Source organism: Ictidomys tridecemlineatus, chromosome 14 (assembly GCF_052094955.1).
Source record: "Ictidomys tridecemlineatus isolate mIctTri1 chromosome 14, mIctTri1.hap1, whole genome shotgun sequence".
Taxonomy (NCBI): Eukaryota; Metazoa; Chordata; class Mammalia; order Rodentia; family Sciuridae; genus Ictidomys; species Ictidomys tridecemlineatus.
This window is the reverse complement of record NC_135490.1, coordinates 55,855,256-56,076,406: the sequence shown is the minus strand read 5'-3', so window position 1 is coordinate 56,076,406 and position 221,151 is coordinate 55,855,256. Positions and strand designations below refer to the sequence as shown.

General features: G+C 36.5%; 4 protein-coding genes, 1 long non-coding RNA gene and 1 pseudogene across 12 annotated transcripts; 5 read left to right on the top strand and 1 right to left on the bottom strand.

The window, feature by feature from the left end:
- The first annotated feature begins 47,885 nt into the window (after positions 1 to 47,885).
- On the top strand, positions 47,886 to 137,965 carry Tex15 (testis expressed 15, meiosis and synapsis associated). Its single transcript, XM_005340382.5, has 11 exons — positions 47,886 to 47,987; positions 64,195 to 64,270; positions 77,353 to 77,503; positions 91,698 to 91,863; positions 99,149 to 99,386; positions 110,074 to 110,220; positions 111,124 to 111,286; positions 118,302 to 125,035; positions 129,231 to 129,289; positions 132,392 to 133,623; positions 136,186 to 137,965. The coding sequence occupies exons 3-11, from the start codon at positions 77,365 to 77,367 to the stop codon at positions 136,221 to 136,223; spliced, it is 8,916 nt and encodes a 2,971-aa protein (XP_005340439.3). The 5' UTR covers positions 47,886 to 47,987; positions 64,195 to 64,270; positions 77,353 to 77,364; the 3' UTR covers positions 136,224 to 137,965.
- On the top strand, positions 84,703 to 87,394 carry LOC101958832 (solute carrier family 2, facilitated glucose transporter member 3). Its single transcript, XM_005340380.5, has one exon. The coding sequence runs from the start codon at positions 84,881 to 84,883 to the stop codon at positions 85,898 to 85,900; it is 1,020 nt and encodes a 339-aa protein (XP_005340437.2). The 5' UTR covers positions 84,703 to 84,880; the 3' UTR covers positions 85,901 to 87,394.
- Positions 137,966 to 149,876: 11,911 nt separating the features above from the next.
- Ppp2cb (protein phosphatase 2 catalytic subunit beta) lies at positions 149,877 to 183,203 on the top strand. Of its 2 annotated transcripts, XM_078031154.1 has the most exons (8): positions 150,243 to 150,374; positions 170,737 to 170,852; positions 171,195 to 171,404; positions 173,225 to 173,398; positions 176,125 to 176,214; positions 176,769 to 176,930; positions 178,843 to 178,961; positions 182,447 to 183,203. In XM_078031154.1, exons 2-8 carry the CDS (start codon positions 170,847 to 170,849, stop codon positions 182,517 to 182,519), a joined length of 834 nt encoding a protein of 277 aa, XP_077887280.1. In that variant the 5' UTR covers positions 150,243 to 150,374; positions 170,737 to 170,846; the 3' UTR covers positions 182,520 to 183,203. The 2 variants fall into 2 exon arrangements, with proteins under 2 accessions (XP_077887279.1, XP_077887280.1); XM_078031153.1 differs by lacking the exon at positions 170,737 to 170,852 and having other exon boundaries at positions 149,877 to 150,374.
- LOC144370433 (mitochondrial import inner membrane translocase subunit Tim8 B pseudogene) lies at positions 150,381 to 170,730 on the top strand (annotated as a pseudogene).
- Positions 183,204 to 186,639: 3,436 nt separating the features above from the next.
- Positions 186,640 to 219,715, bottom strand: Ubxn8 (UBX domain protein 8). 7 transcript variants are annotated; one of them, XM_013365220.3, is made up of 9 exons: positions 219,212 to 219,300; positions 218,042 to 218,102; positions 215,371 to 215,493; positions 211,470 to 211,540; positions 202,862 to 202,984; positions 199,619 to 199,762; positions 198,225 to 198,266; positions 193,694 to 193,768; positions 186,640 to 192,308 (listed from the first exon to the last, which is right to left on the bottom strand). In XM_013365220.3, the coding sequence occupies exons 2-9, from the start codon at positions 218,046 to 218,048 to the stop codon at positions 192,141 to 192,143; spliced, it is 753 nt and encodes a 250-aa protein (XP_013220674.1). In that variant the 5' UTR covers positions 218,049 to 218,102; positions 219,212 to 219,300; the 3' UTR covers positions 186,640 to 192,140. The 7 variants fall into 7 exon arrangements, with proteins under 7 accessions (XP_013220674.1, XP_005340435.1, XP_013220675.1 ...); XM_005340378.5 differs by lacking the exon at positions 218,042 to 218,102 and having other exon boundaries at positions 219,212 to 219,363; XM_013365221.3 differs by lacking the exons at positions 202,862 to 202,984; positions 218,042 to 218,102 and having other exon boundaries at positions 199,619 to 199,765; positions 219,212 to 219,707.
- LOC144370434 (uncharacterized) lies at positions 211,536 to 212,448 on the top strand. Its single transcript, XR_013430402.1, has 2 exons — positions 211,536 to 211,959; positions 212,299 to 212,448. It is a non-coding gene; the product is annotated as an uncharacterized LOC144370434 (long non-coding RNA).
- Positions 219,716 to 221,151: the final 1,436 nt, after the last annotated feature.

The following is a 221,151-nucleotide window of genomic DNA, read 5'->3' as shown; positions in this document are numbered from 1 at the left end:
TTCCCAAAGAAAAGTGCAGTTGGATCCTGGCGATTCCTGAGAAAACTAGCTAACAGTTTCATTGTTCCACTTCTTTTCCCCAAGAGAGAATGAAAAAACATCACTAAATGCATGATGCATATCAGTAAGCTCTGGGGCCATAAAAAGGAATTTTACCAAGAATCTTTTAGACTAGAACCCTAAAAAGTATAAATATAAAATTTTTTTAAATATTTACTTTTTAGTTGTAGGTGGTCACACAATACCTTTATTTCATTTTTATGTGGTGCTGAGGATCAAACCCAGTGCCTCACACATGCTAGGCAAACACTCTACCACTGAGTCACAATCTCAGCCCTAAGTATAAATTTTTTACATTATAAAAAGCATATAGCCAGGTGCAGGGCACATGCCTGTAATACCAGTGACTTGGGAGGCTGAGCAGGAGGATCACAAGTTCAAAGCCAACCTCAGAAACTTAGCAAGGCACTCAGCAACTAAATGAGATCCTGTCTCAAAATAAAAAATGAAAAAGGGTTGGAATGTGGCTCAGTTGTTAAGTGCCCCTGAGTTTAATCCCCAGTACCAAATAAATTAATTAAAAATTGAAAAAGCATAAACTGGGCTGGGGATGTAGTTCAGTGGTAGAGCACTTGTCTGGAATGTACAAAGCCATAGGTTCTATCCTCATTGTTGGCAAATAAAGAAGGAAAGAAAAAAAAATGTGAATCTACTTTCTGTAAATAAATCTATAATTTAAGTGCTGCTAGAATTATTCCTAGTTAAAGATAGGGCCTTAGGGAGAAAAACTTTAAATTGAAGAATACTTTTGTAATATGAATAATATCCTCCTAACTTAATAGTTTGACAAATTTATGAATTGCATATTGAATTTTCTTACAAGAAGATTCATCAATGGATAAATACATTTCAGTTTATTATGGAATGGTATATTATGCTATATTTATTTTATTCAGAAATAAAAAGGACCAAACTACTGTGTGAGAAACTGCCTGCCACAGCAACCATCCCACCAAAGGACAATTATAACAGTCTGACCACAAAAAAAGCAACACAAAATAGCACTCCATTTGACCTCCACTTATTTCAGGAAATGGCTGACTCCAGAAAACTCTCTGTTCCTTACATTGAACACTCCTTCCTCTATTGAAATTTTCTCAAAATCCTTGCTTGCCTCATTGCAGTCAACTAAGGGCTGCCAAATGCACCTCAACAACAATCAGTCTCCCTTACTTCCAAACTCCCATTTTAACAGAAAACTAACCAATCAAAACCTGTCAAGATTTCTGCCTTGGGGCTGGGGTTGTGGCTCAGTGGTAGAGCGCTTGCCTAGCATGTGCCAGGCCCTGGGTTCCTCAGTACCATAAAAAATAAATAAAATAAAAGTGTTGTGTCCAACTGCAACTAAAAAATAAATATTAAAAAAAAAAGATTTCTGCCTTTAGTTCTATAAACTTGCTTTCCTTTTTAACGCCTACAAAACCCTGTTGACACAACTGGGCAACTAGATAGTTTCCCTTGCCACACGTTTATTAATAAACAGCCTTTGTTAATTTTGTCTCATACTTAGTTTTGTTTTTGACAGGGTACACAATAGTGTGGATGAATGTCAGAACATTAAATTGAGTGGGAAAAAAAAAGCCAGACACTGTATGATTCCATTTATATAAAATTCTGGAACAGTCAAACTAAGTTACGATGATAGAAATTCGGATTATAGTTGCCACTGGGAATTAAATTTACTGTAAAGGCGATAAAGGCCCTTTCTGGGATGATGGAAATGTTCAATAGCTTGACTGGGGTGCTGTTTATGATAGGTATATGTTGTTAAAAGCTCGTTGATCTACATGCCTAAGATTTGTGCCTTTTAATGCATATAGGCAGTCCACTTTCTATAAGCCCAAATCTTTGTACCCCAAAGTTGGTAATGGAGGAGGGATTCTTAGAATAAACATTGTAATCACAACTGTTTCTTAAACATTTACAATAACCTGCTGACAAAGTGTTACCTGCAAAAGAGCCCAGAGAGATTAAGATGCACAGTTTACTTGTAAATTTGAACCAGTAAATGGAAAAATCAGGGTTCAAATCCAGGTTGTTTGACCCCAATGCCTATGATTTTATTTTATTTATTTATTTGTGTGTATGTGTGGTAATGGGTATTTAACTTAGGGGCACTCTATACTGAGTTACATCCCAACTTGTTTTTTTATTTTGAGACAGTCTTGCTAATCTGCCAAGGCTGGCCTTGAACTTCCAATCTTCCTGACTCAGCCTCCTGAATCGCTGGGATTACAGACATACACCATCAAACCCAGCCTAATGGTGACGATTGTAATCAACACACTGAAATGGAGAAAGAACCAATTAGACCTCATGGTTCTGATTTGGACCTCCAAGATACTCTTTTGAGGTATCTCTCATTAGTCTGTTGTTACCAGACATCAAGAAATAATGTAGCATTTTTCCTGCCCAGCACAAGAAACAATGAGAATTGTGAAGAGAGAATCTACAGAATGGGAAAACTCTTCACTGGCTGCTTTTCTGACAGAAGATTAATATCTAGAATATATAAAGAACTTTAAAAAAAACTTCACACCAACAAAGCAAATAACTCACTTAATAATTGAGCAAATGAATACAACAGATACTTCTTAGAAGAAGAAATGCAAATAGCCAACAAGTATATGAAAAAAAGTTTCAATGTCATTAGCAATTAGAGAAATGCAAACCTAAACTACACAGAGATTTCATCTCACACCAATCAGAAGGGCAGTCATCAAGAATGCAAATAATAATAAATGCTGGAAAATATGCAGAGGAAAAGGAACACTTATACTGCCGACAGGGTTGTAAATTAGTACAACCCACATGGAAATCAGTACGGAGGTTCCCCAAAAGACAAGTCATGAAACAACCATGCAACCCAGCTATACTCCTCAGGATTTATCCTAAAGAATTAAGGTCATCTTACAATAGTGATACATGCACACCCATGTTTACAGCAGCACAATTCACAATAGCCAAACCATGCAACTGGCCTAGGTATCAACAGATGAATGGATAAAGAAAATGTGGTATATAAACACAATGGGGTTTAATCAGTCATAAAGAAAAATGAATTATGTCATTCACAGGAAAAAGGGATGGAACTAGAGACCATTATGTTAAGCAAAATAAGTCAACCTCAGAAGGTTAAGGGTCTTGTGTTTTCTTATATATTCAGAAGCTAGAGAGGAAAAAGGAAAGGAAAGGGCAATTCGATCTCATGAAAAGCAAAGGGAGATTAGTAGAGGAAAGTGACTAAAGCAGAGGAGAGAGGAGAAAGAAGGGAAGTGCTAGGGAATGATATTAGCCAAGTTATTGTTATATTGTGCATGATGTACATGTACAAATATGTAACAATAGAGCCCATCATTATATACAACTATAATGTACCAATAAAAAATGTGGGGAAAAATAATAATTTTTAAAAATAAAAAATATATAGCATTTTTAAGTTTATTTCTGTCGCTCATGATAGTACAGAATGTTATTCCAGGTTAGTGGGGAAAATCTATATACAGGATTCCTCAGGGTCTCAAACTGAGAGCTGACCTGTGGTCTCCTTGTGTGGCTTCTGTTTTATCATTTCCAGGCAACTGGTAGGAAAAAAAAGGATTACTCAACCTGGGGTTACCCTTAGAAATAAATGAGGAGAAAGCTGCACAGACCATTTTTGCTCTTTCCACTGGGAACACATTAGTTACATGGTCATACTTAACTGAAAGGGAAGCTGGGAAATGTAGAGCTATGGAAGACCATGATTCTATTATTACAGAAGGAGAGAATAGATTTTGTTGGACAGTTAGTAGTCTCTGTCATATTACCCCAAATTTAAAAACAATTTTTTTTAGTTGTAGATGGACACAATTATTTTATTTATTTATTTATTTTTATGTGGTGCTGAGGTTCAAACCCAGTACTTCACACATGCTAGGTGAGCACTCTACCACTGAGCCCCATTACTCCAAATTTATATACATCACTCTTAATATTAGTAAATAAACCTAACACATGGCTGGAATACTGTAACAAAACAGAAAGGAATGCCCAATATGCTGTAAAATCATCCTATGAGATAATGTTAATTTGATGAAGCCTTCAGGCCATTCTCCTCCCACCTCCTAGAGTCTATTTCATGAGGCAGATACTATCTCAATTCAGGGTTTTTATAGTTGTCAGAAGGAAAAATAAAAGAACCACAGTAGAATTAGCTCACGTAAAAAGACATATTTGGGAAGGATACAAGCAACCAAAAACATTTACATAAAGGCTAGGGATATACCTCAGTGGTAGAGTGCTTGCCTGGCATGCACAAGGCCCTGAGTGTGATCCCACGCTCCACAAAACAACAAGAAGAAGCCCCACTTTCACAGACAGGAAACAAAGCAGAGATGATTGAACTGCATAGGAATGGGGGGAAAAAAGTTCTGAGTGTTATTCATTCATTCAGTAAATATTTACTGAATGTCTATTATGCTATATTCTAAATAATACAGCCCCTTTTAAAATATATATTTTATTTTGAGACAGGGTCTCACTAACTTGCCAAGACTGATGTCAAATTTGCAATCCCCCTGCCTCAGCCTCTCAAATAGCTAGGATTACAACAAATCCCATTAGTATGGTACCACTATGCCAGGCTGAATAACCTTTTTTTTTTTAATCAAAGAATTTACATTTGTGAGGAACAGAGTCTCAGGCAAGTGGTACATTTCTGGTGTTGTAACTAATAATTTTATTAAGTCAATATTTGTGGTTATATGATTGAGGTTTTATATATTTGATAAATATTTTTAAGAATAACTTCAGGGCTGAGGTTGTGGCTCAGCGGCAGAGTGCTTGCCTAGCATGTGTGAGGCACTGGGTTTGATTCTCAGCACCACATATCAATAATTAAAATAAAGGTCCATTGACAAAAAAAAAGAATTTACATTATAGTAGTAGAAATAGGCAATAAAATAAATAAGTGAAGTACATTTTACAGTCTTGGGTGTTATACAAGAAAAATAAAGAAAATGAAGTAGAAAATATCATAGTGGTTTTGTGATAAAGATCACCCAGTTGTTCCCAAGCCCATCTTCCTCTACCTCCTGGGGAGACAGCTAAACTATGTTCCTCAGTCTCTCCTTGTAGTTAGCTGGGGCTGAAAGACTGAGATTAGGGGTTTAGGGGATGGTGGGCAGTACCAGGGATTGAACTAAGGGGCACTCAACCACTGAGCCACATCCCCAGCCTTATTTTGTATTTTATTGAGAGGCAGAGTCTCACTGAGTTGCTTAGTGCCTTCCTTTTGCTGAGGCTGACTTTGAACTTGCAATCATCTGGTCTCTAACTGCCTCCTGAGCCACTGAGATTACAGTCAAGTGCCACCACACCAGCCAGACTGAACTCTTAACAGTGGAATGTAAGTAGACATGACATTCCCTTTTGTAAATTTAATCCGTAAAAGCACCTATACATGGGCTGGGGACAGTAGAGAACTCCATGGTAGAGGGTTTGCCTAATGTTTGCAAGGTTCTGGGTTCAATCCCTATCACCACAAAAACAAACAAAACAAGAAAACACCTATACATAATCCTCTTCTCTTTTCCCTTTTGGTCACTTAATGGTAGCATTCTATTCCAAATCCTTGATGGGAGGGGACAGTGGAGCCACAGATAGAAGGATGCGAGTCCCAGAATGATCACATGGATGACTTTTCTCCAACTAAATCTCGAATTTCTTTATGTGAGCAGTAGTAAATGATTATCTTGTCAAGACTATTTTGGGCTTGCCAGTTTATCTGTTACAGAGCACTATTTAACTAATATAGTAAATGGTATAAAAAACATAATTATGAACCCCTAGAGGAGGCCAGAGCAAGAGGAAAGGACCATAGGACATTGGATGATTAAGTACAATACCACCCAGCAGTGTAAAGGACTCAATTAATGCACATTATACAGCACAGAGCATCTTATATATAGCTACAAATAAACTATTATGTAACTGATACATTAACAGGTATCAGTTAAGCCACTGGATTTTGTCTATTCTAACAGCTAGCATTACTTCTCCTCACCAGTAAGGGGTAATATATGATCTCTAATCTCTTTTTGCCTGAATTGCTATGCCATTCTCCCCTTTGTCTTTGAAGACCAGCTTTATAGGTTTTTATAATTTTGGTGTAACATGAACTTGCCCTTCCCTGAAGTCAACTCCAGTTCTGACTGTAAATCACCTTTTAGTTAAGTACACATAATCATCTAACTCTAGTTGTTGCAATTCCAATTTACCTAAAGTAAAAAGCAAATTGATCCATCTAGTATTAGTTATCTACAATTTGTCCTGTGAGCTGTGCTGGGAAAGGATGGATCACATGATATTTTCTGGGACAGAACATGGTATTCTGTGAGCAGAACAATCTCTGGAAAAAAGCATCCTAGATAGGAAAGTAACTAATGTCAAATTTCCTGCAGAAGTGACCTTCATATCTCTTTCCGAGTTGTCTACACTCAGACATTTGTCTCCCTAAAAACCCTTTAAAATCTTTTCCTGAAAAGAAAGAATCCCCAAAGGGACACAAGCAAGCATCCTGTTAGATTTTCTAAGGTTGGATGTACGGAATTAAGGCCAGCTGGATAAATGACACCAGGAATAATTAATCCCATTAGAAAAAAACTTCAGTCTTCTCACAGGCAAGTAGTAATCCCCAACAAGTACAACATATTAGTAAATCAAAATTCAACACAATAAGCTCAAGATCACAAGTTATATGAAGAGAAGCAAGCAGGATAATGTTATAACCATTGTAAATTTCTCTGAATTACCTTTGATCAGCAGTTCCTCATATAAGACTTGAAAAAATTATACTTACATCATACTTGCTCTTGATAAGAACTCTTGGCTAGAACCATTATAATTTCTTGTGCATTTTCCATTGGAGGATGTTTGAGAACTTGAAGTCTCAGAACTCTTAAAATCACAATAACCCAACAACTACAAAACAATTTCATGCACATAAGAAGAAATGTGACTTCTAAAATCCCTCATGGTTAGCCAAGAGAACAGGGCAAGTGGAGTTTTCTTTGGGAAATCAAGGTGATTCCTGACCAGAAATGGATTCACTCTGGAGTTCTAAAGATATTTTGGGACATGTTTAAGTGGTGTCTGCTGCTGTCTGTGGGACTGAGTGCAGGACTGAGGCAAAGAAAAGGAAGAGAGAAAAAGGGGGACATATGAGAAGGAAAACCTGTTAAGAAATACAAGGAGAGGAACAAAAGAAGAAGAAAATAATAATAAATATTGAATATTAAATAATAAATATTAAATAAATAATAAATATTAGGAAGCTAAAGACAACACCTCCAGGGCTGGGGTTGTGGCTCAGTGGTAGAGCACTTGCCTAGCATATGTGAATCACTGAGTTCGATTCTCAGCACCACATATAAATAAATAAAATGAAGGTCCATTGACAGCTAAAAAATATTTTTTAAAAAATACCACCTCCAGTAATTCCCTTAGGATTCTAAATGGAAACCTCCACTCGTGTCTCCAGTGTAAGCTGAGCTAGCACCCTTACCAGCTTTCTCTGAATGCTATCCAGCCCTTCCACCAGACACACACATTCTCCAAGAGGCCATCTTACTGCATTCTATTATGTGTGTCCTACCAACAATTCACTTAACTGTCTTGTTTTAAAATGCTTTCAAAATAGTTTTTAAAAACTATGAAGGTTGAAAGTGCTGCAAATCATAGTGAGAGAAAACAAGATTTTTCAGCCTTTTCTATCAAACCAGAGAAACTCCATTTTTAAAAAATATTTATGTTTTAGTTGTAGTTGGACACAATTCCTTTATTTTACTTATTTTTATGCGGTGCTGAGGACCAAACCCTGGGCCTCACACCTGCTAGGCCAGCATTCTACTGCAGACTCACAAACTCCATTTTAACCCCCTCACCGCCTGATTGCGATTTTCCTGCAATGGCTGCTTGCCTTTCTAAATCTGTACTTCCTCAGTCTCCACTTCTCAGTACCTGTGCACATGCCAAAATGCACTCAACCCAAGGGGACTTTCCCACCAGAAGAGAACAAAGGGAGATGAAGACAACTAAAGGTATATTACTTTAAACATCCCAATAGTAGACACTAAAACTTAGATGATATTCAGGAAGGTTGTGTACCCCCACAGTACCCAGCCAAAGAGGAACTGGGGGAGGGATCTTGCATCAGGGATGAAAAAGCCCAGCAAACTCCCTGCTCCAGGTGCCTGTTTTCAGTTTTGATTGCAGTGCATCCTTTTGTGTGTAGAAGTAATATTCTTACCTTCCTGGGAGAGCTGACTAGTCTCTGAGTGTTTATTTTGACTCCTGGGGTTCCCAGGATTCCTGATATTTTCAACAATAGGGAGCAGGACTTGGAGTGATTTATTTGACTTGCCAAGGGGGGATCCAGTGGTGTTTGTACATCCATTTGTGTCTCTAATTTTGAGTCTTAAACTAGTTTCATTACTTAATAAGACATTCCTTGTACTGGGCCCTTCTATAAAACTAATATTAAACTAAAAGGTATTCAGGGTACAACAAGATTGTGTCTATTCAATATGTATCTGGGAGAAATAGCTCCTTTGTGACCTGTGGATGGATTATGTCTTTGCCCTTACCAGAATTGCTTTTGTAGGTTAATTTCATGTAATGGTTTTGATCCAGCATTACTGTAATTGACTAGACCTCTTAGGAAGCAGATTATAAAAAAGAAAATTTAACTTGAGATATTGCTCTTTCAGAAAGGCTGAGCTAAATGGATGATGGTGGTAGTTGTACAACATTGTGAGTGTACTTAATGCCACTAGATTGTACACTTAAAAAGTGCTAGGATGATGAATTTTATGTTATGTATATTTTATCACAATAAAAAAGGTTGAGCTTATATAAAAAACACAGAGACAAGTCAAACAAATGAATGGAAAGAGAAAGCCATTAATCAATAAAAAGTAATATTTGGTTCTCAGGCACAAGAAATACAACTCAAATTTGTTTATACAAAAAAAAAAGAATGTACTGGCTCATATAACAGAAAAGTCAAGGAATAAATATTTTATTTTGACAAGACTGGAGTTAAATATTCAATTTAATTGTAACTTCTATCTATATTGGTTATACTTTCCTCTATGTTAATTTCATTCTTATGCAGGTTCTCCCCCAGAGGATGGTAAAAATGACTACCTGCAGCTCTAGCTAATCTAAGGTAACCTCCTATCACCTTAGCAACCACATCAGAAAGATAGCAACTCTCTTCCAATAGTTCCCATACAAATTCTGAAGCTGATTTCATTGGCTTGGCTTGGATCAGGTCAATTCCTGAGCCAATTACTGGGACTAGGGGTAATACTCTGCTTACCTTAGCATGGGATATATTCTCACTTCTACAGTAGAGGGACAGGCTCAGCCCCATTAATCCACTTGGACTGAGGGTGTGATACAGTATAGAGACTGTGATATTTTTGCCAATAATTGGAAATTAAAGGAAATATTTAGAAACTGAAGACAGAAACAAAATATCCTAACTTTATTTGGTAAAATGTCAGTAGGATGGGGTGAGGGCTGTGCTTGCTTGCTTGCTAGTTTTTTGACTCTGCATTCCTTTATAGCTACCACTCTTTTTCCTTTCTTATTTTGCTAAGATTTTTGAAAGAGTAATATACCCTTGTAATTTCCACTTATTTTCTGAAATAATAATTTCTATTCTTTTCTGAAGTGATAAAAAGACCTCATCTCCATTCCCTCTTCCTTGCCCCAGGCCCAACAGCTAACATAATGGGCTAACAAATACTGCCAAAATGAGAATATTCAGCACGAGTTATAGGTCAAGTCTATGTCTTTGACTCCATACTTCATCACCTCCTCAGACTGTTTCCATAGGTGAAAGAGCAAGTTGTCTCTCGCTGGTTAAAATCACACCATCATACCTCCTGTCTTTGTTGATGCCCTCTGTTACCTTAGAGGAAGATCACCAAGCCAAATTCAGCATGAACTCTTGGAATTTGGAGTTCCTAAACATAGCAATAGCAATAATAATGCAAGATGGCTAACACACTTCAAAGAAAAACTGTTAGCACAAAATGACTGAGCTGGGTGCAAACTTCATAGATCAACAAAGCCTTTATTCAACAGTGGAGTCATGTATCTGGTGGATACACTGTCCTGGTGGAAAATGAGCAATCTGTGCTTTTATATGCTACACTGGGAGGTGACTTGATTATTGACAGAGCATGTCAGTTCGGGCACTCAGGAAAAAGGTTGTGAAGATTTGAAATTTGTTTTTACTGGGCAGTGTTTTTATTTGGGGAAGACTGGAGGGCCTGGGGTCAGCGTTCAGTGCATATCTCTTTCCCTTCAGGGTTCCATTGTACTGTCACTGGGAAGGGATTTATTTGGGGAAGGGTCAATGCTTTGGCTTCCTCCTAGAGACTGCCATTTTAGGTTTGGTGGATATCTCTTTCTCACGGATTGTCCTCTCACTGGGAAAGGATGTATTGGGAAAGAATCAATGTTATCAATAAGTTGCCTTTTTCCTTACTCCCTCTTCCCAGGCCACACTATCTTGGGGTTTGTCATTTTCTATATCTTATACAAATATAACTGAAACACACACACACACCACACACATACACTTCTTAATGTCTGGCCCTGATCAGAAAGCATGTGCATGCCCAACAGAATTATGTAAGAGTGACCAGACACTAATCACATAGTTAACGGAGGTATGACTTGAATTCTCCTTGCTACCCCAAATTACTTTACTCCCCAACTTTATAAATGTCCATGTGATTTAATTGCCACACTAAAATATGCTCTGTCTTGAAGAAAATCCTCATTGCCTCCATGTTCAAATAAGAATCTTCTCATCATTATTCCATTAGGGCCCAACAATGGTCAGGAACAAAAAGACTGGCTTCTGTGAGTTGTGTCTGAAATACATAAATATTTCCGGGGATGCATTTATAAGATATAATAGGCAAAGACTAGTCTTTTCCCATGAAAGACCTGTTAACCCAAGGAAAACTTCACCTCACTTCACCTCAGAAGTCAGAAAAGAGCATAAAATTCCAGGACTATAGAGCAATATTGGTAAATCATAAATGAGACCAGAAATTGTCAGGGTTGGACAGTCATTATGAGGGCACTGGATTTAGGGAAATAAAACCCCATATAAGCTCACGGTCATTGGAAAGATTTTTGCAAAGGAAAATCAAATTAAAAAGAAAAAAAACAGGCAAAGTAGTTAATAAGAGACAAGAAAGTATATTGGTAAGTCAATTTAAGAGAGAAGAGGAAAACGGAAGCCACGCAGACAGGCTTCTCAAATAGCCCCATTATAGGAAGAAAAAAAAAAAAAAAGGAAACATAGTTAAAGAGATTACCCAGGCTGGATCAAATGATCATCCTGTCCCAGCCTCACACATAGCTGGGACTAGAGACAGGTGTGTGTCATTGTGGTTGGCCCAAATTTTTATTTTAAAGTTGGCTATTGGGGAGTTTAAAAACCAAAACAAGGACTGAGGCTGTGGCTCAGTGGCAAAGCACTCACCTAGCATGTGCAAGGCCCTGGGTCGGATCCTTAGCACCACATAAAAATAAATAAATAAAATAAAGGTATTGTGTCCAACTACAACTAAAAAATTTTTTAAAAATTTAAAAACAAAACAAAATGAAAACCAAATTGCTAATAACCTATTTAATAATTCTCTTATTATTACCCTCTTCCTGAAATTTCTTTCATAGAGTTTATGATTCCTGGGCTCTAAAGTTATTAGTCAGGGAGGTATGTGACTTGAAATCTCATGAGACAAATTTTGTTCTTCATCCTTCAGGGTGAATAAAACCTGAATAATAATCAGATTCTGTTGGTTATAAAGCCAAAGTAAGATATTTATATACTAAAAATTTTTGAGGAATCTGAACACCAAACTCTGTTGAGCAGATCATTTATAACTCATTTCCAGGAAACTTGAATTAATACTAGCATTAATTCTCTACATAGACTCAACCTATTCTCACCCAAATCACTTACCCTCTCAGTGGTTCCATTTTTCTTATTGGTGAAAGGGGGATAATCATGCTGGCCAGCTCCTTCACAAGGACATTGTGAGAATTAATGAGTTAATGCTAGGGAAGCACATTTCTGCTTTAGATGAATGTTGCTATATAAATGCAAATTATTGCATTACAGCTGGGCTTACATGTAAAAATGCAATGACTTTTAGATCCTAGATTCTTTCATAACACTGAGAAGTAATTTTAATTTGAACACTGGCTTCCTCAATCTTTTGTCCAGGAGAAAAAGCAATCAGTATGGAGGGTAGCCATGAAGGAGAAAGTTGCTCCAGCTGCTTTTCCATAACCTTTCCTCCCTCCCTCCCAATTGTTCAATGGTTGTGCATATGCTGTCTCCTTAGCTTCTGATCAAGTCGGCCCTCCATTTCTTCTTGATAACCTCCCTTATCCCTTCCAACCTGTGAGGATATAGCAACAAAGTGCCATCTTGGAAAAAGAGAGCCCTCAACTAGACACAAAATCTGTTGGCTAATCTGCTTCCCCTTAATGTTGTACATCCCAGCCTCCTGAACTATGAAATAGATTTCTGTTGTTTATAAATTACCCAGTCTGTGGTATTTGTTATAGTAGCTCAAACAGACTAAGACACCTCACTTTTCTAATTCACCCCTTTGAAGTATGACTAAATGGATGGTCTGGTCAAAAAGGAGTAGGCCTCAAAAAAAAAAATAGAATAATAAGAATAATGCCCTCACTATTATTTCCCACTACATAAAACTTGGGCAACTTTCCCTGCTTTACAGAACAGCATCCACCCTGCTTAGCCAACATTGTACCTCGTACATTCCTCTTCTGACCATAATGCTCTTTTCATCCCCCTCTCTTACTATCCTGCACAAAGAGAAACCCCCTTCTCTTATGAACTTCCATGGCATCAATGAAAAAAAGCATTCAGCTATGGTTCAGATCTGGACTTGATCTCTCTTTTATGCTGTATCTGTTTGATCTAGTATAAATTCTTTTCTAGTCTAATTTTTTCATCTACATATATGCACCTGGCATAAAATTCAAAATTTATAAAAGCAGGTCTCTCCCCAGATGCCCTGCCCCTCACTCCAGAGTCAATCCCTGTGAGTAGTTTATAATGATATTTCTAAATGAAGTCTACATGAATGGAAAAGCATTATCTGTATATCCATAAAATAACTTGCTAGGATTTGACTGGGATCATTTTGAGTCTGTAAATCAATGATAAATTAACAGTTGGAAATTGATTCAGTTGAGAAAGAAGTGGCATCTTGACAATACTGAGACAATCTTCCTACCTATGTACATAGGACATTTGCATCTCTGGTTTCTCTCAGGAATTTTGTAATTTTTCTCATATAGACCTTGTACATATTTTGTTAGATTTATACCTGAGTGCTTCACTTTTTAGTGCCAATGTAAACACATTGTAATTTAGATTTCAAATTCTAATTATTCATTGCTGGTATATAAGAAAGAAATGAACTTTTGTATATTAACCTTATATCCTGAAACCTTGTCATAGCCACTTATTAGCTCCAGGAGGATTGCCGGGGTGGGGGTGGGGGTTGTTGTTGATTATTTGGAATTTTCTCTATATATATAATTCTGTCACCTGCAAGCAAAGACAGTTTTTTTTATTCCTTCCATATCTGTATATACTTTGTTCCTTTTCTTGGCTTACTGAATTTGCTAGGACTTTTGGTGAGATGTTGAATAGGCATGGTGAGGGGGACATCCTTGCCTTGGCCCTGATCTTAGCAGAAAGCACTTAGTTTCTCACTGTATTAGCTTATAGACATGCTATAACAAAGCGCCAGAGACTGGAGGCTTAAATAACAGAAATCCACCGTCTCACAAGCTGGAGCCCGGAAGTCCGACCTCCAGGTGTCAGCGGTGTGGGTTTCTTCTGCGGCTTCTTTCCTTCACTTACAGGTGGCCGCCTTCTCCTTTTGCCTTCATATGTCCTCCCTCTCTTGCCATCTGTGTCCTAAGTTCTTCTCCTCATGACACCAATCATATTGAATTAGAGTCCACTCTAATGACCTTGTTTTAACTTAATTATCTCTTTAAAGAATCCATCCCACACATAGTTACATTCAGAACTATCAGCCATTAAACTTCAATACATGAATTTGGTAGGGGGAACACAATTCAGCCTATAACACTTAGCATTAAATAGGATGTTAGCTAGTTTGTTTTATAAATTTATTTATTTATTTTGGTACTGAGGATGGAACCCATGGGTGTACTACACTGAACTACATTCCCAGCTCCTTTTATTTTTTGAGACAGGATCTCACTAAACTGCTGGAGTTGGCCTCAAACTTGTGATCCTCCTACCTCAGCCTCCAAGTTGCTGGGATTACAGGTGTGTACTACCAGGTACAATTGTTCTATATCAAGAACATCAAGGAAGCTCCCCTCTATTTCTAGTTTGTTGAGAGCATATATGTATTTTTTATTTAAAGTAACAGAGATCAAGTTATCTTTTAAAAACAGAAATCTGATCTCACAACTTTCTAGTGTAAAACTATTCAATATTTTCCATTTTTGTTACAAAAAATATGGCATCCCGATTACATCCTTCATAGCCTTGCATGATCCGGCCTTTCCTTAACTCTTCATTCTCATCAACCTGCCTCTTCCACCTCTGCTCTGAGTATCCTGATTGGCTTTGTTTCCTTGAAAGGAAAATCTTCTGTATCACCCAGATAGATCACAGCCTCACTACTGTATGCCCTGCATGTCTACTGGTTATCATAATTTATCATAGTTATAGTTACATATCTGTATAATTTTTAAAATATTTTTAGTTGTAGTTGGACATAATATCTTTATTTTATTTATTTATTTTTATTTGGTGCTGAGGATCCAAACCCAGGGCCTTGCACATGCTAGGCGAGTGCTCTACTGTCTCTCCTTGAAAATCCCTCCATCTCTTTTCAGCCCTGCTCTCCATTAAACCCTTCCTTCCTCCTCCCATCTTCTCACAATATCCCATCCACAAATGCCTGGAGGTATTAGACACGATTTTACCCTGCCCTACTACCATTTCTAGGGACCCCTGCCCTCTTTGGACCTCGTCTGGTTCTCAGATGGTAGCTCCTTTATACACGAAGGGGTTAAAGTGGCGGGGTATGCTGTCATTTCCCTCTCATCCATCATAGAGGCAAACCTCTCCCACCCAATACCACCAACCAACAAGCTGAACTCAGAGCTGCCACAAGGGTATGTGAGCTAGCGGAGGGAAAAGCCTTCTCCCTATATACAGATTCCAAATACATCTTCATATCCTGATCTCCCACGCAGCCATTTGGAAAGAAAGGGGGCTATTGACCACCAAAGGGATGGCAGTCATACATTCCACACTTATTTCTGGCCTACTACGAGCCTTCAGGCTGCCTTCCCAACTGGGAATAATCCATCGCAAGGTCCACCAAACGGACTCCTCCCTTACCAATGAAAACGGCTTGATCAGCCGTCCTACAGAGCTTTACCACCGGGGATCGGCCCAAAGATCCCCAGAAACTCTCCCAGTTTCTTCAGTCTCTATTCCATTCTAGTCCATAGAGTCTCACTCCTTTCCTTCACTCCATTTTCACCCTTTCCCCATGTGATAAGACCCTCCTACAACAGATCACTTCCACTTGTCAGATCTGCCGGAGAACCAATACCAAAACTCCATTAAAACCTAAACCTTTCCCTTCTCATCAGGCTCGCGGTCATACCCTGGCTGCAGACTGATTTCACCAACATGCCCTGAGTAAAAAACAAGCCTTTCCCACTTCTCACAAGCAGGCCTCTGCGGTAGTTGACTCACATAATCCCCTGTTTCGGGATGCTCACTCTATCCAATCCGACAATGGTCCAGAATTCACCTCGCAGGTAATTCAGGGACTGGCTCACGCGCTATCACTCCCTTGGCATTTCCATTGCCCTTACCGCCCCCAGGCTTCTGGAAAGGTTGAAAGGGGCAATAGGTCCCTTAAGGGGACCCTCACCAAGCTCATCATGGAATTAAGCCTGGACTGGGTCAAGGTGCTCCCCTTGGCTTTATTGCCTTGCCAAAGAAGCCTTCTAATCTCTCACCTTTTGAAGTCATGAATGGCCGTCTCCTCATTCCTCCCGGATTGCCTACAGAACCCCTACCCATCTCTGAAACCTATGCCCTGCTCCTCCCCTTCCATCTACGCTCTGAACTCTGGCGCTATCAAGGCTGGCTCCTTCCTGACCCCAGTCTCTCTCAAATCTACCTCCTTAACACCTGGTCAACTTGGTTACTATTGCCCATTAGGGGAAAAGCCCCCTCTAAAGCCAAAATGGAAGGGCCCTGTTCAGGTGATTATGTGCACTCCCTCAGTGGCCAAACTCAAACTACCTAATAACCAACTCACCCCGTGGATTCATATTTCCAAGCTTAAGCCCGGCACTCCTACACCGTCATCAGAAGAGCCAACGATTGTCACCTGTCATTAAGTACTCTTGTCAATGCTCCCCCTTATTTCTGGCCCCTCTTGGGTCCTCTCTTTGCCCTGTATTCAAGGCAAGTGACCCTAAAGGCCCCCTTCAGCCAGATCCCCTTCTCCTCCTTACAGACCCCCTACTTGCTTGGATCTGGCTGGTAGTGGGACTGTTGTGTGTTGTCCTTCGGACAAACCACTTAGGTGTCCAGAGCATGGTGACCCCTGAATACATGTGATCATAAGAGAGCACTTTACCAGTTGCCTTTTGAGCCTAAGGAGGAACATGTGTGTGTTATGTTTACCCTCCCAGTTTCATAAGAATTTCAAGTATCAGTATTAAAGTTGAGGTGTTTTACATTAAACCTGGAGAGAGCTGACTGCTCTCAAAGGGAAATATGGTAACAATGGGCCACTGTCCTCCCTTGGCCACCTTCGAGAAAGGCAAAGAGAGAAGCAAGCTGGTACACCCAGTTAGGAGGAGAAAGTTTGAAGAGCAGCCTCAGTAGAGAGGGGAGGGAGCTAGATTGGACTAGGAATGAAGAGTGGAATTGAAGGTGTTAGGTGCAGGACAGGCTGGTCTGCAGGTCATGCCAAACAAAGTTAGCTGCAGGATGACCGGCTTCTCAAACCCTCTGTCTGGTTCTTTATCACCTATTTGCTTCAAGCCCAAACGCTCAAGCCCCCACTCAAGGCTGAACACTTAACCCCCCTTGTGCCAACAAGGCAGCTTGCAGACCCAGAGACCCCTTAGATTTGGGCTATAAAAACTCCCTGTGCCTGTTCCTTCCCTTTATCATAAAGTTCATTCAGATTCAAGTGGGTAAAAAATTTCTAATCAAGCTTTTACCAGCTTCTCCTCAGGAATTACCAACTCCTGGCTACTGATGATACCTCCAGTGGAGACCTATGCCGAATGGACTGACATCATCATGGATCTGTGGTGGCCAGGAACCTTCATTGATCTGGTTCCTGAAGTTATACCGGTCTTCTCTGCCTTCCTGTGGGGGCTCCTTACTTCCCTCCTCTCTTTCTCCCACACTGCCCCATTTCAGCAGGAAGCAGCCAGAATGAGTCGATGCCCACTCTCATTTAATAACAAAGAGGGGGGAATGTTGGGAGTTGCCCCAGCTCCAAAGACTAACTTCCCCATCCCCCAAGAAGAGCCGTCCAATGGTGAGCCCTGCTGGCTCACATGATCCTACTATCCAATGGTGAGCCCTGCTGGCTCACATGATCCTGCTATCCAATGGTGAGCCCTGCTGGCTCACATGATCCTTACCCACCAATCAGACTAGCCCTGCTGGATCACCTGATCCTTACCCACCAATCAAAAAGCACCCCATGCCAACTGTCAAACCACCCCCCCCCGGCTCTACAAATATGCAGAGCTGTTCCTCAATAAACGGGCATTTTCTCCAATGGCAAGCCTTGATCACCCTTTCAGTATAACTTTATTTTTTCCTTTGGGATCATTTTGTTTCCCTAGAGAAGTGCCCTCTCAGGGTTTGGGGATATAGCTCAGTGTACAGTGCTTGCTTAGTATGCATGAGGCCCTGGGTTCAATATCCAGCATGACAAAAAGAGGCAGGGGTCAGGGCAGAAGTACCCTTCATCATTGACTGGAAGATATAAGCTTGGTTGCTACCATTCTGAGAAGCAAACAGGAAAAGGTAACCATCTAGGTGAGGGCCTCTGCCTTTCAGAATGAAGATTCTTACCTACTCTGCCTTCTATATGTCCTGACTGACTCCCCTTCACTCTGTCTGATGTCCTCAATGTACCACTTCCTTAATTCAATTTCTCCTGAGTGTAAACCTCTGGTGTCCTTCAGGCGCTAGAGGAAAGATTGTGTCTAGCTATGAAACACAAAGAATGGGACCTAGGAATCTGTTTTATATACAGATTTCTGGCTAATCATCTCATTCGGCCCCAACACTTACTCTTAGCTTCCAGTGCTCCTGGGAAATGAGTTTTCTGCTTCTTATAATACTCCAGTATAAGAATGTAGGTTTCAACTTTTTCTGCTCTATTAAATTTAATTAAAACTCCTCCCCCTGCTTACTAGTTTCCAAAAATGTGTGGCCTCACTAATCCTTTATTATCTCTGTGGTTTTTTGTTTTCTTCTCTTTTCTTTTCCTCTTTTGCCTTTGTGAATCTATACATTTCAAGTTCATTTAAAGTAAGAGCTTGGTAAGAAGTTATAAATGTACCTGTTCAGTGTTCTCCAAGATGGAAGTCCTTCTTTTGATTTCTTGAATAAAAGTTTTGTGTTCTTTCTACAGCAGGGCCTTCAGACTTGCTGTTTCCTCTCTTGGAAGGGTTGAACTGTGCAGGCTGCTCTCCTCGGAGGGACAGCCTTGTCAGTTTGCCTCATGCTGCAAACTCTTGCATGAGATTCCAGTGTGTGCTGTGGTCTTTGGACTTGGCGTGGACTCTGAGAGTGTCCTTTCACAGTCAGTTTGGGGATTCAGCTGTAACTGCATGAGCCTGGGCTGGGGGTTCCCCCGACCTCAGAGATCCTTGGGGGTGCTGGATATCTCATCAGTCACTCTCCAGGCCTTATCAGCCATTTAACTGTGGGGAAAGGGAATGGGGTTTAGGGAGATGGGGAGGGCAAATTTTACCTTACACCCATTTCCTGGTCAGGGAACCAAGATGTAAGTGTAAAATTATGGGTACAGACCTCAACAGATTCATGGAAGCTATTTATTGTTCTTCTCAAACTCAGGCAGTGTGAGGACTCATTTCTGGATGCAAAAATGGTGATTGATTACAGAGAGGATTTTTGGTTTTATAGGATACAATTAGGGTGATTTCATCATTGGAACTTGTAGGTGTGCCGTTTGGAGTGTCAGGGGTTAGTTATAAAGATTAAAACTTTTAACTCAAGAGAGTAGATGTAAAAAGTTGAGACTTACTGTTACTTGGAGAGATAGGAGTCCAGATTGTATGGGATGGGTACTTCTTTTTCTGGAACTTATTGTCTCCCAGAGTTTTGGCATTCATCTACTTTCTTCAGGGCCCATTGTTACCAGGAAAAGGTTTACTGGAATTTTAATGCTTGACTAGTTTCTCCTCCTTCACCTCCATTGTGTCTCTGCTTTTCTTTGAGGGCTATTTTGTAGTAAAACTATTTTCCATAACTCTTCAGTCCAGAGCCCATTATGTACCTTCTCCCCCTGGGTCCCATTGTCCTCCTTTCTCCTTGGGGGTTGTTGATCCCCAAGGATATTTTTCATATCCTTCAACATTCTTAACCAAAAGCAACAAATTCAATTGCAAGTGCCTCCCAGGAAAAGAAAATAGAGCCTACTCTGCTAGAGATCTACTAAAATGAGTAGGGCCCTTTAGGAAAGAGAGACCCTGAGAAAGGTTATCTTAATCAAGATTGCACAATGAGGTTGTATATAAGGTGTGCTCATGAGGAAGTAATAACCAGAGTTATCTTAACCAAGATTGTGTTTAGGGAAAAAAAATTACCTACCCCACAAGTGGAAATAATCCCTTAAGATAGAGGCAGCAGGGGCTGGGGCTGGGGCTGTAGTTCAGTGGTCGAATGCTTGCCAGCATGTGTGAGGCACTGGGTTTGATCCTCAGCACACATAAAAATAAACAAATAAAATAAAGGCATTCTGTTCATCTACAACTTCAAAAAAAAAGAAAAGAAAAAAAAGAGCATCAATGGATAGCTCCATTCTCTTCTGGACAAATACTTAAGACACAAATTGAGTCAGCTTTGCCAGATACCCTACAATATGCCTATTCTGCCTGTTAAAAAACCTCACACTGAACCAGAAGGCCAAAGCAAGAGGATGACAAAAAAAAATGCATCCAAGTTCTTAACTCTCAGTACTTGTGACATGTGATCTTATTTGGAAGAAATCTTTGCAGATGTCATTAAGGATCTTGAGATTATCCAGACTGGTATTCTTCTAAGAGAAAGGAGAGGGAGATTTGAGACACACAAACAAAAAGGAGAAGACCTGAAGGAGAAGAAGCCCATATGAAGATAGAGGCAGAGATGCAAGCAATGCTGCCCCAAGCCAAGGAACTCCAGGAGCCACCAAAAGCTGGAAAAGACCAGGAAAGATTTCCCCCTTGTGTATTCAGAGAAAATATGTCTTTGTCAACATCTTGATTTTTGGACTTCCAGGTTCCAAAACTATTAGAGAAAAAATTTATGTTGTTTCAAGCCACCAATTTGTGGCAATTTATTGTGATAACACTAGAAGTTAATTCAACTGGATATCTTTAATTCACTCTGGAAGTCCCTGGCTAAATATCACACTAATATAGATCCCCTCACTTATATCACCTTATATACAACCTCATTGTACACTGTATTTTCCTTTGTAATAATGCAACAATTTTCTCCATGTAATTACTGTAAACAAGGGGCAGGACTGTTGATATTGTTCACTCTTATACTTTCAGGCCCTGATGTGATATCTTGTACATTGTAGATGCTAAATTCATTCATTCATTTATTATTCTGAAATGTCTTCCTTAATTTTTTTTACTTCTATGCATCCTTGATGGTAGAGCTACAAAATATTTATTTTCCCAACTATGTTATCAGTAACCTGAATTTGTAATATTGTAATTACTACCTCATGGGCACACAATTTATCAATCCAATACTACTGCAAGATCTTGGCAATTCAGTTACTTATTCACTCATTTATGCACAAATATTTATTTATTTATTTATTTTTATGTGTTCTCATTGGTTATACCTGACAGCAGAATGCATTTTGCTTCATTGTACATAAATGGAGCACAGCTTTTTATTTCTCTGGTAGTATACGATGTAGAGTCACACCATATGTTCAGTCATACATGTACCTAGGGTAATGACATCCATCTCATTTCACCATCTTTCCCACCCCCATGTCCCCTCCCCACCTCTCCCTCCTCTTTGGCCAATCAAAGTTCTTCCATTCTTCCCATTCTCCTCCCCATTGTGGATCAGCATCCATTTATCATGGAGACTATTTGGTCTTTGTTTTTTTCAGATTGGCTTACTTCACTTAGCATGATATTCTCCAACTCCATCCATTTACCTGCAATTGCCATAATTTTTATTCTCTTTTAAAGCTGAGTAATATTCCATTGAGTGTATATACCACAGTTTCTTTATCCATTCATCTCTTGAAGGGCATCTAGGTTGCTTCCACAGTTTAGCTATTGTGAATTGAGCTGCTATAAACATTGGTGTGGCTGTGTCATTATAGTATGCTGATTATAAGTCCTTTGAGTATAGACCAAGGAGTGGGATAGCTGGGTCAAATGGTGGTTCCATTCTAAGTTGTTTTTTTTAAGGAATTTCCATACTTCTTTCCAGAGTGGTTGCACCCAAATATTTATTAAAAGCTATCCACAGGTAAACTATAGTACCAACTACTTATAGCCCAGGTTAAATGAGACATTACCGCTAAATCAAAAGATCTGTCATTTCAATTACAGAGAGCACAAGTTGCAATATAATACACAATGTGATAAATGACAAAGGAAAGGTAGAATGTGCAGGAAAAAACTTAGCTGGAGAAAACAGGAAAGACTTTGTAAAGGATTCAGCCTGTAGGCTTCCTATCTCCCCACAGGATCTCATGACGGGAGTAAATAAACATTCCTTAGTGGTTATTGTGACAGCCCTTTCAAGAGTTAACAAAATACTAATTAAAAGAAAATATTTAGCCAAAAATTAGTAAGGTGCTGTAATTAAGCTGCCTTCTCCTCTGCCATAAAGCTCTATCAGAAGCAGATGTGGCATAATGTTCCCACCTCATCTATGGTGGGACAAAGATCAGAGCCTTTGAGTCTTCTGTGTCAGTAATTTGTAACCAGCTTTACCAAGTACTCCTAAGACATCTCTAAGCAGTATCATTTTCTATGTCTTTTGAACCTGTATATACTCCTATTTTGTTCATAGCACAACTATATATCATATAAGTGTATGTTCTTACTTTATGACTATCTATGTGTGCTTCCTCCACTAATTTGTAACCTCAAGGAGAAGGACTGTGTGTTATTCATCACTGTATGTTTCTCGCCTAACAAAATGCCTGGCCTGTAACAGGTGTGCAGCATATGCTTGCTGAATAAGTGGATCTCCTTTAACTTTATCCCATTACCAAAAGTTAATTCTTTGTTCTTCTTTTTTTCAGTACTGGGGATTGAACTTAGGGATACTCAAAAACTGAGCCACATCCCCAGAACTTTTTGTATTTTATGTAGAGACAGGGTCTTGCTGAGTTGCTTAGGGCCTCGCAAAGTTGCTGAAGTTGGTTTTGAACTTGCAATCCTACCGCCTCAGCCTCCTGAGCTGCTGGGATTACGGACATGCACCACCATACACCACCAGAAGTTAATTCTTATTCTGGATTTACACACACACACACACACACACACACCAGGGATTGAATTCAGGGACACTTTATCACTGAGCCACATCCCCAGCCCTTTTTATTTTGAGACAGGGTCTTATTCTGGATAATATCTAAGAGTTGGTCTTTGGTTTGTTTTTGCTTTTAATTATGATTGTATGTGCACCATCTGAAGTGCCTGTAAGTCATCTTTTAAGCTAGTTGAGTGCTCATTAATAATCAGATCTACTTCCATTACTGGCATCTCTTTCCTTTGTATTTCTGTAAATAAGCATGGTGCAGCAAAGCATCCACCATGAAGCAAAGGACAGGATTAGCCACATCCTTCCTTATATAGATAATGTTAGATTGTGGACACATTGATACCAATAAAAATGAAATGATGGGGAATATAAGGATGGGCCTGCCCACACTGAGGAATTGCCAATTTCACACACACACACACACACACACACACACACACACACGCACACACACACAGGAATGCATTCACAAGAAACAATCCTCATCACCTTGATTCAGTAGACACAATGCAAAAGACCTACTGGGCTGGCCTTACTGTTGTCTATAAGCCTTTGATATGCACCCCTCTGCCCCACCCAGAGATCCACCTACTCAGTTATTTTAGAAAGTCCTTTGGACAAGATGACAAATGTGCCACTGTGATAATCACCCTCTTTGATCAGGGTAGCAGTGTTTGAGAAGATTACTTCAGATGCCTTTACCATTTCTTTTATTTCTTTAGGCACCCTCCTCCCTTGCCCATTTTTTTTGCTTTAACATCTCATACCACTCCCCTTCAGAGCACTGACCAAGGACTACCCATGCTGATGCCCACACTGGCAGAGAGGCAGATGTGCCTGGACATCTACCTCTCCCTGGAGAGTTCCACCTTAGTCAATGACTAATGTGTGTGTGAGCATGCATGCACATATAGGAAAAGCTCCCTTATCTTTTATGAGTCTACCTTCAGGCTGATTTATACTCCAGAATTCCCAATACAGCCATGCCAAAGCAGAGCCTTTGTCCCAGAATTGCACACTCACTTCGCTTCCTGCCCTTCCCTGTCTTGTGTGCATCCCCACTTCCTATGGATTTCTCCTGGAAGTGCCTCATCATTAAATCATTGGATCAAAAATCCTTGTCTCAGAGTTTAGTTTCTGGGCAGTGAGTTCTGAAAGGAATCCTGGGAAGCTGACCCTAAGCATGGAGTTCGTATGTTGGTTCATTTGCCAGCCAGATGGCACGAGGATTCCCTCACTGGTGTAGCACGTGCAGGATTGATAGTCCCTGTCACATGGTAGAATTATAATCACTAAGACTGTCACTGTGGCAATTTAGGATGGGACACAGAAGGAATCTCTCCTGGCTCCTGTAATTTTTTTGTTGTTTGGGTAGTATGAAGGAAATGGTAATTATAAGAACTGTGAAATTGGTTGTTGTTTCTTAGCATTACTGACAAACTAAAGAAAAAATGACAAGCTCAGGTGTAAAAGTCAGAAGGCTGAGCATTATTAAGACACTTTTCATTTCCAAAAAACAGGGGACATAGAATGTTAAAGACCAGGCTGCGCCTAATTGTAAGCAGAACTTTACGAAAGGATGAATTTGCAGCCTCATCAAGTATCCTAGGCCAGTGTCAGGGCCTTGTCCAGGAGGGTATGGGCCTGAGACTTGGAATAGCAACATCTGGTAGATGCATTTGAGAACCTCAAAGACTCTGGGTCTGCAGAAGGGACTACTTGCCCTTTCTAAAGAAGCACTCACTCCTCACCTGAAGACCATGTAGAGTTTTCAAGTGAGGCATCCCCATTTTGCTCCTCAAGACAATTCTTGTACACCTAAAGTTCAACAGCCTCCTTTCCTTCTGGCCAGTAGTCCAATAACAAGGAACAAGTCTCACTGTGATCTATCTGAAAAGGTGTTGTTTCTGCCAAGGATGGTGTGTACTGAAGGAGCTACAAGTCCTGGCCAATCAGTTCAGGAGTAGATCGAGTGGCTGCTAGAAGAAAAGGGAACAGTCTGCTTAACCGGATAGAGGAGAGGTTTTTAATATAAGGGCACTACCCTGTGACTTGGAATTTGTGCTCTAGTGGAACCCATCCTAATGTGAAAATTTGTGAAGGAAATTGGCCCACATTAAAAGAGGCAGAGATGACAAAAATACCTTGGCAGAGCGTTAAGAATGGTATTAAAAGGCTTAGAAATAAGAATGTGTCAGAATGAAGCTATTCTTTAACTTGTGGAACTGTCGGCTGTCTGTGTTCTTTGTATGGGCCCAGAAGACACTCTTTTCACTTACGTGATGTGGAATGTGCTGAGGAGAGGGGCACAGCACTCTCAAGACACCCAAGAGTGTCCTCTTGTGGGGCCTTTCATTGTCCAGGTTTAACAGCCTGAGGTTCCATCACAGAACTGTTCTCCTTAGTGACAATGAGGATGAGAGGATTCTGGAACACTGGAGGCCAGACAGTGGCTCTTAACCACAAGAGAGAGTGAACTTAATCACCGCAGTGACTCATGGATGGGCCATATCATTGGAGGAAGCCACAAACAGGCTTGGTTGCTCTAGGGTCCCATGCAGGAATGGTCTTGAAAGATAGTAGTGAGGGAAAACCTCTCCATATGGCCAATTTTCACATCTCTTTGTGTGAAAAGAGAAGTGGCTTGGAATAAGGTTGTCATGAACTCTTGGGCCAAGAAACACCAAGTTGGAAGAAGAACAGCAGGAACAGTCCTCTCCAGCAACATGGAAGAATAGTTTAACACTAGAATTTTTTAGAACTTCTACTGTACAGTGATAATTTAAAAAAAATTTGTAGGCATTTTTATGTTGTTTTTAAATTCTGTACAGATAATGCATACTCTTCTTGCCTGCACAGGAATGAACCACTTCTACCACTGCTCCATGGTTTCATCACAGTTCATAAGCTATGGTGAAGAGTTCCTTCCATGGGTTGGTCAGAGGTCTGGAAGAAGTAATACCAAAAACATGACAGCTTGGAGGCCTATAGAAATAAGTTCAAAGTATGAAGTTTTTCGTATCCATTGCAAAATGGAGTGGATCCAGCGTAGAAGAGGCAAAATTAAACAACTAAGGGCTTGCCCCACCAGTTTCTAGGCCAGGTCATCTGTGGCTGAACAAAGATGGCCAAGGATGAGGCTATGATTTGGATATGGTTTGAGCATGTCCCCCAAAGAGTTGTGTACTGGAAGTTTGGTCCCAGTGTGGTAACATTAAGAGGTGATGGAACCTTTAAAAGATGGGCTTCAGTGGGGGATCATTAGGTCACTGGAGGTGCTGCCCTCAGAAGGGATTAATGTGCTCTTCATAGGGACCATGATTAACTCTTGAAAGGTTTGTTATAAAAGAGAAACAATAGTCCCTCTTCAGTCTCCCTCTGGCTTTATGTCTTTTCATGTGATATCTTATTTTCACATATACTTCTGCTCTAATGTCATACACCATAATGTGATGTAGGTAAAGGGACCCTTTCCAGAGCCAGTGCCTTACTTTTTAGACTTTTAGATTCCAAAATTGTGAGTAAATGATCTCAGTTTTTTTTGTCATAGTGACAGAAAATGGAGTAATACAGAGGCTATATAGGGTTCACAGCATAGACTCCCTTTCATCAGTGCTGATTTAGCTATTGTTACTGCTAAATGTCTTGTCTCCCAATAGTGGAGACTGACACTGTGCTTTCAATATGGTACTTTTCTTCAAGGAGACCAGTGAACCCCGTGGTAGCTGATTGAAACAGATCCCTTCCAACCTGGAAAGAACTGTGACTGATTCTAGTTGAAATTGACAGATTTCATAGGTCTGACTTCCTTGCGGGGACAATCCCTTGAACAAAATTATAGACCAAGGGATTCGCCTAAGAAAAGGTGTCACAAAATGGGCCTCTTACAAGATCCATTGGTCATTCCATAGACTATATCACCAATGTACAGCCGGCTTGAGGGGGCACTGGAATACCCTTAAAGATGCAGCTACTGCACCAGCTTAGAGATGACACCCTGCAAAGTTAGAATACTGTTCATCCGGAGGTTGTATATGCCTTAATCTAATGAGCTCTGCTCTACATAGTGCTCTGCCCACCATGGGTAGAGGGCAGGGGCACAGAAACCAAGGAACAGAAATCGAAATGATACTGTTGACACTTCCAGTGATCCACTTAGAGGAATTTATCCTTTCTGTTGCTGCAAGTGTCGGTTCCATGTATCTATCTATCTGGGTTGCCAGAATGACACTGTTTCCACCCAAGAATCCTAATAAATGTAAATCTAGAACTTCCACCTGGGTATATCGGTTCCTCTTGCCAGTAGAATAAAAGGCAAAGAGAGGAGTTATATCCTGGAAGGGGCAAATTTACCCTGTTCATCATGAGGAGATAGAGCTGTTACTACAGAAGAGTGATGTATTTAGGACTCAAATGACCCACTTGGGCAAACACCTTCTTGAAGGAGCTGTGGCAGGATGGAGTGGACTCACAGTGGGACTCAAGTAGATCTGAGTATTATAATGACCATTATTGGTGCTTTGTCAGGATCCCTCATGATCCCTCATTCTTTCTGTGCTCCCCTTTCATCTCCTATGTTCTTTGTTTCTAATGGCTTATACCTGTAACTTTCTTTGTATAATTGTGCACACTTGTGGAGAGGCCAATGTGCCTGGAAGTTTGTGTCCTCTGGAGAGGCTTTTAATAAGCGATGGTGAGAGCAAATGGAAGTCAAGTTTCCACAAATTCTAAAGTGTAAATCTATTCCAGACCTCCCTATGAGATGATGCTGAGTCTTGTAATATAACTGTGGTGAGCAGAATTCCAAGACGACTGACACTGGCCCATACTCTGGGATCACCAATTCCCCTTGAGTATATCCAGGACCTGTAAATGTGATAGACTACTACTCCTATGATTATGTTACATTACTTGGGAAAATCTGAGAGGATTTTTCAATTATAATTAAGACCCCCTAATCAGATAACTTCAATTCACAAGAAAGGAGATTAACTGGGATGGGCTTGACCTAATCTGATGAATCTCTAAAAGAGAGTTTAGGCCCTTTCAGAAATCAAAGAGGTACTCTCCTGCCTCCCTTGCAGAAGAAAGACAACTTGAATCCTACAACTATAAGGAAATGAATTCTACCAACAGCTATGTGAGCTTAGAAGAGCACCCTGAGCTTGAGATGAGAATGTAACTCCAAAGGACAACTTGTTTGCATCCCTTGTGAGAACCTGAACAGAGGACCCAGTTACACTGTGCATGGACTTCTGACTTAAATATCTATGAGGGAATAAATCCTTGTGTAAGCCACCATGTTTGTGGTACACAGCAATAACCATTTAACAAAATACCTGAATTTTCACCTTGGCTCAGCTTCTTTCCTCTTCCTGTCCTAAATCCCCTAATCCCTTGCCAGACTGTCCTGGAAGTATTTCTCTAATAAATCACTTGCACATGAATCCTTGACCCGGGGTCTGCTTCTGGAAACTCAAACCTATGACAGTCACCTCCCTTCTCAAGAACATCTTCAAACACTGCTCAAAAATAACCTCATCTCATTTTTCTTTCTCCATTCCTTTAATTTTTGTCCTCAAATGTTCCCTTCTTGAAAAGTGTAGTTTCAAAAGTACGGTTAGCTCAGGTTACTTTCTACCTCATTTATTCTGCACAAAAGAAAGACATGATAATGGTGAATGTCCAATTTCCCTGTCTTGGCAGCAGGCCCATCTAGTATGCTCCATGGGGCATAAACAGAGCCCCATTAGATAATAATATAAGATGTAGGAGATTACTATCAAAATTTTTCAGAGAGATTTTCAGCTTTGATTATATTTTATATCTAAAATGGGATAATAATAAATCAGTGATTTATGCAAAAATCAGAATTCAAGGAATTAAAAAAAGAGAGAAAGAAATCACTGAAGGTGAGCCAGAGGAATAAGAAGCCAAAATTGGCCAAACAAAAAAGTAATATGTGTTAGTAGAGGCCAATACCAGAAGCTTTCTTTAAAAAAAAAAAAATAGTTGTAGAGGGACACAATATCTTTTATTTATTTATTTTTATGTGGTGCTGAGAATCAAACCCAATATCTCATATGTATCAGGGAAGCACTCTAACACTGAGCCACAACCCCAGCCCCAGAAGCTTTTTTTAACCTACTTCTGGTACATTCTAGGTAAGTTAGCTTGATTCACTAAAAAGAACCAGAATGGAATTTAAAAGTAAGTTGACCTTCCTCTTTGTGATTTTTTAGTTCAGTTTCCAACTCAACAGAGTAATATCCTCAATGGCATCCCTCATAGATCTTCAGATAACTTAAATTCAACACTTAAATGATGAAGAATTAACTTTGTACAATTCTATTCAATTATTCTTTAGTGAGTCAAGTCCTCCTCCTATGACCACCTATGGCCTCCTGAATAGTCCTTGTTCTAATCTCTGAAATGAACCTGAAGAAGTCTGTTCCCTCTTCTGCTGGCCAAGTTGTGGTCAGTGCTTGCTTATTATTACCTTTTGTGGTTCAGCCCTGCCCATTTCTGAAATCCATGAAAAATCCAGTCTGACAAGAAATGAGAAGCTCTCCCTATTCATGAGTGGACTATGGAAATAACTGATATGCCAAAGGTGAAAAGAGCCCTGGATAACTGTGGGAACACTAAGAAGCATTAAGCAATAGAATGTCTATGTTCCTCACCTTTAGCAAACCAACAGATGCATGCCATCCTGGCTTCCAGGGATAGCCAGTCTATCTGATTGATCCACCAATATTCTTGGCCCCTATGCATCATCACCTCTGGAAACAAAACATGGCCATGAATCCCAGTTTGGGAGACTATAATCCAGAATCCCTTCCCTCCAGGTTTTTGGTATTCTTGAAATGACTCTATACTGTCAGTACTTCACGATTTATGGTCCCAGAAATCCGTGAGATTGTGAGGCTCACTGTTGTCCAGAAATTCTGTATCCAGTACTGTGTCCATTGCTATTAGAATCAAGTTTCTTTCTTAGAGCATACTGTTGACCTATTCTGATCTAGATTCACCTGGAGTTTCCCACATCCCTATGAATTTGGTATACACACTGCTGATTTGTCTGCACAGCTTTTTTTTCCCCCCCTCAGGGGAAGTTAAGGGACCCACAGGTTTTTCCATGGCACTGCCACTCTCTGACTCTGGCTCATGGAACCTATTACTTAGAATGTCCCAGTATGCCATGCAGCTCAAATTGTGAATTATGACATACAAGTGAGAGAATCTTAGAACTTGAAGGAATCATACAGATCATTTGATCCAGTGATTCCCAACTTTTTCTCTGAACCACATGTCTGAGGTAAAAGTACAAGCAATAGCAAGGTATACTTTCTTCTTACAGACAAGATCTCATTTAACCTTAATTACCTCCTGAAAGGCCTCTCTCCAAATATAGTCACAATTGGGGATTAGGGCTTCAACATGAATGAGAGGGATGAGGGTCAGTCCACAGTAGGCACTCAGTTTTCTTTTTCAATATAATACACTAGCTTCACTTCTTTCCTTGAAAGTTATCTTGTGTGCTCACAGAAGACAGACAAAAAAGAATTAGTGTTTGTCAGGGTAACAATGGTGCCGCTGTGATGCAATGTGCACTGTGCGACTAATAGGCTTATCGGTCTTCAGGGAGCATGTAATACCTGAATTCACCTCCTATTCTATATAAAATGCAATACAGAGGAAGGACTTAGACACTCTTCATCTTCTCATGACAACAGACTCTGCATTGAACAAATCAATTATTAACAACTTCCAGCCTACTCATAATTTTGTTCAGGCCTTGCTGTCAGTGGATAGATGGGTTTTATTCTCCTCTTTGGCAATTTTGCAACTTTCTTACATATGGTTACGTTGAGACATGTATATCAAATCTAGATCAATAATTATTGATATCTGACACAAAAGAAAAGTGAAAATGTTATGAAGGTCATATGTAAATGCTAGATTAAATATCTCCTTTGGATATTGAAGCTATTAACTATGTTAATTTAGCTAAACTCTTTACATGTTTTCTTTCTTTTTCATTAAAATTTTTAGTTCTGAAAAGTGGCAGAATAGCCCACCCTAAAATATCCCACTCTAGCATAAGAATTATTTTGAGCTAAAGGCACTTGAAAAACAGTACATACATAAATGACACTCTGACCTCTACTTTTCTCCATGTACCTGGAAAAAAGAAACATTCTTATCACCAGAGGCCAAGAAGTCCAGGCCAAGAAAGCTCTGTACAGTCAGACTTTGTTAATATAAACCTTTCTTCACCTCTCCATATGTTTTAGTTAACTTTTACTCTGTTCCACTTTTTGTTCAACTACTATATAAGCATTTGGGTTATGCCACTTCTTTGGGTCTTCATTTTCTTTGTAGGAATTTTTTCACATAAAATAAAACCTGTATGCTTTTCTCCTGTTAATCTGTCATGTCAGCTTAATTCTCAGACCCAAAGATCCTAAGAATGTAGTTTTGCCTTTCCTGCAATGGCAAAAGGTTATATAATATTGTTTTAAAAAATAACTGAGCAATATAAAATTAAAAGGTTAAAATCTTACCTAACCTAGCCTTACCTGCCTTACTCCCACACACTATACGTAATTATTATTAATGGTCTGATGTGTTTTCTTCCAGATCTTTCACTAAGTACACACTATCATAAGCACATAGGTACACACAGGCTTTGTTATTTTTTAAAATTGAATGGTACTGGCCAGCCTCAGCAACTTTGTGAGACCTTAAGCATTCCTGGATTCAATTCCTGGTACAAACAAAAAGTTGGGTTATACTATGTTTATGCATGTAATTTACTTCTCAAACATATCATGAGAAAAGAAGCAGATATATGAAATAATAACTGCAACATGTTAATAACTGTTAAAGCTGGATAATGGATAGATATATGGAGATTAAAATATTTTTTAATTAAAAGATTAAAGATGAGTTTTCCAGATTCTCCCATTTCTTGATTTTAAAGTATCACAAACATAGGACTGGGGTTTTAGCTCAGTCAGTGGCAGAGTGCTTGACTAGCATGTATAAGCCCCTGGGTTCGATCCTCAGCACCACATAAAATTTAATAAATAAAGGTATTGTATCCGTCCTCAACTACAAAAAAAATATTTTTAAAAAATCAGAAACACCATTCAAAGTGAGAGAGTACAAGATTTAGATTTTTTTCTGTGATCATATAGCACTTCAGAGTAAGAATATGCTATACTTTCTATTCCCCTATTAATGAATGTTTTGTCCCACTTTATTTTTTTCTCATTTACAAATTATGCTGCAATTCATTCTTCATTTACCTATTAATTCACTCAAAAATATTTTTTGACCATAGATAGATGAGGGGTTACCATAGCTCGATGAGGGTTTATACTATGTTAGGCACTGGGATTTCATTCATTGTTTTCCCTATGTGTACATAGAAATTATCTAGATTTTACTCTGTAAAGTGGGAACTATATTAATATTTACTTTATTTTCTGGTGCCATAATAAGTTAATCAGTTCTAGTAATTTCAATGTATGAATTAAACACATCAGGTGTTTTTTGTTGTTCTTGGTGGGTTTTTTGTTGTTGTTGTTGTTGTTGTTGTTTTTTAAAGTGGAGAGTCACTACATTGCCCAGACTGACTTCAAACTCCTGGCTCAAGAGATTCTTCTGCCTCAGACTCCCCAGTAACTTTGACTATAGATCACTTCACAGGGCCCTGCTAAACATGTAATTATTTTTAATAGAAATGATGTCCTATTGTACAATACAATTTACTGGGATAACTGAGTTTTCCATATGTTATGTAAGATTATGCCTACCATGCCTCCTTTTTGCCACCAAATCCCAACTCTAAATCAAGAGACAGTGGACCACTAGGGTCAATTCTAATCTAGGAAAAAGGCATTGAAGAGATTTATAAACCAAGAATATTGGACTTGATATCACCACATCTACTAATTCATGCCTCTGAGATTTTACCTAAATTTAGTGATTTTTCTATTTTGTTCATTCTCCTGATTCTAATCTTGATCACTTTTCCAGGTGGAGAATCTTTTTATCAAATTTATTGTTGATTCTAGTGGTTGGTCTCTATGGCTGCCTACCTTTTGAATTTGCTATCCAATGTATTTCAGAATTCAATTTTAATTATTCCACAAACCTCTTAAAGCACTGGTTTGCCTGCTTTTCAACTATTCCTGAAATTAATCCTGTTGGATTTTCCAGATCTCTTAAATGTCTTTAAAATGTTGTTCTGCCTACTGCTCTGGACTTCTTCCCATCCTCCTGGTGATGCCATTGCATGTGTTATTTGATACTATTTGATACAGATTTGATACTATCTTGCAAATCTGATTCTAGGTTTGTGTAACCTCTCATCTAGCTAAAGTCTAGATCCATAATCAAACAACTGCTCAAAAGACCATTCTCTTTACAACTCAAAAAGTTTCATAACATGTTTCTAGAAATGAAATGAAAGTATAAAGAAAGAGCTGTTTTGAAGAAAGTTCAGATGAAGTTGGGAAAAAAATCTGATCTATAAAAAGAGGTGACAGGTGTAAGTAATCTCCTAAGAATGGTTAAAGATGAATTTTCCAGAATAATTGCAACTGCATAGAGATTAAAAGATCATATTGTTAGTAAATAATAAGTTCTACAAAGTCAAAATCCTTGACCAAATAAATTTTTTTAATATTTATTTTTTAGTTATCGGTGGACACAACATCTTTGTTGATATGTGGTGCTGAGGATCGAACCTGGGCCACACGCATGCCAGACGAGCGCACTACCGCTTGAGCCACATCCCCAGCCCCCAAATAAATTTTTTAAAGGAGCTATCAAAACATGATAACTTTAAAAGAAGCAATTGTGTGGAAATATTAAGTGACTCCTCTAAATAACTCCTACATAATAGAGAGATTAGAACTGGAATTACACATTATTTTAAATAGTAATGTTACTCTACATATCAAAATTTTTGGTATATAGCTATAAAGCCATATTCAGAGCAAAATTCAAACCTATAAATATTTACATTAATAAACAAGAAAAATCAAAAATTGATCAATTAAGCATTTATCTCAAGAAATTTTTTAAAATATTTTTAGTTGCTTATGGACACAATATATTTATTTATTTATTTATTTATATGTGGTGCTGAGGTTTGAACCCAGTGCCTCATATGTTCTAGGCAAGCACTCTACCACTGAGCCCAACCCCAGCCTCTCAAGAAATTTTTTAAAAAGAAAGTAGCATAAAGAAAAGTATTATACTATAATCAGAAATCAGAAGTCATAAAGGAGGTACTGACAGGTTTAACTACAAAATTTATTTTTAAACTCTAAAGTAAAATAAGACATAAATAAAAATAAAACACAACAGACAAGCTGGGGGAAAACATGCAACATAAGGCAGAAATATAATTATACACTTAGCACACACAAATAACTTTCAAGACAATAAAAATGAACAAACACTTAAGTAGAAAAACCAATGGGGAGCAAACAGAATGCACAGGACCAGAAACCAAGAAGCTTATAAGGATAAAAAAGATTCTTAACTTCAGTAACAATCAAAGAAATGCAATAAAAATTAAAAGAACATATTTTTTAACCTGTGAGACTAAGAAAGATTTAAAGGACAGATTTCTCCCAGAGCTGGCATGGGAAAAGGCAAATTTGCATTCTCATCTGCTGTTGATAGAAGTGCAAATTTTATTTTGGAGAATTGATTTTTGACAATATGTTTTAAAATTTAAAACTTGTATACTTATTTGTTGAAAGTGATACCCAAGCAAATTCATTTATCCTTCATACCTGCCAAAATTTCATTGAAGTAATAGAAAATACATAGAAGGAAGCTCTTTGCCTGATGGGGAAAGCATAAATAAGAAATCTGCAGCTCAAACTAAAGCCTGTGGCACCCCTGAGCACCACTCTCCCAGTGGATTGTAGGGGAATCCAAGTTCACAGTTAGCTAGAGTTGGAGCAAATCATGAAATAAGATAATTAATTATACTGTTTATATACAGAATACCTGGTTGAGACATTTGCACTCAAGTTAGGTATGATGGATTTCCAAATAAACTGGAAGACCAATAGGGAAGGCACTATAGAGACCAAGAGGAAAGAGAAACAAAGCCCAATGCAGCTTTGCAACTCCACAACAAACACAAAGTTAAAAAGAAAGTGAACCAATATGCAGGGTGAAATATACTACCCACTCTGTGTCCACATTAAGTCTGTTTTGCAGCAAACGAGGAGCCTGCGCTTGGCTGGCCTTTTTCCATCTGGGCAGTTGGCACATAGTTGGAAAAGAATCCTGTTAGCACATCCCTGCCCACTCTCCTATAGAACCCTGTCTCACCTCCTGGTCATCAGAAAAGGTATTATGGAAGAGATCTTCAGAACTGTGGAGGGACCCTAGGCCTACCTAGGATCTGCAGTCCAGTCTGTCATTGAGATGTATGCATGAACAACCATGAGTCCCAAGACGCTCAGACCAAGAGCATGAAGATGAGCTTTAAGAGAAACAACTCCCTCTAGAAGAAAGAGATGTTTCAGGAAGAGACTCTCTAAAAACTTCTAATTAATGTCTTCAGAAAGATTGGAAAATGCAAAGAATCTGAAAAAAAATACAAGCTGCTACCAAAAAAAGTCAGTTAAAAAAAGAAACTGTTCTTGGAAATTTAAAAAAATGTTTATTACATAAGACTTATCTGAGGATTAAAAGAATGATTTGACATTAGCAAATCTCTTTGTGGTATACATGATTAATAGATTAAAAGAAATGCACTTATTTCACTAGAAAATGTTTAGATAAAATTCAGAAGTGATTTCTCATTAAAAATTATTGACCTAAGAATATAAAGAAAAAAGGTAAAACTCTAAGCACTGACATGAGAAAATGCCTAAGATATAGTGTTAAGTAGAGTTAGGAATCAGAATGTAAAGTATGATCCTGCAGATCAGAGTTTCTCAACCTCAGCACCATTTGCATTCTAGCCAGATAATTATTTGCTGTGGGGATTGTCTTATGTCTTGCAGGATGTTTATCATCATCCTGGCCCTAACATATTAGATGCCACTTGTACTGCACTCCGAGTAGCTCTCCTCCCATCCAAGGCTGTAACAATCAAAATTATCTCCAGACATCACCACATGCCCAGTAGAGGCAAAATTGCCCTGGGCTGGAAATCACCAATATAGATTTCGAGATTAATATGAACCTATTTCCATAATATACCACAATATCACTGTGGTGTGGTGTTACAGAGTTTGAATCCATATATTATTTGGAAAAAAATAATATATATACTTATATTCATAACCGCACACAAACAAAATCACTAATATTTAGATGGATTTTTAACAATTGAGATATGATTCATATCACTGTCATTTTAAACAGGTTTACTAAACAGGAAACTCAGGGAACCATATCATTACAGGGGATCTGAATTTTATCAAATCTCTACCTTACATACAATCTCATGGAAGATTCAAAAACTCTAGGAAGAATGACAATTATATGGACCTTTTAAAATACTGGATAATTATCACCCAAGTAAATTATTTATATTTTCTTTTTCTTCTATGTAAAATCTGCATTTCTTAAAATGTAAGGAAGGAAGACATACACAGATTTAGATACAGTCAACCCTCTGTATCCATGGGTTACATCTGCATAGATTCCACCAGCCAAAGGTTGAAAGTATTCTGGAAAAAACATTACATCTATACTGAACATGTACAAACTTCTTTCTTGTCATTATTCCCTAAACAATACATTAAAACAACTATTTACATAGCATTTGCATTGTGTTAGTTATTATAAATAATCTAGGAATGATATAAAGTGAATGAAAGGATATGCACAGCTTATATGCAAATACTGTGCCATTTTATATAAGGGACTTGAGTATATTCACCGATTTTGGTACTTGCAGGAATCCTGAAATCAAACTTGTGTGGATATGAGGAACAATTGTATTTCATAGCAATTATTAACAATATCACCAAAAAAAAAATCTGAGGGGATAAAAGAATGAAGCATACTCATTGTACCCATTGTAAGAACTGGTTGTAAATAAAATCAGAATGTTATTCTGAGTTTAAAGGTAAGAATTCAAACTCTGGGTGATAGAAACCAGCTTGGGCAAACAGAATTGCTTTTCAGAGAAGGAATAGAAATAACTGCCAAGAAAACATGCTTACAGCATTTTGTGTGAGACTTGTATTCTGAAAGGTTTCAATATGAGATATACGTTCCTACGAGTTTCACCTTTAATTTGAAGAATACCCACTACAGTGAAAGCAAGACAATGCTTGTTGAAAAGCTAATCAGAAGATACATTATTGAGTTATCTCTTACCTTCTCCTTAAATTTCCATTTATTGTTCAGGTCTCTTTTTCTTCTTAGGTGTTTGGTCTGCACATTTTTTTCAGTAATTTGTGAGTTGTACTATGAAGAATCAATCAATAAATCAAAATATCTATTGAGTACCATATGTACTCCCGTGGGACAAAAAAAAAATTTAATTCAGCTCACCACAATAGTTCAAGTAAGCCTCTTACCAAATAGGTTAAAAAAAACAACCTATTTGTACATTTTACATATAAAGAAATTTTGTGCTAAAACTTTAGTAGATCTTTTGTATTATTTTATCTTAGTTTTATAGGTAAGAGGATAACATGCTTCTAAAATTAATAAATTTATATTTTAACCTATTTTTTGACATACAATTCACATACCATAAAATACACTTGGTAACTTCTGATATATTCAGTATGTGGTGCAACTACCAATACTAATCCCAGATCATTTTTTCACCACCCACAAAGAAACCTATATCTACTAGCAATCATTCACCACCTTCTTCTTATACAGCCTCTGACAACCACTAACTTACTTTGCCTCTGTACATTTGTTCATTCTGGACATTTCATATAAATGGAATCACATAACATATAGTCTTTGGTGTCTGGCTTTTCACTTGGCATGTTTTCCAGGTCCATTCATATTGTAGCAATGGATCAGAACTTAATTTCTTTTTATGACCATATAGTATTCCATATACTACATTCTGTTCATTCATTTGTCAGATGATAGACCTTTGGATTGTTTCCACTTCTGAATAATAGTGCACTTTTTAACTCTTTTGAGGAACTGCCAGAGTACTTTCAACAGCACCTACATAATTTTACATTATAACCAGGAAATTTTATCATTAACATGATATTTCCCCAACTGCCTGATACACTTCTGACATATTTTTCCTCTGTGTTTAGGTTGCATTTTCTCTGAATGCCTACAAGCACAAGAATTCTGATAAATATTGGTCTGGTTACAACAACTAAATCATACTACAACTTCTCAACATGTATACCATAAACAGAAGTGACTGCAAAACATAAAAGTGTATCCTTTAAACTAAAATAAATTTATCCTTAATTCAAGAACCCACAGCCACATCTTATGATTGCCCACAATCATTTCAACAATATGCATTACATGTTGGGATGTGAAAGGGGGAGAACTGAAGTTGATTCAATAGTCTTAGCCAACTGCATTTAAAACACGTGACTGTTGCATATTTCAATCAAAACATATGGCCATGTGAGCACATTGCTATGGCCTCTTTCAGAATCTTGGAAGAGGTTATTGAAATTAGGACCCTAAGACAAGCTTCATTAGCTTTACAGTAAACCTGCCTCTATGGATTTCATAGGCCAATTGTAATGGTTTATGAAGCAACATGTTAACTATCAACTTTTGCAATGTATTCATAGAGGTCCAACACATCAGAACACCTCCTTTTTATTATCATAAAAGTGATTACATCTCAGTGACTGTATCTTTTTTAATGGAAAAAATTATAACACTCATATTGGAGTAATCTTGATGTTTTTCCCTCCCATAAAATGTATATGAACATGATTATTTCAATTTTTTCTTTCATAAGAAGCTTAGTATATGATATGATGTGCAGGATGTCCTGTGTTCAATCCCCAGTACAGAAAAAAAAGGAAGGGGGGAAGAGCAGCGGCAATTTTTATTAATAGAATATATTAAAGTGTTATGACAGTACTTTAAATATTTAGAATTCTGTGTAAAAATATCAAATTATCTACTACTGGCCCAAAAAAGAGATCCTTCTTGATGGATCTATTTCTTTCAAATGTTTTTAGGTAAGAAAATTCTTCATTCTAAAGAAAAGAGAATGAGTTGAGATTTTATTGAGCTTTTCTTTTATACTGATTTGTCTTAATTCTGTATATATTGGCACAGGTAGGTTAGGAGTGGGTACAGCTCTACTCTCAAGTAGAAAGCTGGAGGTATGGATTTTTTTTTTTTTTCCAAGTTAAAAAGCTTGCTTTCTTCACCTCTTCTTTACGAATGCTCTCTAGAGTATTGTGTGCACAGGTGCCCTCTACTGGATGGAATAACAATTTGCGGGAGTTCATTGGAATTAATTTACTCATTCTCTTAACTTTCAATAAATATTTTTACTATATTGGGCACTGTGCTTAGCTTCAGGGATACAGAGATGGTGAAAACACATTGTTTGCCCTCAAATAGCTCACAGAAAAGTTGGGGAAGTAAGAAAATCAGTAATTGCCATACAGAGTGTTAAATGCTATAATAATGGTAAGCACAGATACTATAAGATACAGAGAAAATGTACCTATGGTGTCTACTCATTAACTGGTATGAGCCTTTTTTAAGACCTCATCTGACAAAATGATCAAGGAATTCAGTAATTTTATGTTTGGGATGAGGTCAGCTGGACAAAATACAAGGGATTCAGTTTAATTTGAATTTCTGATAAGTATTGCATAAAACATACTTAAAGTAAAATATTATTTGTTTTGTATTTATTTATTTATTGCTAAATCTGTCATCCCTACTTGAAGTCCACCTCCCCAGCTTTGAATTGTTCAAGAACTGCAGGTGGGCTTTGTAAGTATCATTGGTCCATTTTTTGAATTTTATCTTCTAAAGGCTCTGTGGATACAGAACAGGGGAGGATTAATCCACTAGTCGGGTGTTAATGCATCTGCCACTGCCACGTCTGTCACTCTGTTTTACCTTTGGAACAGCAATTCCTTCGTTCTGTCTTTACCCCTGCTTATGTTTGTGGCAGAGCCACTGATCATCCAGCTTCTTGCAGACTCTACAGCAGTTCTTCAAGGAAGAAGAGTCTTTTCCCTGCCTTGTGTTCCAAGCTTGTGGATTACAGGATTACTTCATTGTGTGCTAACTCTTGGATCATTCATGAAAATATTTTGCCAGCATATACCAGTGGAGACTTTCTTAGTTCATCAGAGAAGTTTTAATTACGTTGCCCTGAAAGTTGGCCAAGGTCTCTTTCCTCTGAGAGAAGTTCATTGTTTCTGGAGTGAATTTGCATATTTTCTCCCAAATGTCAAGATTTTCACATCAAGTGGGTTTGGGGAGATGCAGTCATTTTCAAGTCACAGAAAAATTACAATGACACCCTTTCCCTAAGGAACTGGGCATATATTTGTTATTATGTATCTACTCAAGTGATTCTTCTATATCACTCACCATACAAAGATGCTGCTAGAAAGTTTTAAATGTCAGCTTTCTTGCCAGTAAAGTAACACCCACTCAAAGATACCAGTTATCTAGAACATGCTAGGTAAGTGCTTTTACCTCTAAGCTGCATCCCCAGCCCCAGACCAATATTTCTTGATACAAGGCCATTTTGGGTTAAAACCCACTTAGATAGACAGGTGTCTGCTTCTAGACATATTTCACAATTTGTTTTTCTATCTATCTGTGTATATTATAGCTAAATAGAGAAATATACACTTATCTTTCTGTATATCTCTATATATTATGTCTATCTATATATCTTTCTATATATCCATATAGGTATATTTCTATATATCTATATAGCCCTTTATTTCTCAAATCATTTCAAATGGAGTACATTGTGTGGAGAATAAAATGTCTCAATAGGAAAAAATAAATACAATTTAATTAAGTAATAGCTATGTGACTTTGGGCAAGTTACTTAACATCTCTGGACCTTGATTTCCAGAATCTCTAAGGTCCTTTCAAATCCAAACACAAAACTTTTAATGGCTGGTCTATATAATTCATTGTTACCTTGCTAAAACTCTGCTGTACTGCTAACTCTACAAACTTTTGATTAAAAATTTATTCATACTGATGACACTTGGGGACTAGTCACACTGAGGGAAAGAAATCAGAGTTAACCTCGGAAATTATTATTATTTTTTATTTTTAAACATTCATTTTTGAGAGAGAGAGAGAGAGAGGAAGAGAGAGAGAGAGAGAGAATTTTTAATATTTATTTTTTAGTTTTGGGCGGACACAACATCTTTGTATGTGGTGCTGAGGATCGAACCTGGGCTGTATGCATACCCAGCGAGCGCACTGCCGCTTGAGCCACATCCCCAGCCCCAAGGAAATTATTTTTAAGGTACCATATTTAAGGTTAGAATAGAATTTTATAATAGAAGAAGATTTTTCTATTAAGATTAAAGGTATGGAATGAATAAAAATCGTCATCTCAATAACATAGGAAGAAAAATGTGTTGACAAGTTTTGATGAGTCTCCAACTAGAGCAGGTGTTGTTTCATCAGCATACCAATTCTTCCTGCATTAACTAGGACTGCCAATGTGATGTTGAAAAGCAGTGACAATGAGAACTGACACATCTTTGCCTTTTTCCTGATCTTAGAAAGCTTCCAGTTTCTCACCATTAAGTAATGTATTAGCTGTAGGGTTTTTGTAAATATTAAAAAACGTGGGCTGGGGTTGTGGCTCAGTAGTAGAGTGCTCACCTAGCACATGCGAGGCCCTGGGTTCAATCCTCAGCTCCACATTAAATAAATAAATAAATAAATAAATAAATAAATAAATAAATAAATGTATAGTGTCCAACTACAACTAAAAAAATAAACATTAAAAAAATTTAAAAATGTGGCTCTAACATTGAAAAAATGTTTTACTTGAGAATTACTGGAACAACTGGTGAACTGTGATTATGACTATAAGGCATTGTAGTATGGTTATGTAAGGGAAAAACCATTGCTTTCAGGAGATAAAAGCTGAAGTGAAAAAGAGTCATATTGACTCTTTTTATGTAATTTAATCTCATGTTTCCACAGTAGTAATAACAATGTGTAGTATGTATGTATCAAGAGACGAATAGGGGATAAGAATGTATAGATACTCTGTTAAAGCACACATGTCAAAATGTTAACAACTGGTGAGTCCAGATGAAAATACATAGAAGTTCAAGACATTCTTGAGAATTTGGAGGCTTTGAAAAATGTCTTTCAAAATGGAAGGTTCAAAATGAAATAAAACTGAATTGGAGGCATTTGGAACAAACTTGAAAAGATCTCAGATTGCAGAGAAAAAACAAACAAAGAGAAAATGATAAATAGAAAACATATTAAATAAATAAATAAAATAGAAAACATAAAAAATGAAAGAGAACAAAATATTTATGTAGCTGTTTTACTGAAGAAGAACAAACAACATACGTGTTATGATGAACAGGCATAGAATAAAACTTCATGATTGCAGGAAAGTTCTTAGCTTGCAGGCAAAAGGGTCCACCAGTTATCAGGCAAAATTAATTTTAAAAAGAGGTCAATACTGTATTTGATAATTTTAAAAGAAGTAAAAATATAGAATTAATTCTGAACAACATCCTTAACTATAATTAAAAATAGAAGGAAACAATAGCTATTGACAAAGGAAAAAATAAATAATTTAATATAAAGTTTTGATCTGAAATTTCAGGTGGTATCAATAACTGGAATGAAAATTATGCTAATTTTATTAAGAATTAGGGAATCAATAGATGCTGATTTCATTTGGGTTACTATGTTTTATTTAGTTCATAAAAATATTTATACTTGACAAAGCACTAAAAGAAAACAAAAGAAAATATACCCCCATATCAAAAGATATGAAAAAAAAGAAACAGCAGATGCATGAAAAGCAGCATAAAACAAAATGAGTAATGTCAATTATACCTATGCAGGTTTTGCATTTCTTTTAAATAATGAAATAACATCTAATTATACATTGTTTAACATAAACACATATAAACTAAATGAGAAAAAAGTTAAAAAGCAAAAGTTTGGTCAAAGAAACAATGCAAACTCTAGAGAAGGGGATAGCATTAGTAATACTGGTTAAAGTACATTTTGATGGAGGGTAAAAAACATTAAAATGTGATAGAGATTTAATAAAAGATCCAACATACACAAAAAATGATTTAGCCTCAGGTATATCAAAAAAGTGGTTACAAATTCAAGAAGAAATGGATTGAAACATTTCAAAATGTTTGAAATTGGAAAGATCAAAAGACAAAAGATGAAGTAGGCAAACAATAAAACAGATAAAATATGTATATGCTAGATTTCATATGCTACACAAAACAATGGGACTATTAACACAATTAAATTAACCCCTGTCTATTATTCAAAGAAAAATTGAAAGATCACAGTTTCTGACCACCTCATAATTAATCTGGAAGATGAGAACAGGAAAAAATACCTTTCTATAACACTTGAAAATTTAAAAGTCTTTTCCAAAATGACACTTGACACAAAAAAAGAAATTAATGCAAATACTAATTATTTTAAATAACAATAATGAAAACACTATTCATAAAAACTCATAGGCTGAAGCCATTGTATGACCTTAGAGGCAAAGTCATGTCTTAAAATTTAAGTTTTTTTTTTTTGAGAAATTAAATGAAAATAAACTAAGCAACCAATTCAAGAATATAATTAAAGAATAAAGTTTTAAGAAAATAAGAACAGAAAATTAATGTTTTAAAAAATAAAAATGGCAGGTCATTATGTTTCTTTCAGAATTTTAAAAAATAGGAATAAAATAAATAGTGGGCACAGTGTTTTCTCAGTGACTCTGGAGGCTGAGACAGAGAATTACAAGTTTGAGGCCAGCCTCAGCAACTTAGTGAGGCTCTAAGCAACTTAGTGAGACCCTGTCTCAAAATTGCCGCAGTCTGGCTGGGCACAAATAACCGGGGTCATGAGCCACTTGTAGGTTCAAATAGGAACTACTTTATTGCCAGAACTCCATGGAAACTCCGTGAGAACCAATGGGAACTCCACGAGAACTCAAAAGTAGCGGGCACCCAAGGTAGCAGGAGCCGCCTTATTGCCAGACAGCAGAGGTTATATACACAACTGAATACACAGCTTACCCCAATCCAGCATCATCCAGTTACAGCAATCAGTCATTATCTTAATAATTATACACAGCTTAACTTAATTATCATCATCTTAACGGCTCCTTCTCAACCACTCTTTCTGGCAAAATGCCAGGTGCCATCTTGACTTGGTTGTGGCTCTCAATACAAAATAAAAATGAAAAGGGCTGGGGATGTGGCTCAGTGGTTTGGTACAGTTTTATAGTATTGTTCATGAAATAACTTTTTTTTTTTCAGTTTCCTTTTGGCACTTGATCTTGGTCCTTTTATTTACAATACTCTCCACTTTCTACAGGGGATACAATCCAAGCCCTCCAATGAATTCCTGAAACCACAGATAGAACTGAAATCCACATATGCTATGTTTTTTCCTATACATACTGTTATGGGTTGGACATGAGTTGTCCCCCAAAGCTCCTGTGTTAATGCAGGAATATTCAGAGGTAAAAAAATCATTGGACTGTGAGAGCTGTAACTTAATCAGTCCTTCCTAGTTTGAATGGAGTGACTAGGTGTTAACTGTATGCAGGTGGAGAGTGGCTGGAGAAGGTGGCTCATTGGGGGTGGGGGGCATCCCTTGAAGAGGTCATCTTCCCTAAAGCCCTTCTTTCTGTTTCCTGGGTGCCATGTTCTTCTACCATGCCCTTCTGCCATGGTGTTCTGCCTCTACTTGAGCCTAGAGCAATGGAGTTGGTAGACCGAAAACTAAACCTCAGGAACTGTGAGCCAAAATAAACCTTCCCTCCTCTAAGTTCTCAAGTATTTTGGTCACAGCAATGAAAAGCTAACGCCCATATGTACCTATGATAAAGTTTAACTTTATAATTTAAGCACAATAAGAGATCAACAATGATAATGATGAAATAGAACAATTATAACATACTATAATAAGCTTTATGTAAATGTTATCTCTCTCCCAAAATATCTTATTGTGCTGTACTTAACCCTCTTCTTATGATGTGAGATGAAGCACTTCTTTCTTATATGATGAGATGAACTGAAGTGAATAATAGGCATTTTGACACAGCTTTAGGCTTTTATTGATGTTTGGATGATCCACCAACATCAATCCATGATGATGTCATGTGGTTAACATATAGTGTGTATATGTTGGACAAATAAATAATCATGACTCAGGCAGGAGGTAGGACAGTCCTAGATTTTATCATGCTACTCAGAATGGTGGGCAATTTAAAACTTACAAATTGTTCATTTCTGGAATTTTCCATATCATGTTTTCAGACCAATGTTGACTGTGGGTGACTGAAACTGAGAAAAGTGAAACCTTGGACAAGATGGGATGGCTATATTTTTTTAAATAACATCTGGTTTTTCCCTGCTAGAAACAAATGACTCATATTCATTGTGGAAAGTTTAGAAGTTACAGAAAAACACAAAAAAGAAAACAAAAATGATCTAAAATCTTATAAAAACACTGATGACAATTTCCTCCCTCTTAAAGGTAACCACAATCCTAACTTTCATAGAAATAACTCCACTTTTCTCTACACTTTAACCTTATAAATGTGCATTCCCTAAATATAAGTTTAAGTTTGCTAGGGTTTTTGTTGTTGTATGTTTGTCTTGCTGCTCCAGGGAACAAACCCAGAGCCTCACACATGCTGTGTGTTCTATCACTGAGCTATATTCCGGGTCATAGGTTTTCCTATCTTTTAAACTTTATGTAAATGGAAACTCCCAACATGTGTTCCTTTCTTTCTGACTCCTTACCTTCAATATTGCTTTTGAAATCCATTCTCTCTCTCTTTCTCTCTCGAGCGCCATTAACTGTAGTTTATTCTATTTACATTGCTTATAATATTCCAGTGGATGAATAAACTACAATTTTTGTTGATGGATATTCAAGTTGTTCCCAATATCTGGCTATTATGAATAGTGTTGCTATGAAATTCTTATAATGTAACTTTGGGGTAAAATCTTTGGAGTACCATTACTAGATACCCTGATTCTTAGGTTTAAAAGAGGAATAATGGTCAATGAAGAAAAAAACGAGAAATCTTGACTTTTTATTTATTGACAAAATAGATTATTAACAGGAATAATAAAAGCCATATAGAGGAAAACTGGATATGAAGTTTTTTAAAATTATCAACAGTTTATTGGATTAAAAAAATGAATTAGTTCTTAGTGAATTCTCTCGTAGGTGGTGGGGGAATGTTAAAACCTGATGAAAGTTATGTATTCTCTTCCCACTAACTGAACTTGAGAGTGAAAGAACATTTCCATTTTCATACCCTTTTATGATATTCACAGATCCCTGTAACTGTCCCTTTCAATCCAGGTAAAAACAGAATAAAACTTTGCTATGGAGTGAATTTTTAAAACAGTATCTCATGACATGCTACATTCAAGTGGTAAAATAGTGTTAAAACTTGCCTTATTAAAAATAATTATTGAAAAGTGTAATTGTGCATCTTCTGGGCTTCTTGCCCTAACCACTCCCCCCCCCCCACCGGCCCCACACACAAAAGAGAAAGAAGACTCTCAGGTCAGCAATTGTGAAATTAAGTCTAACTGACTGCATCTGGATTCAATGATCTACATTGGTCCTCAAAGTAGGCTGTATTGGGCTGTGCTACTAAGTAGAATTAGTTTGCTGAATGCAAAAGAGTCTTTTACAGTGTCATAGTCAAATCGATGTTTACAAGCAGCTCAATTCACAATAGCCAAAGTATGGAACCAACCCAGATGCTCTCCAACAGATGAATGGATAAAGAAAATGGGTTACATATACACAATAGAATATTACTCAGCCTTAAAGAAGAATGAACTTATGGCATTTGCCGATAAATGGATGGAGCTGGAGAATATCATGCCAAGCGAAATAAGCCAATCCCCAAAACCAAAACCTAATGTTTTCTGATACATGATGCTAATTCACATTAAGGGGAAGGGGTGGCTAGAGAAAAATAGAGGTACTTTGGGTTAGCAGAGAGGATTGAGAGGGGGTATAGGGGTAGGAAGGATAATAAAATGAATCAGACATTACCCTGTTTATATTATTAGGTGTAATTCTACATCGTGTACAACTAGAAGAATGAGAAGTTATACTCCATTTATGTATGATGTGTCAAAATTCATCCTACTGTCATGTATAACTAATTAGAAAAAAAAATGGTGCTTTGGATCTCTGAAACTACTGGTTGCTAGCTCCAACCTGAAACCTAAACTAAGGGAGTTGGCCACTAAGAGTGGAATATAAAAGACCTCCCCAAACTTCCAAGTCCTTTGGAATTAAATTATAAAAATGTCTCAAAATGTAGCAGAATAGCTGCTTCCTAAAAATTCAAAAGGCTGGGAGGCCTATTTAAGCAAGGCATGCCCTCTTCTGACTAGGGTAGACAACCCAGGCCTCCCTTTGAGTTGAAAGCGTATGTCATTCATTTTAGACATTCGACAAAATGTTCCCTGAAGGTCTACTTTATCCACATGGAGTACGCCCTCAACACCCAGTTCACTTAGGGACACTGAAAAGGAGTATGCAGATGATTCCTACCCAGCCCCCAACTCCAGGTTTCCAGGCCGCCCCTGGTAGACATTCTGCTGCAGGTGGCGCGGCGCATGCGCAAATGAAACGCCTCTTGGCTCCGCCTACTTCATAGGCACACGAGGCCTGGGGAGGCAGCTTTGTTCCTGAAGTTTCCAGAGAAGTCGGAGGGCGTCGTGCTGCTCGCTGGGAACCATTAGATTCAGAGGCCCTGAAAGGGTAAAGACCACTACTCAAGGTTTGTGGGGAATATGGTGACTATGGGGAAAAAATTTACAAGCTATCAAAGTTTCTCATAAATCAGAGGGAATAACAGAAGAACGCGAATCATAATCAAGTTCAGAGATTCTTCTTCTGCGCTCCCATCCCCCTATAATTTCAGACCGGATCTCTTCTGGCGTCGAACTCCTGGGATACTCCCGCTTCAGCCCCGTGTGCTCCCTCAGGCGTTCGGCTTCAGGGCTTCGTCAGCTAGTCCTAAGGCGGCCTAGGAGCCAGCCCCGCACCCCGACACTGAAGTGAAATACCGCCCGGTTCCCGCGCACACACCCCGCCACCTGCAGGGCCTCCCCCCAAGAGCCACTGCGGGACGTCACTTTCCCATTGGCCGCTGGAGGGTGCAGTCCTTTGAAGTGGCCTGGACCCCGTGTCTCCGCGCTTCGGCGCTTGGTGGGCGGGGACAGCGGGGCGCCCTCGGAACCCTCGGGGCTGGCTGCTCGCGGTCTGGCACCCGGGGCGTTCCAGCTGCTCTCGCTGGGTGCCGCCCCCGCCAGGCTGCCGGCGGGCGCTGGGCGTGGCTTCCCCTCGTAGCGGCCCACACCCCGGGGCAACTCCGGGCTCTGAGATTCTGAGCGCGGAGGCTGGGAACGCTGCTGGGGTGACCGCGGCTTCCCGCGCTGCGAGGTGCTGAGCCGCCCGGGCCACCCGGGCTGCCCGCGCACCGCGTCCTCGCTGAGCAGAGCTCGCGCTTAGAGGATGCCCTCCGGTGTTGGCCGCCCGCCGTCTCGCTGCAGGAGCCGGTGGACGTGGGGAAGCTCCGGTAGGTCAGGGCGAATTGGGGGGCGCGGAGGGTCGTCGGGCCCCGATCCGGGTGCCTGAGGTCAGCCTGCCGGGACCGGCCACCAGGTGGGCGGGAAACTTGGCATCCAGGGATGCGGTCTCCGGGTGCCCCCAGCGCTGTGGCGGTTGTCAAGACTAAATGGAGGTTTTGAGAGAGTGGCTTCGCCTTGTAGTTCTTGAGTCACCCTTTTCAGTAATATATTGAAATTTACCGGATTCTGGAATGGTGTGGGTGCACAGACCTACTACTGTCCATCAGGTAGTTTAACGTCAGTCAGTCCTAAATTCATCCCTACCCAGATCTTCTGAAGCAGTTTCTTTCCTTTCCATGCTTTTGGTCGACTTTTCCCCTCTTGAATGCTTATTTGAGGAACTTTCCCTTGATGTGAGTGTATGGAAAACAACTCTTACTAATGATGCTACAGTAGAAAGTGGAGAAGTTGAGGTTATTAGTAACCCCAAGGCTTCCAAAGATGCCACGCTTTGCCTCAAGTTGTAAAAATGTGGGCACCAAGTGCACTGTTTGCTTTTGGGAAGTGACAGATAGGACTGCCTCCAAGTGTAAAGTAGAAATGCCACAAAATTGCAATTTGCATACATGAATTTCGGGGTTTCCTTTTTGACACCTGTGTGTATGTGTAAAGTGAATAAAGGTGGTACAAACTTTAAGTTGAGTTAACGTTTAGAAAATAATTTATTGGGTATTTTTTAAAGGCTTTGGTTCCATTCAGAATATGTCATTGTTACTTGGAAAGGAGTGTATTCAACAATTGAGGCTAAGGGACCTGAAGGTGTAAAATCAGTATTTAGAGTTGTTTTCAATGCTCTTGTCATTGTTCACCTTAAAAGCCTTTGAGTTAAAATCAACAAAAGCAAAAGCCTGTCTTTACCTATTCGACCAGGTATTTTAAAAATCTGATCTCACCTAATTATAAGGATCTCAAACTTGGAGGGAAAGTTTCTAAACATTTTGAATAGCCATGAACATTTTTTTTTTGTTAAAAATTTGATTAAAGAATTTGTTGAGCTACACAGAAATAAGGAAATATTTGTAGAGGTCCTGTTGATCTATAAGACTACATGATAACTCTGAACTTTTTGTGAAATTTTAATTCTAGCAGCTAGTGATATCTCGCCATATTTTTATTTTTATATCTTAATATATCAAAATTGTTTTGCACAAGGCTACGGCTGTAGCTCAGTGGTAAAGCCTAGCACATATGAAGCACTGGGTTCAATCCTTAGCAGCACCACATAAAAACAAATAAGAGTATTCTTTCCATCTACAACAAAAACAAAAGTTTTAAGAAATGTTTTGCACAACCAGTAAAATATAATACTTTTACTCAATTTCTACAGCCCCAAGGAACACTTTTTTCTGTAGATGTACCAACTAGTCTACTGGGGTATTTTTAGCTATAGAGTTATGTTTTACTAAGGAATGACATACTGTACCTGAATTGCAAAAATTTTATATTAGAGGAAAAATATCCTTTCACAATACTCAAAGATTAACTTTAGAAAATTGGCACTTGTGATTTTTGGTAAATATATTACTGAGGTCTGCTTTTGCTGTGTTCCTGTTTCCTTTCTCCTCTATTTCAGAGTATCTTTACCTTCATGAAGGATGATGTAGAGTACTTGAAGTGCTGGTGTGCTATCCCATTAGGTGTGATGAAATCAGAGTAACTATCTAGTTAACGTATTCTGCAGTTGAGATTAGTTTTTCTCTAAGTCTATAAAATATTGTTACCAACGTGAAAAATAGCCTTACCTTTTTTTTCCATTTGTATTTTGTGACTTGTCTTTATCAAAGAGGAACATTATGTTGTTTAATTCAACAGGTTTTCCTGAAACCAAATATTTTATTCATTGATTTGATATGTTTAAAAGTGGCATGGTAAGGTGATTTGTTTTTGCTTTGTGAAACAATTTTAAGTTTTATAAAATTAGTTCAACAATAGGGTAAGATTCTCAGAAATTAACTTTTTAGAAATAGCTCTATTTTACCAGGTAAGGTAAAGTTGTATAATAAACTAAGTTCAGAAAATTTGAAACTCATATGCTTATGAGTAAATTTGATGATTGCTCTAATGAGCAACATCATGTTATGATAGTCCTTGAAGTCTGGTGGCAATTCTATATCCTTGGAATGTACAATGCAAAAGCCTTTGTAATTACTGTCTTTGAAAAGGAGAACAGCTGCTGCTAACTGATCTGCCTTTAATTACTACAGCTGAGACTTTGGCAAAGGTGAAACTAGTGCAGTGTTAATGTGAATATATGTAGACAAGTAAATATACAAACCTAATTTTCATTTTGTATAGCTTTGTTAGTGCCTTTTAGATCCTAGATAGGCATAAAAATATTTTAGGTTTAATCTGTGATTCACCTTGATGGTGCTGCAGATTGAACCCAGGGTCTGTCACCAGATAGGCAAGCACTCTACCTCTGAGCTGCATCCCCACCCAACTTGAAGATATTTGAGGACGGTGGTCCAACAGAGAAAATGACTGATTTGTGTAGCTTGTTAGGGTACAAATCTAAAACTAGAAACACACTTATTCACTCATACATGGGGAAGTGGGGTACTTTCTTTTTAGTCATCAAGGATAAAATTTCATTTATACTTTGAAAAGCATAAGCTTGTTAGCACTGGTACATTTATAGATTGAACAGCAAGACTAAGGTGTGAGAGAATATGAGTAAGTAACATTTTTATATTAAATCAATAGGATTTAATATAAAAAATGTTATATTGTTCTTAACTTGATGTACATGTGTAGGGGTGGAGACTGGTGATGTCTTTCCTCCCATATCATGAGGGTCATGGTCCACACTGTAAAGACAGGTTAGTAAGAGAAAAGCATAACAATTTAATCAAAAGTTTTAGATGACAGGGAAAACTGTTTTCTTGCTTCGGTTCAATGAAGAATGGACAGCTGTGTAGAAATGTAATTGGACAAAGGGTATGGGTGATAGTAATAGACTGAGGGAGGAAACCCCATCAGGGCCTGCCTGTTGAGATTCTTGGCTTGCCTGTTTAGCATTCCTTCCTCCCAGGGATGAAGCCGTGCTTCTCTTGAATAAGTTTTCAAGGAGAAGACAGTGAAACTAGTGCTTTTTATCATTCTAGGTTTTATGGCTTGCTCTAGGGGGAAAGGTGTTCTAGTTTATATAACCCACCTTGTGGAAGAGAAACTGGTTTCTGTGACTTAAGTGGGAGAGAAAGAGGAGTAGGAGACCAGGGTGTGGGGAGGGAGAATCAGAGACTGCTTCTGAGGCCTTTCAGTCTTCTTAAATTCGAAGTACTCAGCATGCCAAAGTGCTATACTTTGGGGTATTATTTTCTGAGTCTCAACACATGAAAGGACTCTAATTATGAAAATGCATAAATTGTGTTACTTTTTGTAGGAGAAAATTTTTATGGTTTCATTCAGATCCATTAAGGGATGTGAGATCTTCCCGCTTCACCACCTAAATCAAATTTAGCAGTAGTAAAATTGAGAGACGTTGTTTGTAGAGGAACGCATTTCAGTTTTGGGGGTTTTACTGTGTTTTGGGGGAGGGAGTACTAGGGATAGAGCTCAGGAGCACTAGATCACTGAGTTACATCCCCAGCCCTATTTTGTATTTAGAGACAGGGTTTCACTGAGTTGCTTAGCACCTCGATTTTACTAAGGCTGGCTTTGGACTTGCAGTCCTCCTGTCTCAGCCTCCTGAGCCGCTAGAATTACAAGCATGGGCCACCATGCCCAGCACATTTCAGTTTTATAAACTCTGCTATGTATGTAATAGCAAGTCTAGGACTCAGGCCTTGGTTTTTGACAGTCAGTCCTTTGTTCTCCCACTCATCCTCATTTTTTTTTTTTTTTGCACTCTGTAGTGACCCTTTTTTTGATGGGGCCACGTTCTCTTCTCTGTGGTTGACAAGTAAAGTTTAGAGAGACATAAAGCCCACATAAACATTTTAATCTAAGATCTTAGAAAGATCAAATGAATTATCTATAAAGGAGAGGTATAGAGTAAGACTTTGTCAATATATATGAATGAAAACATTACTATTGGCTAGAGTTGTGGCTCAGTGGTAGAGCACTTGCCTGATACATGTGAGGCACTAGGTTCAAAATAAAAGAGTATTGTGTCCATCTATAATTTATACACACACACACACACACACACAGAGAGAGAGAGAAAATGTTACTATGATTTTTGGCTATTCATAGCAAATAAAAAAGGGACAAAGCCTTTATAAAATCAACAATATTTTTGTAGCCTAATTATGTATGGTGGTAGTAGTCTGGGAGTTCAGAATGACACTTTTTACAAAGCTTGATATATCCCTTTATGTTCTGAGTAGCATGTTACATATGAAGTCATATTTGGCTAAGGAATAGGAAACAAAAGAAAAGAACAAATTTTAGAGAAAATTTCACATATCCATCTTTCTAACTCCCCCACTATCTTCCTCTCTCTCCCTCATCCCCATTTTGGTTCTTTCATGTCCATTGAAATCAATTAAACCTAGGATCTTTGTATGATTTGATTTCTTCATATATAAACTGAGAAAATTAAGAGTATTCCAATAGATTTAATTGACACTCTCCCCTTATATTGGTTAACTATCTTCCATGTCTTTTGAGCCGATTTCAATAAATTAAACATTGTATTTTAGTTTTCCCAAATGTATTTTTGCTCTGCTCTCTGAGGTTTTTAGCTCATATAAATGGAAAGCCCTTTATATATCCTTGTAGGTTCACTTGAGGCTAAACTAGAGAAGGGAACTTCACAGGCCAATTAATAAATCTATTTGAAAAAGAATGCTGAATGGTGTGTCTTGCACTCTAAGGATTAAAAAACAATACTTCTTTATTTGATTAAACATACACTAAGACTAGCTAGCACTTACACAGGACTTCATTATAAATCATTGTTTTCTACGTGTGGCATATGTTAATTTGTTTAACTAATATATTGGGAGACTGTCAATTCAGTTAATTAACTTATTCAGTATATGCTGTCATTTTTTCCCCATTTTATGAGGAAACCAAGGGACAGAGAGATGAGGTAACTCATTTAAAATTGTAGACAGGATTTGGAACTAGATGGTTAGGTTTCACCACACTGCTACCCCAAATACTACTTTTTATCTATGGCAAGAATAAGTCAAATAATTTTATTTTAAAAACAGTCCATTTGAACTATTTATACTACTTATTTTGTATGTTTGTTGTACCAGGGATTAAACCCAGAGGCACTTAACCACTGAGCCACATCCCCAGCCCTTTTTATGTTTTATTTTGAGATGGAGTCTCACTAAATTGTTTAGGGCCTTGCTGAGTTGCTGAGGCTGACTTTGAACTTGTGATCTTCCTGTGTCAGCTTACCAGGGCACTGGGGTCATAGGGATGTACCACCACACCTGGCTATATTATGTTTTTTAAAATGAAAATTATTTGCTAGTTAGTTGCTGAGTCTGAAAACTATTCTATTTTGGTCACCAATATCACAAACTAAAAGTAAGAAAACTTTTTAGTTATCCAGATACTTTACTTTTCTTTCTAGGTACTGGGTGCTTAACCACTGAACTACATACATCCCCAGGATTGTTTTATTATTATTATTTTTTTAATCTTGCTAAATTGCTTAAGAGCCTTTCTAAATTGCTGAGGCTGGCTTTGAACTTGACCACTGGGATTATAGACATGCCACCATGCCTGGCTCTGGTTACTTTTCTTCTGGAGACTCTAATTCCAAGATTTGTCCCTGGATTTCTTTGAATTTGTAAGTCTCCAGTCGGTTTACTTGTTGTAATTTCTACCAGGTGTACTTATTTCAGTATTTTAGACATTGCATGATGAAACTGCTTGAAAGAATTTTTTTAGATGTAGATGGACATAACTTTATTTTTATGTGGTACTGAGAATCAAACCCAGTGCCTCACATGTGCTAGGCAAGTGTTCTATCACTAAGCCACAGCCCCAACCCCTGCTTCAAAGAATTTTTGAGCCCTTTGTTATTAGTCAGATAGAATTTTAAAACGTGATTTTAGAAATATACATCCACATTAAAATTTTTTCTTTATAATTTGTTTTAATTAGTTACACATGACAGTACAATGATCTTAACATACATTTGAATCAGATGGGATATAATTTCTCATTTTAAAATTTTTTCTTAATAGTAACATTAGTAACAACGCACATTATTAGCTGGGCTGGGTGGCACATGCCTGTAATCTTGGCTACTCCAGAAACAAAAGCAGGAGTATCACAAATTTGAGGTCAGCCTGAGCAATTTAACAATTTAAAAACTTAAATAAAAAAATAGAACTGGGCATAAAGCTCAGTGAGTGGTAAAACACCCCGGGTTCAATTCCCAATACCTCCCCCACCTCTCCATTGACACACATTATTGACTTGTTGCCGATATGAAAGAAGATTAGTTAAATTTATTTTATATTTATGTATTTTAAATTTATTAAAAACATTAATTTTAAAATGAACATGTCTGCTTCTTTCATGAGAACAATATATAATTCAATAAATTTATTTTAGAAATTATGTATGGGTTATTGACACTGTTACAAAATTAAATAGTTACTTTTTAAAAATTTTCATCTTGCGATCTTACTATTTTAAAATGAGGAACATTTTAAATGGCAAGAATGCCAGCCGCCGGGAAGACTGAGACAGGAGGATGGAGAGTTCAAAGCCAGCTTCAGCAAAAGCGAGATGGCTAAGCAACTCAGTAAGACCCTGTCTTTAAATAAAATACAAAATAGGGCTAGAAATGTGGCTCAGTGGTCAGGTGCCCCTGAGTTCGATCCCTGGTATCCCCATCTCCTAAAAAAGAATGATTCATTGCACAGTTTATTAGCATTAAAGAGGAATTTGTTTTTTAATCAGAAAACAAGCCAACAGGGGACAAGTTGACTTAATGTTGGTCAGTCCTACTTACACACTTATCACCTGTACAATTTCCTACATTAATCAAAATTAATTGTGTGGAGTTTTTACATAGGATTAATTTGTTATTGAGGAAAGTAACTGGTATGTTTTCTACAAGGATTAAATGAGGGCCTTTTATTATTCTCTTCCAAGTGCTTTATGTTTTTTAATTCCCTTGAAAATTATGTCATTATCTTTAATCATCTGGTTATTCCTTTGTATTTTCCTAATGCCCTTTAAAAAGTCTCATAACCATAATAGATTAGTGACTAATTTTATCCCTGTGCTTTTACAATTCCCAACTCCTTTTTGCATATAATTCCATCTGTCAAGCAGAGAATGTACTCAGTTTGGGGCTACATTGATTGATCTATTCCTCACTTTTCATAGCCCACTAGCATAGTAAACTTTCACATTTTATACCTTTCTAGCCACACATCTAATTTCTACCTTGATCAGGTAACCACCTCTGTGTTTATATATGCATGAGATAGACAAGTGACTTTACCCTTTTTTATTGTGTTCTTAATACAGTAACTTAAGGAAATCATTGTTGTAATTAATACTTGGCCTCAAAAGGGAAACAGTGCTGATAAGTAGAAGGGTAGATAATCCAGGTTCTTGTCCTTGTTGTGCAATAGATTGCAAGTTGTCCCCATAGTAGAGTGGTGGTAGTTTAGTGAAGCCAGACAACTCATCCATTTGAGAAGGTAGAAGAAAAGACTAGGAGTGGAGGATGGTTTGAAGACTTAATGTTTCCTCACCTTTCTCAGTAACCTGGATGACCTCTGCCTCTCTGTGGAACTTGATCTATTTTTATTACAGCTTCTGGACTCCAAAGGGAGTCTAGACTCCAAGGGAGTCCTAATCCTTAGGGACCCCTTAACTTTAATTATTCCCCTGATGAAAAGCAGCAGGATTGGAAACACTCTTACCTCCACTCCTACCCCAGAGCCTAGGCTCTTGGGATAGTCTTTTAAGCTGTAAATTATTTTTAACTTTACTCTCATTTGACATATAGGATTCTCCTTGGACCTGGAGAAGAGCTTGCCTCGAATTTTTAGAGAAATCCATCCATACAGTATAAATCATTAAAACAAAATTGGATCTTTTTTTTAACACGAACTTTTGAGTCACAACAAAATTATGGAAATCTTTAAGTACACATTTTTGCTTTTAGTTTGGGAAACTCTTTGTATTGAAGTTTGGTTGGTTGGTTGAACATAGACCATTTAGCATGGATTGTTGAAATAAAATAAATAGACCACACGTGTTTGTAATCCCAGTCAGTCTGGAGGCTGAGGCAGGAAAGTTTCAAGTTCAAGGTCAGCCTCAACAACTTAGAGATGCTCTAAGCAATTTAGTGAGCCCTGTCTCAAAAATGAAAAAGGGCTGGGGATGTAGCTCAGTGGTAAAGTGCCCCTGGGTTCAATCCCCAGTTCCAAAAAACAATTTTTAAAAAAAGCATACTCCATTCCTCTTTCATAATGTTTTTGCCCTCAGAGCAACACACTCCCCTCTATATCTGTCTGTATGTATATGTGTATGTATCAGTCTGTCTATCTGCCTTGAAAAAAAATATTGGTAATCCTAAAACCTTTCCTTGCTCGTTTATCAAAATTTTACTAAGTCTAATGTAGAAGTCAGTCATCTACATTGATGATTCTCAAATGTAATCCCTTTCTTATCAATATCGTATGGAAATTTATTAGAAATAAAAATTCTTAGATCTCATCTCAGAAATAATGAGTTGGAAACTCTATAGAGATAGGATCCAGTAATGTGTTTTAGTAAGCCCTTCAGGTGATTCTGATTACAACCTTAAGTTTGAGAAACCACTAATTCTCATTTCATTATGTAGAATTATATAAGATACTTCTGGGCCTGGAGGAGAGGAATCCATTCATACAGTATAGGTCATTAAAACAAAATTGGAACTTTTGAGTCAACATAAAATCATGGAAATGATACAAGATGAACAATGTATTTTTGCTTTGCTAGTCTGTTGATTTGGTATAAATGTTTTATTACACACATAGTTTTAACTGTATATGTGTATTCCAGGAAAAGGCAACCTGTGTTATTAGTACTAGTTTAATATGGTACTTAAGGTAAAATGGTTGGCCTTCATAAATCTTTTCTTATCTTTCCTTCTTGCAGAATGCTTGGAACAAAGTAGCAGCTTGGTAAATGTTTGTTAAATGAACTGAAGGCCTCTTTCCTTCCTCCTCTAAACCCTCTTAACACTCACTCTCCGACCCACCCCCAAAAAGCAAAACCATGTTTTATTTTTTCTCTTGGATTTTTCCTTAGTTGGAGCATTAAGCCTCAAGTAAGAATCCCTGTTAAGAACATTTCTTTTTCCTAATAGTGACACTGGCTAAAAGACTGCTGATAAAGGGAAAAAGTGGGGAGGAAAGAACGGTTTTTATGTAGCTGGTTGGATGCTTTTCTCAAAATTATTTTAGACCAGTAGATTCCAAACTTAGAGTAGAATACTAGGAGAACTTATAAGAACACAGATTGCTGGACATTCAGATTTTGTGTGGGACTAGAAGATATGCTTTGCCAGCAAGTTCTTAGGTGATGCTGCTGCTCCTAGTCTAGGGACAACTGTTGCCTGCAGTTCCCTAGACCAGAGATACAGGCGACTTCACTAATGTGCTTGTTAGTTCCCACCACTGTTTGCATAGCCAGTGACATTGTTAGGAAATCTAGTGCATACCTAGACAACAAACTTAACAAAGAACAATAATTTTTCCAACTTTTTGCCTTTCCATCTTCCAGAGTTGTCTGTTAAGATCTTCTCTTTCAGCACAACTTTTTCTTAGACTTTTTAAAAAACTGATTCAAAATTCACCAACCTAAATAGGTGAATTTGAAATGGATTTCTTCCCCTGCCCTTGCCACACTGATCATTTCATTTCTGTGTGCCTCTCCATCTCAGGCTTACTTAATTTTTCCAGTATAATTTTACTCCCAAACATATGCCGTTTATCAGAAGTTGATACTGTTTCTCTGTATTCTTTTCTCTGCCCATGCCCCAAAATGGGAAATTTAGGGTTTTTTATTGATTTAAAAAAAAAATGACAGTAGAATGCATTACAATTCTTATTACACATGTATACCACAATTTTTCATATCTCTGTTTGTATATAAAGTATGTTGACACCCAGTTCAAGTCTTCATACATGTACTTTGGATAATGATGTCTATCACAATCCACCATCCTTGCTAATCCCCTGCCCCCTCTCTTTCCCTCCACCCCTCTTCCCTATCTAGAATTCATCCATTCCTCCCATGCTCCCCCTACTTACCCCACTATGTGTCAGCCTCCTTATATCAGAGAAAACATTCAGCATTTGTTTTTGGGGGGAGGATTGGCTAACTTCACTTAGCATTATCTTCTCTAGAGCCATCTATTTACCTGCAAGTGCCATGATTTTATTCTCCTTTATTGCTGAGTAAAATTCCATTGTGTGTGTATGCCACATTTTTTTACCCATTCATCCACTTAAAGGGCATCTAGGTTGGCTCCACAGTTTAGCTATTATGAATTGTGCTGCTATAAACATTGATGTGGCTGTATCCCTGTAGTATGCTGTTTTTAAGTCCTTTAGGTATAGTCCAAGTCAAATGGTGGTTCCAGTCCCAGATTTCCAAGGAATCTCCATACTGTTTTCCACATTGGCTGCACCAATTTGCAGTCCCACCAGCAATGTATGAGTGTATCTTTTTCCCTACATCCTTGCCAACATTTATTGTTGTTTGTCTTCATAATAGCTGCCACTCTGACTGGAGTGAGATGATATCTTAGAGGGGTTTTGATTTGCATTTCTCTAATTGCTAGAGATGATGAGCATTTTATATATATAAAATTTGTTGATTGATTATATATCCTCTTCTGAGAAGTGTCTGTTCAGGTCCTTGGCCCATTTGTTGATTGGGTTATTTTATTTTGGGGGGTGGGGGTGTTTAGCTTTTTGAGTTCTTTATATACCCTAGAGATTAATGCTCTATCTGATGTGTGAAGGGTAAAAATTTGCTCCCAGGATGTAGGTTCTCTATTCACCTCACAGATTGTTTCTTTTGCTGAGAAGAATTTTTTAGTTTGATTCCATCCCGTTTATTGATTCTTGGCTTTAATTCTTGTGCCATAGGAGTCTTATTAAAGAAATTGGGGCCTAATACCACATGATGAAAATTAGGGCCTACTTCTTCTATTAGATGCAGAGACTCTGGTTTAATTACTAAGTCCTTGATCCATTTTGAGTTAAGTTTTGTACATGGTGAGAGAGAGGGATTTAATTTCATTTTGTTGCATATGGATTTCCAGGTTTCCCAGCACCATTTGTTGAAGATGTTTTTGGCACCTTTGTCTAATATAATTGTAATTTTGTGAGTTAGTCCTTTATTCTGTACCATTGGTCTACGAGTCTGTTTTGGTGCCAATACCATGCTGTTTTTGTTACTGTTGCTCTGTAGTATATTTTAAGGTCTGGTATAGTGATGCCACCTGCTTCATTCTTCCTGCTAAGTATTGCTTTAGCTATTCTGGGTTTCTAATTTTTCCAGATGAATTTCATGATTGCTTTTTCTATTTCTATGAGGAATGCCATTGGGATTTTGATAGGAATTGCATTAAAATCTGTATAGTGCTTTTGGTAGTATAGTCATTTTGATAATATTAATTCTGCCTATCCAAGAGAAAGGTAGATCTTTCCATCTTCTAAGGTCTTCTTTGATTTCTCTCTTTAGGGGTTCTATAGTTTTCATTGTGTAGAGCTTTCACCTCTTTCGTTAAGTTGATTCCCAAATATCTTTTTTTTTTTTTTTGAGATTATTGTGAATAGGGTAGTTTTCCTCATTTCCTTCTCAGAGGATTTGTCACTGATATACAGAAATGCCTTTGATTTATGGGTGTTGATTTTATATCTGCTACTTTGCTGAATTCATTTACTAGTTTTAGAAGTTTTCTGGTGGAGTTTTTTGGGTCTTCTAGGTATAGAATTATATCGTCAACAAATAGTGCTAATTTAAGTTCTTCTTTTCCTATACATATCCCTTCAGTTTCTTTCATCTAATTGCTCTGGCCAGTGTTTCAAGAAATTATGTTGAATAGAAGTGGTGAACGAGGGCATCCCTGTCGTGTTCCAGTTTTTAGAGGGAATGCCTTCAAATTTTCTCCATTTAGAATGATGTTGACCTGAGGCTTAGCATAGATAGCCTTGGGAAATTGACTTTTTTGTGCCATAATTAAAAGTTTTGTAGATTCGTCTTTTTGTCATTTGAATTATTATTACATAACAGTCCTTATCTCCTAAAACTGGTCTAGGAGGGAGGCAAAAACTTTTCCAAATGCTTTTAAGCACCATTATGTTTTCTTACTAAGTGAGTATTAAAAATTTTTTTTTCTTAGTTGTTGATAGATCTTTATTTTATTTATTTATACATGGTGCTGAGAATCAAACTCAGTGCCTCACACATGCCAGGCAAGTGCGCTACCACAGAGCCATAGTCCCAGCCCTTAAGTGAGTATTTTTAATGATGAAAAATTGAAATATTTCAATCAATACAGAATTCTTACATTTAATAGAAACTAAATATTTTCAACCATACCCTTACAACCATATCCTTACCTCTGCAGGTTAAATACCCTGCATGTTAAGTTCATAATTACTCTACTAGCTCACTTCTAGGAGGGAAAAAAATGACAAGTTTTTTGTTGTTGTTTTTTAATAAACTTTTCCATGAATTTGTTGATGGGCTTACCAAACCACCACCTTCTTTGATGAAACCTATAGTTGGTGTTGCTCTTGTAATTTTAGTATCCCCACAGATGACACTTCTTTTTTGCTATTCCAGGAGTTTTGTCATTTTCTTTAACATTCCTGAAAGTGTGGACCAGCTCCAGGTAGGTTTCTTTGTGTTGGCATCCTTCCTTGAGCAACTTTCAGTTTTGCTTACAAGGATTCTTATTAATGTACTAATTTTAAAATTATCCTTTAACTTACTCTAATCACAGGAGACATACTATAGTCATTTATTTTTTGAAGTTTTATAACTTTATTTGGTAATCAGTGGTTAGTTCTCATCAATATTGACTATAGATTTTTGCAAGTAGCATCAGGTACATAAGTAAGTTACCTAAGTTTGGGGCTTATTTTTGCAAGTAGCATCAGGTACATAAGTAAGTTACCTAAGTTTGGGGCTTATTTGGTGAATCCTCATTTTCTACACACAGGTACAATATGGGACATTCCTTCTTCTGTTTTTAAATTTTTTTTAAATTGTAGATGGACACAATACTTTTATTTTGTTTATTTTTACATGGTGAGGATTGAACCAGTGCCTCACATATACCAGGCAAGTCCTCTACTACTAAGCCCCAGCCCCAGCCCAATTCCTTATTCTTTTGGCTCAGACAGTCTTGTTATGTGTAATGTCATTGTGCATATCTGTAGTACCATTTCTTTTGTGGCAGATTTCCAGATCTCATATTTCTTTGAGTGCCTGAGGGGCACACGTTTCATAAAACCACTCCTTGAATACACTGGTGAATGTTTTGATAATATATTCTCAGTTTACCACCTCACTGATGGCAGAATGGTCATCCTTCTTTGCAAGAACCATTCTTCCAGGCCCTGGTTGGAAAGGAAGAGTGCAAGGGATAGTAAGAGAGGGCAAAGTGTGCGTATCACCTGTATAAATATTACTAAATACTTCATACCATTACTGATATCCTTATGCAAATATGAGTAAGACATGAACCATCACTGCCAAATTGCTCTGAATTTCTAGATCCCAAATTATTTGGCATTTTTATATGCTAGTCTGTCATCCTTATTCTCATATTACAAGGCTATACTTGCCCCTGATTGTTTCTTTATATTCTCTATCATTGCTTCTTTGGGTCTCTTGGGCAATGACACATCATTAAAGCACTTGAGTGAAACAGGAAAAATAATAAATTAGAGGATAAAATGTTCTTTTATTTATATAGTAGTAATATTTTCCTTTCAAAAATAGATCTGCAGTGCCTACTTTTAAATACCTTTTGATTTTTTCAATGCTTAACTTGGAGAAAACTACCTAGAATTTGGAGTAAGTCTCAAATTTTGCTGGATGTTACTCTATTAAAAATTTCAGGCTTGGGATAGCTCAGTTGGTAGAGAGTTTGCCTAGCATGCACAAGGCCCTTGGTTCAAACCCCAGCACCACAAAAATAAAATTCTTCTCTTGCCAGCCATGGTGGCACATGCCTGCAATCCTAGCAGCTCAGGAGGCTGAGGCAGGAGAATCTCAAATTCAAAGCTAGCCTCAGCAGCTTAGTGAGCCCTCGAGTAAATTAGCAAGACCCTGTCTCAAAAAATAATAATAAAACAAAACAGGCTGAGAATGTTGCTCAGTGGCTAAGCACCCCTGGGTTCAGTCCCTGGTACCAGGAAAAAAATTCTTCTTTTGAAGAATGCATAGCATTTTAGTAATGAATTGTTTAAATTTTCTAGTTTCACAAGAGCATGCAGCTAATGAAGGTTATTAAGATTTGGACTAATCAGTGTTTTCATGACGCACATAATTGGATTTAAAGTTCTTCTAGAAAAAAACTTAAGACATGGGTTGGAATGGTGTCATGGTTTAGAATCCAGACTTAGGCTTCAAGCCCAGACTTGAAAACCATCTTAATAGTTGGGTAACCATAGGCAAGTTTCTCAGACTTTCTGAGTCTGTGTTTTCTCACCTGAAAATAAGACTAATATTCCCAGTCTGTGAAGATAAAATGAGATAGTATATATAAAGTACATACATAGCATGTAGCATTTATCATAATTATTTACAGTGATTGTTAATTAAAATTTTGGTATAAAAGTATCATTGTTAGTGATTAGTATTTTTTTTTTGCTGTACATAAAAACATTCAAGCAGTTTCATCTCCTGTGTTTTTCCTACTAGAGTCTGCTTAAGATTGGTAAGCTGACAGTGGGACTTTGAATAGCAGATGGGAATGTTCTAAAAGGAAGAGAATGATTTGGGGTAAAAATGGGAGTTCATAACCCACTTGAATCTAATGTATGAAATATGATATGTCAAGAGCTTTGTAATATTTTGAACAACCAATAAAAAAAGGGAAGAGAATGAGAAAAGAGAAATTAAAGAAGGAAAAATGGAAAGGGTACGAGAAGAAAGGAACTGAGATGTGCAGAATTCTTCCTTTCCACCAAAAGAAACAAAAGAGTAGGGATCGAGATGTGGCTTGTTGGTAGAGTGCTTGCCTGCTATGCACAAAACCCTATATTTCATCTCTAGCAGCACAAAAAGGAAAGAAAGAATAAAGGGGAGGCAGAAATCAAGGGGGAATAATCAGTGGAGAAGACAGTAAAGAGATAATTCTGAGGAAATCTCTTACCATAATTTTCTATGTTTCCTTTTTTATAGATATTCCTTTATCATTTTTCATATATGGACAGAGTCCTGATGATAATTGTATGATGCTAGATATCATTGAAGAGTGGTAAGTATTTCAAGTAATGGCAAGATTGATGAAGAATGTTTTTTCAAACATTGAAATGCTTTTAAAATAAGTAAAACTTATCCTTAATAGTAAGTATTTATTGAATACTATCTTAGTCCATTTGGGCCACTGTAATAATAAATATCATCACCTGGGTAACTTATGTACAACAAATTTTTGTTTTTCACAACTCTGGAGGCTGGAAAGTCTAAGATTTAGGCCCCAGCAGATTTGGTGTCTGATTAAGTTTCTGCCTTCTCATAGATGGCCTTTTCTCATTGTGTCCTCACATGGTTGGAGAGGCTGGATAGCTTCCTTGGTCCTCTTTAATAAGTGCATTAATCCCACATACGAGGTCTCTTCCCTTAAGACCTAATCACTGAAGTCCCTACCTTTCAATACTATCATATTAATGGTTGTGATTTAACATAGCATTCAGACCATTTGAAGCTAGTTAAGTTTGTAAGGAACTGGGCTTTGTGCTAGAGATTGAAACTGGGTAAAGAAAGGTCAGTGGAGAGCATTTTTCATGTACTTATTGATTGGCAGCCATTAGGAAGTCCAACAACAAGTGCTGGCGAGGATGTGGGGAAAAGGGTACACTTGTTCATTGTTGGTGGGACTGCAAATTGGTGCAGCCAATTTGGAAAGCAGTATGGAGATTTCTTGGAAAGGTGGGAATGGAACCACCATTTGACCCAGCTATTCCCCTTCTCGGTCTATTCCCTAAAGACCTAATAAGAGCATGTTACAGGGACACTGCTACATCAATGTTCATAGCAGCACAATTCACGATAGCAAGATTGTGGAACCAACCTAGATGCCCTTCAATAGATGAATGGATAACAAAAATGTGGCATTTATACACAATGGAGTATTACTCTGCATTAAGAAACGACAAAATCATAGAATTTGGAGGGAAATGGATGGCATTAGAGCAGATTATGCTAAGTGAAGCTAGCCAATCCTTAAAAAACAAATGCCAAATGACTTTATTGATATAAGGGGAATAACTAAGGACAGGGTAGGGACGAAGAGCTAGAGAAGAAGATTAACATTAAACAGGGATGAGAGGTGGGAGGGAAAGGGAGAGAGAAGGGAAATTGCATGAAAAGGGAAGTTGATCCTCAGGGTTATACAAAATTACATATAAGAGGAAAGGAGGGGTAAGAGAAGAACAATACAAGTGGAAGAAATGATTTACAGTAGAGGGGGTAGAGAGAAGAGGGGAGGGGAGGGGAGGTGAGGGGGGATAGTAGAGAATAGGACTGACAGCAGAATACATCAGACACTAGAATGGCAATATGTAAATCAATGGAAGTGTAACTGATGTGATACAGCAATCTGTATACGGGGTAAAAATGGGAGTTCATAACCCACTTGAATCAAACTGTGAAATATGATATATTAAAAACTGTGTGATGTTTTGAACTACCAACAATAAGAAAAAAGAAATGTCAGTGGAGAAGATTGTCCTATAGATAATTGACCTTAATTTAGCATAAGTATTGAACCTTTCAGTAACTATTTAGAAAGTCAGGCCAGTATGCAAATATTGCTTAGAACATTTATGGCATTCAAGGTTTGAAATTGCTCTTTGACACAATACATAAACATAAGACAAGAAAATTAGTTGCTTTTGTAGCCCAATTTTTTTTCATTTTTCCATTTTTAATCAAAGAGATATGACCATATTTGATAATATTAATTAGATGAGTTTTAAATATTTTTTTGATTCTAAAAATGAAATTTGCTATCAGAGGATAAAAATTAGACTCATTATTAACATAAAAAAACAAAAGCTCCATAGTCATGGAGGAAAACTTTAGACAAGTAAGATTTCTCAGAAATTTGAAAGTTAGGAGAGAATCTGGGCCACTTAGGAAACTATCAAACTATTAAGGCAACAACTTACAATGTGCAATTTCTTGCATATGCCTCTCTGTAGAACCACAGAGAAAACTGTGAATTAAGAGAGTCTAAGTACTAGAAAGAGACAGGTATAGAAGAAATAAACAGTTTACACTAACATTAAGCCATTCTGAAACACATGTGAAGAGAGTGAAGCTGTGGAGTAGATAAACATTTAGTGAGTGGCTAGTAAACCTGTTTTTGCTAACTTCTTGTTATCATAAATCCTTTCAAAACTTTTTCAATCTAATTTTATAAAGACAATTTAGAAGGAAAGTGAAAGGTTGGATTAATTAACAAGAATGAACTCTCTAGCTAGATTACCCTTAGTTACTTCTCACTGGGTGGGGCTGGGGATTTAGGTTTTCCCCCTATATTTTAAATGGTACCTGTAGCCAGTTCTTGATTTTCTTGCACTGGGGGACAATTGCTTTTTCAGTCTATTTTTTTATATTTATTTTTTGGTGTAGATGGATACGACACAATGCATTTTATTTTTATGTGGTGCTGAAGATCGAACCCGGGTCCCTCCCATGCTAGGCGAGCTCTCTACTGCTGAGCCACAATCCCAGCCCATCAATCTATCTTTAGTAGAGTCTTTGAAACAAATTTGGTAGCTCTCCATTTGTTAAATTCACACCAATATACTAAGATTTCTTCCTTCCCAAGTAGTTAAATTAATACAGTTTTACTATAGTATAATCATATAGTGCATTCCAATGTATGTGTAGCTTTCTTTTGATACAACCTATTTTTTTAGGAAGTAGTTGACACGAATTCTGATTTTTAGAAACATACAGGTTCTGCTTCTCTAAATCTTATTTAAATGTAGATAAAATAATATAAGTGCAGGGCTGTTCTCTCAGGAGTTATGTTGACTCTTTTTAAAATATTCCTTATTTCATGGTGGTGAGTTCAGGTTAACTACTGAAATTACTGTGTAGTTGTTTTAAGCCTTTTATCTGTATCATAGTAATGCCCTCCAAGGAATTAGAATTCAGTAGATGGGTAATCTTCTCCAGAAGTGTTTGGTAGCCTCTACAGGGTATTCTTTATAAAAAAAATTCTGAAATTTGGCAGTGGCCAAATATAAAGATAAAATTGCTAAGAATTTCACATAATTTTGGGAAAATACCAAACTTTTAGGTATAAGAAGTCCATCACCTACTTAACCAAAAACATCATGATGAAAATACAGAACACCTGATATAATGAGATTTTAAGAGCCACCAGAGAAAAAACATTATCCACAAATGAATGAGAATTAAATTGGAGGTGATTTTTTAAAAGGAGTAGTGAATGGCAGTGAATGAAATAATATCTTCAGAGTGCTAAGAGAAAATAGCAGTCAATCTAGAATTTTATACCCAGGAAAATTTAACCTGATAAATCATGTCTATTAAAATAAAAAGCATTTATAAAAGATTCAAGATATTCTTTTTAAAAATCCACAGCAAAATTAAGATACTTGCCATTGTCCGTTGTAGTCAGCACAATCCTAAGCAGAAGAAAGAAATTGCTCAAGAGTCAGAAAGGGCCAGGCATGGTAGCACACAAATGTAGGCAGAGCTGCTTGGAGGTCTGAGGCAGGAGAATCACTGGATCCCAGGAATTCAAGACCATCTTAGGCAACTTTGTGACATTCCCAGTTCAAAAAAAGAAAAAGAAAATTCTTAAATCAGTATTATGCATTTGTTACTCACTATTCATGAAATATTGATTTCAGAAACCCCAGAGATATCAAAAAGATATGGATGCTCAAGTTCCTTAAGTAAAATGGCATAATACTTGCATATAATTTTCACACAGCTGTCTGTAAACTTTAAATCATCTCCATATTACTTATAATGCCTAATATAACTTCTATGCAAGTAGTTCTTTTACTGTATTGTTTAGGGAATAATGACAAAGTGTTCATTACACTACACATGCAATCATGATGGGCCTAACTACATTTTGATCTGTAGTTGGTTGAATCCACAAATCTGGAACCCACCAACATAAAGGGTGAACAAATATTCTGTCCCTCATTATTCATAGAAGATATGTTTGTTTATGAAAACAAATGAGTTTATAATAGAAACTAATAGGGTTGCTGGATAGTCAATATATAGAAACTATTTTTGTGCACCTATCGAGGGCATTCGTTCTGGCATTGTACAGGCTGACTTTGAATTCCATATTCAGCATTCCTTGCTGTGTATCCAAGGCACATTTTTCCCTGCACATCTGTTTTCTAATTTAAAGTTTAAGGTTTTCTCATACAGACATTGTGAGGATTAAATGGATCAATATATGTTTAAAGCACTTAGAAAAGTGTCCAATATCTGGGGTTGTATACGTGTTAGCCTTTTTTGTATTGTCAACATAATTTAATAAATGTGAATAATATGTAGCTTTTAAAGAGGCATACAGGTTTAAAGAAACACAGGTTAATATGAAAGTTATAAAGTACCTTAAAATAAATACTTTAAAAGATACATTATATGCTTATGGAAAAAATGATAAAACTTATTGGTGGAAAACATACTGACAGGAATAAGTGGAGAAATATACTGTGTTCACAGATGGAAAAACTAATACAACAGTATCTTATCTCCCAAATTGATCACTAGGTTTGGTGAAATTAAAGCTTAAGCATGATTTATTACTAGACATGGCTAATTTTAAATGTGTATATAAGTGCAAAGATGCTGTTTCTTTGACTTTGCCCCAATATAGATCAAGATTTATTAGAACTTGGTGTTGAAGAAGGGATGCAGAAAGATACCACTGAAACAGAGGAAAGCCAAAAATTCATGCATGTATCAAAAGTTGATTTATGTCAGAGATGGTGTTATAAAAAGGAACAGAAGAGGTTGTTGAAATGAATGCTAGCACAGTTAATATTCATATGGAAAGGGTGAACCTGAATTTCTTACCTTAGACAAAAATGAATTTTAGAAAGTAAAAAACGTAAAAATAGTAGGCTAAAAATTATACAAGTTTTTAAAGAGAAGATTGGGTTTATTTTTATAACCTTGTGCAGAATTATTTCTTTTTTTTTACTGCACTGTATAATTTATTTAATAAATTCTATGAGGTATGTAGATCATAAATCATCATAATGACTTAACTTCTGTAATGTTTTCCCTTGGTAGGCTGTGAGCCCCTGAGACTGGGGAATCTGTGTGCCAGCCAGCACTTGGCACTGTGTATAGCCAAATGCTCTCCATCAAGCTTGCTTGGAGTTGCATTCAGTCATGACTTCAATCTGCACTTGAATCTATTATATATATATATTTTTTATTGTTGGTCGTTCAAAACATTACACAGTTCTTAATACATCATATTTCACAGTTTGATTCAAGCGGGTTATGAACTCCCAACTTTACCCCGTATACAGATTGCTGTAACACATCAGTTACCCTTCCATTGATTGACATATTGCCTTTCTAGTGTCTGATGTATTCTGCTGTCAGTCCTATTCTCTACTATCCCCCCTCCCCTCCCCTCCCCTTTTCTCTCTCTACCCCTTCTACTGTAAATCATTTCTTCCATTTGTATTATCTTGTCTTACCCCTCCTTTCCTCTTATATATCATTTTGTATAACCCTGTGGATTGCCTTCCATTTCCATGCTATTTCCCTTCTCACTCCCTTTCCCTCCCACCTCTCATCCCTGTTTAATGTAAATCTTCTTCTCAAGCACTTCGTCCCTACCCTGTCCTTGTTTACTCCCCTTATATCAAAGGGGTCATTTGGTATTTGTTTTTTAACGATTGACTAGCTTCACTTAGCATAATCTGCTCTAATGCCATCCATTTCCCTCCAAATTCTATGATTTTGTCATTTTTTAATGCAGAGTAATACTCCATTGTGTATAAATGCCACATTTTTGTTATCCATTCATCTATTGAAGGGCATCTAGGTTGGTTCCACAATCTTGCTATCATGAATTGTGCTGCTATGAACATCGATGTAGCAGTGTCCCTGTAGCATGCTCTTATTAAGTCTTTGGGGAATAGACCGAGAAGGGGAATAGCTGGGTCAAATGGTGGTTCCATTCCCAGCTTTCCAAGAAATCTCCATACTGCTTTCCAAATTGGCTGCACCAATTTGCAGTCCCACCAGCAATGAACAAGAGTGCCCTTTTCCCCGCATCCTCTCCAGCACTTATTGTTGTTTGACTTCCTAATGGCTGCCAATCTTACTGGAATGAGATGGTATCTTAGGGTAGTTTTGATTTGCATTTCTCTGACTGCTAGCGATGGTGAGCATTTTTTCATGTACTTATTGATTGATTGTATGTCCTCCTCTGAGAAGTGTCTGTTTAGGTCCTTGGCCCATTTCAGAATTATTTCTTAAAGTTGACCAGAAGCAAACAAAAAAAGGAAAGAAAACAAAAGATAAAGAAAAATATTCATAATTTTGACTACATTAAAATTAAAATTTCTGTTCCCAAAGAATGAAAACACAAGGGGAAAAATTATTTGTCACAAATATAACTGGCAAAGGGATAGTATCTCTTATAAAGCCTTCTTGCATATGAAAAACATGATAGAAGAATGATTTTAAAACTTAACTGTGTAGCAAGGCCCTAAGCAACTTAGTGAGAAACTATCTCAAAAAAAAAAAATTAAAAGGGCTGATGATATGGCTCAGTGGTTAAGCACCTCTGGATTCAATTACTAGTACCAAAACAGCAACAAAACACTTTTTAATATGCAGTTCACAGATTTGAAAATACAAATGACCAATAGTATCCTCAGTAAATAATCAGCCACACCAAAGATTTGGTGAATGCAAACTAACTACAATGAGAAACTAGTATCTATAAGGTTGACAAAAAGTAAAGTGTACTGCCATAAATGTTAGTAGGAATAGGGAGCAACTGGAACTCTTACACACTCATAGTAAAAGATTAAGAAATTAGACTCATAGGCTGGAGTTGTGGCTCAATGGTAAGAGCACTTGCCTAGCATGTGTGAGGCCCTGTGTTTGATTCTCAGCACTACATAAATGAATAAAATAAAGGTCCGTCAACATCTAAAAAAATATTTTTTTAAAAAAAGAAATGACTCATGAAAATTGAATTTTTTCTATGGGAAGAAGACACTACAAACAAAATTAAAAGAAAAAATACTGTAATATATATGACAGACAAACTAATCTTTATGTATAATCCTTACAGATTATTAACTGAAGAAGTGTGCTTCTGTTTTTAAAAAACAGAGGAAAAGGTAGGAATAGATGATTTATAGAAAGTAAAAAACAAGTAATAGTTTTAACTTCATTGATAACAAAAGTAAGTGAAAGTAAAAGCATTGTTTTTGTTCTATTTTGTTTTAATTTTACATGGTCTTGGGAATGGAGCCCAGGGCCTCACACATGCTAGGCACATATTCTGCACTGAGCTCTACTCCAGCCCAATGCAAGGTTCTATTTTTATTTTATCAAGATTGTAAAGTTTCAAATTTGATTCATGAATTTTAAAAAAATATTTAAATAGAAAATTTTCTTTTTTCTCTTAATAAAAAGTAATTGAAGCAATTATAAAGGCCAGATAGACAGATGAGTTATTCAGAGAGTCAGATTGTAGCTCCTGAAGGATAGCTATGAAATCAGGATTATGAAGTCATAGAAGTCTGGTGATGACTGTATTATTTCAAGAACAGGTTGGCCAAAGAGTGTCAAACACAGGCCAGGTAAGTTATGAGCCAGAAGCATACTTTGGGAGTAAGAGACTGATACGGAAGTCATTGGCAATTTAGGTAGAGTAATAGAGGTGGAAATCAAATTATGTTCAAGAGAAGGTGAGAAGTAAGACAGACAAGGGTAAACATGACCCTGGTAAATTTTGTTTTGTTTTTTAAATGATCATGGTTGATCCTGTTTAAATGCTGTTGAGAAGAATACAGAGAATCAAAGTCCATAGGGAAGATAATGAGAATACAGTAGAGAGATGATTAGAGACAATGCAGTATAAGAGAAAGAGCTCTAAAATGGAAATCATGAGGCTTAGTTTTTCTTTAGTTCCAACTCCTTGATATTTAAGTTGGTTCATCCACAACAGGGTTGGCAAACTTTTTCCATAAAGGGTTAGGTGGTGAATATTTCACTATTTTACTTTGTGTCTATGCTACACTTAACCATACTCATCTATAACAGGAAATCAGCCCCAGACAATAAGTAAATAAAGAGGCATGGCTATGTTTCAGTAAAACTTATTATGGAATTTGAACTTCATACAGTTTTTCTTGTGACATGAAACATTCTTAAATTTTTTTCAGTCACTTAAAAATATAAAAAGCATTAGCTTGAAGTTCCTACAAAAGCAGGTCGTAGTCTTGACTTAGCCCACGGGTTATAGTTTGCCAACTCCTGATCTATAAAGGGAAACATTGGACTAAAGTGTATTTAATATCTACATTGTGTAGTCTTAATTGAGGAATTCCTGACTTAAATCTTAGTATTTATGTAATTTGTCACCAATATGACCTGATTTAACCCAGTTTTACTAGAAGTAATTACGTATCCCTACCATTTAGAACTCAGAAAAAGAATTCAGAACTTGTGTGTCTAAAGTCTAAACTAATATTTATTCAACATGAACTGTCTCCCAAGATTACTTAAAGAGGGATAATTTTGCCATTATTACAATAATTTCTTGACTAATATTTTAAAGTAGACTTTTTTTATTAAAAGTGTATTGGGGCAGACAGTAAATAAGAAATCAGTATTATTTGGCACAAATAAAAGAAAATGGTAAAAATAGAACATTGTTTGCCCAAAGAGCTTGATGCTGATGCATTTGTTTTAGGAAATATGGACATTAGTAAACTTTTAGAGATGTTAAATTAACAGGAAGTTGATTTATGGACAAGTTTCAATGAACTGAAAATTTCCTCATTAATGCTTTGTATATATCCAAATTTTTCATGAGTTGTCCCATTTGAAAACTTTTCCACAACTGATAGCTGTGGATTATTTCTTTATTTATTTTAGTTACAGATGGACACAATACCTTTATGTATTTATTTTTACGTGGTGCTAGGAATCGAACCCAGTGCCTCATACATGCTAGGTAAGCACTTTACCACTGAGCCACAACCCAGCCCTGATGTTGGTTCTTTAAGAGAACTCTGGCTTGCTCAGTTGTCCAGTTGAAACAATTGTTCTGTGAAGACTTTCTGATACTGATTATGTAAAAGATTTTTGCAAGTTTTTATCTCAAATCTCTGATCTGTAATTGCTAATCTGAAAAACTTGAGTTTCATAAATTTTAAGGATTGTCTTAGGAAACTGTACAAATGTCTTCTTAAAATAGACCATGAGAAAATTAAGTGTTCAGATTGGTTATTTGACATTAAAAGGATTTATTTTTTTGCCACTAATTTGTCTCTGAAAAATGTGTTACCATGCATAGTGCACATAGAAAAAAGTTAGAACTTTCCCAAAGTCCCATCATTAGTTAATTGCAGTGATAGAAATAGAAACAACATCCCTTGACTTCTAATTTGTATATCTTTACAATACTATACTTTTAAAAAAATTTATTCAGGGTCGGGGAGGGGGTTGCTTTACAACTGAGCTACATTCCCAGCCTGTTTTTTATTTTTTGAGACAGGTCTTTCTAAGTTGCTGAGGCTGCCCTTGAATTTGTGATCCTCCTGCCTCAGCCTCTAGATTGCTGGGATTATAGTAGTGCAACACCATGCCAGAAGTATAGCAGCATTATACTTCTTTGTGTGGGGAGTATGGGGGCAATAAATTTTTTTTCTGCTTTTTTAAATACCAGGGGTTGAACTCGGAGGCACTTAACCACAGAGCCACATTCCTAGCCCTTTTTAATATGTTATTTAGAGACAGGGTCTCTGAGTTGCTTAGGGCTCTCCCTAAGTTGCTTAGGGCCTCCCTAAATTGCTGAGGCTGGCATTGAACTTGTGATCCTCCTTCCTCAGCCTTAGAGCCACTGGGATTATAGACATGTGCCACTGAACCCAGGTCTGCATATTTGTTATTGGTGCATTATAGTTGTACAGAAGGGTAAGAGTGGGATTTATTGTTACATATTTATACATGTGTACAATATAACAACGATTTGGCCAGCATCATTCCCCAGTATTTCCCCTTGTACTGTACTTCTTAACAACTCCATAATTTGGATCTATAGCACAGGATCAAGATTACATTTAAGTTACTTGTGTGTGATTATTATGTACCAGATTCTGCAACCATATGACATAATAGATACTATTATTGGCCTTAGAGAAATTAGGCAGTTTGCCCAACATTCTTAATTCATGGTAGAACTAAAATTTGAACCATTATAACATTTCACCTTTATTATTTGGGTCTGGAGTTCCTCTTAGCTTCTGAGACTCTTACATTTACAGAAATTCCCTTGTCTACAGAACCAAGTTTCACTTTTCTCCTTTATTTTTTTAAAGTTTTTTAAATAACTTTTATTTCTTTGACTTGTGAGCTCCTCCAGTACTATTAAGAGGTAACAGTGATAGTAAGCATCCTTATTATATTCTGAGTGTTAGGGCACTTCTGATACTTACCCATTTGCTACCAATATTCAATAATCATCTAAAATCTAGGTATAACTGTTTCTATTTCCATTTGCTAAGACTATTTTTTAAGAATCATAAATGAGTTTTGAGTTTGACTAGGTGTTTTCTCCTGCATCTATTGAGAGAATCACTTCATTTTCTGTAATTGGCTTACATAAGTAAATAAAATGTATGTATTTCCTATTGTTAAATCACTCCTGAGATAAACTCAGTTTTTATGATGTATTAATATTTTCTTTATTTACTTTTAGAATCAATTGTAGCTACTACATTTTATTAATAATAGGGTTGTCCATTCTTTTTATTTCTTAAGTCAGTTTTAATGTTACATTTTCCAAGAATTTGTTTATCTGATCTTTAAGTGTATTGAATTAAATTTGTTTATAATAAACACACACTTTTGGGAAGGGAGTTACCGAGAATTGAGCGTGGGTACTCAACCACATCCCTAGCCCTATTTTGTATTTTATTTAGAGACAGGATCTCACTGAGATGCTTAGAGCCTCGCTGAGGCTGGCTTTGAACTCGTGCTCCTCCTTCCTCCTCCCTCAGCCGTGTTGCTAGAATTACAGGTGTGCTCCACCATGCCTGGTGTGCTCCACCGCGCCTAGCAATAAAAACATTCTTACAATCTATGAGTAGATGTTTTATTTGTTGGGGAACCTATTTTTGGCTCCTCTGTTCTTTAGTTCATTCATTTATTTGAATATCTATTAAGGACCTGTGCATTTACTGTTGCTGAAGTTTTTAGAATTGTTTTTTCTTCTCCTGTCTCATGCTCACCAAGAATATCCCAGAGGACAGCCTGCTCAGCACAAACCCTTAGGATTCAAACTTCCTAATTTAATTTTTGCATATATAAAAATAAATATTAAAAATATATGTAGTGTTTCTAGGACTATTATATATTTTATTATATTTAATGTTTTAACCACTTCATTTACATTATAGAAGAAGTGGTTATAGGCATGTGATACGTGAGTGTAAAGAACTGTGTGCATTTATTACCACTTAATTGTGGCTGATTTGTTTAGGCTGAAATAAAAAGGGTATTATTCCCAATCAAAAGGGTAATAATTGAAAATTTCATGATGTGACTTACTTGAGAATATTGAATACTTTTGTGCTCTGAATACTCATCTTTCATCAGTATGAAATGCAGCTTTTTTGACCCTTAGCACTGAAGAACAAAAACAGTTACTCTCAGAAGGCTCTTTTATAGGAGTAAATTCTACTTGAGGAACATTTTGTAAGAAAATGTGTGACTGAAATCAATCATACAGCTTCTCTGAGTATATAATTTCACTCTAAAGAGAATATCAAGGATTGTCCAGCATTAATAAAGTACATTTCACTGATTTTCCTATACCTATATGTGCTGTTAATATAGATTACAACTAATCAAAGAGTATTTTGTCATAAATCGACAAGTTGTTTTTCCTTCTTCCCTTTAATAAACTTCCAGGTGAACATGGCAGTCTTGAAAACTCTCTCTGAAGCTGGTATATCTTAAGTGCAGGCAACACCCCCCACTAGAGTTTGTCAGCATAGCAAGATGAAAGGGATAATTTTCTTCTCTACCTTCTAGTAATCTCTTGTCTGTTCCCTATTCTGATCTATAACTGTAAAAGTACAAGATTACCTTTTACAAAGGGCACATGAAGGATGGGGACTAGGGGGATCCTTTGTGAACCTCATATAGAATGCTATCCTTTGTGATCCTTCTGTAGAATTTTGACATCTTAATTTGCATTGTGAGCTAATGTTTGAACTAAGCAACTGACAGGTATCAGAAAGCCCATGAACCATATTATGAAATAGTATGAAAAATGACTGCTTATATATATTTCTTTGTGTATGAGCTTGATAGCTTCCGTTTTATATCCAGTTTGAATTTTGCTTGAGAGGTTAGGAATCAGCATTTGTATACATATGTATATGTGTGAAAGAGGGGGTGAGGGATGAAGAGAAGAAGGAAGAGGGAGAAAAACAGGAGAAATATTTTACCACTAATATGCCAATATATGATGCTGTCTTAAACATTTGCAGAATGATATTATGGATTAGTAGTCAATAAGCAATTGACTGTTGTTAGCATCGACTAGTTGTAAGGATAGTCATGCAGTAATTGGTTTACAACTTCCATAAGTTTCTTCAAAGCCAGAGATTCTAATTTAAAGAGGATATCATTTTAGTAACAGAAGTTTATAGGAAAGATAATTTAAAAATAAGAGTATTTAGCAAGAATTTTACCATATGTTAATTTCTTCCTGAAAAGCTTGAACTTACAGATATAAGGGTCCAGTGGAAGAAAACTGCAAGTTTTCTTATACCTGCAAGTTCAAGCTTTTCAGGAAGAAATTCGTTTTGTGAATTACAAGGAAAAGGTATGTTAGAAACAGAAAGAATAAATATCTTGAAATTATATGAAACCAAAATTATTTAATTTTCTATTTTGTGTAACCTGGCAAATTGAGGTTGAAATGTGTTTGCAGTGTGACTAAGAATGTATCATTATTCGATTCCATTTAAGAACTCTTAAATGATTTTTTTGCTATTGTCTTTTATGTATTTATTGACCTTTTGTTTAATAACTTTGGGTTGTTTTTAGGCCACCAACAAAATGGAAATGAAAGAGATTGCTAAACACAAGACATTATGGAAAATGAGTTCAACCAGTGAACCTTTATTCATTACTGGTATAGAAGTCAGTCCTTTGAAGAAATTCACTATTCCAAAGATTAAGAGAAGAGCAGGGAAAGGTAAAATTTCTATGGAATGTGTATTTTTAAAAATAACTATTACTGTATTCCTGATTCTTATGTTCATTTCCTGTTTTCACTCTATGAAATTAAGTTAAGTCAGAACTTTAATTTATTAAATGCACATATACCTCTGTTTCTGCCCAAAGCAGAAAAACACATGTACTCTTACAGTAAATACACTAAAACCCTGGGTATTGTGTGTAAAACAAATGTAAGAAGATTAGCAAAGATAAAGAGAAGTCTATGGACCATATAAGGGACTGAGACTCTGGGTATGATATAATTTCCCTGGATTGATTGTTTCTTCAGTATCTCAGACTGGGTGCCTGCCTCCTAGAAATGCCAACTGGCCTAGACTCCCCACCAAAACAAAAAAACAAACAGACAAAAAATATTGTTCTCTCTTGCCCAAGAACTGAAACAGGCAGCCTAGAAAGACAAAACCCATTTGGATGTGAGGTATCACTCCAAAGCTCCTGTGTTTCTATAGGAATATTCAGAGGTGAAGTGATTGAACTGTGAGAGCCTGTAACCTAATCAATCCATCCTGGCTTTAATGAACTGGGTGGTAACTTTAAACAGATGGGGTATGGCTGGAAAAGGTGGGTCATTGGGGACATGCCCTGGAAGGATATGTCTTCCTGTGGTCCATTTCCTTGTCTTTCTCTGCTTCCTGACCACTATAAGCTGAGAAGTTTTCTTCCACTGGACCCTTCCCCCATGATATGCTCTCTTATGTTGGGCCTAATACCTCTGAAACCTGGAGCCCCATATAAACTTTTCCTCCTTTAAGTTGTTCTTATCCTTTATTTTTGTCACGGTGATGAAAATAGAAGTATAATCTCAAGAATGAAAACACAGCTGGGATCTTTGGCACATGGCTATAGTCCCAGCTACTTGGGAGGCTGAGGCAGGAGGACCATAATTTCAAGGTCAGCCTGGGCAATTTAGCAGACCCTGTCTCAATATAAAAAAAAATGAAATGGCTGGGGATGTAGCTCAGAGGTAGAGCACTCTTTGGTTCAATCCCCAGTACCATATGAATATATAGTAAAGACAAGCCACATACTTACACGTGTATTTGCAAAAGACAGATAAAGGACTGTTAATTAAAATATTACAAAAACTCTTACACTACAACAATAAGGAAACAAAACAGCCCAATTGAAAAATGGGTCAAGGGACTAGGGTTGTTGCTCAGTGCTCACCTAGCATGCATGAGGCACTGGGTTTGATCCTCAGCATCACATAAAAATAAAGATATTGTGTCCACCTCTAACTAAAAAATAAATATTTTTTAAAAAAATGGGTCAAATACAGTAACAGATATTTCAACAAAGAAGACACACATATGGCAAATAAGCATTTGAAAAGATGCTCTACATCATATATCATCAGGGAAATGCAAATTAAAACAATGAGGTACCACCACATACCTACTAGAATAGCCAAAATCGAGAACATTCATGACACCAAATGTTGGTTGGCGTGTGAGCAACAAGAACTCTGATTGCTGGTGGGGATACAAAATGGTACTGCTATTTTAGAAGATGGTTTGGCAGTTTAATACATAACTAAACATACTCTTAGCATGTGCTGTAGCCATTGTGCTTCTTGGTATTTACCCACATGGCTGTTTACAACAGCTTTAGTTGTCACTCCTAAAACTTAGAAAATGTCCTTCAGTAAATGAGAAGATAAATAAAGTAGCATATCCAGTCAATAGAATGTTATTTAGTGCTTAGAAAGAAATGAGTTACCAATTTTATAGGAAAAAAAATGGAGGAACCCTAAATGAACATTGCCGAGTTAAAGCAGCGAATCTGAAGAGCATCCATACTATGTGATTCCAACTGTTGTAACATTCTTGAAAAAGCAAAATGATGGAGGTAGTAAAAATTACCAGTGGTTGCAGGGTTTAGGACAAGGAGAGGAATGAATAAATGGAACACAGAAGACTTTTAGGGCAATGTAACTACTCTGCAGGACACTGTCACACTCTGTATTTAGTGATACTTGGTATCATACATTTTTCAAAAACCCAGAGAAAGTACACCAACAGTGAACCCTAATGTAAACTACAGATCCAGTGATAATTATGTATTAGTGTAAGTTCACGAGTTTTGTACCATTCTCTTAGAGGAGGTTGGAAATAGAGGAGGCTATTTATATGTGAGAATGTGGAGTGATGGGAAATCTATACCTTTCTTTCAAATTTGCTATGGACATGAAACTTCTCTAAAAATTAAAGTCCATGAAGAAGGAAAAACACTGACTGGATAGGTCAAAGAGAGGAATAGTCAAGACAGTGTAAAGAGTGAACCTGGCTAGGGGTGTTGGCATACCCCTGTAATCCAGCTACTCTGGAGGCTGAGAATCAACCAAGTTCTAGGCCAACCTGGACAACTTAGTGACACTCTGTATCAGATAAAAAATAAAGTGCCGGAGATGCCTCTTGGTTCAGTCTACTACAAAAAGAAAAAAATCAGTGAACCTGGATATAGAAAAATAGAAATTATTCAACATACGAACAACATGGGAAAAAGTGAATTTTGAACCCTAGGGGTTTGTGGAACAATAACAAAAATATCTAACATCTTTGTCATTATAGTACTAAAAGGAAAGGAGAAAGACTAAGGTTGAGAAAAACATTTGAAGAAGTGCTGTCTGGAAATTTTCCACATTTGGCAAAAGTTACTAATCTGTATAATAAAGAAGCTGCACAGACATGACAAGCCCAAAGAAATCTTGAAAGCAGCTTGAAAAAACCATACATTATGTATAGGGAAAATTTTTTTTGAATTACAGATTTTCTGTTAGAAATCATGAAAGCCCAAGGAAGAGAGAAAGTTTTCAAATGCAGAAAGAGAACTAAGGATTTAGAGATCTATGCACAGTGCAATGATCCTTTATGATTAGAGATGAAATGGACATTCTTGGATGAACTAAAATTGAAGAATTTTTTCATCACCAGACCTAACATAAAAAAAAATGGGTAAAGTTCTTCGAACAGAAGTTGATAAAAGAAGGAAACAGAGCATCAAGAATGAAGGGAAAATAGTGGAAATAGTAAAATATACATAAATATAAGCCATCTTCTCTTGAATTTTTCTCATATTTGATCATTGTAGCACAAATTACAACATCTGCTGTGAGTTTTTGTGTGTGTGTGTGTATATATGGGGGGGGAAGTATTTTAAGACTGTTTTAAAGTGAGATTGCCATTGGAGGAAAGTGGGAGAATGGTATGTATTCTGGAAGAATTTTACAAGTGTGTTTATGAGACAACAAAGCTTCATTGTACGTGAAGCAAACTAATAGAACTGCCAGGATACAAACCAGAACTGATGTTGGAGACTATGTATTTTTTCTCAGCAATTGATAGACCTACTAGACAAAATCAGCAAGGATATAGAAAAATTTAATATTGTCAACCAATAGATCAGTGTATAAGACAAAAAGTAAAATAGACTTACCTTCCACACACCCATCTCATCAAGGTACACAATATATATTGAGCCATGAGATATATCTCAACATGTTTAAAATAATTAAAATAAAGAGTGTATTTTCTGGGTACATGCAAAGTAGAAATTAATAACAGAAAAAGAAGGCTAGGGTGGAGCTTAGTAGCAGATCTGTGAGGCCCTGGTTCAATTCCTAGCGCCATGAAAAAAAGTGGGGGGGTAATTTCCCCGCCACTTGGGTTTCAAAGAAAATAAATGCATGAATTGAATGAAAATGCACCATATCAAAATTTGAGGAACATAGCCATTAACAAAGACATGTATAATGATAAATAGTTACATTTGAAAAGAAAAGGAGGACTTCAGTGATATAAGTGTCCTTGAAAAAACAAAATATGAGTAAGGTAAGCCTCAGACTAGCCAATGAAAGGAAAATCAGTGAAACAACAACAAAAAAAAATCAGTATTGACAAGCCACTAACAAGCCCCACAAAGGAAAAAGATAAACTACTAATTGCCACTATCAAGAACAAAACGTGTGCCATGGTGGCACACACCTATAATCCCAACACTCCCAGAAGTTTGGGAGATTAAGGCAGGAGTTCGAGGATAGCCTCAGCAATTTAGCAAGGCCTGAAGCACTTAGTGAGACCCTGTCTCAAAATAAAAAATGAGAAAGGGTTGGGGTTGTGGCTCAGTGTTTAAGCATCCCTAGATTCAGTCGTTGGTACAAAAAAAAAAATGTGTTATCACTACCAACCCACAGGCATTGAAAGGATTTTTAGTGAGTACTATGAATAAATCTACACATGTAAATTTAACAACTTAGGTGAAATGGACTAGTTTGTTGAAAAGTACTACTGAAACTCAGTACTAAAAAGATAATTTAAGTAGCCTCGTAACCATTTATGGAAACCATTAAAAAAATTTAACACACTATTGGAAGATAGATCTCCAAGTCCAGATGGCTTCAGTGGAGTAGTTTAATAATGAAAAAATACAAATTCTTCCAGAAAATATAAGTAGAGATAATAATTTTATGAGTGTCAGTATTATACTAGTTCCAAAAATCAGATAAATATTAAAAGAAAATTACAGACCAATGTATAGCATAATTTTGATTCAGATACCCTAACAACATATAGGTAAACCAAATTCAGCAATATTATAAGATGAATTACACACCAAAGCTAAAACAATAAGTGTTTTATTTTCCAACTTTTTTCTTCTTTTTGAGACAGGGTTTTGCTGTCTTGAATTCCTTGGACTTAAACAGTCCTCCTGCCTTAGCCTCCCATGTAGCTGGGACTACATGCACATACCACTGTGCCTAGACTTTGTTTCATGAACACTTTTGTTCAACATAATTCTGGAAATTTCACCCAGAACAGAAAGTCAAGGAAAGAAATTAACAGGCACACACATTTTTAAAAGAAAAAAGAAAACTGACACTATTTAAGGGGCTGGGAATGTGGCTTAAGCGGTAGCGCGCTTGCCTGGCATGCGTGCGGCCCAGGTTCAATCCTCAGCACCACATACAAAGATGTTGTGTCCACCGAAAACTAAAAAAATAAATATTAAAAAATTCTCTCTCTCTCTCTTAAAAAAAAACTGACACTATTTAAGTCTATGGTCTGCCTAGACAATCCCAAGTGATCTGCAAAACAAGGAAAAGAGGGGTGGGGCAAAGAGAGGAGGTGAAGAGAGAGACCTAGAACAATTAATTCAGCAAAGTCACTGGATACAAGACCAAAATAGAAATATTTCATTGTATTTCTGTGTACTAGCAAAGAACACAGAAATCAAAATTAAAAATAGTGCCATCTACAATAGCTCAAAAAGTGAAACCATATAAATTTAACAAGACATAAGAATTTTATGCTTAAAACTATAAAACTCTGATTTAACAAACAAAATTTGAATGAATTGAGAGAGGTAGTATTTCAGGAATTAAAAAACAGCATAATGAAGATGTCAGTTCACCACAAATTTAAAAGTAGCTTTATTACTTTTCCTAGTAAAAGCCCTACAAGATTTTTCATAAATAAACAAGCTGACTGACATTTACAAAGGAAGGCAAACTAGAATAGCTGAAACAGTTTTGTAATAGAAATGTGGGATTATTCTATTAAATGAAGTCTTACTATATAATACAGTAATTAGAATGTGATATTGGCAGAGACTGACATAGAGCAGTGGAATAGATTCCGGACATAGACCCACACAAATATACCAAACTGATTTTCTTTCTGGTTATTTTCAATATTTATTGATTTTTGTTGTTTCATTGATTTTCCTTTTATTGGCTAGTCTGAGGCTTATCTTACTCATATTTTTCAAGGACACTTAGATCACTGAACTGAAATCCTCCTTTTCAAATGTAACCATTATCTTAAAAAATGTATTTTCTATGCAAGGCACATTATAACCTTCCTGAGCTTAAAAACACTAAGCTTCACTTCAGCATTACATCTGGGGACCAGTTTAAACAACAAAATCACCAATAACAACAAGAAAAAAGTAAAACTAAAACTGCAAAAAGGACACTTAATGCTGTCTGAGAAAGAAACAAGATGGCAGAGCATTACCCTTATCTGACCTTACCTGGGAACATGTGCACTGGGCAACTCAAATTTTGGGCTGCTATCCACACATCCGTGGAAGCATTGTTTATCAATTTTGGCTTACAAATAAAAAAGCACAGGCACTGTGCTGGAGTTGTGGCTGAGTGGTAGAGCACTTGCCTAGCACATGTGAGGCACTGGGTTCAATCCTTGGAACCACATAAAAATAAATAAAGCCCACAAGAGTACCTTAAAAAGAAAAAAGAAAAAAAGAAAGTACTACTGAGTACTGATTATAAATTTTACCAAGTAGAAAAATTAAAAATACAGAATATTCAAATTGTAAGGACTGACTATACAGAAGAAAAACAATTTCTATGTATATAAACTTAATGCTACCATACACTAATCAATGGAATAAGTTAAAACAATGGAAAAACTAGTATCAATATTATAAGTAGCTGATTTTCAAAATCAACTTATCATTGACTCAAATAAAACTAATTTTCAGTTGAGGAAAGGTAAATCAGATGTTGCTAGAGCAAGTGCACATCCATAGGCTAAAAAAAAAATTTACCCTAACCTTACATAAATAATTTGAAATGATTCCTGAGTTTAAAATGTAAAACTTAAAACGTGGGAGAACATTTTCAGAATCTTGGCCTAGATGGAAGAGTTCTTAGATACTAAAAGCATAATCCATTTTAAAAAGTCAATAAGTTGACTTTATCAAAATTGGAAATTTTTGTTCTATGAAAGACCTTGTTAGCAAGCTAAGAATGGTGGGAAACATTTCTAAATCATGATTCTGATAAATGACTCATAGCTAGAGCATATAAAGCACTAATAAAACCTCTAATAACCTATCTATAACAGCTGAAGAACTTGAGCTCAGGAAAAAGAGGTCATTAACCATAAACCAAAAAAAAAATGCAGCTACTAATAGGGGTAGGATTTAAGTCCTGCAAGATTTTGACCAGAGTCCTTTGTTGCTTCTGTGATTTAGTAGTGCCTCTCCCCTTCACCATCCCCCCCCAAAAAAAAGAAAAAGTCAACAAAAAAGGAAACCAATTAGAAAACAAGAAAAAGACATGAACAGACTTTGAACAAAGGGAATATACTGATGGCAAATAGGCAAATACAAAGGTGTTCAACCTCCTAGCCATTAAGAAAATGCATATGGAGAGATGCTGTATTGGTGAGAGTGGGTACCGATCGCAGCTGAAGACCTGAAGAGAACTTGCTGCCGAGGACATTTTGAAGGTTTTGTTGGCTGGAAGAGGCGTCTCTGGAATTCCATCCCAGATCTTTCTTCAGGATTTGAAGAAAATTAAATTAGGACCATGGGGACACAGAAGGTGACCCCATCTCTGATCTTTGCTGTCTCTGTTGCTACAATTGGCTCTTTCCAGTTTGGCTACAACACTGGAGTCATCAATGCTCCTGAGACTATCATAAAAGACTTTCTCAACTATACTTTGGAAGAGAGATTGGAAGACATTCCTAGTAAAACATTGCTTACAACCCTCTGGTCCTTGTCTGTGGCCATCTTCTCTGTTGGTGGCATGATGGGCTCCTTTTCTGTTGGACTCTTTGTCAACCGCTTTGGCAGGCACAATTCAATACTTATAGTCAACCTGTTGGCTATTGCTGGTGGCTGCCTCATGGGGTTCTGCAAGATTGCTGAGTCCGTTGAGATGTTAATCCTGGGCCGCTTGATTATTGGACTTTTCTGTGGACTCTGTACAGGTTTTGTGCCCATGTACATTGGAGAAGTATCTCCTACTGCTCTGAGAGGTGCCTTTGGCACTCTCAACCAGCTGGGGATCGTCATTGGGATTCTGGTGGCTCAGATATTTGGTCTGGGATTTATCCTGGGATCTGAAGATCTGTGGCCTGTGCTGTTGGGCTTAACAATTATTCCAGCTATCCTACAAAGTATAGCCCTTCCATTTTGCCCTGAAAGTCCTAGATTCTTGCTCATTAATAGAAAAGAAGAGGAGAATGCTAAGAGGATCCTCCAACGGTTATGGGGCACACCAGATGTGAACCAGGATATCCTGGAACTGAAAGAAGAGAGTGTTAGAATGTCACAAGAAAAGCAAGTCTCTGTGCTGCAGCTCTTTAAGTCACCCAACTACCAACAACCCCTCCTCATTTCCATTGTGCTTCAGCTCTCCCAGCAGCTCTCTGGGATCAATGCTGTGTTCTATTACTCAACAGGAATCTTTAAGGAAGCAGGTGTTGATGAGCCAATATATGCTACCATTGGAGCCGGTGTTGTTAATACTATTTTCACTGTAGTTTCTCTGTTTCTGGTGGAAAGGGCAGGAAGAAGGACTTTACATATGATAGGCCTTTGAGGAATGGCTATATGTTCCATCATCATGACTATTTCTTTGTTATTGAAGGATAACTATAATGCAATGAGCTTTGTCTGTATCACAGCTATCTTGATCTATGTGGCCTTCTTTGAGATTGGACCAGGCCCTATTCCATGGTTTATTGTGGCTGAACTCTTTGAACAGGGACCACGCCCAGCAGCCATGGCAGTAGCTGGTTGTTCTAACTGGACCTCCAACTTTTTGGTTGGACTGCTCTTTCTCTCAGCTGCAGCCTATTTGGGAGCCTATGTTTTTCTTATCTTCGCCACTTTCCTCATTATCTTCCTGGTCTTCACCTTCTTCAAAGTCCCTGAGACCCGAGGCAGGACTTTTGAGGATATCACACGGGCCTTTGAAGGGCATGGTAATGAGTCCAATAATAGAGCTGGGAAAGGCTCTGTGGGGGAGATGAACAGCAGCCAGCCTGCTAAGGAGAATACCACCAATGTCTAGTCAGACCTCCTTCCACCTCTCTCCCAACATGGAAAGCAACCTCTCCCTGAATAGAGAGAGAAACTTCATCAGGATGAACCCAGGACTGCTTCCGAATGCTGCTACTTGATTCCCTTCTCATCCCTCATACTTCTGAACACTCAGATGAGCCCAGTGTTGGGGTTAGTCAGATCTTCAATGCTTTTTAAATATTTCATTTCTTGGACATTCTCTCCTGTTTAGGAGAGACCAAGTGAACCGACCTTCTTCATTTCAGGAGGGATTGGCTGGTTGGCATATGACAACATTGCCAGCTCTTCTTCCCTTAGGTTCTAATGCCTCACTGGGGCACATAGGGGAGTAAAGAGTTAGGGTGCAGTTCCCCCAACCTCAGACTTGTCAGGAAGCAGATATACATAGTGTGGAGGGTTATGGGGAATTAAATAAGAGCACCTTCCTCACTTTCACACAGCTCTGCACAGCAAAGTAACTTGAGTTTTATTTATTTTATCTTCTGGTTTTATTGCATAAATATTTATTTTTTTAAGTGTAAAGTAATTTTACCAAATAATGAAAATATAAGGAAATAAAGGTTAGAGAGAGGTGTTTAAAGAGGTTCTAGGGCAAAGACGATTTGATACTGGAGAGGTACAACAAGAAGGAAGAATTGAGGAAGAAATATCTGTTGGTGGAGGGTATGTGATATGGTGCCTGAAATCTGCATGTTGCCTAATGACAATGTGTTCCAGACAGAAATTTAGTTTGATTTCTCAGTCATGTGCCTGTATAAAAAAGCTACTGGTTTCCTTTGGGATTTTTCTTTAAGATTATAGTTTATAGTATTACTTGAAATCTAATGTTTATTAAGATGGGTGTTATAGTTAATGGCGGTTGATGGGTTTTAATTTTGGATGGAGTCCAGAGAAGGGAAGGATGTTTATTTGCAGAAAGCCTTCCTAGTCCAAACAACTCCTTCCCCTGATAGTGGACTCATATGCTTTAAGTAATTCCATCACCTATCTGGTGGCAGAGCCCTCCAAATGAGAAACAAACAAACAAAAAAATTGGTTACCTCTTAGGTGTTCGGTATTTCTTCACTTTGTTCTTTAAGATTTTATGTTTTAACTTGTTTTAAAGGGATTCAAAGGAAAATGTTTATAGCTAAATTGGAATTTGTAACCTCAGCTCTGGGAGAGGGTTTTTTATTAATTTTTTTTAAACAATTATCTAGTTTTAGTATTTTTGCTCTAAGGTCATGGCATGCCTGTCTGTGTCTGTTACGTGTCAAAATTATTCTATTACCATGTTACTCTGATACTATATCAGGTACCCTTAGGGGACTTGAATCTTTCTGATAGACACATTTGAAATAGTATGAGTAAATGTACAGTGTAGCCCACACTTGAGAGAATACGAATGTATGTGCACTGTCACTTTGCTCTGGTTGAAAGTAGTTTATTGTTCCTTTGTTCCTATAGTCTTCTTTTGGATCGACTGTATTAAAACTCATCCCTATGTACATACGTAACACTGCCTCTGCTGGGTGGAACTTTAGATTTCTGGTTCATCTGGCTACCTTTCTCTATTGGAGTGGAGGAGAGCTTCTACATCTTGAGGTTGAGGGTGGAGGAGGGTTCAGCCTTACTACAGATGGGAGAGACAATGGGAATAGGAAAGAGTGTAAGATCAGGGCATGTGGCTCTTGGGGATGTTGGATATGGGAAGAAGGAGGCATTCTCTTAAGAGAAACAAAGGAAGACTGGAGTGTTTCAGAGGGTTAGAGATGGTGAGATTTACTCCTGCCCTATAGAGGTCCTGGACACCTCCACAATCATCTCCAAATTCCCCAGTACATTTGTAAGTGGAGATTGGCCCTGATGACACTCAGCCTCTTCCCTTTTTCATAGATTGCCTGATCTCCCTTCCCTCTTTGGTGCTTACTCATGTCAGACCCTTTAGCCAAACCTTTGCATATAACAGTATTTTACTCTTCAGTTCTCATCATTCCCTCTGGTCATTGAGCCTTTAGAAGAAAACTCGCATAGCTATGGAGCAATGCTTTGTTGGAAAAGGGGACTTACCTGACTTTACCTCTTCTGGCTCCTCAGTGCGTTGGCAGTTAAGCAGCGTAGAACTTCTCCCACTTTTCAATGACCAGGTTGTGAATATTTCCATATGAATTTTCTATTAATGTTATTGTGGTTCTTTGTTTTGAAATAAAAATTCTGAATGTACAAAAAAAAAGAAAATGCATATGAAAACCACCAATATAACTATACAACTAAAACAAGGATAATGATGCTGAGTGCTGGAGAGGATGTGGAGGAACCAAATCACTGGTATATTGCCAGTGGGGATATTAAGATAGCACAGGCACTCTGTAAATTTTGGTGTTTCTCCAGAAGCTAAACATTGCACCTAAGATATGAACCAGCAATATGAACATTTATCCTTGGGAAATAAAAACTTAGGTACACACAAATACCTGGGCAGGAATGGTGGTAGCAACTTTATTTGTAATCACCAAAAATTGACAACCACCCAAATTTCCAATGAGTGAATGGTTAAAATATGGCACATTTGTACGGTAGAATACTATTCAACAATAAAAAAAAATGATCTGATACAACAACTTGGCTGGATCCTCAGGGCAATGAGTGGGAAAAAACAAATTTTCTACACTTTGCATACTACAAAATTTCATTTAGAAACCAATATTGAAATGATAAAAGTATGGAAATGGACGGATTATAATTTCCAAGGACATAGGGACAGGCAAGAGAAATGGGGAAGGGTATTCCTAGTTTGACTATGTATACATATTATAGATGTTATATGTACTTTACATGTAATGCATATATGGTGAATATGATTCATCTATTGCATAATTTATATTATACTTTATATATTGTTACATATACAAAGGAATTACACAAAGGAAATCTTTTTGGTAATGGAACAATTCTGCATCTTGTAGTGGTTGCATATAACTATACACATATGCATATGTGCATATGAAACTGGTAAAATCTTAAGAAGGTATGTGGATTGTACCAAGGTCAATTAAAATGTATTTATAGTCAAATAAAATGTGAGGAAACTGGGTTAGGGGATATAGGGCTTGTTTCTACTGTTTTGCAACTTCCTGTGAATCAATTATCATTTTAAAATAGTTAAAAACTTACCCATCCACAAAAGCATTTGTTATAAAATTATCAAAATTTGTAATAATTGTTACAAATATTAAAATGAAAATTAGTTTTATTTGAGTCAATAATGAGATGATTTTGAAAATCAGCTACTTATAATATTGATACTAGTTTTTCCATTGTTTTAACTTATTCCATTGATTAGATTAATGTTAGGTATGGTATCATTAAGTTTTGATACATAGAAATTGCTTTTCTTCTGTATAGTCAGTCCTTACTATTTGAATATTCTGTATTTTTAATTTTTCTACTTGGTAAAATTCATAATCAGTACTCAGTAGTGCTTTCTTTTTTTTCTTTTTCTTTAAGGTAGACTCTTGTGGGCTTTATTTTATTTATTTTTATGTGGTTCTAAGGATTGAACCCAGTGCCTCACATGTGCTAGGCAAGTGCTCTACCACTCAGCCACAACTCCAGCACAGTGCCTGTGCTTTTTTATTTGTAAGCCAAAATTGATAAACAATGCTTCCACGGATGTGTGGATAGCAGCCCAAAATTTGAGTTGCCCAGTGCACATGTTCTCAGGTAAGGTCAGATAAGGGTAATGCTCTGCCATCTTGTTTCTTTCTCAGACAGCATTAAGTGTCCTTTTTGCAGTTTTAGTTTTACTTTTTTCTTGTTGTTATTGGTGATTTTGTTGTTTAAACTGGTCCCCAGATGTAATGCTGAAGTGAAGCTTAGTGTTTTTAAGCTCAGGAAGGTTATGATGTGCCTTGCATAGAAAATACATTTTTTAAGATAATATTCATTCAAGCTCAAGTTCATTGTCAACGAATCAATAATGTAGCACATATAGAAAAAGGGAGAAATTTTTATGTCCATACATCAGTCCTTACCAAAAAGTGCTAAAGCAATAACATCTGTATTGCCTGGTGAAGCTATGGAGAAGTAGCTAACTTTCATAGACTCATGACAGCTTATAAGCACAGTGGGTAGCATTGTTGTGAGGCTAAAAGCTGATGGAACTTAAAGTCACATTATCCAGTATCAGAAAGGTATATCATTACCCTTCTGGGCTAGTGCTGGCTATCTGATGTATTCCCAAAAGTGATGTGACATGAAAGATGTTAAACTTGTAGGCATGTCTGTTCTTCAGATCAGGAGGTTTGAAGAGGAATTTTTAAACCACCTGCTGAGTGTTATATAGGAAAAAAAGGGGTAGCTATATGGAAGAGCAAATTTTCAATGCTGATAGACTTATTTGTTTTACAGGGATATTGACAACATAGCTATGTAATGCTAATGGCATTTGAATCGTCAAATATTTAAGGACTGGGATGAAGCTCATGAAAGAACAATTGCTTAGCATGCAGGAGGCACTGGGTTTGATTCCCAGCACTGAAAAAAATTGAAAAAATTTTACTATATTCACAGAAACCTAAGCCTTTTCCGCAAGAGTAATAGTGCAGTATTCAGTAATTGAGTATTTATGGTGACATTGTGAAACTTAACTATCACAAATAACAAGAAACAACCATATTTTCTCCCTGCTTTCCTTTTGAGTACACTTTTTAAAGGTTTTTATCCTTTTATTCATGTGCCTTGCTCATTGTCTCCTGAAAAAGTTGTTTCTTCTTATTCATGCCACAGTATCAGCCAGCAACTTGCAGCAATGTTCGGATACTTGTGCAAATCAAAATAAGTAGATAGTTTTCTAGTATGTGGGTTGCCTTAACTTTGCTTGGGAATGACAAGAAACATGCATGTGTTAACATTAGCTGCCAAGTTTAAACTGAAAATTAGTAATCTGGGCTGGGGTTGTGGCTCAGTAGCTGAGTGCTTGCCTGGCATGTGTGAGGCACTGGATTTGATCCTCAGCACCACATATAAATAAATAAAAGTCCATTGACAACTAAAAAAATATTTTAAAAAAAAGAAAATTAGTATTCTGAATTTCAGGACAGTCTTCGAATGTGTAGTCAACTTTGAAGAACTACTGTAGGCATGTGAAGAAAAAGCAAGGTTTGTGTATTGTTTTACCTCATATAGGAGGTCCAATTTACTGTGGTGGAACTTAAACTGTTGTTAATGAATTTCCAAGTACTTGAATATTTGTCTTACAATAGATATACAGTTTTCATTGTCATTTTAAAAACAAATAACAACTCTTCCCCTTTCTTTTTCTTTATCTGTAGTTTACTTGTCACCTTGTTGTACCAATACTAGGGAGTATAGTTTCATACATGACACTCTTAACCAGTGCAGGCTTGATGTAAGCTGTGATCTGCAGTCCTCATGGCAGTTTGGTGATACAAAACTGATTCACAATGAAGATCTGGAAAAAAATTTTACTGCAAAGAGGTAAGTTACTATGACCTAAACAAGTTTGAAATTTTTGTTTTTACTCTGAAGTTTTATGATAATTTATTTCTACCACTTGAGATATAATAAAAATTACTAGAAAAGAAGTACAGAAATTATTAATAAGCATTACTAAGGAATTAAGTACAGAATATTATTTTGATACCTTTGTTTAGATTTTGTAATATTAAAAAGTTAAATGTGAGATTTGGCTAGCAAGTTTTATTTACTAATGGAATCAGATTTTCAGACACCCTCTTCTAGTTTTTTAATCTTTATGAATTTTTCAGAAGCATGCATCAGCATATTTATTAAGCAGCTGTTTTGTAGATCCCCATATATCCTGGATAATGTAAAAGAATGAGTAATCATAAAGTAACTTTTTTCTTTGACTGAACTCTTAAAGAGACTGAGTTGATGCTTTAATTAAGAAAAAGGATTATTTGACTATTACCATCCTCCCACTAAAACTGTTCCTTCTGCATTGTTGCTGTTGTTTCTGACAATTTTTAAAATGCCTTTTCAGCTTTTTGGGAAAGCACATTACATTATTTTTTTAATACTAAATAATATGAAAATTCTCACATTAAATATATTATAGGTATGGTATGAATGTTGTGTGAAGACAATTTAGATTAGCATTTTAATTTTCTGAACTTGTCTGTTTTACTATTTAGTACTTTTAAACTATAGCTTAATAGACCCTGAGTTGAATTTTTATGTTTTGTTTTCTCTTTTTGTTTTATAATTAGTTCTGCCCCACTTTGTATGAATTTGGAGATTTGGAATTTGTGGGTATGACAAGAGTTAGTTGTGATATCTATTCTCCCCTCTAAAAACTACAGCTTTGCGTTTTGGTGGAAAGGACAATATATATTCTACCACTTTCATATTAAAGTAGCAGTTTGATCAAAGAGTTTTTGGCACTCTTCTTTGATTAGGTATTTACAATGTTAGTATTCTGAATTTCAGGACAGTCTTTGAATTGATTAGGTATTTACAATGTTGTCCTTTCAATCAGTGACTTTTTTGTAATTAGTGTTACAGAAAATTTAGAACAACTACCTGATGATATGGGAAACTCCTTTGTTTCCCATACATAGTACTTTATAGAATTTACCACAATATATTGGTTTGTATCCTACTATGTTGTGGGAGTATTGTCATAGTACAAAACAATGTGTGGTTAAATGTTAAGTTACATTTCTATGAATAACCTTAAGGCATATAAAAAATAAAAGGTAAAATATCCAAAATAATTAGCAGCAGAGACTAACAAACAGAATGGAGAGATGAAAAGAATAACTATTAATAATATTGACTACCTCTGGCTTTTCTTTTCATTTCTCATCTTAGAGGAGGAAATCAGTATATAAGTCTGAAATCTCAAGAAAAGCAAGTAACTTCAAGAACATAGTAGTCTCCACTTCTTATCAACATTTTGTCTGCTAATTCTTAAATTTTAAAATCAGCAAAACATTCATTTAAACTTGTGTATTTGAGTATTTACTGAATCAGACATTATATTTGATAACTTCAGTTTTCTCTTCAAGTCTAAAATGTTCCCATTCTACTAGTGAAGATATACAGATAAATTTAAGATAATATGATGTTGCACATGCCTATAATTCCAGCAGCTCCAAACGCTGAGGCAGGAGGATCACAAGTTCAAAGCTAGCTTCAGCAATTTATCAAGACCCCAAGAAACTTAGCCAGACCCTGTCTCAAAATAAAAAATGAAAAGGTAGTTAAAAAAAAAAAGGTAAAAAGATTTTAAAAATAGACTATATCTTATTAAAAACAAATAAATAAATAAAAAGGGCTGGGGATATGACTCAGTGGTTAAGCCCTTCTGAGTTCAATCCCAGGTACCAAAAAATAAAACTTAAAAAAATATATAATGTTATATTTAATATAATATTTATATGTAAGGAATTAATTGTTCCCCTAAGATCCTTGGAAGAGCCAGACATGGTGGCACATACCTGTAATCCCAGTAACTCGGGAGGCTGAGGCAGAATTGTGAGTACAAGCCAGCTTTAGCAATTTAGCTTGGCCCTAAGGCAACTCAGTGAGACCCTTTATCTAAATAAAATGTAAAAGTAAAAATATATATAAATAAATATATATATATACACAAATATATGTCATTGAGAGAAGTTTTGTTTTGAATAGTTAAGAAACTTGAGTTAGTTTTACTAGATGAGAGAGAAATGAATTTAGCTCTCCTTAAGTCCATTAACTTGTTTGAATCAGGTTTGTTTTTGTTTTGAGATAAATTTTAAATATTTTATTAATGTGAAAAATATAATTTTAAACATTAATACTCTGCCTCATTGAATTTTTATTTAAATGTCTGAGTTTACGTTTTATCCCATATGCATAGTTTGAGCCATTCATAGTTAATATCATCAACTTTATCAATTATTGGTTCCAAGGGTATACGTACTAAACCAGCTTGAACCAATACCATACTGAGAAAAGACTGTCTTGTAGTCTCTGGGAAAATTGAAACCAATTTGATATGAACAAATTTTTCCAGCTACTGATAGCAGCATTCTTGGAATAATAGAAGCTAGTGTTAGGATGATCCCAAAGCTAAGGACAGCAGAGCAGAGATGGGAAAGACCTGGATCTCTGATAACATATACACTTCTGGAGTCACAAAATCATTTAATCCTGTAAGGGCAGCCTGATTTCTGAACTTCATGTTATGAGAAAGTTAACTTATTTCTAATCCAGTTTGAATGGATTTCTGTACTTGAAGTCAATGGCATCCCAACCAGAACTGACTTTAATACCTGCAGAAGGCTATTTGCTCATAATAGATTATAAAGTATGGATTTAATTCAGGGGAAAAAGAGCAGTAAGGACCCTGCTATTCCAGTTGGGAGGATGACATCTCTTTTGTGGGCCACAGACTGTGTTTCATGAGGCTGTAGTCTTTGGAGAAATTGCACAAAAAATGATCTTTCTTAGACCCAAGAAAGATCACTTTGTTGTTGTTTCTTTTATTACTTTCTCTCTGTTATTTCTCTAACAGACAAATTACCTTGTTCTCTGTTTTGTAGGTAGTTATCTTTTTCTCCGTTATACCTGTATCTTGCTGCCACTCTTCTTCTTTCCTTCTGTTCACTTTTTTAAATAATCATTGGTGCCACTGTTGAAAAACCTTGCTCTAGGGTTTACCTTGTCTTTATCACAGTGTATTTTCAAATAATGTTATATTCATGTATTGTTTAAGAACCTTACAACAATACACTCTCTCTTCCCTCCCTTTCCCCCATCATTTGTGGCATTATTAGCTTTTGCACATAAGAATTCCCTCTAGGCAGTGCTCAGAAAGTTCATGTATTTCCAAATACCAAGAAAAAACAATTGAATAATTTAAAATTTTTTTTTAAAGTAGAAGGGCTGGGCATGGTGATGCATGCCTGTCATCCCAGTGGCTTGGCAAGCTGAGGCAGGAGGATTACCAGTTCAAACCCAGCCTCAGCAACAGTGAGGAGCTAAGCACTCAGTGAGACCCTGTCTCTAAATAAAATACAAAATAGGGCTGAGGATGTGGCTCAGTGGTCGAATGCCCTTGAGTTTAATCCCCAGTAATAAAAAAAAGGTTTTATAATTCCTCTGTGAGAATTTACCCTTAAGGGTCAGCATAGAGATCTTAGTGGTTAACATAATCTAGTGATAGCAGGAAATGCTGACATATGGAGTTCTAAGTGAAGGGTAATATTTCTGGGAACTAAGAATTAGGTATGTGGTTCTGCAACCTAGATGCCCTTCAACAGATGAATGGATAAAGAAAAAATGTGGTATATAGAATGAAATTATGACATTTGCCAGTAAATAGATGGAACTGGAGACTATCATGCTAACTTTTAAATAAGTCAATCCTAAAAAATTGAAAGCCAAATATTCTGATACTGACTCATGATGGGGGCAAGAGGCAGTAGTGAAGGTTTACCAGACTGGGGGGACGCCAGGAGAAGTGGGGAACGGGGACGGTGTGGGAATGGGAAAGACAGTAGAATGAATAGATAGAACTTTCCTATGTTCATCTATGAATACACAACCAGTATAATTTTACATCAAATACAATCATAAAAATGAGAAATTACACTTCATATATGTATGATATGTCAAAATGCATTCTAATGTTATATATAACTAAAAAGAATAAATTTAAAAAAATTTAAAGTGGTTATGATCTAGTCAGCAATGTTACCATGTCATATGACCACATTTTGTCATGTCTACCATTAACAGTTGGTGGTTCTTGAAAATTTTAATATGCTTTTGTACATATTACACTTCATACAAATTCTGTGAGAATCTACATACATTTTAAAGGCATGTAGTTTTCAAGAACAACTTTTCTTTTTGCGTGCCTTTGCTGTGTTCTATAGTGTGTCTATTGCAAATAATCACTTGGAGTCACATTTCTGTCATGTTGTACCACCTGGTATGGCAGATGCTTTTGCTACTGTTCCTGAGCAGGTCTTATAGAACACTCCAATCTGCCAGTTTGAGGGGAGAGTTTTATGTTTTACATGCTTAAAGTGGGTCTTGTTATAGTAGTAAATCAAAAGTATCTGGACTTTAGATTATAATCTTTTCTGAAAATGATTCATAATTTTATTACTATTAAGCTAGCAGTCAAAAATTAAACATTAGCTTGTTTCTCCCAGTTGTAATCTAGATCCCTGAAGAATGAAGAATGCCCCTGATGGTCAACTATGTGTGTCTGTTTGTGTAGGTATAAAGATACATATGGTAAAATAATAGAAAGATATTTCATTTATTTCATTTATTAAATGCACATTTTTTCCTCAATAATACAATTAGCAAGAACTTGAGTTCTGGAACCTGAAAGAATTATCATGTGCATGCATATCTCAGGGATGTTGCAGGTTCATTTACAGACTAGAACAAATATGTGGTTTCTCAGTACATAAAAATGTTATGTCTACATGGTTCTATAGTCTTTCAAGTGTATGATACTATCATGTAATGTAAAAGTATTTTATGGCTGAAAAATGTTAGCAATCAGGGCCAGGGGTATAGTTCAGCATAAGAGCATTAGACCTAGTATGCTTAAAGCACTGGTTCAATTCTCAGCACTGGAGGAAATTTTTTTAAACAATTATCTAAGCCTTCCATGAGTCTTCACTAGGAGTAGATTCTATTTCAAACCACTTTCTTTTCTTACAAGATGCAATTCTCATTCATTAGAGTTTTATCATGAGATTGCAGCAGTTCTGTGGCTCTACTGCTGCTGTGCTTCAGTTCTCTTGCTGCTCCCACCACATCTGTAGTTACCTCCTCCATTAAATTCTTGAACCCCTCAAAGTCATCTATGAGAGTTGAAAGCAGTTTCTTCCAAACTCCTGTTAATAATGGTATGACCTCTTCCCATGAATCACAAATGTTCTTAATGGTTTCTAGAAGGGTAAATCCTTTCTGGATTTTCAGTTTAGTTTGTCCAAATCCATCAGGCAGAATCACTATCTGTGGCATCTACAGCATTACAAAATTATTTATTAAATAATAAGACTTGAAAGTCAAAATTACTCCTTGATCCACAAGCTGCAGAACACACATGAAAACAACATTAGTTTCATTATACATCTCCATCAGCTCTTTGGTGACCGATGCATTGTCAGCAGTAATATTTGAAAAAACTTTTTTCATGAGCATTAAATCTCAACATGGCCTTAAAATATCCAGTAAATGATGTTGTAAGCAGATGAGCTGTGCTCAGACTTTGTTAATCTATTTACATAGCACAGGCAGAGTAAGTTTACTATAATTCTTAAAGGTTCTAGGATTTTCACAATGCTAAATGAGCATTGGCTTCAGCTTGAACAGCCTCATTCACTTGTAACAAGAATCACCCTGTTGTTTTATCTCTGTTATGTGTCAAAGACCTAGACGACATCTTCTTCCAATGTAAGGCTGTTTCATCTCTGACTTACAAGAATGTGGTAGCTGTTGATCTATCCAAACTACTGAAACTTCATATTAGCAGTAATATTATTTGCTTATTCATGTGTTCACAGGATTAGAATTCTTAACTTTCTTCTTTAAGACCTTTTCCTTTATGATTAGAACTTGCCTATTTGGCACAAGAGGCACAGCTTTTAGCCTATCTCAGCTTTCAATATACCTAATCATTTCAAGTTTTTTATTTAAAATAAAAGGTGTTCCAACTCTTTTTTTTTTTCACTTAAACACTTAGTCTACTGTAGGGTATTTGAAGATTTAATTCAATATTGTTGTGTCACAGGAAATAGGCTCTAGGAGAGAGAGAGACTAAGGAACAGTCAGTTGGCAGAACACATTTATCAGTTAAGTTCACGATCTCATATGGGTGTAGTTCATGACACCCAAAACATTTTTATAATATTAACATTCTAGATCACTAATCACATATCACTGTAACAGATATAATAAAAGGTTTGCAATATTGAGAGAGCTACCAAAATGTGACACAGATGCAATGTAAGCACATGCCTTTTGGAAAAAAATGACACTGATATACTTGCTTGACACTGGATTGCCACAGACCTTTAATTTGTTAAAAAGAGAAAGTACACATACCCGTGTGTCTACCAAGGCATAATAAAATGAAACATGCCTGTGTAATTCCAACCCTGTCACCCATCACCTTGCTACTTTGGCAACTTCTAAGTTTTTGAACCTTATTTTTCTCATTTAAAAAAACCAATGTATAAAAATAACAGTAGTAATAACTTCTTGGGGAGTTGAAAACAGATTGATAAATGCACATAAAGCTCAAGACTTTTAATAGGTATATCAGCAGTATTCAAAAAATGTTCATTCTTATTAACAGCCTATATAAAATGTGGTCCCTATAAATCCTAAACATGTAATTTGAATTTGATCTTTTGGTGGTGGGTGGTAGCAGGGATTGAACTCAAGGGCGCTCACTCAACTTCTGAGCCACATCCCCAGATCCTCAGCCCTATTTTGGATTTTTTTTTTTTTAAGACAGGGTCTTGCCCCGTTGCTTAGTGCCTCCCTTTTGCTGAGGCCTGCTTTGAATTTGCGATCCTCCCGCCTCAGCCTGCAGAGCCACTGTGATAGGCATGCGCTATTGTGCCTGGCTTGAATTCTATCTTTAGATGACTTTCATTGTAACTTCTTATTATACAGTAGTGACACCTCTGAATATTATCAACACTTTTCTTGCTTTCTAACTGTGGCAAGATGAAATATTTATTTTCCCATTTAACTATAACCATTATTTGTTTTGATTTAGGTCAGAGATGCGTGAGAGAAGAAAACATGGCAGAGAGCTTGAAGAACATTTCTGCTTTTTAGCGCTTCCTCAGAGTGATGTTTTAGAGATATATCAGAATGGGATAAGTACCAAAGCATCTACATTGAAGATATTAGGAAATCCTCACCTTGGAATTTATATATTTAGACATGTTGATGTTGCCTTGAATTATGCTCATAGTCGAAACATTATGGTAGAGAACATTATAATTTTTAAGGTAAGTAACATAAAAATATTAAACAATGGATAGTTTGCTTCAAATTGCCCTAAACACACTTTCTTTTTAGTATAAATTCTTAGTATTTTTCATTGAATTATATATCATAATAATTCTTTTTGTCATCATGATCATTTGGTATTTACCTCTATTTCTGATTCTTTGCTCGATTGTGGAGCACAAAGTAAAACTCCAAGGAGGCAAAGGAAACCATCATCTTGGTCTTCCCAGTGTATTTCTTTTTCTAGACTGATTATCCCTCCTATTTGTCTCTTTTTATTCATACCGTAAGTAATACCACAGTGGTTTAAGTGTCTTCTTTTGAAACACTGTAGTATAATAATTTTAGTGTAAACTAAAGTTATTTAACTTTTACAGTCATTTTAGATAGTAATATTATACCATTATAAATTTCTTCAATAGTTAAACTCTCCAACTGACAGAAAGAGAAGGAAGGCTGGGGATGTGGCTCACTTGTAGAGTACTTTCCCAGGCTGTATGAGGCCCTGGGTTAAATGGATCCCTATCACTGGGGGTGTGGGGTGGGGGGAAGAGACTGGCAGAATTAATAAAAAACAAGATTCACTATATGCTGCCTATAAGAGATTTACTTTAAATTGAAAAACATTAAGATATTAATTTTAGGGAAAACCGGGCATGGGTTATAAAGGACTATCCAAATTATCTCTGTCTGTGTGTGTGAAAATAGTGGTTTTTTTGTTTTGTTTTGTTTTGTTGTAGTTGGACACAATACCTTTGTTTTTATTTATTTATTTTTATGTGGTGCTGAGGATTGAACCCAGGGCCTCGAACGCACTAGGCGAGCGCTGTACCGCTGTTGTTGTTGTTATTGTTGTTAAATCTCTTAATGTCAAATCATTTTGGTCAGAGAATATATTTACATGTAATCTATCTTTATAATTTGTTAACACTCAGTTGGTAGATCTGGAAAAACATCGTGTGTATATGCTGTTGTTACTAGAGAATAGAATTCTGTATATGCCTGTTAGATTTGGTTGGTTTATTTTTTGTTCAAGTTCTTTTTCCTTTCTAATCTCGGTTAGGTGGTTCTAGCCATTATTGAGACTGAGACATTGACATCGCCAGTTGTCATTGTAGAATTATTTCTTCCATCAGTTCTGTCAATTTTTGCTTCAGATATTTTGATGATTTATTACTAGATATGTAAATGCTTTTAATTGGAATATTTTCTTGCAATTTTGAACTATTTAATGTTCATGGGTGGGAATGTAGCTTAGTGGTAGAGAGCTTGCCTAACATGTGCTGCAAGGCCTTGGGATTGATCCTTAGTACTGCAAAAATGAAAAAAAAAAATGTCTTCCTTTGCTCTCGTTTCTTTTCTTTCTTTCTCTCCTTTTTTCACCCATTACTGGAGATTAGATCTATGGTCTTTTGCATGCTAGGCAAATATTCTATTACTGAACTCATCCTCAGTCCCTCTTTTTAAATTTTTACAATTATTTTTTTCGATACTGGGGACAGATTCCAGGGGTTCTCTAACTCTGAGCTATATCCCCAGTCCCACTTTTTCTAATTTTTAATTTTGCAACAGGGTTTCACTGAGTTGCAGAAGTTGGCCTTAAGTTTGTGAGCCTCTTACCTGGGCCTTCTGAGTCTTTGGAACTATGGGCATGCATCCCTGTGCCCAGACCTCTTTTTTATTTGAAGTCTATTTTGTCTGATAGTATAGCCATCCTTCTCTTTTTTTGTTACTATTTATATGGAATATCCCTTTCCATCCTTTCATCTTCAAGTTATTTGTGTCTTTCAATTTAAAGTAAATCTCTTATAGGCAGCATATAGTGAATCTTGTTTTTTTATTAATTCTGCCAGTCTCTTCCCCCCACCCCACACCCCCAGTGATAGGGATCCATTTAACCCAGGGCCTCATATAGCCTGGGAAAGTACTCTACAAGTTAGCCACATCCCTAGCCTTCCTTCTCTTTCTGTCAGTTGGAGAGTTTAATATATTTCTACTGAAAATAGAAAGAATTTCTGTCATTTTGCTGTTTGTTATTTTCTATATTATTATTTCTTCTTCTTCCTTCTTCCTTCTTCTTCCTCCTCCTTTCTTCTTTCTTCCTCCTCCCCCTCCTCCACCTCCTCCTCCCCTCCTCCTCCTCTCCCTCCTCCTCCCCTCCCCTTCTCCACCTCCTCCTCCTCCCCTCTCCCTCCTCCTCCCCTCCCCTTCTCCACCTCCTCCTCCTCCCCTCCCCCTCCTCCTCCCCTCCCCCTCCTCCTCCCCTCCCCCTCCTCCTCCCCTCCCCCTCCCCTCCCCTTCCCCTCCCCCTCCTCCTCCCCTCCCCCTCCCCTCCCCTTCCCCTCCCCCTCCTCCTCCTCCTCCACTAAGGATTCAACTCAGGGGCACTTGACCACTATTTTGTATTTTATTTAGAGACAGGGTCTCACTGAGTTGCTTAGCACCTTGTTTTTGCTGAGACTGGCTTTGAACTCATGATCCTCCTGAGGCCTCAGCCTCTGGAGCTGCTGGGATTACAGGCATGCACCACCATGCCTGGCCCTCATTTCTCATATAGGTTGAATATCCTTTGTCTGAAATGCATGCAGTCAAACGTATTTCCAATATTTTAGTTATTTTCTTTGTGGTTACCTTAGGAATTACATTTAAAATTCTAAAATTAGAAATTCTAATTTGAATTTATACTAGTTTAACTTAACATGCAAAAACTCTGCCCCTTTAAAACTTTTTTCTCACTTTCAGTTGTAGATGTCACAAAGTTATATCTTTGTACATAATATGTTCAGAAACATAAACTCATAATTTAAATACATCAGTCCCTTATATTATGTAAAAAGCAAAACTGTGAAATTACAAGCTAGAAGTACAATAGTACTAGCTTTTATACCAATAGCTGTTTAAGTGTATTAATATCTTAAATCATGTAGAAAACAAAAAATGGAGTCATGTACCATTGTCAACAGTGATACTGGTTTCCATAAATTGCTCCTGTGTATGCCTTTTCTGAGATCTTTATTTCTTCATATGTCTACAAATTACTGTCTAACATCCTTCCATTTTGACCAACTAGACTTACTTTCACAGAGCAGAATAGTGGTAACAAACTCTTCCAGGTTTTGTATATCTGGGAATGTCTTAATCCTCACTTTGGAAGCACAATTTTGTTAGATACAGCATTTATATATATATATATATATATATAAAATATTCATTTTAGATGGTCACAATATCTATTTTTATGTGGTGCTCAGGATTAATTAAGCACAGTGTCTCACTCGTACTAGGCAAGTGCTCCATCACTGAGCTATAGCCTCAGCCCCAGTTACAGGATTCTTGATTGATATCTATCAGTCTACTGCCTTCTAGCTTCCCAAATTTCTGGTGAGAAACCTAATTATTTTTATTAAGGATCCCTTGTATATAATGAAATATTTTTTTATACTTTCACAGTTTTCTCTTTGGGCTTTCAACAGTTTGTTAATCTGCATGGAAAACCCATTGAACTTCTTGAATGTCTATATTCATGTATTTTCATCAAGTTTGGAAAGTTTCCAGCCCTTATTTCTTTAAATACTCTCTTCCCTTATTTCTCTCACTCTCCTTTTTTGGAGTATTGCAATGTGTATGTCAGACCCCTTGATGGTGATTTACCGAATTCTGCCTGTTTAAAACTGCTTTTAAATCTTTTTTAATTTCAGTTGTTTATTTCAGTTTTCATCTATTCTAGTTTCTTTTGGGTTTTCCATCACTTTATTGATATTTCTATTTTTTTATACATCATGTTCTTGACATTCTCCACATTTTTAAAAAATTACTTATTCTAATTAGGTATATATAACAACAGAATGAATTTTGATTCATTGTACACACTTGCCACATAACTTTTCATTTCTCTGTACACAATGTAGCATCTTACCATATGTGCAGTCATACATGTACCTAGGGTAATCATGTCCATCTCATTCCACCATCTTTCCTGCCCCCATTCTGCTTCACCTCCCCTCCCTCCCCTTTGCCCAAAGTGCCTCCATTTTTCCCATGCCCCTCCCCATTATGGATCAGCATCCACTTTTCAGAGAGAACTTTTGGCCTTTCTTTTTTGGGGATTGGCTTACTTCACTTAGCATGATATTCTCCAACTCTATCCATTTACCTGCAAATGCCATAATGTTATTCTCTCTTAATGCTGAGTAATTTTGTATATATAACACAGTTTCTTTATCCATTCATCTATTAAAGGGCATCTAAGTTTCTTCCACAGTTTAGCTATTATGAGTTAAGCTGCTATAAACATTGATGTGACTGTGTTACTATAGTATGCTGATTTTAAGTCCTTTGGGTATAGACCAAGGAATGAGATAGCTGGGTCAAATGGGGTTCCATTCCAAGTTTTCTAAGGAATCTCCAAACTGCTTTCCAGATTGCTTGCACCAATTTGCAGTGTCACCAGCAATGTATGAGAGTATGCTTTCCCCTGCACATCCTCACCAACACTTATTGTTGTTTGTATTCTTGATAACTGCCATTCTGACTGGTGTGAGATGAAATCTTACAGTAGTTTTGATTTGCATTTCTCTAATTGCCAGAAGTGTGTGTTCAGCTCTTTAGCTCATTTACTGATTGGGTTATTTGGGGGTTTTTTTTTGTTTTTTGTTTTTTTTGTTGTTAAGTTTTTTGAGTATTTTATGTACCCTAGAGATTAGTGCTCTATCTGATGTGCATGTGGCAAAAATTTGCTCCCAAAATATAGGCTTTCTCTTCACCTTCATTGATTGTTTCTTTTGCTGAGAAGAACCTTTTTAGTTTGAATCCATCCCATTTATTAATTCTTGATTTTATTTCTTATGTTTCGGGAGTCTTGTGCTCTTGGATAGGCAAAATTAATATTGTCAAAATGGCGATACTACACAAAGTGCTATACAGATTCATTGTGATTCCAATTAAAATCCCAACGTCGTTCCTTATAGAAATAGAAAAAGCAATCATGAAATTTATTTGGAAAAATAAAAGACCCAGAATAGCTAAAGAAATCCCTAGCAAGAAGAGTGAAGCAAGAGGGATCACAATACTGGACCTTAAACTGTACTACAAAGCCATAGTAACAAAAATGGCATGTATTGGCACCAAAATAGACATGTTGACCAGTGGTACAGAATAAAAGACATGGAGACAAATCCATATAAATACAGTTATCTCATACTAGACAAAGGCTCCAAAAACATACATTGGAGAAAAGATAGCCTCATCAACATATGGTGCTGGGAAAACTGGAAATCCATATGCAGCAAAATGAAACTAAACCCCTCTCTCACCATGCACAAAAATCAACTCAAAAGTGGATCAAGGACCTAGGAATTAGACCAGATACCCTGCAGGGTGCCTCATAGAGGAAAAAGTAGGCCCAAATCTTCATCAGGTCAGATGAGGCCTGACTTCCTTAATATCTTTAGTTCTTTAAGCATCTCTAACATAGTTGTGCCATTGTCTGGTAAATTTACCTTCAGGTCTTTTTCAAGGACAGTTTTTGGTATATATATATTTTTTTCCTTTCAATGGGCCATGATTTACTCTTTCTTTATATGCCTTATGATTTTTGTCATTGAGCACTAGACATTTTAGTCTAATAATATGGTAACTCTAGCAATCAGACCTCCCCCTTTCCAGTGTATGCTGAATTTGTTCTGTTGTACCAAAGATGAACCTCAAGTATAAACTTAAGTTCTTCTCAGGTCTTTATCTAACTCTGCATCTTTCTCTCTGCATGGTGACTCTCTGATTTCCTGTATATTTGTGGGGGTTTTTTGTTTCTGCTTTTGATTTTTGCAGGGCTGACAATCAAAACCTTTGAAGAACTATTGCAAATTTTCTTAAAATCTAGAGCTATTCAAAATTGGGGGAAACAGTTCCATAGAAGAATCTCAAACTAATCAATAGATAACTTGGTAAAGATTTACTCTTTGGTTAATTGTAACTTTGCGAAGACTACTAAAATTCCCCTGTGGTTGCTTTTAAATGTTATAGTCTTCAGGGTCTTCCATCCAGAAGGGGCAGCGTCATGGGGCCTGGAGCTTTAAATCCCCTGGAAATCTCTTGAATTCAGAAGGGCAGGGACTTGCAACAAACAGTGGGGAAGAAATACAACAATGACTGTTGCCTTAGTCTGCACCTCTCTTACTAGAAGTAGAGCACATATCCCTGATTTTTATTATTGTAAACTCTGGCTCCTGTAAGTAGTGTATGAGCTGCCACAGGAACACATGCACTACTGCCTACCATGGAGCCCCAGAGGTGGGGAAAGCATAGCTGCTACTGTGTGAAGAACTGAAATTAACTGTAATATACTATCCTCACCTTCCCCTAGAAGTTGCAAGCCTTGAATAGATTCCGGAGTTCCAGAATTCTAGAACCAGACAGATTCTTTCAGTGCATTTATTGCCTACATGAAGAGAGAAATTTCTGATGCTTACTATTCCACCATATTCCCAGAATCAGCCTTTGAGCTATTTTTGCAATTTTTCTAGTTCTAGAGCTCCTATTAAAAAAAACAAGTCTTATAGAAGAATATTAAGTATCAACAGGTGAATTAGTTAAGATTTACTTTTTGATTTATTTCTGCTTTGCCAGAACTACTAAAATCACAATATGCAAACAGTATCCTCATTTCTGTAAGGGCAACTTAGGATATGTATATCTACATCAAATCAATGGTTCATATGACATGTTTTTTTACCTCAAATATTGTCTTCCATTAAGCATGATTTATTTATTTATTTATTTTTAGTTGTTGATGGACCTTTATTTTGTTTGTTTGTATGTGGTGCTGAGAATTGAACCCAGTGCCTCATGCGTGCTAGGCAAGCGCGCTACCACTCAGCCCCATAGTTTATTTTTATATTAAAAAACAATAAGCCTGGCGTGGTGGCACATGCCTGTAATCCTAGCAGCTTGAGAGGCTGAGACAGCAGAATTTCAAGTTCAAAGCCAGCCTCAGGAATGGCCAGACGAGGAGCTAAGCAACTCAGTGAGAACCCAGTCTCTAAATAAAATACAAAATAGGGCTGGGGATGTGAGTCATAGGCCAAGTTTCCCCGATTTCAATCTCCAGTACCAAAAAAAATAGATACCAATTTTAGAAAATTTGGGTCATACTAAAAATTTCCAAAAGCTCAATAATAATCAAGCCAGATTTTTAAATATCTATACTTAGTTTTCTATTTATTTTTTTAAGTTTTTCTTTTTTTTTAATCTATTTATTTTTATGTGGTGCTGAGGATTGAACCCAGCACCTCGCACCTTTGAGGTGAGCACTTTACTGCTGAAGCCATAACCCCAGCCCCGAAGTTTTTTCTTTTTAATTGTAGTTGGACACAATACCTTTATTTTACTTGTTTTTGTTTTTATGTGGTGCCGGGGATCAAACCCAGTGTCTCATGCATGCTAGGCAAGCACCCTTCCACTGAACCACAACCCCAGCCCCTTAGTCTTCTATTCATATAAACAGATATGCAAGTAAAATTGTAATTATTTTCTTGCTTTTTATAATGTATAACTTGCTTTCTCCACTGGTTAGACAATGAACATTTTCCATGCCATTAAATAAATATTCTCCTGTAATATCCTTTAGTTTTTGGTTTTTGTTTGTTTGTTTGTTTGTTTGTTTTTTTAAGGGATGGGGTCTCTATGTTGCCCAGAGTCCTGGGCTCAAGCAGTCCTCCTGCCTTAGCCTCCAGAATAGCTAGGACTACAAGCCCAAATTGTAAAATCCTTTTGGATGATTGCTTAGTTATTCACTATACACCTGTACAATGAATTTGTCTAACAAATTTATGGGGCAGGGTACCAGGGATTGAACTCAGGGGCACTTGGCCACTGAGCCACATCTCCAGCCCTATTTTGAGTTTTATTTAGAGATCAGGTCTCAGAGTTGCTTAGCACCTCACTGTAGCTGAGGCTGGCTTTGAACTTTTGATCCTCCTGCCTCAGCCTCCTGAGCTACTGGGATTACAGTGGTGCTGGGCATGGTGATGCCCATCCAAAATTTCTTAATGTTGGGATATAAGTTGGTTTCTGGTTTATTTTGGTTTTGCACTTTGATTATCCCTGTAAATATGTTTTCACACACATGTATGATTTTGTGCAAAGTTGTTTGGTTCTGGGGATTGAACTCAATGTCTTATATATGCTAAGCATGTACCCCGGCACCTATATGCTAAGAATTTATTTCAAGATGTCAAAGATATGTACATTTTTATAGCTTTTAATAATGTGGTTGTCCAGGGAAAGATTGTATTATGATATTTCATTCACAGTTTGTGAGAATGCCTCCTATCTCACACTATAACTAAACCTGTATGTTATACTTTTTAAAAAAATTCTTGCTAGCCTATTGTGTAACAAGCAGTTCATCAATATTGGTTCAATTTTTGTTTTTATTGTGATTATTACTGAATTAAATTTTTGTTATATATATTTGTTAGCTGTTTATATTTGGAGAGTTGCTTGTACATATCTTCTGCCACTTGGATTTTTTTCTTTTTGTTTGATTTGTGAATATATCAATTGACTAAAGGATAACTTGATAGCTAGACTTTTGTCTGTATGTTTTTAATTTTTAATATACTTTTTATTTTTTAATAATTTTAGATTTTCAAGGCTGGGGTTGTGGCTCAGTGGCAGAGCACTTGCCTTGTATATGTGAGACACTGGGTTTGATCCACAGCCCCATATAAAAATAAACAAAATAAATATATTGTGAAAAAAAATAATAATTTTAGATTTTTAGAAAAGTTAGAAAAAATAAGAGTTTGTATGTACAATTCACCCAGCTTCCCCTAGTGTTAACATTTATTTACATAACTATACTACATTGGTCAAAACTGAGATCTAAACATTAGTTAACCCTGTAACTAAACTACAGACCCTTTTTCCCCCCCTGTACTGGGAATCAAGCCCAGGCATGCACACATACCTATGAGACAAGTGCTCTATTGCTGAGCTTCACCCCCAACACCAAGCTATGGTTTTTATTGGCTTTTGCCAGTTTTTCTATGCATGTTTCTTTTTCAGGATCCAGGGTTTAGTCTGGGATACCACATTACATTCAGTATTGTTTTGATTTTGGAACAACTGTTTTCACATCAGTAGGAGAATTGCTGAATTTATACAAAATGTATATCTTTTGTAATATTGTTTGTGCTTTCTTCCATTTGCCAATTACATTTATGATTTGAGTTTTAAAAAGTTTTTTAATATTCATTTGTTTTTGAAGTACAGAAGTTTTAGGGTATTAGTAAAGTCTACATTTTGGGTTCATGGTTTCTTGGCATATATTCTTAGAAAAGACATCTTTGATTTTAGATAATTGCTTGTATTTTGCAATGCTTTCTTTTTAATATTTAAATATTTAACATGTTTGGTAATTATTTTGTTTACAAATTAAGAAAGGAACTTAAAAACAAGAAGAAAAATAAGAAACATAACCTAAAAAGAAGGGATTTAATTTTTCAGTTATCCCCTACTATTTATTGAATAATCTATTTCAAACAGCATCTTTAATAATGTATTTTGATGTATATGTGAACCTACTGCGGGCTAGCTTTGTTTCATTGTTTATTTTAGAAAGTACTTCTTTTTTCCTCTGCCTTTCTTTCTTTCTTTCTTTCTTTTGTATATTCATGACAATAGTGGAATGCATTACACTCATTATTACCCATTTTCAGCACAATGTTTCGTAACTTTGTATACAAAGTGTGTTTATGCCAAATTATGCCATTTTACATGTACTTTTTTTGCATTACAATTCTTAATACACATATATACCACAATTTATTATATCTCTGTATATAGAATATGTTGACACCAAATTCAAATCTTCATACATGTATTTTGTATAATGATGACCATCACATTCCACCATCCTTGCTATTCCCCTTCTCCCTCCCTTTCCCTCCCACCCCTCTTCCCTATCTAGAAATAATCTTCCTCCTTTCTTGTATTAAAAGAGTGTTCTGGGGCTGAGGTTGTGGCTCAGTGCTCTAGCAGTTGCCTGGCATGTGTGAGGCACTGAGTTCAATCCTCAGCACCATATAAAAATAAACAAAATAAAAGTATTATGTCCATCTACAACTAAAAAAAAATTAAACAAAAAAGAAGGTTCTTTTATCTGAACTTACAACTTACCTATTCTGTTTCTAACCTAAATTTTCTGGGCTTCTTTTTGTTTTTTGTGTTGTCTTCTAGATAGGTTTTTAGTCTAAAACTCATTTCTTTTTTTTAACTTTTTTTTTTTTAGTTGTAAATGGACACAATACTTTTATTTTTATGTGGTGCTGAGGTTCGAACCCAGTGCCTCACGTGTGCTAGGTAAGCACTCTACCACTGAGGCACAACCCAGCCCCTGACTAAAACTCATTTCTGAAAGTGGATTATCTGCGAATTTTATTGGAATAAATTTAATCTCAGTTTAATTTGGAGGGAAAGTAGAATTACCGTATTAAATCATCCAATTCATCTGGAGCATGGATTATGCTTTCATTCATACTTCTATTTCATTTTTTTAAAAAAAGTATTAGCCTGCCTTGCTGTTTGAAGTGAGTTTAAAAGGTTTTTTTTTTTTTGGTGTGTGTATTTATACTTATATTTATATTTTTGGTGTGTGTATTTATACCTATATTTATATTTTTTAAGGTTCTTTTTGGGAGAGTGAAGAAAATTCAGCCTTCTATGGATAAAAACAAAGTTTCTTTGGATCCTTCTCCCAATTTTGATTGCCACATGTCAAGAAATTTACCTTCTCTGAAAGACACCATTGAACTACAAGCCTACAGTTCAGCAGTATGTTAACATTATGGTTTATTTGATGACTTGAAAGTCACATGCTTAATTCAGTACATTTATTTAGATGTTCTGTAGTTTAACTCCTAACTTGGGAAACATCAACTTCCCTTTGAAACAAGACTTCACAACAAGGTGACCATAGTTGTTAATAATGTATATTTCAAAATTACTGAGAAGCAATTTTCAAATGTGTCACCATAAAAAAATGATGAGTAAGGTGGCAGATATGTTAATTGGCTTGATTCATTCTTAATTATTTATAATTATTGAAACATGATATTGTACTCTATAAAAGTATACAGTTATGATTTGTCACTTAATATTGATTTTTAAAATAAGACTATTTTGAAACAATCTTGCTCATTTTTGTATTCTGGAAAAGAAGAAACCTAACCATTAGGTAAAACAGCAATTTTATATCGTCTTTTGCTTACTAGTGGACCTTTAATTTTCTATAGAAGATTATGTACATGTTATATGTAATAAGATATAAATAAATCTTCTGTATAGAAGTATGTGTATATTCTCACATGTAAAAATATTAACTTTTGTTATTTTCCTAATTAATTATTCCTACCCAATAAAATATAATGGTTTAGAACACACATAAAACATTTAAATTTTAGTGGAAAACTACTTATTATTTTAAAAAGTACTTCTTATTTATATCTGTTTCTGTTACCATAAATAGCCTACCAAGAAAAAAAAAACATGTAGTAGGATAAATGAATAGTCATCTTCCAAAAAACTAGGATTGAAAAGGCAGGGAAAGGTGGAGGCACATGGAAATAGATACATTTGTAACATCATGTTGTTATATAGGCTTTTTTAAAAAATGAGCTTAGTCAAATCTAGCTGCCAGAGTTAATCAGCATAAATTCATTTTTCTCTGTATTTCAGGTATACTTCTATGAATACAATATCTTTTCAAAGCCAGTAGATAAACCTAGGCAGTGCCTTCCATATGCAATAGTGACAGTAAAATTTATTGGTCACAAAGTAGATAGTGGACACTTCGTGACATCTTTGAGATTTCTCTCAGCAGGATTTCCTAAGAGGGCTGGTAAGATGCATATATTATTTACTTTAATAGCATTTGTGTTGATCTCAAATTTTTTGAATATTATTTTTCTAATACATTATTAATCTCTAAGCAAAATCATTGAATTTTGCCTGTTTTCCATTTTGCTCTTCTAGGATAATATGCATAGTATTTTGTGGCTTCTTAATATAAATAACATTTATTCATTTTAATGGGTGATGGATGAAGAGTACTGCATTGTACAACTGTACACTATTCTACTGGGGATATTTGGACACTTTTGCATCCCTTCTCATTCCAAACATTGCTATTTTAAACATATATATAAGGATTTCAGTGCATATTTGCAAGAATTTTTCTGTAGAATATGGGTTTATACCAGGAATGTACAACTTAAGCCAAAAATGATATCAAATGGTTTGCCAAAGTGGTTGCATCAATTTACAAAATCATTCTACATCCTTGACAACACATATCATAGCTTTTAAAAAAATTTATTTCTGCCAGTCTAATGAGTATGATATGTTATTAGATCATTTTTTAATTTGAATTTTCTTAATTTTTAATGAAGTTGAGAATCTTTACCTGCATTTATTTCTGTTACACTTTTATGTTTTGTGCTGCTGTAGGTGTAGCATTTCATGGCTTTTGTATTTGGCTTTGCTTAAATACTAAAGAGATTAGGATCTCTTTACAGGTGTATTGACCATTGTATTTCAACTTTTCTGAAATTCCTAGTCAAAGTTTGTACCTGCCTTTTCTAATTGAGCTATTTTATCATTGATCGTAGAAGTTCTTTTTGTGTATTTAATTTTGGGTTTGGGGTCAGTTATGTGTTAGAGGCATTTTCTCTGACTTTGTGATCTTGTCTTTGTATAAGTTAGTGTGTTTTGATAGTTAAATGTGTTTTTTTAAAGAGATTCTTATTATAAGATAACTCTTTTAAGAAAAATTGCTGTTTGTTATGGTCTAGAAATGAAGTATCCCCTAAAAGCTCATGTGTGAGACAATGCAAGAAAATTTAGAGGTGAAATGATTGGGTTATGAGAGCCTTAACATAATCAGTGCAGTAATCCCCTGGTGGTAACTATAGGTAGGTAGGGTGTGATTAGAGGAGGTGGGGTCACTGAGGGTGGGGGGTGCCTTTTAGGGTTTATGTTTTGTGCATGATGAGAGGAGCGTGCACATGTACGTGCTTTCCTTCTCTCTCTTTCTCTCTCTTTCTCTCTCTTTTTCTCTTTCTCTTTCTCTGTCTCTCCTTCCTGATAGCCATGTCCTAAACCACTTTCCTCTACCACACTTTTCTACTATAATGTTCTGCCACACCTTGGGCACAGAGTAATGGAGGCAGCCATCTATGGACTGAGACCTCTGAAACCATAAGACCCAAATAAACTTTTTCTTCTCTAAAATTTTTCTTGTCAGTTCTTTGGTCACAGTGCCAATAAAGCTGACTAAAACACTATTATATTTGTCTTAGTTAAGAATGCTTTCCCAAGAAAATGAAGATATTTCCTTATGTTATCTTTTAAAAAATTTATAGGTTTATTTTACCATTTTGGTCTTACCTACCTGGAAATGACTTTGGTATATCATAATGATAACATTTCATTTTATTTTCCATATGCATGCCAAGTTGTCTCAGTACAGTTTATCAGAGAAAACATTTCCCACACCAGTCTGCAGTATCCTTTCTATAATATATCATTTGACTCTAGGCTCTGCAAAAATCTCTTACTGGATTCCATTCAGTTCTGTTTCTCTCTGCTTATCCTTTTGACATTAGCACAGCACCTTGACTTAATTACTACAATTTCATTAAAACTGCTATTATCTATGTGAATGGTACTCCATCTTTTTTTAATGTTTTATTGTTTTTAGTACACATGAGTTTTAGAATCAGTTTATCAAGTTCTGCTAACTAAATGTGTTAGAATTTTGAGATTTCATCTGTAGATTAAATGGTGAAAAATAATGTTTTCATTATATTTAGTTTACTATTAACTTGTATACATGGTCCATTTCAGTTCTAATGTATTTTTTAAAATATTTTTTTAGTTATTGGTGGACCTTTATATGCGGTGCTAAGAATCTAACCCAGTGCCTCACACATACTAGGCAATCATTGTACCATTGAACTACAACCCAGCCTTCTGTAAGGTCTTATATGTCATTTATTTTTAAGTATTTTTTATTTTATGCTATTTTAAGTATCTTTTTGTTTTATTCTCTGTTTTGTTGTTGTTATTGTTATTGTTGTTTTGTAGTATGTGTCAGTTCAGTTGATTTAAAAGTATAAAATTGGGCTGGGAATGTAGTTTCAGTGGTAGAGTGCTTCCCTAGCATGCATAAGGCCTTGGTTTCAATCCCCAGTACTGGAAAAAAAAGAAACTGTAAAATTGTCAGGAAGCTAAGGCAGGAGGATTGCAAGTTTGAGGGCAGTCTTGTCTCAAAATAAAAAATGGGATGGGGGGACTGGAGTTGTGGCTCAGTGGTGGAGTGCTCGCCTTGCACATGCGAGACCCTGGGTTCGATCCTCAGCACCACATAAAAATAAATAAGTGAACTACAACTAAAAAATAAAAATTAAAAAAAAAATAAGCTGGGGATGTAGCTCAGTGGTACAGTGCACCTGGGTTCAGTCCCCAGTATTGGAGGAAAGGAGTGTAAAATCAAATAATTGTATATTCAATTGTGTGTTCTCAGTACATACACCCATCACTGCAGTTAAACTTGGGAGGAGTTTTAAAGAAACTATACCCTTTAAAAACCTATCACATCACTTTCCTCTCATGGCTCTTAGCCTTGTGCAACCACTAATCTATTTATTCACCTCTTCTGGGCATTTCATATAAAATGGAATCATATAATTTGTGGCTTTTTGTACCTAGTGTTTTTCACTTAATAGTGTTTTCAAGATTCATCCATCTATTTTTTTTTTTTTTTTTTTTTTTTAGTATTTGGACATAGTATCTTTATTTATTTTTATGTGTGAGGCGGGCTATCCACCACTGAGCTACAGCCCCAGCCCTCCTTTTTTTTAAATATTTATTTTTTAGCTGTAGATTGACACAACACCTTTATTTCATTTATTTTTATGTGGTGCTGAGGATCGAACCCAGGGTCTCGGACATGATAGGCGAGCACTCTACCTCTGAGCCACAACCCCAGCCCTACTCTATTCCTTTTATGGACTAGTATTCTGTTGTACACGTACACCCACATTGTATTTAGCCGCTTATCTATTGATGAACATTTGACTTCTTTTCATTCTACTATGGACATTTGTACACAAACATGTTTTCTCATTTCTTTTGGATAAAGTATACATAAGAGTGGGAATTGCTGAATCATACAGTAACTGTGTGTAAATTGAATGAGGAACTGCCAGGCTGTTTTCCTTAGTGGCTTGTGTTGTTTACCTTTATGGCAAGCCCCCCCCCCCACTTCAGACATGACACTCAGAGTAATAGGCATGAGTTTATTAGAAGATATAGGAGAGGGGGCTGGGGTTGTGACTCAGTGGTAGAGCACTCACCTAGCATGTGCAAGGCACTGGGTTTGATCCTCAACACCACATAAAAATAAATAAATAAATAAAGATATTGTGTCCAAATACAACTAAAAAAATATTTTAAAAAAAGAAGATATAGGAAAGGGGAAAAGAGGGCATTCTTTTATGGCGGGGAGGGTACCAGGGATTGAACTTGGGGCATTCAATCACTGAGCCATATCCCCAGCCTTTTTTTATATTTTATTTATTATAGAGACAGGGTCTCACTGAGTTGCTTAGCACCTCACTTTTGCTGAGACTTGCTTTAAGGGAGAGTTTGGGTCCTCTCAGAGAGGAGAAGAGACAGCATGCATCTCCTACCCTCCAATTTTTTTTTGAATATTTTTAGTTGTAGATGGACACAATACTTTTATTTTACTTATTTATTTATTTTTATGTAGTACTGAGGATTGAACCCAGGGCACACACATGCTAAGCAAGCTCAACCGCTAAGCTACAACCCCAGTCTTACCCTCCAGTTTTATAGGGGTCCCAGAGAAGTATCCAGAGAGTCCTGCCCTGGTTCCCCAGCCCCCCCCTTTTTTTTTGGTATTGGAGATTGAACTCGGTTCACACAGCAACATCCTTAGCCCTATTTTGTATTTTGTTTAGAGACAGGGTCTTACTGAGTTACTTAGTGCCTCACTTAGTTGCTGAGGCTGGCCTTGAACTCATCCTCTTGCTTTGCCTCCTGAGCCACTGGGATTATAGCTGTGCCTGTAAATCATACCAAAGCCTGGCTCCCCACTGACTTTTGACTGACAGGAGATTTCATCACTCTAGGTCATTTTGGTCCATGGCAACTAATTCTAAGTGGAACCTCTTCTTAGAGATTTTTTAGTTCAAGGGAGTGATATTTATGTCTGAGTTCTGGGATCTGGTCTTTATATAAGAATCATAGAGTACTCTCTTCCGGATAATTTGTGTTCCTCTTATCGGAATTATTTGGGGCCTGCATTTCTCCTGTTAATAACAGGTAGTTTGCTAAAGAGTGATCCAGGCAGGGCTGCAAGTAAATTGATTCTTAGAAAAGAAAGTATGTGGGGGTCACAATAGGCCCATTTTATAGAATTATCATGTTCCCACAAGTCATATCTGTCTGTCCCCTGTCAAGGAAAGGCAGTAGAATACAACAGACACTACTATGGCGATATGTAAAACAGTGGATGTGTAATCGATGTGATTCTGCAATCTGTATACGGAGTAACCCAAGTTCATAACCCACTTGAATCAAAGTGTGAAATATGATATGTCAAGAACTATGTAATGTTTTGAACAACCAACAGTAAAAATTTTAAAAAAAATAAAGAACTAGTAACGAGTTTAGCAAGATTGCAGAATATAAGAAAAATATACGAAAATCAGTTCTGGAGACACTGTTCAGAGGTAGAGCACTTACCACTGAGGTTAAATTCCTAGAAGTACAAAATAACAAAAACCAACTCATACCTGGCATAGTGGTACATGCCTATAGTTCCAGGTACTTGGGAGGCTGAGATGGAAAGATAATTTGAGCCCAGAAGTCTGAGAAAGGCCTGGGCAACACAGCAAGATTGACAGGGGACAGACAGATATGAGTTGTGGGAACATGATAATTCTATAAAATGGGCCTATTGTGACCCCCACATACTTTCTTTTGTTTTATATAGACCTAGCATATGATTTTTCCTAGAGAATGTTCTGTGGGTAGAACATTCTCTAGGAAAAATATACTTGAGAAGAACATATACTCTGCTGCTTTTGGGTACAGTGTTCTGTCGATCACTGTTGGTTAGTACTTTGTTCAAGTCTTCTATTTTTTTCATGATCTGCTTAGTTATTATGTCCACATTTTTCCCTCAGCTAGAAGACGTACATTGTAGACAGTAAATATGGATCCTTCTCCATTTCTATTGTGTTTTGTAGCTTCACACTTTTCATAAAATGTATGGAACACGTTCAAAGGATGTTGCCTTTCAGAATGATAAACTTTGGGATATAGAAAGTCAAGGCCACATGAGTTGACTGTTAAAATACACATTTGACTCTGGCATCAGACCTATACTAGCCACTAATTCCATTTGGCTATTTAAAGTAATTAAATAGAATAAAATTAGGAATTCATTCCTCAGTTGCAACAAGCACATTTCACGTGTTCAATAGACACACGTAACTAGTGGCTATCATATTGGATAAACAGTGCAGATAACATTTCTACTATCACAATAAATGATGCTAATAGCTCTTTTGTAATATAATTTGATTGTAATTTGATTTTGTTACAGTTCCCTTATTTTTATTGAAGTTATTACATTTGTTCTCCATTTGTCATTTGGTGAAAATGAAAAAATGAGTGTAAAGTAAAAATGCCATTATTAAATTCAAAGAGAGAATAGTGATTGAAGTTCTACTGTTTATAACCTGTATAATTCTGAGCAAATTATTCTTAGTTTCACTTTCTCATCAATGGAATGAGAATGTTGTGAAGGATAAAGGATTAACGTATGTAAAACACTTAAAATAGCACCTGACATCTATTCTGATTTTCAGTCATGCTTAAAGAGTACTTTACTCTGAGCTGGGGTGTGGCTCAGTGGGAGAGCGCTCGCCTCCCACATGGGAGACCCTGGGTTCAATCCTCAGCACCACATAAAAATAATAAATAAGTGAAATAAAGGTATTGTGTCCAACTACAACTAAAAAATAAATATTAAAAAGAATATTTGAAAAAGAGTACATTTTCCCCCAACATTATAAAAATATCCATATATTCTGCTAATACTTTTATGGTTTTTATAATGAATTTTATTTTGATATAAGGAGATACAGGGATCTGTTCTTTTTTTGTCTCACTATTCTCCCAGTTTTAAGAATTATTATCTCTTATATGATATGTCAAGAGCTTTGTAATGTTGTGAACAACCAATAAAAAAAAATTAAAAAAAGAAAAAAGAACTATTATCTCTTTATTTGTGATCATGTTTTTATTGTAGCTTACTGTAATTAATAAAAATCACAAATGTTTACAGAATTTAGAAATCTTCAACATAGCTATCTTGTATTGTTGAAAAGAACCTTTTTGTACTTCATGGTGATGTGATTATAAATTCATAAATCTCACAAGCAAATTTCTATTATTTGTCAGAATTCATTTTTTGTAGCCAAATACTTCTTTAAGTAAGGTTGCTGGACTAGGGTAGGAGTTTCATGCTTCATCATTTATACTTTATTGGTTTGGTACTCATTCTCTTATCCCTTTGGTATTTCTACTCAGAACTCATTTTAAACACTATTAGGTTACTAGATGATCTTCTAATTAAAATCATTCATGACATAGTTTTCTTGTATTGAAAGCAAGTTGTCTGAAGGGCTGGGGTTATGGTAGAGAGCTCACCTAGCATGTGTGAGGCACTAGGTTTGATCCTCAGCACCATATAAAAAATAAATAAGTTGTCTGTAGAAATATTTTTCTGTCTTTTTCTTACTTTCTTCTTATTTTCACAGAAAGAACATGTTCTTTGAATAACTGTACAGTGGCCAAAAGAATCGGAAAAGGAAAAGATGCTACTGTCATCTTTGAACATTTCAGGAAACCTGTAGATCCATTTGTTGAAGAAAACTGTTCATGCAATGTACTAAATTCAGAGATAAATCCTTCCAATTCAAGTATTTCTAATTCCTATGGAAATATGCAAAATGGAAACATTTCTATACTTGAAGCATACAATGAAAAGACAGAAAATAATTTAGCAGAAATTAGAGACTCTTCTCAAATACATGAGCATGATTCAGGTGTATCTTTGCCCAGTGATAATAGAGAAAGTGATAATGGTGACTTTTTGTTAAATTTGACATATCTTAAAAATATTTTAAGTGGGATTTCTGCTGCTTTCCCCCCTCACAATAATACTGGCTCAAGCACAGTTACTACTTCAAAACTCATCAAAGACCCAAGACTGATGAAGAGAGAAGAAAGCTCGGAAAAACAGAACATTACAGTTTTAAATGAGATTTTGCCATTCAAGAAGAGTGTAGATTATGATAATTCAGAAATAAATCTGTCCTCTGTGCCAGCTGATTCTGTTTCCTCACCCGAAGTCACTAGTGACCATGCTATTCTTACTAATTGTTTGGATGTCTCCTGCTTCAAATTTTCTTTTGATGATTCACAGCCTCAGACTCAAAATACCGAGGACCATCATCGAACAGCACCCAATAAAATTACCATGGCAGAACAATGTAAGGACCAAGGTGATCTTTCCTTCCCAATTTATTTTTCAAATATAGTTTCAGAAGTTGAAAACCAAAAACACAGTGAGGAAAAAGCTCAAAGAGCCCAAGAGAAAAGCAACATCTCACTTTTAATTAAACAAAGCAGTGAGCCATGTAACTCTTACAAATCAGTGAGTACTTGTACAGAAGAGTATAATAGTTACATCTCTCAGGAACCACAGTCTATTGCTCAAAAGCTAATGGAACTAAAACTGGAAAAAACAAATAAAAATTGTGTTAGCATTATGCCTGATGCTTTCCAGGAAGCGAAAGATATTTCCCAGGCCAAAGAACTACTCATTGATACAGTTATTACATCTCATGCCATTGAAACATCTCTTGACAATTCAAATTGCAACAAAACTAGAGAATATATTTGTGCCCAGAGGAAAAGTGAAAGTGAACCAGTGTCATTAGAGAACATTCAGAGAGACTGCAAAGAAATGCCTCATATTGAAGATGAAGGTGAAGATCACATTCTGTTCTATAATGCACAGTTGAATAATGATTTATACCTGAATACTAATTTCAAATGGCAAGGATATAATGATAATGAAAATGAGGCTGAAGAGGAAGATAGTGCTGCATCTCCAGAAAACATAGAGAATGTATATGGAGGCAAGAAGCAGGGTTTTCTTACAAATAACACTATGACAAATATAAGTGAAAGGAGAGAGAATAAAAATTACAATAAAGTAGAAATTCTGAGTTCTAAAGAATTTTCTACTACATTTAACTTGGTTTGGGAAGATAAAGATAAGTCAACAGAAACTGCATTATTAGAGAGTGAAGATACCATTATAGCCATAAAACAAAGAGACATGCAGAGTACTGGAAGAAATGTAGAGCATTTGGATTCCACAGCATTTGTTGAAATTGCAGATTCTTCAGTAGGTGAAGCTTCAAATGCTACAGTAGAGGTAGCTAGTACTACTATGCCTACGTTAAGCACAAATTATGAAGCTCACCAAAGATTTGAGTTTAAGGACACATGCTTTGAGAGTCCACATTTTGGTTCATTAGTAAAACATGGAATTTCTGATTGTGAAATTGATATGGATAAAAATAAATTAAAAGACTCATTAAATCAGTCAATAAATGAGAACTCAGTTCTTCAAAGTTCAGAATTGCAAAATGAGATTGAAATAGAATCAGAACAGTATGATACACATAGCCATGGAAATGTACTTTATGAAGAAGTTGAGGCCTCATATGAGGCTCTGATGTCTCGTATCGATTGGAAAAGTCTATTAGGAAGTGATAATGGAGAAAAGGAAATTTTGGAAAGTACCACAAAAAAGGAAAATATTGATCAGCATTGCTCTAAGAAAATTATATGTTTTTATTCCTCTACACAAAAGGAGGAGCTCCACCCAATTTTACTTCCAGATCTACAAGTTAGAATTACTAATATATATAAGCCAGGATTCAACCCCAATGATGATTCCCTTGTAATAAAGGATAATTCTTACAAATATATAACTAAATCCACAAACCCAGAAATAAATGAGGAGAGGGAAGCTCCAGAGTTTAAAATTTATTCCCAACCTCCTGGTGAAAATTCAGGTTATCCCTGTGAAGACTTATTTGGTAATTCCCTGCCAGATTCAGGAATTACAAATGAAAATGAACTCTCCCATTCTTCTGACTTGAGTCATAACACACAAGAAAATCATAAGTCAGAAAAACAAAGCAGTGGATCTTTGTCTACTAAACCTAATATCACAGTAATAAATGATAAGTGCAGATATTTCTTTTCAAAATCAAAAAAAGACTTTAATGATACTAAAAGTAAAAATGACACCGAATCAAGAATTAGCAAAAGAAAGTTACATGCATCTTTTAGGGATGAGAACATATCACATGAAATTTGTGAAAAAAAAAGGAAACTAACCAATCAAGATTCATTTGAGTGTTTCTCTTCATTATCCCAAGGACGAATTAAGATATTTTCACAGTCAGAACGACATATTAGGAGTGTTCTGGATATTCTAAATAGTGAAGCATCTTTATGTAAAAGCAAACGACTTTCCAGAACACTAGACAAAGCTGTACTTCACTTAAAAAAAGCTCATAGAAGAGTCCATACATCTTTGCAGCTTATAGCTAAAGTGGGAGAAAAAAGAAAGGGCCCATTACCAAAAGCATATGCAATAATATGCAATAGTTTCTGGGAAAGTTGTGACCTTCAAGGTTATAGTTCTGTGTCTGAAAGAAGGTATTATTCTACCAAGCATTTTTTGTCAAAAAGAAAGTATGACAAACAAGAAGAAAAAAGAACTTTGGGATTTGATGTTGATAAATCATTAGCTTATGTGTCAAAGCACAAGTCTTATAAAACAAATGGAGAGAAAATTGCAAAGTGCCATTCCAAAAAAAGAGTAGCCACCAGTGTCTCAAGAAGTCACACCACAATTCATGTGAGTGAATTTTATGATCTAGAACAAAATCCTGAATCTCACTTGCCTCTGTTCTCCACATCCCAAAGTACAAGTCAATCAGAGTATGATAACAGTCTGAGACATTCAAGATCATCAGAACTTCAGCCCTTTTCTGGAAGAACTGAATGTCTGCTTTACCCAGATGAGAAACTAACTAAAAAGGAAAATCAAATTGATATAAAGGTATCTAACAGTGAATATAAAAAGCTTGAGAACCATTCAGCACATAATAATACTAAGGATGTGATAAAAGACAATAATTCTGATGCTAATAAAGTAATAAATGAAATCAATTCAGTGTCTTTAAATTGCATAAAAGAGAACAACCCAAGTTATAACACAGACAGAAATGAGGGAACTTGTATAGCTCACACAAAGGTGAAAACTGACATTTCAGTCTCAGACTCAAACGTGAAGCACATCTACGAACAAGAAAACCTTTCATCTAGTTGTAAAAGAAATCTGGAAGTAAATGTTTCTATAGACAAGTATACAACTCCTATTGAGAGCTGCAAACCAAACATTATTGCAGGAAACTTCCTTATGGGCCCATTAAACCTAACTTCAATAATAAACACAAAATACAGTACCCCTCAATTGTTATCAGCCACTCCTATGATAGCAGAAGGAAAATCTTCAGAGAATTATTTGAATAAACAGAGAATTTTTGCTTTGGATTCTTCAATATCTGGTACTGTGTCACACTGTCAGCAGATGTATGGTGGAATGGAGCTTCTAAACACAGAACCTTGCTCTTCAAGTAATTGTTTTCTTACAGATGAGGATGAAACAAATGGTATTGGGTATTCTGAGTTGGACCTAACATCAGTCACTGAAGAAAGTAAAAGTTGTGGGGAAAATATAATGAATAAACTACCTTCCAATGGAAGTTCTCTGCTCTTGAAAGATAATATAAGGTGTTCTTCAAAAAAATGTATTGCAAAGAAAGACATTCAGGCTAGAAAGAATTCTCCAATTGAACAAGCAGAAAAAGAAGATTCCATTTACAAAAGAGGCACTACTGAAGGATTAACTGTTAAGTATAAAAATCAAAATAGCCTAAAAGAGGAACCCTCCCACTTAAATATGAAAAAAATTAAAAGTAATCCAGTTGACTCTAATGTAAGTATTAAAAATACTGCTCCAGAGTCGGTCTCTTTGAGTAACACAATTTCTGGTCAGCCTAACAAAAGACAGGAGTGGGGTATCAAAGTTACTGATGACTCTCAGTCTCGCTGTATTTCCAAACTAGGCATTCAAGCAATTAATTGTATTCCTTTTCTACATGTCCAGTCTGAAGCCTGTGAAGTCACTGCTTTTCAGAAGCCTATATCATATGTGAATGAATTAAATGAAAAATATTGCTCAACTAATTATACAGCTTTTATAGCAGAGCTGTCTCAAATTTTGCAGAGAGCAGATGAAGCATCATCGTTGCAGATACTGGAGGAAGAAATGAAGATTTGTCGAAATATTCTCCCTTTATTTGTTGAGGCTTTTGAAAGAAAGCAAGAATGTTCACTTGAACAAATCTTGATTTCAAGAGAACTGCTAGTAGAACAAAACCTGTGGAATAATTGCAAATACAAATTAAAGCCATGTGCTGTTGATGCTCTGGTAGAACTTCAAATGGTGATGGAAACCATTCAATTCATTGAAAACAAGAAAAGGCTCTTAAAAGGTGAACCGACGTTCCGGAGCTTGCTTTGGTATGATGAAACATTGTACAGTGAACTACTTTGTAGGCCCCGTGGTTATCAACTGCAGTCCAATTTCTATCCTGCTTTTCAAGGAAGATTAAAATATAATGCATTCTGTGAGTTGCAGAATTACCGTAATCAACTGTTAGCAAAAACAAAGAAAAACAATTCATACTATGTTTTCTTAAAATACAAACGACAGATTAATGAATGCGAAGCCATACTTAAGCACTGTTCTGATTGCTTTGACTTTTCTCTTTCTATTCCATTTACCTGTGGAGTTAACTGTGGAGATAGTTTAGGAGACCTAGAAACCTTAAGAAAAAGTACTTTAAAGTTGATCAGTAAATATGAAGACTCCCCTAAAGTTTATACCTATCCTGGAAAAGAAGACCATCTGTGGATTATCATAGATTTAATCTCCTCAAAAGTTAAATTTATCAAGAGCACTGAAGCAGTAACTATTAAAATTTCTCTTTATGGTTTGGAACATATCTTTTTTGATGCTGCAAAAAATCTAGTTTGGAAAGAGAGAAGAAAATATTTCAGCAAAAAATACTTACAAAAGAATGAAGATGTGCTACTCAAAATGAATGAATGTGCTTTTTCTAAGTTGCAGGAGATACATGAAATCTTGTCTAAAGATTTAAACAGTGAATTAACTTCCAGTATTGGACTTGAAACAGATACTATGATTACTTTCGGAAAGTCACATGATCTAGTTAGCCAAGAAAACTGTAGGTTTAACAGTACTTTGCTTTCACACCCTGGTATTTGTTATATTGGTGAAATACTGGATCAAGCTGAAATTGCAGACTTAAAAAAATTACAGGAACTTACTTTGAGATGTACAGATCACTTAGAAATTTTGAAGAAATATTTTCAGATGTTGCAAGAAGTGAACATAGATGATATTTTTATCACAGAAGAAAATGTTTTGGATATGCTGCAAAACTACAACCATGGGGCTATAATTTTAAAACCTGAAGCAATTGAAACATACATTGAAATTGTTATGCTGTCAGAAACAGTTCACTTTCTTAAAAATTCAATGGCAAAGAAACTAGACAACCAGAGATTTCGAGGTATGCTTTGGTTTGATTTCTCCCTTCTTCCTGAGCTGATATGCTGCCAAGAAAAAATGGCATCCTTTTCATTTCTTAAAGATAACCCAGATGAATGCCTTTACAATGTAATAGAGACTGCTATTTCTGAACTTAAGGAAGATCTGGATATTATCAGTAAATATAGTGAAGCTGTTAACTGCTCATATGCTCTGCATTTATTCTCAAGGGAACTTGAAGAGCTTTCAGAAATTAAAAAGCTTCTAAAGAAGTCTGAGTATTTCCTTTCCACGTATATTGACTTTGTGCCATATATAGCATCCATAAATTACGGAAACACTGTGACAGAGTTAGAACACAACTATGATCAGTTTTCTACACTACTCCAAAATATAATGTCTATCCCTCAGAAAGATTTAGGGAAAATGGCCCATATTATGAAAGTCATGAAAACAATTGAGCATATGAAGATTATATGTGCTAAAAATGCTAAATTATCTACTTCCTTTTTGCTATGCCAAATGGCACATAACAGAAGGGATGCTTTTCAACTGAAGAAAGAAGAAAAAATGAATATTCATGCTGTAAAACCTGAAGAAAATACAAATAAATCCAGTCTTTCTATGAAGGTACCCTTAATTTCAGAGTGTATAATTAAAAACTTTCCAAATTCCTCTAAAAAACAACCTATCCATACAGACAAGTGTGAAGACTCCCAGGAAGAAGAGAAAAATACTACTTCCTGTTGTAAAAAACAAAAGGTATGGATGATGATTTAAAATGAAACTTCTTTATTCTTTTTGAAAACAAATCTCTTCAAGTAAACAAGTACTTTTCAAAATGGTAAATGTTAATGTTTTAAATTACTGCCTTGCAAAACAAGTTTTGCTAACTAAAATATTGGATTTATTACCTATGAAATAATTCTGTACATGAGAGATTGCCTTGCAAATGTTTGCTTTTTAAACATAAATGTTTTTTTTTAAAGAGAGAGGGGGGGAAGAGAGAGAGATTTTTTAATATTTATTTTTATCAGCGGACACAACATCTTTGTATGTGGTGCTGAGGATCGAACCCGGGCCACACGCATGCCAGGCGAGCACGCTACCGCTTGAGCCACATCCCCAGCCCCAAACATAAATGTTTTAAATAACATTTCATGGAAGAATGAATTTTAATGTCAGGGAAAATTCATTATTATGAATGTGTTAGTGCATGATCAAGTATTTATTCATTACCTTCTATGTAACAAGCCTATGACCAATGTAGTGAATATTAAAAAAATGACCTAATGAAGCTTGTCTTCTTGACAGTTATCATCCAGATGGTGAAGTAGGACAGATAAATAGATGATTATCAATAAGTTAGGAAAAGTCCTATATTAATAAATTTTTTTAAATTTACGTAGTTTTATGTGTATGGTATTATTCTGAGGATTATACAAATGTTAATTTATTATTCACAAAAAGCCCTTGGGTTTTTCTTTTTAAAGGTATTTTTACCTTTAAAGGTATTAATACCTTATTTAAAGGTATTTTTGTTACCTTATTTAAAGATGAGGAAACTGAACACAGAAAGATTAAATAACTTTCCCATGGTCACAGAGTTAGTAAACAGAATAGACCATTTCTAAAGCCAGTCAGTCTAGCTCCAGAGCTCATTCTACCAGTTGCCCCTGCTCTACCCTCAGAGGCTTTGGGGACAGCTTTTCAAGAATTTCCTAATTCAGAAGTAAAGGAAAAGTAGGATACTTTCTGTGCTTACTTCAATTGTAATTATTAGTACATCCTAGTTGTAGGGGTTAATAATGTAATCATCATCTATGGTACCATCTTTATAGAAAAATGCCTAATAAACAACCAGAGCACAAATTATATGCTCAACATCAAGAGTAAAGTGAGGGGGTGGGGATATAGCTCAGTTGGTAGAGTGCTGACTTCACGTGCATAAGGCCCTGGGTTCAGTCCCCAGCACCACAAAAAAAATAAAAAAGAATAAAGTAAGGATTATAATAAAAAGGTATTGTTGATATGAGGAAGGAAAGAAAGAATAAATAAAGCTTAGCTTGTTAGAGAGAATTTATTTTATAGGAGAACACAGGCCAAATTTTACCTTAAAGGAAAACAAATGTTATCAGGTGAAGGTAAAATGAAGAGGGTTTTTAAAATGCACAAAGTAATGTGAGCAAAAACAATGCTTATTAACATTATTTGAGAAATGAGTTTAAAATCAAGTTTGGAACAATTTAACTTATTGGTGAACAAGAGTAAAACTAAGGATGAAAAGAAGATTGTTTCAGCTTTTCAAGAAATCTCCATACTGCTTTTCATATTGGCTGCACCAAGTTGCAGTCCCATTAGCAGTGTATGAGAGTGTGTCTTTTCCCCCACATCCTCACCATCATTTATTGTTTGTATTCTTAATAGCTGCTGTTCTGACTAGCGTGCGATGAAATCCTAGAGTAGTTTTGATTTGCATTTCTCTTAATTGCTAGAGACGTTAAACATTTTTTCATACATTTGTTGATTGTATATCATCTTCTGAGAGGTGTCTGTTCAGTTCCTTGGCCCATTTATTGATTGGGATGCTTTTTGGTTTTTTGTTTTGTTTTAGTGTTTAGCTTTTTGAGTTTTCTATATACCCTAGAGATTAGTGCTCTATCTGATGTTCGAGTGGTAAAAATTTGCTTCCAAGATACAGGCTCTCTATTCACCTCACTGATTATGTCTTTTGCCAAGAAGCAGCTTTTTAGTTTGAGTCCATCCCATTTATTGATTATTTATTTTAATTCTTGTGCTATAGGAGTCTTATTAAGGAAGTTTGGGCCTATTCTGACATGATGGAGATTTGGGACTACTTTTTCTTCTAATAGACACAGTGTGTCTGGTTTAATTCCTAGGTCCTTGATCCACTTTGAATTGAGTTTTGTGCATGGTGAGAGAGGGATTTAATTTCATTTTGTTGCCTATGGATTTCCAGTTTTTCCAGCACCATTTATTGAAGAGGCTATCTTTTCTCCAATGCATGTTTTTGGCACATTTGTCTAATATAAGATAACTGTAGTTTTGTGGGTTAGTCTCTCTGTTCTCTATTCTGTACCATTGGTCTATAGGTCTATTTTGGTGCCAATACCATGCTGTCTTTGTTACTATTGCTCGGTAGTATAAGGTCTGATATAGTGATGCCACCTGCTTCCCTCTTCTTGCTAAGGATTTCTTTCGCTATTCTGGGTCTCTTATTTTTCCAATTGAATTTCATGACTGCTTTTTCTATTTCTGTGAGGAATGTTATCGGAATTTTGATTGGAAATGCATTTAATCTGCATAGTTCTTTTGTTAGTATGGTAATTTTTGATCCAGCTATCCCACTCCTCGGTCTATACCCAAAGAACTTAAAAACAGCATACGACAGGGACACAGCCACATCAATGCTTATAGCAGCACAATTCACAATAGCTAAACCAACCTAGAATGCCCTTCAGTAAATGAATGAATAAAGAAAACATGGTATATATACACAATGGAATAATACTCAGCAATAAAAGAGAATAAAATCATGGCATTAGCAGGTAAGTTGATGGAGTTAGGGAAAATAATGTTAAGTGAAGTTAGCCAATCCCCAGAAAAACAAATGCCAAATGCTATCTCTGATATAAGGATGCTGATTCATAGTGGGGTTAGGAGGGGGGAACGTGAGAGGATTAGATGAATTAATTAGATGAACTTTTTTTGACCTCATCGGGACAAAAAAAGATGGTGGAATGAGGTGGATATCATTACCCTAGGTACATGTATGAAGACACAAATGGAGTAAATATACTTTATATACAGAGATATGAAAAGAATGTGCTCTATATGTGTAACATGAATTGTAATGCATTCTGCTGTCATATGTAACAAATTAGAATAACCAGTTTTTAAAAAAGATTGTTTTGGAAGTTGTAAGTGTAGCTCAGTGCTAAGCATGCACAGGCTCTATAGCACCAAAAAAAAAAAAAAAACAGTTTGAATTACATTCTGTACATGTTGAAGTGTAATATCATGGGAAGTTTTCTTCAGTGATTTAAAAGATAAGTAGATTCTGAGTATAGTTAGAAGTAGTCATTCGTCAGCCACGGTTTAGAAAAGAGTGCTGTTTCATAGAAATAGAAAAGAAAATTTATACAAGTTGAATATCCCTTATCCAAAATATTTAGGATCAGAAGTGTTTCAGATTTGGGTTATTTTCAGGCTTTTTCATATTTGCATCAGATCTGGAGGATGGGACCATAGTCTAAACACAAAATTAATTTATTTTCATATATGCCTTATGGGTAATTTTTTACATTATTTTAAATGGATTTTGTATGTGGGACAAAGTTTCATAGTGTGGAATTTTTCACTTAGGGCATCATGTTAGCACTCAAAAAGTTTTATATCTTGGAGCATTTCAGATTTTGGATGTTTGAATTAGGGATACTGATCCTGTATTTGATAGACATTATTTTAAAAATTGATGGGGCTCAGTGACTGATTAACTAAAGAGAGAGCAGTCATAAATGGACTCCAAGATTAGTTTTAAGATATGTAGAGGTAAGAAGAATGTTGCAAATTCTTTTTTCAAAACAGTTATTTTAGCTGCGTATGGGAGCACACACCTGTAATCCTACCAACTTGGGAGGCTGAGGTAGGAGGATTACAAATTCAAGGCCAAGCAATTTAGTGACAAACTGTCTCAAAATTAAAATGAAAAGAGCTGAGTGTAACTCAGTGGTAGAAGGCCACAGGATTCAATCCACAGTACCATTAAAAAAGAATGGTAAATTAATCACTCTAAGTTTTGGAGTAATCCAAATGTAAGTGATGTTTGCAAAGTCCTGAAAGAGTCACTGGTTTTTTGTGGGGGTGGGGAGAATTAATATTTGTATTATAGTTCATCGTCACCAATGTAGATTTTCTTTGTATCTTGTAAACATAGGTTAGCATGAAAGATGTCACAAAAATCTACAAAGCGGAATCAGCATTCAAGAAGCCAAGGTAGGCATTGCCATCAACCGTAACTAAAGACAAAACAAAATTAGGCAAATACTAAAATATAAGAATAAAACAGCTGGGCGTGTTGGTACCTACCTATAATCCCAGCAGCTCAGGAGGCTTCTGCAGGAGGTCTAGAATTCAAAGCCAGCTTTAGCAAAAACAAGGCACTAAGCAACTCAGTGAGACCAACCCTGTCTCTAAATAAAATACAAAATAAATCCAGGGATGTGCCTCAATAGTTGAGTACCCCTGAGTTCAAACCCTGGTACCAAATAAATAAAAAAGTAAAACAATTATTTATATAACTCCATTGTGTCATATGCATAATTTAGGAGACAAGAGTAAGAAGCTAAAGAAGTTTGTTTCAGATTATGCATCATTTTATGTTAGTCATGAGTTTGAACTCCATTCTGTAAGTATTTAAGGCCAATGTCTTGTGAGATGTATTTTTTTAGTGATATAAATAGTAAGACTGTTTGAACACAGTTCAAAAAGGTAAGTTAGGGCTGGGGTTGTGGCTCAGAGGTAGAACGCTTGCCTAGCATGCATGAAGCGCTGGGTTCCTCAGTACCACAAAAAATAAAAATAAAGGTATTGTGTCAATCTACAATTTAAAAAATAAATGTTTTTTTTAAAAAGTAAGATATCCAAAACTTAGAGTGATTATTTTACAGAAGAAGAAATAAAAATTCACATTTAATATGTATTACCTAACCAATTAATAGTTTCCTGAAATGGCATAAAGGAATAGGACAAGTATTTTTTAAAACTTGCAGATCTTGCAGACCAGCCAGTTTTCACACTGGAATAGAGATATAATTGCCAATGTATATCACTAACTGGGAACATTAATATAGATGGTGTCTGTCACAGACACACACTCACCATATTATTACACTGTTTCATAGAAGGATGTTTTTAACATTGTAAAATAGGAAGGATTAGGGATGCTGATAGGTCTGGTGGTGGTGGTGGTGGTGGTGGTGTTTTTGGTACCAGGGATTTAACACAGGGGCCCTTAACCACTTTTTTTATATTTTATTTAGAGATAGCGGGGCTGAGCATGTGGCTCAAGTGGTAGTGCGCTCGCCTGGCATGCATGCGGCCAGGGTTGGATCCTTAGCACCACATACAAAGATGTTGTGTCCGCCAAAAACTAAAAAATAAATATTAAAAAAAAAAGAGAGAGAGAGAGGGTCTCACTGAGTTGCTTAGGGTCTCGCTAAGTTACTAAGGCTGGCTTTGAACTCTCAGTCCTCCTGCATCAGCCTGCCAAACCAGTAGAATTACAGGCATGAGCCACCCTGCCTGATGCTGATAGTTCTTTAAACTGAATAAATTAGGCTGAAGTTGTGGCTCAGTGGTAGAGCGCTTGCCTAGCATGCATGAGGCACTGGGTTTGATTCTCAGCACCACATATAAGCAATTAAATAAAGGTCCATCAATAACTAATAAAAAAACTAAATAAGTTATCTTTATGAAAAATGAACTACAGGGGCTGGAGTTGTGGCTCAAGTGGTAGAGCACTCACCTAGCACCTGTGAGGCACTGGGTTTGATCTTCAGCACCACATAAAATTAAAGATATTGTGTCCACCTACAATTAAAAAATAAGTATATTTTTTTAAAAAAATGAACTACATTATTTATATTTTTTTTCATTTTGACGTGAAGTAGCACCACTGCACTTAAAAACCATCTGTTGTTTCATTTACCTCTGAGATTTTGAAGTTGCATGTAGTTTCTTTCCACCCCCCATGTTATAAGGGATAATGAGTAATACAAAATAAAAAGTAAAAATAAGCAAACTCATTTCTGTTTTACTTGATTTTGCCTCTTTAAGTATAACATTCTATTATTCTATTACTACATTTCTGGAGTCCTTTTCGTAGCATATGATTTTCTAAAAAGGTATGTAGTGACTGAAAATTCAAAGGAAATTAGAGGGATAGCAAACCAATTTTGAAATCATCTTAGTTTTGTTTAAGTATGGGTGGTATTTACTTCTTAAAGAATCAAGCTATAGGTTGGGGATGTAGCTCAGTGGTAGGGTGTTTGCCTAGCATGTGAGAGATCCCCAGCACTGCAAAACAAAATCAAGCTATAATTCACATAACAGAAAAATTAATTCTTACATAAGATTGATAATACAGAATGCTATCTTTATAGAAATTAATTTCCTCTAAGAGTACATAAAGAAACAGACCAGACACCTGCTAATCTATAAGGCCAAGATACCATTGAAAATGTAATAAATTCAAAGTTATACTTTATAGGAACTCTGTTTTATATGCAGTTAAATGATGTCTGTTATCATTAAAAGGCCTTTTAAGGAGGTTGGGTTATAGTTTCCTGGGTAGGTATACAGATTCTAGGTCAGGGATGAATTTCTCTTGACCCTGTCGTAGGAATAATGCTCTTCCCTTCTCAGCTAATTTTTTTCCTGCATATAATTCAAAGGATTTGATAAAAGACCAAAAAACATAATTATCTTTGGGTCCTGTATTAACTCTGATTCTAGACACACTTGGATGCTACTCCAAGACTGCTTAAAGCTATCTAAATTTAGGTAGAAATGCCAAGAATATTAAATTGACAAGAAATTTTAAAGATCTGTTTTTCCTTTTCTCAAAGATGGATGGAATGGGAGGAAACCTTTGTTATAACAAGAAAGGGAAGTGATCTTTTGTTGGAGAAGGAAGGGTCTAAAGCTGAGAGTTACACGAGCTGTATGTGTAGATATTTACAAGTAATGAAGATTGTCAGTGTGTTGGAAGTATATGAATTAGAAACTACACTGAACAATTGAATAATGATAGTTTCCTAATTTTAAAGGCCTGTATCAGGAAAGGTTTGAAGCACAAAACTGTTAAGTACAGTTAGGAATATATTTGAAATGACGGAGTATTATCTTTAGCAGGAAAAGTATATAAATTCAAACCTAGTGAATAAAACTGGGAAAATAATGTTACTTATATTTTCCCAATAGAATGAGAAATGTCAGTCTTAAGAACTTTTCTGAATAAATATGCCATATGTATATTGTTAAAATTTTGTGATTGTATATTTAAAGTTGTTTTTATTTAAATGTTACACTTAATAGGACTACAAGATCTCATTGCAAAATTGAAAATGAAATAGGATCAAATTCATCATATAATCTAAAAAGAAACTATGTATCTCCAAAAATGGTTGAAATGCAAAGCTCACTTTTACCTTTGAAGACCCTACAAAACGCTTGTACATCAAGGTCAGAAAGCAATATTGATTTAACTAATAGTTCATCTGGTACTTCAGAACACATCACCAGACAACATAAAAACTTAAATACCATAAAGAAAAGAAAAATGAGTTTTAGTGTTGCTGAGACAAAAAGTAATGAGAACAAACATGCTTCTTTTGCACCTTGTGATCAAAGAAATATAGATGATACCTTTGGAGAAGATCACAACATAACAGATCCTACACAGAAATCCTGTCTTTCAAACATAAATCCTGGAACTGATGACTGTCTTGTGCCTAATGCAACAATGTTCTCAAAGCCCGTTTTCCATTTTTTGAGAGAGGTCCATACCAATCTAGAAATGAATGACACAGTCCTTGAATGTCAAGATAATGAAATGTTAAATTCATCTATTAAAAATTCTACATGCATCAGTTCTCCAGAACCCACACATATCCAAGGCAAAATTTCTATTCTGCAAGAAAATAAAAAACATCCTGCAAAAACTGAGTCAGAGGAAAAATATATGAAGAATACATTGAAGCCCAGTATGATACCCTTTGGACAAACTGGAATTTTAACCCTTGATGCGAATCAAAGAGCAGAATATTCTCTTTCTGAACAACAAGATGAGAATCCTAAAGTCCTGAATAAGAAAGGTGCCACATATTGGAATGAACTTCCACAGTCTACATGTAACCCAATATACAATTCTTCTGAGCATTCATTTGGAGCCACCTCATATCCATACTATTCTTGGTGTGTCTATCATTATAGCAGTAGCAATGGCAATGCCATTACCCACACATACCAAGGAATAGAATCATACGAAGTATACCCACCTCCTTCTGGGATATTGACTACAGTTGCAAGTACTGTCCAAACCACACATTCTAATATTCTGTACTCTCAGTATTTTAGTTGCTTTGCTGAGCAGCCACAAGCAAATGCCTTTATGCCAGCGGATGGATATTTTCAATCCCAAAGGCCTATTTCTTATAATTTTCAGCAACCTATTTTTTCACAGTATGCTTCTCATCAGCCATTACCACAAGCTGCATACCCTTATCCTCCTAATTCAGGTGTGCTTCAAGAAGTCCCTTGGATTTATGGTGAGTTTTATAAGTTTTAATACTTGCCTCACTGAATGTTTTATTCTTAACTTTTGTACATTTATGTAAATGGAATTCACAATACACTTATATATATAGCAGTCATTTTCTGTGCAGATTTGTAGACTTATTCATTTGTCAGTTGAATTGTGTTATTGTGTGGAAATCTAGTTGTCAAAGATTAGAGAAAAAGAACAACTGGGTAAAGTCACTATGTGTCCTTCAGTAAAATCCAACCTTAGTGAATGGTTAAGTAAGACATAGTGAAATCCATACAGTGATGCAACCATTGAAAGATTTATAAAAGTTTTTAATGCCATGATATATTTTTAAAACTGTGTATAATAATTGGAGGTAATATAGAGTTAAAAACCATGGTTGAGGCTGGGGATATGGCTCAGTTAGTAGAGTGCTTTCCTTGCATACACAAGACCCTGGGTTCAATCCCTAGCACCACCACCAAAAAAAAAAAAAATTAGTTATTGGGCTGGGTTTGTGGCTCAGTGGTAGAGCACTTGCCTGGCATGTGTGAGGCACTAGGTTCAAGTCTTATCACCACATAAAAATAAGTAAATAAATAAAGGCCCATCAATAACTAATAAAAATATTAAAAAAGAAAAAAATGGTTGAAAAAGAAACTTAAATCAGATAAAACCATCCTTCTCTTCTATAGGTATTTTAGTATAATACAGTGATGTAAGTGAATGGAATTAATTGAAACATAATTGGTAAAATAATGTTGTAGTTTAACCTCTGGAACTTGAAAATTTTCCTCTTTAAACACTTCACTCTGTAAAATATGACTAGAATATGTTTTTAATTAAATTTAAATGTGCATTTACTATAGTTAAAACAAAATTTAAAAATAATTATTCTGCAAATACAGTAATTAGGTACTAACCCAAGTATTCTCCCATTAGAGGTAAAATGTAATTTAAATAATGATAATTATCTGTAATATCTTAGGGAAATTCAAGAGCCCAACATAATTATGTTTGAAACTAAGAAATCTGATCACATTAGGACTTCTGCATTGAAGTGACTACTGATTTCCTATAACCTATAGGATAAAATTCAAACACTTAAGCTTGGAATGCAGAGCTGTTCACAGTCCTTCATATCCAGCCTCATTTCATACCACTTCCACTTGCACAGTCTAACTTCATTGAATTTCTTAACTATTCTCCCATTCTGTGATACTTTTTATGTGCTCTTTCAGAATGATAGGACCTGTGGGCACTGGGGTAGTTTTATAATAATCTGTTTCTTTTCCTTCTCTCCTTGTCCCAAATAAGTTTAAATAGGACAGAAATTTTTCACCTGAGGAATCCTGTAAAGTAAGGGAGGAAGAAAAGAGGGAGAAAGTATACGAGTCTGCTTTTTTCCTTCATGATTAATTTGGGATACTATTGCTAATGCTGTAAAGATGAACACCAAGCATAGTAGATGTGGCAAACATCCAAATTAAATTAGAAAACATTTCTGAAATAGAAAATGTTCTCATTGTTCAGGATTTCTTGTGTTCTTAATTGCTAAGCCACATGTAATATTACAAAAGATCAATCTGCAATCAAGTCCAGGTGTGACTCTCAAAAATTTTAAGTATTGGTTGGGCATGGTGGCACACACCGTATAATTCCAGCAGCTCTGGAGGCTGAGGCAGGTGGATTACAAGTTCAAAGCCAGTCTCCTCAACTCAGTGAGGCCCTAAGCAATTTAGCAAGACCTTGTCTCAGAAAAATAAAAAAGGGCTGGGAATGTGGTTCAGTGGTTAGGTATCCCTGGGCTTAATCCTCTGGTACAAAAAAAAAAAAAAAAATCTAATCCCAGCTATTCAGGAGTCTGAGGCAGAAGGCTCACAAATTCAAGGTCATTCCGGTCAATTTAACAAGACACTGTCAAAAAAGAAAAAAAAAGAAAAGGGAGCCAGGTGCAGTGGCACAGCCCTGTAATCCCAGTGACCTGGGTGCTGAGGCAGAAAGATTGCAAAGTTCAAGGCCAGCCTTAGCAACTTAACAAGACCCTGTCTCAAAACAAAAACTAAAAAGGTCTGGGAATGTAGCTCAGTTGTAACATGCTTACCTAGTATGCATGAGGTCCTGGAGTCCAGTGCCTGGTCCCTGGAGGATGGAAGGGAAGCAATTATTAGCACATAATTTAGTTTTTATGAGTGCAAATGATCCATCAATATTACCTCTCATACTTAGTGCATTCATTCTTAAAAAGATGTGAAAATCCCTTTGGTCCATTTATCACTGATTTACCCACAATACCTATATATTTAACACCAGAAAATGGAACTCAAAGATGATGTTTAATTGAGCCCTGTGTGCCAAGCATTGCATTTAATTTTCACAGGATACCTGAGAGAGATGCAAAGATATTGTTCTTTTACTGATGAGGAAACTACTCCTCAGAGAACGTTAAACAGCTAGTAAGGGACAGAAGGGCAGTTCAAACTCTGATGTCTTTGGGCTCTAACTTAATCTCAGGTTTTTTCTATTATCCTATTATATATCATTAGTCTACATCATTAACTTATATCTGATCTATTTCTTCCAGCTCCATGGCAACAGGAACAGTTTCAGCCAGGACATTGAAATCAATCTGACTACTGAAATAAAGGAGATTTAACAAGTTTTCCAAAATATTTTTACTTCCGTATTTTTTAATGTTTAACACTTTAAAATATGTAAATGTGGTCTATTATAAAGTGCATGATCCTTTATAAAATGTATATACAATAATGTATCATGTAAGGCTTGGAAATTAATTTCTAACATCTGAAATTCCAAAATTATTTCCACAGAGTTGTAAAGGGAGTTAATTCCATGTTTGAGGTTAATCAGTAGTGATAAAATCTTTAAAACCAAGTTTTTGTTTGTTATTTTTTTAATAATTTATCGTGTTGTGGCATTTTATTGAGCTGAAAGAAATTTTTTTCTTGAATTGGTCATCAAACCAACAATTTGATAATTCTTGACACTTTGTTCATATAATTTACAATTCTATGTTTGTGAATTCCTTTGATTTTAATATTTTATAATTTTTACTTGTAAAATATTCCTAAATAGAAATACTGGTTTGCATATTTCGGTGTTTCCTTGAGTAGAGATTTTAACAAATTTTATGTTGGAATGGTAGTTCATTACATTGGTATTAATGCAATTCTGATAACTTTTTCCACAAGATTATTTATTTTGTATTTGTACTTCACAAATTTAAATGGCTCTTTAAATGATTTTGTAGCAAATAATAGGGCATGTTTATGCTTATACAGTTAGTTGAGCCATATTGCAATAATTTAAATACTGCATAAATACAGAGTTTTTAATGCTCTTGGCATAGTTTTTTTTTCCAACATTCTGCAAAAGTAAACAATTTCTTAGTAATAATCATCATAGGACAGTTGAATGTAGTAACTACCATCTTGAGCAATATGTCTGCTCATACATTATTACCTTCCTTGCTCAGCAGCCAATCCTGATTTCTTTTAAGATCCTAATCAAAAAAAGCCCTCAGAAGTGAACGGACCTTTCTCAACTTTTAGTTAGCCCTAAAATGTGACAAGAGATTTGCTTTAACTGAATCTAACAGCCAATAAAACGTCAATATTTTTTCAAACTTCTGTTAAACTTTCTATGTTATCTGGCATAGGCCTTTAAAGAGTATAATTTTGCCTTGTTCAGTGCAGAGTAACTCATTTTCAATTCAGAAAGCCACTAAGAACCCCCAAGATAAGCCCATTTAGTCACATCAACAATAGGATGGAATTTTGAATACTTAGGATTCTCTAACAGGGATCTTTAAGAGGAGAAAATCAAGCAGAACTGTAGCCAAAGGAAATAAGGAATTTTTAAAAATGATGTAATTAAAATAACATTTTTTTTAATTTGTCAAAATCAGAACTCCTGAACCAGATATGAAAGCAGTAGTATTAACTGTTTTTCAAAAAATAACACTATCTCAGCCATTTTATTTATGTTTGGCTATGGGAAGACATCACAAAGTTTATTATTAAAAATATTTCTACAATACAAGGTAAACCAAAAGTTACATATTCTAGTTAAATACTCTTTAAACAACCTTCAGGTTCTGTTGGTAATTGTCTTTATAATATTGGTATTTCATAGGTTTTTATAATTTCTTAACACCTCATCTAATCATTTACATTAAAAAATTTGTACTTTAACAAAATTTGAAAAACTGGAATATTTTCTTTTTTTTACCCTTAAGTACATTGTTTTGACTTTAAAAATGAAACAAATTATAATTGATCAAACATATAAGCAAAAAAACCTTGCTTATTTGCAATTATTGTTTCAAAACTTGAAGAATTATTTGAATAAACTGGATTTCTTCTAATTTCAGAGTTTTTTTTGTGTCTCTTGAAAAGCTAATAAAAATATGAATGGCCCTTGGTTTACACACACTTACTACATGAAAAACAACCCACAAAGAGCTGCCTCCACTAGATATTTAAATAAACTTCCAGACGGCCTCATTTCTAGGTTGTTTAATATACATGCATTTTAAATCTGTGTATATATCCAAAACTAATATTGATTGAGGACAGTTGAGGCTATGTCTTTTTCGTAGACATTACTTAAGAGATGATTTGGAGGCTTCAAAAGAAAAGTTAAAAGCCTCCATATTCTTCAAATATTTTAGGAGAAAATCATTTTACTTACTTTCTTGCATGTGGTATTTTTAAACCACTAGATTTTTTATAGGCATGGTTTTCAGTTCATATGGTGTTAATATTGCTTGAATAACAGTAAATTCCCAGTTATTCATGCAGTTAGAATTATGGAGGAAGAAAATTAAGTTACTGCCATATGTAGTGGCCCACACCTGTAATCCCAGAGGCTGAAGCAGGAGGGTCAAGAGTTCAAAGCCAGCCTCAGCAAAAGTGAAGGCGCTAAGCAACTCAGTGGGACCCTGTCTCTAAATAAAATACAAAAATAGGGCTGGGATTTGGCTCAGTGGCTGAGTTCTCCTGAGTTCAATCCCCAGTACCACCACCCCCCAAAATTGATTCCTCTAAGACAAACATTTTAAAAATTATTTCTGACAAGTACAACTCAAGTAACTGCAGATTCCTGGCTAGCAATTGCTAATGATAAAGGGAAGCTGAGGTTGGTTGTTGATTACTAACACAACATGGACAGGAAAATTTTCTAAGGATATAAATCCTATTCATTCCTTGCTGCCTAAGTCCTGTCTGCTTTATTGTTACATATTATTTTGAAACATAACAATATCTTTTATTTTGTGAGAAGTTTCCATTGAAAATCCTGTGGAATTATTAATCTCAAAATATTGCATTCTAATTTGTTGGGAAACAACATTTATCTTTAGGTTTGTTACTCTTATTTTTAATGTCTTATTTTCTCTAAGAATAATTTAGGAATATGACAGACCAATTTTTTTATAATTTTACTTAGTTTTGTAGTGCTGCGTGTTAAACCCTAAGCCTCATGCATACTAGGTGAGCACTCTACCACTGAGCTACATCCCCAACCCTTTTTTAAAAAGGGTCTCACTGAGTTGCCTAGACTGCCCTTGTGAATCCTCCTTCAGCCTCTTGAGTAGCTGGAATTACAGACAGATGTTGCCACACATAGCTTCTATTTCTGTTTCAAAAATGTGAATGATAGTCTGCTTTGGAAGAAGGTCTAAATCAGTTGAATATTTGGTTAATTAAAGGTACACTTACATTCAGTTAGCAGTTATTCCTTACCTGATTTGGGCTAAACGTATGCTATTCTGCTTGTGGGTATGTATTACAACTAATCTTTATATCAACCCTATAAAAGGAAATATTTGCTTATTTTATAAATTCATTTAGAAAGCCCTTCAAGATATTTTTGCACTTAAGGTCATTTTGTGAACATCAGTTAACTTCAAGTATCATTGGTTTGAAAATAATGTCAAATCAGATTTAAATCTTGTTACTTTTTTATTAAATTCTAAACAATGGCTTATGCATCTGATACACACATTTCTTCATTGGAAATTTGAGTACAGCACCCAGTGGTGGAATCACACCTGTAATCCCAGTGATTTGGGAGGCTGAGGCAGGAGGATCACAAGTTTGAGGCCAGCCTCAGCAAATTATCAAGGCTGTAACCAACTTGGCAAAACCCTGTTTCAACATTTAAAATTTTTTTTAAAGGTTTAGGAGTGTAGGCCAGCATTAGAACAACCTGGATTCAATCCTAGTACAACAAAAAGTAAATAAATAAAAATCAAATACAGCATTGGGGGCTTAATTATAGCATGTGCAAGGCCCTGGGTTTGATTCCCCAACAAAGCAAAAAAAATGAGAAGGTATAAAATTTGAATAGTGTTCAGAAAAACAATCCATTAATTTGATATTTCTTCATGTTTGCCTAAGATAGAATTTTCTGCTGTGTGCATAGAAATAATTGTAGTCTTTTGATTAAGATTATTTTAATTATATTAAGAGGCAAATGAATTCTGTATGTTGGGAGTTATGCAAAATCAAGTGATTGACTCCCAGTTTACTGCTTTCCAACTGAAGTGTTTTGAAACCAAGTCTGAATATTAATGGAAACATCATTTTGCTCAAGATTGACTCTGCCCCCACTCTACCTCTTATCATGATATTCCACGTTCCTAGGAAGTTCTCTTTCTACCTTCCTTCCCTCATGATTTTCAGACCATGCCTGTGGCAGTCTCCTAGAACTCATTCCCACTTTCTTCGCCTTTTTTACAGCAAACTACATCCAGTAAAACTATGTTCCAAATATGTCATCTATTGAAACTGCACACACAGCTTGCTGAGTCAGCTGTGTCCTTTTTGTGGTCTCACCAATTTTTCAGGTCAAAATATTAGGACAAACTAAAAACTTAAGTTTCTTTCCCTGCCTGCTGGGTTCTTGATCCAAGAAACTGCAGTATTGAAAGAGTATTTCCTATAATCTGCTGTCACCTTTCAAATGGACAATAGAAAATGTGTTAGTGAATAATATTTCACTGTATCAAATGTTTTGTTTCTATGTATCAGTAAAAAATAATTCTCAAAGATTTGAACACAGGAATGATTATAGTTTGCTTAAAGATAAAATGAAAATCTCTTAACAGTATAAATACACTGTCAAGTTAGGGACAGCAAATGTTTAGTGAACGTCTGCTGCTGAACTCCACAATATGATGGGCTTTTGGGCAGAAAAATCAGTTGAGACATTTCTGACTTTAAGAGAGCTTATAATCTGAAGAGTGGGAAAGGCATGTAGAAACCAACCATTCAAGTAAGTAGTCCTGTACATGCTAATGCTTGGTGTTATAGGTCTTAAAGAGGATGACCTCTAATTCATTCTGGTGGATGCAGGAATACTAAGAATGAGACAAATCTAAACTGAATATTGAACAATATATTCAAGTTAACATGCTGAGATGGTAAAAGTAAGATAAGATCTGTAGAAGGGGAAGACACACAGGAATATGTAAAAATTATTCCGTTGATTTATGTAGTTGGTACATTTAACATGGGGAAGTGAGAGGGACATATCATTCCCCATCTCCTATGAAATGTAATAATTAAACAATGTAAACTGCATATTCCTGACAAGATTGCAACCGAGCATATCATTCTTCCATTATTCCTTGGCTGAACTGCATTTTACTACAGAAGTGCAAAGGAAGTACAGGCACATCCCACAGGACACATCCCTGGTTAGTCTTCCTGGCAGACTACTTCCTGATTAAAGTGCTGGAGATTGAACCCAGTGAACACATAAGCACATGTTCTACCACTGGGCCACCCCCCCCCACAACACTTGATTTGTGTGTGTGTGTGTAGCAGGAGAGGGGAGTGTATTTTACGATACACATTAAAAAATTTACTGTCTTACCCATTTTAAGTTTATGGGTTAGTAGTGTATGAGTACATTCACATTGTTATACAACCAGTTTCCAAAACTTTTGCATCCTGAAAAACTGAACCTCTGTACCCATTAACAACTTCTGATCTCCATAGAGGCTGCATTATTTTGCATTCCTGTCAACAGTGTGTGAAAGTTCCAATTTCTCCATCCCAAAATATTTTTCCTTGATAACAGCCAATGTAAGGTTTTGATTTGCATTTCCCTGATGATTCTTGAGTTTCAGTTCCTAAAGTTCAGACCTGTCCCTCCATACACTTTCCAAATTGTTTAATATTGGCAAAAAATATGTCCCCCAAACTCAAAACAACATTTTATCAATGTTACTTAAGGAAGATCATATGTTCCAAATAAAAATGGTAGAATACTAGAATCCATATGGACATTTATTTTAAAAGTGTCTTAAGTATCAAAAAACAGATTGGCATCTTGGTATTGCAGTTAATGTTGAATGTAAAGAATTTTCTCCACATTTAATCTTTCATGTGTAGTTATATTTGCTTAGTATGTTTCAAGTCCCATACCAGTTGATAATATATTTAAGAAAATTGTGGAGAAGGAAACAAAAAATAAACTCAATATGAAAGATAATATTCTTCTAGGACTGGGGGTGTAATAGAATGCTTGCTTTGCATGCACAGACCCTCAGTTCAATCCCAGCACTGGTAAAAAAAAATGCTGCATAAAAAGCTACTGATCATTAAAACTATATTGTTTGATAATCAGAGACCTATTTTAAGCACTTACATTCAAATATGTTATATGTACATGGTTAATTTCTTTTTTGGTAACACCTCAGAAAGTTGACTAAGTTTAAAGTTAACAAGCATTACAATGTTTCCCATTTAAAAATTAAGAAGTGGTACTTCCACAGATTCCATCTCTTGGGTCCCCTTCTTCCTCCAGGAGAAGTCTTTTCTGCTGTCCTTTAATAAACTTCTACTTTCCACTCTGAAAATAAAATAAAATAAAAATTAAGAAGTAGATCCTGTTCATGCATGACTGGTTTTCAGGAAAGAATTACTGCCTTGAGACTGGGGATATGGCTCAAGCGGTCATGCGCTTGCCTGGCATGCTCAAGGCGCTGGGTTCGATCCTCAGCACCACATAAAAATAAAAGATGTGTGTCCACCGAAAACTGAAAAATAAATGTTTTAAAGAATTCTCTCTCTCTCTTTAAAAAAAAAAAGAATTACTGCCTTTAAAAGGGTGATACCTCTATTTAGATCTGAAGAACAAAAAAGTAAATAGTTATTTTTAAATAGTTACACAATTTGGAAAATATTTCTTTTGAAATATTTAAGTTGTTGACTGGATGACACACCATCCCTGAATACTTTAGTGTGTGTTTTCTACAAAGAAGGTAAGTTTCCTACTTAATAATATGACTATTGAGATTAAGAAAATTGACACCACTACATTAAAACTGCCATCTACTATCCCAATAACAGAATTTATAACAAAGGATTTGTGTTAGGATTACAGGTATCATTTCATTGTCAGGTCTCTCTTAGTCTGGAAATATGCTCATTCCTTGATTTTTAGAAGCTTGACACTCTTTTGGTCTGTGGTGCTGGGGATTTAACTCAGGACTTTGTGTGAGACAAGCCCTCTACCAACTGAGCTATATCCCCAGCCTGACACTTTTGAAAAGTATTATTTTATGCACTGCCCCTCAGTTTGGATTTATATGATGTTTTCATATTACATTTATGGTATGCCTCTTTGATCCCTTTCTTTTTGCAATATTCAATTATATTTACACCAAGAGTTAGTAAACATGTAGGCCCAGATGTAGGAAATGATGAAAAACCCATAAACAACCTATAGTGCACCTACAGTCCCAGCTACTTGAAGACTGAGGTGGGGGGATATGTGGAGCCCAGAAATTCAAGGCCAGCCTAGGCAACATTGTGAGACCATCTCTCAAAAACAAAAACTCAAAAAAGAAAAATGACTTTGACCATAAGTTTCTATTCAAAGAACTCCACAGAAAGAAGACAGACAAGAAATTTCTTGCCACAAATAAAACTTATTACAGATTAACATACAGAACATACTTCTGGAAGTCAACCAAAGAATATTGAGCATCCTGTGAATTGAATAGACAAATCACAGGAAAGGAAGCCCAAATGAGCAATGAACAATGAGATGTTCAAACTAGTAGAAGAGAAATATAAATTAAAATGAGATGCCACTTTAGAACAGCAAAACTTCGGAAGGCTGGATAATAGGAAAAAAGATAAAAATAGAGGAGTGGATTCTGACAATGGAACATATTAGAAGTTAGAAGCTAACAAATAACATAATGGTCACCATTTGATGAAATCAGAAACAATGACGTGTATATTTGCATATAAAAACTATATATTTTACGTAGATTTTTACATAGATAATTGGATATATATCAAAATGGTTAGCTGGGGCTGGGGCTCAGTGGTAGAGCACTCACCTAGCATGCGTGAGGCACTGGGTTCGATCCTCAGCACCACATAAAAATTTTTAAAAATAAAAAATAATAATAAAATAAAAAGATTAGAGGGCTAAGAATATAGCTCAGTTGGTAGAGTGCTTGCCTTGCATGCACAAAGCCCTGGATTCGAACCCCAGCACCACAAAAAAAAAAAAAAAAAAAAAAAATTTCAAAGTCAGCTGCAGCAACAGCAAAGTGCTAAGCAATTCAGTGAGACTCTGTCTCTAAATAAATGCAAAATAGGCTGGGAATGAGGCTCAGTATTCGAGTGTCCCTGAGTTCAATCCCCAGTACCAAAGAGACTGTACATGGGAAAAAGGGTTGGGAAAACAAGGAATTTTGCAGACAGTTCTTAGATGACAATATGCTATCAAATGAAGAAGAGAATTAATTGTACCTGTTTGAGATCCATAAGAAAGGAGCTAATTTCCATATCAAATCATAAAAGGGTAAATTATACCTATAAAAATTATCATGTAACTTGACAACTTAAAATGCAACTTTTTAATTTGTTGATGGACACAAATCCTTTATTTTATTATTATGTAGTACTGAGGATCAAACCCTCATCTGAGATGAGCACTCTACCACTGAGTCACACCCCAGCCCCCAGAACTGTTTTTAAAATGTTTTATGAGATGAGATGACAACCAAGTACAGTGCTAGCCAAGATTATAAATGCCATAAATTGAATGGACAAAAAAAAAAGTATTAAAAATTTTTTTAAAAATTTCTTCTTTTTTGGGATGTTGAGGTAAAAATATAATTTCTTACAATATTCTGTCTTTAATTCTCTGATACCAACTGGATGTCTTGCAACTCAATTCTGACACACCTAGAGTTAACAGAGACCTCACAAGTGAGAGGCAAATTCTTTTTTTTTTTTTTTTTAAGAGAGAGAATCCAACCGGGTGCGTGGGCACGCATGCCAGTCGAGTGTTGAGCCACATCCCCAGCCCAGGGCAAATTCTTTCATAAGATATAATACCATGATGACTTCAGACTCTAACTTTAAGTTTCAGGAGTTCCTAAACACTGCTGACTACAGATTTAGGGGTTCTATTATATAGTCATTCTTAAATTATTGGTCACTTGGTTGACCAATTATTCAGTCTCCACTTACCACTCCCTTTCCTAGAAGTCAGGCCAGTCCACAGTTGACTTAACTGTCACAAGGTTGGTCTTTCTGATGACCAGCCCCTTCCTGAGGGTATCTAGGGGCCCACCAGAAGTTACTAAATGGGTATAACAAAGATACTTCTATCACCCAAGATATCACAAGAATTCTTGAAGCTTTGTGTCACCACAGAATTTCCTGTGTTGATTTCAATAAACAACATATTTACCTTCCAATTACCAGAAGGCATTTGAACTAGGAGTTAAAATATTCCTTTAATCTTTTGAGAATTACAATTTTATAGGAATCTTTTACAGACCAATATCATGTATAATTTTGATGCAGTATATAATTCTTATAAAATATGAATAATTCCTATTTTAAATGGTAAAATATATCAAGAAAAAAATCAATGTTTACATATTTTAAAAGAAACTAGTCAATTATGTAGGAACAAACACTTTTTTGTAGTTGTAGATGGGCAGCATACCTTTATTTTATTTGTTTATTTTTATGTGATGCTGAAGATGGAACCTAGTGCCTAACACATGCTGGGCAAGCGCTTTGCCACTGACCTATAGCCCCAGCCCCTGTAGGAACAAAATTTAACATATACATTTAAGTTGAAGGATCTGATCATGTAAATAATTTTTAAATTCTTTGACCAAAAGGAGAAAGGTAAACAATTAAAATGAGAACATTTTTGGTAAACCACAAAATTTAGAACTGCAGTTTTACATGACAAGTAATTAGCAAGGATTAGAGACTGATGTTTATGTTCTACAAGAGAACACACACGCACATACAAGCACTCATGCACACACAAGCACTCATGCACACATGTAAGACAGAAGCAAAAAGCAAAGAAAGAAATTTAAGAATTATAGTTTTTTTATTTTGCCATTTTTTTGCTTTACTTTGTTTTTAAGACAGTCTTGCTGTGTTACCTGAGCTGGTCTCAAACTCTTGTGCTCAAGGGATTCTCCTGCTTCAGCCCTGGGGCATTACTTGGAGTAGCTGGAACTATAGGCACATGCCACCATATCCAGCTGTAGTGTTTATTAAGATGACTTCACAACCCAAATAGCAAAACCTGATATTGTAACTGCCAAGTTCCTAATCCACCATCTTTCCATTTACCCTGTTTCCAATAGATTACAGAGGTCATACAATATAAAGCAGGGGAGTGGAAGGCAGACAAAAGTAGTGGTGTTCTTTCCTCCCTGGCACCAAGTGGCATGAACAACTTGGATGCTGTTCTTTTAAAAAATATTAACATATATTAATTTTACAATTATTAATATTACAAATATTAATGAGTTCAGTGTGATATCTCTTTGCAATAAGTACAATGTGCACTGATCAATTCCAGATCCCCTTTACCCGTCTTCCCACTCCACCTCACCTCCTCAGTCTTTAGTAATTCACTCTTCTACTTTCAGGTTGACTTTTAAAAAACTTCCACACATGAGAGAACATGTGAGATTTGTATTCCTATGTCTGGCTTATTTTAACTAACGAAATGTCCTCTAGATCCATCCATTTTGGATGAAAGGATTTCATTCTTTATGGCTGAATAATACTCTATTGTGTATGTACACCACATATTCTTTATCCATTCATTAGCTGATGGGCATCCAGGTTGATTCAATATTTTGTCTTTTGAGAATAGTGCTACAATAAATATGAGTGTACAAGTATGCCAATTTCATTGCCTTTGTATGTATACCCAGAAGTAGACCAGCTGGATCATATGGTAGACTTATTTTGAGTTTTTCTGAAGCACTTCCATACTGTTCTTTGTAATGATTGTTGCTAATTTACATTCCTACAAAGAGTATATGAGTTTTTTATTTTCCACATCCTTGTCACAGTTTTTGTTTTGTTGTGCAGTACTAGGGGTCAAATGCAGGGCCTTGCACATTCTAGGCAAGTGCTGTACCACTGAACTTCATCCCCAGACCTTTCCATTTTTCACTTTGAAACAGGGTCTTGCTAAGTTGTCCAGGCTGGCTTCAAACTCGTGATCCTCCTGACTCAGCATTCCCAGTAGCAAAGATTACAGGCGTGTACCATCATGCCTGGCATTTTTTTGTTGTTTTGATAATAACCATTCTAACTAGAGTGAGATAATATCTTTATAGTTTTGATCTTATGGTTAATGATATTGAGCAATTTAAAAACTATTTGTTAAACATTTATAATTTTTGAGAAGTATCTATTTATATCATTTGTTCATTTTAAAATTAAATTACATGTTCTAGGGAGTTTTTTTTAGTTCTTTATATATTCTGGACATTATTCCTTTGTCAGATACATGAACATTTTAAAAAACTGTCTTTTTTTTTTTTTTTTCTGTTCTTGGTGCTGAAGATTAAGCCCAGGGCTTCTACATGCTGGGAAAGTGCTCCATCATGGAACTACAACCCAAGCCCATGAACCTGTTTTGAAATCCATACATGTCTGTTTCCTCATTACAAAATTCAGGGTAATAATATTTGCTTCATAGGATTACTATATAACATTTTTATACAATAGTGTTATAAATAAGAAGGAACATGTAAAACACATAGTATAGATAGGAAGCACTCAGAAAAGAATTCTTATTTGTTGGTCTTGGTGGTGGTCACCTGTATTCAAGGAAGGAGGATCCCTTAGGCCCGGAAGTTCAAAGCCAGTCTGGGCAAGATAGCCAGAACATGTGAAAGAGAGAGAAAGGAAAAAAGAGAAAGAGGGAAGGGTGGATGGAAGGATGAAAAGCAAAGAAAAAGTGTTTTGTTTTATAGCACCATTTGACTTAACTTTTCAGAAGTACTACTTTCCCCAACTCATCTACTCATGCACAACCCTAACTACATTATCTTGTCAATTCCAAACATTGGTTTCTGATTCAAGTATCTTCTTCCCTCATCACCATTCATCATTCCCATTTCTCCTGTTCCCAATCTACTAGGAAAATATTCTCATTCTCATTTCATTCTGGGCCTTTCAGGTTTAGGCAAACATCTACCTTTTTTAAAACTTTTGGTCTAACCTCCTCAGGAAGTGCAATAGCTATTGCAATTATACAAGTAGACTTTCATCTAGACCTTGCGCCTAATAGAAGAAAAAGTAGGCCCAGATATCCACCAGGTCAGCTTAGGAACTGACTTCCTTAACAAGATTCCTAAAATGCAAGAAGTAAAATCAAGAATCAACAAATGGGATGGAATCAAACTAAAAACCTTCTTCACAGCAAAGGAAACAATAACATGAAGAGAGAGCTTACAGAATGGGAGAGAACTTTTACCACATGCACCTCAGATAGAGCATTAATCTTCAGTATATATAAAGAACACAAAAAATTTAACCCAATCAATAAATGGGCTAAGGAACTGAACAGAAGGAATACAATCCATCAACAAATATATGAAAAAATGTTCAACATCTCTAGCAATTAGAGAAATGCAAATCAAAACTACAATGAGATTCCATCTCACTCTATCAGAATGGCAATCATCAAGAATACAAACAACAATAAATGTTGGCAAGGATGTGATAAAAAGGTACACTCATACATTTCTGGTGCAACTTCAAACTGCGAACTGGTGCAACTACTCTGGAAAGCAGTATGGGGATTACTTAGAAAACTTGGAATGGAACCACTATTTGACCCAGTCATCCTACTCCTCAATTTATAACCAAAGGACTTAAAATCAGCATACTACAGTGTCACAACCATATCAATATTTATAGCAGCTCAATGCATGATAGTTAAGTTACAAAACCAAACTAAGTACCCTTCAACAGTTGAATGGTTAAAGAAAATGTGGTATATATACACAATGGAATATTACTCAGCCTTAAAGAATGGAATTACGGCATTTGCAGGTAAATGGATGGAACTGGAGAATACTGTGCTAAGTGAAATAAACCAATCCCAAAGAACCAAAGGCCAAATGTTTTTTCTGCTGGATGCTAATTCACAAAAAGGGGAGGCTAGGAAAGAATAGAGGTACTTTGGATTGGGCTGATGGGAGTGAAGGGATGGGAGGGGGTATGGGGGTAGCAATTAATCAGACATTACTACCCTATGTGCATATGTGATTTCATAGCCTGTGTAATTCTCCATTGTGTACAATCAGACGAATGAGAAGTTATACTTCATTTATGTACGATGTGTCAAAATGCATTCTACTGTCATGTATAACTAATTAGAATGTGTGTGTGTGTGTGTGTGTGTGTGTGTGTGTGTGTGTGTGTGTGTGTAAAGTTTAAAAGGTGCTAAAAGTTTAGCTCAGTGGTATAGTGCTTGCCTAACATGCTTGAGGCCCTGGTTTCAATTCCTGGCACCGCAAAATAATTTTTCTTTCCTCTTTCTGATGCTGAAAGGGAAGATTCAAGATTAAGCGTTCCACAGCTAGAATTAAGACTAGAAATAATTTGTTTATTCAATACATATCGAATGCCTGTTACAAGAAAGTGAAATCTTGACGGGAGAATTCCCAAGATTTCCAATTCCCGATCCAGAACGCTGAAAAAGCACTCCAGGAGGCCAAAATGAAGACAGAGTTCCCAGAGAACTGGGTGGGGAGGAGGAACCAGCCGAGCTAGGTCTGGAGCCCGATGGGAAAAGAGGCTCCAGGGAGACCAGCAAGTAAGCGCGACCCTGGGCCCCCTCGGGCCGTTTCTCCGCCGATCCGCGCGGGGGCGCTGCTCTGTTCCTTGTGGGCCGTGCCCTGGCGGTGCCACCTGCTCGCCTTTTCCCGGCGGAAATGCCGGGGCGATGACGGAAACCCAGAGGGAGGGGAGAGAAAGAGCGAGAGAGAAGGGCCGACAGATCGAGGGGAGGAGAGATTGAGGGAAGAGGCGGCGAGTAGTTATCGTCCGACCGAGCCCAGGGCCTGCACCGCGCTCCCAGCAACTTCCCGCACCTTTCACCGACTCGGGGCAGGGCGGGCGGGGTCTCCCGGAGGCTGCGTGCCTGGAGCCTCCCGCTGGTCTTGGGCGGGGCCCTGGGCTCGCGGCCGCCCTCCACCTCTCCCCTCGTTTCCAGCTGAGAGCTGGCGAGTGCGTCCGGGGAGGCTAGCGTCGCGGGCGGAGGCGGGGGCCGGGGCGGGTGGGGGCGGGGAGGGGGGAGGGAGGCGGCGGGGAAGGGGAGCTGGCCGCCATGGACGACAAGGCCTTCACCAAGGAGCTGGACCAGTGGGTCGAGCAGCTGAATGAGTGTAAACAGCTGAACGAGAACCAAGTGCGGACGCTGTGTGAAAAGGTAAGAGTGAAAAGAAAAGCTCGGGAGCGCTGGGCCGAGCGAGGGGCGGGCGCGGCGGCCTCTCTGGGCCCTTTTGCCCGTGCGCGACCTCGGGCGGCGTTTCTTTTGCCCCCCCCCATCACCCCTGCCCGGTGGCCTGGCCAAGCCAGTCCAGGACGTGGCACCGAGCTGTCCTCGCCGTTCCCCTGGGTCCCGGCCGGACGCGCAGGTGCCGGGCCTAAGGAGTCCGCTGTAGATGAACTGAAGAAATGAGTTTCTCGGAACCCGCGCCCAAAGTTCAGTTATGGTCCCCTTCACTGTTCTTGGGAGTTCATTGTCACTTCAGCTTCTTTCACAAGTGGACGACCAGTAGAGGCGATTTAGGATGCCCGAAAATTATTCAAACGCAGTCTCTTTGAATATGCACCGAAAATTAATCTGAAAGTCATTAATATTAAAGAATTTTGTAATGTAAAATTGTTCTTAGATAAATGGGTTCCTGCAGAAATCAGTGAGTCGGAGTGTGTCAATCATTTGTATAGAAGTGGGCGTGATGGCAGGCGGATTTTTTAAAAATCGAGATTGATTTTGGTGGAAGTCTTGGCGTTGAGTGGTTCTTGGGAGTAATGTTGATTTTTCAGAAACAAGACAGCAAGTATTAAATTTCAGAACAGTGTTTGCTTTGAATGATATGTTTTCGAGTAGGGTAGCATTTTTTCAGAAATTTCCATTTTTCCTGTATATAAAGTTTTTTTCTTTTCCAGAGAGTAAAAAAAAAAAAAAAAAAAAAAAAAACATGCAAGAGACTAGTTATTTAGGTCGTTCTTGAATATGTGATCTTCGTTTTCTGAATTCTGTATCCAGTGGTATTTTTTGTTGTTGTTGTGCCTAGAGTTGAACCCAGGAGCGCTTATCCACTGAACCTTTAAAATTTGTTTGACACGGGGTCTTCTCTAAGTTGCCTGGGGACTATGTAAGTTGTTGAGGGTGGGTTTGAACTTGAGATCCTCCAGCCTCAGTGTCATGTGCGCTACTACTCCCAGCCTGTACCCAGTATTTTCTTAAACTGCTAAAATTATTTCCATCTCCATCTTAAAGTCTGGAGTTTTTCTTATTCATCTTTTGTAATGTGAACTAAACAATTTTCCCAAATTTTTGTGTTGAAAAGTTAGATTTGGGATAAGGAAGGAGGTTATTTATTTCAATCCAGAATCTATAAAATTATCTTAGTCATACGTTTGAAAGTCAGGATGCCCCAGAAAGGCACTAAAGAAGGAAAGATTTTCTTGGTGTTATTTATTAACAGGGCACTCTTGAAGTTAAGCAAAACTGGGGCTGGGGTTATGGCTCAGCGGGAGTGCACTAGCCTAGCCTGTGCAAGGCCCTGGGTTTGATTCTCAGCACCACATAAAAATAAATAAACAAAATTGTGTCCAACTAAAAAATAAATATTTTTTTTAAAAAGTTAAGCAAAACTTAGAGATGGAAGAGTAATTAATAACACAATTTAAGTTGAACATGATCTTTGTATATTAAATAACCACACAGAACAGGAAAAATTGTAAATACAACTGTGGAGGAAATGATCTCTCTCTCTGAAACAAACTTTACTTGCATTTTCAATTACTTCAATTTTTCTTGTGTAGTAATCTCACAAGTCTTAAATTTTAGTTTTTAAATGTCTCTCTAAAGCTCAGAGATGTCACTGAAATATCCAGTTTTGAAGTCAATAAGTCTTAGCTATAAGTGTCACATACAGAATTGTGCTTTATTTTCAGTCTTCTGCTAGCATCTGTGGCATACCTTGTGGTTATGTGTATATTTAGATGTATTTTTCTTGTATTCTAATGTTAGTCCTAGTTAGATTTTGTAACAGCTATGCATTCCACCTGTCTGAATTCAAATCCTGTTCCACATCCTTCTAGCTGCCTGTGTGTTTGCACTTCTGGTTCCCTTTATGTGATACAGGGATAATAATTACTGATCTCCTGAGTTGACTTTATCTTAATAGTACCCATGTAAAGTCCTGATAAAAAATAGGCACGTGGTGAATGTTAAATGAAGAAAGGATAAATTTTTTAATGCATTTTCTTTTGGAAAGAAATGTAAAATAGATATGTTGATATGACTTCTGATGAAGGTACCTCAAAGGAAGAGATCCTCACTGCCCTCTACTGTATTCCACCCCACCACTGGGAATTGAATCCCTTAGTCCTAAAAGGATTTTTATGTATAATGACTATATTGTATTTCCTCTTCATCACAAAGTACTGTAGAATTTTGTAAAAAGTAACTACTCTTAACTTAGTTGGTTTTTTTCTTTCTTTCTTCTTCTTCTTCTTTTTTTTTGTACCAGGAATTGAACCCAAGGGCACTCTTACCACTGAGCTACATCTCCAGGCATTTTCCTTTTTTATTTTGATACAGTGTCTTACTAAGTTAGTGAAGGCCTTATTAATTACTGAGGCTCTTCTTAAACTTGTGATCCTCCTGCCTCAGCCTCCCAAATCTCTGGGATTAAGGCATGCCTCATTGTACCTGGATAAGTCCTAATACTTATCCTTCGGTTCCAGAGCAAAAAAAAGGCAGGCATATAAAACAGTTAAGTCTAATTATATGTCATCTCTTTTTAAATTCCTTTTCATTACATTTTTAGTTGCATGATTTTTGGATTCTGTTTGCTGTGCTACTTTATAGAAAGTCACGTGAGAAGGCAGTGGTTTTTTCTTTTAAATTAAATTCTTCTTCTAATTTCAGCCTAAAACTGAAGCTTGTCAGCTGAAATTAAGACCAAAGTAGTACTAGTAAAGTCCCTATTTTGAGATAGTGGCAAAAATAAAACTCACGCTACAGCTAGTGGGCGAATGACTACCAAAGTAAGAATGTGAATGGTATGTCTGGCTTTGAGATTAATTTCAGCCTAGTGAAAAATTGTTGATATAAAATAGTAAAGCATATCTTCTGAGAAGACTCTTTTACAGTAACCTAAATTAGCAACCCAGCTTTTGAAGCTAATTGTGATCTTGAGTCCTCTCTGAGAAACTGCTTCTGTAATTCATTTCTTTAACAGTGGTATGCGCAGTACTTTTTTAAAATGCTGTGTCTAATACCCAGTCTGGCACTGTTTGGGACATACTGTAACTACAACTATATATATTTAACTCTTGCCTTGAGAAGGGTAAAAAATTTCAGGCTCTTTGAAATGATAAATTTTATTCTATAACTTCAACCCCCCCCATTTTTTTTTTTTTTTTGAGACAGTCTCACTAAGTTGCCCAGGCTGACCTTGAATTTGTTATTCTTTCCTGAGAAGCTGGGATTACAGGTGTGTACCACCATGCCTGGTACATTACTTTATCCTTTTTATGTATGTTTTTTTTTTTTTTTGGTGGTTGTTCTGGGGATTTGAACCCAGGGCCTCATGTATGCTAGGCAAATGATCTACAGCTGAGCTACACCTCCAACCTTACTTCATTATTAATGTGAAATAGCATGCTTCAATCCTGAATGTCCAGAATCATCTTATGAAGATTAGATCCTGGTAATATTGAACAATTTTTGTGAGTTGAAAAAAATCTTTTACATTACTCTCTGGGATATGTTGCCAGCTGAAAAAGGAAAGTGATGGTTACTGATGCTTTCATTTTAAAATTTCCCTTGAACAAGGATTAATGCCAGCCTTGGTGGTCCATTGATAAAGTCTGATGCAGTGATGTAGAAAATAGCTCTTTTCTTTATGATGATAACAAAGAATGACATGGTTACAGTGGAATATGAGGGTAAGACCCAATTCTAATGACTGAACAAATCATGGTTTTTCATGCCTGTCTGAGCTGATAGGTAAAGAAATTAAGCCAAATGAGAAATAGCATGAACTATTACTAATGACTAGCTGTTAAATCGGATAATTTATTGACATGATATGAAAAATCATATACCTAGGTAGATAAAATGAAGTTGCTTACGTTATAAAATTTTGGGGGAGGCTGGGGTTGTAGCTCAGTGGTAGAGCATTTGCCTCATGTGTGAGGCACTGGGTTCAGTTCTCAGCACTACATATAAATAAATGAATAAAATAAAGGTCTACCAACAACTAAAAAAATATATTTTAAAAAAATGTTTTTTTTATTGAGTAGTTTTATTTGCAGCATATGCCTTCTGATTTTAATCATGTCCAGAAAATTTTCTTTCTCAGTCTTTTCTTCAGGATAAACACTCTGAAGAACTTTAAATATAGTCCTCCTTTGGTGAAAGCAAAACAATGTGCTAGAAATTGAAGAGACAATCAATGCCCAGTTAATGTTTGTAAATTCGAACTATTTTCTGAATTTAGTTTTTTTTAATAGAATGGTGCTAAAATCATATATATATATTCTTCTTTAAGTAACTGTGATGAAATGCAAACCTCATTTAGGTTGTTAAGAATAATTTGCATATAAACATCTTTTTTCTGTTACTGTCCCTTTATTTCTAACCAGATGTTGTCCAGTACTTCCTTTTCCATATGTTACTTTCGAGTCTAAATTTCTTTCATAATATTGACCCTGGGAAGACGTCCTATACATTACAGATTGGTTGCTTTCTAGGGAATGGGAGAGCTAAGCCTAGACTTAGTTTGCTGTTGTGTCTTTTGTAACCTGGGTCAGTTTATCATCTGTTATAGACTATCCTTTGGCTGAGATACTTTTGAGATCAAAAGAATTAAACAATCCTGAGTAGCAACCTGTGATTAAGATTACTGATTTTAGGACCCTTTTTGTGTGTGTGTGTGTGTGGAGATAGGGATCTTAACCCTGTTTCTGGATTCAAGCAGTTCTCCTGCCTCAGCTTCCCTAATAACTGAGACTACAGGCATGTACCACTATGTCCAACTAAGAGACACTTTGGTGGGGTGGTCAGAGAAAACCCTCCAAATTCTTCATTATGTGATTTGCTTTTATAATCAAAAAGGATTTTGTAGGGGTTAGCATAGCTCAGTGCTGGAGCACTTGGCTTCAATGCTCTGCATCGAAGAAAAAAGAGATTTTGCAGGAGTCAGAGAGCATAGTCCCCAAAACCCAAAAACTGTCCTCATCTTTTCTACCAACTTTGAGAGGTTAGACAACTGTAAGGTTAAAAGGAACATTCCTGAGACTGCCCTCACTTCTGCACCAATTTCAAGTGGATTCCCCAAATCACTCTTAGGTTGAGTCACTCATAGGAAAGATTCAACTCACTAAATGCTTTCTACTCAAAATTGAGGTTTATTATCATAATTGGGAAAGAATACAAACTAGGGTCACCCAGGGGAAAAGAGGCATAGAAGTCCAAGAGGGCCTGTTTGCTTTTGTCTTCCATTTCCTCTAAAAGCAGATATTATACCAAGTTACCCAAAACCTTTAAGTCCCCAGGCAGAGACATTCTTTATCAAACTGGACATAGGGGTCAAAGGCCAGATCTCTCTTTGGGTGGAGCTAATTCTTCACTACATAGATTTTTATCTTATATTTTATAACAAATCTTGTTTATAAAAAGAACTTCAGTACAATAAATGAAATATGATACCAAAATACATGGAGAAAACACAGATTTATCAGAATCAGAGTGGGTGTGACATGAATGTTTTCTAATAGTCGGCATATTGTTTTGTTTCATTTTACATTTTATCTTTTCTTGATTCTACAAATTCTTTGATGATTAGAAAAGTCATTTTTAAATTTTAAATATTTGGGGCTGGGGTTGTAGCTCAGTGGTTGAGCCCTTGCCTAGAATGTGTGAGGCACTGGGTTCAATTTTCAGCAGCACATATAAATAAATAAAATAAAAGTCCAATGACAACTAAAAAAATATTTAAAATAAGTATTCTTTATCAGTTTGGGGAGGTTTTTTTGGTGATTTTGAATATCCAAGTTTTACCATTTTTATGTAGTCAGATTGTCCCATCTTTCCCTTAAATTTTAAATGTGCACAAAAAAATCACCTGGAAAACAAATATAAATTAGAGGTTCCTGACTCCATCCCAGAAACTGATTGACTATGTCTTGGGGAGATTTTAAAAGAACGTCACAGGTATTATGATGTACAGATTTCAGATTGCAGTTTGAGATTGCTACTTGATATATGGTAAAAATCTGATAAATATACTCATTTTTCTTTCTTTTTTAATTTATTTCTTACTTTTATTTTGTTATTTTTAGGGTAATTTTGAAAATAAAGTGAGGCCTGGGAATACATCTCAGTGGTAGAGTACTTGCCTCGCACACATCTCCAAAATTTAAAAAAAAAATTTTTTTTGATACTTCTTTGTAAATAAAAAACTAATCAAGGACAGCTTGAATGCTGAGCATGTTAGCACATGCCTTGAGAGGCTTTGTCAGGAGGATCTTGAAGACTTAACCTGGGCAATTTAGCAAGACTTTGTCTCAAAAAAGACAGCTTGAGGGGCTGAGGTTGTGGCTCAGTGGTAGAATGCTTGCTTTGCACATGTGAGGCAGGGGGTTCCATCCTTAGCACCACGTAAAAAATAAAGTTATTGTGTTCATCCACAACTTAAAAAAAAAAAAAAAGACAGCTTAAACAGTGCTTGCCTTTCTATCATATAATTTATGATATAGAATATGTGTCTTTTCTGTGTGGTGATAAACTGCCATACTCCCTAAGTTTGGATCAGCTTTCAACATTTTCTCCTTTGTGTTTTCATTGTTGTGAAATATCTCTGAAAATTGCTTTAATGAGATTTTTGCCATTGTCATTTCCTCTGGAATATCTTCATCCTTTTATCACAACCACTTTCCTCATTTGTGTCAATACATTTGCATTTTTATTTATTTATCTCATTGGTTTATTTTTATTGCTAAGTTTCCAGCTGTATATCTAGAGTTTCTAATGGCAGCACTGTCAACATTCCTACAGTTAGCTATTTTATATACTTTAGATTTGAATTTCATTTCCTTATGCTACTACTATTCATTTCTTGTTGCATTGTAATCATTGGCCAAATCCCTCTTTTGAATATCCATTTTTGTAAAATGTCACATGAATTTATTACAACAAGATAAGGAGGAGCTGGGGATGTGGCTCAAGCAGTAGCGCGCTCACCTGGCATGCCTGCGGCCCAGGTTCGATCCTCAGCACCACATACAAATAAAGATGTTGTGTCCGCCGAAAACTGAAAAATAAATATTAAAAAATTTAAAAAAAAAGATGAGGCAGCACAGTTACACTTTTTGTTGTCTCTCTGTGAACTTAATAACAGATCCACAATGACCTCACAGGCTTTGAAAGAAGTGAAGTCATTGATCATGATATACACCCATACTTTATTTGATGCTTTGTAGACTAGTGGCAAAATTTTTCCTTTTATGAAAGCTAAAGAATGCTTGTTGTTGAGGACTCCATTGGGATTCCACAGTATTTCACATTTGATTCCCCTCCTCAGGTTTTAAAAATTGAGATACAATTTAAATGCTATAAAAATCACCCTTTTAAAATACACAGTTCAGTAGTTTCAAGATTCTTCAGGGAAAAAAAAAAAAAACAAGTTTCTTCCATATTCACAGCATGTATTTTATACTTCGTTTCTTTTTATGACTAATAAAATCCATTGTGTAAGATAGCTTGGTGGTAGCTTTTACAGTTATTACCATCTGGAATTTGTTTTGAAGTTTTAAAAGTTATATTTTCAGATTGAAAAGCTATTTATTTATTGCTTTATTTACAGTACTGGGGGTTGAACCCAGACTTCACATGTGCTAGACACTCTACTACTGAGCCCTTTATTATATTGAGACAGTTTTGCTAAGTTGCCCAAATTGTCCTCAGTCCTCCTGCCTCAGTCTTCAGCGTTACTCAGATTATAATTATGTCCCACCACCCTTAGCCTTGATTTGTTTTTTTAAATTGTCAATCATGTCAGAAATTTGGGAAAGAACCAGGCATGGTGGCACACACCTGTAAACTCAGCAGACTCAGGAGACTGAGTAAGACAGGCGAATTGCAAGTTTGAGGCCAGCTTAGGCAATTTAAAGAAGCCTTGTCTCAAAATAAAAAGGATTAGGATGTAGCTCAGTAATAGAGAGTACCTGGATTCAATTCACAGTACTACAACAGCAGCAAAATAGAAAAAAGAAATGTGGGAAAGCAAATACTTGTTAAAGTACAAAGAAAGCTTAATTTCCTTGTATTAAAAATTTTTTAAAAAAGGTCAATCCCTATATGTGGAAGAGCTTGTAATTAGGAAGGCAAGAACTTTGCTTATATTAACTTAGTCCTGGAGTGCTTTTAACTTAATCTACTATCATCTGTTCCAAAGATTAGTCTGTTCTGTGGCTTGATTTCAAGGAAATTGCCTGGAGAGTAAAAAATAATCTAAAATGTATTATAGCAGTCCTTTTGTGTATAAATAGAAGGGAAAGAAGAATTTCTGAACTGTCAAAAACAAATATGGTCTCAGTGGCTGGGGACACTGAGACAGGAGGATTGTGAATTCAAAGCCAGCCTCAGCAAAAGCGAGGCACTAAACAACTCAATGAGACCTACCTCTAAATAAAATACAAAATAGGGCTGGGGATGTGGCTCAGTGGTCAGATGCCCCAGAGATCTATCCTCAGTACCCTCCCTCCAAAAAAAAATACAATGTTACTTGTTGGAAGATCAGCAGACAAGTGTATTTAAATATTTTGCATTTCTAAAATATGAATAGAAGGGAATAAAAAGTATTTCATTTTTCTTTTTATATGCAAATATCATTCCCAAAGCTTCATTTGACATACTGAATTTTGTAGCAGCAAAAAAAGAATATTTGGCTGATTGCATGGTGGCACATGCCTGTAATTCCAACTACTTGGGAAGCAGATAGGAGAGTGGTAAGTTCAAAGCCAGCCTGAGAAACTTAGACCCTGTCTTGGAAAAAGGCTGAGGTTATAACTCAGTGTTAGAGCACCCCTGGATTCATTTCCAAGTATGATAAAAAGAAAGAAAATGACTGTGGGTGGGTGAGTGGTGTATGCTGGGGAACAAACCCAGGGCCTCACATATTAACATGCACTCTGAACTACACCCTCAGCCCCAAGATTATTTCTTAAATTTGTGAAAAGGGAAATAAATTTGAATGGATAGGCAAATAGGAATATAGGATATGCAGCAATAATTTCTTTCTTTCTGTCTAGGTATATCTCTGCTAAATGTCATATAGCATCACTACAGTCTACTTTGCAGATTTTAATTTGGTCTTATCTGTGTCTCAGAGATAAGCTAAGTCACATTAAAAAGCATTCATTGAAAATTAACAGAATTATAAATTGTGCAGAAAAGAGTTTACATAGCAATTTTGAGATTGCTATCTATAGAAAGTTCTTGTTGCAAGGTTCCCCTTAGCTGGTTCCTGGAAAGTTGGATTTTAGGGTAATTCCTATCATTCCCTGTTAGGAATAGCTCACTGTGCTTAAAATGTTTGTATGGAGAGTCTGGAATCTTGATAGTAACGAGGCAGAGGACACTGATGAGGTAGCCCTCAATTACAAATCACAGACACTGGTGCTTCCCTGTTTCACTCAGGTCACAGCAAGGGAATTACGTACATTCTTCCTGACTGCAATGGGACTCTTAAAGCTTGCACTGGTACCCTTAGGGCTTTGCTCATGTGCCTTTTCCCTTTGCCTATTTTGTTTTATGTCCTTTTACTGTAATAAATTATACCTATGAATACAAGAATATATTTTGTTTTATGAGTCTTCAAGTGAACCACTGTTGAACCTGGGTAAGGTCTTGGAAATCCCAAACATACAAGACTTTTACATTGAGAACTAAAAATAGAACATGCACTATGGTTAACTTCTGCCAATCCAACACATTCTTTTCCTGAAGGCAAACTAAATTCATCTTGCTATAACAAATCTGAATAAAGGGTGCTTATTATGATCAAGTGTTTAAAAAACATGAGGGTATCTGTACAGTGAATATAAAATATTCTGGGGAGGACTGGCTCACATTGGCTCAGCAGAGTACTTTATTCACACTATATAGATAAAAAGCTAAACAAGTATTATTATAAAGTTCATTCACATGTATTTTTTTCTATATCATGTATCTTGACCCATCTCGTAGCACCTGTGTACGGTTAAGATAACTATATACCCTGAAAAGAACAATTGAGTAATAATACTTTCTTGCTTTTAATTTCTGTATTTGAAAGTAAGGCAGTAAATGGTTGTATATGAAGGAGATTTCCATTTTAGAGTTGAAATTCTCTGTTGAGCATTGCTTTGGTTTGTTTTGATAGTAATAGAAGACATCAGTTCGAATTGAACTTTCTAATCTCTGCTGTTCAATTTGACTGTTTTGTTTGCTTTTCTTTTTTGCAGTACTGGGAATTGAATCCAGGGCTTCCCACACTGAGCTACATTTCCACCCCTTTTTATTTTTTATTTGGGGGCAAGGTCTCTTGAGTTTACCTGCCTCAGCCTCCCTAGCTTCTGGGATAGCCATTTTGATTTTTTTTTTTTTAATAATACTGGAAGCTGTCTTATGGAATAGCTTGATTTCTAGTAAAAATATTGTTTCGGTTGTGATAATGAACATTTCTGAATCATCTTGTCAAAACTCTGTAGGAAATGGGGCTGGGGTTGTGGCTCAGAGGTAGAGCGCTCACCTGGCATACATGAGGCACTGGGTTCAATCCTTAGCACCACATAAAAATAAAATAAAGATATTGTGACCACTTATGACCAAAAAATAAATATTAGAAAAAACTCTGTAGGAAAAGCTTGATAATTTTTTAAAATCCCTCAGTTGTAATTGAAATTGCACATGGTAGCAAATATACCCTCGTTCTGATCCCGTCTTAGTGACTGGATAAAGGGGAACATATCTTCGCTGACCAGTGAGTTATGTCAGGAGTGCTTGAAGGAGACCTGTTAAAAGCAAGGGACAGACTAGGCTAGTATGAACTCTTCAGCTTTGTCCCTTCTACCTGCTGTATCTCTGATACCAGATACGGTACCTAGAGGTGTATCTCTTATTTATATAAAATGGCAATTCTGCTTTTTACAAGTGGGAAAAAAAGATAGGTGGGAAGAATCTGCTGCCGTTCCGATGGCCCTTGAGAAGCTGAACAGTTCTGGGCTTTTTGTTAATTGAGAAAAATAATTTCTCAGTTTAAGGACCTCTCTGAGTAATATGATAATGAAATAATGTGACTTTCTGCACAGCAAAGAATCAGCTCTCAGAGAATTTCATTTTGTAAAAGTAGCTGTTTTTAGATTATACATAGAGAAGAGAGTACTTCATATTTTAGAGATGTAGGTTTATGGATACCTAGTCTAAATAAAGAAACAGAAGGATTTAAAGACGTTAATTGTACACAATTAGATTGGGACTGAGGAGAACCCATGTTTTCTGGAAGATTTGTACATATAATTTCGTTCTAATTATAGGCTAGTAAAAGAAAAGTATGGACTTCATTATTCATACCCTTGGCATGAAGTCTACCAGGCTAATTTAAGCAGAAAGGGCAATTATTGGAAGAATATTTGGTAACCTGGAATCAACAGAAAAGCTGCAGGTGCTGGGGTCATGGCTCAGTGGTACAGTGCTTGCCTAGCAAGTGTGAGGCACTGGATTCAATCCTCAGCACCACATAAAAATATATAAAGGAGTTATATCCGTCTACAACTAAAAAATAAAAACTGGAGACCCAATTTTGGGAATTTTGCAGAAATAAGGGAGATTAAAATCAAAATCATACTTTAGAGACATTTTAGAATACAGTGTTGGACAATAGTTTAAAAATATTCCTCTGGAATAGAACTTGGCATTCACTACTTCTTGGAGTCACTTCAAATTAAAAGCATGGGCTAAGTGCATCCAATTGGCTTAAATAAATCTGAGGCTAGAGTAACTTTGTGATTCTTACAGTGTATATACTAAGGCTTATTTTTTTATTATTATTTTTCTAATTAGTTACACATGACAGTAGAATGCATTTTGATACATCATACATAAATGGAACATAACTTCTCATTCTTCTGATTGTACATGATGTAGAGTTACGTGGGTCGGGTCGTGTAATCATATATGCACATGAGGTGATAATGTCCTATTTATTCTACTATCATTCCAATCCCCATACCCTCTCCCCTCTCTTGACTCCCTTCTAATCCAAAGTATATCTACCCCCCACCTTATTGTGAATTAGCATCTGCATATCAGAGAAAACATTTGATTAGTTTTGGTTTTTGAAATAAAAACCTTTCTATATATGCCAAGCTGGCTTGAATTTGTGATCCTCCTACTTCAGCCTCCTGAGTAGTTGGGATTATAGACCTAGTATGCATATAAGTCTTACTGTGATTTTTGTTTCTTAAATCACAATATTCTAAATTTGTACTTAGATTAGTGCAATAGGCTATTACTAATAGCTACTAGCAAACAAGTTGAAGTGAATAGGAATACACATCTTTATAGAATGTAAACCGTATGGTCTGTTTTCTTTCATGTTGACGTGCAGATCAAGAAATCAGAGGAATTAATCTAGTGGTTTATCCTCTTTAAATGTATTTATGACTACAAAGAGTTCTGCATGTGTGAATCTGTATTATTGATATTTACTACATTGGACAACTAAAACTAAAATTAAAAAAAAAAAAATCCTTAAACCAGGTATAGTGGCATACACCTGTAATTCCAGCTACTCAGGAGGCAGAGGAGGATCCCAAGTTCAAGACTAGCCTCAGCAACTTAGTGAGATCCTGTCTCAAAATAGAAAGTAAAAAGGGTTGGGGGTTGGAGTTCTTTGGTAAAGTGCCCCTGAGTTCAATCTGTAGTACTATGGAGGGAAGAGGAAAAACATATACTTATAAAATAGTAGTATTTTTTAAATGCATTATATTTGAAGACTTTTACATTAGTGTATGCTTGTATACTGAGAATAAATGCAATTTTGTCAATAAAGTTTCATAGTCAAATTATTAAGTTTTGGAACTATTAAAAGCAAAGCCATGGGTTGGGGTTGTGGCTCAGTGGTAGAGCGTTTGCCTTTCATGTGTGAGGCACAGGGTTAGATTCTCAGCATCACATTTAAATAAATGAATAAAAAGAAAGTCCATCAACAACTTAAAAAAATTTAGAAAAAGACAAAGCCACCAATATTCTAGAAAATATCTTTATAAGTGGACTTGAAAAATCAACTTTTGATGTTAAAATATAGGAAAATACAAGTTTAAATTACAAGTTAGTTGGTATAAATAGTTACATGCTTTCTTCTATTTAACAATTTAGACAAAGCTAATTCAAAGCCTTATATTCTCAAAAGCTCTTATATAATTAGTTCATTGGCATTTTCCAAAAATATGGTCTTTTAATTTTGACTGAATCAATGATTTTAAAGTTGAGATTGTCAAAGGTTGTTTGAGACTAGAGAGCTTAATTATCTTTTTTATATCTGGTGCCTGGCCTATAGCCAACACCTGACAAATGTTTATTACATGAATACATATACCCTATTCTTTAAGGAGTGTTTTGATGAGTCAGATTATTGTTGTGTATGGTGTTCATCAAAGCAAATGCTGTACCATTATGATGATAATAACTATTGTCCTGTCCAGGTACTATTACCACTGTTCTTGGTAATATTTCCTTTAGTAGATTTTACAGTAGAATTATCTTGTTAAATTCTGAATATCATATAACCAGAAGATTCTGTTTTAACTTCTCCTGCGAAATGTTAGTTATTTCTTCCTATTTGACTTGAAAAATGAATTATCTGATACTTGAAACCAAATAATAATTATTTTACTAATTTCCAATCTCATTGGCATTATGATATTTTTTCTGGTTCCATTTCAGGAGGTTATATTGCTCTTGAAAGATCTCTGCTTATTGTTTTTCTGTCTTCCAGGTATTATACCATACTGAGATCTATTTGACTATGGGATTTGGCTTCTGTATCTTGGTTCTTATGTTTAAGAATATTTTCTTTACCTCCTGGTGCATTAATACTCTGGCTAAACCTGGGGCTGTACTGTGCTCTATGATCAAAGCCAGAAATCTGGAGAAACTAACATACGAGCTTCTTAGTGTGGAACTCGAAGATGGTTTTCCTCTTTTTTTTTTTTTTTGTCCTTTATAGTTCTGTGAATTAAACCCAGAGGCACTTCACCAATGAGTCCCATTCCCCAGCCCTTTTTACTTTATTTTTTAATTTTGGGATAGGATCTCACTAAGTTACTTAGGGCCTCGCTAATGGTTTTCCCAGAAGAGGTGATCAGATAGTTTTGTGACTTGCCTTTCTTGGTTATATATTAAATAACCTTTATAGCAAATATAGTTTAATAATATTTGTATTGGTTACTTAGCATACCATGTTTATCTTCTTAATTATTCAGTGGACATTGTAGTTCCCAATTGTTTTCTCTTAAATGCAAACATCCTTGTTCTGATACCCATATATATTTATACATATTTATATTTATACATACTTATCCATACAGATTTATTCATAGATAGCATAAATGTCTAGAAATGGAGTTGCTTGCTCCAGTAGTGTAACCATGAGTTAGTTTGGAGCCCAGTGCCATGTAAAACCCTGCTAAGGCAGGTGGATCACAAGTTTGAGGACAGTCTTGGCAATTTTGTGAGAACCTGTCTCAAATTTTAGAAGATTAGGGATATAGCTCAGTGGTAGAATGCCCCAGCACCCCCTCCCCCATGTACCTCTCCCCAGCAAAAAAAAAAAAAAAAAAAAAGAGTTTGATTTGGACTTTGTAACAGAAAATGCAGAGCTCTGGTACCATATGGCAGCCTTACAAAGTTCAGGAAACCAAGATTCTTTCTGTATTTTGTTTTGGGTTTTTGTGTGTATCTGCTATAATAAATTACCATAAACTAGATGACTTAATAAAGCAGAATATATTCTTTTGCAGTTCTGAAGTCTGGAAGACCAAAATCGAGGTGTTGTCAGGGTTATATTTCCTTTGCAAAGTCTAGAAGAGACTCTGTTCTTTGCCTCTTACAGCTTCTGGTGGCTGATTATATCACTTCAGACTACATCTGTTTTCACATTGCCATCTCTGGAAAGGCCTGTCCCCAAATTCCCTTAGCCTCTCTTATAAGGATACAAATAAGCTGGACCTGATGGCCTGCACCTATAGTCCTAGCTACTTGGGAGACTGAAGCAGGAGGATCACTTTAGTACAGGCCAGCCTGAGTAATATATGGAGACCTTGTTTCAAAAAAGAAACAAAAGGATATATATATGATTTCATTTAGGACCCACCAGGATAATCCAGGATAAACTCTGTCAAAATCCTTAATTTCACCTTTTGTCATAGGAAGTAGTCTTCATAAATTCCAGGGATTGGGGAAATATATCTTTGGGGAGAACAGTTTTGGTCTTCTGCATCTTCCCATATCTGCCATTGCTATGGAGCTGCCCATTTCAGGAAATAGGCTAGAGAATGGTAAAGGGTATGATATTAGTTGGAGCCTTTGGAGGGTGACTAAGTCATGAGGGTGCTGTCCTTGTATATGGAATTAGTGTTTTTACAAGAATAGACACAAGAAACATGATTGTTTTCTCTTTGCCACATAATAATACATACTCCACTGCAAACCAGGAATAGACCCTCAACAGGAACCAAGTTGGGTGGCACCTTTATCTTTCAGTTATCAGCTTTCAAAACCATGAGGAATACATTTCTGTTACTTAAGCCACCCAGTATAGTATTTGTTATTGTATCTTCAATTGGCAAAAAAGCTAGGAAAGGCCATCTTTTAGCTGGGAGTATGGCTGTCTTGAATACAATTAATTTAATTATTGAGAAAGAAGAGTAGAATGGATATTGAGGTAGATAACCTAACAGTCTTTGCTTTAGAACATGTTAACATTTTGTTAGCTACTGCAAATTGCTTTCCAAAGAAAACGTATGAATATACATTCCCACTAATAGGGTATGAAAGTAGATTTGCTAATGATGAGTAATTTTCATTTTTGTTAATGTTTCAGGTGGAAGAGAAGCACAATTCTTAGTCACGGTTCCCATTTTTTGCCACATATGGATCACATTACTTTGATGTGATCTAACCAATATTAAGTATAATGGATAGTTACCTGTTTCCCTTCCTGACATTGATAATGATATGAACATCAAATGTACACATCCACTAGGAGGCAAAGGGACAGGAAGGAATAAATAGCCAAAAAAAAAAAAAAAGAGAGAGAGAAAATAAGTAACCAAACAAAAAGAAGGCACAACTCAGGGCACTGCTCCTCTATATATTGCCCTCCAAGAAACTTTGGTGAGACAGCAAAAGCCAAAGGGTTTTTATTAACTTCTTCAAATCTATGGGGAGAGACAGTTAACTGGGATTTTTAACTCGTTCCTTGTGTCTGAGAAATAGTGGAAGTAGCTCATGGGGAGAAATAAGGAGTGAGTATGGGCCCTTCAGTGACAGAACTGAATATAGTGAAACTGCAAATTTTCAAGAGTATTCACCTTTGCAATTCAGTGAGCTCTTAGAAAACCTCATAAGTGAACAGGGTTTGTAGGCATTCAGATCCCATACTCCTCCCTTCCACTTTAAACCTCTGATTCGGGGGAGAAGAAACCAGTCTCAGATGTAGTACTGCAAGAATCAGTAATAAGACCCACTATATTGGAGTCAATAGAAGATTTAGACAGCCACAAATTAATGGCAAATAATTTGTAGTAAGAAAGGACTATAGTTTGGGAAGCCATATACAAGAACTAAAAAAAAAAAAAAAAAAATCAAGCCTTTCCTAAAGGAGGAATTCCCCTGCATCTGAAATCATATATGCAATAATTCATTAGAATGTAAATAAAGTACAAGAAGTTAAAAGACGGTAACATAAGAAAATGAAAGGAATTGAGGGTAGTAGCAGTACTAATACTACAAAAGAAACTGACTAGAGGTTTCTGAACCTTATTCTGACAATGGCAGAACTGGGAGAGGTGGGTGAAACTGAGTTAACAGTGCCTGGTCACTGTTGAACCTCAGAAGGCGCAATTCACTGCACAGGTTCATCACCTCGTGGAGCTCTATGCAAGGATAAATTTGCGGCGAAGTCAGGATCTACTAGAGATTCTAGCTGTGTGCACTGCTTCATTGACACTATTCTTGCCATCACCAGTTGATTTGCCCCGATTATACAGAAAGGAGGGCAATAGACTATCCCCTGAGAGAATGATAGAACAGCAAAGGACTTGTTATAAGAAGATGAATGTGCCAGTGGGCTAGAGTTGAATGACTGTTGGCAGTTTTTTTGGTGCTAAAAGTAACTGATCAAATGTTCAAAAAGTGAAACTGTTTATTTATTTGGAATTCAGAAATTCCAGGTTGTATCACACCAGTTATTCAATTATTCCTTTTGCACCATCCAAAAAATAAAAGAAACAAAAGTAAGTATGATGGCAAAAAAAATGTTAAAAGTAGGGAGTAGAAAAAAAGAAGATGGACAGTTGGGGATGTAACTCAGTAGCAGAAAGAAGCTCTAGTAGGTTCAACCCTCAGCACTAATAAATTGTATAAATATAGTGGTATATTAGAAACCAAAGATTAAGATTTACTGAGCTGCTTTTAATTGAAGCAGCTAAGAACAACAGTGGCTTCAAATAGAAATCAAGGGAAAGGGGCTAGGGATGTGGCTCAAGTAGTAGCACACTCGCCTGCCATGCGTGAGGCACTGGGTTCAATCCTCAGCACCAAATAAAAAATAAAGTAAGGATATTATGTCCATCTAAAGCTAAGAAATAAATATTTTTTTAAAAAAATCAAGGGAAAGAAATATTTAATAAAGAGCAAAAACCAGAGTAGTGAGAAATAGTATAATTAATTGAATGCTGCTTATTTATAAAGATGGAATAAACATCTGGGAAGTTTGATCAAATAAAATAGTGATGGCACAAATGAAGACTGTTAAAGAGATTTTTTTTTAATCTCAATGTTATGTGTAGCTATTTGATAAAATTTTAAATGGACAATTTGCTTAAGAAATACTAAAATTGGGGGCTGGGGCTGTAGCTCAGTGGTAGAGCACCTGCCTCGCACATGTGAGGCACTGGGTTCGACCCTCAGCATCACATAAAAGTAAATAAATAAAGATATATAAAAAAAAAAAAGAAATACTAAAATTGACTAAAGACACAATACCTATTTACATGTAACTAATCATTAAGTTAAATCGGAAACCTAATCATTCTTTGCCTGCCCCCTCAAAAAGGACCCAACTTGTTTTAGAGACATTCTTTTGAAAAACAGGTTGTTATCATATCTTATACTATATTTTCTAGAGGAAAAAAGAAGGAAAGTTTTGTACTTTACTTTATGAAGTTAATGATACCTTGATAAATCAAAACACTAGACAAGTTTAGCAAAGTGTAGAACTTTTTGTCCTGGGTATTAACTCAGGGCCTTGCTTATATAAGCATATATTCTACCAGTGAACTATACCCCCAGCTCGAGTATACATTTTTGCTCTTAAGAACATAGATGGAATAGAATCGGCTATGTATTTTTAAAAATAATTTATGATCAAAGAGTATTTATCCTAGGAATGCAAGAATAACATTAGAAAATCGAAGACTGATTTGACAATACCAAAATAGATGCCATCAGGTGAATATTACTTTGTAACTAAAATTGTGGTAATTCTAGGAAGAGCTTCCTTAACTTAATATGGGCAGTGTCAACCAGTTAAATAGATTTTAGTTTACAAGAGCATTGTGAAAAAAAATTTGATTTTAAGAAATATAGGCTGGGAATGTGGCTCCTTGGTAGTGTTTGTCTAGCATACACAAGCCTTGGGTTTGATACCCTCACCACCACACACATATAGGAGAGAAGATGTTTGTGTGTTTTAAAACAGGAAAAAGAACACAAAATTTATTACATGCCTAAGGCAAGGAAGTATTAGACCAAGAAATACTTTTTAAAATACCAGCAGAGTTATATCACAACAAAGAAAGGGGCTATGTTTTGAGAATCGAATCATTAGGTGATTTCACCATGGAAATATCTAGAGTAAACTTAAAATCAAGATTAACTTGAGAAAATTGGTACAATCAAGAATGCAGTAAACAGAAGATGTATGAGATTGTTGCTGATAGCGTACCGTTTCATGGTAAAATTTTAGAGAGGTATACTCTTAAACTAACAAAAAGTATAACATTGAATATATAAACCTGTAACAGTCATTTATTGTATTACATAATGTGACTGGCAGCATGGTAGGTTTATTTAAACCACCATCACCACAAATACATGAATGATCCATTGTGCTGTGATATTATGACAGCTACCTTGTCCCTCAATTGACCTATCATAGGAGTTTTTCACTAATCTCTCAGAACCACTTAAATACACAGTCTGTCACTAACCAAAAGGTCTTCAGGCAACGCATGGTTATTTTCCATCAGTAACAACAAGTACACATTATTAAAACTATTAAAAATGATAATAAACAATAAAGGAAATCTATAACAAAGGATGAAAGTATTCATCAATGAAAAATATAATATTTAATACATAAATTCTGTACTTCAGCGCCTCCTAATGGTATACTCTAATTTAACTCTGAATATAAAATTGTAGATTAAAGAAGTCCAGGATTAGGGGATGAAGGTGTAACTGAAGTGGTAGAGTGCTTTCCTAGACCATGGTCAGACCCTGGGTTCAATCCCCACCATCAAAAGAAGCTGAAGTGAAGGTTGTTTTGTGAATCAATGTAAGAATTTGTGGAATACCAGACATGGTAGTGCATGTCTGTAATCCCTTGAAAAGTTGAGGCAGAATTGCAAGTTCAAGGCCAGCCTGGGCAATTTTGTGAGACCCTGTCTCAAAACCAAAAAGAAAGAAAGAAAGAAAAAAAAAAAAAAGACTAGGGATAAGTATATAGCTTACTGGTAAGCTCTTGACTAACATGTGAATTCAATCCCCTGTAAAAGCCCCCCCCAAAAAAAATTATACAAGAACTTGAGTGATTATTAATTTTTTCATTGACCTTTTAAACTTGTAAATAAGATTATTTTTTTAAAACACAGCTTTATTGAAAGAAAATTTCTGTACTATATAATTAATTCATTTAGAATATACACTTCAGTAGCTTTTAATACACTCATATATTATGTGTGTGTCTGTCACAATAGTAGAATGTTTTCATTACCCCCAAAAGAAACTTTATATTCCTTAGGAACTCCCTAGTTCCTCTAGTCCTCTACCTCCCATTTACTTTCTGTCTCTACAGATTTACCTATTTTGGTTATTGCATGTAAATGTACCTTATGTCATGACCCTTTGTGACTGACTTGTATCACTTAACACAATGTTTTCAAAATTACAGCATATATTAGTAGTTTCTTTCTCTCTTCTCCCCCTGATCTTTTTCCCCAAGGTACTAGGGATTTGAACCCAGGAGCATTTTATCATTGAGTTACATCCCCAGCCTCAGTCCATCAGTTTGTGGATGGTTTCCATTTTGGGACTATTAGGAATAACGCTGCCATGAATGTATGTAAACAAGTTTTCATTCCTTTTAAGTAAATACCTAGGAGGAATTGTTGGAATAGATGATTACTTTGTTTTAGCTTTCTGAGAAAATGCCAAACTGTTTTTCACAGCAGCTACACCATTTTACATTTGTACCAATGGAATATGAAGGTTCCAGTTTCTCAATTACCTTTGGAAACATTGTTATTCATTTGTTATAGAAACACTAGTAAAGTGATATTTAATTTTGTAGTTTTCATTTTATGCCTTATAAGGCACATTTAAAATGTTTTTTTTCCCCCAAAATTTTCTTACTAGATAAGAAATTATACCTTTAAACTGTTGATTTTATTTTTCTAACAGGCTAAGGAAATTTTAACGAAAGAGTCAAATGTGCAAGAAGTTCGGTGTCCTGTTACTGTCTGTGGAGATGTACATGGCCAATTCCATGACCTTATGGAACTCTTTAGAATTGGTGGAAAATCACCAGATACAAACTATCTATTCATGGGTGACTATGTAGACAGAGGTTATTATTCTGTGGAGACTGTGACTCTTCTTGTAGCATTAAAGGTAAGATTGATGAAATTCACTTTTCTTTATTTCCTCCAAATCACCTTGCATATGCCACCAAGTTAAATCTCTCTTATTAACATTTATATCTTATTTCCTATTCCCATTGATTCCATGTTGCTTATACAATTAATCTCCTTGGCTGTCCATTTATAGTCTAGTCTAAATTTGCCTGCCTTTAGTTGATAACATAAATTCTTTGCCTCTAATAAAATAATTTTGTATTCAGTGCTCCAGATTACCTCCATTTATTTCCTTATTCAGTGTCCCCAAAAGATTGCTCTGACGCTGATTTCTCATCCCTTCTGCCCAAACTCAGCTCATATTGTTCCTTTCATGAAGGCTTTAACCATTTTTGCCTAATTCCTTCTACTCTAAATTATTATGATGAAACTTACTCTCACACCCCATATCATGTCATATAATGGCTTATTACCTTGTATTATTTATGCCATCTATTTCCTTAATTAGATTAGTCCAGCAGAGGCCATGTGTTATACTTGTGTGAACCTGGCACCTAACTTTATAGCACCAAATTTAATGTTGGACATATAATGGATTCTTAGTGCATATGTATGAATTGAAGTATGCATTTGCAGCTTTTTTGTTAATTTACAGAATCTGATGCTTTTTCATACTTCTCATCAGATGTATTTCTAACTAAATACAGGTTGAATATCGCTTAGCTAATAAAATGCTTGGGACCAGAGGTATTTAAGATTTGGGACTTTATCCCCCAGAATATTTACATACACATATGAGATTTCTTGGAGATGGGACTCAAGTCTAATCACAAAATTAATTTGTTTCATATATTCCTTACACACATAGCCTGAAGGTAATTTTATATAATATTTTTAGTAATTTTTTTACATGAAACATAATTTCATAGCATGGAATTCTCCCACTTGTGGCATCATATCAGCACTCAAAAAGTTTCAGATTTTGGAGCATTTCAGATTTTTGGATTAATGGTGTTCAGCCTGTGGTGTGCTGTAGGGTATGTTTTTCTGTTTTTTTCATAGAAAGGAAACTCTTAATACATTTGAAATCTTGCCCACATTTGGCAAGGGCCTATTGTTTTTATTGGCAAATTCAATATTCCTGTGGCATTGAAAAGAAAAGACTCGTAAAGTCTGTCTTAGGATCAAATCTCAGATCTTCAGTATTCATTCAACAGTAAGAAGTCATAGTATTCTACAAAGATGTAAAAATACTTGTTGATAGTTTAATAATCTTCAGTAATGGAAAAAATCAGATACATGCTTATTATAGTAGTATGGGTATCATTTTAAGGTTATTTTTTAAAAAATATTTATTTTTTAGTTGTAGTTGGATGCAGTGCCTTTATTTTATTTATCTTTATGCGGTGCTGAGAATCAAACCCAGGGCCTCGCACATGCTAGGCGAATGCTCCACCGCTGAGCCACAACCCCAACCCCCTCATTTTAAGGTTATTAATGAACAAGGACAGCTACAAAAAATATTTCAAAGGTTAATCAAAATGACCTTGTTGGGGAGCTGAGGCTGTGGTTCAGTGGTAGAGTGCCTGCCTAGCATGTGTGAGGCACTGGGTTCGATTCTCAGTACCACATATAAATAAATGAATAAAATAAAGGCCCATCAACATCTAAAAAAAAATTTCCAAAAAGAATGACCTTGTTGGGAATGAGAAAGTTTCTTATTCTAAAAAAAAAGTTAATGTTTACAAGTGAACAAAAAGCAATTTGAAGAAATGGGTCAGAGGTTAATGATCTTGACATTATACTAGTGAAAATGTGATTATAATGTGGGGGTTTTTTCCTTTTGTTTTCCCCTAGGTGCGTTATCCAGAACGCATTACAATATTGAGAGGAAATCATGAAAGCCGACAAATTACCCAAGTGTATGGCTTTTATGATGAATGTCTACGAAAGTATGGAAATGCCAATGTTTGGAAATATTTTACAGATCTATTTGATTATCTTCCACTTACAGCTTTAGTAGATGGACAGGTGTGTAAATTTTATATGTTGGGGGGAGGCTAAACATAAGAATATATTTAATAATTTAAGGTATAGATTTACATACTATTTTTGCTTGTCTTTGGCCTTTTCAGCCTTTTTTTGTCTTATGCTTAAAATGTCAGAACAGGGAATTGGTAAGTTTTATGTACATAAGTTTTTGGTTTCCAAAAACCAAAAACATTGTATTGCTCAATTTTGTTTTAGAAATTTTAGCCAGTGCACTGAGCAGTAGAAATTTGTCTGTGTAAATGCTAATGTGCTTTTTAATTATAGATAAATACTATAAATAAATGCTTTAGACTACTAAAACAGGATATCAACTATTTCCACACATATACACAGTGTCTGCTGGTTACCATTAAAAATCTTTCATTACTGTTTTCACAGTAATTGCAAATTTTAATATATTGTGTTTATATTACCTTCTTCACTAAGAAGCTAGTGCCTTCTTTCTACTAATCATAAATATTGTAGCTAGGGCTGGGATGTAGCTCAGTGGCAAAGCGTCTGCCTTGCATTCGCAAAGCCCTGGGTTCGACCCCCAGTTCCAAAAAAAAAAGACAAAAAATAAATAAATAAATATTGTAGCTATACCACAAAATATTCAAAAGTATAAGAAAACCTATGCAAGTTTTCTATTCCAGTTTTCTAGAAATTTTGCTGCAAGTATGAACTGATCTAAATTTAAAAATACAATAAAATTCTGGCAGTTCTTAAATTATAAAAACCCAGAGTTGTCAAGGGTGTAACAGATACTCTGCTGACAAGAGTATAATTCAGTTATCACCTTCTATGTATAATCCCAACAACCCGTATTTTCTCAGCCATAATTTTGGGCACTGAAATATTTAAAATAATAACACTTTACCTAGACTTGCTAAAATGAAAGCATGAATTTATAAAATATTGAATAAGGTTTTTAATTTTTTAAATCAATAGTCTTCATGGACAAAATTATTTCAGGAAGAGAGCCTATCCGTATTGGTAGCATATCTCATTTTTCAGATAAGTACATTGGTGGAGCTTTTATATTAAATGCCCATCACCTACCAGCATCATCCAGACTCTTACTTGTAATGGGCCGATGATTTTTACTGTTACAGTACTTTAAAGAAACAGAACAGTATACACATACCATTGATGACATTATTGTTTTAAAAATGTTACTGAGGGCTGGGGATGTGGCTCAAGTGGTAGCGCGCTCGCCTGGCATGCGTGCGGCCCGGGTTGGATCCTCAGCACCACATACCAACAAAGATGTTGTGTCTGCCGAGAACTAAAAAATAAAAATATTTAAAAAAAATTCTCTCTCTCTCTCTCTCTCTCTCTCTCTCTCTCTCTCTCTCTCTCTCTCTGTCTCTCTCTCTCTCTCTCTTTCTCTCTTTAAAAAAAAAAATGTTACTGAAAGAATGTATATACCTCAGAAATAAAACAAGTAGGTATATTGAGTTTTTTAACAACAAGACAAGTTTACCTAGCAGGGAGATAGTATAGTGTTTGGTATATTGTACCAAGATAACCAGGTCTAAGTACTTTTATAGATCAGTTCCACTAAACTTTTAGGGAACATATGATTTCTATGTTTCAGAGCTTGGTTGGTGGGGAGGGGATGAAGAGCCTTAAAACTTGTGCTGTATGCATAGTATAACCCCAGTAAACAACCAGATATGGCAAACACAGAAAATTAAAAATCAGATCATAATTATTTGGAGAGGGGAGGAGTGAAATGTCTGCAATTTAAAACTCAGTTTTAAAGAAAAATTATAGCATTAATTCTGGGATGTACTTATTATACTTAGTGAAATATTAGAGACTTTCCCATCAAAATCAGAAAAATACTTACTAAAACCTATTGGGCATGGTTGTACACACGTGTAATCCCAGCAACTCAGGAAACTGAGGCAGTAGGATAACAAGTTGAAGCCAGCCTGGCAGTATAGTGAGGACCCTGTCTCAAAAAGAACTGGGAGTATAACTCAATGGTAGAACACCCCTAGGTGTTCAACCCCAGTACTACAAAAACAAACAAACAAAAAAATGCATTATTCTCCCTGATTCAGAATCCCTAGCAGATTGGTCCTGAAAATAGATTGTTCACAAAAACCAAAAACATTGTATTGCTCAATTTTGTTTTAGAAATCTAGCCAGTGCACTGAGCAGTAGAAAGAATTAAAAGGCATAACATTAAGAAGAAAAAATATATATTTTTACAAATAATGTGATTCTGTATTCAGAACATTTGATAAAACTGAAAAACTTTTGTAACCAAAACTAAGAATTAGTAGGAAGATTGTTGAAAGAGCCAGTGTTATACATCAGCAATAACCAATAGAAAATATAATGACCAGCATGAAAATGGGATCATATTCACCAGAGAGAAAACACTATATAAAATACCCAGGATCGAGGCTGCTACAGTGCTTGCCTAACATGCAGAAGACCTTTAGGTTTGATGCCTAGCACTGCAAAACACAAGACACACATACACCCCTAGGATTATTAAATAAAAGATGGGAGAGACTGACTGAAATGTTAACAGTTCTAATTATGTGATTTTGGTTTTCCGTTGTAGTTTTTACATTTTCCACAGCAAATATTAACAGACTTTACTTTGAAGAGATATTAGGACTGACATTGGTAATCATTATTTGCTCTTCATTGACATAGCAATTAGAAAAACAAATAACATTTTCCTTACTTTAATTCAAAAACAGATATTCTGCCTCCATGGTGGCCTCTCTCCATCCATAGATACACTGGATCATATAAGAGCCCTGGATCGTTTACAAGAAGTTCCACATGAGGTAAACTTAGTTTTTTTTTATTTAAAAAAAAAAAAATGACCACCACATTGTGGGAAAGCTAAATATTAGACTGCCAATCCCTAAAAAACAAATGCCGAATGTCTTCTCTGATATAAGGGAGATGACTCAAAACAGTAGGAAGGAAGAGCACGAGAAGAAGATTACCACGAAACAAGGAAAAGGGATGGGAGGGAGAAAGGGAATTGCACGGAAGACGGAAGGAGACCCTCATGGGTTCAGAAAATACATATACGATGGTGTGAGGGGGAAGGGAAGAAAAAAAAGATAAGTGTCACAGTAGAATGGGTAGAGAATAGTGATGGGAGGGGAGGGGGGATAGGGAGAGCAGCAGAATACAACTGACGCTAGGATTGCTGTATGTATACATATGGATGTATAACTAATGTGATCCTGCAATTTGTACATGTGGGAAAATGAGAATTCATACACCATTTGAATCAAATGTATGGTATGTCAAGATCATTGTATTGTCTTGAGCAACTAATTAAAAAAATAATAATAATTTATAATATGTATTTAATTTTCTTGACCAGGGCCCAATGTGTGATCTGTTATGGTCAGATCCAGATGATCGTGGTGGCTGGGGTATTTCACCACGTGGTGCTGGCTACACATTTGGACAAGACATTTCGGAAACATTTAACCATGCCAATGGTCTCACACTGGTTTCACGTGCTCACCAGCTTGTAATGGAAGTATGTACTTTTCCTACAGCATGATCTTTATTTCAGATAATATTAATATCTGTAATAAGGTTTCAATATTAGCTTTTAGGAAACATTCCTTATTTATTTTAGCAAAGAGGAAAGTTGGCCAGAACAAAATGATAATTCAGTTTTGAAACTGAGACTTAGAGAAAAATTGTAACAGTAGTACCCTAAAGTTGTGTTTCACCCTTCAGAGTGCTGAATATAAATGTTTTACTATATTTGCTTTATTTTCTCTTTCCTTTTCCCTCTTCTTACACTATTTTTTTTCTGAACCATTTAAATGTTAGGTATAGACAAATTACCCCCAAATTTTCTTGTGGTTTGTTGTTGTTGTTGTTGTTTTAAATTAAGGACATTCTCTTATATAACCAAAAGTATAGTTATTATAGTCAGGAAATCAGTACTGGTATAGTGCTATTGACTAATAAACATTGTAGTCAAATTTTGCTAATTATGTCTGTCACACAGTGTCCTTTAGCAACATTTAATTTTTGCATATGTGCATATCTAAGATCACGTTTGCATTCAATCTCCTTTGGTTGGGAAATTCCTTAGATTTTCTTTGTTTTGTGTGATTTGACATTTTGTAGTAGTACAAGCAATTTATTTTACAGAAATCTCTCTTAGTTGAGATTTGACTGATGTTTATTTGTGATTATAGATTCAGGATGAGCACTTTTGGCAGCTATACTGCAGAAAGACATTGTGTCCTCTGTGCCTCTTAACCAAGGGGTCATGAAATCTATTTGTCCCACTGCTGGTGGTGTTAACTGATTACTTAGTTCAGGTGACCCCTGCCTGATTTCTCCACTGTTACATTGCTACTTTGTTAACTACTAAAGGACTAGAAATATAACCACTCCAAATCAGTAGGGAATGGTTTCAGGATGTTAGAACAAAACATTACTAACCTAGTAGAGACACATAGAGGGGCAGGAATATGATAAAGAACATAAATTCAAAAAAGTTTTAAAAAGAACATAAATTCATGGGGCAAAAATAAATCTAATTGTGTCAATAATCATAAGAAGTGTAAATAGACTAAAACTTTCTTGCCTAAAAGACTATCTATTTACAACTAAAAAATGATATTCCCAGATTGGATAAATAAATCAAAATTTAGCTGTTATCTGCGACTTGCCTAAAAACATTGCAAGCTAGAGGTAAGGAATGGGAAATGGTGTATATCAAGTAGATAATATCCAAAATACAGCCAGTAATATGAATCAGAATAGACTCTAAGGTAAAAAGTATTATTAGGAATAAAACAAGGTCATTATTGATGAAAATTGGCCCAGAAGAAAAAGTTTGCATTTGCCTAATAATAGCTTCAAAATATATAAACCAAAAATTGATGAAGTTTATGAGGGAATCTGTCATCTTTTTTACTACATTTTTTAAATTGATGTATTATAGTTGTACCTAATAGTGGTATTTGTTGCTACATATTGGGAATCTCATATTTGTGGAAGAAGTTTCAGTATATACCCGAAGATATGTAGCGTAGATAAGGAAATCTACACAGTTCTGGGCCCAGCAGTTGTACAGTATTCTGTGTAGGTACAAAAATTTAAAGATGAAGCCAGGTATGCTGGCACATACCTGAAATCCCACAAGGCTGAGATAAGATCCTGAGTTCAAAGCCAGCCTCAGCAACTTAGTAAGGTACTAAGCAACTCAGTGAGACTCTGTCTGTAAGTAACAAAAAAGTGCTGGGGATGTGGCTCAGTGATTTAAGTGCCTGAGTTCAATCCTTGGTGCCAAAAAAAAATAAATAAAGATGGAAATAATGTAAGGTGGTAGAGGTGACTACATATCCACAGAGAGAATTTGTAATTTTTTTTATTTCTCTATTTCAAGATAATTTTATAATGAAATATTATTTTTTGTCCTGCAGGGATATAATTGGTGCCATGATCGGAATGTGGTTACCATTTTCAGTGCACCCAATTACTGTTACCGTTGTGGGAACCAGGCTGCTATCATGGAACTAGATGACACTTTAAAATATTCTTTGTAAGTAACTTTAAATTTTAATTGTATAGAGCTGGGGATATAGCTCAGTTGGTAGAGTGCTTGCCTTGCGTGCACAAGGCCCTGGGTTCAATCCCCAGCACCAAAAATAAAAAACAAATGTATAAAAGCACTTTTTTAAAAGAAAATTCGTTAATGTAGCTATTAAAAATAGAGGTAAATGAGTTCTGCTTCTGAAATGGTACAATGAGAAGTGTGGTAAACCTCCCCAATAAAAAAAACAATGAGAAACTGGAGGAAAAAACTTATTTTCTTTTTGGTATAGGAGATCAAACCCAGGGTCTTGCACATGCTAGGCAAGCACTATACCCCAGCTCAGGAAATTGTTTTTTTAAATATTGGGGCTTGGGTTGTAGCTCAGTGGTAGAGCTCTTCTTGCCTTGCATGTGTGAGACATTGGGTTTGACTTAGCATCACATAAAAATAAATACATAAATAAAATAAAGATATTGTGTCTGTTTACAACTAAAAAATATTTTTAAAAATATTACTTAAAGTATAAATGTAACATTAAATATAGAAGCAATATATAATAAATAAAATATAAATATATTTCTAAAAATTATTTAGTTTTTGGAAATTGTCCTAAGAGATTACAGTAAATAGAGAAACAGTTAAGAAGATCTACTAAATCTTGGTAATGAAAGTAGGAGGTTGTGGCTTTGAGCCATTACATGCTCCTTCCCCTGCTCCCACATCCCTCTTATAGAAACTACTCTAGTTGCTTTACTCTGGGTTAGTATAGTCAAGAAGTTGAGGGCATCCCCTTCTGCAGATTCCATTCTAGGCTTATGATCTCATTTCAGCACCAACATATCCCACCTGCCCTTGTCCTGGGTTACAGACGTTCTACTCATGATGGGTGAAGTTTAGTGACTGAGACCCCTTCCACAACCGTTTCTAGGGTGAAAGCTCTATTCCAGACATGGATAGAAGGCTGAGAACACTAGGTTTCCAGTTGTTCTTGCCATGGTACCTGCTTACAAATCAAGGAGTTGTCTCACAAGCAGGCCATGCCTATTGGCCTACTGTCCATCTGTTTTCCCCCTCCCTACAGTAACAGAAATTCTGCTCAGGGTGGAGAGGCAGACCAAAAGTGTTGCTCAGCTCTGTTTGAAAGAACTGGCCCTTCTTAGAATTCTCCATCCTCTATTCTAAGTCTCTGAATCCTTTGTCAAAAACAATGAATATCATGCTGGAGACCAAGGAAAAGAACTCTCATAGTTCCTACCATACTTACAATAATAAGCTAAAGAGCAGAGCAAGAAGTTTAATAGATAAAAGTAGGAAAGGAGATAGCCAAGAAAAGCTCGGCTGGGTTTGGGGATGTGGCTCAGTGGCTAAACACCCCTGGGTTCCATCCCTGGTCCCAGCTTGGCTGGGATCACAGTCTGTTAGCACTATGAGGCCAGAAGGCTATGCACATATACTAACTGCAACCTCTTAGGAGCAGAGTATGGCGTGGGGTATTCCAAGCCACACATAGTGAGTTAAATAGTGTCCCCTCTAAAATTCATGTCTCCAATTATGATAATATTTGGAAATAGGGTCTTTGCAGATATAATTTTAAAATACAGACATACTAGATTCTTCTCAGAGGAAAAGAAACACAGACACATAGGTGAGAAGCCACATGACATCAGACGAGAAGCAACCTATCTATAAGCCAAAAATTTTATCTACCAGAAGAAAAGCCAGGGAGAAACAAGAAGAATGTTTCCATAGGGTCTTCAGCGGATGGTCAGCCAATACCTTTATTTCAGACTCTTATCATCCAGAACTCTGGGAGAATAAATCCCTGTTGTGGTTACTTGTTCTGAGAAAGTATTAGAAAGGTCAACAAAGTGCGTGTGTCTACTAGGGGCTTAAACATAACCTTTAAAATAAATAAGTTTCTCTGGCCTTGGAATACATTTTAAGAAGCCAAGCTTTAAAATAAAATCGTACTTATCCTTTGCAATCTTGAAGAGAGTACATGCTTAAGGTCACATCCTCTCAGGACTGATTGGAAAAGGAAAATCCAAGTGAGACTGAATCTCAGGAATGCAAATTTGGGCTGGATGTGGTGGCACATGCCTGTAATCCCAGTGGCTGAGGAGGCTAAGGCAGGAAGATCGAGAGTTCAAAGCCAGCCTCAGCAAAAACAAGGCACTGAGCAGTGAGACCTTCTCTAAATAAAATATAAAATAGGGCTAAGGGCGTAGCTTAGTGGTCGAGTGCCCTGAGTTCAATCCCCTTACCCCTCCCCCCAAAAAAATCCAAATTTGGGCCAGGCGAAATAGCACATGCCCATAATCCCAGTAACTCTGGATGCTGAAGCAGGTGGTTTTCCAGTTCAAAGCCAGCCTAAGCAACTTAGCAAGACCCTGTCTCAAAATTTTAAGAAAGGGCTGGGAATGTAGGTTAGTGGTTAAGCACCCACGAGTTCAGTCTCCAGCACTACCCCCCACCCCCGCAAATAAAAAGAATGTAAACTTGTTTCAAAACATGAAAAAAAAATATTAGTTCAAGGCTGGAGTTGTGGCTCAGTGGTGGAGTGCTCACCTAGTTTGATGAGGTACTGGGTTTGATCCTCGGCAACACATAAAAATGAAATAAAGATATTGTGCCTACTTACAACTAAAAAGTAAATATTTTAAAAATAGTAGTCCATATTAACTTTTAAAATATTTTTGTAGTAGATGGAAACAATAACTTTATTTAATTTTTGTGTGTTTGCTGAGGATTGAACCCAGTGCCTCACACATGCTAGGCAAGCACTCTACCAACTGAGCTACAACCCCAGCCCCATTCTGTATTAATATTAAAGACAAAAACCAAATGACCATTTTAGTAGAGGCAGAAAAATCACTTGATAAAACCCAGAATCCTTTCAAAATAAAAATACTCAATATACAGCCAGGCATGGTGGTACACACCTGTAATCCTAGCTCCTCAAGGAACTGAAACAGGAGGATCACAAGTTGGAGGCCAGCCTGGGCAACTTAGACTGTCTCAAAAAAATTGGGGGTGTAGCTCAATGGTAGGGCCCTTACCTAAGGCCTTGCATAAGGCCCTGGGTTTGATCCCCAGTACTGCAAAAATAAATAAATAAATAAAACTAGTAATTTCTCAACCTAATAAAGGTACCATATTTAATATAGAAAAAACAGTTCTTCCCCCACTAGCATCACTGATGAGATGAGTGAGAGAAGCATGTCCAATCTTACTATATATACATTTAACTGATATAGATCTTTTTTTGCCAGGCACTGAAACAGACATTTTATTTGTTTAAATTTTTACTGTGGCTCTGTGAACTGGTAACATAGTTACTACCATCTACAGTGAAGTGCCCAGGGCCATTCCAGCTACATGTGTAGTAGAGAGCCAGGACTATTATTTCCATCAGGTGTCTTGTTCTTTATTGGTTGGTTTGTTTGCAAAGTCAAATACTTCAATGATTTACTTTCTTCTGCCATTTATAGTCTTCAGTTTGACCCAGCACCTCGTCGTGGAGAGCCTCATGTTACCCGGCGCACCCCAGACTACTTCCTGTAAATTCCTCCTGGAAAACCTGCCTTTGTATGTGGAAGTATACCTGGCTTTAAAAAAAAAAAAAATTATATATATATATATATATATATGTATATATATACATGTATATATATACACATATATATTTAAAAACAAACAGAAAAAGCAACAGTAATCTGTGTGTTTCTGTAACAAATTGTGACCTGTCTTTGGCATTAAACCACATCATGGACCAAAATGTGCCATACTAATGATGAGCATTTAGCACAATTTGAGGCTGAAATTTAGTACAGTATGTTCTAGATTGTTCAGTCTAACAGTATGCCTGCTGTATTTGTAGTAACCATTTTCCTCTGGACTATTCAAGCAAAAAAGGTAACTAACCACATCTTCTCTGCGCTTACTTGGAAATTTTAGTTTTAGTGTTTAACTGGCATGGATTAGTAAGAGTTGGAGTTTTATTTTTTGTGAAAAATTTCACAAGCTGACTTCCACTTAATCCATTACCCTTTATTTTATTGAAATGTATAATTAACTTAACAAAGAAGTCTTCTTGGGAGTATGTTGTCATAACATTATAGAGATTTCCCTTCATTTAAACGAAATTACTGTTTTATGTTGATCTGCATATTTCTGTATATTTGTCATGACAGTGCTTGCATCCTATTTGGTGTACTGAACAAATAAACTTTCCATTTTAAACAAAAACATTGGTTTAACTGTGATGAGCATTAAATGGAAGTTTCACTGTTTTGAAATTTGATATGAAATCTCTTGTAGTAAACAGTTCTGTCGAGGTAATTTAATGTTCTTGTATAGTTTATTTTCAGAAAGAATCCAAACATTAGCTCATATCTTAGACCATTAAAAAGACATTTTTATTTTTAAACATTATTAGATAATTTATATTAATATATTCAACCAAAAGTACAAAATATAAATTTTATGTTGTAACTAAAGAATATGCTATGACTAGGGAAAATTTTTAATACTGAAATGTTTTGAACTAGAAACAAATAAATTGGTATCTGAAAGAATTTAGTAGTAGTAGTAAGAGATGGTACTGTTCAGATATATAAATTGCAAATCCTTTTTAAAGGGGAGAGTATGGAATCAGTGGTTGAGAGAGAATGTGGAAGATGACACATAGAATCAATCAGTGGTTGAGAGTGAATGTGCGAGATGGCACAAAGGGGAAGAAACTCCACTATTTTTTTTAGAAGAAAATTAGCTGATAGAAATAAGTATAAACATCTCAAAATCACAGTCAATGTAAATGGACTGAATTAAATAAATAGACTTGGAGACAATATTTTAGAGTATATCAGTACATATAAAATTACCTGATTTCTAAACCTCAATATGTTTTGTGTGGTTTCATTGTATACCCCAAAATTCACATGTTGGAAACTTAATCCCCAATGCAATAATGTTAAGAGGAGTGGGGGGGAACAAGTTCAGTCCTCCCTTGCTCTGAGATCTTATGCCCTTCAGCTTTTCTCCATGGAATGACAAAAGGCAGCCCTCATCAGATGCCAGCCCCTTAATCTTGGACTTCCCAGCCTCCAGAACTGTAAGAAAGAAATCTGGTTTTTATAAATTATTTAGTCTCAGGTACCCTGTAGCTCACAGAACAGACTAAGATAAAATTGATACTGAGAACTGGGATTGTTGCTAAAACATACCTGAAAATGTAGAAGGTGGTATCCTTTGAACTAGATAGAGTCTGATGCTAGGCATGGTGGTGCAGGGCTGTAATCCAAGCGGCTAAAGAGGCTTAGGGAGGAAGACTGTGAGTTCAAAGCCAGCCTCAGCAACTTAGTGATGCCCTAAGCAACTCAGCAAGAGCCTGTCTCTAAATAAAATATTTTAAAAGGGCTGAGGATATGATTAAGTGCCCCTGGGTTCAATTCCAGTGTTAAAAAAGAAAGTCTGAAAGATTTTGAGGGGGGGCTGGGGATGTGGCTCAAGCGGTAGCGTGCTTGCCTGGCATGCGTGCGGCCCAGGTTCAATCCTCAGCACCACATACCAACAAAGATGTTGTGTCTGCCGAAAACTAAAAAAAAATAAATATTAAAAAAATTTCTCTCTCTCTCTCTCTTTCTCTCTCTCTCTTTAAAAAAAAAAAAAGATTGATTTTGAGGGGCATCTTAGAAAAAGGCTAGATTGTTATAATCAAAGCTTTTTTAAATAAATGTTTTTAATTGTTGGTGGACCTTTAATTTTTATTTATTTATGTGCGGTGCTGAGAATGGAACCCAGTGCCTCACACATGCTAGGCAAGCACTCTACCCACTGAGCCACAACCCCAACACCCAGAATCACTCTTAAAGCTCTGATATAGGCTGGGTTCAATCCTCAGCACCACATTAAAAAAAAAAGTATTGTGTCCATCTACAACTAAAAAAAAAAATTAAAAAGTGACTCTGGTAAGAGCTCAGAAGAAAAAATGTGGGGAGAGTCTGAAACTTCAATTACTTAAGTGATCATAGAATATTGGTAAAATTATGGAAAGTAAAGCCATTCTGATGAGGTTTCTGATTAAAATGAAGAGCAAGGTATTGGAAATTTGAATAAAGTCTATTTTTAATATAAATTTGCTAATAACATGGCCAAATTGTCTCTCTGCTCAGGGTCTTCATAGAAGACAGAATTCAAGAGCAATGAACTAGGATATCTGGAAGGAATTTCTAAACAAAATGATTAAAGGAGCTGTGTGCTTGCCTTCTTGGAGTGTGATTTTGAGATGACTTTACTATCGTTTCTTGTAGGCAGCATGTTTCGGTGTTTGGTTTGGGTTTTTTTTGTTTTTGTTTTTTTTTTTTTTTTTTTTTAATCCAGTACTCTTTCCTTTTAACTGGGGATATGTAGATTATATTTGCATTTAATATGATTATTGATATGGTAAGGTTTTAACCTGTCATTTTGATGTTTTCTCTTTATCCCATTCTTCTGAACTTTTTGATTAATATTTTTTTATTCTGTTTATCTCCTTTTGGGCTAAGTATACCTCTTTGGTTTTTATTGTTTGTTTTTAGTGTGATACTGAGTATTGAACCCAGAGGCCCTTTACTCCTGAGCTCCATTTCCAGCCCTTTTTTTAAATTTGAGACTGAGTCTTAAGTTGGTTAGGGCCTCACTTGCTAAATTGCTGAGGCTGGCCTCAAATTTGCAATTCTCCTGCCTCAGCCTCCTGAGTTTCTTGGGATTACAATTGTGCACCACTGCCCCCATCCCCAACACTGTGGTTTTTTTTGTTTTTTTTTAAGAAGTTGCCTTAGGATTTGTGGCATGCTACTTTTTTTTTGTTTGTTTGGACAGTGTCTTAATAAGTTGCTGAAGCTAGCCTCAAACTTGCAATCTTCTCTGGCTCAGCCTCCCACATTGATGGAGTAACAGATAATGTGCCACCAAGCTCAGCTTCATGGCAAACAGGTTTTTTTTTGTTGTTGTTTTTTGTTTTGGTGGGGGGGGTTGGGGGTGGGGGGTGGATACCAGGGATTGAACTCAGGAGCACTCGACTACTGAACCACATCCCCAGTCCTGTTTTGTATTTTATTTAGTCAGAGTCTCACTGAGTTGCACCTCGCTTTTGCTTAGAGTGGCTTTGAACTCACATTCCTCCTGCCTTGGTTTTTCTTCTTTTTGAGAGTGGGTGTGGTAGCTGTATATGTAAGTACTAGCCTGAGAGGTGTGAGTGGGGGTTATGTGTATGTTTGGGTCATATTTTAAGAAGAAACTGCTGTCACATTTTATTACTCCATTCCTGGGTCTGAATATGTGGCGCACATACATACACACACACACACACATACACACATATATTTTGTTTTAAAAAATATTTAGTTGTAGATGAATACAGTATCTTTCTTTTTTTTTTTTAAAGAGAGAGTGAGAGAAGAGAGAGAGAGAATTTTTAATGTTTTATTGTTTAGTTCTCGGCGGACACAACATCTTTGTTGGTATGTGGTGCTGAGGATCGAACCCGGGCTGCACGCATGCCAGGCGAGCGCGCTACCGCTTGAGCCACATCCCCAGCCCTACAGTATCTTTATTTCTATGTGGTGCTGATCAAACCCAGTGCCTCACATACACACACATATACACACACACACACACACACACACACACACACACATATATATTTTTTGTTTTAAAAAATATTTATTTAGTTGTAGATGAATACAGTATCTTTATTTCTATGTGGTGCTAATCAAACCCAGTGCCTCACATGTGAGGCAAGCACTGTACCACTGACCTACAGCCCCAGCTCTGTAGTATATTTTTTTTAACAATATAGTCTACCTTTAAGTGGTATCACACCAGTCCACAAGACCTTCTAATAGTATACCTCCCAACTTAGTGCCATTGTTGTCATACATTTTGAATTTACATATACTAAAACCCATATTTGTGATTGGGGATATAGTACAGTTGGTACAGTGCTTGCCTCACATGCACAAGGCCCTGGGTTCAATCCCCAGCACCAACACCACACACAAAAAAAAACACAAACAGTATTTTTTCCTTTTTTGTGGTGTAGGGATTGAATACTGGGCCTCATGCATGCCACTAAATAAACCCTCAAACCCTGAAATACACCCTCCAACCCTGAAAATTATCTTTTGAAGAGATTAAAAATAAAAAACTTTCATATATTTGCTCATGTAAAATATGTACTTTTTTCAATGCTTTTCATTCCTTAATGTAGATATCTACTTTCATCTGGTTGTTGTCTTTTGCTATAGGACTTAAAATGTTTTTTAATAGTATAATCTGCTGGCAATTGATTCCTTCAGATTTTTTTTATGTCTTTAAAATATTTATTTCATGTTCATTTGTGAAACATTTTCACCAGGTATAAAGTTGTCATTATAGAATCAGAGCCCATAGCTTCAAATGGTTCCCTTGTGCTGAGGGCAGGTATTGGAGTCCTAGGTTGTTCTCTGGTGCTACTGCTCCCCCTTCAGCTTCTAGCTTCCCCCGCACACCTGCATCATAGAGGTATCTGTCTCCACACTCTTATTTCTTACCCAGTTGCCCCAGCAGCATACACTGCATAGGCTGCTTGTAAGAGCAGATAAGATTCTCTGCTGTCCAAATTCAGTCTTAGGTGGAACTTTGTGCTTTTGACTTCTGAAGGGGAGTGTTTGTCAGCGTTCTTGCTTCTCTTACCTGTGGCAGCCAAGCTCTGCTTTGGCTCTGTAGTTGGTATGAGACGAGTTTTGTATCCCACCTCCAGCAATGGTAGACCTATGTTTGATGTTCGTGGTTAACCCTCTTCCCAGGATAGAGAATCCTTGCATCTCCCCTTCTCTCAGCAGTAATAAATCATTGCCTGAGTACTTCAAGAGGCAGATGGACTTAGATTCCATTTCTCCAGAAACAGTAAGTCGGCCAGTGCACTGATGGTCATAATGCTTGTAGTACCTTCCCCAGCAGGCTGAGAGAAGGGTCTGGGGAATCTAGAGCTTTGGTGAAACCTGATCTGATGGAGCAAAGCCTTCTGAGTGGGATTTCCCTTTGTATCTTAGGCCCACAGCCAAGACTGGCTTCAAATTCAGTTTAATGTCTGCTGTTGCCATCTTGAAACTCTTCATATTTGAGCAAGGGTTTCCACATTTTCATTTTGTATCAAGGCCTACAAATGAAATAGCTAGTTCTTTTCAACCTGATCTAGTAGTCCAAGCTTGCCTTTAAAAATTCTAAAATCTTGCTGGATGTGATAGTATGCGCCTATAATCCCTACTACTCAGGAGGCTGAGGAGAATCACTTGAGTGGACAAATTCAAGACCAACCTGCAACATAGAACTTAATCGCAACATATAAACAAGCAAGTTTTTAAAAGTTAAAATCTTAGCTTGTATAGTAGCTACTCATGTTCTTTTCCAAAAGGAACACAGTTCCTGTGTCCTGTCTTTCCTTGAATTCTTTGGAATTCAGTTTACACAATTGCTTTGCAGCCTCAGCTCAGAGCTCAAAAACTTTATGTCTTTGTATATCATCCAGCTGTTCCCTGATTTTAGAGTAGGAGCAATATTCTTCATAGCTTCCCATGTCCTAAGCACAAATCAAAAATGCTGTATGATTTAGAAATTGTGTTTAGGATCTGTTTCAACTAGCAATTAACTGATAAAATTTAGTTCCTACCTTTTAAAGAATTTCACATTCAAAAAAAATTTCCTTCAGGAAAAGGTATTATTATGGTTTTTATTTTCCCTTTGCCCTACAACAAACTATATCGTAGTGTCACTGTCAGAACCTAAAATGACTTTATATGTTAATAACATGACTATTGAGTTAAGCTTAGACGAGGACTACCCACATCATTACAACGAAGGAGGAAGTTTACAAAATAAAGCATGATGTATGATGAAAGGACAAAATTTTCTAAGAATCTCTGGCCTCAACATTAGAGAAGCTGAGTTTGAGTTCATATAGTTAATGTCTCAGGAACTACCAGGGGTTTTCACTATTAACCTCAATACACTCTTACCTGACCACTTTGTATACTGTTTTGGAAGTACTCAGAAGCATATTTAATGTACTTAAGATGTAGCTTTTACATTTTGTTTTACTTCACTGAAGCATATTATTAAAAACTTTAGTAAAACAGGCTAAGTTAAAATAGGATTCGAGTTATTTTCCTTTCGACATTCCAAAAAACCAAAGCTTTAGTAAGTCAGAGTTTCTCATAGGTCGCGTGACAAGTTTACAAATTTATGGGATCCTTTTTTAATCTTAAAGCCTATTAAGACCTTTTAACATTCAAATCATGGAAAACTTTATAGACTGTATAAAAGGATCCCATATACTTTAGTTTTAATATTATCTGTACCCCTACCTATTCACCCCACTCCAGATTATTTTGAAGCCATTTTTTACCCATAGTTTCTATCATATTCTAGAATATATATTTATTTTTTTAGTACCAGGGATTGACCCCAGAGGTACTTAGCCACTGCACATATCCTCCTTCCCATCCCCATTTTTGTCCATTTTGAGGCAGGGTCTGTTCCTTAGGGCCTCACCAAGTTGCTGAGGCTGGCCTTGAACTTTACTTTTTTTTTTAATATATAATATTTTTGTTGATAGACCTTTATTTTATTTATTTATATGTGGTGCTGAGAATCAAACTCAGTACCCTCACACATGCTAGGCAAGTATTCTTATCACTGAGCCACAACCTCAGCCCTGGCCTCAAACTTTTGATCCTCCTGCCTTAGCCTCCTGTGTTGTTGCGATTACAGGCATGTACCACTAGTTAGTATATACCTTTAGAGATAAGGATTCTCTCTTCCCACTTACCTTTCCTCCTTCCCCATAGTCTTGTCACACCTACAAAAAATTGATTTTTTTCCACTTCATTGCTAGATGGCTATGGGTCATCAGTAGTTCCATCTCCCTGTATTAAGAATACTGCTGGGGCTGGGGCTGTAACTCATTGGTAGAACGCCTGCCTAGCCTGTGAGAGGCACTGGGTTCAATCAATCCTCAGTACCACATAAAAATGAATAGAAGTATTGTGTCCATCTACAACTAAAAATTTTTTTAAAAGGAATGCTGCCTTTTGTAACCAAGGAAACAATTAAGTATCTTTATTTTTAGCCTTTTAGTGTTGCACAAAACTGTAAATGTTGTGTTAAAATGTCTGAGTTGGGCAGTTGGGCATATAATCCCAGCAACACTGCAGAATGCAGGAGGATCCCAAGTGTTGAACAACTTAGACCCTGTTTTTGTTTTTTAATATTTATTTTTTAGTTGTAGTTAGACAAAATAACCTTTATTTTTATGTGGTGTTGAGGATTGAACCCAGGGCCCCGCACGTGCTAGACAAGTACTCTACCCCTGAGCCACAATTGCAGCCCAATGAAACCCTGTTTTAAAAAATAAAAAGGTATGGGGTGTAGCTCAGTGATAGAATATGCCAGGGTTCAACCCCACTTTATCACTACCCCTCCCCCGAAAAAGAATGTCTGCATTACCATGCCAAGAAATAGCCCTGAAGATTTTTGTGTTAGAGATTGGGGTGATGGCCTGGCATGGTGGTGCACGCCTATAATCCCAGCTGTTCCTAAAGCTAAGGCAGGAGGATTTGGAGTTCAAACAACTTAGCAAGGACAACTTGGTGGAACCTTGACTCTAAATAAAATACATAATAGGGCTGGGCATGTAACTCAGTGGTGGAGTGCCCAAGTTCAATCCCCAGTACCAAAAAAAGAAATTGGGTCAATGAAGCCAGGCACAGTGGTTCATGCCAGTAACAATAGTGACATGGAAGATAAGGCTAAGGCAGGACAGATAGCAAATTCAATGGCAGCCTCAGCAACCTAGCAAGACCCCATCTCAAAAGGGACTGAGGGTTGGGTGTGATGGTTCATGCCTGCAATCCCTCCAACTAGGGAGAGGCAGAATTACAAGTTGGAGGCCAGCCTCAGCAATTTAGTGAGACCCTTCTCAAAACAAAAAATAAAAAGGGCTGGGGACATAGCTCAGTGGATAAGTGCCCCTGGGTTTAATCCCCAGTACCAAAAATAATAAAAGGGACTGAAGAAGTAACAGTAATAAAGCATCCCTGGGTTCAATCTCCAGTGTGGGGGGAGGGGAGGATTATCCTAGGCCCTGGGGGAAGGGTATAGCCGAGTTGTGGTTCTCCTCAGCTTCCTAAGCCACTGGCATTAGAGTGTGCCACTGTTGTTACAGTTTAATACAAGGAAAAACTGGACTTTGAAGTTTTGACATTTGTAATTTTGAGAAATACAACAGAGTAAACATTCCAACTTATAAGGTTTTGAAAGATTTGATTGGATTGTGAAATATATTCATTGTGGCTGGGGGTATAATTCAGTTGGTGGATTGCTTGCCTCACATGCACAAGGCTCTGGGTTCAATCCCCAGCACACACAAAAAAAAGAAATATTCATTGTGTGGTAAAATGGATTGAAGAGAAAGAAACTAAAGGCCTATGACTTTGGGGTTTTTGTTTGTTTGTTTTTTGGGTTTTTTTTTTTTTTTTTTGGTACCAGGGATTGAACCCCCAGGAGTGCTTAACCTCTAAGCCACATTACTAGCCTTTTTATTTTTTACTTAGAGACAGGGTCTCACTAAGTTGCTTACCACCTCACTAAACTGCTAGGCTGGTCTTGAATTTGCAATCTTCCTGCCCATCCTCCCGAGTTGCTGGAATTACAGGCAGGCACCACCACATCTGGCTTCCTGACTGGTTTTTTTTTTTTTTTTTTTAAGTTTTTAATTGATTTTTTAAAATTTCTTTACATACATGACAATAGTGGAATGCATTACATTCATAATTATCCATTCACAGCACAATGTTTCGTAACTCTGTTTTTAACATACTGAGAAATGATATGAAGTGGGAAAATATAAATTATTATGTTCCTTATAATATACATTTTTTACCTTATTCAGTACATTATAGATGGCACATTCTACAAATCATGATATAAAGAGAACAATTCTTTTTTAAATTTTATGTCAATTATTTTTCCATGGATAACAACATTAGTGTTCACTGCCTTGAGCTCAATCAAGGTATGGCATGATTTTAACGTGGATCCTTTATTGTCCTGTCAAGGTCATGGCATAACTGATTTTAAGTAGAACAGGTAGTTTTCATTTCTTTACTAGTTGCTCTGCTCTTTCTCTTCCACATTAAGTACAGTATCCACGGTTATTCCTATATCCGCCAGTGACCTATCTCGCTCCACTTCTAGTGGCCTTCTGGGAAAGGATGTGGAAAGGCCATATAGGGATGTATGGTACCCAATTTTCATCATCCAGTCAAGTAAGACCTAGAAGATAAAAAGCTCAGACATTATCGAATATTGTACACACTTATGGTCCTCCAGAACACTATGACATTTTATAGTTATGTCGCTGTGAAATTATGTCCTTAGGAGTAATGATACAGAACTTTCAGGGTTGGGGTTGTAGCTCAGTGGTGAAGTGCTTCCCTCGCATGTGTGAGACACTGGGTTCAATCCTCAGAACCACATAAAGATAAATAAACAAAAGTATTAAAAACAAAAATAAATCTTAAAAAAAAAGAATTTTCAAAGATATTTCCTTTCTAGAGTTTAAAGGAAATTTATTTCATGAATTTTGAGATGTGAATAACTTCTAATACCTTTTGTTCCAGAAGAGGTATAGGGACTAATGGCATTTAACAACTGAGATACTTAAGTTAGGAAAGCCTCATTCATACATATAGAATGGAAAGAGGATTCAATAAATAGGTTAAGAATAAAATTTTAGCCAGGCACAGTGGCACATGCCTGTGATCCTACCAACTCTGGAAGCTGAGGCAGAAGGATCACAAGTTCAAAGCCAGCCTCAGCAACTTAGTGAGTCCTTGTCTCAAAACTAAAAAGCACTAGCTGGGCGCAGTGACGTATGCCTGTAATTCCACAGGCCAGAAGGCTGAAATAGGGAGCCAGACTCAGGAAAGGTGAGGCACTAAGCAACTCAGTGAGACCCTGTTTCTAAATAAAATACAAAATAGGGCTGGGATGTGGCTCAGTGGTAGAGTGCCCCTGGTTTCAATTCTTAGTACTAAAACAAAACCAAAGGGATGTAGCATATTAGTATAGCATACGCCTAGCATGAAGCCCAGGGTTTCATCCCCAGCCAAAAAGGCCTCCAAAAAAACAAAATAAAAATAAAGTTATAGTAAAGGAATAACTTAAAATTTTAATACAGAGGGCTGGGGTTGTAGCTTAGTGGTAGAACACTTACCTAGTATGTGTGAAGCACTGGGTTTGATTCTCAGCACCACATATAAGTAAGTAAGTAAAAATAAAGGGCCATCGACAACTAAAAATTGTTAAACAAAAAAAAAAAAAAATTGAGGGGCTGGGGTTTGTTTCAGGGGTAGAGCGCTTGCCTAGCATGTACAAAGCCCTGGGTTTGATCCTCAGCACCACATAAAAATAAATAAATAAAATTAAGGTACTGTGTCCAACTACAACTAAAAAAATAATACAAAAAAAATTGAATGCAGAGATCACAATTCAAAGAAGCCTACCATGTCTACATATCTCAAAATCTGCCAATGTCGAGTACCTACAAATGTTCTTTATCCTTATCTGATGGGAATATCAGGTGACAGTGTGATAACTCCCCTGATATTTGCCAAATTCAAGAAAAATATTCCTCATAATGCAAATATCCTCCTCACCTGTGAACTCCAAGACTTAAAAAACCTTCTCCTCAGGACTTTCCCACCTAGACATCGGAGAGCAACAGTAACTACCTGAGAAATAAAAATGTTCAGATAAGAATTCCAATTTTTAAAAAATCAAATCCATAGCTCTTTAAGATTCCAAAATTACTACTAAGAAACACATGTTATTATAAAAATCCACATGGAGATTTGCAGGAATTTGCAACATCAAGGTCCAGATAAATTTCCCCCTAAACATGAAAACAATTCTTCTAAAACTGACAATGTTTCTTCTAAACATCTTTCTACTAATGAGGAAGTGAAAGCCTTCCAAGAGGACACCAGAGACCAAGTGCTTTTTTCTGGCCAAATACTACCAAGATTGTAGCTTGTTTGAAAAGTAATCGAACAAACCAAGAAGACCTAGTGCCACTTTCTCAATGTACAGACAAGAAAACACTACCTGGAAGGAAACAAAAAGTTGCCTGCACACTCTGATACTATAGGCCACACACTGTCTGTCCATCCTCCCAAGTAAGTGAGAGTGTTTGAGCAGCTCCAGCTTTTCTTCATCTACTGAATTCCCTCTATGATCATCCCTTTAATAAAGCACTTAGGCAGTTAAAAAGAGCTTGGAAACTGCTAGTATATTAAAGGCCATCATAAAAAGAGAAGACAATGATTAGTAACTTATACTGAAGTTCATTATGTACCTGCCGGTTTCTCAAAAGTGCCAGGAAACCCTTTCTTGTAACCAGCATCATTAACTGTCCTGAGAGCTACTGGGCATCATGTTATGTGTAAATGTGGTTTTAGAGCAGGAGCAGCACATCTCCCCATCTCAGGAGACCCATGCTAGAAAATGCATCCACTGAGCTGGGGACGTTGCTCAGCAGTCAGAGCGCCTGCCTAGCATGTAAGAGACTCTGGATTTAATCCCTCGTACTTGAAAAGAAAAGCAGCAGTAATTAAAATTGTTTCCCTGCTACTCCTTAAAATGAAATAAGATAGCATACAATAAAACAGTTGCTATAAAAATGTGGCAATATAACAGGATGATTTATAAAATTATTTTCAAATTTTATGGTTATTTTTAATTTAAAAGTGGAACAGTAACATGGTAAATATTTCAATTGGGAATCGTGAACTACCACCATTATTTTCTCCTTTTTGAAAATCTACCCAGCTTAATATTTTATAATGATATATCTATAATACTAAATATATAACAGGCACTGAACAAATCAGGGCGTACTAATTAAATAAAAATTACATTGTTTTTCAGATCCCTCCCTCTCCTATCAGAAATCTATGTTAGTCTTCTATTAGTCTGCTACTAAATCCAAGCAGGTTTCCATTTTAACAGGAATTTTCTCATGTGGCTCATTATTATAAAGTCAGCTATAACATATACAGAAAAAAACAAATACACACACACACACAGAAAGAAAGCCTCCTCTAATTCTGATTTTTTGTTTTTTGGTACTGGGGAATGAACCCAGGAGTACTCAACCACTGAGCCACATCCGCAGCCCTTCTTTTGTATTTAGAGACAGGGTCTTACTGAGTTGCTTAGGGCCTCGCTAAATTACTGAGGCTGGCTTTGAACTCAAAATCCTCCTGCCTCAACTTCCAGAGCTGCTGGATTACAGGCGTGCACCACTGTACCCAGCTAGTTCTGATATTCTTTAAAATGAATGTTAGTCTCATTTCCTAACAATATAGAATTATAAAGATTATTCTATAAGTAATGTCATTTAGTAAGCCTAATTTTAATTAGGAAATAGAGAATTTCCTAAAACTTATAATTTCCAGTATTCTTAAAAGTGATAGTAGGGGATAGGAAAGGTAGCAGAATACAACAGTTACTAATAGGGCATTATGTAAAATTGTGGATGTGTAACCGATGTGATTCTGCAATCTGCATTTGGGGTACAAATTGGGAGTTCATAACCCACTTCAATCTAATGTATGAAATATGATATGTCAAGAGCTTTGTAATGTTGTGAACAACCAATAAAAAAAAAGAGGTTAAAAAAAAAAAAAGAAAATATTTTTGAGGGGACTAGAGTTGTGACTCAGTGGTAGAGCATTTGCCTGGAATGTGTGAGGATCTGGGTTCAACCCTCAGCACCACATATAAATAAACAGAACAAAAGATCCATTGAAAACTAAAAAAAAAAAATTTTTTTTAAGTGAAAATATTTTTTACATATATACTCATAAAAGTATGTAGGTCAGGAGCGATGTATTACAGGAGCAAGCTTAATGTGTACGATGGTATGCAATGACATGTAATGATTATGATACCAGATCAAAACTGTTGACAAAATAGGAAACAGCATTTTAAGAAAGTCAGAAACAATATGACTGCATGATTTACAAAAACAAACATCCTCAAATCTTTAGTAAGTGTAGTATAACCCATTCCTCACTCTACATGTGCCTTTTTACTTTAAAAATGTTTTATTAGAGAGATAGGGTGGAAGGTAGGTTAGAGAGGCACAGCCCCAAAATAGATTGCTTTATTTCTCTTGTTTTTAACTTTTATGATAATGCTTACAGTCTGTTTTCATTATTCTAGTGGCAGGGAGCAGGGGGAATGCTACAATAGAGAGAAACAGAGGCAGAGAAAATTTGAAGGGACCAGTAAACCCAGAAACAACCAAGTTGATCTCAAGTAGGGTCATATCTAGGTCTAACACACACACACACACACACACACACAAAAAAAAAAAAAAAAACTAACAAAAAAGATAGGTTCATGAGAATACAATTACTAAAAGATGAGAAAAGACATTTAAAGATATCAAGATTGCAAATGGTTAGTGGGGAAATAAAGATTTTTGCACTGAATTCTTAAAAATGCTAGGTAGCAACTGCACAGACTACATGCTCTGCTCAATGATTCTAAGGTGGTCACGGTGGTACATGCCTGTACATGGCCACTCAGGAAGGCTGAGGCAGGAAGATCCAAGTTTGAGGCCAATCTGGACAACTTCTCAACACTCTGTCTCAAAAAGTAAAAAACATTTGGGATGTGGCTCATTGGTAGAGCACCTCAGGATTCACTCCCCAGATTAGCAAAAAAAAAAAAAAAAAGAGAGAGAGAGAGAGAGAGAGAGAGAAAGAAAGAAAGAAAAAGAAAAGCCAGGCATGGTGGTACATGCCTATAATCCCAGCAGCTCAGGAGGCTGAGGCAGGAGGGTCACAAGTTCAAAGCCAGTCTCACAACAAGAAGGCTCTAAGCAATTCAGTGAGACTCTGTCTCTAATAAAATACAAAATAGGGCTAGGGATGTGGCTCAGTGGTTGAGTGTTCCTGAGTTCAATCCCTGGTACCCCCTTCCCCTAAAAAAGATTCTAACAAAATAAAAATATTCTAATATTTCTTAATCCTTTTAAAGCTCACAAACATGAGAATCTGAAGAAAAGCATTGTCCTTGTATCTATAAAAAGGACAATTATAAGAGATTTCACTGACAACCAATATCTATAATCCAACAAGAATAATGTCACATGCTTGAAAGACATGATAAATTCAAAAAAGGCCTTTCCTATAAAACCCAAAACTATATTTAATTACTATTATGTTTTTAAATGGTTGTCATGGATACCAGCCCAAAGCTTGAGAAGTAGAGATCAGGGCAAACATAGCATGAATTTGTCAGGCATAATGGCAGAATTAAAAGTCCTTAATAATTTTCAAGGAATATAATAGTTGCCAGACTAAAAAAAATAGAAAGCTATGAAGAGTTCTCTTTCTGAACATATTGCCCAAATAACACATGCTCGGCCAAGAGCAGTGATATACACCTGTAATTCCAGAAACTCGGGAGGCTGAGGCAGGAGGATTGCAAGTTCGAGGTCAGCTACAGCAATTCAAAACCCTAAGCAACTCAGCAGGATCCTGACTCAAAATAAAAATAGAAAAAAAAAGTTTTAAAGGGTGGCTGGGGAGGTGGCTCAGCAGTAAAGCAACCCTAGTTTCAATCCCCAGTACCAAAATAAAACAAAGATACATGCACTCCCTGTGTTAGAACAAGTGCTTATAACTATGCTGGCCAATGACAGCAAGGCAGTGCACACTGTAACAAAGCAGGTGGGAAGAAGCCGCTCAGTGCAGCGGGGGCCAATTGCACCCCAGATCCCATAACAGTGAGCCATTCTTAAAACATACAACTTGCTGTAGTCTTCATCCGCTCTTCTTTAACGGAGACCTACCTTTGAAGCCATTTGTCTAACATGATTGTTTTAGTAAGCAGGTCATTTGCTGACTTAAAGTTCTAGAAGAGCCATCTATCTATTCCCTGCCTGAGGCAGTGGGTAGTCTCCATAAAACAACTCAGAAAAAAAGCAGGCTTCAAAACCAGGATTCAGCTGCCGAATCTGAAATTACCCCAAACTCAGAACAAGACCTCTTTACAGTGCAATCCCATGAACACTTCTGCTGTCTTCTCCCCAAATCCAGGTTTAGGTAAGTCATACATGTTTACTTAGTATTAAACAGGAACCAGAAAATATACTTAATTTTCCAAGAAGCTTACTTCTTCAGTTGTTTCAGAAGGTTCTTCAGGTAAATCAGGAACCTAAAGAATTAGGGAGAGAAATGTAAACATTTTCAAGAAGCAAAAAATAATTGCAATGAGAAAGTTTCCTTTTGCCAGGCACAGTGACACATGCCTATAATCCCAGCAGTTTGGGAGGCAGGAGGATCCAGAGTTCAAAGGCAACCTCAGAAACTCAGCGAGGTCCTAAGCAACTCAGTGAGACCCTGTCTCTAAATAAAATACAGAAAAGGGCTGGGGATGTGGTTCAGTGGTTTAGTGCCCCTGAGTTCAATCCCTAATACTTAAAAAAAAAAAAAAAAAAAAAAAAAAGTTCCTTTCAACATGACACATCTAAGCTTAATAAAGCTGGACCAAGTGACTGATTGCTAACCCATTCCCAAGAAGGCCAGACAGGAAAATTATATATTATCATGTTAATACAGATTGATATAGAGTGTATATGAAACACAATTGAATTCTGTGTTTCATATACACTCTGTATCAACTTATCCCCAGATGGGATCTCATTATGTATATGCAAATACTCCAGAATAAAAAATCTGAAAACACCATCCCCTAAGCATTTCAGAAAAGAGCATACTCAACCTGTAATAGGTGTTGGCCACTCACAAAACATGGCATAATATGTCTTAAGCTACCTAACAGGAATGATTCACTTAAACGCTGTATATATTTAGTTTTCTTTTTTTTTTTTTTTTGCAGTACTAGGGATCTAACATGCTCTCAAACATGCTAGCAAGTGCTCTACCACTGAACTACATCATCGGCCCTTTCTTATTTCCTTTTTTTTTTTTTTTTTTAACAGTACTAGGTATTGAACTCAGACCCTCCCATACTGAGCTATATCCCCAGCCATTTTTTGTTTTGTTTTGTTTAACTTTGAGGCAGGGTCCAAGTTCCCCAGAGTAGCCTGGAACTTGTGATCCTCCTAGCTCAGCCTCTCAAGGAGCTGACAGGCATCCAACACTGTGCCCAGTGTAAACACTATACTTTACTTTTCTACATAATCAAATTTCTTCCTCAAAGAGAACAAAAGTATTTTCTATACCTGTTATCATTTATCCTACAGCTTTCTTCTGTTTGGTTCAGAACCTTAATATTAAATAAGTGATTTTTTTTAATATTTATTTTTTTTAGTTGGACACAATATCTTTATTTATTTTTTTGTGGTACTGAGGATTGAACCCAGGGCCTCACATGTGCTTGGCGATAAGTGATTTGTAATGAAGCTGATTGACTTTAAAAGGAGGTGGTGAGACACCATTTGGGTTAAGACATTCTTCACCTTTCCCCAATATACCACCTCACCCAGAGAACCCTGTTCCTCCCATGCACTGATACAATTCAGTAAGTGGTGTTAATCGAAAAACCTGTTTCTGGGAGGGCTGTTCAGCAGATGTCGAATCTTCAGCTTCGGTTAGAATCTTGGGCAAGTTCCGCCTCTTTGCAGCTTGTCTGTTGGTTGTTTCAAAAGATGTCTGACTTGTGTTTTCAAGCACCAATTCTTCATCACCCTGCTCAAAAAACAACATACAATTTCTAAAGAGACTTTGTATTGATTTTATTCTATTCTAATCACAATGATTTTTTTTTACTCTGATGGCATTTCAGTAGAAAAATATTAAGATATTATTACACCCAGAAAATGAAAGCAATATGTCCTTGAACAAGAAAATACGGGGCTTAACATCTTCCAGAAACAACCCTTATCCATCAAAGTTCTGGGATTCCCTCTGATAGACAAAAAGCTGATGGGGACCCTTTCCTTCTCTGACTAATCCCCAAGTTTCTCAGTAGGATAGGAAAAAAGAAAAAATTCTGAATGATATCCTTTCCTCCTTTTCAGCAAAAGAAAACGGCAGTACAAGGGACTTGCCTTCAAAGACCGTGCAAATAGAACATGTATAAAAAACATGCCTTTAAAAAAATTAGTTTTTAGTCATAGATGGGCACAATACCTTTATTCTATTTATTTATTTATTTTTATGTGGTGCTGAGGATCAAACCCAGGGTCTCACACATTCGAGGTGAACGCTCTACCCATGAGCTACAACCCCAGCCTCTATAAAACATGTGTTTGTAAGTGACCATGCAAGACTTCTATACCCAAAATGTGGCCTTGGTATCTGGTTATATATAAACATATTCTAGTTTTGAAACTCAAACTTTGACTTTCCATTTTAATTAATCACTCTAAGAGGCAAAGAATTTTATTCCAGAAAACTATTCTTCAATATTATCTATTAAAATGTTCTGTTAACAAAATAAATGTAGAGTTCTCAAATACATGCTCATTAGTTCAATGATTCCTTCCTTCTACAGCTACTAACCTAAGATAAAAAGTTCTCTTTATTAGTCTAAAATGTTCATCATTTGGTAGGGTTTCATCCCCTTTCCTTCTTCCTAAGAAAGCTAGCTGGGTGTGGTGATGCACGCCTATAATCCCAGCAACTGACAAGTTCAAGGCCAGTCTGGGCAACTTAATGAGACCCTGTCTCAAAATAAAAAATAAAAAGGGCTGGGTAAAGCACTCCTGAGCTCAATCTCCAGTACCAAAACAAAGCAAACAAAAAGAGAAAATTTGGTGGAAGGAGCATGGGGAAAGAGAATCAAGGGATCTTAATGCCAAGTAAATGGCCAAGCCCAGGCTGCCTCACTGCAAGCTACAATGTTAAAAGTTGACAGATTTTAATGTATGAGATGTCAAGATCATTGTACTGTCATATATAATTAATTTTTAAAAATTGACAGATTTTGACCCTCTCACATTGTGATTGTCATGTTCTTTGATAGTCCTCGGGGCCTTACTCATAACCACACCAACAGTTTAACCTGCCCAGGGCTTTCTGATGTCTCTACTAATCAGGTTAAAATATACACCAGTGTTACCAATGAAGACAGAGTCTAAAAACAAGGGGCAGAATGTCTAATTCATCTTGTGACCATTTCTGAGAGACAGATCAGGCCAAAATCAACCTATCAGATAGCTGGGCATGACAGTACACTCCAGTAGTCCCAGCTACTTGGGAAGCAGGGTAGGAGGAGTGCTTGAGCACAGGAGTTCCAGACCAGCCTAGGCAATATAGCCAGGCCCCATCTCAAAAATAAACGTACGTCTGTGTGAGTGTGTTTGTGCATCTGTATGTGTATATATAAAATCAACCTATCAATGTCTATCAACCACAAAACTGAAGAAAAGACAAACTCAAGTGAAATCACTACATAGAACAGTTGCATTTTATGTTGCCCATTTTTCACATTAATCTACCCTTGGTTATGTTATGACATATTTGTCATTATGAAATGAATAAAAACATCCCAGTTGACTCTGAGGTAAACATTATGGGCCTTACATATAAGATCTGTGGTCAGATACTCTACAATTTTTTTATGAATATTCTTTTTTCTCCAACTTAAAATTATAAACTTGGATTAGCAAATAACAAAATCTCCCCTTAATGACAAAGGAAAAAATAAACAAAGGATAATTAGACTTTTAAAACTGAGCCAAACATAATGAATATAATGTAAACTTAACACTTTAGAGATCTTACTTGAGGAAAGATGAGACTTTCTTCAAAATAGAAATTTATTCGATATTTTTCTCAAAGACTAGCTTGTAATAGTTTTGCCAAGATTACATTCTTTAGGTACCAAAACCACTTAACCACTTGATACACAATTATGATGAATAAACACTCATATATAGAGAGCCACCTTAGTGGCGACACCTATAATCCTAGCAACTCAGGAGGTTGAGGCAGGAGGATTTCAAATTCAAGACCAGCCTCAACAACTTAGTAAAATTCTAAACAACTTAGTGAAACCGTCTCAAAATAAAAAATAAAAAAGGGCTAGGGATATGGCTTAGTGGTAAAGTGCCCCTCACTCACATTCAAACAAAATAAAAAAGCAAGTCCTAGTGATGCACACGCCTGTAATCCCAGGAAGCAGATGGACTGCAAGTTTGAGGCCAGCCTCAGCAACTTAACAAGACTCTATTTCAAAATTAAATAAATAAAAAGAATGGGAATGTGTTCAGTGGTAAAGCATCCCTGGGTTCAATCCCTGGAACCAAAAATAATAGGTTCTAACTCTTGTCATGTGATACTCTGCATCACCTTGGGGTTCTTCCAGCAAGAAGGCCTCACCAGATATGGTTCTTAAACCTCCAGAACTATGAACTAAATAAACTCTTCTTTACACAATAAAACAAAAACACAAGCGATACACAGGGCTGGGGATGTAGTACCTGCCTGGTATGCATGAAACTCTGGCTTCCATCCTCAGCAATGCCCCCCCCACAAAAAAAACCAACCCACAAACCTACATATAATCATTATTAATGAAGACTTTGAAAAAACAAATAGTACTAATAGCCTAACATTTTCAATTTATAAAAAATATATAAAATAAAACAATTAATAATTGACTTCTGGGCTGGGGATATGGCTCAAGTGGTAGCGTGCTCGCCTGGCATGCATGTGGCCCAGGTTCGATCCTCAGCACCACATACAAACAAAGATGTTGTGTCCGCCAAGAACTAAAAAATAAATATTAAAAAAATAATAATAATAATTGACTTCTAATATAAAATGAGAATATTTTCTAACCCCAAGTTTGTGACCGCCGCTTAACTTCCAGGTTTCACCCGTCATTTGATAAAAGTGCTCTTCCAGTTTTTTCAATCTCATTTCCTGGTGAGGTTTTAAAACATTCTCTATGTATCTGCTGGCCTGTTTGAGAAAACAAAGTAGGTGTTGTTACTATTCATAAAAGTTCCTAAAAGTTTATATTGTCTACAAAGTTGTAAATAAAAGCCAGGGGGAAACTGAATTTTCACACTAATTCAATTTTACCTCATTTAGCATCATTTTCTAAAAATTCCAATTTGTATGTAATGCAAGCAAAAACAAATGTTTTATACTTAAGTGACATTGAACTTATATAAGTCTTTGTGTTTTCAATGCCAAAAATTTTTTTTAAAAATACATGGAGCTAAGGGTACTAAAGAACACAGAGTATTATCCCTAATTTCTAGGATCTAAGTCTGAGCAGTTTGTTCAAGACACAAAGCCTTCTCATGTTGTCAGATCTACAAGACATGAACTCATTCAGAAGAGTGTTAAATGTATACCCTGATATGGTAAAACAAAATATTTTGGGGATGGAAAGAACTGGAAGCTAAGCATGGGGGTGCCTTTAGTCCCAGCTATTTGGATCCCTTGACCCTACCAGTTTGAGACCAGCCTGAGCATCACAGCAAAACCAAAATCCTAAAGAGGACTGGGGATGTAGCTCAGTGGTAGGGCACTTGCCTAGCATACTCAAGGTCCTGGGTTTGATGCCCAATACCACACCACACACACACACACACACACACACAAAAAAAAAAAAAAAAGCCTAAAGAAAACAAAACTGAAAACTTTTGGAAATCACCCCAATACCACCATGGAAATAATAAAGAAATAGCCAAATTCCATCACTGATAAAACAAACAAACACCATAACCCCCAAACCACTACTATTACGAAGATAGGTAGAGGAGAGGTAACTGACTTAAGAGTCAGAAAGCTACACCTGAAAAGCTTACGCAGGAGGACAACAATAAGAAAGCAAGCCAGTGTTCTCCACAGACCCTAGAATAGCTCAGGAAGAAGAGATGTCAGATCCCTTGGCAGAGGTCCAGGGTGAGGTCACAGCTAAAGATAGGGAGGGATGGGGAAGCCATGCATGAAATGATTAATTTGTAATGAACTGAAGATTATGACTATTACAACTTGCTGCACCTGAGGCAATAGGGAAAAAAGAGGGGGGAGACAAAGTCCTACTATATCCCCAGACTCACTTCCCTACTACAGCCAGCCAGGGATGGAAGGTTTAATCTTTGTGAAAATAAACCAGAGAGAGTAATCACTGATCCCAGCCCATAGTGGACAGCATAAGTGAAGAGTACAACTGAGAATAAACTAAAAACGTAAATGCTGAAAGGTGAGAGTCACTTCCTCACTGGACTCAAAACTGTTGACCCTTAGGCTTTAACCCCTGAGGCAGGAGAGTGGAAGAGGCTTCTCTGGAGAAAGTAAATTGCAAAGGAGGTAACAAGAGATGCTGAGGAAGCTAAGTTCCTCCTCAAGCATCCTACAGTGAAGCCTGACAAGGGATATTCTGTCAAGCTCTGCCTATATACACAAAATTTCCAATAAGCATTTTTTTTTTTTTTTTTTGGTCCTGGGGATTGCACTCAGGGTCTTGTGCATGCAAGAGAAGCACTCTACCAACTGAGCCATATCCCCAGCCCTATTTTCTTTTTCTTTTTAATATTTATTTTTTAGTTGTAGTTGGACACAATACCTTTATTTTACTTATTTTTATGTGTTAGTGAGGCTGAAACCTAGTGAAAGGTCAATAAAATATGTACTTGTCACTCCGTTTTTCTGTATGCTTAACAAAACACTGTTGAAATCTTGAGAACTGTTTGCTAATCTTGTTCCCAGAATGTGCTGTCCCCAACTGCCAAACTGCAGAATGCACTCCCTCACTCGGTGGCAGGCAAACCGCCCACTCGCCCTGACCCACCAATGAACTTCCCTCCCTGCCCTCTCCAAGAAAAGTATATAAGCTCTGCTTAAGCTGTTCTCAGGGCTCTTTGCTCTATTCAAGTGAGCTCTGAGCCCCAGCATGCTGGACCCCCAATAAACCCCTTGCTGTTGCATGAGACAGTCTCTTGGTGGTCTCTTCCTCCGACGCTCGCCCGACCTTTACTCTAGGACCTCCCAAGTGCTAGGCAAGCACTCTGCAGCTGAACCATAACCCCAGCCCCCTATTTTCTTTTTTTATTGAGGTATAACTTATTTCTTCTTTTTTCCTTTGAGGTGTAACTTATAAACCATAAAAAACATAAACCTTATAGGAAAAGCTTGATAAATTTTTTAAAATGCATAAACCCAAGAAATCATCAGTTAGCTTTTTAAAAAATATTTATTTTTTAGTTATAGATGGACACAGTATGTTTATTTTTATGTGATGCTGAGGATCAAACCCAGTGCCTCACACATGGTAGGTGAGCGCTCTACCCTTGAGCCACAACCCCAGCCCATCAGTTAGCTTTTTAGTGTATCATTATTAAACATGAAGGAGCTGAGTCCAGTATTACTAGATGACTAAAGTAAAGTCTCCAATTTGAAAAACAGACTGAAATAGAAAAAAAGGAACTTGGAGAAATAGAGTGTATGCAAGAAAAAGAAAAACATTGTAAAATATACATATCAAACGACAAGATATTACATATATGTAACAAAAACAGGATATTAGAGAATAAGAAAGGTCAGGGCATAATTAGTCCGAAAATTAACATTATGACAGCTGAAATAATCAACTGAATTTCCCAGAAAGATCAAGAAGAAAAGATAAAACAACCTTGGGTTCAATTTCACTTTTACCTAATGGGAACTTCAGGAAAAAAGAGAGAGAAAAAAGAGGAAAAAGGAAATTATGCAGGAACTAATATAAGAAAATTTCACAGAACTAAAGGACACGTGTACCTATGTAAGGACCTTCTGGATTTGAAATGCAAAATAAAATAAACAAATGGAATCACAGTAAAATTTCAAAATCCCAAGGATAAAGTAAAGATTCTAAAAATTTCTAGAAAGGGACACAAAACTAATCATAAACACTGGCTCAAAAATGAAGATGAAATTTGGAGGATTATGATGTAATACTTCAAAACACCAACGACTTTTAATCTATAATCTTATATATCAAGTCAAGCTATCTATATACCAAGTTCAAGTATCAGAAAAGAAAAAAAATCATACATTTAAGAATTTAAAAATCTAAAAAAATTCCTTGTAGGGGCTGGGGTTGTGGCTCAGCGGGGTAGAGTGCCCGACTAACACATGCAAGGCCCTGGGTTCGATCCTCAGCACCACATAAAAATAAATAAAACAAAGGTACTGTGTCCAACTACAACTAAAAATTAAATATTAAAAATAATTCATTATATTACTAGGGACATGTCTGCACAGGCTGGGCAATTTACCATGTACATAGATAATATTGTGAGACACTGATTTATTAATCTTCCTCTGCCCAAAGACAAAGCATAGGAATAAAGTTTCTAGACTCATTTGCCAAACAATAGAATCCAAATTTACATAGTCTTGGGAATTATAGATACATTTAGGAATCAGCATGCAGCTAGCATACAGAAGGAATTATGGTTACTAATTAGCATGCAAGGCTTTGAAATTAACATTATTTCCAAAAGAGATAACATTAAACTTCAGAAATTCAAATATATATATGCTCCTGGACTTACAACTGAAGTACATCCTGATAAAAAACCTAGGTTAGGTTGAAAAACTTTTGTTTGGGTATTGAGAATTGAACCTGGAGGTGCTTTAACCAAAGAGCTAAATCCATAATCCATTTATTTATTTATTTGTTTGTTTGTTTGTTTAGTATTCAGGACTGAATTCAGTGTTGCCTAACCACTGAGCCATATCCTAAGTCCTTTTTATTTTGAGTCAGGATCTCACTAAGTTGTTTAGGGCCTCACTGAGCTGCTGAAGCTGGCCTCGAACTATTTTGTTGTTGTTCTTTTGAGATATTCATGACAGTAGCTGTATTTTGGCATATTATACATACATGGAGTATAACTTATTCTGATTAGGATCCTATTCTTGTGGTTGTACATGATGTGGGATTACACTAGTCCTGTATTTATATATAAGAATAGGAAAGCTACATCCAATTAGTTCTACTGTCTTCCCTATTCCCATACTCCTCCCTTCCCTTCATTCTCCTTTATCTAGTCCAATGAGCTTCTATTCTTTCCCTGCCCACCCTCCCTTGTTGTGGATAAGCATCCACATATCAGAGAGAACATTAGCCTTTATTTTGGGGGGATTGGCTTATTTCACTCAGCATGATGTTCTCCACTTCCATCCATTTACTGGTAAATGCCATTTCATTCTTTTTGGCTGAGTAATATTCCATTGTGTATATATACCACATTTTTAATCCAATCATCTGTTGAAGGACACTACGGTTGGTTCCGTAACTTGGCTATTGTGAATTGAGCTGCTACGAACATTGATGTGGCTGCGTCACTGTAATATGCTGATTTTAAGTCCTTTGGGTATGAACCAAGGAATGGGATAACTGGATCAAATGATGGTTCCATTCCAAGTTTTCTAAAGACTCTCCATACTGCTTTCCAAAGTGGTTGCACCAATCAGCAGTCCCACAAGCAGTGCATGAGTGTACCTTTCCCCCCGACATTCTCGCCAACATTTATTGTTACTTTTATTCTTTATAATTGCTGGCCTTGAACTTGTGATCCTTCTGCCCCAGCCTCCCGAGTTGCTGGGGTTACAGGCATGCACCATCATGCCCAGCCTGAAAATATTTTAAGTTGAAATGTATTTAATACAACTAACCCACAGAACATCATAGCTTGACCTAGCCTACATTAAACATGACCAGGCCAGGTCTAGCAGTAACACCTGTAATCGTAGCTACTTCCAAGGCCAAGGCAGGAGGATCACAAATTCAAAGCCAACCTTAGCAACTTAGGAAGACCCTATCTCAAAAATAAAAAGAGCTAAGGAGGGCTGGGGTTGTGACTCAGCAGTAGAGCGCTCGCCTTGAATGTGAGAGACCGGGTTCAATCCTCAGCACCACATAAAAATAAATAAATAAAATAAAGATATTGCGCAGCTATAACTAAAAAAAAATAAAATTAAAAAATTGAAAAAATGGCTAAGTACAGAGCTCAGTAGTAGAACACTCCCAAGGGTAGGCCCTGGGTTAAATCCTCAGTACTAGGTGGGGGGAAAATGTAATCAGAACCCTACATTAGCCTGCATTTGGGCAAAATCCTTTAAAACAGAGCCTATTTTTTAATAAAGGGTCGAATATGTCATATGATTTATTGACTACCATGTTGAAAGTGAAATATAGAATGATTACATGGTACTCAAAGTTATGTTCTACTGAATGTGTAATGCTTTCACATCATCATAAAGTCAAAATATCAAACATCACAGACTATGTATTTATAACAGAACTTCTTAGAAAAGATCTAGGGAAGACTCTTTCACTGTTAATAATGCAGGTCAGGATGGAAAGAAATGTAGTAATTCCTAGGGTCTCACTTCAATAAGTAAAGAGGAACCATTTGTAGCCTTTGTTTACTTAAAAAGGAGTATCTGGGGGCCAGGGTTGTAGCTCAGAGGGAGCACTTGCCTAACATGTGTGAAGCATGGGGTTCAATCCCTGGCACCACATAAAAATAAAAACAAATAGAATAAAGGTATTGTGTCCATCTACAGCTAAAAAAAAAAAAAATTAAAGTTTGAAAAAAAAAAAAAGGAGTATCTGGGGTTGGGAGTATAGTTCAGTGGTAGAGCACCTGCCTAGGATAAGGGTTCCATCCCCAGCACCGCACAGAAAAAGTCTAAAAACAGAAAAAGATATCTGTTCTGTAGATATTAAAATAATAATACCCTTATACAAAGGTCTTATAAAGGGTTAATATTTAGGTGAATGTCCACAGGCATATCTTCTTTCACAAAAATCAGTCATCAAACTGGCGATTACCTTACACAGCAAGGTCAAAAAAATAACTTAAGATACTTATCACATGCTAAATGCAATTTCAAGCTATGGTAACCAGTCTCTAATAGAATGTAAAGACAGAAGTAGTGCCCAGAAAAAAAAGCTAGCTGTAAACACCTAATTTAAAAAAAGAAAAGAAAGAGGCTGGGCAATGTAGCTCAGTGGTAGAGCACTTGCCTAGCGTGCACAAAACCCTGGGCTCAATCCTCAGCTACACACACACACACACACACACACACACACACACACACACACACACACACACACAGGATCTCAAATCAATCTGTTAATGCTACTCCATAAAAGAACAAACTAGTGGTGTCACGCACCTGTGATACCAGTGACTTGGGAGGCTGAGGTGGGAGTATTACAAAAATTAAGGCAAGCCTGAGAAATTTAGAAACACTGTTTCAAAAATAAATTTAAAACAAAACAAAATGCCAGGGATATAGCTCAGTGGTACAGCACCACTGGGTTTAATCCCAGTACCAAAAATAATAATAGTAATAATAATACACATTAATAGAATCAAAGAGGAAAAGCAAGTGCTCATTTCAATTAAAGAAAAAAAAAATGGTTTAAGCCAGGCTCGATTACACCTGTAATTCCAGCAGTTTAGTGCAAAGCCAGCCTCAGCAAGGCCCTAAGCAACTTAGTGAAACCCTGTCTCAAAATAAAAAATTAAGGCCTACAGATGTGCTTAAATCGTTTGTATAAGAGGTTCCACCTCTAATACAAAAAAAAAAAAAAATTGACAAAATCCAATACACAATGTTCAAAAATCAAGAACAGAAGAAAATCTGCTCAATATAATACAGAGAATTTACAAAAACCCATAGCAAGGGCTGGGGCTGTAGTGTAGTGGTCAAGCACTTGCCTAGCATGTGTGAGGCACTGAGTTCAATTCTCAGCACCACATAAATAAATAAAAGTATAAAAAATACAATAACATTAAAAAAAAAAACCACAAAGTTGTTCTGAGTTTTACTTTACTTTCTCCTATGATAAAGTTCTCTTGCATAGCAATAAATAAATAAATAAAATTAAAAACACGCATAGCTAACATCATATTCAATGGTAAAAGAATAAAACAGGGCTGGAGATATGGCTCAAGAGGTAGCACGCTTGCCTGGCATGAGCAGGGTGCTGGGTTCGATTCTCAGCACCACATAAAAATAAAAAAAATAAAGATGTGTCCACTGAAAACTAAAAAAATAAATAACAAAATGTTTCTTAAAAAAAAAAAAATTTTCCCTATACAAAAAGTAGAAACAATGCAAATGTTCATCAACAAATGAGTGAACAAACAAATTTTGGTACATCAATACAACAGAATATCATTCAACCATCAAAAGGATGCTACAGGATGAATGAACCTGTAAAATATTATGCTAAATTAAAGAAGTCACACAGAAAAAGTTAACATGTTATAATTATAGGAAATATCCAGAACAGGTAATCCATACAAACATAAAGCAGATTAGTGGTTGCTAGAGAATAGGAGGAGAGGGTAATGGGGTATAAGTGTTTAATGGGCTGAGGGGTTTTCTTGAGGTGATAAAACTGTTTTAGAACTAGAGAGGTACTAAGTAGCTGCACAACCCTGTGAATATACTAAACATTACTGAGCTGGGCATGGTAGTGCCTGTATTTAACCCCAATGGTTAAAGATACAGGAGGATCGAAAGTTCAAAGCCAACCTCAGCAACAGAACGCACTCAGCAACTCAGTGATACTCTGTCTCTAAATAAAATACAAAATATGGCTGGGGATGTGGCTTAGTAGTCAAGTGCCCCTGAGTTCAATCTCCAGTACCCCAAAATGGTTACTAAATTATACATTTTAAAATAATCAATCTTAAAATCACGAACCTGTACACTTTAAAATCATCAACTTTGGGCTGGGGATGTGGCTCAAGCAGTAGCACACTCATGCGTGCTGCCTGGGTTTGATCCTCAGCAGCACATACAAACAAAGATGTTGAGTCCGTGGAAAACTAAAAAATAAATATTAAAAAAAAAAAATCATCAATTTTGGGCTGGGGTTGTGGCTCAGTGCTAGAGCACTCATTTATCATGTATGAGGCACTGGGTTTGATCCTCAGGATCACATAAAAATAAAATATAGTGTCCACCTAAAACTAAAAAATACATATTTAAAAAAAAAGGTCAGGAGTTGTGGCTCAGTGTTTGAGCGGTTGTCTAGTATATGTGAGGCACTAGGTTCGATCCCCAGCACCACATAAAAATAAACAAATAAAGGTATATATATATATTAGTATTATATATAGTATTAACATATATATATATAAATGTCCATCTATAACTAAAAAAAATTTTTTAAATCAACTTTAAAATCATTAATTTGCCCTGAATATAATTTTTAAAAATCTAAGTAGAAAACACAGAAAGCAACAGACTTCAGTTATAAATGCCCCAGATGTTTTTGTTTTCTAAAATGTTTTACTCTCTAAAAATGACACTTTACCTTTTCAATGTGCCTCTTGTTTTCTCACAAATTTTTGTGTTTTCTTAAACTTCTACTAACAACATCAAAGCATAAGTGTTATTTTACTCTCTAGAAATTATGTTTTACCTTTTCACCCTGTGCCTCTTGTTGTTTTTTCCTCACAAGTTTTTGTCTTTCCTCATTCTTCTCTTCTTCTTCTAAAACATCAAAATCATAAACATGCTTTTTAATTCCCAAGTATCAATAAGTCACATGGAACAGTCTGTAGATTTTAACATTTTTGAAGAGACAAGTAGCCTTTGAAAAACGAATTATATTTTTTCAAGTAATGAAAATGAAGTACATGCAAACACTTGGAAATATAGAAATCTGCATAAAATCTTAAAGGCTCTGTTCTGAAACAATTCTCCACTATGCATTATTGTATGTAATAGTTTCTGCTAAAGAGGCTTCCAGAATATTTTCATGAGTTTTCTTCTGCAGGTCCCAAAAGGGTTTCAGCAGCTCTGAGGCACAGCATGGAAACCCATTACTGCAATGTGAAGTGTAGAATGCTGCACTTCAGGCATGAAGTGTCATCTGTTGCCATTAAACATGATAGTAAAAGTCCCTAAAGGTATGTGTGCTTGTCAGCTCTTAAAATGACTGATCCAATATTAGGTTACTTTCCACTGAATGAGAAGAAAAAATATTTTTGCTCCTCTCTTTTTTTTCCTTCTGGTACTAGGGATTGAATCCAGGGGCACTCTACCTCTGAGCTGCATCCCCAGTGCTTTTAATTTTTATTTTGAGACAAAGTCTTGTTAAATTGCCTGGATAGCCTTGAACTTGCAATTTTCCTGCTTCACCCTCCTGAGTTGCTGGAATTACAGGCATGTGCCACTACTCCCAATTCCCTTTTAAGTATGTAGCTTGATTCTTTTGTTTGTCTTTTCTTTTTTTTCTTTTTTTGCAGTACAGGGAATTAAACCCAGGGCCTCAACACATGCAAGGCAAGCACTCTACCACTTAGGAATCTCAGATGGGAGCATCTGAAGTTCGAGACCAGCCTGGGCAAATTAGTTAGACTCTCAAAATCTATAAATAAATAAATTTTTAAATCCAACTGAGTCATTTTAAGTTTAAGAAGCCAAACAACTTCCAAAGGGGGGGGGGGAATTATGACTGGGAAACCCTGAAACATCTGTGTTGTCACTTATGTTTGGATTGAAAAGGATTACCAAATGGATGCTTGTTTGGTAGCGGGAATTGAACCCAGAAGTCCTTAAGCACTGAGCCACATCTCCAGCACTTTTTACATTTTATTTAGACACAGGCTCTTACCAAGTTGCTCCAGGCTTCACTAAATTGCTGACACTGGTTTTAAACTTTCGATCTTCTGCCTCAGCCTCCCAAGCCCCTGGGATTATAGGGATATACCACTGGATTTTTTCATGAATAATGCAAAAAGCTTTGATTTAAGCACTGCTCATTTTCTTATTTATTTACATTTAAATAAACAACTTTTAATAATGTACCAAATTCATTACTGGTGACCTTTTTCCTAATTGCATATAAAATGTAGCTCAGTAGTAGAGCACTTACCTAGCATGTGCAAGGCCCTGGGTTCAATCCCCAGTACCACCCCCCAAAAGATAAAATATAAAAAAAAATTTAAGATTCATCTGTTCTAAGGCCAAGTACAATACTGGAGTGTTTTTTGGGGGGAGGAGGTGTGAGGATGGCCTTAGGCCTGAGTCTAAGCAACTCCATTTTAAAAACTGTGGTTTGAAACCTGCAGTCTCACCAGGTACACCCACAGAGCCCTCCAGAAAGGCCTCAAACAAGTTACTTCCCCTCACCCTGATAAATAGATGAAGCCCCAGGAAGGCTGATAAGAGGGAAAGGCAAGAAGATCAGGGTGGAGACCACTAGACCAGATTTTTCTGACCCCAGGGTAAATGATGTCACTGAGAAATCCAGTGGTAGCTAATAAGGACTTAAAGGGGGGTCAAAAACAAAGCAAATGAACAGGGAGTCAGCGAGCCCAAACAAGGATATAGTCGAGCTGGAGAGCCTGATGAGGACCCGACATTCCCATCACTTGTCATCCCTCGCTCCTGATCCTCTGCGTGCGTGCGTGATCCTCACTGCTCTCAAATTCTACCACCTGTCTGGACCTTGGTGAGAGCCACAATTTCTCCCCAGACCCTCTCCTCAACCAGTGGTCCACTCCACGCCAGAAAAAGCTGGCCTTGGTTCTGGACCTGATCACTGCGGTCTGAGTGAGTGTGCATCTACTGGACATAAAGCTTAAGGCTTAAGACTTCTGATCTGACATTTGAACTTAGCCCGCAAAGGGAATATCTGTCATTAGCCTGTAATGATTAAGTGTGTTTTGCAGTGCTTAGAATTAATCTAGAATTGTTAGCTGTGAATTGTCAATTGATAACAGTGCCTAGCATTAAGGATTGTCGTTTTCTTGATTAAGAACCTATAGAGTGAAATTGTATTGAGTAATTTGAGTGAATAAAGCATTGAAAGGGGCAGAAGCACATGGACATTCTTTTTTTCTCCCCTCGACTACATACATCGCAATTTTGCCTCCTCGAGACAGCGGGGTACGGGGGATTGAACTCAGGGGCACTCAACCACTGAGCCACATCCCAGCCATTTTTTGTATTTTATTTAGAGACAAGGTCTCATTGAGTTGCTTAGTGCCTGTTGCTGAGGCTGGCTTTGAACTCTAGATCCTTCTGCCTCAGCCTCCTGAGCCGATGAGATTATGGGCATGCACCACCATGCCCGGCACAATATGGTTTTAAAAGGCTTCTATAGAAAATCATTAATTCTTAAAATGTGGTAAATAAACACAATGGAATACTGAGCCTTAAAGAAGAATGAAATTATGGCATTTGCAGGTAAATGGATAGAGCTGAAGACGAAATAAGCCAATCTCAAAACACCAAAGGCCAAATGTTTTCTCTGACATGCAGATTCTGATCCATAAAGGAGGAGGGGGAGGGGGAGGAGTGGCTAAGGAAGAATGGAGGAACTTTGGATTAGGCAGAGGGGAATGAGGGGAGGGCAGGAGGTGTGGGGGTGGGAAGCATGGTGGAATGAGAGGGACATTATTACCCTATGTACATGTATGATTGTACAAACGGTGTGACTCCTAACAGCCAAATGAGAAGTTGTGCTCCATTTGTGTACGATGAGTTGAAATGTGTTCTGCTGTCATGTGTTTTTAACTAATTAGAACAAATTTTTTAAAAAAATCATAAACTCTAGGGCTGGGGTTGGGGCTCAGTAGTAGAGCACTCACCTCACACATGTGAAACCCTGGGTTCAATCCTCAGCACCACAAACAAAAATAAATAAGTGAAATAAAGGTGCTGTATCCAACTACAACTAAAATAAAAATAAATATTTTTTAAAGAATCATAAACTCTCACTTGCCCAAACAGAAACAAAAATAGAATGAACATGATTTCCTAAGCACCCAACTATATACAGGACCTAAGTGCCTGAAGAAAAACTGCTGTAATTGCAATAAAAAATTAGGATGAAAGGGTGTTAGAGATTAATGGCAGATATACCTACTCATTGTATAATGTTTTACAAATTGTATGTATCAAATAGTTAAGTAACACAAATGCACAATTTAAAATTAGAGAATTTAGAATGTAACAAACTTAAAAATGACAGAGCTTCAAAAATATATATAAGGAAAATGTAGTTTCTCATTAAAATGTTGGAATTTATAATCCATTCAAAATAATCATCAAGGTCATATGCCATGGCATACACCTGTAATCTCACCAACTCAGGAGGCCAAGCTTCAGTAACTCAGAAAAGTCCTCAGCAACTTAATGAGATGCTCTCTCAAATAAATAAAAAACAAAAAAATAATAACAAAACAAAATAATCGTCAATATAGTTATACATTAATCAAATTAATGGAAAACTGGCTATTATTGTGTAATATTGTAGAATAAGTAAAGAAAGTTGAATAGAAAAGTTTAAAGGGTAGCATAAATAAACTTACCTTTCAGATAAGCTTGGGAAGATTTAAATGAGTTAATCAATGAGTTAGCCATGGAAATAATTAAAGTAAGGAGAGCAAGCAGCAAGAAAACTCGGCCACACAGCATGAAGAGATCTTTAATTCCTTTTAAAGAAACAAAAATTAAAATTAAACACACTTTTCTTGGTAAGAATAACAGAAGATTATTTGTATAAAAATAAAATTAAGTTATGCAACTGTCTTAGGATTTCTTCCAAATATTCTCCTTTGTGCACTAAAATTCATCATGGTTGTCATTACCAGAATAAGTTTTCAGAAACTAATTCTAGATAAACATCTTCTGGTATAATTATGGTGATCAGCTATATTATAAATATCATAATAATCAATAATGTATAAGTCGTGCTTTCCTTTCTACCCAGAGAAGAGGAAAAATTCGTTTACATAACTGGAAATCAAACTATGAGAGTATCACCTCATCCAATTCTATTAAATATAGTTATTCTTTTAGGACATGGTGTCACACACATGTAATCCCAGCAGCTCAGGAGGCTAAGGAAGGAAGATTGCAAATTCAAGGCCATCCTCAGTAATTTAGAAAGGCCCCATGTAACTTAGCAAGACCATTTCAAAATAAAAAATAAAAAGGGAGGGCTGGGGCTTTAGCTCAGTGGTAAAGCGCTTGCCTTTCATGTGTGAGGCACTAGGTTGGATCCTCAGCACCACATGAAAATAAATATACTTTATATTCATCTACAACTAAATAAATATTAATAAATAAATAAATGAGGGCTGGGGATATGGCTCAGTGGTAAACACCCCTAGGCTCATCCTTGACACCAAAAAAAAAAAAAAAGGTTACCTGGCAGAGATTTGAATGAACCATGATACCAACATGATCAGGGCTCATAGTTTGTCTTAACTAAAGATTAAAAAAGGAATTACAAAAATGTATAGACTTAAATGTTTTATTTTTAACAGAAAACAGATGTTATTCCTTCTTTTATAAACTGCAATTTAAAATTGTTTTAGAGATCTTTTTTCTTTTCACATCACAGCTCCTCCAACTTTTGAGGGTAGTAACTATTGATTCAGATGTTTGATGGAACACATAAATAAACCTGGGTTATCTTTGGCCATTACAAAAGCAATATAATACCTAGAGTACTATTACATAGAAAAATCATTGAGTTGTGGGATGTTTCATAATATAGAAGCAAAATGGATATATCACATAGGAACATGAAAAAAAATAGATTTGTGTGTACTACTTTCAAGTTAAAAATGTTTAAATAAAGGTTTATTTGGTACCTAAACTCTAGAAACCAAAAGCAGGGCACTTTGAAAGATAATAAATTTGAGGAAGCAGTCTCAAAATATTTAGCTTAAGTACAAGTAAAATGTATTGGTAGGAAGTTGGGGATATAACTCAGTGGTAGAGCATCCTAGGGTTCAATCCCCAGCACTGTAAAAGAAAATTTTTAAAAAGAATCCAAAGGAAATTACCAGTTCACAACAAAGGATTCTAGGAAAAAGTGTTAATTAAGTTAGTCAAATAAAAATTTCAGGAACTATGAGCTCTACCAGGAGCCCACTTGCAATTTCTGGAACTCTTAACCTAGCTTTATTAATTTAGACAATAAATTCTGAGAATACAAAAACAAATTAGATGTGGTTGCTACCCTCAAGAAGTATATTTCCCAGAGATCAGAGCTGATGGGGGAACAGGTCTCCTTTGATAAGCTAAGCAGTGTCCTTCTCATTGACTAGTGATTTAAATATCAGGGTGAAGTAGAAAGATTCTAAAGGAGCCGGGCATGGTAGCATATGCCTGTAATCCCAGTGACTCAGGAGGCCAAGGCAGAAGGATCTCAAGTTTGAGGCCAACCTTGGCAATTTAATAAGCTTCCTTAAAATAAAACACTAAAAGAACTCAGGACATGGCTCAGTAGTAAAACTAAATGCTGAAGGAATAGAGGAATGACTGCTGTAAAGGCAAGGAAGCAGGTGAATTTTGTAATAAAAGATGAGTGTAAATTTCACTTCTCTGCATATCATCTGTGTAAAGGTCTTGATATCTTTCAATACAGCTTGAGTAAGGAGAGTCTTGTAAATTTTTTAAAAGTATTTTATTTCACTTCTTATTTCAAGCAACATTTTGGGCCCTGACTTCTAGAGGAGAGGAGGAAGTGTTGAAAAAGAATGGAGATATACAAGGATAATGATCTGAGTGTAAGAAGAGAGGCTGACATGTGAACTAATTATAAAAACAAAAAACAATTCCTGACCCTCCACACCCCTACAATTTTCCTTCCAGTTTTCTCTTCACCAACAGCACTACTAACAAAATTCAAATGTCTGGACCCATGTTCTGTAGCCCAGCATTGGCAGGAAAGAAATCAGGTTTATTCAAGGCCAGCCCTAAAGATGATACAGGGGGTAACTCTTTCAATCTCTAACATGCTGGGCTCAGGAGGGTGAAGGGTTGTTATGGTGAGATAAGGAAGCAGGGAGGCTACAGGCTGTGTGGGTCCTTCCTCAATAAGGGTCAAAGCCTTATCACAATGGATTTTTGACCTCTTGCAGTTAGTTACCAAGGAAGAGTGTTACAAAGACCATCAAAGTTCTCTGAATCAAAATAAAGTATTCAGGTGAGGGGCTGGGGATGTGGCTCAAGCGGTAGCGGGCTTGCCTGGCATGCGTGCGGCCCCGGGTTCGATCCTCAGCACCACATACCAACAAAGATGTTGTGTCTGCCAAAAAAATGAAATATTGAAAATTCTTTCTTTCTTTCTCTCTCTCTCTCTCTCTCTCTCTCTCTCTCTCTCTCTCTCTCTCTCTCTCTCTCTCCCCCCTCTCTCACTCTCTTTAAAAAAAAAAAAAAAGTATTCAGGTGAGGCCTCTCCTCAGAATTTGGATTATCCTTGGAGTTTAGAACTCCAGGTAAAAAAGAAAGTAATGCCAAAGGATTAGGAAGGGAAGGTGAAAGTAATCCTGCTAGGACAACTTTCAGAAATTACAAATCCCTGTTACAAATCCCCTAGGCAGGAGTCATGCTTGAATTCTTCCTTTCCCTCACTCCAAACTTCAATCCATCAACAGAGCTGTGGATTCTACTTTGTCAATATACCAAATCTTTCCAAATCTGTTACCCTGGTCCAGACCATCATCACGGGATATACAAGGATAATCTGCCTCACGGCTTTCAACTGTAGGTTCCTTTCAAAACATTCTCCACCGAGAGTCCACAATGACCTTTTCAAGAAGTCACTTCTCTTCCCGGTCTCAGTGCCCTGGGGGCTTAGACGCTCAGGGTACTCGGGCAATCAACCAGATAACAGACTGCACTTCGTGATTGGCTGATCATTGGGGTTGAACAAATATTTTTATCTTGAGACTCCCACGGCCAACCCCAGTCCTTGATCTCGCCACAATGACCTTCATCTTTTTTCCTCCGATGTTCCATGATCCTTTGGCCTGGAATACCCTCCCCCTCCCCCCCACTGGCTTTTCACGGTTCTCCACCACATAAATAGAGCTCTACTTAAATTCCTCAGAAAGCTTTCATCCTATCAACCTGCTGGGGTCCTTCCCAGCACTCGTCAGAGTTCTGAGTGTACAGTGCTCTGTCCCCTCAGGCCTCGCCTCTAGTCCCCTCCCTCCCCCACCAATCTTGGCCCCATCTGCAGGGAACCCGGTCGGACCCGGAGTCGGCTCGGGCCGACGGGGCCGGGCGCGGGGCAGTCTGGGAATCGTAGTCCCCGCCGCCCGGAGGCGCCGCGCCAGGAACCAGGCCATTCTACACGACATTCACATGAAAACTTCCCAGCTGTGAGCGCCACGCGGGGGAAGCCGACCTTACCTAAGTCCGGGATCCCACGCCGGAGCTCCAGACACAAAAGGGGGAGCGCAGAGAGCAAGAAAATGCCCACGACCCCTCGAGCAGCCATAGCGGCGGCCGCCCCGCGACCCGGAGCAGAGCCCGCCCCTTCCGGAAGCGCCTTCTCGGAGGGCGGAGCGGAGTCCTTCCTACCCCGGGAACTTGATGGGGACCGGACCCCGAGGCTGGCTCCTCGGTCAGGCTGAGCTAAGCCCCCTCTGGTTTTGAACTCATAGTTCTGGTCTCAGAAGAAATTCAGGTCAGCGCCCCATCACTTGAGGTCCAGGGTTCTTAGGGTGGTGGCCTTCTGGAGGCTGCGCAAGCTGCCGGTCTGTCTTGACTGTGTCGTCTAAAAAGAGCTCTCGAGAGTGAAGTAAGATGAAGGGAAAGTGTACGAGCAGTTGACCTTGTGAGGAAGTGGCCTGGCTCCTTACTTTTTGATAGTAGGAGGTGATTGTGAGCTTTCAGATCCTAGCTACTAAGCAGCATATCTCCCCAGCAGCTCCTGCGGCTTCTGTTGAAGTGGGGCCTGGCACCAAATACCTGCCCATTCCCACACACCCTAATGCCTGATACTGTACACCTGCCACCCTTTCCTCTCCTTTTCAGTTTTGCCTTCTCGTGTTACTGTTAATGACTGAACCTGAGCCTCATTTTATGACCTCATTGCCATCCCATGACTCACCTCTGGTACTACTCTGAACCTACAGCTCAGTTAGGCTATGGAGGTCCTCCCAAACAACAAGATTTCATATTCAAAATTCCCTTTTCCAGCCGGGCATGGGGTGAATGGCTGTAATCCCAATGGGAGGCAAAAGGATAGCAAGTTCTAGGCCAGCCTGGACAATAGCAAAACCCTGTCTCAAGTGAAATTTTTAAAGAGCTTTTAATTAGCTCACTTGTAGGGTGCCCCAGGTTTAATCCCACAGCAACAACATAATTTCCCTTTTATGACCAATTCATCAACCTCCCACTCACCTTTCTATTTGTTTTGTAGTACCCAGATTGAACCCTCTGAGCTATATCCCCAAACTTTTCAAAAGCTCATCTTGAGATAGGATCTTGCTAAATATCCAAAGATGTCCTCAAATTTGTAACTTTACTGCCTCAGCCTTTGTAGTGGCTGGGATTACAGGCCTAGCCACCACACCTGGCCTCACCCTTTGATTTAGTTCAAGTAACATTGAATGCCATGCCTTGCCTAGTACTATATAACTCAAGGAAGTTCAAATATGTGAGTTATTGGATATGTCCTCAAGAAACAGCTTAGCTAGGTGTGGTGGTGCCCATCCCCAATACTGCAAAAAAGAAAAACAAACACAGAAACATGATTTGGTGGGAAATACATCCCTGTAAACACATAAATACAATGCAGTACCTGTATGCTCTGACAGGTTATGTACTACAGAACCATATGCTGTAGACTGGGGAAGCAGTTCATAAGCAGATATACCTAAAGTGTGCTTTAAAAGTTAGAAATTAGAAGTTAGGAATTTGGGCAGCAGGATCTTAAGAGAAAGCATGGGATTTCAAATTTAGGAAACAGTGCAGATGAACCACCAGTAATTAAAATATTGTGCAGTTTAAGCAAGTACTCTACCACTGAGCAATACTCCCAACCCCCTGTTGCTGCAGTTTAAAGATTGAATAGAAGTGCTTAGAGGTAGGTTGGAGCAAAGATCACAAAAACTGCTTTGTGTGAGAGGGCCAGATTTTTTTAAAATATTTTTTTAGTTGTAGATGGACACAATACCTTTATTTATTTTTATGTGGTGCTGAGGATCGAACCCAGTGCCTCACACACACAAGGCACACGCTCTACCACTAAGCCACAACCCCAGCCCCAAAACTACTTTGTGTATAGGCCAAGACCTTAGTCTGCAAAAAGGTGCAAAGCAGGGCTAGGGATGTGGCTCAGTGGT

Excerpts from the sequence above, each read along its gene's own strand:
- Ppp2cb (XM_078031153.1), top strand. The coding sequence starts at position 150,273 with ATGGACGACAAGGCCTTCACCAAGGAGCTGGACCAGTGGGTCGAGCAG. Across the intron at positions 171,405-173,224 it reads CTCTTCTTGTAGCATTAAAG|GTGCGTTATCCAGAACGCAT; the intron begins GTAAGATTGATG and ends GTTTTCCCCTAG. Across the intron at positions 176,931-178,842 it reads CTCACCAGCTTGTAATGGAA|GGATATAATTGGTGCCATGA; the intron begins GTATGTACTTTT and ends TTTGTCCTGCAG.
- Ubxn8 (XM_005340378.5), bottom strand. The coding sequence starts at position 219,299 with ATGGCTGCTCGAGGGGTCGTGGGCATTTTCTTGCTCTCTGCGCTCCCC. Across the intron at positions 215,494-219,211 it reads GCGTGGGATCCCGGACTTAG|GAATTAAAGATCTCTTCATG; the intron begins GTAAGGTCGGCT and ends TTTCTTTAAAAG. Across the intron at positions 202,985-211,469 it reads AAGAGGCACAGGGTGAAAAG|GCCAGCAGATACATAGAGAA; the intron begins GTAAAACATAAT and ends TTTCTCAAACAG.
- Tex15 (XM_005340382.5), top strand. The coding sequence starts at position 77,365 with ATGGAAATGAAAGAGATTGCTAAACACAAGACATTATGGAAAATGAGT. Across the intron at positions 77,504-91,697 it reads TAAGAGAAGAGCAGGGAAAG|TTTACTTGTCACCTTGTTGT; the intron begins GTAAAATTTCTA and ends CTTTATCTGTAG. Across the intron at positions 111,287-118,301 it reads AGGATTTCCTAAGAGGGCTG|AAAGAACATGTTCTTTGAAT; the intron begins GTAAGATGCATA and ends TTATTTTCACAG.
- LOC101958832 (XM_005340380.5), top strand. The coding sequence starts at position 84,881 with ATGGGGACACAGAAGGTGACCCCATCTCTGATCTTTGCTGTCTCTGTT.